The 288,358-nt window shown below is 44.6% G+C and overlaps 1 pseudogene; it reads left to right on the top strand.

Annotated features, from left to right (window-relative positions):
• Nucleotides 1-24,737: 24,737 nt before the first annotated feature.
• Nucleotides 24,738-24,855, top strand: LOC126285698 (5S ribosomal RNA; annotated as a pseudogene).
• The last annotated feature ends 263,503 nt before the right edge of the window (nt 24,856-288,358 follow it).

The raw sequence follows: 288,358 nt of genomic DNA, 5'->3' as shown, positions 1-288,358 counted from the left end.
TGGCGTATCACCCGGGTTGATGGTATGGGGTGCCATTGGTTACACGTCTCGGTCACCTCTTGTTCACATTGACGGCACTCTGAACAGTGGACGTTGCATTTCAGATGTGTTACGACCTGTGGCTCTACCCTTCATTAGATCCCTGCGAAACCCTACATTTCAGCAGGATAATGCATGACCGCATGTTGCAGGTCCTGTACGGGCCTTTCTGCGTATAGAAAATGTTCGTCTGCTGCCCTGGCTAGCACATTCTCCAGATCTCTGACCAATGGAAAACGTCTGGTCAATGGTGGCCGAGCAACTGGCTCGTCACAATACGCCAGTCACTACTCTTGATGAACTGTGGCATCGTGTTGAAGCTACATGGGCAGCTGCACCTGTACACGCCATACAAGCTACGTTTGACTCAATGCCCAGGCGTATCAAGGCCGTTATTACGGCCAGAGGTGGTTGTTCTGGGTACTGATTTCTCAGGATCTATGCACCCAAATTGCGTGAAAATGTAATAACATGTCAATTCCAGTATAATATATTTGTCCAATGAATACCAATGTATCATCTGCATTTCTTCTTGGTATAGCGATTTTAATGGCCAGTAGTGTATTTTCTTTTCTCTGTTGGATGGTACAAAATAACAATGATAGAGAGAATGTTTGGATGAGAGACATAAATGCACCATGAGTGGCACAGTATAACTTGGACTGCAGTACATGTACGTTGCTTGGAAACACATCACAATGCAGTAGCATAATCGTCATCCTTCTCCCAGTTCCTCTAACTGTATCTACTGTCTTTTCTACTACTTCATGATGCAGGAGAAACGTCCGTTTGGATTTGGCCTTAGACATTGTACATGGGAGGCATAGCTACAGCAGTATGTTCCCATTTTCCACCTAGTGGTCAAAACATGGTCCTGTCACATTAACTCAGCTCACACTATTTCTACATGGATTACAGAAGGTGGTATTTAATAGCACTCTCCAGACTTCTCAGTTCCGACTTATATTGAGTTGATGACATGGACAAAGCTGTAGCGATGTGGGGGAGAGACTGGGGAACAGTTGCAAGATGCAGAGGGACTGTCTAAAGACGTGTTGGAGTTTTAATGTAGAAGATAGGTTCGAGAAAGTTCACTAGTTTCGAGATATGAGAGTGATTCTCTAGTGACTGTAATCATTGAAAGACAGCTCCACAGGATCCAACACAGGTATTTGGTTGTTTGGCACAACGTGATTCCAAATTGCATATAGCATTTTTACTGAAAAGTGTAACACTATAGATCTGAAAGTCCAGTGTGTTGGTCATAGGATTTGGTACATTTCTTACTACCTAAATCTAACATTGCATTTTTAAATGATTCGTTCTATAGCACATCATCTACTGCATGTCATCATTCTCAGTCAGCCATCATCCCCCCTCACCTATAACCCAGTGGATATATTGGAGAACGTATGGCATGGCATTGAGGTAGAATGTATAGCAAATACTGGAGAAATATCTGGCAGCGGCGTGTGAGAGTTGCAAATACTGGCTCAATACCAAGTTCTTGGCCGAATCACTTTCTAAATTTGGTTACATGATTAGAAGCATACTCCGCTGGTGACTTGCACCTGCCTCTTCAGTCTGCTAACACACCTCACAATCACCATCTATGTTTGTTGCGTTATTTGTCTGGAATGCCACTTCATTTGGAGGCATTCACATCTCGATTTATAAATCTGGTATAGTTTTATCATGGGTACCGTTAGCGCTACGTGTGTGCCCTGATAGAACCAAGACCGACTGTGACAGTAACATAGCTGTTGCGATCCTGTTTTTTACTAGCTGGCATCTTAAAAGACGATCACGTCTCTATTTCTAAGACACACTGGTACCACTCGCAAGAAAAACAAATGAGGCATGTCCAACCATCACAGATTTTCGCTCAGTATTGTTTGGTGCGATCAACATTCAGTTAATGCCGAAGCATTACATTTAGTAGCGGATGTGAGACAGATTTGCTGTGATCAGCAGGCTTAAAAAGTATGTGTGCTGTGGTCACTGTTCTGACATGTGCAAAGAAAACAGCGTCGTCCTGTCTTAAGGAAGGTATGAATTTGACATGGAAAGTTGTGATAGCTGTAAGGACAATGTAAGATTCTTTTTTTTACGTGGAAAATTATGTCCAGTTTTAAGAATGCTACATATTTCCATATTTTCAGAACCACAACAGTCATAAGTGGTTATTTCCAATACTTCGCTCATTGTCAAATGTCATCAGATTGAGGATGCAATCGCAATATTTTAATTGTAAGTACAGTGATAAAATATCTATGGCTGCTTTCCCAGGACGATTCTGCTTGGCATGCGGGGACCATACATCGGCAATGGCCTGTGGCCACAATGATTGATATTTCCTGCTTACGGCGGGAGCTGTCTGGACTAGAGAGGCCTGCTGGGGTAGAGGATTGTAGCTGAGAGCCCTCTAGGCATGTGAATAGCGAACTAATACTCAGTATGTGTTAGGCAGCCTTCGTGGTGGCAATTTTTTTCCATGGAAATCTGAGAAGATTCAATATGGGTGCGTGTTTGCACCAGACAATTATTCCTTCCCACGTAAATGTCCAGTTGACTGCTTCTACATATTTCATGTCTTTATTTGGTTGAGAGAACATCGATTGTGGTGTGTGTTGTGTGCCTCTAGATGGTGAAAGACAGGTGGAAGAGACGATTGCTGGTTCTGTAGACATGAGAAGCGCCTTAGAAGTAGATTCTATCATTGACATAGGGATTCGTTAAAAAATATAAGTGGGACTGCCTGTGTCCTCTATTTTGTTTTGTTTTGAGTTTTTAAAGAAAGATCTTCGCAGACGAGACAAATCTGTAGTTATTTAGTGGTTTGCAGCATGTCCCACCTCTCTGCACTTCCCTAAAGTTTCAAGTTTCTAGAGATATAATTTCCACTCTTTATCTTCGGAATTGTACTGCGCAAGCGATCGGTGGCATATTGCTATGTGCTTGATATCGAGTACTACCGTGTAAATGGTATGATATTCAGGCAAGTCGTGTGAAGATACATACGTTCTTATAATCCCAGAGTCTGGAGATGGGTGTAGGAATCATGGTAGCAGGCAAGCAAGCAAGCAGGTTGGGCCAGAAACAGTGATTCCTTGGTGCCGAGGGGAACTAGACCAGCCTTTGTACACCACTTCGGAGAGTGACCACGGTTCCCTGAGGGCACTCTGTTCGCGCTTCAGAGCAGCTATTGCGGGGCAGTTGACTTGTGACTGTTGGCCGCGGTGGGTGACCGACCGACCTTGCGGGAAATATCTAGTAGTGCGAAGACTGTATACGGTGGATGTGCTTAAGTTTTTTTGGGGGGTGGGGGGGTGGGGGTGGGTGGGTATGTATGTCTTCGCGGTATATGTGTGAGTGTCTGGTGATCTATAACTACACTATGTGATCAAACGTATCCGGACACCCCAAAAACATACGTTTTTCGTATTAGATGCATTGTGCTGCTACCTACTGTCAGGTACTCCATATCAGCGACCTTAGTGCTCATTAGATATCGTGAAGGAGCAGAATGTGGCGCTCCACGGAACTCATGGACTTCCAAAGTGATCAGGTGATTAGGTGTCACTTGTCATATTTCTGTACACGAGAGTTCCACACTCCTAAACATCAATAGGTTTCCGATGTGATAGTGAAGTTGAAACGTGGAGGGACGAATATAAGCATATAGGCTGACCTCATCTGTTGACTGACAGAGGCCGCCGGCTGTTGCAGAGGATCGTAATGTGTAATAGGTAGACATCTATCCAGACCATCACACAGGAATTTCAAACTGCATTAACTGCACTGAGCAGTGAAACAAACCAGAAAAGCTTGCACTGTACGTACTTGAGCATTGCCCTGCAAAATGGTGGCCAGGTCCTGCAGAAAGTGTCATCACTTCTGTCTCTGATCTGGCGTTAGGTTGTGTTCCAAAAATGAACAGCATAGAGACAGAAGTGATGACACTTTCTGCAGAACCTGTCCGTCATTTTGCAGGACAATGCTCAAACACGTACAGTGCAAGCTGTTACTGACTCGTTTGACTGATGCGGCTGCTAAGTGCTGTACCACCTACTGCACTCCCCTGACTTAAGCCCTCGTGAGTTGAACTCGATTTCTAAACTGAAGGAAACACTTCATAGCATTCGCTTTAGAACTCCTACAAATTCGTCAGGCAGTAGACCGCGCCGCTCGAACTGCCAACACAACTGGCACTGCAAAGAGTGTCCTACGACTACCACATCGCTGGCAACGGGTTATACACAATGCTGATCACTACTCTGAAGGTTAGTAAAACTTTGAAACACGTATCCATTTTGAACGATCTGTAAATAAATAGTTGCAACTATTAAAGTTCCAATCCTCGTATAAAAGATTTAATTAACAATTTCATGAAGCATTTTCCGGAATGTAGATCAAATGATTGTTCTGAAACGAGATCCCTAATAACAGAAATACTCTGAATCTAATTCTCGTTTTCTCGTTCAAGCTCAACATGGCAAAATGCACTTACTAAATAAATGATCCAGTGGCAGAGGAGATTATCACAGATAGCGTCTCCTCCTGAGAGTGAACAGCGGCTTTTTTTTTTTACACAGGTTTCCATCCTGTCCTTTTACCTGAGTACTTAAACCTCTTGGTCAGTGGTCACAGACTGTGTTCAGGTCGACAGTCGCTTATCATATTGAACCACAGCTGACGCTACATCTTTGTCCAACACGTACACATGAGAAATGAAAGCTTTCTCTCTATTCACACATGCCAAATATACACGCGATTTATATTTAAATAAATTTGAATACTAAATATAACACGAAAAATCTCATTGTACACTGTTATGATTCATGGCCATGCAAGTTCCAACGAGAAAGAATGGATAAGACACAGAGGCCCATAGAATGGAGACATAAGAATGTAGTGCGAACCGTATTGGGTGGTAAGTAGACAGGCTAATCTGTTTGTAATGGTGGCTATATTTCGCAGCAGTTGTATATAAATGGTAGACATTGGCAAGGAAATAACTTTCTGCTCTTTGTATATGAATTTTTACTTATACACTCAAATGCATTTCTCCTTTTCAGCAAATCATCCTTTGGGAGTGAAGGGGGGGGGGGCAATGAAATGTCTAATTTAGGTTGTTCAAACGATGCACCATAAAATGTAGGCACTGCCGGGCACTAGTCACAGGCAGGCATAGCTAGTATACGCTACCCACCATGGGGTATACGTGTTCTGTGCATGGACTACCTGCTTGGACAACCATACCACATCAGTTTTCTGATGCAGAATTGTCGCACAGGCTCCAGCACAGCTGCCTGGCTACTGCATTTTCAGCAGTGTAACTGTCGCTGCCCATATGTCCCTATGGTGCCTGATTGCCAGCAGGTGGGCGTACGATCTGGAATAGCCTAGGTTAATTCATTACTTGAAGCTTTCGCCCATGTGTAAAACCTGTTGAAGGCCGCTTAGAGTCCCTGTAATTTCGTAACATGACATACAGTTGTAAAGAAATTAACAGATCGTGTGATATGCAAGCTGTTTTACTGGGGATAGCTGACTGCAGCGCTGTCAATATTGAAACTAAAAAAAGAAAAAAGGAAACTGAACTCTTCCCGAATAGGCCATGAAGGCCCAAAGGCACAGACCGACCACCGTGTCATCCTCAGACCACAGGCGTCACTAGATGCAGATATGGAGGGGCATGTGGTCAGCACATCGCTCTCCCGGCCGTATGTCAGTTTCCGAGACCAGAGCCGCTACTTCTCAATCAAACAACTCCTCAGTTGCCTCACAAGGGCTGAGTGCACCACATTTGCCAGCAGCGCTTGGCAGACTGAAGGTCACCCATCCAAGTTCTAGCCGAGCCTAACAGCGCTTAACTTCAGTGATCTGACGGGAACCGGTGTTACCATTGCGGCAAGGTCGTTGGCTGTCAGTATTGGAACAACTATTTTTAACTGGAGGGGGGGGGGGGCGGGGGGAGGTGCTGCGCATATCTGATATCTTCGGAAGAGATTTTTGATAGAGACATCAAAGTTCCGCCATCTTGGGCAGCCATTTTGTATCATAAATTGTACTAACTGGGTAATGAATATTCTCGATAAGTATAATAAATTATAGAAATAAGGGAAAGAGTCTTCGAAAACAACTGGCAAATATAAATTATGCTAATGAAGAGAAAGAGGTAGTTCTGCCATATTGCTTGGTCATGTTTTTTATGGTAATTGGATAATAATGTAGTGATATGGGAAAGTGCAATCATAAATATCATGTATAAGGATAATAAAATGTAGCGCAAGGAAAGGGGTAGTCATAATTCGGTAAAAATTATAGCGATAAGAGTCCTGACGTCTGGCAACCATGTAGGCTGTGCCAGCTCCCCCAGCCAACAGGATGACGCCTTTTGAATTTCCAACTATTTATGTATCACCCAACTAGCCCAAAAGGGGGGAGGGGAAAGGGTGATGTGAGAGGGGAGGGGTGCTGTTCATAAAAATTGCATCATGAAGGACGTATGCTTGCTCCTGCAGTAAAGTTGCCCTTACTTGTAATGCAAGTTGTCTATTTGCATTACAGTCTGCGCCAGTATGTACACAGGCACTGTACTCATAAAACAATCTGTGGTGAAACCCAGTTCACACAGAAATCATTCGTTAGTCAGAAGGCTGGTTCGTAAACAGATCCCACATCACAACAGTGTCAACAGAACTTTATGAAACTGAGGGAGACGGAGTATGACAACAATGAGATGGACGAGGGTGGTCTGTGGCTGATTGTGTAGCGTTATACAGGGTGGTCCATTGATTGGCGTGCTAGATGACGGTGCCATAGGTCAAACGGATATCAACTGCGTTTTTTTAAAATAGGAACCCACATTTTTATTACATATTCGTGTAGTACATAAAGAAATATGAATGTTTTAGTTGGACCTCTTTTTTCACTTTGTGATAGATGGCGCTGTAATAGTCACAAACGTATAAGTACGTGGTTTCACGTAACATTCCGCCAGTGTGGACGGTATTTGCTTCGTGATACATTACCCGTGTTAAAATGAACCGTTTACCAATTGCGGAAAAGGTCAATATTGTGTTGATGTGATGAAAATGCCCAACGGGCGTGTGCTATGTATGCTGCTCGGTATCCTTGGGCGATATCATCCAAGTGTGCGGACCGTACGCCGGATAGTTACGTTATTTAAGGAAACAGGAAGTGTTCAGCCACATGTGAAACGTCAACCACGACCTGCAACAAATGATGATGCCCAAGTAGGGGTTTTAGCTGCTGTCGCGGCTAATCCGCACATCAGTAGCAGACGTGCGAGAATCGGGAATCTCAAAAACGTCGGTGTTCAGAATGCTACATCAACATCGATTGCACCAGGAATTGCATGGCGACGACTTTGAACGTCGTGTACAGTTCTGCCACTGGGCACAAGAGAAATTACTGGACGATGACAGATTTTTTGCACGCCTTCTATTTACCGACGTATCATCATTCATCAACAGCGGTAACGTAAACTGGCATAATATGCGCTATTGGGCAACGGAAAATCCACGATGGATGCGACAAGTGGAACATCAGCGACCTTGGTGGGAGGAAGGATGCGGCATTATGGGAGGAAAGATAATTGGCCCCCACTTTATCGATGGCAATCTAAATGGTCCAATGTATACTGATTTCCTACGTAATGTTCTACCGATGTTACTACAAGATGTCTCACTGCATGACAGAATGGCGATATGCTTCCAACACGATGGATACCCGGCACATAGCTCGCGTGCGGTTGAAGCGGTATTGAATAGCATATTTCATAACAGGTGGATTGGTCGTCGAAGCACGTTCACCGGACCTGACGTCCCCGGATTTCTTTCCGTGGGAAAAGTTGAAGGATATTTGCCATCGTGATTCACCGACAACGGCTGACAACATGCGCCAGTGCATTGTCAGGTCATCTGCGAACATTACGGAAGGCGAACTACTCGCTGTTGAGAGGAATGTCGTTACACGTATTGCCAAATGCATTGAGGATGACGGACACCATTTTGAGCATTTATTGTATTAATGTGGTATGTACAGGTAATCACGCTGTAACAGCATGCGTTCTCAGAAATGATAATTTCACAAAGGTACATGTATAACATTGGAACAACCGAAATAAAATGGTCAAACGTGCCTACGTTCTGTATTTTAATTTAAAAAACCTACCTGTTACCAATTGTTCGTCTAAAGTTGTGAAACCCCTGCGGGTTCGGGGGTACGAATAGGCCCGCGGTATTCCTGCCTGTTGTAAGAGGCGACTAAAAGGAGTCTTCAAAGTTTCGGCCTTATGTGATGGTCCCCACTTGGGTTTGACCTGTCATTTTCAAAATTTCCGTTGTTAGTGCGTGCCATTTGGGGAAGGACGCCTTATGTGGTGTTTTTCTATTGGTCCATCGTGCACCTCCATCTTGCATACTATCTATTGTCGTGTGGAGGGATTTACACCCCATGTCTTCTGGGTTGCCTCCTCATCTTGTGCGCAATCCCCTTCTTAGCGCCCACAGCAACTGTGGACCCTTTCAACACCTAAAATCCAGCACGGTAGCCAGTCCGTTGTGGTGGGGTCGTCATGTACCCTCTTGGTGGTAGCCCCCTGACCACGCAGGGATCGCACTACAGATGCCAGAGCTGTTACCTCCCCATGCATGCCAAGGAGTATGTGCCCATCTTGTCTGGGGCACGGGGACTCCGGGCAATGGGATATCGGCCAGGTACCCGTTGCTTTGGCTGGGTGGCGCCCTTGGGGAGAGCCCTCGTTCGGAGTAGGTGGCATCTGGGCGGATGTGGCGCAATGAAGCGCAATAAATCTCACCAAGCTGGTGGTCGCACTGCCACCAGCGTCTCTAAGCGAGGCAAAATTGAATTCGATGCTGCACAATATGATCCTCAGTCGTTCCCCTCGTTGGCTGCGCCATGGGAGGGACGCAGATCTAGTGCCAAGCAGGAGCCTTATGTACCACAATACCTTGTCTGCAGCAGGACTTATGGTGACTCCTTTCTTTCGACAAAGCCTATGTTTTTTGTGGAACACCTGGAGGATAAGTTTGGGGAAGTGGCGGGTTTGTCTAAAATGAGGAATGGGTCCATCCTCCTCAAGACGTCCTCCCCAGCCCAGTCACGGGCGTTGCTCTTGTGTGATAAGCTGGGAGACGTCCCTGTTACCGTCACCCCCCACAGTAGCTTAAATATGGTCCAGGGGATTATTTACCATCGCGACCTCTTGTTACAGTCCGATGACGAGCTGAGAGCTGACTTGGAACGACGTGGTGTGCATTTTGTCCGTCGTGTGCACAGAGGACCCAAGACCAACAGGGTGGCCACCGGTGCCTTTATCTTGGCCTTCGAGGGTGCTGTATTGCCTGAGAAGGTCAAGGTAATGGTTTACCGTTGTGACGTCAAGCCATACGTCCCTCCCCCGATGCGGTGCTTCCAGTGCTGGAAGTTTGGGCATATGTCCTCCCGTTGCCAATCCAGCGCCAAATGTCGAGATTGCGGACGCCCCTCTCATCCCGATTCTCCATGTGCACCTCCGCCTGTCTGTGTCAACTGTGGGGAACACCACTCTCCATGCTCGCCGGACTGCCCCGTTCTTCATAAGGAGCGGAAGATTATGGAATTTAAGACCCTGGACCGGCTTACTTATCGCGAGGCAAAACTGAAATTTGAAAGGTTGCATCCTGTCCCTCTTCAAACTTCTTATGCTGCAGCTACGTTATCGTCGCCCTCGCGGGCGGCAGTTGTCGCCTCCTCTGTGCCACCTTCAGTTGGCCCTCGGGGCCGTCCATCTCTGTCTGCCTCCCTCGTGTCTGGGGGCAAGCCTTCCTCTGTTGCCCCTTAGCAGTTGGGGGCAAACCCCCTTCTGTCACTCCCCCCACACATGCTTCAGGAGTGACATCTGCTCCAAAACCAGGGGGCTCGATCCCTCCCCCTCCCCCTCCCCCTCCCCCTTCTCTGCCGGCGTCGTCTCCGCCGGCGTCGTCTCTGCCGGCTCCTCTCTCGCGGAAGGGGTCCCTCGGGGCCCTCCCTTCTTCCGTTTCTTCTGCTACCCCGCCGGATGTCAGCCAGTGGCTGAAGGTTCATCCACCTGCTGGTCGTAGGGCTTCTGCGTCGTCGTCAGCCTCCGACGCTCCTTCAGAGAAACTCTCCTAGCCCTCTAAGCCAAAGGACAGACGCGAGAAGAAGGACCGGAACGTGTCCAAGAAGAAGGACGCTCCGGCAGTTTCAGTACCGCCTGCTGTCAATAGCTCTGGCTCTGGGGATGCGGTGGAGACCCTCGCCTCTGCAGCGGATCTCGCCCTCACGGAACCCTCGGGGACCTCTCCTATGGACACAGCTGACTCTCGCTCAGTGGCGGCCGTTGACTCTGCGGCGCCGTCTGCCTCTTAGTCGCCTTCACGCCCTCCCAGTCCCTTCCTGCTTCCATTCTCCAGTGGAATTGCGGCGGTTATTTCCGCCACCTGCCTGAGCTCCGGATGCTTCTGAGTGTTTCCCCTGTTCTGTGCATTGCTCTTCAGGAAACTTGGTTTCCAGCAATGCGGACCACTGCCCTTCGCGGTTATCGGGGATACTATAAGAACCGCGCTGACTGTCAACGAGCTTCAGATGGAGTTTGCCTCTTTGTTCACCACTCTGTCTGTAGCTCACCAGTACCCCTTCTGACGCCTTTAGAGGCAGTCGCTGTCAGGACTGAGCTCTCGCCGGCTATTACTGTTTGCTCTGTTTACGTTCCTCCGTATGGGCAACTCCCCCGACATGTCTTGGCTGCGCTGCTGGCTCAACTCCCGCCGCCATTGCTGCTTCTGGGCGATTTCAATGCCCACAACCCTCTATGGGGTGGGACTGTCTCCGATGACCGCGGTCGCGCTGTGGAGCATGTGTTGGCTCAGCTCGACCTTAGCCTCTTGAACACCGGTGCTCCCACGCATTTCAGTGTGGCCCATGGCTCGTTCTCGGCCATCGATCTCTCTCTTTGCAGCCCCGGACTTGTCCCATCCCTTCACTGGAGAGTGCATCCTGATCTGTGTGGTAGTGACCATTTTCCCATCTATTTGTCACTGCCCCAGTGTCATTCTTCTGGGCGCCTGCCCCGCTGGGCTCTCAACAGGGCTGACTGGCCGGCTTTTACTTCCGCTGCCACCATTGCTTCTCTCCCACAGGGTGACATTGACGAGGTGGTCCGTGTCTTGACCTCGTCAATTATTTCTGCGGCCGAGACTGCCATTCCTCGCTCTTCTGGACTCCCTCGGAGGAAGTCTGTCCCCTGGTGGTCGCCGGAGATTGCTGAGGCTATTCGCGACCGTAGGCGGGCTCTCCAGCGTCATAAGCGGCACCCGTCTCTGGAGACCCTCATTGCCTTTAAGAAGCTCCGTGCCTTGGCCCGTCGTCTTATTGCACGGCGTAAGCAGGAATTCTGGGAGAGGTACATTTCATCCTTGGGCTCCCGTGTCTCCCCGTCGCTCGTGTGGTCCCGCATCCGGCGGATTTATGGATACCAGACCACTATGGGTGTCCCTGGAATCTCCCTGGACGGCGCTGTCTGCACGGACGCTGCCACCATTGCTGACCACCTTGCCACGCACTTTGCTACGAGCTCTGCGACTGCAACTTACCCTCCTGCCTTCCGCTCTCTAAAGGAGCGCGCCGAGCGGACGCCGTTATCGTTCCACACACGTCATTCTGAAAAATACAATGCTCCTTTCAGCGAGAGGGAATTCCTCGCTGCCCTCGCCAATTGCCCTGATACAGCGCCAGGACCGGACTGCATCCACGCGCAGATGCTGAAGCATCTCTCCAGGGACTGCCAGAGACACATCCTTACCATCTTTAACCGCATTTGGAGCGAGGGCGTGTTCCCGTCGCAATGGCGAGAGGGTGTTATCGTTCCCATCTTGAAGCCCGGTGCGGACCCTCTGGCGGTGGACGGCTATCGTCCCATTACACTAACCAACGTTTTGTGCAAATTGCTCGAACGTATGGTGGGGCGGCGTTTGTGTTGGGTCCTTGAGTCGCGCGGTCTCCTCGCTCCATCCCAGGGTGGCTTCCGTCAGGGCCGGTCTGCTGCGGACAATTTGGTGCGGCTGGAATCTGCTATCTGTACGGCCTTTTCCCGCCGTCAGCATCTCGTTGCTGTATTTTTTGATCTGCGGAAGGCATATGACACAACATGGAGGCATCACATCCTTGCTACGTTGCGCGAGTGGGGTCTTCGTGGTCAGCTCCCAGCTTTTCTTCAAAACTTTTCATTGCGCCGCTCTTTCCGGGTGCAAGTCGGTGCCGCCTCTAGTTCATCTTATATACAGGAAAATGGGGTCCCGCAGGGCTCGGTGTTGAGCGTTTCCTTATTTCTAGTGGCCATTAATGGTCTGGCTGCAGCCGTGGGGTCGTCGGTGTCTCCTTCTTTGTATGCCAACGACTTCTGCATCTCATTTAGCTCAACGACTACGGGAGTCGCCGAACGCAGGCTGCAAGCAGCTGTTCGCAAGGCGGCCTCATGGGCTCTGACTCATGGATTTCAGTTCTCTGCGGCCAAGACTCGAGTTATGCACTTCTGCAGGCGTCAACGGTCCACCCTCATCCAGAACTTTACCTCTACGGTCAACTACTTGAAGTGGCGGACACTAGCCGCTTCTTAGGACTCGTCTTTGATGCCCGGCTCACGTGGTTTTCCTCATATTACTCAGCTGAAGCAAAAGTGCTGGCAGCACCTCAACGCCCTCCGCTGCCTGAGCCATGCGTCTTGGGGTGCAGATCGCAGCACGCTGTTGCGATTGTACAGAGCCCTGGTGCAGTCCAGGCTTGATTATGGGAGCCTGGCCTATGGGTCTGCATCGCCCTCAGTGTTGACGTTGTTGGACCCCATACACCACTGTGGGGTTCGGCTTGCAACTGGCGCTTTCCGTACGAGCCCTGTGGATAGTCTGCTGGTGGAGGCCGGGGTTCCCCCGCTGCGGATTCGCCGCCACCGACTGCTCGCCGACTATGCTGTCCACGTGCATTGCTCACCGGGCCATCCCAATCATCGCCTGCTTTTCCCTGCCACGGTCCTCCCTCTGCCCGACCGGCGACCTAGGTCTGGGCTTTCCATTGCTGTCCGCGTCCAGTCCCTGCTGTCTGAAATGGGGTCGTTCCCTCTTCTGCCGCCCTTCTGGGTCTGTGCACCCACGCCTCCCTGGTGTATGACCCGTCCGTCCGTCCGCCTGGACTTGGCACGGGAACCCAAGGACTCGGTTCCGCATGTGGCCCTTCGTCACCGTTTTCTTGCGCTCGTCGCCTCATTTTCAGGCTGTGAGCCTGTCTACACTGATGGTTCCCTAGTGGATGGTCGTCCTGCCAACGCTTTTGCTCACGCTGCCCATGTTGAACAGCGCTCCTTGCCGGCTGGCTGCAGTATTTTTACTGCAGAGCTGGTGGCCATATTGCGCGCTCTTGAGCATATGCGTTCCTGCTCAGGTACGTCCATCGTCATCTGCAGTGACTCCCTGAGCAGCCTCCAGGCTATCGACCGCTGCTATACCTCTTCTCCTCTGGTATCCTTTATTCAGGAGTCTGTTTTTGCCATTACACGCTCTGGTCGTTCGGTGGTCATTGTTTGGACGCCAGGTCACGTTGGCATCCCGGGGAATGAACGTGTCGACAGGCTGGCCAAAGGGGCGGTCGACGCCCCCACTTTGGCGATCGGCCTCCCGGCTCGTGATTTGCAGCTGGCGTTGCGCCGTAAGGTGCTTCAGATGTGGCGGGACGAGTGGCGTAGCCTGACTTCTCCGAATAAACTGCGGGCTGTTAAGGAGACGACCGATGTGTGGCAGTCCTCCCTGCGGGCTTCTCGCAGGGACTCTGTCATCCTATGTCGGCTCCGCATCGGCCATACCTACCTGACGCACGGACATCTTTTGCGTCAGGAGGATCCCCCCCTGTGTCAGTGTGGGTCCCGGTTGACGGTCGCCCACATTTTGTTGGAGTGTCCCCGCCTGCGCACCCTCCGGCAGACTTTTAATCTCCCGGGCACGTTGCCTTTGGTTTTATGCGACGATGCCTCCATGGCTGACGACGTTTTAAATTTTATCCGTGGTAGTCCTTTTTATGGTTCCATTTAGGGGGGACCTGTCCCTTTCCCTTTCTGTGTATCTTGTCCTCGAGTGTCCCATTGGTCGCAGATTTTAATGTGTGTATTCGGGTGGTTGACTCTTTCCCAATTTTTGTTCTCATGGTCAGTCAACCAGTCTCCGACCCTCTTATTTTCTTCCGTTTCTTTCTGTCGAGTGTTCGTCTGTACTCTTCTTGTCTCTAGCGTTCGCTGCCACATTGGTGTTCTCTCAGTGACTGGGGGGAGGGGCGTCTCCTCCCCCCTTGGGGTTTTACCTGTTCCGTAAATTTTGTTTCGCCGGTTTTTTGGAATGGGGGACTGATGACCTTAGCTGTTTAGTCCCCCTTAAACTTCCCAACAACAACATAAAATAGTGAGCCATATGTTTGTGACTATTACAGCGCCATATATCACAAAGCGAAAAAGGTGTTCCAACTAAAACATTCATGTTTCTTTAAGTACTACACGAATATGTAATAAAAAATGTGGGTTCCTATTCTAAAAAAACGCAATTGATATCCGTTTGTCCTATGACAGTGCAATCTAGTGGGCCAACCATAGCGCCATCTGGTTTCCCCCTTCAAGCTAGACGACTTTCGTTCTTTGTAGTTTTTTCGTTTGATGTTTATTTCGTGAGATCAATGGACCACGCTGTATATGCCGTATCCAGATAGTTCTACGTAATGCAGAACTGACCACTAGATGTCTTGGAAGGTGGACCAGCCAGCAAAAAGGAGGTGGGGAGTATTGTATTGCTAGTAGAGAAGTAGTAACAGCAGAAAGGGTGAAACAGTCAATAGGAGAAGTTGAGCACTGCTGAAGATAGTCGTAGAAAATATATGAAATCAGCAGGAGGAATCAATCATGCGTTGCAAAGTGCTATCTGCAGTCCACCTGGCACACTGGCTGGGCAAAGGGAGTTAAGAAGAAAGGAATACAATGGTCGAGGAGCTGTACATAAGCAACACATTTCTGTCGTCTGTTCTTTGTGACACTTTATGCAGAGTAAAGAGCGACGCCACTGGATAGTGGATGACTGAAAGGGAGTGATTTGGAGTCATGAATCATGCTGTACACTGCCGCGCGGCAGTCCGATGAAAGGGCTAGGTTTTGTGACTGCCTGGAAAGTGTTATTTACCATCGTGTGTGGTGAAGTATGGAGGAGGTGATGAGGTATGGTTGTGTCTTTCGTGGTTAGTGTGTACTCCCTCATTTCACTTAAGGAAAAGCAAAATGCTGAAGCATATGAACAATTTTTACAATATTGTATGCTGTGTACAGTAGGGAAACAGTTCGGAGACGTTGTTTGTGTCTATCATCATGGCAATACAGCCTGTCATAAAGCAGATCTGTGAACCAATCTTTTGTGAACAGTGTTGTAACTGCGACCAGGATGGTCACGGGGTAGCAATGACGGAAAGCGGGGCGGGACCCGCGGAGAGGCCCGCGAACAACACAACGGGAGAGGACGGACACGACCAATGAAGGACAGAACGAATACAACAAGATCGAACAACAGGGCCATAAGGAAACGAACACATCCACTCGTACACAGAACAAGGAAGTAAACTGTCTAGCGAAGCGAGGTGTAAACCGACGTACGCGAGATTAGACTGACTGGTTGACTGCACTGCAAATCTCTGGTGACATCAACCAGGAGTGAAACAGGCTAAGCAGCGCTGTTCCTGTGTGGACCTCAATAACGATTTCTGGCTTCACGGGTGGGATTGGCCTATGTGAGCGGCCGCGAGGGAACGGACGCTTCGTCGAAATCATCATCGGGGCTGCGGAAGAAACTACTCACGCTGCAGATACTGACTGGCTGAGCTTCCTTTTTTTCTTTATTGTTATTTTAAACCTATACATACCTGTAGGTAGGCCAGCAGCGGCGGAACTAAGCCGCTCTTCGGCCACAGACATGAACATAGTACAAGAAGTAATAGACACACAGAGACATGGAGGTTAAAAAACAGTAGACAAAACAGAGTAAAATAACAGAAGCCGTTCACTGTGGAGCAGTCAAGTTAAAAGTGATTCACACAGCACATAACGGAGAGATACAAAGTAGCACACGTGAACGATGGAGCATCGAACAAGAGACACGGATGCACTAGCGGGACGACAAAACACATAAGCACTGCGGTGACAATCTCCGGCGGTTGGTGATGTACTTGTCACACGAGTAAGGCCGGGGACCTGCCAGAGGGAAGGGGCGAGGGTAGGAGGGAATGGGGGAGGGGTTGATGCCAATGGGGAGAGGATGGGAGAGGGAGAGGTGGTGTGCGGAAGCCCAGGGAGAGGGGGAGGGGAGGGAAGGAGGGAGGGAGAGAAGGGAGAGAGGGTGCCCACAGAATAAGGAGAGGAGAGGGAAGGCAAGGCTCAAAGTTGGTAGGAGGGGTAGATGGAGGGGAGGAGGGCATCATCCGGGAGGGGGAGTTGGCGGAAGCCACCTTGGGAGAGGGTGTGGAGAGTGTGAAGATGGAGAGCAGGTGGGATACAGGAGTACAGGCGCGGCAGCGGGTTGGGGTGGGAGAGGATGGGAGAGACAAGCGGGTGGGGAGGATCAAGCTTGCGGGAGGTGTAGAGGATCCATATCCGTTCGAGGAAAAGGAGGAGGTGTGGGAAGGGGATGAGGTTATAGAGGATCCGCTTGGGGGAAGGGAGGCGGATGCGATAGGCGAGGCGGAGTGCATGGCGTTCAAGGATTTGAAGGGATTGGTAAAAGGTAGGAGGGGCGGAGATCCAGGCGGGATGGGCATAACAAAGGATAGACGGATGAGGGATTTATAGGTGTGGAGGACGTTGGACGGGTCCAGACCCCATGTGCGGCCAGAGAGGAGCTTGAGGAGGCGGAGTTGGGAGCGTGCCTTGGCTTGGATTGTCCGGAGATGAGGCGTCCAGGAGAGGCGACGATCAAGGGTGACGCCAAGGTACTTGAGGGTGGGGGTGAGGTTAATAGGACGGCCATAAATGGTAAGATAGAAATCAAGGAGACGGAAGGAAGGGGTGGTTTTGCCTACGATGATTGCCTGGGTCTTGGAAGGATTGACCTTGAGCAACCACTGGTTACACCAAGAGGTGAACCGGTCAAGATGGGATTGGAGAAGGTGCTGGGAGCGTTGCAGGGTGGGGGCGAGGGCTAGGAAGGCGGTGTCATCGGCGTACTGGAGAAGGTGTAGGGGGGGTGCAGGCGGAGGCATGTCCGCCGTATAAAGAAGGTAAAGAAGAGGGGAAAGGATGGAGCCTTGGGGCACACCGGCGGAGGGGTAGAAGGTGTAGGAATCCGTGTTGTGGATGGTGACATATGAAGGACGGTGGGAAATGAAGGAGGCGACCAGATGGACGTAGTTTATGGGAAGGGCAAAGGTTTGGAGCTTGAAGAGGAGACCAGAATGCCATACACGGTCATATGCGCGTTCAAGGTCGAGGGAGAGGAAGATGGCAGAGCGACAGGAGTTGAGTTGTTCTGAGAGGAGGTGAGTGAGGTGAAGGAGAAGGTCATCGGCAGAGAAGGATGGCCGAAAGCCACATTGGGTGGAGGGAAGGAAGCAGTGCTGGTGGAGGTGCTGGTGGATGCGGCGGGTAAGAATGGATTCCAGGACCTTGCTGAAGACCGAGGTAAGGCTTATAGGACAGTAGGAGGAGACAGCGGAAGGTGGTTTATCAGGTTTGAGGAACATTAGGATCCGGGAGGTTTTCCACAGGTCGGGGTAGAAGCCGGTGGACAAGACCACATTGTACAGTCTGGCCAGGGTGGAGAGGAAGGAGGCGGGAGCTTCACGGAGGTGACGGTAAGTAACACGGTCGTGACCAGGAGCGGTGTTGCGTTTGGTGCGGAGTATAGCTAGGATGTCTTGAGTAGTGATAGGGGTATTGAGTTCGGTGTGTGTAATGTTGTCCAAGTATTGGAAGCCAGGAGCGAGTGGAGGGACAGAGGTGTCAGTTCGATCGCGGACATCGGGGGAGAGGGAATAATCGAACTGGGGATCGTCAGGGACGGTAAAGATATCCGTGAGGTAGGAGGCAAAATGGTTGGCCTTACTAAGGTTGTCAGGAAAGGGACAGTCATTATGGAGGAGAGGATAGTAAGGGGGGGGCGGGGGTTTAGATCCGGTAAGGCCGCGGAAGGCAGACCAGTACTTGGACGAGTTAAGAGGTAGGGTAGCATTAAGACGGGTGCATGTCTGTCGCCAGTCGCGGCGTTTCTTAGCCGCGAGCAAGTTCCGGATGTGTCTCTGCAGTTGCCGGTGGCGTCGTAGTGTGTCCTGGTCATGCGTGTGAAGGAAGGCACGGTAAAGACGACGGGATTCTCGAAGGAGGAGAACGGCCTGTGGGGGTAAAGTGGGACAGTGTGGGTGGATAGCGACGGTAGGGATGTGGGCCTCCACGGCCTCAGACAAGGTCTGCTGGAGAAAGGACGCGGCATGGGTGATGTCATCAGGTTGGTGGTAGGTGAGGGGGTGGCTATCGACTCGGGCAGTAAGGGTATCCCGGTAGGCATTCCAGTCGGCATGGGAGTAATCATGGACATACTTGGGGGGTGGGTCAAGGCGAGGGTCGGGACGGGGGCGACGACCGTCAGATATGGTAAGGAGGACAGGGAGATGGTCACTGCCAATAGGATCAAGGACGTCTACCGCTATGCGGCCAAGGAGGTTGGGGGAGGCCAGGACAACATCGGGAGTGGTATTGGATTCAGGGCGGGTGTGTTGGGGAAGAGGAAGGACATCTCCTTGGAGGGTGGCGAGGAACCGATGCCACCGCCGTAGCTGGGCAGCGGAGCGACTATGGATGTTAAGGTCGGCGGCAATCACGTAGGAGGAGAAGGTACAGTCGATGTGGGAAAGGAAGTCGAAAGGAATAGGGGCAGTGGAGCGGACATAAATGGTGGCACAGGTAATGGTGAGGCCGGGGAAGAAGAGGCTGAGGATCAGATGTTCTGTGGGGTCAGGAAGGAGGGGTTGGAGCCGAACAGGGATCTGGCGGTGGTGGCCAATGGCGACTCCACCACGCGCTATTGGGAGGGGATTGTCGGAGCGATGAAGGAGGTAGGGGGAGGTGTGGACGGTGATGTGGGACTGGAGAAAGGTTTCGTTCAGGAGGAAGGCATCCACGCGGGGGGTCGTGAGTGTATGCAGAAGGAGGTTCTTGTTGACAGGAAGGGAGCGGATGTTATTGAACAAGATATGGTGCTGTCGCACCATGATGGGAATTTAGACGAGGGTGTCAAGACGGGAGAAGGTGAAGTGGGCCTGGTTATGGGAGTAGGTGGCATAGGTATTGAGATGGAACACGGAGCGTGCGGCGAGGGATATCTGCTGGAGGGTGTGGGGGTGCTGAAAAGGATGGACGTTTTGCAGGACAATGGTGACAAAGCGGATGATGTCCTCGGCAGTGGGGGGGGGGGGGGGACGAAGGGAGTTACCAGGGGGGGGGGGGGGGTAGGGTCATCCAGAGGGCAGACAGGAACGGTGAGTTCAGGAGTGGAAGGGGCTGGTCGAGCCTTGCATTTCTGGGAGTATGTGGGGTGAGGGAGGTTACAGGTGTTGCTGGATGGAGGGGACTGATGGTTGGGGCACTGCCAGAGGAAGTGCGCTTGCTTGCAGTGCGGGCAGACAGGGGCCTCGCGGCACTATGATGTTAGGTGTGCATTATAGCGCAGGCACCTCTGGCATCGGATGGACTGGGGAGGGGAGCGGGAAGGGTCGACCTTGTAGCGGCGGTTGAAGAGGAGGGCACCCTCCTTAAGGAGAAGGTCGATCGAAGGAGCGTGCTCAGAAAAATCCCGCATAAGGCGGGTGGGGCCGGCAGGGTTGTGGATCCGGCGAACGGCACGAACATCGAGGTAGGGATGCGCCTTAAGCTCTGCCAACACCTCCTCCTCCGTGATCGTCGGACTAAGCCGAGTGATCACGGCGGTGAGGGTTGGCGGGCGACGCGGGGGTTGGGGTTGACGGGAGGAGGAAGGGGAAGGAGCAGGGGCGAGAGAGGCATTGAGGCCGAAGCGGGTAATGGGGATGCGGGATAGGATGTCGGTGTGGAGGGTGGGGCTAGAGGAGGTGATAAGGACGGAGTCCCTACGGGGGGTGAGAAGGGAGATAGGGGCGCCAGGAAAGCGTTGGCGGAGGAGCAAGGTGAGGTTGCGGGCCTCCAGGAGAGAGGGATCCGGATGGGAATGGAGGTATCTGTAGGAGGGGGTGGTAGAGGAAGCGGTAGAAGGGGCGGGCGGGGAGACATCCATGGCATCTTTGGGGGGAGGAGGGGGAAGGGGCTGTGATTTCTTGGGAGTGGAGTAGGCAGGGGTGCCACTTGGACGTTTTACAGGAAGGGAAGAGGGGGAGGGGTACAGGAGCAACCGGGAGATAGTGGGGGGAGGCAGGTCCCGGCAGTGGTGCTGGGGCCGGTGCTGCAGGTGCAGGCGCAGGTGCTGGTGCTGGTGCTGGTGAAGGTGCAGCACGGGTGGTGGCTCTCCGAGCCACAACCCTGGCGGGGGCTGAATGAGCGGATGAAGTGGCGTGGGGGAGTGGAGGAAAGGGGTCAGGTGAGGTGGCTGGGGGAGAAGGAGCGACAAAGGGAGCTGGGGAGGGAAGGGTGAGGAGGGGTGGGATGTAGGGGGCGGGGGGTGTTTGAGCACACCAAGTAATGATGGTGGTAGCTGCTGAGGGGGAGGTGTAAGTTATGGCTGTGATAGAGGCGGTGGTGGTAGGGGTGGTCATGGTGAAATGAAACAACTGAACGGGATGAGGGAAAAAGAAACACTAAGGATGACAGACAACGAAGACGAAGATGAAGACGAACACTACACTACACTACACTGCACAAGTCAAGGAAGGCGAAGACGGCGGCGGCGGCTGCTGCTGCGACGGCGTGGAGCGGGGTCCGGGGCGCCGCCCTGATGCTGCGGCGGCGGAGGAGGACGGGCGCGGCGGCGGGCTGGCGGAGGCGGCGGCGACGACGACGAACGGGGCAGGCTGCGTCAGCCGGCGACGAGAACGGCGAGCAGGAAGGGCTGCACCGGCGACAGGAGACGCGCTGCGGGGGCGGCGGCTGCTGCTGCTGCTGACACTGGTGCCTGCGCTGCCGGAACTGCTGGAACTGCGACGGGATCCGCTACTGGAACTGCTGCTGCTGCTGCTGCTAAACCTATCGCTTCGACGATTGCGGAAATCAATCCTCGAAGGGCGCAACTCTCTCGAGTTCCGCCGAAGAATGTCTGGCTGAGCGAGAGACAGGCGTTTAAGTACGCTATCGGGGGCGCCGCTATTGGCCGCTGGGACCACGTGTTCCACTGTGGCGCCTTCACACTAAGAGAAGGAATACCAAGTTAGAAGAGCTCCCCATGTCGATATCTTCCATATCACTCCATGTTTGCGGACTGCACAACTGCCTCGGCGGTATTATGCGGTCACATTAAGGCCATTTTAGGTGGGGTTCTTTTGAACAATGGTACTGTAAGGTACCGCCATAGGTTGTTCCTACCCTCGTCAGGCACAGGATGCAATTACGCGATGGCCGTAACGAAATGCTTTGTGCATTCCGCTTTGTTTCCGGTCTTGCATTGTTCGTTGTTTTCTTCTCTTATTTTGAAATGAGTGGAGAGATTAATCCTGCTGCATCAGGGGTTCGAGTACGCCTCTGACATCATAAGGGATCAGCGATTCCTGTGACCATGTGTCAGTTCCTTGCGCAGAAATACGAGGGTGAGTTACATAAAAACCTTAATTAAAAAAAAAAAATTTTTGTTTATTATGCAGAAGTGGTACAAACCTCTATCACTTTTCAGCATAATCTCCCCCACGCTCAATGCAAGTCCTCCAACGCTTATAAGTGCATAAATTCCTTTAGAAAAAAAATTCTTTTGGTAGTCCGCGCAATCACTCATGCACCACGTGGCGTACCTCATCAGAACGGAACTTCTTCCCTCCCATTGCCTCTTTTAGTGGTCCAAACGTATGGGAATCACTTGGGGCAAGGTCTGGTGAGTATGGTGGATGAGAAAGACACTCAAAATGCAGGTCTGTGATTGTTGCAACTGTTGTACGGGCAGTATGGGGCCTTGCATTGTCATGTTGCAGAAGGACACCTGCCGACAGCAATCCACGTCGCTTTCATTTGATTGCAGGCCGCAGATGATTGTTTGGGAGATCTGCGTGTGATGAACTGGTGACAGTGGTCCTAATAGGCATATAATGCTCCAAAATTACGCCTTTTTTGTCCCAAAAGAGGGTCAGCATTACCTTCCCTGCTGATGGTTCTGTTCGATACTTCTTTGGTTTTGGTGATGACGAATGGCGCCATTCCTTGCTCGCTCTCTTCGTTTCCGGTTGGTGGAAGTGAATCCAGGTTTCCTCCCCAGTAACGGTTCTTGCAAGAAAGTCATCATCTTCTCGTTCAAAGCCGGCCGCGGTGATCTCGCGGTTCTAGGCGCACAGTCCGGAACCGTACGACTGCCACGGTCGCAGGTTCGAATCCTGCCTCGGGCATGGATGTGTGTGATGTCCTTAGCTTAGTTAGGTTTAAGTAGTTCTAAGTTCCAGGGGACTGATGACCACAGCAGTTTAGTCCCATAGTGCTCAGAGCCATTTGAACCATTTTTTTTCTTGTTCAAAGGGCCGAAGAAGTTCGTCACAAGCATCAACACGTCGTTCTCTCATTTCAGGAGTCAGCTGCCCTGGCACCCATCTTGCAGACACTTTGTGAAACTGGGGCACATTATGCACAGTGTGGTGTGCTGACCCATGACTAATTTGTAAAAATGCTGCAATGTCATTCGGGGTCACTCGGTTGTTTTCCTTCTCTATGGCTTCAATTGCCGCAATGTTCAGAGGAGTCACAACTCGTTGTGCCTGGACGAGGAGCATCTTCCACTGAAGTCACACCATTTCCGAACTTCCTACTCCATTCCTAGATTTGCTGCCGTGACAAATACGCATCACTGTACTGAACCTTCATTCGTCGATGAATTTCACAGCTTCACTACGCAAAACCGAATAATAGAACGCTGTTCTTTCCTGGTGCAAGTCGCAAGTGGGGAGGCCATCTTTATACTGATATTGCGACGGTATGTTAGCATCTGCACTATGCTGCCACCTACAGCCCATTCTGCACGCTGTTTGTAGCACGCTTACCAACTTACAGGACAACAGCGTGAAATTTCGATTTGTTATTATAAATTTAAGGTACTCGGCCTCGCGGTTCTAGGTGCGCAGTCCGGAACCGTGCGACTGCTACGGTCGCAGGATGTGTGTGATGTCCTTAGGTTAGTTAGGTTTAAGTAGTTCTAAGTTCTAGGGGACTGATGACCACAGCAGTTGAGTCCCATAGTGCTCAGCGCCATTTTTAAGGTTTTCATTTGACTCACCCTCGTATACAACAGGGGTCGGAGCTTGCTCCTCCACTGCTCTTCAACCATCGGGCGGTGTAAGTTCTCGTTTTTTTAGGTGCTCGTACGATTGCCACGTCATAGTGGCCGTGTAGCGTCCGGAGTTTTTACCATTTGGTCGTAATGGAGTGTTACAAAAATCTTGGCTGCCGCCATGTCAGTGACGAATGAGGTTAAGAAAATGTGGGATGACTCAACACGTTTCCCTATCAGATTGCGGGGACTCACTTACCTGCCTGCCCATCCTCTGTCGCCAAACCGCGTAGGCACCAGTCTTCTTCACCTACTTACGGGAATTTTCGCCAAGTCGGTGATATGATGAATTAAAAAAGGACATGCGAAAGCGACAGCAAGTGCAACGCCTTCAGTGAAGGTTAAGTTGAAAGTATATTGTAAACCAAAAGGAACATGAATTGAGGTAGCCATGTCACACAATTACACTTGCCCACTCACAATTACAAACGGCTTGGCCAACTGCCTTCGCAGTGTTACGCACGACAAACATTTCAAGAAGTTCAGTACAATGAAATCGAAAACCAGTGCCTAGAGAGAGAAAGCTAACTGCAAGACTACGGCCTCGAATACGAGAAAGGCAAGCCAGAGGAATCGAGACACGGTAGCAGAAATAGGGGTGGCACGTTGAAACTAGATGCATTACTGCTGACGGAGTCGCGTTGCTGAATGCGAGCGAAGCATTCGGTGTGACGGCGTATGACGGCACGATATCAGCCGCCTTAGTTGCTGCAAGCTCTCGATCGACTATCATATTACTCGACTGCTATCTGCTCTGTAGCCAAGGTGACGCTGACTATACCGTGTTTCGAGATGTCGGTAACTTTCACGTTGTAGCTGCTCATGAAGCACGTCTGATGTCTTCGAGTGACTGCGTAGATGTGAAAGCTGGAGATTGGTTCTCCGTTCTTTTGCTGCCTCGGATGCTCTCTGCAGTATCTTCCGCAGGAGGTGGTGGTGCTCATAGCTAACGTAACTGGGATATGAGACGGTGAAAGTCTCTGAGATCTCGGACCGGTGGTGCTACTCAGCTATTTGAAGTTTAGGTTACAGTTCGTGTCCGTAAACGCTCTAGTGAAGTTTGAGAGTGACGGCTCCAGTTACAAGAAGACTGCTCATATTGAGCGATTTTAATATAAACTGAATGGTGAAATGGTAACATGTTTAGTCCCTTACACCTAATACGGCAACGGCCTTGCTGCAGTGGCTACACCGGTTCCCGTGAGATCACCGAAGTTAAGCGCTGTCGGGCGTGGTCGGCACTTGGATGGGTGACCATCCAGGCCACCATGTGCTGTTGCCATTTTTTCGAGGTGCACTAAGCCTCGTGATGCCAATTGAGGAGCTACTCCACCGAATAGTAGCTTCTTCCGTCAAGAATACCATCATAACGGCCGGGAGAGCAGTGTGGTTACCGCACCGCTCTCCTATCTGCATCCTCAATTGAGGATGACCCGGCGGTCGGATGGTCCCGGTAGGCCACTCGTGGCCTGAAGACGGAGTGCTTTTACACCTAATAATCCACCATGCAGGCATGACTTTGGTAGTGTTTGTTGGCTGGAGTAAGTTAGTTTTTATACTCAAATTACTTGAAATAATTAGTGAGATTTTTAATTACGCAAATAATATGTTCGTGCTTGGTATCAACAAATTTGTCATCTCGTCAGCATCGTGAATCTGTAATCTGATTTTCTAGTGTAATTGTGTATCACTCTCTCTGTTTTCTACTACTAGCAACGGTTGTCACCATGGCTTCGCCATATGTTGTGTCTGTCCACGAAAAGTCTATGGGTTACGTCCACCCTATATCCTTTCTGTTGCTGTGGTCTGACACCGAAAGTAGCTTCATATTTAAGCCTTCTTTTTACGGTTGGGATATAAGAGCAAGTGGTTCGTTTGCTGGGCCTTGTCTACTGGAACCTTTTGTTTCGGTTAGTGCTTGCAGAAGCTTTAGGGAGAGACTGAAATGGTTCATGACCTTTTGAAAAAAAAATAGTTCCAGTGAAACAAAAGAAGACAGTTATGTAGTCTACCCGCAGTCTACACTCCACGTCTATAATAACTTCTTGTTTCGATTAGTGCTTGCAGAAGATTTAGGGACAGATTTCTATGTTTCGTTACCTGTTGAAAAAAATTAGTTTCAGTGAAACAAAAGAGGGCAAATATGTAATCTACGCACAGTATATGGTTCAGTAGTTAATAGGGTCAAACTTAGCCCTGTAGCACTCTTTGACACTCTTCGGCAGGCAGTCGATAAACTTCCGAGAATTATCATTGGTAATATTCTGCCAAATCTGCGATGACATAATCTTGAGCTCCGTCGATTCCTTTAATTTTTGTGTGGCTAGATGTTGAACCCCCCATGAACCATGGACCTTGCCGCTGGTGGGGAGGCTTGCGTGCCTCAGCGATACAGATAGCCGTACCGTAGGTGCAACCACAACGGAGGGGTATCTGTTGAGAGGCCAGACAAACGTTTGGTTCCTGAAGAGGGGCAGCAGCCTTTTCAGTAGTTGCAGGGGCAACAGTCTGGATGATTGACTGATCTGGCCTTGTAACAATAACCAAAACAGCCTTGCTGTGCTGGTACTGCGAACGGCTGAAAGCAAAGGGAAACTACAGCCGTAATTTTTCCCGACGCCATGCAGTTTTACTGTATGATTAAATGATGATGGCATCCTCTTGGGTAAAATATTCTGGAGGTAAAATAGTCCCCCATTCGGATCTCCGGGCGGGGACTACTCAAGAGGATGTCGTTATCAGGAGAAAGAAAACTGGCGTTCTACCGGTCGGAGCGTGGAATGTCAGATCCCTTAATCGGGCAGGTGGGTTAGAAAATTTAGAAAGGGAAATGGATAGGTTAAAGTTAGATATAGTGGGAATTAGTGAAGTTCGGTGGCAGGAGGAACAAGACTTCTGGTCAGGTGACTACAGGGTTATAAACACAAAATCAAATAGGGGTAATGCAGGAGTAGGTTTAATAATGAATAGGAAAATAGGAGTACGGGTAAGCTACTACAAACAACATAGTGAACGCATTATTGTGGCCAAGATAGTTACGAAGCCCACACCTACTACAGTAGTACAAGTTTATATGCCAACTAGCTCTGCAGATGACGAAGAAATTGAAGAAATGTATGATTAAATAAAAGAATTATTCAGATAGTGAAGGGTGACGAAAATTTAATAGTCATGGGTGACTGAAATTCGGTAGTAGGAAAAGGGAGAGAAGGAAACGTAGTAGGTGAATATGGACTGGGGCAAAGAAATGAAAGAGGGAGCCGCCTGGTAGAATTTTGCACAGAGCACGACTTAATCATAGGTAACACTTGGTTCAAGAATCATAAAAGAAGGCTGTATACATGGAAGAAGCCTGGAGATACTGACAGGTTTCAGATAGATTATATAATGGTACGACAGAGATATAGGAACCAGGTTTTAAATTGTAAGACATTTCCAGGGGCAGATGTGGACTCTGACCACAATCTGTTGGTTATGACCTGTAGATTAAAACTGAAGAAACTGAAAAAAGGTGGGAATTTAAGGAGATGGGACCTGGATAAACTAAAAGAACCAGAGGTTGTACGGAGTTTCAAGGAGAGCATAAGGGAGCAATTGACAGGAATGGGGGAAAGAAATACAATAGAAGAAGAATGGGTAGCTTTGAGGGATGAAGTAGTGAAGGCAGCAGAGGATCAAGTAGGTAAAAAGACGAGGGCTAGTAGAAATCCTTGGGTAACCGAAGAAATATTGAATTTAATTGATGAAAGGAGAAAATATAAAAATGCAGTAAATGAAGCAGGCAAAAAGGAATACAAACGTCTCAAAAATGACATCGACAGAAAGTGCAAAACGGCTAAGCAGGGATGGTTAGACGACAAATGTAAGGATGTAGAGGCTTATCTCACGAGGGGTAAGATAGATACTGCCTACAGGAAAATTAAAGAGACCTTTGGAGAAAAGAGGACCACTTGTATGAATATTAAGAGCTCAGATGGAAACCCAGTTCTAACCAAAGAAGGGAAAGCAGAAAGGTGGAAGGAGTATATAGAGGGTCTATACAAGGGCGATGTACTTGAGGACAATATTATGGAAATGGAAGAGGATGTAGATGAAGATGAAATGGGAGGTACGATACTGCGTGAAGAGTTTGACAGAGCACTGAAAGACCTGAGTCGAAACAAGGCCCCCGGAGTAGACAACATTCCATTGGAACTACTGACGGCCTTGGGAAAGTCAGTCCTGACAAAGCTCTACCATCTGGTGAACAAGATGTATGACACAGGCGAAATACCCTCAGACTTCAAGAAGAATATAATAATTCCAATCCCAAAGACAGCAGGTGTTGACAGATGTGAAAATTACCGAACTATCAGTTTAATAAGTCGCATCTGCAAAATACTAACGCAAGTTCTTTACAGACGAATGGAAAACTAGTAGAAGCCGACCTCGGGGAAGATCAGTTTGGATTCCGTAGAAATGTTGGAACACGTGAGGCAATACTGACCCTACGACTTATCTTAGAAGCTAGATTAAGGAAGGGCAAACCTACGTTTCTAGCATTTGTAGACTTAGAGAAAGCTTTTGACAATGTTGACTGGAATACTCTCTTTCAAATTCTGAAGGTGGCAGGGGTAAAATACAGGGAGCGAAAGGCTATTTACAATTTTTACAGAAACCAGGTGGCAGTTATAAGAGTCGAAGGACATGAAAGGGAAGCAGTGGTGGGGAAGGGAGTGAGACAGGGGTGTAGTCTATCCCCGATGTTATTCAATCTGTATATTGAGCAAGCAGTGAAGGAAACGAAAGAAAATTTCGGAGTAGGTATTAAAGTCCATGGAGAAGAAATAAAAACTTTGAGGTTCGCCGATGACATCGTAATTCTGTCAGAGACAGCAAAGGACTTGGAAGAGCAGTTGAACGGAATGGATAGTGTCTTGAGAGGAGGATATAAGATTACCATCAACAAAAGCAAAATGAGGATAATGGAATGTAGTGGAATAAAGTCAGGTGATGCTGAGGGAATTAGATTAGGAAGTGAGACACTTAAAGTAGTAAAGGAGTTTTGCTATTTGGGGAGCAAAATAACTGATGATGGTCGATGTAGAGAGGATATAAAATGTAGACTGGCAATTTCAAGGAAAGCGTTTCTGAAGAAGAGAAATTTGTTAACATCGAGTATAGATTTAATGGTCAGGAAGTCGATTCTGAAAGTATTTGTATGGAGTGTAGCCATGTATGGAAGTGAAACATGGACAATAACTAGTTTGGACAAGAAGAGAATAGAAGCTTTCGAAATGTGGTGCTACAGAAGAATGCTGAAGATTAGATGGGTAGATCACATAACTAATGAGGAAGTATTGAATCGGATTTGGGAGAAGAGACGTTTGTGGCACAACTTGACCAGAAGAAGGGATCGGTTGGTAGGACAAGTTCTGAGGCTTCAACGGATCAACAATTTAGTATTGGAGGGCAGCGTGGAGGGTAAAAATCGTAGAGGGAGACCAAGAGATGACTACACTAAGCAGATTCAGAAGGACGTAGGTTGCAGTAGGTACTGGGAGATGAAGAAGCCTGCACAGGATAGAGTAGCATGGAGAGCTGCATCAAACCAGTTTCAGGACTGAAGACCACAACAACAACAAGATGTTGAACCGTCATGTTTGAAATGTTTCGATAGGATTTAGACCAGGGCTTCTTTCTGGCCGTTGAAGAGACTCGACCCCCTGCTTAGAAAACCAGTTCTTGGTGAAATTAGAGGTGCAGTTTGGGCGTTATCTTCACGGTGGATAAAGTTTTCATCAAACAATTCTTTAACCGACGATTGTTTGGTAGTATTTTACACTGTTCATGGACTGTGAACGAAGGAAAGTTGTGGCAGACCCTTAGCAGTATTAGAATTATACATAATAACGGCCTCACCAACAGCCTGAAGTCCCAGAGCAAACAAATAGGCAGAAATTTTTCAATCTGAACACATGCCTCTAAGTAGCTTTTAAGTAGCCAAGTCGAGATTTACACCAGATTTTGCTCTGTTTTTAGTCAAATCACTAAACAAAAAATGGTTTAAATGGCTCTGAGGACTATGCGAATTAACTTCTGAGGTCATCAATCGCCTAGAACTTAGAACTAATTAAACCTAACTAACCTAAGGACATTACACACATCCATGCCCGAGGCAGGATTCGAACATGCCACCAGAGCGGTCGCTCGGCTCCAGACTGTAGCGCCTAGAACCGCTCAACCACTCCGGCCGGCAATCACTAAAGAAGGGTTTGCAGAGTGAATATAAACAATCCATACCTGCTCCCCGAAATCTTGCAGAAACAGCATATGCAGAATTTTGAGATTTTAGTCCTCTACTTTCAAAACAGACAATACGTTATAGCAACTTGCTTTTCGCTGTTTACGACTTAATAAGAAAACCTTCCGAGCCAGACGAAGCGAGATTTAGCACCGTGTACCTGTTCGTGGAGCTTTAATGGGGGTGTCGGATGCTTTAAAATGTCTGTGTCCTCAGCACTTGTTGTAGACACATTAAGTTTAAATCCAATAGAGTGGTATGTGTTGGCGTACTTGGGCAGACCACTGATTTGCTCCTTGTTATTTCAGGCTCTGATTATTGCCTCATTTCAGAATAATTTATTTGAACAAAATTGTAATAAGTGTAGCGACGTTATACTCTGTAAAGTCCATTTGTATACAGACTTAGGCTGTTCAATATAAAATGTCTAAACAAAATACCTCTAGCCGTCTTAATTTCCTGTTGTTATTCTATTGCGCAACCACTTTGAGAAGTGATGATCTACAGATACCACTCACTGAATGCTGTCCCACATTTTGACTGGACCTGAGCTGAGATTCTTCTTACACGTGGTGTCAGAGGGCCTGAAGATGGCGAAATGTAGCACTGCAACCGATTCCTCATTGAAATAACAACTGAAAATATAGGCCTGCGGCTGTGGTCGAGCGGTTCTAGGAGCTTCTGTCCCGAACAGCGCTGCTACTAAGGTCGCAGGTTCGAATCCTGCCTCGTGCATGGATGTGTGCGATGTCCTTAGGTTAGTTAGTTTTAAGTAATTCTAAGTCTAGGGGACTGATGACCTCAGATGTTAAGTCCCATAGCGCTTAGAGCCATTTGAACCATTTGAAAATTTAGACAGCTCAAGGTTTTTTGTTTCGAAATTTATGATTTACTGTCTGACCCAACACCTATTTTCCGCGAGGTATCGCTTGCAGCGGATACATCACAAATAAGTCACGGAAAAAACAAAGGCGCAATCATAATAGATCTAAGAGTTGCCAATCGAGTGTTATCGCCGAACAAATCGGCCCCATTTTGACAGATAAGTAACTGGGAACCAAAATTTGTTTGAGAGGCGACCAAATGGATAGGATTTTTTTTTCCCAGCTTGCATGATCATTTTTATGGTTGGTAACATGTAATAAAACCTCAGTAAAAATTTCATACCTGTAGGACAAGCACCTTTCCAGTGACGAAACATTTCGGTGGCAAAACAGTTTCTTTTATCTCTGTATACAAAAGGGAAGACTGTGTCATCTTCGAAAGTATTAGGCCTAGAGCAATGAAATTTTAACTGATAACAGGTCATTGAGGTGTCTAATCACATCATGTAAAACTTTGAAATGCTGTTTCTTTAGGATCACCCAGTAAACTCTCGATTATTTTAAGCATCGAACTCTCGTGTATAAAACGGTCTCGAACGTCTGATTATTTTACAAATGAATCAATCTGTTTAATATTTGACTTTAATCATATAAGCCAGAACAACTTTAGAAATTGTTTGAAATTGTGTATACAGTTCGTTGGGTGTCGCTAAATCCTGTCATTATTAGAGACTGCATGAGCGTAATCTGGGAAATGTACACTTCGTTTTAAACAAAACTAGTTTTTTACGCATCTCAATCTTTATGACGTCTTATCTTCTGAACTATATATTCAGTGGTTTGTGAGGATACAGTCTGCAAAATCTATTGCGAAAAGAATTAGTAACAAATCGTCACGCTTAATGTTGAACTTTTACAGTTGCATGAACAGCGAATATGTAGCGACGAACTTCTTTCTTTAGATTTTTTTTGAGGGGTTTGGGGAAGGGGAAGAGAGGGAGTTGTTAGGAAGAAGAAGTTTCGTAAGGATTTGAAATTAAGTGTAAAATTTGTTGGAAGTCATTATGTGCTCTCATCCTCAAATACTGGATGCGTATAGAGTCGGCAATTTGCACCCCATGAGTTACGATACACAGTTTCTAGCTGTAATACTTGGCTTACTATGTTATAGCTCGACATAAGATTATACCTCTTAACCAGTTGATTAAGACAACATTCTAAATTTTTGAATTCTCTCAGTAATTAGGTGAAATACTGAAAATAAAAATCTTGGTGCCTCTGGAAGCCGTCAGATAAACAACCTGCAATAGGAACCTTACACTATGAACCGGGTTAGCTGTTTGATAATAAAGATGGGGATTCAACGAAATTTTGACCTGTCTCTAAACTTTCGCCCATGTGGATTTTCGCTACTATGATGCACCCCGAATCATAAACAAATATGTCAGACAGTAGGTCTTAGAGGATACTGTGTTCCGTATGAATAAGAAACAGAACATTCTCCGGAGATGCTTTTCAGAGCAGAAGGGCACTCTGACAAACTTCTCAGTTTCGTATGAATAAAAAGTTCGAGGCATATTCTCTGACCAAGGAGTTCTTTCTCATACTCCCCTGCTTGAGAAGTTCTGGATTAGTGTCGTCTGCCACCTCTGGCACAGAGTTCAGGCGTAATCTCACACTTCATATCAAACAGGCAAACTAATCAGTGTACAAACATGTAACTTGCATTAATGTGTTCTGGAAGAGTTGCACTGCCCTTCGATTTTAGTTTTACGAGCGGCAACAAATTATTAAGACAATTACCGACAGTTTACGGAAATGCATTATCTGACAATGTTACTGAATTTCGACGTGTGGGAAACTTTTTGTTGCCAAAGTTAGGTGAACACTTTATGCGGACATAATCTTGAATACATCAGATTTACATCTGTTCCAAACCGGAACTCCGTGAATGTTTTCTAACACGAGATAATTTAGATTAAGTATGGCGCATAATGGACCGTTCCCGCGCGAAGTACTCAAGCGGTTGCCAGTGCGATTTCATTACGAGAAACAGATCGCTAGATTTGTAATAAACTTGTTATTACTATTTCTGCTCCATCTGCTTATTACTAACACAACAAATTATAAGAATTATGCTGCGAGAGAATATCATGAAGAATAGCTGAAAATTACAGTGATGCAGTATGGTATACAACTATGTCTTCTCCCGAACCAGTCTGTAAGCCTGAGTCTGTTAAATAGCGCAAAAATGTTTTCATTTTCGTTTAGTTTGAAAGGTCACCGTACTTTCTACTTTCATGATTTTAGAGAAAGAAGTCGCAAGCCAAATAATGATTTTTTTTTGTTAAACCGTGATAAATGTCTACTGTTCCTCTCTTCAGTATTTCTTCAGGCTACGCATATCTTTTTTTTTTGCGTTCTGAGCAACATAAGTTGTGCCACTTATACAAAAAAAATCCTCAGTAAAACTTAACAACACAACTTACTCAGCTCGAAATATGCCACAAAGCTCACATCAGAAAACCGTGAATTTCTCAGCTTATATTTATCTAGTTTTATGCATACGAAATCGGAGAACTTCTTCACGTTGAGCAACTTCCCCCATCTTTTTACAGGGTTATTCAAAGTGATGTAGACGCTTCTAAGTGATTGCACTGAGGTAAGGTATTAAATGATTATACTGGGTTTATGTATAAGTTCTTAGAGTTTCTCCATAAGTTTAACAAATACAACAGATACACATGACAGAGACGTTAGTCATCAATAATATGATCTCCTTTTCTATTCACAATAGTCCACTAACGCTGGGGTAACACACTGCAATTGCAACAGGACAGTAACCATTTCAGGATGGTGCTCCCGTGCATCTCCACAGTGATGCGTGTGAGTGATTAGACATTAAACAACTACGACGATGAATCGATCGTCCATCAGATGGCAACCTCCAGTTGCTGGTATGGCCTCCACCTTCTCTAGACCTGATAACGTATGATTTTTACCTGTGCGATTATATCAAAAAACTGTCTTCACACCTCTACTTCCCAACAACGTCACTGACCTACGGTGACGACAGGGCAGCTATGACTGACGCTCATTATGACACTTTACTGCAGGGTCGACCACAGCATGCCAAGCTTCACGCGTGCAGAGATTGTGGGCTTCGGGCGGCCAAAGCACCGCTTGTCTCGACTTTGCTCTGTCCTTCTCCGAAATATCCGGAACAGCGTGACATTTCATTGAATATTGCGCTGTGATATCTTCGGCCGGTACAACACTATCCAATTCGCCGGAATCGTGGTGTCGTCAGCGCTGTTTACAATTCGTTATTTGTTCGTAGTATAGACGAAACGTTTACAGGTCAATCGGCTGTCTGCACAAAAACGGGCAGTCGAGCGATATGTCTATATCTACATATATTCTCCGCTAGCCACCAAGCGGTGTGTGGCGGAGGGCACAATTCGCACCAAAGTCATATCCCCCCCCCCCCCCCCCCTCCCGGTCTCTGTTCCACTCGCGGATCGCGCGAGGGAAAAACGACTGTCTGAATGCCTCAGTACGAGCTCTTTGAATGATGACCATTGCTCGATTTGAAAGTTGGTGGTAACAACATATGCTCTACATCCTCGGTGAAGATTGGATTTCGGGATTTAGTAAGCAGCCCTTTCTGTTTAGCGCGCCGTCTATCTACAAGAGTGTCACACTTCAAACAATGAGATTTGTAACGCTCTCGCGATGGCCAAATGTAACAGTCACGAATCTTGCTGCTCTTCTTTGGACCTTCTCAATCTCTTGAATCAGATCCAACTGGTAAGGGTCCCACACAGACGAACAATACTCCAATACGGGACGAACTAACGTTTTGTAAGCTATTTCCTTTGTTCAAGGACTGCATCGCTTCAGGATTCTACCAATAAACCGCAATCTAGAGTTCGCCTTAACCGTTACCTGTGTAATCTGATCATTCCATTTGAGATCATTTCGAAGTCACACCCAGATACTTGACGGACGTTACCGCTTCTAAAGACTGGGCATTTATTTTGTACTCGTACATTACTGGGGATTTTCGCCTTGTTGAAAGCAGTAGGTTACACTTCTTAATATTGAGAGATAACTGCCAGTCATTACACCACGCACTTATTTTCTGCAAATCCACATTGATTTGTTCACAACTTTCGTGTGCTACTACTTTCCTGTAGGCTACAGCATCATCTGCAAACAGTCTAAGGCCGCTGTTAATACCATCAACCAGATGGTTTATGTAAATCGTTAAAAGCAGAGGACCTATTACGCTGCCCTGGGGCACACCTGAAGTTACGCTTGTTTCTGTTGAAGGACGACATACCACTTCCCGACTGTTAGAATACTTTCTACCCAACCGTATATGTCATCGGATAGTCCGCAAGCGCGCACTTTTTGTAGCAAGCGGCAGTCGTTATAAGCATTTAAAAGTGAATGGGAATGACAGAAGAAAAGGATGAAAATACTGAATATGTGTTATAGTCGCATAAGCGAAGACTACTGCAGATTTGCTATGAAACGACGTTACAATACAATGCAGAAAGATTTAAAGATTTAGTTGGTAATGAGAGAGCAAAAAATTACGACCGGTGGACGGGATTCATTGTTCTCAACATCAAAAAGCACTTGTGCTCAATGTGCAGGCATGGGGCACGTGTACAAACTGGTGGCACCATTTCTTAAGTCGCACGCATTATTCCACTATCATTTGCAACAGTTTTCGATGGAATTCAACGAAGAGTGCGACGATTTTACAGGGTGACAATTATTGAACTACATGGAAAAAAAGTAAATTAGTTACAAGCTACGGCGTGCACACACTTTATTCAGCATGTAAACGTCACAACACATATTCGGGTTTACGTTATGACATATTCGATATGCCTGCCATCATTGGCGATTGTGTGGAGCATACGAATAGCGAAATTCTGCACGACCCGCTGAAGTGTCGGAGCATCGATGCTGTCGATGATCTCCCGAATGGTTGTCTTCAGCTAAGCAATGGTTTTAGGCTGTGCACCTTGTCTTTAACAACGCCGCACAAAAAGGAACCGCACTGTTCAGATCCGGAGGACATGGCGGCCAACCGAGGTACGTATCGGTGGCCTCTGCGTACCCCAGGGCCAGAATGCGGTCCCTAAAGTGCTACTCCAGGACATCAAACATTCTCCTGCTTCGATGGAGTTGAGCTCCGTCTTGCCTGAACCATATCTTGTGTAAATCAGGGTCTCTTTTGTATAATGGGGATGATCTTCCAAAACATTCACGTACCGTTCGGTTGTCACCGTTCCGTCAAGGAATACCGCACTGATTGTTCCATGATAGACATTGCACGCCACACAGTCACCTTTTGAGGGTGAAGAGGCTTCTCGATCGTGAAATGTGGATTTTTCAGTCCCCCCAAGTGCGCCAATTTTGCGTATTGACGAACCCATCCAAATGAAAGTGGGTTTCGTCGCGAAACATGCACGCGTATACTGCTCCCCATCAAAAATGGTTCAAAATGGCTCTGAGCACTATGGGACTTAACATCTGTGGTCATCAGTCCCCTAGAACTTAGAACTACTTAACCCTAACTAACCTAAGGACGTCACACACATCCATGTCCGAGGCAGGATTCGAACCTGCGACCGTAGCAGTCGCGCGGTTCCGGACTGAGCGCCTAGAACCGCTCGGCCACCGCGGCCGGCGGTCCCCATCAAGCCCCGCGGCCAACCGTGTAGTTTAAACGTCCTACGCAAACCGTTAAGAAGTTATGACGATTTTATTTCATACAGTTCACTAATATTCATCCTGTACATATTACCGCAAACTACATTGGTTTGCCAAGGAGCATGCGCGGAACGATTTTTCGATTCAAAACTCATTATTGTTGAATTTATGAAAAAGAAAAGAGTGGAGGAACGAAAATCAGCACCTCTGGAGTGTATTGCACACCTCTCCTTTTGATGGACTTGACTTTTCACGCCCCACAGTTAAGAGATGGCAAGATGAGAAACAACTCCTTTCTGATTTGATGGCGATGCGTTTAAAAAGAAGGAACACATTCGGAAAAGCACAGTTCAGGTCCCTAAGCTCACTGGCGTTAAAGAAAACGTAAGATTTGAAGAACTCATCGTGACCTTGAAATAATTAGGGTATAGTTTTCTAAACGTTTCGAGGAGACTGCCAATATTACATCCGTTTTCGAGCTGTTTTCGTGGCCATTTGGCGTTTCTGTTGAAAGAACAATTGTGCATGTGCAAATGTAATTGATGATCTGCAAAGTAATCCACCTTTTATTTAACTGTCCAGGAAATCTTCTTTCCTTTCTTCAGGCAGAGTTTTCATGTGTACGCAGTGTTGTATTATTTCGAGCAGCAATATGTGTGAACGATATTTTTCGATTATGAAACTCAATAAGTCACGAATACATCGCAACCTCAGTCCGAAAATCTGGGAAATTGTCTGCATCTGTCGACATGCCGAAAGGTTGGACCAGATGTACACTACTGGCCATTAAAATTGCTACACCACGAAGATGACATGCTAGAGACGCGAAATTTAACAGACAGGAAGAAGATGCTGTAATATGCAAATTATTAGCTTTTCAGAGCATTCACACAAGGCGCCGGTGGCGAGACCTACGACGTGCTGACATGAAGAAAGTTTCCAACCTATTTCTGATACACAAACGAAAGTTGAACGGCGTTGCCTGGTGAAACGTTGTGATGACTCGTGTAAGAAAGAGAAATGCGTACCGTCACCTTTCCGACTTTGATAAAGGTCGGATTGTAGCCTATCGCGATTGAGGTTTATCGTAACGCGACATTGCTGATCGCGTTGGTCGAGATCGAATGACTGTTAGCACAATATGGAATCGGTGGATTCAGGAGGGTAATACGGAACGCCGTTCTGGATCCCAACGGCCTCGTATCACTAGCAGTCAAGATGAGAGGCATCTTATCCGCATGGCTGAAACGGATCGTGCAGCCAAGTCTCGATCCCTGACTCGACAGATGGGGACGTTTGCAAGACAACAACCATCTGCACGAACAATTCGACGACGTTTGCAGCAGCATGGGCTATCAGCTCGGAGACCATGGCTGCGGTTACCCTTGACGCTGCTTGACAGACAGGAGTGCCTGCGATGGTGTATTCAACAACGAACCTGGGTGCACGAATGGCAAAACGTCATTTTTTCGGATGAATCCAAGTTTTGTTTACAGCATCAGGATGGTCGCATCCGTGTTTGGCGACATCGCGGTGAACGCACATTGGATGCGTGTATTCGTCATCGCCATACTGGCGTATCACCCGGCTTGATCGTATGGGGTGCCATTGGTTACACGTCTCGGTCACCTCTTGTTCAAATTGACGGCACTCTGAACAGTGGACGTTGCATTTCAGATATGTTACGACCTGTGGCTCTACCCTTCATTCGATCCCTGCGAAACCCTACTTTTCAGCAGGATAATGCACGACCGCATGTTGCAGGTACTGTACGGGCCTTTCTGGATATAGAAAATGTTTGTCTGCTGCCCTGGTCAGCACATTCTCCAGATCTCTGACCAATGGAAAATGTCTGGTCAATGGTGCCGAGCAGCTGGCTCGTCACAATACGCCAGTCACTACTGTTGATGAACTGTGGTATCGTGTTGAAGCTGCGTGGGCAGCCGTACCTGTACATGCCATCCAAGCTCTGTTTGACTCAATGCCGAGGCGTATCAAGGCCGTTATTACGGCCAGAGGTGGTTATTCTGGGTACTGATTTCTCAGGATCTATGCACCCAAATTGCGTGAAAATGTAATCACATGTCAGTTCTAGTATAATATATTTGTCCAATGAATACCCGTTTATCATCTACATTTCTTCTTGGTGTAGCAATTTCAATGGCCAGTAGTGTAGAATAAAACACATTCTCCGTTTTATTCGTACGACCCACTGGAGTGAGAGCGGAGCGCGGAAGGCTGGCCCGCGCCCGGGCTGTGCTTCCCACCTCTGGGCGCGCAGGCGACGTCTCGACACGGCCGTACACGGGCCGCGACACGTCAACCGGCGCAGCGTCAATATTGTCCCTGGGGAGAGGGAGGACAGCGCCGGTCGGCTGTGTACTCAGCAGAGTCAACACGGAGCGCGCCGCGCCGCGCCCTGGCACCCGGCCCGCGACGCTCTCTTCACGCCCGCGAGGCTGCAGCCTCCAGCACCCGCGTTTCAAAATCGTACCTCACCGCTCCAACACGCCGCTTCACTGCGACACTTATGAGCGCAACAAATCGCCGTACCGCAATGAATATGAGTAGATCGTTAAAAGCAAGTGCTTCGTCCGATGTCCTTGAAGGTAATATCTAGGAACTAGTACAAAATGACTCTCATAATTATTCCGACACCCACTAATAACTAGCCATTACGACACACTGGCCCTTATGGTTAAAAGAAAGTAGTGTACAAACTAGTTGTTAATATCCCTGTTCGACAGAGTCAACATCACTGTAAAATGTTTACGTTTAGGAAACAGGGGAGAACCAGTGACCCTGGAAACTCCGAACGCCGTTAACGTGGGCCGACAATGTTATTCAGACACACTCAGTTGTACTACACAGGTCATGGTCTGAGCGAGGCCGCGCGTAGTGGCGGCGCGGTTTGAGGCGCCATGCACGGACTGCGCGGCCCCTGCCGCCGGACGTTCCAGTCCTCCCTCGGGCATGGGTGTTTGTGTTGTTCTTAGCATAAGATCGTTTAAGTTAGTTTAAGTAGTGTGTACCCGGCCTCTGTGACCGAGCGGTTCTAGGCCGTTTAATCTGGAACCGCGCGACCACTACGGTCTCAGGTTTGAATCCTGCCTTAGGTTAAATGGTTCAAATGGCTCTGAGCACTGTGGGATTTAACTTCTGAGGTCACCAGTCCCATAGAACTTAGAACTACTTATAACTAACTAATCTAAGGACATCACACACATCCATTTCCGAAGAAGGAATCGAACCTGCGACAGTAGCGGTCGCGCGGTTCCAGACTGGAGCGCCTAGAACCGCTCGCACACTCCGGCCGGCTGTCCTTAGGTTAGATAGGTTTAAGTAGTTCTAAGTTCTAGGGGACTGATGACCTCAGATGTTAAGTCCCATAGTGCTCAGAGCCATTTCAACCATTTTTGTAGTAGTGTGTAAGTCTAGGGACCGATGACCCCAGCAGTATGGCCCCTTAGGAATTCACACACATTTTTCTGAGCGAGGTATTTTGCTTGAGTACGGATGAAGTAACGATATGCTGCAGAGGAAGAGAGAGCACATTCGGAGACTGCTAGCTAGTAATTTTTCATTGCGCTACAGGCAAAAATTGTCGTGAAATTGCTGAAATGTTACAAATGAAGAAAAGCACAGTTTCCGATCAGAAGATTCCGGAGGGAGGGATCGGATGATAGGACTGACAATCTATCGGATACGGGGCATCAAAGAAGATTTTCTGTGCGAGAGGAGTCAACAAAAAAACGAAAAAGGAGCCCAAGTTAAGTGCTCGAAAACTCGCTACTGACATTGCAAAGACATTGGAAAGGAAGTGCATCCCGAAACAATGGGTAGGGTGCTCAGAGGAGGTAACTTTCACGGCCATATTGTAGAACGGAAGCCCTTCTTAAGTAAAATAAGTCTAAAAAGAGAATGCTGTTTGCCAAACTTGGCATGCCATCGTCGTGAGCATCTGCGGAAAGAGATAGAGGGACGGTTAAATTAACACTAGGAGCTAAACGATTGGACGTCCACGGGGTTCGGAAGCTTGTCTGCCCTGTGAAGTAGGATGGATGATGACTGTGGCATCTCAGCACGTCGCTAGTATTTCGGAGCACACCTTTCATCGGATATTGCTCAACACGGAACTCCGCAGTAGATCAACCCTACGCCGACCGTTGTGTAAGAGTGGTTCTAGGCGCATCAGTCCGGAACCGCGCTGTTGATACGGTCGCAGGTTCGAATCCTGCCTCGGGCACGGATGTGTGTGATGTCCTTAGGTCAGTTAGGTTTAAGTAGTACTAAGTCTAGGGGACTGATGACCTCAGATGGTAAGTCCCATAATGCTCAGAGCCATTTGAACCAACCCTACGTTTTCACATGTTGACCCAACGACATCGTCAGTTACGATTTCAGTGGGCAGGGGACACTCGTTAAATTCATACTTGTCGGCTCTTCGTGTGAATCACGTTTTCGCTACGCTGGGTCGATGGTCGTCCCCACAAATGCCGTCATCGAGCTGAACGGCGGCTCGAAACATGCAGAGCGCAACGGACGCAGGCTGGTGGGAGCAGTATTATACTATGGGAGACATTCTCCTGCGCCAAGACATGCTGACAACTGCGAACTAGCTGATACCTTCATACTTGATGTCTTCCCCGATGGCGAAACCTGCTAACAAACTGTCGGATCCCTGATACCCAGAATCGGTGATATACTTTGTCCCACTGACGGACAGAGGGTGGTCATAATGTTTTAGCTTATTAGTGTACATTGATAGACAAAGAGCGTTGATTTTATCCACTTTTTGAGTCAGCGTCACTTTCCAGCTGACGATTAGTGCATACAGCGAAGAGTGGCTTGCCCATCGTTAGCAAACGAAACTTCTTCCTCAAACAAAATTTTGTATAAATATGTCGCAACCGTTGATAACATTCAGAGAACTGGAACCAATTTTGGAAGTTATTACTATGAAGCTTCAGATGAAGTAAATGTGAAGAGGATGCGACGAAACACTCGTATGGTTGATCCATCTCGTACTTCCGAGATACCTCTTAATGACCTTTGTGATGTCTGGTACTGCTGTTAGTATCATTTCTTTCATCGGTTGTTGTTCTTTTTCCTTGGCGTATTTTATTCTTCACGTTTCCAGTATTAAAACTTTTTTCGTAATGTTTCCCGAGACGGATTGTGAGTGATTGGTACGCTTTGAATACAACCGCATCGCTGCTCTTAGAGTTTGGAGACATTTGCCATAATCGATATTCACTTTTTTGACTTTCGTATGCACTGTAAATTTCTCAAGGGCCTTACGAGCAAGTTGTCTGATTGCTAAAACGGCAGAACACAGACTGATGGGCTTCAAGTGCACAGTTAAACACAAGTACCGTTCCTGTGTTACGTGTCTGCTCACTGGTCACAGCTGGCAAATCCTAACGTCTTGGCTGTGGTCTGCAACGCTGCCATCTTTATAGTATTTGTTCAAGTCCTATACATGTTACGTCGCTGAAGCTCACTTAGGAGCTCCTTTCAAATGGCTCAAAATAAGTATATCGTTCTATTAGAAAAAAAACCATTGTCAGTGTTATAGTATGTTCACTGTAAACGATAAGGAATTCCCCATATTGTCCACGATAACTTGGCGAAAAACTCAACTCGATGTATTTCTTCAGCCTGGATATATTTGGTGTGATTTCGTTCTGTACGTACAGTATGCGGGGTTATTTCCTATTTTCGAATAATACACTCCTGGAAATGGAAAAAAGAACACATTGACACCGGTGTGTCAGACCCACCATACTTGCTCCGGACACTGCGAGAGGGCTGTACAAGCAATGATCACACGCACGGCACAGCCCACACACCAGGAACCGCGGTGTTGGCCGTCGAATGGCGCTAGCTGCGCAGCATTTGTGCACCGCCGCCGTCAGTGTCAGCCAGTTTGCCGTGGCATACGGAGCTCCATCGCAGTCTTTAACACTGGCGGAAGGTGCACGTGCCCGTCGACATGGGACCGGACCGCAGCGACGCACGGATGCACGCCAAGACCGTAGGATCCTACGCAGTGCCGTAGGGGACCGCACCGCCACTTCCCAGCAAATTAGGGACACTGTTGCTCCTGGGGTATCGGCGAGGACCATTCGCAACCGTCTCCATGAAGCTGGGCTACGGTCCCGCACACCGTTAGGCCGTCTTCCACTCACGCCCCAACATCGTACAGCCCGCCTCCAGTGGTGTCGCGACAGGCGTGAATGGAGGGACGAATGGACACGTGTCGTCTTCAGCGATGAGAGTCGCTTCTGCCTTGGTGCCAATGATGGTCGTATGTGCGTTTGGCGCCGTGCAGGTGAGCGCCAAAATCAGGACTGCATACGACCGAGGCACACAGGGCCAACACCCGGCATCATGGTGTGGGGAGCGATGTCCTACACTGGACGTACACCTCTGGTGATCGTCGAGGGGACACTGAATAGTGCACGGTACATCCAAACCGTCATCGAACCCATCGTTCTACCATTCCTAGACCGGCAAGGGAACTTGCTGTTCCAACAGGACAACGCACGTCCGCATGTATCCCGTATCCACCCAACGTGCTCTAGAAGGTGTAAGTCAACTACCCTGGCCAGCAAGATCTCCGGATCTGTCCCCCATTGAGCATGTTTGGGACTGGATGAAGCGTCGTCTCACGCGGTCTGCACGTCCAACACGAACGCTGGTCCAACTGAGGCGCCAGGTGGAATTGGCATGGCAAGCCGTTCCGCAGGACTACATCCAGCATCTCTACGATCTGCTCCATGGGAGAATAGCAGCTTGCATTGCTGCGAAAGGTGGATATAGACTGTACTAGTGCCGACATTGTGCATGCTCTGTTGCCTGTGTCTATGTGCCTGTGGTTCTGTCAATGTGATCATGTGATGTATCTGACCCCAGGAATGTGTCAATAAAGTTTCCCCTTCCTGGGACAATGAATTCACGGTGTTCTTATTTCAATTTCCAGGAGTGTATAAACACATAATGTTTAAGTGTTAATACAGACAAGCGTGCTTAAGTCATAAATGGACGTTTCGGTATGTTTTCTTTCGAATTGTCACCTACTAATAGTACTGCGTTACGCCTAGTTCAGTCCCTGAAGCAAAAATTGATAAGTTAAACATCTGAACTGAACCGTTGTACAACGGAAACGGGATATGTCCGGAACCTGGGCCCCTGTTCAGGATACTTTGTACTCACTCCCTTCTACAGATCCTAGAAGTTTCTAACGGGCATTTACGAGCGCCTTGTGTAAAGAATCAATAAATGCGCATATTATAACGTTAACAGAAACCCGTTTGCTTAACATTTTTTCAGGATAATTTGGTCGTCGATCGCAATTTATTGAAAATACCGAGCTTTTGATCTGTATCTTAAAAGAGTAAAAATTTTGGAAATGTTTTACTAAATTTGCACTCTTCCCAGTTTCACAAAATTTTTGACAGTCATCTTAAGCTCTTTTCAGGCATGTTAAGACCCTTTTCAGCCTATTCTTTGTCACTACAGTATCACTTTGTGAATATTTGTATGTTGTTGTTGTGGTCTTAAGTCCTGAGACTGATATTCTATCCTGTGCAAGCTTCTTCATCTCCCAGTAACTACTGCAGCCTCCATCCTTCTGAATCTGCTTGGTGTATTCATCTCTTGGTCTCCCTCTACGATTTTTACCCTCCACGCTGCCCTCCAGCACTAAATTGGTGATCCCTTGATGCCTCAGAACAAGTCCTACCAACCGATACCTTCTTCTAGTCAAGTTGGGCCACAAACTACCCTTCTCCCCAATTCTATTCAATACCTCCTCATTAGTTATGTGATCTACCCATCTGATCTTCACCATTCTTCTGTAGCACCACATTTCGAAAGCTTCTATTCTCTTCTTGTCTAAACTATTTATCGTCCATGTTTCACTTCCATACATGGCTACACTCCAAACAAATACTTTCAGAAACGACTTCCTGATACATAAATCTATATTCGATGTTCACAAATTTCTCTTCTTCAGAAACGCTTTCCTTGCCATTGCCAGTCTACATTTTATATCCTCTCTACTTCGACCATCATCAGTTATTTTACTTCCTAAATAGCAAAACTCCTTTACTACTTTAAGCGTCTCATTTCCTAATCTAATTTCCTCAGTGTCACCCGATTTAATTTGACTACATTCCATTATCCTCGTTTTGCTTTTGTTGATGTTCATCTTATATCCTCCTTTCAAGACACTGTCCATTCCGTTCAACTGCTCTTCCAAGTCCTTTGCTGTTTCTGAAAGAATTACAATGTCATCGGCGAACCTCAAAGTTTTTATTTCTTCTCCTGTAGCCATCCCTGCTTAGCCATTTTGCACTTCCTGTCGATCTCGTTTGTTTGTATTCCTTTTTGCCTGCTTCATTTACTGTATTTTTGTATTTTCTCCTTTCATTAATTTAATTCAATATTTCTTCTGTTACCCAAGGATTTCTACTAGCCCTCGTCTTTTTACCTACTTGATTCTCTGCTGCTTTCTCTATTTCATCCCTCAAAGCTACCCATTCTTCTTCTTCTGTATTTCTTTCTCCCATTCCTGTCAATTGTTTCCTAATAGTCTCCCTGATATTCTGTACAACCTCTGGTTCTTTCAGTTTATCCAAGTCCCATTTCCTTAAATTCCCACCTTTTTGCAGTGTCTTCAGTTTTAGTATACAGTTCATAACCAATAGATTGTGGTCAGGAAATGTCTTACAATTTAAAAACTGGTTCCTAAATCTCTGTCTTACCATTATATAATCTATCTGAAATCTGTCAGTATCTCCAGGCTTCTTCCATGTATACAACCTTCTTTCGTGATTCTTGAACCAAGTGTTAGCTATGATTAAGTTATGCTCTGTGCACAATTCTACAAGGCGGCTTCCTCTTTCATTTCTTACCCCCAATCCATATTCACCTACTACGTTTCCTTCCTCTTACTTTTCCTACTGTCGAATTCCAGTCACCCATGACCATTAAATTTTCGTCTCCTTTCACTACCTGAATAATTTCTTTTATCTCTTCATACATTTCATCAATTTCTTCATCATATGCAGAGCTAGTTGGCATATAAACTTATACTACTGCAGTAGGCGTGGGCTTCGTGTCTATCTTGGTCACAATAATGGGTTCACTATGCTGTTTGTAGTGGCCTTCCCGCACTCCTATTTTCCTATTCATTATTAAAGCTGCTCCTGCATTACCCCTTTTTGATTTTGTTATTTATAACCCTGTATTCACCTGACCAGAAGTCTTGTTCCTCCTGCCACCGAAATTCACTAATTCCCACTATATCTAACTTTAACCTATCAATTTCCCTTTTTAAATTTTCTAACCTACCTGCCCGATTAAGGGATCTGACATTTCTCCTGGTAACGACAGCCTCTTGAGTAGTCCCCGCCCAGAGATCCGAATGGGGGACTATTTTACCTCCGGAATATTTTACCCAAGAGGACGCCATTATCGTTTAACCATACAGTAAAGCTGCATGCTCTCGGGAAAAATTACGGCTGTAGTTTCCCCTTGCTTTCAGCCTTTCGCAGTACCAGCTCCGCAAGGCCGTGGTGTTAATGTTATAAGGCCAGATCAGTCAATCATCGAGACTGTTGCCCCTGCAACTACTGGAAAGGCTGCTGCCCCTCTTCAGGAACCACACGTTTGTCTGGCCTCTCAACAGGTACCCCTCCGTTGTGGTTGCACCTACGGTACAGCTATCTGTATCGTTGAGGCACGCAAGCCTCCCCAACACCGGCAAGGTCTATGGTTCAAATGGGGGGGGGGGGGGGGGGCGGCAATTTGTATAGGAGGGTCATATAGTTTTATTGGTGAAAAAATACCGACTAAAATATAGTTTGGTGATGTCAGAGCTCTTGCGATGACACTAGAACCTTGTAATGTGTTCACGTCAATTGGAAATAGATTTAGGCCTCAGACCGGATATTACTTGCATATTTAACGTGCGTAAGTATGTAGCTTTGGATCTCTGAATCTCGGTAACGGTAATAATATCGAATAAAGTTCCCTGGAACATCACCTCATGAACATACGGTAGAAATGTCGACGATATGCCATGAATAGAAATTATAAAAATGGCCATCCCCATAATCGGTATTTCTGGTACCCAAAGTAGCATTTGCAACCTATGTCCTCAATTATTTGCTGAATGTATCCCAGAATCTGTCTTCCTCTACAGGTTGTACCCTCTACAGCTCTCTTTAGTACTACCGAAGTTAATCCCTGATATCTTAACAGATGTCCTACATGCTGTTCCTTCTTCTTGTCAGTGTTTTCTATATATTCTTTTGGTCTCCGATTCTGTGGACAACTTCCTCATTTCTTACTGTATCAGTGTACCTAATTTTCAAAATTCTGCTGTAGCACAGTATCTCAAATGTCTCTGGTATCTTGATTACGGATAGACATTTTCGAAAGAGGGAAAATGACGCTTCTTGTCGGATGTCTGAAAAATATACAGTTGAAATTTGAGCCATTTACTGTGGTTAGTTATTTAGATAGTTCCAGCGTATGGTGCAAAAGCGGCTAAAAACCTGCTTTTGCAGTTATCTGCTTCAGTACGGTAAATCTGAACCTCTGTATCTCGCTAATAGATAATGATATGGAAAAGAGTTTCGCAGTTCCCCGAGGACATGATCTAAAGAACATAAAGTAAATATTTCGATGATCTGTCATGAATAGAAATTATAGGAACGACCACATTCAAAATTGATGCTTTTCGTACTCACAAATCCTATCTCGCCGTTTTCTCAGGAGCCACCCACGAACATATAGGATCCTAAGGTCCACTCCAGACCACACCTTATGCAAAATAGCAAACCGCCTTGCTCCATTTACGATGGCTGGCCTAAATGTGTGATGTTTCAAGTTTGACCTCATAGTTTAGGTTAGCTACAATACTGCAGCGACTCGGCCTATTCCGGGACGCTACACGTCAGGATGAGCTAGATATATCATGAGGGTGAGGTAGATTCTCCTCGGAACCTGCAATTAAGCAGTGGTAGTATTGTCAGATGTTTATTCGAGCAGCCTTTTACAGCAACCCCGCCCTACCTCCGGGCTGCATTTGTGTGTATAAACGCCGTCGATTCTGTAATGTGCTGACGCCAGTGACGGCCTTTGTCCCGGGTCGCGGGCAGTAGGTGCCGCGGCGCCATGTTGGTCGCCAACAGGTGAAATTGAGCGTGGCTCGTCCAGGCCCTCCAGAGTCACGCCTGCTGGACACCACCATGCGTACTCATCCCATGTGCGCGTGGATGCGTTTGCCGATGCTAGATGTCCTGATGCAGACCATCAGTTCAAATGGCTCTGAGCACTATGGGACTCAACTGCTGTGGTCATCTGTCCCCTAGAACTTATAACTACTTAAACCTAACTAACCTAAGGACATCACACACATCCATGCCCGAGGCAGGATTCGAACCTGCGACCGTAGCAGTCGCACGGTTCCGGACTGCGCGCCTAGAACCACGAGACCACCGCGGCCGGCAGACCATCAGTGCCCCGGTCACCACACAGGGGTAGATCATGACAGTGGCCAATGACGTCTGTGAGGCTAGAAGGCCACGGGGGCGCACCTTCACCAGCAGGATTGTAGACAGCTTGCAGTTCGTCGCTAACAGTCCCTCAGATTGTGGAGGCTCTCCAGATACCAGCTGCCTTCATCAGAGAAATTTCCCCAAGTCAGATGTATGGCGTACTTCGTGCCAGAACTCAATGATTTAATCAACAGACTGGTAGCCATCCAATCTTCAACACCCAGTGACAGCTGCATCTCTCTGAAACTCAAAAGCCTGTCATCCTCTCTGGTTTAAGTCACAGAATGGTGGCACGGCTGAATGGCGTGAGACCTTAAACTGTATATCTGATGTAGTCCTACTGGGTGGAGGGGTGGAGGCCGGGGGTGTGGCAGCGGTGGTAGAGGGCGAGTGGGTTAGCCACATTACTTGTCGTGTCAGCTTTTCCTAGCTCACACTGCACTGGGTATAGGTTGCTAGTTAAATCTGCACTCTGTAAGTTTCTCTTGTAGCACACAATTATAAAGTGTTATTTCACTCTTGGTCACATTGTGTCGCGGCATGACATATATAGCAAACATCGTCCGGCCGGAATGTTTTGATGTAATGTCAACGAAACTGCACTACGGCTTACTTGATCAGGACATTGCCCGAGCTGGCCTCCCCGCCTGTGCTGGAATTAAACTATAAAACTTATATTTCATTTGCTGAACTTCTTCAGGGCGCAGCACGCCTCCCCTCTTTCGAAAGATTCATCGCGAAACTTCCAAGACTAGTTTCACATTAAATTTACTCTTATTTATCAGAATTCTGTACGATGCTGATGCCAACACCCTGCTTTAACCATTATCTGTCCCACACGGATTTCTTCTTTATCCGCTACTACATGAGATTACTCTTACCCACCACGGTAGCCGAGTGCACTAAAGCGCTGCTTCTTGGACTCGGGTATGCTCGCCGGAACCGGGTCGAATCCACCTGTCGGATTGACGACAAGGGCCGGTGTGTCGGCCAGCCTGGATGTGGTTTCTAGTCGGTTTCCGCATCCCCTTAGGTGAATACCGGGCTGTTCCCCACGTTCCGCCTCAGTTACACAAATTGCAGACATTGAAACACGTTCGCAGTATCTCGCGATTTACACTCGACAGGCCGGCCAGAGTGGCCAAGCGGTTCTAGGCGCTACAGTCCAGAACCGTGCGACCGCTACGGTCGCAGGTTCGAATCCTGCCTCGGGCATGGATGTGTGTGACGTCCTTAGGTTAGTTAGCTTTAAGTAGTTCTAAGTGCTAGGGGACTGATGACCTCAGCAGTTATGTCCCGCAGTGCTCAGAGCCATTTGAACCACACTAGACAGTTGGGGTACATTGATTCCGTCCCGAGGAGGGGGGTGGGGGAGGGGAGGGAGGAGGTTGGGGTGGCGGCTGGAATGGCATCTTGCCACTCAAGAGTAAGTGATAGATACATAGACATGAGATTACTTTTAAAGTGCAATTTCCAGAACCTCATTACAATACAATCCATAATATAATACTTACATTACTTACAGACAGTGCTGTTGCTCCCATCAACTGTTCCCTCAGCCCATGTCGGCTAACCAGTCGACTGGCAACTGACGGTCAATGGATCTGTAGACTGTACACGTCTGTGTTTATTACAGAAATACATACAGAAATATGTACGAGAAACATGCCACAGCTGGTAGCTAAACATTTATCGATATTATTTTAAGATTTTCTTGAAAACTGAACAAGGGCAGGGGGGGGGGGGGGGGGCGGGGTGTCAAAAGTGGCCTGGACGAATGGACACGATTGGACCTGAATTTGTGGTGGCATTAACGGAAGAGGAAAAGACCTACAGTTACTTTCAACAGAATGGAGCAACAGCCCATATAGCTGACTGAACCTTGTAGCACATTTACACAATCTTCACACCAGATAGCTGTTAGCAGAGGTCAGTCTGGCCGCACTCCTAGCTTGCCACCCAGATCACCTGATCTGTCAGTGTGCGATTGCTTTGTGAGGAAACCCTCAAGCCTAAGATGCACCAGAACAACCCTCATAGTCTTCAAGAACTGCAGGAGTGCATTTCGGATGAGATTGCACCAATTCCATCAGCCAAGTTATGATCCACTTGAGCAACTTGCTGATCAGGGCCCAAAAGCGTCAAGAGATGAATGGTGGTCACTTTCAACATATGCTATAGTCAGGTTAGTACTTTATTTCCTTTCTTCTCCTGTGTTTCTTTGTACCCTGGAACTGTTCTCTGGGGCGTTTTTATTTGCCCCACCCAATACATACTGTAACTCCTGCTCCATTAAAATTTTCCCCTCCAATTGTTCAATTAATTTGTTTAACAAGTGCATGGATTCAAGGTTGAGGGTGGCATAAAAGTAAGTTAATATTCTTAGCGTCCCTTCTGCTCAGTAAAACGTATTCCACATCAGTGCCATGTCAGTCATACCAGTGAGTGTAGCTGGGAAGCTGAAATCTTTTCCGACAATTTCATAAGCTGTTATCATTAATGTGTAACGTCCCCTTAGAAAAATTGTGCAAGACTGTGCTTAAACTGACACACAATATTTTTTAGCGCAACGCTATATGACTTTCAGTAATCCCTACAAGAGAATGGCCCTGAGTAACATTAACCTATACGTTTCACAAATCACTTACGTCACAAAAATCTTCGTTACTCGAACTACTGCAATACAGCGAGCGCCACTACTGCCAGCTAACTAAAAGATTCAAACTACGGAAGTCACTAACTACTGATAGGCATAGTTAGCAAATGAAAGATTTTGATAGAGAACAAACAATGTATTTACCTTAATAGTCATAATATATATAGCAGTTCATGACATCCAGTCTTACAAATTTCAAAACTCCGCGATCTCTCTCCCCACGTCCACCACTGCTGGCGGCTCACCTCCAACTGCGCAACGCTACGCGCTGTTAACATCCAGCTGCCCAACACTACAATGGCGAGTATTACAACAATGCCAACCAGTCACTGACTGCACACAGCACAGCCATTGATTTTTCATACAGAGCGCTATGTGGCGTTACCAATAAAAAAAACCTAAACAGCCTACTTACAAATGATAACACCGCTTGGACCGCAAATATAGTTTCCTCAACATGTTAGATTTCCCTGTTTCATAGGGATTTGTCAATATAGCTTCTGTTGAGATTACCGAATACAGCCAATGCTTCCCTACTTTTTGGAAATAGGAGCAAAATTTCCTTTCGCAACTTGTCTCATTCGTTTTCTTCCAAAAACATACCCGACTCACATGTCTGCATGTAATTCTGTTCCAGTCTATTCCCACAATATCGCCACAAACTCGCCACTTTGAGAAAATAACTATCCATCATTCCCTCTCGCCTTCCGAAACGAGTTACTAACGACAAGCAGAAAAAGCAGAAAGCAAGAAACAACACCAAAGAAACCTGACAATAACCATATAACAATAATAGAAAAATAAATTTAGCAACGACCTGTAAACACTAAATTCAACTGAATACAACACAATACAAAATATATCCATAAACTGAAACATTAAGAATAAATCTAACACTACCAAAATATTGCAAACAATCTAGCAACGTAAGTAATTACATGATCACAGACCACAGTGCATGTCATGTGCCTTGCGCTACCTAACCACTAGATGTTTGTGCTTTCTGCATGGTACACCTTTGCATACGAGATTGGTTGCAGATAATTGTGGTACCATATCCAATAAACCTTTAAATAGTTTTACCTGACTGTAAACGACAGTAATTTGATATCAAACTGTACCTTGACATTAACCAGTGAGGTTATCTCCACGACCTGATGCAGTCTGTGACATTTGCTTAGGAACTTCTTCGTATTTGCCTTTGGTGTATAGGGACCAGAGAACAATACCCACTGCCCTACACGATACTGTGCTAATTTGCCCATACGCCTGTTCGTCTGTTCCTGGTGTTCCAGAGCCTCTGGGTTTGCCTTTTGTACATAAGTTCATACTTTCCACATTCTTCTTGCAATCTTCTTCACTGAGTCACAGTCCGGACCAAATTAAGGACTTAAAACGTCGAAGGGGCGGCATATTTTCCCCATTTACCACCTCAAATTTAGACATGTCTGTTCCCATAAGAGTCTTCGAGTTACAGCCACAAATTACATACAGAAGATATGTATCCTAGCAGTTACGTAAAGAATTCACATGCAAGCTTAGCTTTTAGAAATTGCCTTAGGATGCGCTCTGTCCTGCATTTGATTTAAGGGTATAATGGGATCATAACTTCTGAATACGTAACACATGGCATAAATGTTTCATATTTTCTGAAACCAAGATCATATCCTGATCCGAGGCATAAGGTACCACGCACTCCAAACGTCGATATCTAATTTTTAATTAATGCCTGTGCCACAGTACTGGCCTGTTGGTCTGGAATTGCTAACAGTACTAGAATTGTCGATGATCGTAAGCACGAATCTACTCCCTGCAGGTGATTTGGTGAATTGCATGCAAACGTCAAGCCCAAGCATTGAAATGGCATTGACATCTCTGGTAACCTCTGTAAAGGAATTTTATGATGTGAAACATCGATTCTTTGTGCACTTGGTGAGCAATCTCTGGCACACTGCTTCATATCGTGCTTTCTATTCCTCCACCAAAACCGCTCCGCCACATACCTATTTGTTGCTCGTTAGTCACCGTGTTCTTCAAACCACCCACACTCGAGGACGGGCGCTGCAACTCTTTCTCGCCCGCTATCACTCCCACCCACTGGCTACACCCATCGCACCATCCGGTGCCGCCAATGGTCCGCAAGAATCGCTTTGCTCCCCGCGATGTTGTTCTTTTCAGGGTTTATGGCAATCGTCGGCGCTGGAAGAGAGACGTGCTACAGGAACGCATTGGCTCTTCTACGTCTTTGATTGCAGCTCCCGATGGTTTGCAGCGCCGCCACCAGAACCAAATTCGTGTGTGTCATTTGCCCCGTATTCTGCTGCTTTCCTTCCCCCAGATTCACGGGCTCACAGGACCACGCGGCCTTAGCAGCCGCCCGCTGGTGCCACCAGGGCACCCCAGGACGAGTGGATGGACGATGCGCCCTCGCCCCCACCATGTCCACTAGCCAACCTAATGGACCTGGACCCGCAATCGCCGTCCTGTCGACGTTGCCTTTGCCGTCTCCATCGCTGTCATCGCCCGAGGACACGCCCTCAGGGCTGGGCGTGTGCCCTGGCAGCAGTTCTCCAGAGGACGTTCCTGTTGCCCTGTAAATCATATGTTGTGGTACAGTTGGGACTACTCTGTCCCCCACAGCTACGACTCCCAGGTTATCTCTACGTCCAGCATCCTGCCTCCGTTCGCAGCCTCACTACATGACAACGATGCGGCATTTTGGGGTGGGAGAGCGGAGCGTGCTGGCATAAGTTGTTGCCAGCACATCAGATGGCAAAGACGCTGCGAGAAGATCGGTAGTAGGTGCAATCAACACACCTATCAGGAGAGAGGCCAAAAACAGACTCACAGGCAATATGCCGCCAACGCCCTCTCGACCGCCAGTACTTAGATCGGAGAGCCCAATCAGTCATCCAGTGCGTCAGCAAGTCGAGTCATCAGTCTCAGGTCATTGGATGTCACAGTCGCAGTTAGTTGAGCCTCTAGCTCAGCCAGTACCCACCGACCAGAATAGTGTACACAGTGGGACTTATACTTCACCAGCAGTGAGGCTAACGTGGATTATTACAAAAGAGCATGTACCACAACAACGTGCTAAAAGATAATCAATTTTGTGTTCTGATAAATAAAGAACCCTGTGCAATTGTGTTATAGAAAGAGGATACCGGCCACCAACAACATCCTTTCCTTGCTTCCCAAGGTACGAGCCTACAGTAACAACGAGACGAAACAAGAAAACAAAGTATCAAAACAAGTGCTCAGTTGCTAGTGCTGAGAAGTGTGGAAAACAAAAATTGAATGGCAGTAATAAGAAGAATAACGGCGCTACAAACGGAACTAAAACACAACATGTAGAAAATCGGCCATGGAACCTGCCACTGAAGATGCCGTGCAGAAAATAAAAGCGAAAAGCGTATGGCAAAAAATTGTGTTTTATTCAATTGTAGTTAGACAGTCAACAAGTAAAAATTAGCAGCATACCGTAATTTATACCAATCACTTCATCATTTCATTTTTCCCTGATTAACATATTCTAGATCACAATGTATTTATTTTAGAGGACTAGTGGAGCCATTATAGGCCATTTCCACATCTGGTTATCAAAAAGCTCATCACATCAACAGTGGTGCATTGCCCGTATCTCAGTGGGTGATACTTTTGACGTATTTATCATTGGGGTTCGCAGACTTGACAAGACTTGTCCAGCTTGTAGTGAAGCTTCCAGTACCTTTCCTCCAAGACTCGAGCAGCATAAGGTTATTAAGTGGACTGGCGAAGGAAATTGCAAGATGTATCAAAGAAAATAATTGCCACTAGTGTGAAGCTACATCTAAGCAATCGACATACCCGTGCGGACGTAAGTATGACCTGTACTGGGTGACTTTGCCAATAAACGGATCACTCCCCACAAAATCACGTGAATTTAATTTATTGTGTCACGGAGTTGATGACTTAATGAACTGAAATAATTGAACGGGGTAGCGCTATTGCATGTGAAACATGGGTGCTGTAACTGACAATGAGGATAAAAATAAGGAGTTCAAAAAATGGTCCAAATGGCTCTAAGCACTATGGGACTTATCATCTAAGGTAATCAGTCCCCTAGACTTAGAACGACTTAAACCTAATTAACCTAAGGACATCACACACATCCATGCCCGAGGCAGGGTTCGAACCTGCGACCATAGCAGCAGCGAGGTTCCGGACTGAAGCACCTAGAACCGCTCGGCCAGAGCGGGCGGCTAAGGAGTTAATCGAACTACTGAATGAAGCAAATGGTGACTATAAAGCGCTGGTTATTATAATTCCCTGTAGACTTCAAATTAAACACAAAGCTCGTAAATGACATGGGACAGTTATATTCATGAAAATCAACACAGGTTACAACTGAATTAAAGTATCAAATAATTGGCATACGAAGGGTAATGGATCTGGAGTGAATACGTTAGAATCATGACAAGCAGCTGTACAATGATTGCCGATTATTAATCAAGAAGGAAAGAAAGAGCAACAGAGAGTATCATGCATGCATCTTCTATCTTAACTGCGCACGTATTGAACCTTTGACATACCGCAGACTTAAAAGTGAAAGTCCCAACATTAATGTGAAGTCTTCGCGTGCGACCTTAAAGTCAGTTTGCGAACTACGCTGTTACTTGCCATACTTAAGAGTTATCAGTAGCAACTAGAGACCACTCTAAGTTACTTTTACTGCGTAGAACGCAGCTCTCTCTCACAGCCTGGGATCGAAGACACCGTGCGTCCTAGGATCAAGGTATTCCCTGCTGAATGCTCCCAGAGAGAACTGGATTTTTACCCTCCCTTTGTGGGCGTATGGCTCTAACATGATTTTGATCTTCAATGACAGTGGTTCCTCCGAGCGTCGGCCAATCATATAGGTTGTCATAAGACAGCAGCCTCCCTTCCACACTCCGTTTTAATATAGTGAACCAGTAGTGGATATTTTGAGTGCTGGAGCTTAAAACTAGGCAGCATGACCACAGACTTTCTCCAAGAACATTATGTTAATTTTTGTTAAAAACTACTATCCAACCATCTTGCATAACATCTTCTGCTTTCTTCAATTGCTTTAACGAGCTCTAGGCTAGTTCGTTCCCATGCCACAGGCTTTTTTAGTTCTCAATCAGATCTAGTGATCCATCATGATGACCATGGCATTGACGAAAACTAACTTCTAACCTTTCTATTTACAGAGGTCTCATTGCTGGTGTCCAACTATCCGTTCAGGTTGTATTCCTTCACGGTCAGGAATTATTGCCTCCTTGTCAAAAATAGCCGTCATTGTTCAGTTTTCCCTAAATATAAGTATTAATTAACCTGTTTAGACATTTCACAGTCTTGAAGTCATTTATTCATTAACAGTTTCAAGATGTAATTTTTCTTCGAAATCTTTGCATATGGCACTAACACACCAACAGTACCATCTCTTGGCTTGTGTGAATGTTCTATTAACGCTTGGTCGAACGTCTCAAAGTGACTGTGGGGAAAATTGTCTTACGTTTGTGTTTACGCCTCCTTTTAAGCAGTATAAGTCTTTTGTTAAACGTTTTATGAAATGAAAATGAATAATGCTATTCGAAAAACTTGTACCAAATCAAGCAAGGTTTTTTGATAGACACTCTTATCTTTTGTAGTACTTGAAGTATGGCACAATTACTATAGAGAGAGGCAAATGGATACCGAAATGTGGGTGAGGATGAACGATCCAGTGAAATTTAATTGTGACGGAATAAGTACATCATGATGACACTTTCCATCAACACTCGGAACTGTTTTACAAAATGTTCTGCAGATTACTTAGTTGTAGAATTCAAGAAGTTCTAAATTGTGTGAGGGTCGGCTGAATATCAAACAACTTAAAAATGTAAATGAATTTTTTTTAATTTTAATTTTAATAATCAATAGCCTCAATTACAGAGGAATATCACTGCTGGATATAACGTACAAGATTCTTTCTAAAGTCCTTTTGAACAGGGCAGAGCCGCAATTGGATCCTCAAATCGTGGAATACCAGGGAGGTTTTAGAAAGGGCAGATCATGTTCGGAACAAATACTAAACCTCAAAAACATTATGGCATACCAAAAATCAAGGGCAAAGACATACGTAATCTCCTTCATTGATTTCAAAAAAGCATATGATTCGATTGATAAAGAATCTCTGTTGTCAGTCCTGGAAGAAATGGGTTTGGATAAGAAAACAACTAATATTATAAAAGCGACCCTTACAAATACATTTTCGAAAGTTAAATTTATGGGCGAACTATCGGAACCCTTTGAAATAAAAACGGGAGTGCGACAGGGCGATGGGCTCTCGCCGTTGCTGTTCAATTGTGCGCTTGAGAAAGTAGTCAGAGAATGGAACACAAATATTAAGAGTGGTATAAGACTGGGTTGCAAAAAGAAGAACCTTAAAGTAAATTGCATTGCTTTTGCAGGTTATATGGCCCTGTTTGCTGAAACAATGGAAGAAGCACGGGTGCAAATCCTTGAACTAAAGAAACAAGCAGCTAAAATTGGTCTTCACATCTTCTCTGAAAAAACTAAGATATTGACAAACATCAAACACTCATGTAAATTCCTCAACGTTCAAGAACAGAAGATTGAAATAGTAAAAGAATTCAAATATCTCGGAGAATGGATTAGTTGGAATGCTGAGGAAAGCAAAGCAATGGAATCCAGAAAAAATAAACTTGAATTGGCCTTCCAACTAACAAAAAATACATACAACAAAAAATCCCTTTCATGGGGGTCCAAAATTACACATTACAAGATAGTGCTTAAGCCAGAAGCACTGTATACAGCAGAAACACTTAACATGAATTTCAAAGGCCAAATGGAGAAACTTGAGGTAAAGGAAAGAAAAATTTTAAGAAAAATCATTGGGCCAAAATTTCAAGACAATAAGATTATATACATAAAAACTGAAACTCTCTACAAGAAAATTGAAAAACTTTCAGATTCTATGCGAAAAAGGAGAATAAATTTTTATGGTCATCTTCTCAGAATAAATTCCAACAGATTAACTAAACAAATCTTTGACTTCTTCCGTAACCGAAAAACGAAGCCCAACTGGTTTAAAGAAACTGAGAAAGACCTAGTAGAATTAAAGATCGAACTGCTAAATTAATTGCTAAAGATGAAAACATAAGGTTCCAAGACAAATCCACACAAAAGTCCAAACCCTTCATCTCGGAAGAAGAGAGGCTGCCGCATCGCGGTCGCGAAGTGGGGCCGAGGCAGTGCCAGATAAGTTTTCACAGTCTGGCGATAATTTATGGATTTGTAGTTTTAGCTTGACGATGCCCATTCTGAAGATGGTTGGGTTACCCCGACTGAAACCTAGGTAAATTCTAGGTAGACGGTGCAACTGAGGCTGTTGATTATTAAAATTAAAATCAATATTTCTACAGTTGCTGACAGGACCGCGAAATGTTGAAAATATTTTAAATTAATTTTTTCAGCAAGTCCAAAGAGGATCGTAGTGGCAACGTAATTCTGCCATGCCGTATTCGAGTAATAGTTAATTCTGAGTATAATCTACTGGTGATGGGGTAAGCATAATAGCAATTGCTATTTGCCCGAACTAATCTCGACTGAGCACGTTGTAAGGGGAGGCGAAAGATATGACAACGTGAAATAAACGTCAGAGGCACTAGCAAATTTATCGACCGTACAATGGATCTCATATCTTCGGCCAGTCAGCATAGAATACGAATATCCATTGGAGACTATTCAGGTGTGCAGAACAGAATTTTTGTCGCCAACATACATGGTTCAAAGTTTGTCCGTAAGAATATTGTAGATTTTGAATGTGATTACATCGCTAGTACAGAAGTGTTGCGTTCAAACGTAGCATCCCTTTGTGACTGACGTCTTTCATTTGTCTTTCAAAAATGTCCCCAGATTTAGAAATATGTTTTGGAACTCAAAAACATAACAGTGAATTGATAGGTTTTCTATGGGACAGCTTTCATTGACTAATCCTTCAAAGCCTGACATGGGAACACTGCTTATCTTAACCTTGACATTTATTTTTTTTTAGAAAGAAAAAAATATTAGAAGAGAATTAAAATTTGTATATTATGAATACAATTCGCAGGCGACCACAACCACTCTGTGAGGGACATCCAATATCATTGGAATATACTGAATTATCGGTGTAAGTAGCCTTCGAAACATTCTAAGAAAAGATGAAAAAAAAGAACGCCGCTCCCGAAGGAGTTATCGGAATGGGGCGCTGTCGGTAGATGCGATGTACATGTACAGGCAAACAAATAATTACAATTTTGAAAGAAAAAAATGGATGATTTAACTGAGAAAGTCAATAATGCTTTGGTCTCTCTCTGGGCCTTATGCAAGTAGTTATTAGGCTTAGCGCTGCTTGACAGGGCTATTGGACGTCCTTCTGAGCAATATCATGCCACATTCTATCAACTGGCATGTTAGATCGTCAAAATCCCGAGCCAATTGGAGAACCCTGCCTAGAATTGGCGAGCACGAAAACAAGCAGTAGAAACGTTCGCAGTGTGTGGACGGGAATTACCACGCTCAGCTGTAAGCCCCCGATAGCTCGCCGTGATGGGCTGCAAAACGGGGCGCCGCATATCGTCGATGTACCGCTGTACTGTAAGGGTGCCATCGATGAACACCAACGGGGTCCTGCTATGAAAAGTCACGGTAACCCAGACCACCGTTCCTGGATGTCGGCCTGTATGGTAGGCGGTAGTCAAGTTGGTATCCCAACGCTGTCTGGAGCATCACCAGACTCGTCTTCACTGGTCATCGGTGCTCATTTCGAAGCGGGACTCATCACTGAACATAACTGCTCTCCAGTCACTGAGATTCCAGGGCGAAGAAGTGTCTGGAGACGCCCTGGACAGCGGTGGGATGCTCACTATGCGGCCCGACAACCAGGACCACTGGTGTTAAGGTTCCATCTCTTTTCTTACTAAAATCTCTTCGGTTATCATCCACGGCAACCCCACAGCGAAGCGGTGCGTTGACGATATTCTGCTCTCCGTTTTGTTACCTTTCGTGGCAAGTTATCTTGAGCTTACATTTCGCCATCATAATTCGCGCCCACACACTGACAGACTATCTACTAATTATCTACGTGCTTGCCAAACCCTACCTTGTCCAGCAAGATTGTCGGGTCTCTCTTCAATTCAGAATGTTTGGAGCATTGTGGCATGGCCATCCAATCAGCTCGGGATTTTGACGACCTAACACGCCAGTTGGGTAGAAATTGGCACTTTATATCCCTCAGGTAGACGTTCAACAACTCTATCAACCAGTAACAAGCCGAATAAGTGCTTACATAAGGGCCAGAGATGAACCATTACATTATTAACTTGTTCAATTTGTAATGTTTTTTCTCTTGAATAAATCATCCAGTTTTTCTGAAATTGTAACCATTGGTTTGTCTATACATCTATCGATTTCCATCCCTTTTAGATAAGTCTCCGTGGTACGTCGCTTCTTTTATGTGTTGGGGTGTAACCCAAATTTGCTGTCTCTGTAGCTGAATAGCTAGTGCTACTGCCGCAAGGGTACTAGTTGTGCTAGAACCTGATTTCCTGTGGCCAACAGAGAAGGGAAGCACTCCATATAACCGCGAAAAATCAATTGAAGGAAGTGATAATGTCAAGCGATGGAAACGTCCTACTGAATGACAATTAGTATGGGTGGCCCAATCTAGCTTGACATGAGTACCGCACCATGCACATCGAAATATTAAGGAAAGGAGGGATCATCTAATCTATAACAGAAGCAAGTAGTCACTATAACAGTAAGGTTTATCACCGAAAAACGTTCCACATGAAGCTAAACAATTGAATACTTAATGCTTGTATGAATGAATTATAACGATGAACTCTAACCCTGTCACAGGTGGATGGTCATGATAATAGCAAAGTTACTCAAATGGTACATGAATACAACCGGTACCTGAAAGTATGGTTAGTAAATTACAGGAAGAACACGGAAAAATAGATTCGAACATCAGTGAGATCACCAAAGTGCGAGTTGAAAGCAAACTAACTGGCTTTGTATTGAAATATAAAAATGGCTTCTTAGGGTAGTGAACTAATATTGCGTCTCTACGGAATCGATTATTATAATGCTGTCCCATTTTATCAAACTCGCGGCGTAAAAGTGGAAGAAAGTGGCAGTAGAGGCTGAAGTCTCTGAATTCATCTCTCTCTCTCTCTCTCTCTCTCTCTCTCTCTCTCTCTCTCTCCCTCTCTCTCTGAATATTCAAGTGGAGACATCATCTGTCACCTAGCCACAAGTCGTTATTCTTCAAAATCCCAACATGATGTCATCACTCTTAAAGCACGTAGTCAGAAAAGTCCTCTCTCTGGATGCTGTAGCTTGGCTGTTTTTTACCGTAGCAGGAACCTCGTCGACCAACGGTAGCAGAAATCGCGAGTTCTATCTACTACAAGTAATGATGTGAAACAACCTCCTACTCTTTCAGAGTAACGCTACGTTTAACACATAGAGCCACAGGGTGGGCAGGCAGGCAGTAAGCCTCTCCCACTCCACAGTAAAATCTCGAAACAGATCTATGAGACAGCCGACACATAGGCATGGACGAAAAAGTCCATCCTCTATGGAAGAACCAATTAGAAAAGTGGATTCTGAAATTTAGACCGAATGTTATTTTATACTATTGCCTCCCGAAGAAACGGCTTTTGGGGGGCGACACATGGCTAGAGATTTCTATCTTCCTAAAAGGCTTCTACGAACAATGCTGCTGTCTCTTCGACAGAAAATAACCATCCTATGTCTCGCCCAGAGAGCGTGATATGAGGGCCGTGAATGCTGTTGTGACTACCTGAGGCTGTGATTTCGCTTTGGGATCAGAAAATTTTTACGGTAGCCAACTGCTTTAGAAACTCTTATCTCGTACTAGCCAGCTTATAGGCTTTTAGGTTGTGCAGTCCCTTCACTCTACATCGAAGAGAGAGGCAATAAGAGGGACAACTGCTGGCGGTACTTAACCTTAATTGCAATTATTATACAGTGGCAGTCATCGACTATTTGATCCAAGGCAATGAGCATAAAAAATCCAGAAACGGATTCCGCGACATTTTCAAAGTAAACTGGCCACTTAACAGTGCCTTCGGTGCGGAAGGATGGGTTTGATTTCTGGTACCACCTCAGATTTTTCTGCGATAGGGAGACTGGAAAAGTCTGACTCAGTCTTGTGAAGCAGGCGAGAAGCTGTTTGAATAATGAAATGGCAGCACCAACAGGATTTGTCTGCTGGGAATAACGACTGGTGGCATTGGTGCAATGCTGATCACATGTGTCTTGGGCATACATCGATCCTCGTAGTGTCTTGTAGGCTACAAGTGTGGAGCTGAAAATCATACCAGGAAGTACGTCACAAAACAGGGATATGCATCCCACGAGTGAAGAGGGGCAAGAAAACATGTAATGCCATCGGCAGGAACTGCCTCATTTACAAAATGCTGGAGTAACACCTGATAACCAGAATCAATTATGGCTGAAGCCATAAATGCAGATAAGATGCCAGAGAGGAAGTCCCCGAATAAAAGAAGGAGGTATGCAAAAAGAGGAAGTAAATTTTTAAAAAATCCCTCCAAAGCCGAGGACGGCCCCATTGAACACCATGAGCGGCAACAAGGGTGGTGGTGCAGAAAGGCGAAATGCGCAGGGAAGGCCAACATGAGGTACACGATAATACAATATCTAGCACTAACGTGCTTAAATCTATGCATGACACTTCTATTGTCAGGGTGCCACATCTGGACCCTTTTAGGGTATACCCCAATTTGGACTTTGCGATGCAACTTGCCAGATTGGAGCAGCCAGCTGTCCTGATCATTGGTTTGCGGCATTGGTTCACGTAGGACACAAACATGGAAGAAAGCTCATCTTCTCGGTAATGGAGGACGTCGACATAGTACAACCTAAGTCAACGAATCTCTCTACCGACTGCAGAGCACCGCGAGAACTAATCAAAAGGTTTTAGAAAACGAATTTGACCTAGATATATATATATGGCCAATGGACGCATTGAGTTCGATTGGCGAGAAATATTGTTGTTGTTGTTGTGGTCTTCAGTCCTGAGACTGGTTTGATGCAGCTCTCCATGCTACTCAATCCTGTGCAAGCTTCTTCATCTCCCAGTACCTACTGCAACCTACATCCTTCTGAATCTGCTTAGTGTATTCATCTCTTGGTCTCCCTCTACGATTTTTACCCTCCGCGATGCCCTCCAGTACTAAATTGGTGATCCCTTAATGCCTCAGAACATGTCCTACCAACCGATCCCTTCTTCTGGTCAAGTTGTGCCACAAACTTCTCTTCTCCCCAATCCTATTCAATACTTCCTCATTAGTTATGTGATCTACCCATCTAATCTTCAGCATTCTTCTGTAGCAACACATTTCGAAAGCTTCTATTCTATTCTTGTCCAAACTAGTTATCGTCCATGTTTCACTTTCATACATGGCTACATTCCATACAAATACTTTCAGAAATGACTTCCTGACACTTAAATCTATGCTCGATGTTAACAAATTTCTCTTCTTCAGAAACGCTTTCCTTGCCATTGCCAGTCTACATTTTATATCCTCTCTACTTCGACCATCATGAGTTATTTTACTCCCCAAATAGCAAAACTTCTTTACTACTTTAAGTGTCTCATTTCCTAATCTAATTCCCTCAGCATCACCCGACTTTATTCGACTACATTCCAATATCCTCGTTTGCTTTTGTTGATGTTCATCTTATATCCTCCTTTCAAGACACTATCCATTCCGTTCAACTGCTCTTCCAAGTCCTTTGCGTCTCTGATAGAATTACGATGTCATCGGCGAACCTCAACATATTTATTTCTTCTCCATGGATTTTAATACCTACTCCGAATTTATCTTTTGTTTCCTTCACTGCTTGCTCAATATACAGATTGAATAACATCGGGGAGAGACTACAACCCTGTCTCATTCCCTTCCCAACCACTGCTTCCCTTTCATGCCCCTTGACTCTTATAACTGCCATCTGGTTTCTGTAGAAATTGTTAATAGCCTTTCGCTCCCTGTATTTTACCCCTGCTACCTTCAGAATTTAAAAGAGAGTATTCCAACCAACATTGTCAAAAGCTTTCTCTAAGTCTACAAATGCTAGAAACGTAGATTTGCCCTTCCTTAATCTAGCTTCTAAGATAAGTCGCAGGGACAGTATTGCCTCACGTGTTCCAACATTTCTACGGAATCCAAACTGATCATCCCCGAGGTCGGCTTCTACCAGTTTTTCCATTCGTCTATAAAGAATTCGCGTTAGTATTTTGCAGCTGTGGCTTATTAAACTGATTGTTCGGTAATTTTCACATCTGTCAACACCTGCTTCCTTTGGGATTCGAATTATTATATTCTTCTTGAAGTCTGAGGGTATATCGCCTGATTCATACATCTTGCTCACCAGATGGTAGAGTTTTGTCAGGACTGGCTCTCCAAAGGCCGTCAGTAGTTCCAATGGAATGTTGTCTACTCCGGGGGACTTGTTTAGACTCAGGTCTTTCAGTGCTCTGTCAAACTCTTCACGCAGTATCGTATCTCCAATTTCTTCTTCATATACGTCCTCTTCCATTTCCTTAATATTGTCCTCAAGTACATCGCCCTTGTATAGACCTTCTATATACTCCTTCCACCTTTCTGCTTTCCCTTCTTTGCTTAGAACTGGGTTTCCATCTGAGCTCTTGATGTTCTTACAAGTGGTTCTCTTGTCTCCAAAGGTCTCTTTAATTTTCCTGTAGGTAGTATTTACACTCCTGGAAATGGAAAAAAGAACACATTGACACCGGTGTGTCAGACCCACCATACTTGCTCCGGACACTGCGAGACGGCTGTACAAGCAATGATGACACGCACGGCACAGCGGACACACCAGGAACAGCGGTGTTGGCCGTCGAATGGCGCTAGCTGCGCAGCATTTGTGCACCGCCGCCGTCAGTGTCAGCGTTTGCCGTGGCATACGGAGCTCCATCGCAGTCTTTAACACTGGTAGCATGCCGCGACAGCGTGGACGTGAACCGTATGTGCAGTTGACGGACTTTGAGCGAGGGCGTATAGTGGGCATGCGGGAGGCCGGGTGGACGTACCGCCGAATTGCTCAACACGTGGGGCGTGAGGTCTCCACAGTACATCGATGTTGTCGCCAGTGGTCGGCGGAAGGTGCACGTGCCCGTCGACCTGGGACCGGACCGCAGCGACGCACGGATGCACGCCAAGACCGTAGGATCCTACGCAGTGCCGTAGGAGACCGCACCGCCACTTCCCAGCAAATTAGGGACACTGTTGCTCCTGGGGTATCGGCGAGGACCATTCGCAACCGTCTCCATGAAGCTGGGCTACGGTCCCGCACACCGTTAGGCCGTCTTCCGCTCACGCCCCAACATCGTGAAGCCCGCCTCCAGTGGTGTCGCGACAGGCGTGAATGGAGGGACGAATTGAAACGTGTCGTCTTCAGCGATGAGAGTCGCCTCTGCCTTGGTGCCAATGATGGTTGTATGTGCGTTTGGCGCCGTGCAGGTGAGCGCCAAAATCAGGACTGCATACGACCGAGGCACACAGGGCCAACACCCGGCATCATGGTGTGGGGAGCGATCTCCTACACTGGACGTACACCTCTGGTGATCGTCGAGGGGACACTGAATAGTGCACGGTACATCCAAACCGTCATCGAACCCATCGTTCTACCATTCCTAGACCGGCAAGGGAACTTGCTGTTCCAACAGGACAATGCACGTCCGCATGTATCCCGTGCCACCCAACGTGCTCTAGAAGGTGTAAGTCAACTACCCTGGCCAGCAAGATCACCGGATCTGTCCCCCATTGAGCATGTTTGTGACTGGATGAAGCGTCGTCTCCCGCGGTCTGCACGTCCAGCACGAACGCTGGTCCAACTGAGGCGCCAGGTGGAAATGGCATGGGAAGCCGTGTGATCATGTGATGTATCTGACCCCAGGAATGTGTCAATAAAATTTCCCCTTCCTGGGACAATGAATTCACGGTGTTCTTATTTCAATTTCCAGGAGTGTATCTTATCCCTAGTGAGATAAGCCTCTACATCCTTACATTTGTCCTCTAGCCATCCCTGCTTAGCCATTTTGCACTTCCTGTCGATCTCATTTTTGAGACTTCTGTATTCCTTTTTGCCTGCTTCATTTACTGCATTTTTATATTTTCTCCTTTCATCAATTAAATTCAATATTTCTTCATTTACCCAAGGATTTCTACTAGCCTTCGTCTTTTTACCTACTTGATCCTCTGCTGCCTTCATCCCTCAAAGCTACCCATTCTTCTTCTACCGTATTTCTTTCCCCCATTCCTGTCAATTGCTCTCTTATGCTCTCCCTGAAACTCTGTACAACCTCTAGTTCTTTTATTTTATCCATGTCCCATCTCCTTAAATTCCCACCTTTTTGCAGTTTCTTTAGTTTTAGTCTACAGGTCATAACCAATAGATTGAGGTCAGATTCCACATCTGCCCCTGGAAATGTCTTACAATTTAAAACCTGGTTTCTAAATCTCTGCCTTACCATTATATAATCTATCTGAAACCTGTCAGTATCTCCAGGCTTCTTCCATGTATACAGCCCTCTTTTATGGTTCTTGAACCAAGTGTTAGCTATGATTAAGTTGTGCTCTGTGCAAAATTCTACCAGGCGGCTTCCTCTTTGATTTCTTTGCCCCAGTCCTTATTCACCTACTACGTTTCCTTCTCTCCTTTTTCCTACTACCGAATTCCAGTCACCCATGACTATTAAATTTTCGTCACTCTTCACTATCTGAGTAACTTCTTTTACTTGATGAGACATTTCTTTAATTTCTTCGTCATCTGCAGAGCTAGTTGGCATATAAACTTGTACTACTGTTGTAGGCGTGGGCTTCGTGTCTATCTTGACTAAAATAATGCATTCGCAATGCTGTTCGTAGTAGCTTACCCGTTCTCCTACTTTTTTATTCATTATTAAACCTACGTCTGCATTATCTCGATCTGATTTTGTATTTATAACCCAGTATTCACCTGACCAGAAGTCTTGTTCTTCCTGCCACCTAACTTCACTAATTCCCTCTGTATCTCCCTTTTACCTACCCATTTCCCTTTTTAAATTTTCTAACCTACCTGCCCAATTAAGTGATCTGACATTCCACGCTCCTATCCGTAGAACGCCAGTTTTCTTTCTCCTGATAACGACATCCTCTTGAGTAGTCCCCGCCCGGAGATCCGAATGGGGGACTATTTTACCTCCGAAATATTTCACCCAAGAGGGCGCCATCATCATACAGTAAAGCTACATGCCCTCGGCAAAAATTACGGCTGTAGTTTCCCCTTGCTTTCAGCCGTTCGCAGTACCAGCTCCGCAAGGCCGTGTTGTTAATGTTACAAGGCCATATCAGTGAATCAACCATACTTTTGCCCCTGCAACTACTGAAAAGGTTGCTGCCCCTCTTCAGGAGCTACACGTTTGTCTGGCCTCTCAACAGATACCCTCCGTTGTGGTTGCACCTACGGTACGGCTAGCTGTATCGCTGCGTCACGCATGCCTAACCCCCCTCCCCCCTCCACTAACGGCAAGGTCCATGGTTCATGTGGGAGGAGGTGTGAGAGGTAAAACCTGAAATTTGGTATTCTCGTCATACTCTTGACACTGAGTATCTCAGAATACTGAATTCTCTAACGATTTCCGAAATGGAATGTTCCATACGTGTAGTTCCAACTACCATCCCACTTTCAAAGTGTGTTAATTCCCGTCGTTCGGCCATAATCACGACGGAAACCTTTTCACGTGAATCACCTGAGTACAAATGATAACTCCGTTAAACGCATTACCCTTTTACACCCTGCGTACGCGATAGTAGCACCATCTATGTATGTGCAAATCGCTATCCCATGACTTTTGTCACCTCACTGTATACTTTCCTTACCGCGTCACGTGACGGCCAAAGCCACCAGGTAGCATTCATTCTCGTGTGGGTAGCAGTCATAACGTAATGATGCACCAGTGTATGAGGTGTGGCCATAAAACAATGGGTCTGATGCAGCCATAGTGTAAGTATGCTTGCACTAAGGGTGAGCGACGAATACTTGGGAGGTATGAAGGCTTCTCTGTCGAAAGTAGCATCTCTGCTATCTGTAGATAAATCATTGTGGCCATGGCCTTCTTTTGTGTAAGTACGTTTATTCTGTTTTGTTGTAAAATGATAACAGATCAAAGAAGTGTCATGAAGTTTCTCATGAATCTTGGAAAAAAGTGCTTCTGAAACCTATATTCTACTAAAAGAAATGTAAGGCGAAGACTGTTTATCATGTACGTGAGTTTCTGAGTGGTTCAAGCTTTTCAAAGATCGCCAAGAAGACGTTGAAGATGACTCACTTCCGGGACACGATTCATCAACAAAAATTGATGATAATATTGAAAAAAAATAGGTAAGCTGAACGCGTAAGGCAAATTTTAAATAACTTGTTTAATGTGCGATATTGGTGACGAATATTGTCATGGTCGGAAAAAGCTTGTGACAACGTTTACACTGACATTTTGAATACCACTGAAAATCCTAATTTCTTGGAAAGAGGACAATGTGTAACAGATCTTGGTCTTCAAATGGTTCAGATGGCTCTGAGCACTATGGGACTGAACATCTGAGGTCATCAGTCCCCTCGACTTTGAACTGCTTAAATATAGCTAACCTAAGGACGTCACACACAACCATGCCCGAGGCGGGATTCGAACCTGCGACAGTAGCGGTCGCTCGGTTCCAGACTGAAGCACCTAGAACCGCTTGGCCATATCGGCCGGCCTTGGTTTTTCACTTACAATGTAGAAATTAAGCGCAAACCCGTGCCCTGGAAAAACTTCACCGATAGCGAGAAAAGCTCGGATGAGCTTATCGAGATTCAACACCACGATAATTTTTTTTCGATATTCATGAAAGAGTCTATGTTCACTGGGTTACTGTATTTCAAACAATTAACCATTGTTACTGCCTTGAGGTTGTTACTCAACTCATGAGAAAATTCGAAAAAAGAACGAATCGAACAGTTGCAGAATAAGCCATGGTTTCTGCATCAAAACAACGTACCGTTTCATATCGCGTTGTTGGTAACAGGTTTCAAGTGGGGTTTTATTAGAACAAAAAAAAAAAAGTATTGCTAGACGCGTGAAAGATCTTTTGAGCGCGTCGTTTGGTGATGATCGTGTGCTCAACCGCCTGCCAGGTCCCCAGACCTCAGCCCGTGCGATTATTGGCTTTGGGGTTACCTGAAGTCGCAAGTGTATCGTGATCGACCGACATCTCTAGGGATGGTGAAAGACAACATCCGATGCCAAAGCCTCACCATAACTGCGGACATGCTTTACAGTGCAGTTCACAACATTATTCTCGACTACGGCTATTGTTTAGGACTGATGGTGGACATATTGAGTATTTCCTGTAAAGAACATCATCTTCTTTATTTCTTACTTTGTTATGCTAATTATTGCTATTCTGATCAGATGAAGCGCCATCTGTCGGACATTTTTTGAACGTTTGTATTTTTTTGGTTCTAATAAAACCCCATGCTATTCCAAGCATGTTTGTCAATTTGTACCTATCTACATTATTCCGTGATTTATTCAGTTTTCAAATTTATACTGACTTTTTGATCACCCAGTATATTGAGGGTGTGCATAACTAAATTTGTATGTTTTCCGAGTAAAGTGTATTAGAGCAATAATCCCGTTGTTTTATAGCCACACGTGGTATGCTTGTTACCAAAATTCTCGCCTCCGATTGCTCATTTTACTGGTCTATGGCAGGTCATTTGCGATTCGCGGAAGTAAGCCGCGGCCCTGGCGCGCAGGCGCGGTGAGTGTACGTCTGTGGGTGGTCGCCCCGGGCGTTGCCGACGGCGCATGCGCGTGAGAGGGCGCGGACCGGCGCCCGGCGCACCGTCATTGTCTCTAAGTAACTGCTAATGGTAATAAATCGCTTACACAAGCCGCCGTGACGTCACAATGGCAGCCGTCCCGGATCCCGCGCCGGCCATCTGGGAGGCCGCAGACTCTTCCGCCCGGCTGCGCGAGCTGCGAGCGCCGCACGCCGTCCCCAGCTGGGCGTTCCTCCTCAGCGTCCCCTCTGTGCGTCTGCATACACTCTCCGCAAAAAAGTAATAAGTGCATGGCAGAAGATAATTAGAACTGTACCACATACTGTACTGAGCTGAATACAGGGTGTTACAATAAGGTACGGCCAAACTTTCAGGAAACATTCCACACACACAAATAAAGAAAACATGTTATGTGGATATGTGTCCGGAAACGCTTAATTTCCATGTTAGAGCTCATTTTAGGTTCGTCAGTATGTACTTTACTTCCTCGATTCACCGCCAGTTGGCCCAATTGAAAGAAGGTAATGTTGACTTCAGTGCTTGTGTTGACATGCGACTCATTGCTCTACAGTACTAGCATCAAGCACATCAGTACGTAGCATCAACAGGTTAGTGTTCATCACGAACGTGGTTTTGCAGTCAGTGCAATGTTTACAAATGCGGAGTTGGCAGATGCCCATTTGATGTATGGATTAGCACGGGGCAATAGCCATGGCGCGGTACGTTTGTATCGAGACAGATTTCCAGAACGAAGGTGTCCCGACAGGAAGACGTTCGAAGCAATTGATCGGCGTCTTGGGGAGCACGGAACATTCCAGCCTATGACTCGTGACTGGGAAAGACCTAGAACGACGAGGACACTTGCAATGGACGAGGCAATTCTTCGTGCAGCTGACGATAACCCTAATGTCAGCGTCAGAGAAGTTGCTGCTGTACAAGGTAACGTTGACCACGTGCTACGGGAGAACCAGTTGTTCCCGTACCATGTACAGCGTGTGCAGACACTATCAGCAGCTGATTGGCCTCCAGGGGTACACTTCTGCGAATGGTTCATCCAACAATGTGTCAATCCTCATTTCAGTGCAAATGTTGTCTTTACGGATGAGGCTTCATTCCAACGTGATCAAATTGTAAATTTTCACTATCAACATGTGTGGGCTGGCGAGAATCCGCACGCAATTCTGCAATCACGTCATCAACACAGATTTTCTGTGAACGTTTGGGCAGGCATTGTTGGTGATGTCTTGATTGGGCCCCATGTTCTTCCACCTACGCTCAATGGAGCACGTTATCAAGATTTCATATGGGGTACTCTACCTGTGCTGCTAGAACATGTGCCTTTACAAGTACGACACAACATGTGGTTCATGCACGATGGAGCTCCTGCACATTTCAGTCCAAGTGTTCGTACGCTTGTCAACAACAGATTCGGTGACCAATTCCATGGCCTCCACGCTCTCCTAACCCTCTTGACTTTCATTTATGGGGGCATTTGAAAACTCTTGTCTACGCAACTCCGGTACCAAATGTAGAGACTCTTCGTGTTCGTATTGTGGACGGCTGTGATGCAATACGCCATTCTCCAGGGCTGAATCAGCGCATCAGGGATTTCATGCGACGGAGAGTGGATGCATGTATCCTCGCTAACGGTGGACATTTTGATCATTTCCTGTAACAAAGTGTTTGAAGTCACGCTGGTACGTTCTGTTGCTGTGTGTTTACATTCCATGATTAATGTGATTTGTAGAGAAGTAATAAAATGAGCTCTAACATGGAAAGTAAGCGTTTCCGGACACATGTCCACATAACATATTTTCTTTCTTTGTGTGTGAGGAATGTTTCCTGAAAGTTTGGCTGTACCTTTTTGTAACACCCTGTATAAGTCGAAGTTTTACTCCGAAAGTCGGCCACGAAACATTTGTGGTGCATCTTATCTGCGTGGCCCTATAAATACCAATATACGAGAGTCACTCCAAAAGAAATGGACACTATTTTTTTAAAAATCCATCTTTTATTCTACGTCTGAAAGTTTTACATTGTGTAGATACATCCCTTAGGGACAATATTTTCATTTCTCCACATAATTTCCATCCCTCTCAAGTACGCCATCTTGGAACCAGCGCCTGTATACCCGCACGGTAAAATTCTGTACCAACCTGTTGGAGCCACTGTTTAGTAGCGTGCACAAGGCAGTCATCATCTTCAAACCTTGTTCCACGAAGAGAGCCTTTCAGTTTCCCAAAGAGACGATAGTCACATGGAGCCAGGTCAGGACTGTAAGGCGGGTGTTTCAGTGTTGTCCGTCCGAGTTTTGCGATAGCTTCCATGGTTTTTTGACTGACATGTGGCCTTGCATTGTCGTGCAACACCAAAACATCATGCTTTTGCCGATGTGAACACGACTCAGACGAGCTTGAAGTTTCTTCAGTGTCGTCACATATGCATCAGAATTTACGGTCGTTCCACTTGGCATGATGTCCACAAGAAAGAGTCCTTCGGAATCGAAAAACACCGTAGCCATATCTTTTCCAGCAGAAGGTGTGGTTTTGAATTTTTTTCTTGGGTGAATTCGCATGATGCCACTCCATTCATTGCCTCTTCGTCTCTCGTGAAAAATGATGGAGCCGTGTTTCATCACCTGTCACAATTCTTCCAAGAAACACATCTCCACCATTCTCATACTCTTCCAAAAGTTCGCTGCATACCGTTTTTCTTGTTTCTTTGTGAGCCACTGTCAACATCCTGGCAACCCACCTGGCACAAACCTTTTTTAACGTAAACACTTTCAGTACTCTGCAAACACTTTCTTCCCGTTTCCCAATGTAACGTGACAATTCGTTCACTGTGATACATCTGTCACCAATTCGTTAACTCTCAGCTGACATCACAGCAGGTGAGAAGAGTGCTCCACCATCTTCGAAGGTTGCCATGGGTCTGATGATGGTCAAGTGATATGAGCGAAACCGGTTACCTGTGTTCTTGAAGCATACGTGGTGTGATCAAGAATGAATTTTTGAAAGAAAAATTTTTAATCATATAATAACATTTTTTGTGTTTTGTGAAGACTGCATATTGTATTTGTATTGTATTTTATGTTAAACGACGGAGAGGCTCCGTCCCCGCCGCAGCCGCAGTGGTCCACAACCCCATGACGACTACCGCAGTTCACTTCACCCCTCCTCCGCCCCACACCGAACCACTCTTTTAGGGTTATTGTGCGGTTCGGTCCCCGGTGGTCTCACCAGGGAACGTCTCACACCAGATGAGTGTAAGCCCAATGTTTGCGTGGTAGAGTAATGGTGGTGTACGCGTACTTGGAGAACTTGTTTGCCCAGCAATCGCCGACATAGTGTAACTGATGCGGAATAAGGGGAACCAGCCCGCATTCGCCGAGGCAGATGGAAAACCGCCTAAAAACCATCCACAGACTGGCCGCCTCACCGGACCTCGACACAAATCCGCCGGGCGGATTCGTGCCGGGGACCAGGCGTTCCTTCCCAGTCCGGAAAGCCGTGCGTTAGAGCGCACGGCTAACCGAAAGGGCCAGACTGCATATAATTTTACACTACTGTACATTTAAATCAAGTTCCCAGTCGTTGCACTACTTTGAAATCTTATACAGATCTGATACATTATTTGTGCAGCTCTTCTCCGGTAATACTTAATTACAGATAACTGCATCATCGGCAAAAGCTGAGGTTATCGCTAGTATCGTCTGACAGGTCATTAATGTACGAGACCAACAGTAAGGGTCCGCTAGCGCACTCCAGAAACGTCGGGTGTGGTGCCGAGTTTGCTTATTTCGAACTTCAAGTAGCAATCTAATTTTTGTTGTTTTAATTTAAATACAAGGTAAGTAAATTTGCAATCCGTTTTCGCTAACGAAAGGTTCAGTTTTTTTAAACCCAAGTCAAACTTAAGTATATTTTAATACTTTAGTTTGACTTGTCTTTCATTGGAAATGTAGGGTTGTGTTTTCGAAATTTGTTGGGGTGCTAGAAATATCAATCGTCAGTGTTTCTTAAGAAGAAGACAAAAAATTTCACGGAATTGAAGAGCAGCCAAGCAATCTTCTCGATAGATAACGCTGTGATTAAAGTATTTGGAAAAAGTAAGCAGTCGTTTAGATTGTTTGCATGTAAAATTTGTTATTTAGAACATAAGGGTTATGTTGATCTTTCGTTATAAAACAGCAAGGCCCATTAAACTCGTTTGTTTTAAAAGATGAGGGATCACTTTTAATCAAGGTGGTGTTATTCGAAAGCTTTTCGTTACCTCTGGGCATACTGCTTGTAGACTAAAAGAGATCATTTTTAAACATAATATCTGTAACTTAATGCATTAACAAACAAACAAAGTTCATCAGTTTAATGTGACAGTAAAGTAATTAGAGATATAACCATTTTTATTCGCTGAAAAGAATAAAATAACACGTTGTACAACATTTTTAGTTTCCGTATTATAAATCTTTTTGGAACCAGATAAATTTTGTTTCGTATTCACCTACACCGACAACACGTCCCTGTTCACCCCAAGGTCCAAGAAATAGAAAAAGTAATCAAACTGCTGCCATATGTTCTTCATTTTCATCAAATTCTTGGTCTCCTGCTGAAGAAACACTGACGATTAGTGTTTCTATTCACAACTACACATTCCGGAAAACACAACCCCACACAGTAATTTCTGAGAGGTGAATGGAAACACCAAGCCTGTTTTTTAATTAGAAAGCTAGGTCCAAAATCATAAGTTTAAAGTTAAGCACGAGACCTTGGAACTCATATAATTTTGATTTTCATATTACTTTTTTAAATTATCACTATCAGAGGGGGACTGAGGATTAATATTCTGTTAACTGAATATTTAGCCGTAAGAAAAGAAATGTAGAAGATCTAGACAATGAAATGACAAAAAATCAAAGGATGTTTTTACTTTCGGATACTTGAGAAGCACAGGTGGTATGAAATAACAAAATAGGCCGAGGAAATAGATCAATGAAACAATTTAGTTTTGTTCTCTTGAATCGCCTTATAACAAAATGAACGAAGCAAATCATCAATAAATCCATTGTTGAGATTATTGTTACAGGAATCAGCGGTAATGAAAGCTAAACAAGAGCTACGGAGATTACTGCCATTACAGATCGATCTTTGCAGAGGAATTTGCTGAATTTCAAGGACGGACCACATGGCGAATAATACAGTGAGTTTATGGGAGCTAGCAAGACGGTAAACGTTGCCATATAATAAAAGCAGCTATTGTAGCTCTGAAATCTAGAAAGGACGAATGACGACACACGGGCAAAACGAAATTGGAAATGGGTTCCTCAAGAAAGAAAGAAGAGAGAATGCTCAAGTAGAACTTAGAAGGAAGTTGTCTATGTGGCAATAGCGGTCAGAACCCTCCAGGAAAGAGAATGGCTGACTAGAAGGAGGTACAAAATGGAAAACGAGAAGCGGCGATAGCCATAAATAATACTAGCCATATGATAATGACAGTCTTTATTTACATAAAAAATTGTTCCTAAAGCAACTAATATACTCAAGCTACACCGTTAGCACGGGAAGAATTTGTAGCTAGTGTTTCGCAGTGTTGGATCGTGTGTCAACTTTGTTCTATGAGACCATCTATCTACCATTTTATTTAAATCAAAGAGCAGATTAGATAATGTTACAGATGAAGCAAATATTGTTGTTAAGATGAGAAAAGTACCACCAATCAAGAAACTTTAAATTATGTTGTTTTTGTAATTTTTAAATATTATATCACAAATACACATAGTTAAATGGTCTGTCGACGTTGAGCTGTAACACTGCAGGTGTATGTAGACGACACCGTTGACATCTATGAATATTTTCTTGGTTGTGCTATAAGTGATGATTTCATACCACAACACAACACTCTATCAGTCATAGTTCGGCACTGACTTTTAAACGCCACTCCAGTTTTGTGAATTCCCAGAATTTTTCGAACATGTGTTCCTTCTTGGGATTGTGTTTTACTTGTACTTTGGGATGCGATCTGCTGTTTGGCCCTGTTTCACGGCAAACGGCACACACATTTTCGAGTTGCTGCCATTTTCGTAATTCTTTTTCATTTACGGGAATCAGTATGATGGGTCTATGTGTCGAATGTATGGTAAGTCCGGAAAGTAATGAGTTCAAAGAAGGCATGAAGCTCCTGTTCGGAACAGGATCACAAATACGGGATGTTGCTCACGGAGTCTTGAAGACGAGCATGTTGGACTAACACCAAGTTACATGGTACACACAGTAATGTGTAATTAATATTTTTACCGATGTATAATCAGCTTTTTATGCTTACGATTTTTGAAAATGAATTGTGATATTTTCTATTTTCTTGAGTTATTTGTACGTACAATTTGACACTGTAAATTGGAGTGTTGCTACACAATGTACAGGAACCGATACGCAGTAGTGGTAGATTTATTTTTCTAAATCATGTCTTCTCACTGGTTTGACGCGACCCGCTACAAATTCCTCCCTTGTGCCAGCTTCTTCATTTCATAGTAGTAATTGCGTCCTACGTCCTCAGTTATTTGCTATATGTATTGATCATTCCTGCAGTTTTGTTTTTACCCTCCATCTATCGCTCTAGTAGCATGGATGTTTGTTTTTCCCTAATGCACACATGTGCTATCATTCTGTTGCTTCTTCTTGTCAGTATTTTCCATATATTCCTGTCTTCACCGTTCCTGCGAAGAACTTCCTCATTCCTTATCTGATCAGTCCATCTGATTCTGAACGGCCCTCTATAGTACCACATCTCAAAAGCTTTGATTTTCTTTTCGAACTTTCCCTCAGTCCATAATTCACTACCATACAATGCTGCGTTCAAAATTCTGAGAAAATTATTCCTCAAATTAAAGGCTTTTGATACTAATACTCCTCTTTTGAACAGGAATGCCCTCTTTGTGTGAGATAATCTGCTTTTTTACGTCTTTCTTGCTTCGTTCGTCGTGCGTTGGTTTGCTGACAAAGTAGCAATTTGCCTTCCTTTCACCTAATTTGCAGTCACTAATTTTTACTCTAAGTTTACCGCTAATCTCACTTCTGCTACACCTCGTTAATTTTTCTTTCTTCTGTTTAGTGTCAATTCACATTCCATTTAACAGGTCCCGTAATTCTTCTTCACTTTCACTGAGGATCGCTGTGTCATAAGCGAATCGTACCATTGATATCCCTTAACCCTGAATTTTGATCCCTCCCGTAAACGTCTCTTTTATTTCCTCGTTCCTTCTTCCATGTATACATTGCAAAGCAGGGGTGAAAGATTGCATCCCCGTCTTACATCGTTTTTATCCGAGCATTTCTTTCTTGGCCTTCCAGTCTTATCATTCTCTCTTTGTACTTATTGTATGCTGCCCCTCTTGCCCTGTAGCTTACTCCTATTGTGCTTTTTTTCAGAATTTCGAAAATCCTCTGCACTCGTTTTCATGGTCGAACGATTTTTCTGGATCGACAAAGTGTATGAATGTGTTCTTCAATTTTCGTAAGTCTTGCTTCCATTATAAATCGGAACGTCAGCACGGCCTCGTTTGTGCTCTTACTTTCCCTTAAGCCAAACTTGACATCTAATAGATACTCAAATTCTTGTCAGCAACTAGGACACATGAGCTATTAAGTTTGCTGTGAAATAGGTCTGGAAAATAGCTGCCCTTCCTACCTTTGGATTCATCTTCTTTCTGGGTATAATGGTGTGTTTCCAATTTTATGGATCTTACACACCAACTTGAATAGCCGTTTGGTTGGCACTCCCCCATCTCCTCTCCCCCTCCTCCCTACATCCCACACCCTCCAATAATATTAGAAATTCCTTAGAAATGTCATCTGTCCCTTGTACCTTATTTGATCATAAGTCTTATATAGCTCTGTAAACCTCCTGTCTCTGATATTAGCTCCTTGCAAACCTGCTTGCAACGTTTTTAATCCTGGCACTTGTCCTTTCAATCTTATCATTCCCTCTTGGTTCTTGCACGTTTTATATACTACCCATCTACACCCAATTATTTTTATGCCACATCAGCAGAGAAATCTTTACCCTCGTAGGGGCGTTCAGTTTATGCCACCTATCTTCTCTCTCCCATTAGGTTGAGAATGGAGTTCGCAACACGCTTTTAATTTGACGCCCTTCTACTGAAGGTTATTTTGACTTTTCTGTATACTGAATCAGTTCTTCCGACGACCATTTAGAAAGGGAAAAGACAGGTGGGGAGTCCTGTGTAGTACGGAGACAGAGCAGTATGAAACGAAAAAGTGGAGGGCGTGCAGGAAGCGCGTTTACCAGCCGAATAAATTAGAGACGTGGAGGTTCCGTCAAGCCGCAACCACCTCTTGGCTGAGTGAGTCACCACAGGCGGTGCAAGTCGAGCAGAAGGTCATTAAAGAGTGGTTGCGTGTCGTGGAAGAGGGAAAAGGCTACATGTCATTTTGCAGATACTGAGAAGAACCATGTGTGAGCTGTGTAAGTAGTGGAACTATGCACGTGATAAGGCCGCCAACAACGATGAATCATTTCATCTCTACGTTGCCTCCATCCAGAGTTGGTTTCGTATTGTAATACATGAGTCAGACTTTAAATGTATGTTTTTTTAGGGTTCCGTAAGTCAGTCGGTAAAAACGGAACTCTTATATGATGACTTTGTTCTCCACCTGTCTGACTGTCCGTGTCTGTCCGACTTAAAGAATAGTTCTCCGCAGGAATGAGTATGCGTATCAAACTGAAATTTATGTCATATACTAAGGGCTATAGTGTCTTGGTGGAGTAAAAAAACTGAAGCTTCTAAATACGTAAATGACCTGGTGGATGACATCGGAAGTTCACTGAGAATTTTTGCAGATGATGCTGTGGTGTATCGAGAGGATGCAACAATGGAAAATTGTACTGAAATGCAGGAGGATCTGCAGCGAATTGACGCATGATGCACGGAATGGCAATTGAATCTCAATGTAGACAAGTGTAATGTGATGCGAATACATAGAAAGATAGGTCCCTCATCATTTAGCTACAAAATAGCAGGTCAGCAACTGGAAGCAGTTTTCCACAAATTATCTGGGAGTACGCATTAGGAGTGATTTAAAATGGAATGATCATATAAAGTTGATCGTCGGTAAAGCAGATGCCAGACTGAGATTCATTGGAAGAATCCTAAGGAAATGCAATCCGACAACAAAGGAAGTAGGTTACAATACGCTTGTTCGCCCACTGCTTGAATACTGCTCAGCAGTGTGGGATCCGCACCATATAGGGTTGATAGAAGAGATAGAGAAGATCCAACGGAGAGCAGCGCGCTTCGTTACAGGATCATTTAGTAATCGCGAAAGCGTTACGGAGATGATAGATAAACTCCAGTGGAAGACTCTGCAGGAGAGAAGCTCAGTAGCCCGGTACGCGCTTTTGTTAAAGTTTCGAGAACATACCTTCACCGAAGAGTCAAGCAGTATATTGCTTCCTCCTACGTATATCTCGCGAAGAGACCATGAGGATAAAATCAGAGAGATTAGAGCCCACACAGAAGCATACCGACAATCCTTCTTTCCACGTACAATACGAGACTGGAATAGAAGGGAGAACCGATAAAGGTACTCAGGGTACCCTCCGCCACACACCGTCAGGTGGCTTGCGGAGTATGGATGTAGATGTAGATTGCAACCCAAATGTAGGGCCGTTTATGTCACGTATTTCAATACAAACTGATTCATCAAATCCTATAGTTTACTTCACGTTGACCTACATGAAATTTGAGATGAAACAAGGTTTCACAGAACAATTAAGGGAAGAAATCCGAACATTATTAATTGGAATTATATCACACTAAAAAATTGTCATTCGTTATCCTGCTGTCTGTATGTTCATATCTGTCTGCTAAGACTCCTTTTCTCAGGAATAATTAGACGTATCAAGATGAAATTCATGTCGTGTACTAGAGTCTACGGTCCCTTGTTGGAGTAAACATTTTAAGCTTGTACGTCAATACAATCAAAAGCAGCCATTTATGTCACATATTTTGATATCTTGCCTGTATCGATACCCATAAGAGGCAAAAAAACGTCGAAATTCTCTATTCCTGGGATGGATGAACTACAATGCCGGAAAAAATTAGTACAACCTCTCAGTGCTTTCCAGTCGTCTGAGGTACCACGTATCGACCCATACACATGAAACACACATAGTAGTACGTGGCCGGCCGGTGTGGAGAGCGGTTCTAGGCGCTTCATTCTACAACCGCGCGACCGCTACGGTCTCAGGTTCGAATCCTGCTTCGTGCATGGATGTGTGTGATGTCCTTAGGTTGGTTAGGTTTAAGTAGTTCTACGTTCTAGGGGACTGATGACCTCAGATGTTAAATACCATAGTGCTCAGAGCCATTTGAACAATTACGGGCGGGCGGCAATTTTGGCGCTCACTCTGTCATCCAGTCGACCGCTCAGACGGCGAATACTGACCCAGGATGCGTAATGTTCAGCTTGCCGACATGGTTCTGTAAGAGTTGTTAGCTCACGAGTCGCACGTGTCACTTCTAGTCCCATCATATCCCACACGTGCCCGATTGGAGGCACGTCTGGAGATCGTGCTCGCCAGGGAAGTTGCTGCACGTTTTACAGAGCACGTTGACTTTCACGGGCAGTGTGTGGGCGAGCATTATCCAATGGGAACAACACATCGCCTTCGTGTTGCAAGAACGGCAAAAGAACGGGTCTGACAACATTCTGCAAGAATCTAGTGTTGGTCAGCGTCCTCTCCAGAAACACCAAAGGTGAACGAGAGTTGTAGCTTATCGCACCCCAGACCCTAGACCCCAGACCGTAACGTTTGGGGGTAGGGCCAGTGTGTCTTGGACGAACGAACTCTACGAGACAACACTCAACAGGTCTAAGTCGTAAGAGCAAACAACTATCGCTTGTCTGCAGACAGACTCTGCTTTCGTAATTGTAGTTCCTTCTCTAGACTGTCGCACAGATGACAAAATGGTAGATATCGAAATAGATGGCAGAGAGATAGAAAAACAACTAAAATCGCTCAAATGAGGAAAGGCCGCTCGGCCTGATGGAATACCAGTTCGATTTTACGCAGAGTACGTGAAGGAACTTGCCCCCCTCCCCCTTCTTGCAGCGGTGCACCGTAGGTCTCTAGAAGAGCGTAATGTTCCAAAAGATTGGAAAAGGGCACAGGTCATCCCCGTTACAAGAAGGGACGTCGAACAGATGTGCAGAACTGTAACGTCGATCAGTTGTAGAATTTTGGAACACGTGTCATGTGGGAATACAATGACTTTTCTGGAGACTAGAAATCTACTCTGTAGGAATCAGCATGGGTTTCAAAAAAGACGATCGTGTGAAACCCAGCTCGCGCTATTCGTCCACGAGACTCAGAGGGCCATAGAGACGGGTTCCCAGGTAGATGCCGTGCTTCTTGTCTTCCGGAAGGCGTTTGATACAATTCCCCACAGTCGTTTAATGAACAAAGTAAGAGCATATGGACTATCAGACCGATTGTGTAGTTGGATTGATGAGTTCCTGTATAAAAGAACGCAGCATGTCATTCTCAATGGAGAGAAGTCTTCCGAAGTAAGAGTGATTTCAGGTGTGCCGCAGGGGAGTGTCATAGGACCGTTGCTATTCACAATATGCATAAATGACCTTACGGATGACATCGGAAGTTCACTGAGGCTTTTTGCAGATGATGCTGTGACAATGAGGTTGTAACAATGGAAAATTTTTCTGAAATGCAGAAGGATCTGCAACGAATCCATGCATGGTGCAGGGAATGAAAACTGAGTTTTAATGTAGACAAGTGTAATGTGCTGCGAATACACAGAAAGGAAGATCCTTTATCATTTAGCTACAATATAGCACGTCAGCAACTGGAAGCAGTTAATTCCATAAATTATCTGGGAGTACGCATTAGGAGTGATTTAACATGGAATGATCATATAAAGTTGATCGTCGGTCAATCAGATGCCAGACAGATTCATTGGAAGAATCCTAAGGAAACGCAGTCCGAAAACAAAGGAAGTAGGTTACACTACACTTGTTCGCCCACTGCTTGAATACTACTCACCGATGTGGGATCCGTACCAGTCAGGGTTGATAGAAGACATAGAGAAGATCCGACGGAGAGCATCGCGCTTCGTTACAGAATCATTTAGTAATAGCGAGAACGTTACGGAGATTATCGATAAACTCCAGTGGAAGACTCTGCAGGAGAGAAGCTCAGTAGCTCGGCACGTGCTTTTGTTGAAGTTTCAAGAACATACCTTCACCGAGGAGTCAAGCGGTATATTGCTCCCTCCTACGTATATCTCGCGAAGAGACCATGAGGATAAAATCAGAGAGATTAGACCCACACAGAGGCATACCGACAATCTTTCTTGCCACGAACAACACGAGACTAGAATAGATGGGAGAACCGATAGAGGTACTCAAGGTACCCTACACCACACACCGACAGGTGACTTTCGGAGTATGGATGTAGATGTAGATGTAGACCACGGCGTGCCATTCCATCTTCTAAATGACCCACTGACGGCACCACTCGGGCTGTGTACGTCGATGCTGCGGCTAGAGGTGTGCGTGCCTATAGTTCCATTGCTAATAACCGACTTGCAACAGTTAGTGTTGACAGTTCCGGGCTTACGATGTGTTGCGATTGCCGTACGATCTGCCGCTGCTGCCCTGGCAGGCATCTGTGCTGCGTGGACGTCCAGAAACTCGTCTACGGGTGTGAGAATATTCATGTGACCAGCTGGATCCAGCAACGTCGCAAAAGTGACACAGCACATCCAAATTTTGTGCAGTCCTCTGAAAGGACCGTCCCGCCGCACGGAAGGCCACAATTTGACCCATTTCAAACTCACATAGTAGGCTGTAGAATGCACGAGTGCGTTCCGTTACACGGTTGCCTGCTTGCTTCACACGCATACACCACACTGAGCGTTGTGGCCGTGAGCATTCTATTTCTACATGAATACTCTGCAATTCACATTTAAGTACTTGGCAGAGGGGTCATCGAACCACAATCATACTATCTCCCTACCATTCCACTCCCGAACAGCGCGCGGGAAAAACGAACACCTAAACCTTTCTGTTCGAGCTCTGATTTCTCTTATTTTATTTTGATGATCATTCCTACCTAAGTAGGTTGCGCTCAACAAAATATTTTCGCATTCGTAAGAGAAAGTTGGTGACTGAAATTTCGTAAAAAGATCTCGCCGCGACGAAAAACGTCTTTGCTTTAATGACTTGCATCCCAATTCGCGTATCATATCTCCCCTATTACGTGATAATACAAAACGAGCTGCCATTTTTTTCACCCTTCCGATGTCCTCCGTCAATCCCACCTGGTAAGGATTACACACCGCGCAGCAATATTCTAACAGACGACGAACGAGTGTAGTGTAAGCTGTCTCTTTAGTGGACTTGTTGCATTTTCTAAGTGCCCTGCCAATGAAACGCAACCTTTGGCTCGCCTTCCCCATAATATTATCTATCTGGTCTTTCCAATTGAATTTGTTCGTAATTTTTACACCCAGGTACTTAGATGAATTGACAGCCTTGAAAATTGTACTATTTATCGAGTAATCGAATTCCAACAGATTTCTTTTGGAACTCATGTGGATCACCTCACACTTTTCGTTATTTAGGGTCAACTGCTACCTGCCACACCATACAGAAATCTTTTCTAAATCGCTTTGTAAGTGAAACTAGTCTTCGGATGATCTTACTAGACGGTAAATTACAGTATCATCTGCGAACAACCTAAGAGAACTGCTCAGGTCATTTATATAGATCAGGAACAGCAGAGGTCCCAGGACGCTTTCCTGGGAAACATCTGATATCACTTCAGTTTTACTCGATGATTTGCCGTCTATTATTATGGACTGCGACCTTCCTGACAGGAAATCACGAATCCAGTCGCACAAGTGAGACGATACCCCATAGGCCCGCAGCTTGATTAGAAGCCGCTTCTGAGGAACGGTGTCAAAAGCTTTCCTGAAATCTAGAAATACGGAATCAACTTGAGATCCCCTGTCGATAGCGGCCATTACTTCATGCGAATAAAGAGCTAGCTGCGCTGCACAAGAGCGATGTTTTCTGAAGCCATGCTGATTGCGTATCAATAGATTGTTCCCTTCGAGGTGATTCATAATGTTTGAATACAGTATATGCTCCAAAACCCTACTGCAAACCGACGTCAATGATATAGGTTTGTAGCCGATGGATTACTTCCACTACCCTTCTTAAACACTGGTGCGACCTGCGCATTTTTCCAATCTGTAGGTACAGATCTATCGGTGAGCGAGCGGTTGTGTATGATTGCTAAGTAGGGAGCTATTGTATCAGCGTAGTCTGAAAGGAACCTAATCGGTATACAATCTGGACCTGAAGAATTGCCCGTATCAAACGATTTGAATTGCTTCGCAACCCCTAAGGCATCTACTTGTAAGAAAGTCATGCGAGCAGCTGTTCGTGTTTCAAATTCTGGAATATTCCATTCGTCTTCTCTGGTGAAGGGATTTTGGAAAACTGCGTTCAATAACTCCGCTTTAGCGGCACAGTCGTCGGTAACAGTACCATCGGCACTGCGCAGCGAAGGAATTGACTGCGTCTTGCCGGTTGTGTACTTTACATACGACCAGAATTTCTTCGGATTTTCTACCAAATTTCGAGACAATGTTTCGTTGTGGAAACTATTAAAGGCACCTCGCTTTGAAGTCCGTGCCAAATATCGCGCGTCTGTAAATTTTAGCCACTCTTCGGAATTTCGCGTTCTTCTGAACTCGCATGCTTTTTTCGTTGCCTCTGCAACAGCGTTCGGACCTGTTTTGTATACCACGGGGGATCAGTTCCATCACTTGCCAATTTATGAGGTATGAATATCTCAATTGCTGTTGCTACTATATCTTTGAATTTGAGCCACATCTCGTCTACATTTGCATTGTCAGTTCGGAAGGAACGGAGATTGTCTCTTAGGGAGGCTTCTAGTGACGCTTTATCCTTTTTTTTTTTTTAATAAAATTATTTTGCGTTTGTTTCTGGTGGATTTGGGAGAAGCGATATTGAGCCTAGCTACAACGACCTTGTGATCACTAATCCCTGTATCAGTCATGATGCTCTCTATTAGCTCTGGATTGTTTGTGGCTAAGAGGTCAAGTGTGTTTTCGCAACCATTTACAATTCGCGTGGGTTCGTGGACTAACTGCTCGAAATAATTTTCGGAGAAAGCATTTAGGACAATCTCGGAAGGTTTTTTCTGTCTACCACCGGTTCTGAACAAGTATTTTTGCCAACATATCGAGGGAAGGTTGAAGTCCCTACCAAATATAATCGTATGAGTGGGGTATTTATTTGTTACGAGAACTCAAATTTTCTCTGAACTGTTCAGCAACTATATCATCGGAGTCTGGGGGTCGGTAGAAGGAGCCAATTATTAACTTAGTTCGGCTGTTTAGTATAACCTCACCCATACCAATTAGCACGGAGTATCTACTTCGACTTCACTACTAGATAAACCACTACTGACAGACACAAACACTCCAACACCAATTCTACCTAATATATCTTTCCTGAACACCGTCTGAGACTTCGTAAAAATTTCTGCAGAACTTATTTCAGGCTTTAGCCAGCTTTCTGTACCTGTAACGATTTCAGCTTCTTTGTTTTCTATTAGCGCTTGAAGCTCAGGGGCTTTCCCAGTACAACTTCAACAATTTACAACTACAATTCCGACTGTTCCTTGATCCAAGCACGTCCTGTATTTGCCATGCACCATTTGAGATTGCAGCCCACCTCGTACTTTCCCAAGGCCTTCTAACCTAAAAATCCGTCCAGTCCGCGCCACACAGTCTCCGCTATCCGTGTAGCCGCCAGCTGAGTGTAGTGAACTCCTGACCTATTCAGCGGAACCCGAAACCCCAACACCCTATGGCGCAAGTCAAGGAAAATTGCAGCCAACACGGTCGCAAAACTGTCTGAGCCCCTGATTCAAACCCCTCACCTGGCTCTTCACCAAAGGTCCGCAGTCAGTTCTGTCAACGATGCTGCAGATGGTGAGCTCTGCCTTCATCTCTTAAGCAAGTCCGGCAGCCTTCACCAAATCAGATAGCCTGTGGAATCCAGAGAGAATTTCCTCAGATCCAAAGCGACACACGTCATTAGTGCCAACATATGCCTCAACCTGCAGCTCGCTGCACTCTGTGCTCTTCATGTCATCTGGAAGGACCCTTTCCACATCAGGAATGACTCCACCCGGAATGCACACGGAGTGCACACTGGATTTCTTCCCCTCCTTAGCCTCCATATCCCTAAGGTGCCCATTACGCGCCTAACATTGGAGCTCCCAACTACCAATGAGCCCACCCTCTGACGGGACGAGGCTGACATCCCCGTGATACCCAAGTCCGGCTCCCCACAGTTGTGCCCATTGGCAACAGCTTTAAGTTGCGCAACTGAAGTCAGCGCCCCCTGCAGCTGTGAGTGAAGGGATGCCAACTCAACCATCATCCGAACACAGCAATCACAGTCACTGTCCATTCTAATCGATGTTGAACAACAGCCACTGAAACACGAGTCCATGCCTAGATAACGCAAGGGAAACACGCAAAGAATGTACGAACTAACCTGTACAAATGCCTAATGACTGCGCTACAATATGCCTGAATTTACGATTACAGTAACTAAAACTCGAAATTACACCTCATATACGAACAAATAAGTGAGCTAGGAGTATACGACTTGCTACTGGCAGCTGCTTATGCACACTGGCTGTGACCAATCGACAGTGGCCGACCAAAACAAAAACAGAAGACAAACGACTACACGAATTTACACTATTCAGGTACTAAAACGCGATGCTACAACCCTCAAATACTATAATACGCCCTGCTAAAGGATAGACAGAGGCACACGGCACTACCTATCTGTTCGAGAACGACGTTGAAACCATTGTCAGTACATCTACTACCCCCAAGGCGGTATATGCTGTCACGGGCTAAAAATGGACGTCGTCTTTCCACGTCTACAACTTTTTTCCGGCATTATATCTACGTTACATACATAATTAAATTTATACATATCCTGTGGAGTGCGAGCCCTACTCGCACGTATTCAGATTCTTTTTATTCACTCTACTAACATAGATAGATTCCTTTTCCGGATTCTTGGTTGAAATTCAGTATGAAATTATCGAATGTTATGTACGGGTTCTGTTTATTTCAATTATTTCAGAGTTGAACAAGAATAATTAAAACAATTATTTCATAGTTCATCTTTAGTTTCATACAATATCCTTATTGTGAGATGATGACTCATTAAGATTATTTTCATTGCTAAAACAAAGACAAAAACTTAATCAACGTACCATGATATTTTGTAATTGGAAAATTTCCTTGTGTGTTTAACAAAAAGTGAAAAATAAGTGGTTTATTTAAGATCTGCATTTACACAGTAATCATATCGTTCATAATAGCGCATGTCTGTCTTCAACTGGCGACTGTAATTTTACTTGCCACAATTTGTTGCTGTCCTTCGATAGGACGTTAAAAACTCGAAGTCATATATAATTCAACTATTTTGTGTTTTGTAGCCCTTTTCAAAATTCCGTCCCTGAGTTTCGACTGCTTTCAAAAATCCAAGGTTATACAGTCATGGTTAAAATTCGTATTTTCTATGATAAATCTTTAAGAACAAGCACAACGTTCGTGAGAAGTGCCATTGTCTCTGAAAATTAATTGGGACTATATAAATGAACGTCTGTTGTTGGCGCTATCCGCTGTCTAATTAATCCGGGACAGAGCTACAACAGAATCATGCGGGACTGCGCCTAATATAAGCCGTATTAAGCGGGATTAGGTACGCCGAACCCATGACAGAGGCGTGCCCACTCCGCATATGGGGGACCGTACGTAAATTTCATTCACTCTCTCGCACCTGGAATGGATAATGTAGGACTAATGTTTCTCTCACAAAATTTGCGCAGAAGTAAAATCTCCGTTTGTCCCAGCGAGGAGTTTACTCAAGGAACGGAAAATCATCTAGAGTTTCGCCGGGGTTAGAGGTTCTTATTAGTGGGATTGACCCACTCTATGATGATGATGATAATGTATGGCTTGTGGGGCTCTCAACTGTGCGATCATCAGCGCCCATACAAAGTTCGTCCAATTTTTTTGCACAAACCATTCTAGCCACTGTCTCCAATGATGATGATGATGATGAAATGATGGGTGCAACACAAACACCCAGTCTCTGGGCAGAGAAAATGTGCAACTCGGGACAACGCTAGCCACAAGACCAAGAACTGCGAACGACCCTATCTATGATTAGTGGGTAAATTTTCTTCATTGAAAAGGCGAGGAATGAGCATCACTATAAAGTTTATCATTAATATACTGGAACATGAAAAAAATGTTCTAACAGTGAGTCTCTCTTTACACACGACTGCACGAAATGCCGTACCGAATTCGGTAAGACTGCGGACTTAGCGGCAGGAATTGAGTCCGAGGAAATGGAACCTGAGGGACCTTGTCCTCTGTGCATGCATTACCGATATGAAAGTAGCTCAGTTGATCTGCAAGAACGTGCCACACACCATCCATGGTTGAAATGGCTCTGAGCACTATGGGACTTAACTTCTGAGGTCATCAGTCCCCTAGAACTTAGAACTACTTAAACCTAACTAACCTAAGGACATCACACACATCCATGCCCGAGGCAGGATTCGTACCTGCGACCGCAGTGGTTGCGCGGTTCCAGACTGTAGCTCTTAGAACCGCTCGGCCACCCCGGCCGGCACACCATCTATGGAAAGCATAATTAAGAAGAAGGGGAAGATAAGGAGAAAAGAAATAGCAACGCCTTCTGATTCAAGTGAAGCACAAACGTTAAGAACATCAACACACGCCTTTTCGTTACGGTAAATGGAATTAATTACGAACAAGTAGCGAGGAAAGAGGTTAAGCGTCTGGTGGACACCCAAGCTGCACGTGTGGTAACCGGTTTACACAACGGTAATAAATGGCTATAAAGATTCAGTCGGAAAGATTTGGAAGAGATATAAAATAAACGTAACCTGTATATTGAAAGCGGGGAAAGAACTACACTCCTGGAAATTGAAATAAGAACACCGTGAATTCATTGTCCCAGGAAGGGGAAACTTTATTGACACATTCCTGGGGTCAGATACATCACATGATCACACTGACAGAACCACAGGCACATAGACACAGGCAACAGAGCATGCACAATGTCGGCACTAGTACAGTGTATATGCACCTTTCGCAGCAATGCAGGCTGCTATTCTCCCATGGAGACGATCGTAGAGATACTGGATGTAGTCCTGTGGAACGGCTTGCCATGCCATTTCCACCTGCCGCCTCAGTTGGACCAGCGTTCGTGCTGGACGTGCAGACCGCGTGAGACGACGCTTCATCCAGTCCCAAATATGCTCAATGGGGGACAAATCCGGAGATCTTGCTGGCCAGGGTAGTTGACTTACACCTTCTAGAGCACGTTCGGTGGCACGGGATACATGCGGACGTGCATTGTCCTGTTGGAACAGCAAGTTCCCTTGCCGGTCTAGGAATGGTAGAACGATGGGTTCGATGACGGTTTGGATGTACCGTGCACTAATCAGTGTCCCCTCGACGATCACCAGAGGTGTACGGCCAGTGTAGGAGATCGCTCCCCACACCATGATGCCGGGTGTTGGCCCTGTGTGCCTCGGTCGTATGCAGTCCTGATTGTGGCGCTCACCTGCACGGCGCCAAACACGCATACGACTATCATTGGCACCAAGGCAGAAGCGACTCTCATCGCTGAAGACGACACGTCTCCATTTGTCCCTCCATTCACGCCTGTCGCGACACCACTGGAGGCGGGCTGCACGATGTTGGGGCGTGAGCGGAAGACGGCCTAACGGTGTGCGGGACCGTAGCCCAGCTTCATGGAGACGGTTGCGAATGGTCCTCGCCGATACCCCAGGAGCAACAGTGTCCCTAATTTGCTGGGAAGTGGTGGTGCGGTCTCCTACGGCACTGCGTAGGGTCCTACGGTCTTGGCGTGCATCCGTGCGTCGCTGCGGTCCGGTCCCAGGTCGACGGGCACGTGCACCTTCCGCCGACCACTGGCGACAACATCGATGTACTGTGGAGACCTCACGCTCCACGTGTTGAGCAATTCGGCTGTACGTCCACCCGGCCTCCCGCATGCCCGCTATACGCCATCGCTCAAAGTCCGTCAACTGCACATACGGTTCACGTCCACGCTGTCGCGGCATGCTACCAGTGTTAAAAACTGCGATGGAGCTCCGTATGCCACGGCAAACTGGCTGACACTGACGGCGGCGGTGCACAAATGCTGCGCAGCTAGCGCCATTCGACGGCCAACACCGCGGTTCCTGGTGTGTCCGCTGTGCCGTGCGTGTGATCATTGCTTGTACAGCTCTCTTGCAGTGTCCGGAGCAAGTATGGTGGGTCTGACACACCGGTGTCAATGTGTTATTTTTTCCATTTCCAGGAGTGTATATATGAGCACTGAGATTAACACTGATAACTGCCACCAGCACTGGGGGTGCAGCATGACCCAGCGAACAAGCCCTCGACTTATAAACTGCATTATTGGAGTCCTTATGAAAATGTCACTTGCAAAATTAACATCACACGGTTCATAATAAAAAGGGGTAGGTTATGGTGCTGATTTCCTTAAAATAGACTGATCTGTAATTCAAACAGAATTGCGAATGGCGTGAATTAGTGGTGCTCTCAGCACACGAAACCCACCCATCGACGACTGGAACAAGCGTGTCCTAAAATGTCCATTTCTCTGTGTCCCTAAAGTGTGAGGCCGTTCTTCCTTCCGCGCTACGCGGAGAGGCCGCTGACAACCAATCAGTGATGGCGCACGGGACCTGGGGGCCAGTAACCGAAATTTGCCTGAACCGCTGGACCAAAATGGCATGTGATTCGCTAGTTCTGTTTGAGCAAGCAACCTAACGGCAATAAAGAGTAGGCAAAAGGAACGAAAAGCTAGTGGGATATGCTACATAGAAGAACAGTAACGAGATCCTGTCTGGCTAAAGGAAGAAGGTTGAAGCTAACCTCCCGTTACCACTGCAGAGAACTGGGTGGAAGAAGGCCATCCATGATGGAACTCCACTGGATGTCGGCTATCAGATCAACGACATATAGAGTTAACCCAAAACATTTCCTAGTGTGAGCAGGTACTACCGAGCTGTCAAAGTGTAGAAAATAAGGTTAACGTTACAATATCATACAAACCAATAATGAAAAATATGTATTAGAACGTAACAAGGGATTGCAACATCAAATGGTTCTTAGCACTATGGGACTTAACATTTGTGGTCATCAGTCCTCTAGACTTAGAACTACTTAAACCTAGCTAACCAAAGGACATCACACACAACCATGCAAGAGGCAGGATTCGAACCTGCGACCGTAGCAGCAGCGCGGTTCCGGACTGGTGTGCCTAGAACCGCTCGGCCACAATCGCTTGCGATTACAACATCCTTCTCGCATATCCACAAAGACCTGAAGCTTGCAGTGAGTTCTTCACGATTTTTAACTGCAAAATATATGTTAGCAGCTACAGATACATGATACAAGCACCAGTGTGCTAACAAATAATGACCGATGGCTCCACGGCACTGCACACGAAAGAGCAGCAGCTGTAGTCTGCAGTTACAGATGCAGAGCGTTAGAAAATACGTTCAAGCAGTACAGTCAACACTGTCCACCTGCTCCATATGTGGAGTACACGGACATAAAAAGGAACTGCAAAAACAAGTAAGAGGAAGTGGGCTGCATACCTTGCACCAGGCGAAACAAGAAATGCACTAAGGAAGGTGACGAATGCGTTACGTATAGAGTATTAATGGATACGTCGAAGACCACCAAGATTAGACGTAAATCTGCATCAAAGCGGTCACGAAATTGGCGACGTGCCATCAGCTGACGTCGACAAATCGGCCTCTTACCGCCTCCTGTGGATAACAAGTCGGACGCATAAAAAGCATCGTGTCGGAGTGATGTAACTGCTGCTAGGTACCGGGCCTCTCGGATTCCTTCCACGGCTAATCTGACACCGTAGGCGAACGCCGGAGAAACCAGCGGCTGCAGAACTGCATCTACTTCCTCACTATTTACATGCACATCTATACTCTGCAAACTAGTGTGAAGTGTGTGGCATAGGGTATGCCCCATTGTGCAAGTTATTAGTGTTTCTTCCAGTCTCATTCAAGCATAGAGCGCATGATGAATGTTTAAACGTCGATATGTATGATATAATTAATCTAATATTGTCCTCACGATCCATGTGTGAGCGATGCGTAGGGGGTTGTAGTATATTCCCAGTTAGACTGATCATTTAAAGCTGGTTCTTGAAATTTTGCAAGTATACTTTCTCGGAATAGTTTACGTTTATCTTCTCTGCCAGTTCTGTTTCTTCAGTATATCTGCGACACTCTCCTACGGATCAAACAGATATGTGATCATTCGTGCTGGCCTGCTTTGTATACGTTCAATATTATACACTTTTGAGTGACATTCTGCCCGCATCTCGTGGTGGTGCGGTAGCGTTTCCGCTTCCCACGCCCGGCTTCCCGGGTTCGATTCCCGGCGGGGTCAGGGATTTTCTCTGCCTCGTGATGGCTGGGTGTTGTGTGATGTCCTTAGGTTAGTTAGGTTTAAGTAGTTCTAAGTTCTAGGGGACTGATGACCTAAGATGTTAAGTCCCATAGTGCTCAGAGCCATTTGAACCATTTGAAGTGATAATCTAGAATGGTTCCCACGCGAGTGATGTGTAAGCAATTTCCTTTGTAGACTGACTGCACTTTCCCAGCATTATACCAAGAAAACGAAGTCTACCAGTGAGCTTATGCGATCATTCATGTCATATCACTACAAAGTGTTACACCCCGGTATTTTTATGAGCTGGTCGATTCCAATTGTGACTCACTGAAATGTAGTCATAGGATACATACGCAGGATTCAGTCACGCGCAGGTGCAATGGTACGAATACTGAGACAACGAGCGTCAACTGGTGACCGAACAATGGCGCAAGAAAATTGCAAACTACGTACCAGCGGTGCTTGAAAATCGGATCGTGAGGCCGTCAGCGGTACAGCAAAGCGATTTCCAATTAGAATTTGTGGACAAAAAACAGAACCTTTGGGTGAACACACGAGTATTCAGGAAACACAACAAATATCAAATTGCATTCCGCTAAGGAGATATGGCGCACATATTACTAATATAAACTTGTCATAACAAACAGTAGAAATGGCACAAACGGACAACACCCGTGTGTTTGAGAGAAATACAATAATAGACCGAAACAGGAGAGACTCAGAAGTGGCATTCGACCATTAAAAATATTTACTCATTTGGAAGTTTCTGCGTTATAAAGAGGACAGGAACATACTGCATCCCTGAAACTTTACTGTACAATTTGCCAAGGCATTACCGCCGTATTGGCCAGAACAAAGGAAGCTAGTTTTGTGTGCGCTCATATCGAAGTTACGGTGCCAGAGGCGATGAGAAAGAGTAAGCGATCTTTTGGGACGTGTGAAGAGTTTAAAAATATGTTTCATAGTCGTTACTGATCATGAACGATGAAAGAGGGTATCAGACACAAACTGATGACGTTTCGAGACATGGAGTCACCTCGTTTCAAAAGTGCGGTAAAATACTTTGACCAGATGACAAACAAAAAAAGCCAGCTTCTGGGAATACCGTGGAGTCATAGCGAAATTATACAACTATGCTTCACGAAACTGCCGGTTCCATACAAGAAAATGCTGAGTGGAAAGTGCGACGATGACATACATTTGTTCTGGGGAATTTTACAAGAGGTCGATTTCCTCAAGAACGAAGAGCAAGCCAAAAATAAACAAAGACAACCCCAGGCTGGTTCCGCTCAGCCAGGCAGCAATAATAACAATCATAATCACAGCGAAGGAAACTTCAGAGCAAATAATTTGAATGGAGACGGATGGAAGCCACAATACAACTCTCAGCAAATACCGCAACCACAATAATCGAAGTAGGAACGGTGACCATAGAAACATAGAAACACAGTTACTCTGAAATGAGAATGTACAAGGGAATGCTCAGCAAGGAGACTAATTGTAGCACTTCGTTCACCGAACCTGGAACGAGCAGGGGAAGAAATTGACTATGTTCCACATCGGGAAAGACTGTACATAAAATCGGAAACAGTAACGTGGAATTACTTGATTGTGACGATTTAGTGGAATCGGAAGAATCGGACACAAGACAAATATGACCTGTATCAAATGGTTTAAATGGCTATGGGACTTAACGTCTGAGGTCATCAGTCCCCTAGACTTAGAACTACTTAAACATTACTAACCTAAGGGCATCACACACATCCATGCCCGAGGCAGGATTCGAACCTGCGACCGTAGCAGCAGGGTGCTTTTGGACTGAAGCGCCTAGAACCGCTCAGCAACAGCGGCCGGCCTGACCTGTATCCAATAGTACATGTCCTAATAGGCGAAGCAAAGGAAAAAGCTATCTTAGACAGTGGAAGCCAACTATCAGCCATTTCTGAACAATTATTCAAGTGTGAGGTGTGTAAATGCAGTAATGTTAAAGGTGCAAAAAACAAAGATATGAAGAAAGATCTAAGGAGAAGCATTGAGAAAAATGGACAAACCAAGCTGGAATTTATGTATCAAGGACGCAAAGTTTCGAGGTGACCAACGTAGCTACCAATATCACTCTTGAAATGGATTTCCTAAGTGAAGGAAAACCCATAATGGACATGGGACGTGATGTAGTGACATTAGGTGAAAACGGTGAAATTGTATCAGGTTTGATGAGGAAGCTGTGAAGAGCCAGATACCTTCTAGCTGCCTAAAGCTACAGTGAAAAACATAGGTGATGATTCAGTAGAACAACATCCATGGTACAATGGAGAGGAACAATTAAGTGCGGGATGTGGTGGCAATGGCCAAAAAAAAAAAAAAAAAAAAACTCACTAGGTTACTGATATGAAATTAGCGGAGTTAACAGAAATTGACAGTGCAGATAAAACAGAACTAGGAGGGATACTGAGACTGCTGAAGTGTTCTTGTCGAAATCTGGATCAATAAAAGGATTCCAATGCGGGTTCAAAACCAAACCAAACTAGCCATTCTGTATTCCACTCTATGCCACCCCTCTTACTTATAGAAAAAAGTAGTACTTCTTGAGGTGCATAAGATGAAGGACGGAGGGGGTGATTGAGCAAGTGTCCTCCATTTATAACAGTCTGTTACAAGTCAGAAAAAAACCATAGTGTCCAGTTAGTCCTCGACTCCAGGAAAAATCAACACCATTATTGTAGAAGAGATGAGCTGTCTTAAGAAATTAGAAGAACTATTATAGAAATTCTACATAGTATCTATATTATGTCAATAGATCGTTGGTTGAGTTTCTGGCAAATTCAACTGGCGCCTAATTGTCGGAAGTACACTGCTTTTATGACATTCGGTATGTGTTTCCAATTCAAACTGTTAGCTTACAAGTATCACAAACAGAACCTGAACATTAGCGAGTGGTCACATTTCCATTCTCATGATAATCAAGCTCGCAACTTACACTGGCAGCAAAATGTTTGATGAATTAACTGGAGCAAAGTATGAACATATATCTGGTTGGATGTTGTGTAACAGCATCTCATGTTGAAGAGAAAGATCGATAATAAACCTTCGATGTGACTAAGTCATCAAAAAGGGGCATCAAGATGCATTGTGCAGCTGAATGTTTTGTGTTTGCAACAGAGGAAAATGTTTGACTGATTTAATGGCTGACAAATAAAATGTTTACCGTTCCTTGGTCAAGTGAGTGGGACTTGCTTATTTTTCTGATAGAAGACCAATTTAGATAGGTGAAGGAGGGCTCTTCACACCCATGTGACAGCGAAATTTTGTGTTGTTTGTAGAGGGGCTTGATGCACTGCACGCCAATGGAGGTAATTCAAGAGACGCAGGGTGATCATCAGAAGAGGCTGCAGAATGTTTATGGAAGTTGCAATCTGAAAAGGTGTACTGTGAGTAGAAATTCAAGTTGTTAACGGCTGGTCCCGGCGGAGGTTCGAGTCCTCCCTCAGGCATGGTTGTGTTTGTTTGTCCTTAGGATAATTTAGTTTCAGTAGTGTGTAAGCTTAGGGACTGATGACCTTAGCAGTTAAGTCCCATAAGATTTCACACACATTTTTTCAACTAACTGTAGTGTTGTGGGTAGTAGAACGCATACATTGCAGAACTAGTTACGCGCACTATCTGTACATTGTCATGCTTACTAACCAAATACTAAAAACACTAAACCACACTAACACAAACCTGTGTGAAAATGATGTTAAAAAAAAATTCAGAGATTTCTAAGAACTGTGAGCGAAAGATTTTAAGAAGATTGACGTCACTTGCCTTGCAAATGAAATTGATAAACCTGAAAAATATTTAATGTGAAAGTTTACATTTTTTTATTGTAAAACATTTTACTTTCAATCCCAAAACAAAATTAATTTATCAATTGTAAATGTCATTTATGTAAATATGAAGAAGAAGAAGTTGTAACATTAGTTATGAGCTGTAGATTAACACTCAATGTACAGTTGTTGGTGCAGATGACTTTTGTGGGCACTAAGCGCCAAGAGTGCACAGCAGAGCAGCGAACGGTACGCCACACGGCAGGCACGGGGAGAGGCGAGAGAGGAGGTCGGTGACTTGTCATCTTTGTGAGGAAGCTAGACTCAAACGGAAATGAACATGGAGGTGACCTAGAAGCAGGCTTCGAGAGGTTCTGTGGGACCGGCTAACAGCGGTGGTGACGTGGCGGGTGCTATGGGTCGAGGCTGAGGCAGTAGGCATCTAACGGACGTTGTCAAACCAGCATGACGAGATGCCTCACAATGTGGACAACCGACTCTGGGGACTATAGGAGGAGATACGCACCATAACGGCTGCCACAAGAAGAGCTAATCATCAAGTAACGTGGTACCTCAGATGTGGAAGTCTTATTCCTCCTCCTGGCACATTACCGTGGGGAGCAAACCACTTTTCGTCATTTGATTGAGAGTATGTTTGTGCATGAATGGCTGAGGCAGACTTGCAGTTTGAGATGCAACAGTGCACTCAAGGATAGGGTGAAGACTACCTTTGCCAAACAGACAGCCAGCCGTTGTGGCCGAGCGGTTCTAACTGAGTGTTAGTAATTCACCATAATCAGTACCGCCTTCCAGTCCAGGTCATATACTCTTTAACCAAGTCGTATTTTCTTAAATGTTTTCATTTGCGCGTGGTCGGGGGTGATAGAAATATTTTGTAGTGACGACTTGTGCACTTGTGAGACTTCCGTGGCTTCTGCAGTGAAGACGTAGTATGCGTTTAGAAGTGAATATCTCGCGAGCTATGTTCTTGTTCGTAACTAATTACGTGAAGTATGAATCTATTGTTTCCCTGTTGTTCAACTTAAATTTTATTGAATGCTGGACCATCGACACCAATAAGTGTTTTGCAGTAATAAACGGCATTCTTAAAGGTACTTCTGCTATCGTACACGTCATTCAAAGTCGTTAAAAGTAATACCTGCAGGTTTTATTTAATTGCAATATTTCATTTATAAATTTGTATGTCAATTTAAATTTCGCAATTGCCGAGTGACAGGAATCTTCGACCATTCGGTTCATGTGTATATTCATGTTGCATACTGTAGACTCAGCAGAAATGCGGCAACTACGTATCCCAGCTCTAGAAAACGAAACCAGCCAAAACTTTTAATATTTCAACTTTAAGTCGGAGGGTACGTAGTTGAGGGCCACCACTCATCACATTTACTATTGAAAGCCCGCAATTGGAGATTTCTCGTCCGGGAATGGTGTCCTGGAAAATGGCAATTCTTTTGATGGAGAATAGAGATTTCTGTAGAGTGGACCTCTTACAACACACAGTTTTAAATCGGTTTTTTTCGTAAGTAGTTTTCTGGAAATAGTGAAATTACGCACTAATTATCACAATTAATACATGCTATCGATAGAGGTCCTAATCTATCACGTTAAAGGCAATTTACGTGGGCGCTGAGAGTCTAAACAAGTTGACTGCAGGGAACGACACCCTAGCCCTGGAGACCTAATACCATCAGGGCCAGACAAGAACAAGAGAACGCTGAGCATGAGAAGACAGGATAGATAAAAACAGAGGAGGCTGGCATAAGTAAGTGGAAGCAACTCAACTCGGTGCTCCGAGGTCGTCAGTCCCTCTTAATCCTGTTGCCAGTGCAAATTGGCAACAGTGTATGTATGTTGCAGTTACTGGAGGAAGTCTTGTGTTCTGTTCGAGATGTTATGCTACGTTTACGCCCACAGTCTAGCGGTAAAACTTGTGTTCTCTAATGCAACGTCTTGCGGTCGACACTCCTCGTTGGGTAAAATTTTACATCGCATTTCGTCTCAATGCTGAAGTCCTGACTGTAATGATAGCGCAGTTACATTGTACTCTACTTCCTTACACACTGGTAATGATAGTTTTTTCCAATTACACGGATGCGAAACATTTCTTGGCAGATGATCTGTGTCTGAATGCCACATGCGACAGAGAACCCCGGGGCCGGTTTGCTGGCAACCGGGAGCAACAGCCGCAACTGCACTGCACCTCCTCGACACTTGTCGAAGGCGTCAGCTGCTGTTGATCGCTCTAGATGATACAAAATGCTTTGCTTTCGTTGAGTAATGCTCCACAAAAGAATTCTGCAAGTGACGCAGACGACCTGTTATAATATGATGAGTATTATACTACACTAATACGCAAGTCATGAGTATGGCTCAAAATTAATTTAGCAGTTTTTGATCCAATCAGAATACGTCAGTAGATTACTTAATATTATTATTAATGCTTTATATCTCGTTTTTCTCCGTTTTAGAAGCGATTCTTCATACAGTTTTTTCGTCGAATCACAGAGAGTACCGGTAACTGTGGTGTAACAAGTTTTACTGTCTTTGCTTGAAGGTCTCTCGGGCATGCAGCCGGGTTGACTAGTCGTTGTTGAACGAATTTTCGACGGCGTAACGTGCCATCATCATCAGGTTACTCCTGTTGACTGACGTCCTAGGCCGGCGGGTGGTGTGGTATATATACCTGCCTGTCGCCTCTCCCCTCCACTGACTCCGCGTATGGACCGAGGGATGTGCAGGCCAGGGTGGTGGGGGTAGCTTGCGCTGACGAGATGACTGATGGGCGTCAGTACGCATGCCGCCTTCGGCGGGTGTGGTACCGCGTTTCTGCTGCTCCTGCAGGGCACAACACATCCCGCTTTTGGGACTGTGTATACAAGGAAGCAATTGAAACCCGGCTGCACGAGAACCTTATTAACAAGGACAACGGATTTCAACTCAGCCAAGCGCGGAATCCAGCAATAAAAGTTCTGCAGGGGCAGTGGAAACGGGGCACCACACCTGCCGAAGGCGGCATGCGTACTGACGCCCATCAGTCATCTCGTCAGCGCAAGCCACCCCCACCACCGCGGCCTGCACAACTCTCGGTCCATACGCGGAGTCAGTGGAGGGGAGAGGCGACAGGTATATACACTCCTGGAAATGGAAAAAGAACACATTGACACCGGTGTGTCAGACCCACCATACTTGCTCCGGACACTGCGAGAGGGCTGTACAAGCAATGATCACACGCACGGCACAGCAGACACACCAGGAACCGCGGTGTTGGCTGTCGAATGGCGCTAGCTGCGCAGCATTTGTGCACCGCCGCCGTCAGTGTCAGCCAGTTTGCCGTGGCATACGGAGCTCCATCGCAGTCTTTAACACTGCTAGCATGCCGCGACAGCGTGGACGTGAACCGTATGTGCAGTTGACGGACTTTGAGCGAGGGCGTATAGTGGGCATGCGGAGGGCCGGGTGGACGTACCGCCGAATTGCTCAACACGTGGAGCGTGAGGTCTCCACAGTACATCGATGTTGTCGCCAGTGGTCGGCGGAAGGTGCACGTGCCCGTCGACCTGGGACCGGACCGCAGCGACGCACGGATGCACGCCAAGACCGTAGGATCCTACGCAGTGCCGTAGGGGACCGCACCGCCACTTCCCAGCAAATTAGGGACACTGTTGCTCCTGGGGTATCGGCGAGGACCATTCGCAACCGTCTCCATGAAGCTGGACTACGGTCCCGCACACCGTTAGGCCGTCTTCCGCTCACGCCCCAACATCGTGCAGCCCGCCTCCAGTGGTGTCGCGACAGGCGTGAATGGAGGGACGAATGGAGACGTGTCGTCTTCAGCGATGAGAGTCGCTTCTGCCTTGGTGCCAATGATGGTCGTATGCGTGTTTGGCGCCGTGCAGGTGAGCGCCACAATCAGGACTGCATACGACCGAGGCACACAGGGCCAACACCCGGCATCATGGTGTGGGGAGCGATCTCCTACACTGGCCGTACACCTCTGGTGATCGTCGAGGGGACACTGAATAGTGCACGGTACATCCAAACCGTCATCGAACCCATCGTTCTACCATTCCTAGACCGGCAAGGGAACTTGCTGTTCCGACAGGACACAGCACGTCCGCATGTATCCCGTGCCACCCAACGTGCTCTAGAAGGTGTAAGTCAACTACCCTGGCCAGCAAGATCTCCGGATCTGTCCCCCATTGAGCATGTTTGGGTCTGGATGAAGCGTCGTCTCCCGCGGTCTGCACGTCCAGGACGAACGCTGGTCCAACTGAGGCGCCAGGTGGAAATGGCATGGCAAGCCGTTCCACAGGACTACATCCAGCATCTCTACAATCGTCTCCATGGGAGAATAGCAGCCTGCATTGCTGCGAAAGGTGGATATACACTGTACTAGTGCCGACTTTGTGCATGCTCTGTTGCCTGTGTCTATGTGCCTGTGGTTCTGTCAGTGTGATCATGTGATGTATCTGACCCCAGGAATGTGTCAATAAAGTTTCCCCTTCCTGGGACAATGAATTCACGGTGTTCTTATTTCAATTTCCAGGAGTGTATACCACACCACCCGCCGTCCTAGGACATATCACAACCACAGGTGGAAACACAAGCGGCCAAAGACACTGGTAGCTAGGGCACAGCCACCTGTGGTAAACTAACATACGCAAACAGCGACAAACGTTGGTAAGCCCCTGCACATCAGCAACACTGACTGGCAACTACCAGCTGCTACTAGAGCCGACCAACAGACCACAGTAGGGACACCGACAAGCTCGCCCACAGGCGCACAAACAAGCTGCCAAGATTCCCTCACACTGTGTCCCCGATATATGACCTATCGGACACAAGATCGATAACAAACCTAACTGTTGCAGGTTGCTGACGCTGAACGAGGACTCCGTACCAGCACCCAGCGCTGGCCGCCGAGCAGCACAACGCACAACGCCAAGGTATCGACAAGCATGATACCCACTACTAACAAAGCCTATCCTTGCAGAACCTATCGCAGGCAGCACGACAACCGCTACTGCTCTTACCACCCGACCTAACTATCGCAGAGGTTTTTTCCCCTTGGCTCTTGCCCTGGCACTTTTTTTCCTGTGCCCTTAATACCGCTACCCTTCGTCAGATTTCGACCAATCGATCTCCAGATGAGCGCGTATTAATGGTTAATCCTAACCAGACGTACGCAAACATCGCAGTACCCACATCCTGCGACACCTCACTTTAGTGAATACTAACCCTTATGCAGAGATGGCAGTAGACCTTTCGTGTTGGCCATCATGCCGGTGTGGGCGTGGAGGGGTTCCACCTCTTTTCGGCCTAGGACGTCAGTCAACAGGAGTGACCTGATGATGATCGCACGTTACGCCGTCGAAAATTCGTTCAACAACGACCAGTCAACCCGGCTGCATGCCCGAGAAACCTTTAAGCATCTCGTTCGCCGGGAAAATCTACGAACACACATTTACTGTCCTTGTTTCAAACGCTACAGTAAATCAATCTATAAACTGTGTGTATATGTCTCTACAGCAACGCAAGCGCACTGCTCATTTTGAGGTGCACATACGGATTCATGGAAGACTTGACACTGATTAAATGTGGTGCCGGTCGGTGTGGACGAGCCGTTGTAGGCGCTTCAGTCTGGAACAGCGAGACCGCTACGGTCGCAGGTTCGTATCCTGCCTCGGGCTTGTATGTGTGTTATTTTCTTAGGTTAGTTAGGTTTAAGTAGGTCTAAGCTCTAGAGGCTGATGAACTCAGATGTTAAGTCCCATAGCGCGCAGAGCCATTTTTAAAAGTGGTGTTTAACGTAATGAATTAAATTTAAAGCAACAAATAAAAAAAAAATATTTTTGACGTTGAACGGAGTGGAAGGAAGTTGCTAACGTCGATGTTAACAGACTTCTACAGCGGTCGCCTAATTGTTACTACACAGGTTGTTCATATTCACGTTGAAACTGTTCAAAAATGGTTCAGATGACTTCAAATGATTTCTGGAGTGAATTGAGTCTGCTGACGCTGATGGTATTAATTTGAGCACAGGGATGGCAAAGCTGGTAGTGTTAGTTTTATCATATACAGCAAACGACATGTTCCCCAAAATACCACAGAATAAAATGAATTTTTGATGGTTCACAACGAAAACTTGTTTCAGTGGAATAAAAAGTAATTGAAGACCAATCTTGCTGCACACATCACGAAACAGTAAGGTATCAAACGCTTTGCACATCGCAGTCGACTATGTTTATGTGCAGTCTTGTGTCACATACAAATAGAATACCACGACTACCACGAGGATGGAGAAGTATGTTGGTGGGAAGCGAAGAAAGAAGGAACACAGTTAACTAATCATTCGATGCCATGCAGTAATCATTTCATTTGAGAATTCATAAGAGAAATAAACAAAGTTATGTTGATTAGCATAAAAACTAAACTGAAAGTGAGAGCAATTATACGCCACATTTTTTTTTCACCTTGAAACCCATACGTACTTGTATGTTCCTTACTAACTAGCTTGTTCATTGAAGTCGTAATGTTCTCCTCTTTTCTGGTCCCTAAATGATGAGAAGAAACCCAGTTAATGTTACTGATGGTCCTTCGAATCTTCCAGCGAGTTTCTATAAGTGTTATTGAATGATATTCGTACAACAGACCAATATGCCTGCTCCCACAAGGTATTGTATTGAGGTTTCCAGAAGACTAAAGAATTGTAATCGCAATCGAATCTTACAAGCAAAGCATGCTGTTGGTCACGCGGAATTTGCGTACTAATTAACAAAGCTATGTATATAAAAACACAGTGAAACTGTAATTTATCTACTGACATTACTCATTCGAACAGCAGCAGTATAAAATTATGAAAGATAGTCTTCCATTTTCGTTTGTAACACTATAACCATCAGCTGAGATATGGTAACCCAAGATCGTGGTCACAAATTTACATTTATTTCCAGCAGTGACAGAATCCACACCACATATTTGATTGTTGAATCGTATACTGTGACACGAATTTATCTTTCGTCGCGGTGTTAAATCAATAGAAATTGTGGCACAGTTGTGTCTGCATCACCAGTCTCCCGTTGTTTTCTTTTCTTACTGGGATTTTCCTATTTCCCCAGAAAAAGAATGCCAAGGTAGAGGTTTGCATTATTCATGACGAAACAACGAGCAACTCATTCTGGCAGTTTCACGGATCAAATGCATCGATAGCAAACAGGGATAAGGAAACATCCGGCCGCTGTGGCCGAGCGGCTGTAAGCGCTTCAGTCCGGAAGGGGTCTGCTGCTACGATCGCAGGTTCGAATCCTGCCTCGGGCATGGGTGTGTGTGATGTCCTTAGGTTAGTTAGGTTTAAGTAGTTCTAAGTTCTAGGTCCTCCCCCCCCCCCCCCCCCCCCCCATGAACCATGGACCTTGCCGTTGGTGGGGAGGCTTGCGTGCCTCAGCGATACAGATGGCCGTACCGTAGGTGCAACCACAACGGAGGGGTATCTGTTGAGAGGCCAGACAAACGTGTGGTTCCTGAAGAGGGGCAGCAGCCTTTTCAGTAGTTGCAGGGGCAACAGTCTGGATGATTGACTGATCTGGCCTTGTAACATTAACCAAAACGGCCTTGCTGTGCTGGTACTGCGAACGGCTGAAAGCAAGGGGAAACTACAGCCGTAATCTTTCCGGAGGGCATGCAGATTTACTGTATGATTAAATGATGATGTCGTCCTCTTGGGTAAAATATTCCGGAGGTAAAATAGTCCCCCATTCGGATCTCCGGGCGGGGACTACCCAAGAGGACGTCGTTATCAGGAGAAAGAAAACTGGCGTTCTAGGGATCGGAGCGTGGAATGTCAGATCCCTTAATCGGGCAGATAGGTTAGAAAATTTAAAAAGGCAAATGGATAGGTTAAAGTTAGATATAGTGGGAATTAGTGAAGTTCGGTGGCAGGAGGAACAAGACTCTTGGTCAGGTGAATACAGGGTCATAAATACAAAATCAAATAGGGGTAATGCAGGAGTAGATTTAATAATGGATAAAAAATAGGAGTGCGGGTAAGCTACTACAAACAGCATAGTGAACGCATTATTGTGGCCAAGATAGACACAAAGCCCACGCCTGCTACAGTAGTACAAGTTTATATGCCAAATAGCTCTCCAGATGATGAAGAAATTGAGGAAATCTATGATGAGATAAAAGAAATTATTCAGGTAGTGAAGGGAGACAAAAATTTAATAGTCATGGGTGACTGGAATTCGTCAGTAGGAAAAGGGAGAGAAGGAAACATAGTAGGTCAATATGGATTGGGGGGAAGAAATGAAAGAGGAAGCCGTCTGGTAGAATTTTGCACAGAGCATAACTTAATCATAGCTAATACTTGGTTCAAGAATCATAAAAGAAGGTTGTATACATGGAAGATTCCTGGAGATACTAAAAGGTATCAGATAGATTATATAATGGTAAGACAGAGATTTAGGAGTCAGGTTTTAAATTGTAAGACATTTCCAGGGGCAGATGTGGACTCTGACCACAATCTATTGGTTATGAACTGTAGATTAAAACTGAAGAAACTACAAAAAGGTGCTAATTTAAGGAGATGGGACCTGGATAAACTGAAAGAACCAGAGGTTGTAGAGAGTTTCAGGGAGAGCATAAAGGAACAATTGACAGGAATGGAGGAAAGAAATATAGTAGAAGAAGAATGGGTAGCTCTGAGGGATGAAGTAGTGAAGGCAGCAGATGATAAAGTAGGTAAAAAGACGAGGGCTAATAGAAATCCGTGGGTAACAGAAGAAATATTGAATTTAATTGATGAAAGTTGTGCCACAAACTCATCTTCTCCCCAATTCTATTCAATACCTCCTCATTAGTTATGTGATCTACCCATCTAATATTCAGCATTCTTCTGTAGCACCACATTTCGAAAGCTTATATTCTCTTCTTGTCCAAACTAGTTATTGTCCATGTTTCACTTCCATACATGGCTACACTCCATACAAATACTTTCAGAAACGACTTCCTGACACTTAAATCTATACACGATGTTAACAAATTTCTCTTCTTCAGAAACGCTTTCCTTGCCATTGCCAGTCTACGTTCTATATCCTCTCTACCTCGACCATCATCAGTTATTTTGCTCCCCAAAACAGCAAAACTCCTTTACTACTTTAAGTGTCTCATTTCCTAATCTAATTCCCTCAGCATCACCCGATTTAATTTGACTATATTCCATTATCCTCGTTTTGCTTTTGTTGATGTTCATCTTATATCCTCCTTTTAAGACACTGTCCATTCCGTTCAGCTGCTCTTCCAAGTCCTTTGCTGTCTCTGACAGAATTACAGTGTCATCGGCGAACCTCAAAGTTTTTATTTCTTCTCCATGAATTTTAATACCTACTCCAAATTTTTCTTTTCTTTCCTTTACTGCTTGCTCAATATACAGATTGAATAACATAGGGGAGAGGCTACAACCCTGTCTCACTCCCTTCCCAACCACTGCTTCCCTTCCATGTCCCTCGACTCTTATAACTGCCATCTGGTTTCTGTACAAATTGTAAATAGCCTTACGCTCCCTGTATTTTACCCCTGCCACCTTTAGAATTTGAAAGAGAGTATTCCAGTCAACATTGTCAAAAGCTTTCTCTAAGTCTACAAATGCTAGAAACGTAGGTTTGCCTTTCCTTAATCTTTCTTCTACGACAAGTCGTAAGGTTAGTATTGACTCACGTGTTCCAACATTTCTGCGGAATCCAAACTGATCTTCCCCGAGGTCGGCTTGTACCAGTTTTTCCATTCGTCTGTAAATAATTCGTGTTAGTATTTTGCAGCTGTGACTTATTAAACTGATAGTTCAGTAATTTTCACATCTGTCAACACCAGCTTTCTTTGGGATTGGAATTATTATTTTCTTCTTGAAGTCTGAGGGTATTTCGCCTGTCTCATAGATCTTGCTCACCAGATGGTAGAGTTTTGTCATGACTGGCTCTCCCAAGGCCGTCAGTAGTTCTAATGGAATGTTGTCTACTCCCGGGGCCTTGTTTAGACTCAGGTCTTTCAGTGCTCTGTCAAACTCTTCCCGCAGTATTGTATCTCCCATTTCATCTTCATCTGCATCCTTTTCCATTTCCAGTACATCGCCCTTGTATAAACCTTCTATATACTCCTTCCACCTTTCTGGCTTCCCTTCTTTGCTTAGAACTGGGTTTCCATCTGAGCTCTTGATATTCATACAAGTGGCTCTCTTTTCTCCAAAGGTCTCTTTAATTTTCCTGTAGGCAGTATCTATCTTACCCCTAGTGAGATAAGCCTCTACATCCTTACATTTGTCCTCTAGCCATCACTGCTTAGCCATTTTGCACTTCCTGTCGATCTCATTTTTGAGACGTTTGTATTCCTTTTTGCCTACTTCATTTACTGCTCTACCATCTGAGCTCCCGAAGCACGATTCACGCCCGGTACTCACAGCTTTTTGCAGAACTAGCACTCCTGAAAGGTTCGCAGAAGAGCTTCTGTAAAGTTTGGAAGGTAGGAGACGAGGCACTGGCAGAAGTAAAGCTGTGTGTACCGGCCGTGAGTCGTGCTTCGGTGGCTCAGATGGTAGAGCACTTGCCCGTGAAAGGCAAAGGTCCCGAGTTCGAGTCTCGCTAGGGCACACAGTTTTAATCTGCCAGGAAGTTTCATATCAGCGCACACTCTGCTGCAGAGTGAAAATCTCATTCTGGAAACATCCCCCAGGCTGTGGCTAAGCCATGTCTCCGCAATATCCTTTCTTTCAGGAGTGCTAGTTCTGCAAGGTTCGCAGAAGAGCTTCTGTAAAGTTTGGAAGGTAGGAGACGAGGCACTGGCAGAAGTAAAGCTGTGAGTACCGGCCGTGAGTCGTGCTTCGGTGGCTCAGATGGTAGAGCACTTGCCCGCGGAAGGCAAAGTTCCCGAGTTCGAGTCTCGGTCGGGCACACAGTTTTAATCTGCCAGGAAGTTTCATATCAGCGCACACTCTACTGCAGAGTGAAAATCTCATTTTGGAAACTTCCCCCAGGCTGTGGCTAAGCCATGTCTCCGCAATATCCTTTCTTTCAGGAGTGCTAGTTCTGCAAGGTTCGCAGAAGAGCTTCTGTAAAGTTTGGAAGGTAGGAGACGAGGCACTGGCAGAAGTAAAGCTGTGTGTACCGGCCGTGAGTGGTGCTTCGGTAGCTCAGATGGTAGAGCACTTGCCCGCGAAAGGCAAAGGTCCCGAGTTCGAGTCTCGGTAGGGCACACAGTTTTAATCTGCCAGGAAGTTTCATATCAGCGCACACTCCGCTGCAGAGTGAAAATCTCATTCTGGATACTTTGTTACTGTTACCATTTTCCTTTTTTATCGTTCACTTGCAAGAGCTTCCCTTTCCGTACATGAAATGAATTCGCACTTGCTAACACGAACAATCATCGGCTTGTGTAAGGGAATGACGACAACCAAACTTTGTGTAAGACCAAGAGTCGAAACCACATTTCCCGATTTCCACGAGCGGTCGCCATAGGCGCTCCGGCTATCCGTGCACGGCACACGGCCACACCCCGATTTCCATAATTTTATCCTCGTTCCTGCCTCACAACCTGTACGTGTAAACACATTATGTAATACCAGTACAGGGGAGCACGTTTTTAGTTGAAAGTTGCTGCCTGATATCGGCGGATAAATACGATACTGCAGTGCCTGTGCATCGTTCTTCCTAACAACACAGGCACTGCGATATTATATTACCTACCTCTATTTCGTAACTTTGCATTCGACCAGTGAAGCTGAAAGATTGGAATGGTGGGTGTTTCGCCACACGGAATACAAAAGTCTAACTCCGCATCGCGTTTTCAGGGCAATACGAAAATTCTAGTAAGAAAAGAAGACAGCAGGTAGAACAATCCAACGATCCCTCTTGGTTTAACGCCGTGAGGATGGATAAATTCATGTCGCAGCATATGACTGAAAAATCGAATGTGTGATATTTACTCTTCCATAGCGACCACGATCATGGTTTACCATTGGCTCAGCTGCTTGTTATAGTGTTACAACTGATAATGGAAGACTATTTTGCATAATTTTATACCGCTGATAACGAGTAACGCCAATGAATCAATTAAGGTTTGACTGTGTTTTTATATACACAGTTATGTAAACCGATATGGAAATTCCGGGTAACCAACTGCACGTTTACTGGTAAGATTCTATTTCGAATACACTTTTTAAATCTTCTGGCGACCTCAGTCCAATACTTCGTATGAGCATGTTTTTCGAATATCGAATATCGAGAAACTCGCTGGAAAGATTCGAAGGAATCATCAATGACATGGAATGGGATTTTTTTTCTTCATTTGGCGACCAAAAAGAGGAGAACATGACGAATGCAATAAACACGCTAGTTAGTATGCAATATACGAATGTGTGTAGGTATCAAGATGAAGAAACTAAAAAGCCGCAGAATTACTCATTTCTCTCATTTTCAGTTTAGTTCTATGTTAACGAACATGTTTTTCAGTTTCTTGTCTAATGAAATCTCGAATGAAATGATTACTGCATGGAATCGAATAAGTAGTTAAATTCTAATTGTTTGTGGCACAAGACTGCACATAGACATAATCCAAAGTGCTTGATATCTTACTGTTTCGTGACGTGCGGGGCAAGACTGATTTCCAATAACCTTTTATTCCACTGAAATAAATTTTCGCTGTAAATCAACAAAAAAGCGTTTTATTCTTTTGTATTTTGACGAAACTGTAATCGTGATGGGTAAGTACATACCTCAGTATTTCACATGACATACGCTGTACGAGTAGAAATAATATCACTTGCCTTGCTATCCTTCCCCCGAAATAATTTAATACCAGGATTAACGTCCTCTTTCCAGGGTGGAAAGCTTCTAAAATGAGAAATTCTAGATTAAATATAATTGAAAGCCGTAAATAATATTGCCTAGAATCAGGTAAGGAGGCTGCGTAGAAACCAAAAACGCTCTTGGCTTCCCTCTGAGCTCTCGTATCACCTGAGCGCGACAAGCATTTGGGTACATTGCTGCCCCTTGCACAGCTAAGACCTAGCAACTTCGCTGCAAATATTTGGTAATGCTATGATAGTGCATTTGTGCATTTGCTTCTACATATGCTCCTGAATTGTCAGCTAAATTCACTTGGCATTCTCTTCCCACTTCGATGGCTTATGCTACACTATCTCCACGCAAGATGAGACACTGGGACAGAAAATTTTATCTTTGCACTCTATGAATACTACAAAATGGTTCAAATGGCTCTGAGCACTATGGGACTTAACTTCTGAGGTCATCAGTCCCCTAGAACTTAGAACTACTAAAACCTAACTAACCTAAGGACATCACACACATCCATGCCCGAGGCAGGATTCGAACGTGCGACCGTAACGGTCGCGCCGTTCCAGACTGTAGCGCCTAGAACCGAGCGGCCACGCCGGCCGGCTGAATACTACACTTCACATAAGTAGCAACTGTTCTTATCTTTAGCGTTGCTTTATGAGGTCCAGCCACAGCGTCTCGTTATTTCTGTTGCCCTGCGTATTCTAGTGATGCAAAGGCGGTGTGAGGTGTCAGTTATAATCGCCAGTCCGCCGCCGGCAGTGGAACGGAGTGGTCACGTGCTGGCGCTCCGCTAGCGAGGCACGTGTCATGTGTTGTGTTTTCTCTGGCTGTTGCTAAGTGCCGTCTTCCTTATAAATAAAAGCGACTTCACACTTCAGCTTTAGTTCAGACTTCACCCGTCCAAAGGCGCTTGACATTAAAGGATTTCTTCGCTACGACGTTAAAATTACCACCACAAGATGTAACTGTAATCCACATGTTCATAGTTAGTAATACCGTGTACATCAGAATGATTAACGTAGACTACGTTTCTGCCAACATAAGGCCCGTTACCGCCGATCACGCCAGTCTCGGCGTACAGACGATACGAATATTCCAACTACCTGCGGACGCTCATTTCGGGGCAACGACCTGGAACATAACTCCGAACGACGGGTACAGTTCCGGACCTATCCAGTCTTAAATGGCTTCGAGCAGGTTCCTATCGATCTGCAGGTTCACGTTCCCCCTACCTTCGTATCGGACGCTGCCGTGTCATGATATACGACGGTCAGCCTCGCACCTATTCTGGTTACGAGAAGGGGGGCCACTTGCGGTCTGAGTGCATGCAAAGACGTGCCGCGCAGCTCCCGTCGTCAGAAACGTCCGTGCTTCTCATGCCGACCACCGTATCAGTAACTTACGCGGTACCCATCGCCTACGGCTTCGCCCAGTCCGTCGCATCATCTCTCCGATTGTTTCAGAGGAACAGATTGCTTGTGGGTTCGGGGATACCCTTCAAATGGCTTTGGGAGTAGGCTGTGACCTCATTGCGATAGCCATAGTCTGTTGGCTTTGTAAAACACTGAATTGAGTACCTTCGATCACGTTCGACACTCATTCCTCTTCACGGTCGCTACATGTATGGCATTCCCGCCATTCTTTGTGAATGCCATTCGCCAATTATTGCTTCCTGCTGTTTCCGTTGTCCAGGTAAATGGGATTTCTACTTCTTGCGTCACGCCTCAGCTATTGGAATCTCACCCTAGACCGAGCGAGGTGGCGCAGTGGTTAGACACTGGACTCGCATTCGGGAGGACGACGGTTCAATCCCGCGTCCGGCCATCCTGATTTAGGTTTTCCGTGATTTCCCTAAATCACTCCAGGCAAATGCTGGGATGGTTCCTCTAAAAGGGCACGGCCGACTTCCTTCCCCATCCTTCCCTAATCCGATGAGACCGATGACAACGCTGTCTGGTCTCCTTCCCCAAAACAAGCAAGCAAGCAATCTCACCCTAACTATGAAGCCTAAGCAGAATATCATGGTCTCTAAAACCAGAAATGTCTGACGTGACAGGTATTTGTCGAATGACGACAATGTGCTTCTCAGTGTGGAATATTTCCTGAACAGAGCTCTACGATCAAGGACTGCGCCAAGTCCATAGTTAGGAGAAATGCGTCGCATTGAAGGTTGGCTTCGTAGAGGAGGACTAATACCGTCAAATATCAAGTTAGCAGCTTTATTTTTTTTCTATGTGATAATTAAAACATTATGACCATATGTTGTACGAATCGTGTCAGAGACATTGACTCGCAGCATGGAGTTCATTCAGTACCCCTGGGACAAAGTGACGATTGGCACTTGAGAGACAGGCGACTGTCAGCGGCTGGGAGCAAAAGCGAGTCTGTCCGTGTGACGCAGTGACAGAGGGGCGACGAGGCGGCGAAATGTGTTTGCGCAGCGCCTGCTAACTGCCACCGCTTTGTTTCCTTTCGCCGCGGAGACAAATATTTGAGGCAGGCAGCGCGCCGCGCCGGTGATTGCTATTCACGGCGAGCCCGTGAATAACTTACCCCGCGGAGGAGAGCCGTGCAAACAGACAGCGCAGTGCTGCCACCTGCAAGTGGTGTGGCGCGCTAGAGACCGCCGCAGCTCACGTCTACCGTCCACATCTGTTCGGCTTGTGGACTCCCTTTCACACAGCTCTCGATATGTTAATCCATATCCTGGTACCTTCTTCATGTTACAGTCCTCTTGCCTCAGCACTCTGGGTTCCCAACAATTGTGCTCTCTACATATTCACATCTCGTTCGCGCAACTTATTTTTCATTTTTAAACACCTCTCTTGATAGTTCTTTCTTAATTATGTCTGTCTATACTTTCATTGCCATTAAAATAAGTTTCTTTTTTCCATTAAATCATCTCTGCTATTTCTGCATCCCAACACACTGGTTTCTTCTCCTTTTCATATTCTACAAGGCCTTCCTTTGCAGGTTCATCTAATGGCTTCTTTATATACTCATATTCCTTTTCTGCTTTTCTCTCTGCACTCTCCAATTTTTTTTTTAACAGACGCTGTCCATATACACCACTGGCCATTAAAATTGCAACACCAAGAAGAAATGCAGATGATAAACGGGTATTCATTGGACAACTATATTATACTAGAACTGACATGTGATTACATTTTCACGCAATTTGGGTGCATATATCCTGAGAAATCAGTACCCACAACAACCGTAATAACGGCCTTGATACGCCTGGGCATTGAGTCAAACAGAGATTGGATGGCGTGTACAGGTACAGTTGCCCATGCAGCTTCAACACGATACCACAGTTCATCAAGAGTAGTGACTGGCGTATTGTGACGAGCCAGCTGCTCGGCCGCCATTGACCAGACTGTTTTCAATCGGTAAGAGATCTGGAGAATGTGCTGGCCAGGGCAGTAGTCGAACATTTCTGTAGCCAGAAAGGCCCGTACAGGACCTGCTACATACGGTCGTGCATTATCCTTCTGATATGTATGGTTTCTCAGGGATCGAATGAATGGTAGAGCTACGGGTCGTAACACATTTGAAATGTAACGTCTACTGTTCAAAGTGCCGTCAATGCGAACAAGAGGTGAGCGAGAATTGTAACCAATGGCACCCAATACCATCACGCAGGGTGATACGCCAGTATGGCGATGACGAATATACGCTTCCAATGTGCGTTCACCGCGATGTCACCAAACAAGGATGCGACCATCATGATGCTGTAAACAGAACCAAGATTCATTCGAAAAAATGACGTTTTGCCATTTGTGCACCCAGGTTCGTCGTTGAGTACACCATCGCAGGCGCTCCTGTCTGATAGTCCATGCTGCTGCAAACGTCGTCGAACTGTTCGTGCGGATGGTTGTTTTCCAAACGTCCCCATCTGTTGACTCAGGGATCGAGACGTGGCTGCACGATCCGTTACAGCCATCTCGAGTGCTAGTTATACGAGGTCGCTGGGAACCAGCACGGCGTTCCGTATTACCCTCCTGAACCCACCGATTCCATATTATGCTAACAGTCATTGGATCTCGACCATCGCGAGCAGCAGTGTCGCGATACGATAAACCGCAACCGCGATAGGCTACAATCCGACTTGTATGAAAGTTGGAAATGTGATGGTACGCATTTCTCCGTCTTACACGAGGCATCACAACAACGTTTCACCTAGCAACGCCGGTCAGCTGCTGTTTGTGTATGAGAAATCGGTTGGAAACTTTCCTTATGTCAGCACGTTGTAGGTGTCGTCACCAGCGCCAACCTTGTGTGAATCCTCTGAAAAGCTAATCATTTGCATATCACAGCACTTCATCCTGTCAGTTAAATTTCGCGTCTGTAACATGTCATCTTCGTGGTGTAGCAATTTTAATGGCCAGTAGTGTATGTAGTACTGCGCTGTCCAGCACATTAATGAGACCACCTATCATAAGTCTGAATAACCATCTTTTGCAGTATGGACCGAGATATGCATGAAGAGAGTCAATGCGGTTCTGGAACGTGGAACCATGAAGATCCACAGCACGAACAACCTGATTGAGGTAATATCGCAGATTGTCCATTGGATTTAAAGCCGGGGAGTTTGGTGGACAGGGAGTATGGTAAATGCATCCTGGTGCTCTTCAAACCACGCGTCTACAGTACGGTCTGTAGCACACGTTTCATTGTCCTGCTGGCAGATGGCATCATTCTGCGGAAAAACAAACTGCTGGTAGTGATGGACATGGTCCTTAAGGACCGATGCAATGTTGTGTTGATCGATTGCACGTTCCTGATTGACGATATGACCCATATATCTCTAGACCATAACTCCCCGTCCTCAAGACTGGACCCTTTTGCCAATTATTGCAGGGTGTTTGCTTTTGGTCCAATGGAGGATAAAACGGGATTCATCTGAAAAGACCAGCTATCACCACACAGAAGACTCCAGTTGCAGTATTGGTGTGTGATGCCAGCCTTCGTTGCCGATGAGCAGCAGTCAGCATGGATGCATGAACCTGACATTTGCTGTAGAGACCCATACGCAGCAACATTCACTGGACAGTCCTTGAAGAGACACATTTGGTAGCTTCTTGGTTCATCTGGGCCGTCAGTTACTCAACAGTTGCACATCCGTTCATCTGTAATCATCCCTGTAGCCATAGTCGTCATTCACCCTGTCATCTATAGTCTATGTTACAGTGGCCTCGGCATCACTCATGAATAGCACCATTTTGATATGCCAAGTCTACCTTAACCAAGGCAGTATGCGAAAAGCTTACAAACGTGGCTCTTTCTGAAATGCTTCTGCCCTTGGATCGATTACCAATGATTATGCCCTTTTGGAGGTCAGATAAATCGCTTCATTTTCGCATACAACGACTGTACTGTTTGCTGCGTTGCCCCGACACACTTTATGCTTGCCTCCAGTTCCAATGCAACCACCTGCCATATTTGAGTGGTTATTGCACGCTGACGTTTAACATAGACGGTGGGCATATTAATATGATTGGACTATGTATCTTTCCTTAGACTGTCCATGTTGTACCTTGATTGCAGTTCCCTTGCCATTTTTGAAGAAGGGGACTATGTCATCAGCGAACCTCAAATTTGTTAGTCTCTCGCCGTTGAGGCATATTCCGTCATTCTTACTCCAGTTTACTTTCCCGAATATGTCCTCCAGTACGCACGTAAATAGTTTTGGGGAGATGGGATCCCCTTTCCACGAAAAAAGTTGGCCTGTCTTTTAGGTTTTAACTCTAGCGAAACTATTGTTTTGAATGTTTCTTAGTAAATGTATGTATTTTGTTTCTACTCTTTGATTTCTTAGTGCTTGAAGTATGTTTGGGTGTTCGATAGTATCGAATGCTTTTCTGTAATCAACAAAATCAAGGTATATTTTGAGGTGGCAATCCTTCGATTTATCTGATATCTGATAAGTGGTTTGAATATGGTCCACTATGCTAAATCCTTTGCGGACTCCTGCTTGTTCTAAGGGTTGGTTCTCGTCTAGCGTTTTTGTTAATCGCCTTGTTAGTATTTTCTTGAACAGTTTATATAGGTTAGACACCAGGTTCATGGGTCTAAAATTGCTCATGTCATCTTCCGTACCTTTTTTGTGCAAAAGTCCAATCGTACTTGTTTTCCATTGGTCGGGAATGTCTTAGGTTTGCATGATTTTTTTGAACACTTCTGTGATGACTGGTGTTAGGAGACTTCTTTTAAGAGCTCGTTGTATATGTTGCCTTCTCCAGGTGACTTTCAATTTTTCAGTTCATTTATGGTTGTTGTAACCTGTCTGAGTACTTTAGCGGGTGTGGTTTCAATGGTGCTTTGGTCTGGATCGACAGTTATATGGTCTGTGGCTAAGTTTGGTAGAGAACTTGTACATATTGCTTTGTAGAATTCCGTTGCAGATTGTATTATACCCTCTCTAGTGTTTAGATGTTCTCCCGCTTGATTCTTCGTTCCTTGTATCCACTGTTTTCCACCTTGGGCGCTAATCCTCGCTTTTCTAATTGATTTGTTTGTTTCTAGTATTTGTCTCGTTGTTGCTGATCGGTGTTCGCGGATGTCTTTCCGTATTTCCCTTTTCGTTATTTTGTTTAGTTTTGCGTATTCTTCTTTATTCCTGTCTGAAATATCTCTAGTTTTTATCATTATCGATCTGTGGTCGATTAGCTGTATGGTAGTCTGATTAATTTGCTTCGACTTTTCTCCATTTGCTCGTCTTTGCTTCTATCCTTATGAGCTTGGTATATGCATTTTTCTAGTGGGTTATACATTTCTTGAGTTCTTTGTTTTGTATTGATATTTGATTGTTGCAGTTGCTTCTGTAGTTCTTATTTAAAAAAAATTCTGTTCAGTTTTCCATTTCTGGTTTGCTTGCTTTTACTACGCTTCTTCGTTTCTTTGGAATTTTTATTTTTGACCTCACCATTCTATGGTCTGTTTTAAATTTTAATTGTGAGATTACTTGGATGTTCTTTACTATGTTTTGTTTGTCCGTTAGAACGTACTCTATTTCGTTTTACGTCTTGCCATCTGGCGAGCGCCAAGTCCATCTTTGATTTTGATTTTTTCTGAAGAAGGTGTTGGTTATTTTCAGTTTGTGTTCTTGAGCAAATTGTACCATTATTTCTCCTCTCCTGCTCCTTATTCTAAAGCCTTGTGGTCCGACTGGTTCTTCGTCATCGTTACAGCGCGGGTCGACTTTACTGTTGAAATCTCCAATTATTAGGCTCATTGGTGATTGATATCTCTCTAAAGTGTAATCTAGTTTCTCAAGGAAATCTAATTCTTTGTCGGTACTCGTTTCTGTTGGAGAATATATTTGTATGATTGTTGTTTGATGACTTTGTGTGGTAAGTTTCAAAGCTGCTATTCTTTCTAATACTCCCAAAAATTCTTGTATGGATGGTTTCAAGTCGCTTTTGATGATGAAGCCTATCCCTCTTTGTCCTGGGGTAGATCCCTTATAATAAAGCAGATCGCCTTTTGATTTCTCTATGATGGCTTCCCCCTTTTTTCCTTTCTTCGCAGTCCGAGTATATCGAATTTCATTTCTTTTAGTGCATTTTCGAGCTCTTCTCCCTCTACGGTTCTCAGCGTTTGTACGTTCAATGTTCCTACAATGAATTCGTTATTATTGCTCCTTGTTAGTCTGGTGCTCTTGACCATCGTTTCTTCTATGTTGTCTGTAGTGATTATATTAGATTCTTGTCTGGTGGGGTGTGTGTTTATACAGTCTCCTGTGCACCTTTCTTGTTTTCTTCAATGTTTATTGTAATTTCACACCCTCTCTTGTTGCTCTTCTTGTGGATCGAAAGTAGCGAAATCTGCGTATTAATGTGTCCTTAGGCCAGAAATATGTATTTTGTGTGATTTCTGGGTCCCCAAAGGGAATTTCCACCTTGAAGGCTTTTTTGGTTCCTTATGTGTGTAGTTCCTCGCATTCAGAGGTCTCATTATTCCTTTTCTTAACAGATATTTCATCACTATTTCGTTACTTCACTTTATTATTATTATCCACTTATAGAACCAATGGGACCACGAGAGGTACAATCAGTCAATGTCGCTTTTAATGGTTGGCAGTCCTCTCTGTCCAAAGTCTCCTTCTTTCATCAGACCACGGTGTTCCAGTCCATTTCCTAATTTTCCTCTGACCAACTTTCCAATCAAATATTTTTTGTCTGGATGTTTTTCTTTCTATAACGTCTGTCTTATACCGGCTACTGTAAGATACTCCTTAGTCTCACAGATCCATTTAACTGGCTCAGTTTTGGCCTTATTTTTTTTTCGTAGATTTCTGCTTCTTGCTTTATCAGCCTGGTGTGTATCATCCTTTCAATGTGCCTATAAAATTGAAGTATTCGTTTCTCATGTCACCATATATGTCTGTGTATTTTTCTATTTCCTAATTACTTTTCAGCTTATAAGTTTCTCCATCAGTAATAATTTCCTAAATCTTTCTGTCTTATGAATTACTTCATTACCCCTCTTTCTATTTAAAATTAAAGTTTCTGCTCCCAAAAGACATTCAGGTTTAATTACAGCGCTATAATGGCAACGAACTTCCTTTGCAGATTTTTTCAGACCACTTTCTTGTATGATTTCCTGCAAGTATTTAAATTGAAAAACCGTTTTTATGTTTCCATATTTAGAAACAAAAGCTTTGTTGCTCGTTTCTTGCACGTCATACATTTCTTTTTTCGAATGATATTTGTAGTCCTACTTTCGCCGCAACTTCTTTAAGAATTTCAATTTGTTTTCGAGCTATGGTAATATCCATAGTTAAAATTGCCAGATCATCTGCAAAGGCGAGGCAATCTCCTCTAATGTTACTTCTACCTAACTTGACAGATTCAGCTACATTTTGACTCAACTTTTGGTCTGGCTGTTCTGTAACTACCTTTTCCAAAACACAGTTAAACAGTAATGGGGAGAGTCCATCTCTCAGTCTAACACCAGTCCATATCAAATGGTTCAGAAATTTCTCCCATGAATTTAACTTTAGAGTTAGTGTCGGTTGACTTCTTCATAATCAGTGTTACGGTTTTGCTATCAAGCCCTTATTCCTTTGAAATTGGGAAAAGAGATTAACGATCAACTGAGTCGTACGCCTTTTTAAAATCACCAAATGTACATACAATATTGTTACGAGAAATCCATCGGTGCCTAATGATTAGCAGGCCGGTGTGGCCGAGCGGTTCTAGGCGCAGGTTCGAATACTGCGCAGGTTCGAATCCTGCCTCGGGCATGGATATGTGTGATGTCGTTAGGTTAGTTAGGTTTAAGAGGTTCTAAGTTTTAGGGGACTGATGTCCTCAGCAGTTAAGTCCCATAGTGCTCAGAGACATTTTTTAACCTAATGATTACTTTCAAATTAAGAATTTGTTCCGGTCAGGACTTTGGTCTAATGCCTACTTGGTATTCACTAATTTAGGTTCTAACTGTTTGAGGGCTCGATCAAGTAAACATTGCTAGAGAATCTTGTTGTATGATGTGTGTGAAATCTTATGGGACTTAACTGCTAAGGTTATCAGTCCCTAAGATTACACACTACTTAACCTAAATTATCCTAAGGACAAACACACACACCCATGCCCGAGGGAGGACTCGAACCTCCGTCGGGACCAGCCGCGCAGTCCATGACTGCAGTGCCTAAGACCGCTCGGGTAATCCCGCGCGGGAGAGAATCTTGTATGTGACTTGGGAAGAGAGAGTCCTCTGTAATTGTTAACATCAGTTCTATTCCCCTTTTTATGAAATGGCTGAATTAGGGGAGTTTTCTCAGTTTGCCAGATATGTCCTATTACTTGAGTGATCTCTTTCAGAGCGTTAGGGCCAGCTGATTTTAGTAGTTCTGCAATTATACCGTGTTCTCTGGATAATTTATTGTTCTCAAGTCTCTTAATTTGTTCAGTTATTTCGATTTCGTCAGGTTCTTTAGAGGTGGGGTTGGTTTTAGTAGTTCGCTGCGGTTTTAATTCATTCGCTGGTTATGGACTATTTATTAAGTATTCAAAATAATTAGCAAGTTCCTTACAATTTTCCTGGTTGTTAAGAGACAAAACGCTATTTCCATTTCTGAAGCAAAAACTCTGAGGTTGGTAACCGATTAGTAATGTTTTGAATAGTTTACAAAAATTTCTTGTATTGTTCTCTTGAAAGTCTTTTCGATTTCTAAAATGTCGAATTAATTTAGATGGTTCTTTTGTTATAGTTAGAAAGGTGTTATACGTATTTTTGGTTTTATTACTATCCCAATTTTTGAATGCCTTATGCCTAGACGTAACTGCCGTTTCACAATCCGCGTTCCACCAAGGGTGTTTTTGTTTCTTACGAAGAGGCATTAAATTTTGTGCTGTTTTGATGAACTTGTCTTTTAGGCGTTGCCAGTTGTTGAATTGTTTCTTGTCAAGTTCGCTTGTTAGAGTTGGGTTTATTTTAGCAGTGTCAAATTTTGTGATAACGTTTCTCATTATTAAGATTTTTTGAGGTTGGAGTTTTACTTTTATTCGCGTTAAATACATCTATATCTACATCCATACTCAGCAAGCCACCTGACGGTGTGTGGCGGAGGGTACCTTGAGTACCTCCGTCAGTTCTCGCTTCTATTCCAGTCTTGTATTGTTCGTGGAAAGAAGGTTTGTCGGTATGCCTCTGTGTGGGCTCTAATCTCTCTGATTTTATCCTCATGGTCTCTTCGCGAGATATACGTAGGAGGCAGCACTATACTGCTTGACTCCTCGGTGAAGGTATGTTCTCGAAACTTCAACAAAACCCCGTACCGAGCTACTGAGCGTCTCTCCTGCAGAGTCTTCCACTGGAGTTTATCTATCGTAACGCTTTCGCGATTACTAAATGATTCTGTAACGAAGCGCGCTGCTCTCCGTTGGTTCTCTCTATCTGTTCTATCAACCCTATCTGGTACAGACCCCACACTGTTGAGCAGTATTAAAGCAGTGGTCGAACACGCGTACTGTAACCTACTTCCTTTGTTTTCGGATTGCATTTCCTTAGAATTCTGACAATGAATCTCAGTCTGGCATCTGCTTTACCGACGATCAACTTTATATGAGCATTCCATTATAAATCACTCCTAATGCGTACTCCTAGATAATTTATGGAATTGTTTCCAGTTGATGACCTGCTATATTGTAGCTAAATGATAAGGGATCTTTCTTTCTATGTGTTCGCAGCACATTAGGCTTGTCTACATTCAGATTCAATTGCCATTTCCTGCACCATGCGTCAATTCGCTGCACATCCTCCTGCATTTCAGTACAATTTTCCATTGTTACAACCCCTCGATATACCACAGCATCATCCGCAAAAGGCCTCCGTGATCTTCCGATGTCATCCAAAAGGTCATTTATGTATATTGTGAATAGCAACGGTCCTACGATACTCCCGTGCGGCACACCTGAAATCACTCTTACTTCGGAAGACTTCTCTCCACTGAGAATGACATTCTGCGTTCTGTTATCTAGGAACTCTTCAATCCAATTACACAATCGGTCTGATAGTCCATATGCTCTTACTGTATCGAACGCCTTGCGGAAGTCAAGAAACACGGAAGTCAAGAACCCGTGACTCTGGTCCTCTGAGTCTCGTGGACGAATAGCGCGAGCTGGGTTTCACACGATCGTCTTTTTCGAAACCCATGCTGGTCGGTATCAATATTAGCCCCTTTCCTAACAAGAATTTAAAATTTCTTTGTAGTTAGGGTAAGAAGTTGCTGCCTAATCGATCTGAAATTTCCCAATAAATACACTCCTGGAAATTGAAATAAGAACACCGTGAATTCATTGTCCCAGGAAGGGGAAACTTTATTGACACATTCCTGGGGTCAGATACATCACATGATCACACTGACAGAACCACAGGCACACAGACACAGGCAACAGAGCATGCACAATGTCGGCACTAGTACAGTGTATATCCACCTTTCGCAGCAATACAGGCTGCTATTCTCCCATGGAGACGATCGTAGAGATGCTGGATGTAGTCCTGTGGAACGGCTTGCCATGCCATTTCCACCTGGTGCCTCAGTTGGACCAGCGTTCGTGCTGGACGTGCAGACCGCGTGAGACGACGCTTCATCCAGTCCCAAACATGCTCAATGGGGGACAGATCCGGAGATCTTGCTGGCCAGGGTAGTTGACTTACACCTTCTAGAGCACGTTGGGTGGCACGGGATACATGCGGACGTGCATTGTCCTGTTGGAACAGCAAGTTCCCTTGCCGGTCTAGGAGTGGTAGAACGATGGGTTCGATGACGGTTTGGATGTACCGTGCACTATTCAGTGTCCCCTCGACGATCACCAGAGGTGTACGGCCAGTGTAGGAGATCGCTCCCCACACCATGATGCCGGGTGTTGGCCGTGTGTGCCTCGGTCGTATGCAGTCCTGATTGTGGCACTCACCTGCACGGCGCCAAACACGCATACGACCATCATTGGCACCAAGGCAGAGGCGACTCTCATCGCTGAAGACGACACGTCTCCATTCGTCCCTCCATTCACGCCTGTCGCGACACCACTGGAGGCGGGCTGCACGATGTTGGGGCGTGAGCGGAAGACGGCCTAACGGTGTGCGGGACCGTAGCCCAGCTTCATGGAGACGATTGCGAATGGTCCTCTCCCATACCCCAGGAGCAACAGTGTCCCTAATTTGCTGGGATGTGGCGGTGCGGTCCCCTACGGCACTGCGTAGGATCCTACTGTCTTGGCGTGCATCCGTGCGTCGCTGCGGTCCGGTCCCAGGTCGACGGGCACGTGCACCTTCCGCTGACCACTGGCGACAACATCGATGTACTGTGGAGACCTCACGCCCCACGTGTTGAGCAATTCGGCGGTTCGTCCACCGGGCCTCCCGCATGCCCACTATACATCTTCGTTCAAAGTCCGTCAACTGTACATACGGATCACGTCCACGCTGTCGCGGAATGCTACCAGAGTTAAATACTGCAATGGAGCTCCGTATGCCACGGCAAACTGGCTGACACTGACGGCGGCGGTGCACAAATGCTGCGCAGCTAGCGCCATTCGACGGCCAACACCGCAGTTCCTGGTGTGTCCGCTGTGCCGTGCGTGTGATCATTGCTTGTACAGCCCTCTCGCAGTGTCCGGAGCAAGTATTGTTGGTCTGACACACCGGTGTCAATGTGTTCTTTTTTCCATTTCCAGGAGTGTATATTGGGTGGCTGGTAAGTTCTTTGTTTAGAATGATTCTTTTTAAAATGTGCTGACATGATTTTAAGGTTTAAATTTTTGCACATGTCAATAAGTCTTTGGCAATTTTGGTTCGTTCATTTATGCGCAGGAAATCCAATTACCGTTTTCTTATATTTTTTCTCTTTACCTAATTGGGCATTAAAATCACTCATTAAAATTATAACATGGTTTGAGGCAATTTGCGAGATGGTTTCTAACGTTTCCCAAGCTTCAGGAATTTCTCCAGGTTTTATACGGTTATCCTTGTTGGCTGGCATCTGGCCATTAATTGTAGAGTACGTTTTATTCACGCATTTAAGAGAAATTGTCAATGGTCTATTATTAATGAGTTTTACCTCCGTTAATGAATATAAGATACACTATGGGATCAAAAGTATCCGAACACCTGGCTGAAAATGACTTACAAGTTCGTGGCGCCCTCCGTCGGTAATCATATTGAATTACAGCTTTCCATATTGGTGTTGGTCCTCCCTTAGCCTTGATGACAGCTTCAGCTCTCGCAGGCATACGTTCAGTCAGGTGCTGCAAGATTTCTTGGGGAATGGCAGCCCATACTTCACGGGTCTGCACTGAGGAGAGGTATCGATGTCGGTCAGTGAAGCCTGGCACGGCGTCAGCATTCCAGAACATCCCAAAGGTGTTCTATAGGATTCAGGTCGGGAGTCTGTGTAGGCCAGTCCATTACAGGGATCTTATTGTCATGTAATCACTCCGCCACAGGCCGTGCATTGTGAACGAGTGGTCGATCATGTTGAGAGATGTAATCGCCATTCCCGAATTGCTCTTCAACAGTGGGAAAGAAGAAGATGATTAGAACTTCAGTGTAGTCCTGTGCTGTGGTATTGCCACACAAAACAACAAGGGGTGCAAGCCTCCTCCATGAAAAACACGGCCACACCATAACACCACTGCCTCCGAATGTTACCGTTGGCACTACACACGCTGGCAGATGTCGTTCACCAGACGTTCGTTACATTGTGTACCGTGATTCGTCACACCACAGAATGTATTGTTCAGTCGTCCAATGTTTATGCTCCTTACATCAAGCGAGGCGTCGTTTGGCATTTACCGCCGCGATGTGTGGCTTGTGAGCAGCAGATATAAATGTGCAATATTTGTGATAACTTCACATGTGGCAAATACTTTTTGGTGTGTGTGTGTGTGTGTGTGTGTGTGTGTGTGTGTGTGTGTGTGTGTGTGTGATGTTTTGCATAATATGGTGATGTACAAATTACAGAAGTGCTGCAAATATTTGTAATATTTGAAATCCTGCAACTTTGCAACAAAATCGCGTTGAATTTTCGATGGCACCACCACACCAAGAATATTTCGCAACAGTGGAAGAATAAATCGATAAATGACGATTATGTAAAGTGTACCTTGCAAATCATGTGAACAGCCGTCTGATGATGAACTTGGCAGTACGAAACCGCTTACGGCGCCATTTACTTAAATAAATAGCAGTATTAATAGTGGCTGGTTGCTGTCTTCTTCTTTGTAAGAGTCAACCAACATTCATTGTACACGGGCATGGTCTCACTACGTCAGTTTTAGACAAAATACGTTTATTCTTTACTGCTAAGACGCTACAATAATCGAGTCAGCTTAAGGAAATCCGTGACACCAGTATTTTTGACAATTTTCATCTGCGAAGCGGAAACGCCTATAGGCGAGAAATATAGCCGTCAATAAACCGACGAAGAGGCTTTGTCATAGAGACGTTTACAAAATCACGATGTAGAGGTGTTTTCACGAATAGACGAAAATGAAATTTTTTCGATACTTTACGTCAAACACAGCTCATTTGTTTGTTTCCGCTTCTAATAGAAAACAAACAAACTGAATACCTGGGTAGTGCTGTGCTTGTCAGATAGTTAATATTGACTACTTTGCGTTTTCAATTGTTAGCTACCCTGCTCGTAAGAATTCCAGTCTCAGAAACGGCAAAATTCATCAGGTGCAAAGCAGAGGTGCAAAGGCTGGGTGTTCATCTCAGTTTCCATCAGGTTTGGAGGTACCGGCAACAGCTTGACGATAAGGGCAAATTCCAACACTAAACGAGAACCAGGCATTTAAGGAACACTAGCTCTCAATGAGTTCATAAGAACATCATAGCGGCTTTCTGTGGAAAGAAGAAGAAGAAGAGGAGGAATATCCACCTGTGACATCGGAGAAGAAGTAATTCCAAAAGCATTCAGTAAGTGCTGTTGACTTTCAAAGCAGTAAAAATTACATGGCCAATACACCAATTGTTCAGGATTAATACAGTGATTGACAACGGACATTGAACAGGGACATTGTTGTAGAGGCAATGATGGACGACGTGAAATACGGTACATAGGCAATAGAGGTTGAGCAGTATATTTACAACGAAAAGTGGTACAGATTTCAGTACATGGAAAAGCAAATTGACACACCTAAATAACTTTCATGTCTGACACAGGTCAGACTCCCTGCATAACAAACGATTTCGGATTCTCAGTAAGGAATGTCCCCCCTCGGGCACTAATGCAGGGGTTGCACATGTTATGCATGCTGGCTACCAAACTGTTGAGGGTATTGTTCCATTCTTCTTTCAAGGCTGTTTTCAGTTCTTACACTATTCGGGGAAGGGGTTTTCGTCGAGAAACACGTATGCCAGGGCCTGCTTTACAGGGTTTAAGTCCAGGGAGTACGCTACTCATTCCATCCGTCAATATCCTCACTTTTCACTGTGTCGAACACCTCAGCGGTCCCGAGTGAGTGGGCATTATCCATAAACAGAAATTCTAGACCTACCGCACCACTAAAAAGCCAGACATAATCCAGAATAATCTCCCTGCAACACCGCTGTGCAGTAACGATACCTCGTTGAAACATATGCAGCAGTTTCGGACATTGTGCATTTACCAGCCCACACCATAATGCCTAGACCATGACGATGACATTCATGAACATTCTGTGGTGTGAGACGTGTTCCTCTCTCTCTCCCTACACTAACTGACGGCCAGATCACTTGTCACTTTGAAGCGGGATTCATCAGAGAACCACAGTCTGGACCAGTGTTGCTGGCCGCAACCAATTTGCTCCGTACACTAACAAAGTCTTTCTCGACGATGGCACAATTTAAGTGGGATGCATTTAACAGGCTTCCGATCATACAAACCAGCCTGCTTTATTCGCCGCGAAATGCTTCTGACAGCGACAATCATACCTTTAGCGGCTGCAAGGTCTTCAGTGATCTGCCAAGGAATGAAATGTCTGTGTTTTCGACACTATGGCTACGCATCGAATCTCTTGCGATGTGGTGGTCCATCTACGACCACCACTACGCTTTTGCATAGCATTTCCATCTTCAGCGGCCTTTTTAAATCGCGAGATGACATTTTTGGACACATCCACTACTGCGAGCAGTAGTGACACTTTGACCAGGGGGTCCAACTGCTCTTCTACGATGTTAAGCACTCAAACGATGTCTCACAGATGTATTGTCGTACAGCACTGCATGTCGCACTGATTGGTACCACAACAACCTTCATCAAAGACAGTACTGCAAGAATTGTCGAACTGATAGAGTGCGCTCGTGCACAGGTTTCGCTGCAGTTAACATGTCCCGTCCTCTTCATTTTCTTTTACTATCATTGGACAGGTGTCCCGTAGCAATTGTCGTTTGTTCTGTAGCAATTGGCAGTTGTTCCTTAGCAAATATCAGGAGTTCCTTAGCAGTTGTCATGCGGTGTAGTACTCTGCGAATAATGTTTGAGTTGTTAGAATTTTACACAAGTTCGTATCATTGTAATAAACGAACTACCATGTAAAAGGCTTTTTACGTGTTAAGTAACGACATAGCACAATATGTAACACTAATCCTAAACCGAGACTCCAGTACCCCTTGTCATATCCGCTTATGTCAATGGATTTCGCCTTATGCGATTCGTATGGTAGCTAGAATGATTCCGTAGTCGTCTCTCCTCTGCTTTATACTTTCCGTACTGCGTCACGCGCCCGCAAAGCTACGGGCAGAATTCAGTCAGTGTTTTGGCTCATCAGTATATCCTGTCCTGGCTGTTGGCTCCACAGACGCACCTGACTTGGATACTAGAGGGCACAGACCATCGATATAGCATCATACATGCCACTGTGCACTCCTCCCCCCCCCCCCCCCCCCTCCACCGTTCCCACGTCCGACCTACTGAACTTTCTCGAGACGAAGACAGTTACGGGGCGCATTCAAGTTACAACCCCTAGAATTTTTTCTCTCGCAAACTAAGTACTTGCAAACTGTGAAACGTGTGCTAATTACATAATGTGATCAAAAGTATCCGGACACCTGGCTGAAAATGACTTACGAGTTCGTGGCGGCCTCCATCGGCAATGCTGGAATTCAACATGATGTTGGCCCAACCTTAGCCTTGATGACAGCTTCCACTCTTGCAAGCATACGTTCAATCAGGTGCTGGGAGGTTTTTTGTGTAATGGAAGCCCATTCTTCACGGAGTGTTGCACTGAGGAGAGGTATCGATGTCGGTCGGTGAGGCCTGGCACGAAGTTGGCGTTCCAAAACATCCCGAAGGTGTTCTGCAGCATTCAGGTCAGGACTCCGTGCAGGCCAGTCCATTACAGGGATGTTATTGTTGTGTAACTACTCCGCCACAGGTCGTGCATTATGAACAGGTGCTCGATCGTGCTGAAAGATGCAATCACCATCCCCGAATTTCTCTTCAACCGTGGGAAGCAAGAAGGTGCATAAAACATCACTGTAGGCCTGTACTGTGATAGTGCCACTCAAAACAACAAGGGATGCAAGCCGTTTCCATGAAAAACACGACCACACCATAACACCACTGCCTCCGAATTCTACTGTTGGCACTACATACGCTGGCAGATGAAGTTCACTGGGCATTTGCCATACCCACACCCTGCTATCGGATCGCCACATTGTGTACAGTGATTCGTCACTCCACACGATGTTTTTCCACTGATGAATCGTCTAATGTTTAAACATCTTACATCAAGTAAGGCGTCGTTTGGCATTTGCGTCGTGATGTGTGGCTTATGAGCAGCCGCTCGACCATGAAATCCTCTCGCCTAACTGTCATAGTAGTTGCAGTGCATCCTGACGCAGTTTTGAATTCCTGTGTGATGGTCTGTGTAGATGTCTGCCTATTACACATTACGACCCTCTTCAACTGTCGGCGGTCTCTGTCAGTCAACAGACGAGGTTAGCCTGTACGCTTTTGTGCTGTACGTGTCCCTTCACGTTTCCACTTCACTATCACATCGAAATCAGTGGGCCTAGGGATGTATAGGTGTGTGGACATCTTGCCAACAGACGTATGACACAAGTGGCACCTAATCACCTAACCACATTCGAGGTCCGTAAGGATGTCTAATGGCTACTGAGGTCGCTGATATGGAGTTCATGACAGTAGGTGGCAGCACAATGCACTTAATATGAAAAAAGTATGTTTTTGAGAGTGTTCGGATACTTTTGATCACATAGTGTACTTGCCGTCACGATTCCATAGCCTTTGCGAACGCTTCTTTAGAAGACGGGTTTAATCACCGGAAATTCACATCCCTGTGTGCTCCATTATCACAATCGATGAAAAGGAAGTTCCATTCATGCCTTCATCATTCATTGACATTGCCCGACAGCATGCCACGCGGCCAAGCTTGTGGTCGTCCTTCAGCATTCATGGCACCAACCTGGAAACACTTTACGTCATTTTAAGTATAAAAAATAGTCCGCATTCTCGCTGCTACTGCTAGGATTCTGTGTGTTATTCAGTGCTGACATAACAGTCACGCATTCACAACAAGCGCACACGTATTTTAAAACAGGCCGAATGTTTCTATTTGTTTCCCGTCTTAAGGGAAAAAATCAGAGATTTCATAACTTGAAAGCACCTCGTATATCACGAAGATTGCACGTGCCCCCACCCTGCCTCAAGAAGCCCCGAGTCCACTAATTCACCTCTTTCATAATCCCTCTATTATGACGCACATTTCAGTTGTTTCTGGTACAACAACATAGTTTTCATCGTTATTTCTGCTTTGTTTGTATTTTTTGTAACTAAAATGACTACATTTTACTTTAATACTGCTTATTGTGTATGAGGCCATAATTTTATTGCTGTTTCCTCTCGATCTCTTCTTCTTAAGAAATGCTATGGTGTATCTTCCTATATACCTTACGAAGGAAAACAAGCCGTATTTTTTGTTTTCCATGAGGGAGGTTATCATGGTCAATCCTGACATAGATTCTTCTGTAAAACAGGATATATGAGGTATGCTTTTGAAGCTGTATATCTAGTGTGCAGTAACAATGAGCAGATAAATTATTTTGAAATGTTCTTTGTATGCTACTCTTAAATTTTGCATCAGGAAATCAGATGTGTTCTAGAATATTAATTTTTTTTCAATTTCATGTACACTGAATAAAATTGTTGATGTCAAAAAGAGTCTGTGGCTGAAATGCATGAGTAGCGGTATGAGTTAAATATGTAAACCCAATGTGTTCCTGCATATACTTCCTTTTATACAGCGTAGCTTTTGTTTTATGTTGTTTTAACTTAGTAATTAACAGAAAAGTAATTATACGAGTAGCTATGACATTCCCCGTAGTTATAGACCCATATATATATATATATATATATATATATATATATATATATATATATATATATATATATATATGAATTCAACAAGCGGAGCAAGAATGGTATGTACTGTTATCTTTTAAAAGCAACATTCTTACACTTAAATGTGAGGAACGAACTTAAGTATTCGTGAAGTAAAGCGATGCGTTTTTCGCTTCAAGCAACACTATCGGATCTTGCAACAAAGCGTGTTCTCTCTATTAACTATCCTTAGCAAAGTGCGATCACTATCTGCGATGGAGCATGAGCAGAAATAGGCCTACTCAGGGGGAGAGACATTGCTACCTCACCATTCAAAAATTCAAATAGCTTCGCGACGTGAATTTTACTTATACTTCTTCTTCTTGCGTAGATAATCCAGTTGTGAATAATGTCTTCTGTAAATACAATCAGAATTTATAGTGCTTACATCTGGTGTAAGTAGCAGACATTTTGCCGTAAAGATCGTGAGGCTTGTACGCGCTTGTTATGTTGGACGTATGCTGCATCTAGAATGGGCCTCAACCGAAGGGTTTTGTATCCATGTCGGGAAATAAAAATTCATTTTAATGCCTCGTATCAATCGGCATTTATTGTAACAAATTTTGCAGAGAGCACCCTTACAACTTATACCACAGAATGTACCTGAAAAATTGTGTCTCTGAACTACACATAGTTCTCGAGATATGATGTCATGAACATTGAGATGAGTGGAAAACTAGATTTTGCTTAAAACGGAGCGCAAATTACCGTCAGTACAATCATCCAGTGTTTGATAATGACAGCACTTAGCGATTGTCAACAGACTTTAAAAATAATTTCGAAGCTTATCTGAACGTTTTTCGCTCATACATGCTTAATGTAGAATATTTAACACACTGAAACTCATTGTTCAGAAGTTTTAATCTGTTTAATACATGGAAGTTCAATTCTATAAAGAATCGGAGGTTTACTGGTTTGTAACTAACTTGTACCTGTTGCATCGGTGAAGGCAGAACGCATTTCAAAATGGTTCAAGCACTATGGGACTCAACATCTGAGGTTATCAGTCCCCTAGACTTTGAACTACTTTAACCTAACTAACTTAAGGACATCACACACATCCCTGCCCGAGGCAGGATTCGAACCTGCGACCGTAGCAGCAGTGCGGCTCCGGACAGAAGCTCTTAGAACCGCTCGGCCACAGCGGCAGGCGCAGAACGCATTTCCTTGCTGTATTATTGTGATGTCGATGCACATTGGGCTAGGAAACGAAGGAAGATTAGGGTTTAGTGTCCCGTCGACTCCGTGGTCATGAAGCACGGGGCACAAGTTCCGATTACGAAACGATGGGGAAAGAAATCGGTCATACCGTTTCCCAAGGAATCACCGCTCAATTGGCCTGGAGTGATTTATCGAAAATAGCGGGAAGCCTAAATATGGATGGTCTGGCGGGGATTTGAAACGTCGTCATCCCAAATGCGAGTCCAGGTGCTAGACGCACATTGGTCAATAAATGAGCGAGCAGTCGAGCAAGCTACACCAGAGATTACCTTACTAGCACACGCAGTGTGCAAGTTACTACATGGACTGGTAGCTGCAACTGGAACGAATGTAAAATTCTATATTTGATGCGTGAGTTTAAACCCATTCCAACTTCCTATATTCGTTGATATAAAACAGTGGTTCCCGACCTTTCTGAGACCATTACCCCTAAGTGCAATCAGATGTTAGGTAGTTCCTCCCTCCCCCTACCATACACCATCATTATCATTAGCTCTAACTAGACTTGAGGATGAAAAAAAATTTTCTTAGAGCATTTTTATTTTTAATGAGGCAAGATAAATGACAGTTTTACTGAACCACGAAGTAACGAGTTAATGAGGCAATGACACTACTTACATATAACAAGATCTTTTTATGACATGATTAAACTGTTCTCAGTGCATCGCGTGTGCTACCTACACCCATCCTCTGGAAAGGAAGATACTTGTTACAAAAGATGCTTCTTCTGCACCGACTTCCTCCCCGGTGAAACGTCTTACAGCCACACCCTGCGTCCTATATTTAAAATCAACCAAGTTAAATTATATGCACTATACATTCTGAAAGCTCTTGATTCTGGTATTCCTTACTTTCAGAACTGTCAGTAATTAGAAGATTTGAAGCTGTCAATGCTTTATGTCTGACCACTGCCACTAATAATAGAAGGTGTAGCCCGACGACATTTTGTCTCACGTTAATGCTGGTATCTGAAAAAAATTATTAGTAACCTACGTATTGTGGTATCAGGCTTTATCTAGTCGGCCGTACTTTCGAATACGTGCGCCGCCAGTTACGCCCCCGCGTTCCCTACAGCCACCATCGTGGCAAGAGGGAGCTGCCACGAACGACCACACCGCTGCCAATGAGATGCAAGCACCCCCTCTCCGTAGCTCCAGTGGCGAGTGTACTTAAGATCGGACATTCATAGACTGACCCCATTTTTTGTCTTTGCCAGTTGAATAACATTTACAGACTTCACTAGTGGCTAGGGCTAAACATATTATTGAAAAGTGAAAAATTTATAAATTTTCTGTAACTGCATATATTTTACATTCAATTCTACATAGATGAGCTGAAACACTATGACCACCTACTTAAATGCTTGGAACGAAATACATCACTGATTCTGCGTATCAGGGGTCCAACAGTTTGTTAGTAGGCTTGTAGAGATATATGGCATTACATACAGAAAAACAAGTCGTTGAGGAATGAAATAAATAGGAAATGCCGGGAGGCTAAGACGAAATGGCTGCATGAAAAAGAATTCATTGTCCTCAGCATATAGGAAAGTCAAAACAACCTTCGGTCAAATTAAAAGCAAGGGTGGTAATACTAAGAGTGCAACGGGAATTCTACTGTTAAATGTATAGGAGAGAGCGGATAGGTGGAAAGAGTACATTGAAGGGCTGTATGAGAGGGAAGATTTGTCTGATGTAATAGAAGAAGAAATATTAATCGATACAGAAGACATAGGGAATTCAGTATGAGAATCCGAATTTAGAAGAGATTTGGAGGACTTAAGATCATTATGGGAAGATCATTATGGGAAGTGACAACAAAATGACTTCACTTTGGCGTTTAGAATGTATGAGTCTGGCGACATACCATCTGACTTTCGGAAAAATATCATCCACACAGTTCCGAAGACTGCAAGAGCTGACAAGCTCGAGAATTATCGCACAATCAGCTTAACATGCATTCAAGTTACTGACAAGAATAATATACAGAAGAATTGAAAGGAAAGTTGAGGAGACGTTAGATGACTATCAGTTTGGATTTAGGAAAGGTAAAGGCACCAGAGAGGAAATACTGACGTTGCGGTTGATAATGGAAGCAAGACTAAACAAAAATCAAGACTCGTTCATAGCATTTGTCGACCTAATAAAGTGTTCAACAGTGTCAAATGGTGAAAGATGTTCGAAATTCTGAGACAAATAGGGGTAAACTGTACGGAGAGACAGGTAATATACAATATGTGTAAGAGCCAAGAAGGAATCGTAAGATTGGACGATCAAGAACGAAGTGCTCGTATTAAAAAGGGTGTAAAACAAGGATGTAGTCTTTCGCCACTATTACTCAATCTGTACATCGAAGAAGCAATGACAGAAATAAAAAAAGGATTCAGCAGTGGGATCAAAATTCAAGGTGAAAGGGTATCAATGCTACGATTCGCTGATGACATTGCTATCCTGAATAAAAAGTGAAAAAGAATTACAAGATCTGTTGAGTGGAATGAACAGTCTAATGAATATTGATAATGGATTGAGAGTAAATAGTAGCAAGACGAAAGTAATGAGAAGTACGAGTAACAGAAATGAGAACAGCGAGAAACTGAGAATCAGGATCGATCGTTAGGAAGTAGATGAAGTTAAGGAGTCCTACTACTTAGGCAGAAAAGTAACCAATGACGCTCGGAACAAGAGGGACATCAAAAGCAGACTAGTACTAGCAAAAAGGGCATACAAGTATTAAACATAGGCCTAAATTTGAGAAAGAAATTTCTGAGGATGTACGTTAGGAGCACAGCGTCGTGTGGTAGTGAAACAGCGACTATGGGTAAACCGGAGCAGAAGAGAATCGAAGCATTTGAGATGTGGTGCTACAGATGAGTGTTGTAAATTAGGAGGACTGAAAAGGTAATGAATGAAGAGGTTGTCCGCAGAATCGGAGAGGAAAGGAATGTGTGGAAAACACTGACAAGGAGAAGGGACAGGATTGTAGGACATACGTTTAGACATCAGGAAATAACTTCCACGGTAATAGAGGGAGCTGCGGAAGGCAAAAACGGTAGAGGAAGACAGAGATTGGAATACATCGAGAAATAATTGAGGACGTAGGGTGAAGAGGTTGTCACAGCAGAGGAATTCGTGGCGGGCCGCTTGGAACCAATCAGAAGACTGATGACTCGCAAAAAAAGAAGTGAACACACAGGATACGTAATTCGCGTAAATTACGAGCCGCTGATTTGCGTACGCGGTGGTGGCGCTCGATGGCGGCCCAGATGGTTCAAATGGCTCTCAGCACTATGGGACTCAAACATCTGAGGTCATAAGTCCCCTACAACTTAGAACTACTTCAACCTAACTAAGGACATCACACAGATCCATGCCCGAGGCAGGATTCGAACGTGCGACCGTAGCGGTCGCGTTGTTCCAGACTGAAGCGCCTAGAACTGCTCGGCCACTCCGGTCATCGGCCCAGATGGGTTCCATAGCCTTTACATGAGGTGACTTTAGTCACCGAGACCTCAATATGAGTTCACTATAACGCTCCTCAAACCACTGTTACATGGATCAGACTCCGAGACGCGGACAATTATACTGCTCAAAGATGACATCACCTTCGGGGAAGATGCCAGGAATGAACAAATGCAGGTGCTTCGCAGCTGTCAGCGTGACTTTGAATACTACCAGAGGACCCACACAAGTGACAGAGAATGTCTCCCATAGCATAATACTGCTCCCCCCCCCAGCTAGCCTCTGTGATGTGCTGCAAGTTTCGAGTCGCCTTTCATCTCGACGACGTCGTTTGTGGAGACGACCGTCGACCTAGTGCAGCAAAAATGTGATTCGCCAGAAATGCCGACACGTTTCCCCTGATCTACGGTCAAATCCCGATGGTCCCGTGCCTAGTGCAATTCTAATTGACTATCTCGTTCGGTCAACGTGTGAATATGTAGGGGTTGTCTGCTGCGGGGCACCATGTTCAAGTATACGATGAACGGTATGCTCCGAAACGTTTTGTGCGTGCACCAGTATTGTGTTCTTTCGGCAGAGATGCCACAGATCTGCCCTACTTTAAAGAGCAGACAAGCCGCGAACCCCACGTTCCATGGAATTGTGGACGTCCAACCATTTAGAGCCTAGTGCTCCTTTCACTGGCCATTTACTTCTTTTTGTAGATGCTCGCAATAGTAGCACGTGAACATTCGACCAACTTCGCCGTTTTAAAGATACTTGATCACAGGCTTTGCTTAATAGTAACTTGCCCTTTGTCAAAGTCGCTTATCTGATTGGATTTCGCCACTTGCAGCCCATATCTTCGCTAGGGTGATCTTCTGTCCGCGTATACTCCGCTTACATGCTTTTGTTACTGCGTCACGTGTCAGCAACGGCACCAAGTGGCATTCAGAGTCGCGGTGGGCAATGGTCATAATGTTTAGGCTTATCATTGTACTGACGCTGCAAATGCAGCAACAATGTTATGTATTATTTTTACTCTCTGACATTAGATGTATAATAAGGTAATATCTGAATTCGCTTCTGATGAAAGGCATCTGTTCCTCGCTTCTGTATCCACTAAAGAATCACACAGCGTGGCGTGCAAAGGAAGACGTAACAGTCTTGTGAAGTGACGGGCGTAGTAATGACTTTTAAAAAAAATTAATTTAGTGTCATATCTGAAATACAGTTGAGCTTTTGCTTTTACCTCTCAGAAAACTTCATTTTACCCCTGAGAGGGAACCACTTATTGTAACATGTACAGTCTTCTGAAATCGGATACATCTTTTTGAAACGTTCTGTACCCACTAGGTAACTAAGTTTTACTTCTGCTTCTATATCTACATATATATACTCTGCTAGCCACCACGCGGAGTGTGACGGAGGGTACAATTCGCGCCAAAGTCATATTCCCCCCTCTGTTCCACTCGCGGATCGCGCGAGGGAAAAGCAACTGTCTGAAAGCCTCAGTACGAGTTCTTATTGCCCTTGAATGGTGATCATTGGGAGATTTGAAAGTTGGTGGTAATAATATATGCTCTACATCCTCGGTGAAGATCGAATTTCGGAATTTAGTGAGCAGCCCTTTCTGTTTTGCGTGCCGTCTATCTACATGAATGGCCCTCTTCAATCTTTCTATGAGATTTGCAACGATCTCACGATGGCTAAATGTACGTCACGAATCTTGCCGCTCTTCTTTGGACCTTCTTCATCTCTTGAATTAGACCCATCTGGTAAAGGTCCCACAGATGAACAATACTCCAAGACTGGACGAACTAACGTATTGTAAGCTATTTCCTTTGTTGAAGGACTGCATCGCTTCAGGATTCTACCAATAAACCTCAATCTAGAGTTCGCCTTAGACGGTACTTGTGTAAGCTGATCATTCCATTTGAGATCATTTCGAATAGTCACATCCAGATACTTGACGGACGTCACCACTTCCAAAGACTGGGCATTTATTTTGTACTCTTACAGTAATGGGGATTTTCACCTTGTTATATGCAGTAGGTTACACTTACTAATATTGAGAGGTAACTGCCAGACATTACACTACGCATTTATTTTCTGCTTGCTAGCCTAAAGATAAGCTTGTAATTTTCAGGGAAACCTCAGGGCTTTGTTAAGACTCTACGACGTATAAGAGTCCACGGGCAGACTGGCTTCCAAGGCGAGCAGCGTTCTTGGAACAACGGGCCTGCTTGCCTAGCGGCTGGAGACAGAGCGCTGGACGCACCGTGGAAATGCGACGGCGACCCGCGCAGCGTGACGGAGCGGTCCCGCCGGCGAGAGGGAGAGGGACAGAGAGAGAGAGAGATACAGGGCCCACCCAGGGAACACCGACCACCGACCACCGCTAGCCGGTCACCGCCCGACGACGAGTAGGAACGCCGCACCGGACCTCTGGGTGTTGCGAGAAGAAGATGCTAGCAGCGCCTCAGACTCTGAACAAGTGGTGCGAAATCCTCGTCGCAGAAGATGTCAACTGTGACAGGAAAAATTCGTCTTCAGAGACTCCGCGTCCAACACTACGCAACTTACACACAATTAGTTTTCAGAAAAGGAAGAGTTTCGTTCCAACAGAATGCTAATTAGTGTAGAACTGGAAGTTACTGTTGTTGTGGTATTCAGTCTTGAGACTGGGTTGATGGAGCTCTCCATTCTACTCTATCCTGTGCAAGCTTCATCATCTCCCAGAACCTACTGCAACCTACATCCTTCTAAATCTGCTTAGTCTATTCATATCTTGGTCTCCCTCTACGATTTTTACTCTCTACGCTGCCCTTCAATACTGAACTGGTGATCCCTTGATGCCTCAGAACATGTCCTCCCAACCGATCCCTTCTTCTAGTCAAGTTGTGCCACAAACTTCTCTTCCTCCCAATCCTATTCAATACCTCCTCATTAGTTATGTGATCTACCCACCTCATCTTCAGCATTCTTCTGTAGCGCCACATATCGAAAGCTTCTATTCTCTTCTTGTCCAAACTATTTATCGTCCATCTTTCACTTCCATACATGGCTATACTCCATACAAATACTTTCAGAAACGACTTCCTGACACTTAAATCTATAATCGATGTTTACAAATTTCTCTTCTTCAGAAACGCTTTCCTTGCCATTGCCAGTCTACATTTTATACCCTCTCTACTTCGACCATCATCAGTTGGAAGTTACTATGCAGTGAAATACATTGCGTTAAAGACAATCGAAAGTAGAAAAGTACATAACTGTTTTAAACGAATTTGAATAGTTAAGGAGAAGGTTATTAATTATAAACTGAAATTTAAGAAAACTGACATTATTTTATGAAACAATACGGTCACCAACTCATGTCTGAGGGCAAGTTATAGAACTAATTATGTTGTGTGAACTCAAATGATTATAATTTCAGAAAAAAATGGATGATATATTCAAGAGACAGAGCTTCACAAATTGAGCAAGTCAATAAACGGTTGATCCCCCTCAGGCCTTTATGTAAGCAATTATTCGGTTCGGCGTTGATTGATGGAGTTGTTGGATGTCCTCCTGAGGGATATCGTGCCAAATTTTGTCCAGTTGACGCAACAGATCATCAAAATTCCGAACTGGTTGGACGATCCTTCGCATAATGCTCCTATGGGGAGAGTTTCGGTGACCTTCCTGGACATGGCAGAGTTTAAGAGCACGAAGCCAAAGAATGGCTCAAATGGCTCTGAGGACTATGGGACTTAACATCTGAGGTCATCAGTCCCCTATAACTTAGAAATAATTAAACCTAACCTACCTAAGGACATTACACACATCCATGCCCGAGGCAGGATTCGAACCTGAAACTGCAGTGGTCGTGTGGTTCCAGACTGAGGCGCCTAGAATCACTCGGCCACACCGGCCGGGCAGCACGAAGACAAGAAGTAGAAACTCTCGCCTTGTGCACACGGACATCATCTTGCTGAAATGTAACCTATGAAGGCCAACAAAACGGAGCTTAAATATCGTACCACTGTGCTGTGTGACGTGGATGTTAACCAAACGGGCTCTGTTACGAAATGAAATGTCTCCCCAGACTGTTGCTGTTGGTTGTCCACCTGTATGGTGGGCGATAGTCAGGTTGGTACCCCACTGCTGTCCGGGGCGTCTCCAGACATTTCTTCGCTGGTCATCAGGGCTCAGTTCGAAATGGGGCTCATCACTGAAGACAGTTCGATCCTGATCAATGACATTCTAGGTCGCTAGATCGAATGTGCCCGACACCACTACAAACGTTCCAGTTGGTGTGCAAAGGTCAATGGACAGCTTCCTTTCTGTGAGCCGCCTGTTAGTGGTCCTTCTGGTCAGCAGGTGCATGTCGGACCAATGATAATGATGAATCTGGGTCCTCTCTGATGACTGTTCGGTCCTCACGTTCTGTCGTCTCTATAGGTGGTCTGCTTCGTTCATGACGCTGTGTTCTGCCATGGTTTACCTATTCCTGACAACATCGTCGAATAGTGGTAGCGCTCCTATTCAGATGTTGAGCGACTCGTCTATTACTCCCATCGGCTTCTTTGAGCCCAGCTACACGTTCGCTCTCAAGTGTTGACATCAGCATATATTGTTCACGAGTCTGGCTGCGAGGAATAATTTATGTCCAATTAAGTACATGGAATTAAATTAGCAAAGACTTTATGTCCTGGCATCGGCATTTCCACTGTTTAGTATCCATGCCACATGCGTGGTGAAACAGCGCTGTAGCGTCACGCATTCCTCCATCGGCCGCCAAAGTTAACTATTTTTCATTTTCCGTCGATACCTGTAATTTGTGACCAATTTGTGTAACTTCGTGTGTCGCTTTTATGAATTTACTTAACAGTTACTGAAAGTCATAGCAGTAACTGTCAGTGTACACGTAAGACCTCGGTTGAAAATGCGAAACGTTGATTAATATAACAGTGAACACATTGTAATAACTCAAAATTTACTAATATACTAATAGCGTCACGTAATGAGGCAATGATAGCGAAACGTTGCTTCATTACAGTGCTCACTGTTTACATGTTCTTCTAATAATTTCTTTTCTACAAACTAAACCTATTAGCAGAAACGCAATAAATGAACGTTGAATTCAGTGACAATCAGTAGCAACGAAAACAGGCAACGTCGAAAGTATGAAATCCAAAAATCACACAATATTCAAATAAATATAAAAAGTTATGTAACACTGTAGGAAAAATTACATACTACTGTCTTATCAGAGAAACTCATTTAAATCACTAAGAAATTGATTTCTCAAGTAGTTAAATTGGCAGCAGTTAATCAACACTGCCAGTTAAATTCAAAAATTTCAATTTTAACAGATTTAAAGAAATTTAAAATTTCCTGGCTGGCTCTTGTCGTTTAAGTGACACAAGGTTTGAAATCAACACAATATTTATAATGTTGAGTTAGTGATTCTAGTACGTTGGAAAGTCTTTCGCATTTCTATAGTCTGAAACGGTGTTGTCTTACTTTGAAGTGATGTTGCTGCAGGCGTGGCGTAGTGATTTGATGACGAAAATCGCTAAGCAATAGGCTCTTCCTTTCATTAGGAGCAGAATTATATATACACTCCTGCAAATTGAAATAAGAACACCGTGAATTCATTGTCCCAGGAAGGGAAACTTTATTGACATATTCCTGGGGTCAGATACATCACATGATCACACTGACAGAACCGCAGGCACATAGACACAGGTAACAGAGCATGCACAATGTCGGCACTAGTACAGTGTATATCCACCTTTCGCAGCAATGCAGGCTGCTATTCTCCCATGGAGACGATCGTAGAGATGTTGGATGTAGTCCTGTGGAACGGCTTGCCATGCCATTTCCACCTGGCGCCTCAGTTGGACCAGCGTTCGTGCTGGACGTGCAGACCGCGTGAGACGACGCTTCATCCAGTCCCAAACATGCTCAATGGGGGACAGATCCGGAGATCTTGCTGGCCAGGGTAGTTGACTTACACCTTCTAGAGCACGTTGGGTGGCACGGGATACATGCGGATGTGCATTGTCCTGTTAGAACAGCAAGTTCCCTTGCCGGTCTAGGAATGGTAGAACGATGGGTTCGATGACGGTTTGGATGTACCGTGCACTATTCAGTGTCCCCTCGACGATCACCAGAGGTGTACGGCCAGTGTAGGAGATCGCTCCCCACACCATGATGCCGGGTGTTGGCCCTGTGTGCCTCGGTCGTATGCACTCCTGATTGTGGCGCTCACCTGCACGGCGCCAAACACGCATACGACCATCATTGGCACCAAGGCAGAAGCGACTCTCATCGCTGAAGACGACACGTGATCATTGCTTGTACAGCCCTCTCGCAGTGTCCGGAGCAAGTATGGTGGGTCTGACACACCGGTGTCAATGTGTTCTTTTTTCTATTTCCAGGAGTGTATTTGTCCATATCTTCTTCCATAAATATCCTTGAAATCTTTTAAATGATAATTGCACTGTGGTTCATACGACTGCTCGACCTTGTCCAACCTTTTATCACCGCGAAGTTCACACGCTGAGTTTTGCACGCTTTCTCCGTTACTCGAGTCCGGTACAGCTCACTGTGAGCTTGCAAGCCCTGGGTGCGCGCTATCGCGTACCAACGATGTTAGCGCCATAACGACTTTGTCTCTGGTTTAAGACTATTATTATACGTAGCAAAAACGCTTACTTTGATAGCGTCTCTACCACATTGCTTTACAACACTATTTTTATACGCGAAAATAAAGAATAAAAAAGTTGAAAAATACGAGGTATGTGTTGTAGTGAAACAACTAATGTACATAAGAGCGTAGATCACTCACTTTCTTATTGTTTCTTTTTAAGTAAAGTAATGGAGGAACGCACTACAGACCTAAATCTGTTACCTCTATTCTTAGCAGATACCTAGGTTGTGCTCTGAGTTCGAAAAATATTATTTTCTTGAAGGTAAATAAGATTTTATTCGTGGATCAGCTCGGGTTCAGGCAAAACCAATTGTGACACATACAGATAACTACAAATGGTATCTTGCAAGTAGTAGATGCATGTGAACAAATTTTTTCCTATGTTTACGGAAGGCGAACGACACTGCACCGTACTATCGACTGATAATATAGGCACAATCATAAATAGTGTTTTCACAGATATGTGACAGCCTCAAATATTTTTTTTACTAATAAAATTGTACTTTTCTTACTTGGATAGTAGTGAAATTGAACTTGTACCTTTTCTCTTAAACAGCTCAGTTCAACAACTGAATAATAGAAATGTAACTATTGTAGTGTACTTTCTCGTAAGCCCATTGAATGTAGAAAGTCACCCAAAAACTAACAAATACAGATACACAGTTTTCCACACAGAATAAAGCAATGCATAAATCCAACAAAATAACATTCCAGGCGTAATTTTCGACGTAAATAAAGTTTCTATTTCCTGCTGTCTATGGCTGCAGATGACAAAACTGTAAAAGTATAACAGTTATGCAAACCTCAGAAAGCTTCATAAATCACACTATGTGATAATCGACTACTACACACATCAAAAAAAGTTTTGCATCACACCGGTGCCCAAAACTCCTGAAGATAGTCGTTGACTGGATATTTTATCTCAGACACAGTCCCTTCGATTGTTCAGAGATGTCACTAAATCCGTTCAAATCCGTAAACAACCATGCTTGGTTCATTCCACCAGGAAGGAGTAGACGGCTCGTGTTGTCTGTAGCTCAGCCATACCTAGACGGTGAGTATCGCCATTTGACCTCGTCCGCATTGTGACTTTGTGCCAGAGAGGGCTCTCAACCAGGGAAGTGTCCAGGCGTCTCGGTGTGAACCAAAGCGATGTTGTTCGGACATGGAGGAGATACAGAGACAAAGGAATTGTCGATGACATGCCTCGCTCAGGCCGCCCAAGGGCTACAACTGCAGTGGATGGTTCAAATGGCTCTGAGCACTATGGGACTTAACATCTGTGTCATCAGTCCCCTAGAACTTAGAACTACTTAAATCTAACTAACGTAAGGACATCACACACATCCATGCCCGAGGCAGGATTCGCACCTGCGACCGTAGATGTCACGCGGTTACACACTGAAGCGCCTAGAACTGCACGGCCACACCGGCTGGCACTGCAGTGGATGACCACTACCTACGGGTTATGGCTCAGAGGAACCGTGACAGCAACGCTACCGTGTTGAATAATGTTTTTCGTGCAGCCACAGGGCGTCGCGTTACGACTCAAACTATGCGCAAGAGGCTGCATGATGCGCAACTTTACTCCCGACCTCCATGACAAGGTAAATGCAGCGCGATACAGATGGGCCCAACAACATTCGGAATGGATCGCTCAGCATTGACATCGCGTTCTCTTCACCGATGAGTGTCGCATATGCTTTCAACCAGACAATCGTCGGAAACGTGTTTGGAGGTAACCCGATGAGGCTAAACGCCTTAGATACACTGTTGAGCGAGTGCAGCAAGGTGGAGGGTCGGTGCTGTTTTGGGGTGGCATTATGTGGGGCCGACATACGCCGCAGGTGGTCATGGAAGACGCCGTAACGGCTGTACGATACGTGAATGTCATCCACAGACCGATAGTGCAACCACATCGGCAACATCGGCAGCATATCTATCATATTGCCGAGGCATTCGTCGTCATGGACGACAATTCATCCCCCCCCCCCCTCCTCCATCGTGCACATCTTGTGAATGACTTCCTTCAGGATAGCGACATCGCTAGACTAGAATGGCCAGCATGTTCTTCAGAACTGAACCCTATCGAACATGCCTGGGATAGATTGAAAAGGTCTGTTTATGGACGACGTGACCCACCGACTAGTCTGAGGGATCTACGCCGAATCGCCGTTGAGGATGGGGACAATCTGGACCAACACTGCCTTGATGAACTTGTGGATTGTATGCCACGGCGAAAACAGGCATGCATCAATGCAACAGGACGTGCTACTGGGGAGTAGAGGTACCGGTATGTACAGAAATCTGGACAACCACCTCTGAAGGTTTCGCTGTATGGTGGTACAATATGCAATGTATGGTTTTATGAGCAATAAAAAGACCGAAATGATGTTTATGTTGATCCCTGTTCGAATTTTCTGTACAGGATCCCGAACTCTCGGAACCGAGGTGGTGCAAAACTTTTTTTGATGTGTTTATATAAAGACAGTTGTTTAACGCTGTTACCAGAAACCTCGAAAACTAATTGACCGATTTACTTCAGATTCTTACATTATGCTCCAGTAGAACAGACATGGGCTGCTGATTTTTTTAAATGTGTGTTGTTGTGGTCTTCAGTCCGAAGACTGGTTTGATGCAGCTGTCCGTGCTACTCCATGTTACTCAAGCCTCTTTATCTCCTAGTAACTACTGCTACATCCTTCTGAATCTGCTTACTGTACTCATCTCTTTGTCTCCCTCTACGACTTTTGCACACCACGCTTACCTTCAGTGCTAAATTGGTAATCCCTTGATGTCTCAGAATGTGCCCCACCAACCGATCCCTTCTTCTAGTTGTGTGACAAATTTGTTTTCTCCCCAATTCTCTTCAGTACCTCCTCATCTTCAGCATTCTGTTTTAGCACCACATTTCAAAAACTTCTATTCTCTTCTTGTCTAGACTGTTTATCGTCCATGTTTACTTTCATACATGGCTACACTCCAGACAAACACCTTCAGAAAAGACTTCCTGACACTCCAACCTATAACTGATGTTAACAAATTTCTCATCTGCATAAACGCTTTTCTTGCCGTTGCCAGTCTACATTTTATATCCTCTCTACTTCGGCCACCATCGGTTATTTTGCTCTCCAAATAGCAAAACTCATCTGCTACTTCAAGTGTTACATTTACTAGCCTAATTCCCTGAGCATCACCTGATTTAATTCTACTTCATTCCATTATCCTCGTTTTGCTTTTGTTGATGTCCACCTTATATCTTTCTTTCGATACATTGTTCATTTTGTTCAGCTGCTCTTCCATGTCGTTTGCTGTCTCCGACAGAATAACAATGTCGTCGGCAACCTCAAAGTTTTTATTTCTTCTCTCCAGACTTTAATTCGTATTCCAAGTTTTCCTTTTGTTTCTTTTACTGCTTGTTCAGTATACAGACTGAATAACGTAAGGGAGAGCCTACAACCACTGTCTCCCTTTCATGCCCATCGACTGTTATAACGGCTACCTGGTTTCTGTACAAACTGTAAATAGTTTGCAGCTCCCTGCATTTTACCCCTGCTACTTTTAGAATCTGAAAGAGCGTATTCCAGTCAGCATTGTCAAAAGCTTTCTCTAAGTCTACAAATGCTGTAAATATGGGTTTTCGTTTCGTTACCTTATCTTCTTTCAGAGGTCGTAGGGTCATAATTACCTCGTAGGTTCCTACTTTTCTCTGGAATCTAATATAATCTTCCCCGAAGTCGGCTTCAACAGTTTTTTCATTCTCCTGTAATGAATCCGTGTTAGTATTTTGCAACCGTGACTTATTAGACTGGTAGCCCGGTAGTTTTTACAGATATCAGCACCTGCTTTCCTTGGAATTGGAATTATCAAATTCTTCTTGAAGTCTGGGGGTATTTCGCCTGTCTCATGCTTCTTCCTCACCAGATGGAATAGTTTTGTCAAGCCTGGCTCCTCCAAGACTCTCAGTAGGTCTTGCGGGATGTTGTATAGTCCCAGGCCCTTGCTTCGACTTAGATCTTTATGTGCTCTGTCAAATTCTTCTCCTAGTTTCATATCTCCAATCTCATCTTCGTCTACGACTTCCTGCATTTCCATACATGTCCCTTGTATGGACCCTCTGTGTACTCCTTCCACCTTTCAGTTGTCCCTTCTTTGCACGGTACTGATTTTCCATCTGAGCTCTTGATATTCAAACAAGTGGTTTTCTTTCCTCCAAAGGTCTCTCTAATTTTTACGTAGGCGGCATGTATGCTTCCCCTAGTGCCGTATGCGTCTAAATAGTTACATTTGTCCTCCAGCCATTCCTGCTTAGCTATTTTACGCTTCCTGTGGATCTCATTTTTGAGACGCTTGTATTCCCCTTTGCCTTTTTCATTTACTGCATTTTTCATCAATTAAATTCAATATCTTTTGTGTTACCCAAGGATTTCTACTAGCCCCCGCTTTTTTGCCTACTTGGTCCTCTGCTGCCTTCAGTAGTTCATCTCTCAAAGCAACCCAATCTTCTACTGTATTCCTTTCTGCAGCTGCTGTCGATCGTTGCCTAATGCTCTCCCTGACTCTCCACTATCTCTGGTTCTTTCAGTTTATCAAGGTCTCTACTCCTTAAATTCCTACATTTTGCAGTTTTTCAGTTTTAATTTATAGTTCATAATCAATAAACTAGGGTTAGAGTCAACATCTGCCCCTGAAAATGTCTTACAGTTTAAAACGTGGTTCCGAAATCTCTGTCTTACCATTACATAATCAATTTGAAACTTTCCAGTGTCTCCAGGTATTTTCCACATATACAATGTTCTTTTATGATTCTTAAACCAGGTGTTAGCTGTGTTTAAATTATACTCTGTGCAAAATTCTACCAGGCGGCTTCCTCTTTCATTCATTCCAATTTCACCAACTATTTTTCCTTCTCTTCCTTTCCCTACTATCGAATTCCGTCCACCATTACCGTTAAATTTTCGTGTCCCTTATCTATTTAAATAACTTCTTTGATCTCATCATACTTTTCTTCAATCTCTTCATCATCTGCAGTGCTAGATGGCACATAAACTTGTACAACTGTGGTGTGTGTGGGTTTCGTGTCTGTCTTGGCTACAAAAATGCGTTCACTATGTTGTTTGTAGTAGTTTATCTGCGTTCCTGTTTTTTTATTCATTATTAAGCCTACTTTTGTACTAGTGTTATTTGATTTTGTATTTATAACCCTGTATTCACCTGACCAGAAGTCTTGTTCCTCCTGACAGCGAACTTCTCTAACTCCCACTACATCTATCTTTAACCTATCCATTTCCCTTTTTAAATTTTCTAACCTACCTGCCCGATTAACGGACATGACATTCCACGCTCCGATCCGTAGAACGCCAGTTTTGTTTCTCTTGATAACGACGTCTTCTTGAGTAGTCCCCGCCCGGAGATCCGAATAGGGGACTGTTTTACCTCCGGAATATTTTACCCAAGAGGATGCCATCACGATTTAACCATACATGCCCTCGGGAAAAATTGCGCCTGTAGTTTTCCAATCCTCTCAGCCGTTCGCAGTATCAGCACAGTAAGGTCATTTTGTCTGATGTTACAAGGGCAGATCAGTCAACCATCCAGACCGTTGCTATTGCAAAGATCGAAAAGGCTGCTGCGCTTCTTCAAGAACCACACGTTTGTCTTGTCTCCCAGCAAATACCCCGTCCATTTGTGGTTGCAGTTAAGGTATGGCTATCAGTATCTCTCAGGCACGCAAGCGTCCCGACCAAAGGCAAGGTCCATGGTTCATGGGGAGGAGGGGGGGGGGGATTCAAATGTGTATGGTATATAAATAAATATTTACTATATAAACGGGAAAAGTTCTTAGCAAAAGTCTCGACAAGTTCTAGGCCTATGTGCTTCAAATTTTTACAGGATACTCTAACAATCCTTCGGACGGACATACGCTACGAATATATATTTAAGATCTATACTACCATACAAAGACAAACCGATGTTTAAAGTTGTTAGCAACAATCTCGAAAAATTCTTGGACTATTTATTCCAAATTTTTATACGATAATTTAATGAAAGTTCGGACGGACATAGATTACATGTTTTATATGTACATACACTGATGAAAGAAATGGCAACATCAAAAGGGGATGTGCTACATAAATGAAAGTTTGAAGGAGTGTTTCTACAAATCTGTTCAAATTTCGCGCTAGTCGAAACTGAGTAGCGCGAGTATCGCCTCTATGAGGTTGCAAATCAGATTTGCTTTAAATACATTCTGTAATGCTCCTGAGCGTTGGCTGCCTTTGAGATTGGACACGGTGAGTTGGTGTGTGAAGAAGGCCCTTTAGGTGACGAAGACGCCGTTATCATGGTATCAACACGTTACTGAGTTTCGACGAAGTCGTGCAATAGGGCTACGAAAAACTGGATGTTCCTTCTGCGGCACTGCAGAAGGACTTCGTAGGAATGAGGTCACTGTGCATCAGTGCTGGCAGGGGTGGTCACGGGAACGTACGGTCGCAAGAAGACCTGGCTTCGTACGGCCACGTGGCACTACCGAGCCGCGCGGGATAAGCCGAGCGGTCTCAGGCGCTGTAGTCGTGCACTGTGAGGCTGGTCCCGGCGGAGGTTCGAGTCCTCCCTCGGGCATGGGTGTGTGTGTTTGTCCTTAGGATAATTTAGGTTAAGTAGTGTGTAAGCTTAGGGACTAATGACCTTAGCAGTTAAGTCCCATAAGATTTCACACACATTTGAACATTTTTTGAAAATATTTTGTACTACCGAGAAAGAAGACCAACGCGTTAGGTGTATGGATCTGACGAATCGTACTGCGTCTGCACCAGCAACTTGAGGAGCAGTTGGGACCACAGCGACAAAACAAATTGTTACAAATCGTTTACTTCAAGGGCAACTCTGAACCAGCGCCCTGTAGCGTGCTTTCCACCGAATCAAAACCACTGCTAATTGAGACTTCAGTGATGTCTAGCGACAGCTCATTAGAACGGTAGGGTGGTCTGTTATGTTTTGTGATGAATGCTGGTTCTGTCTCGGTTCCAGTTATGACCGTGTTTTGGTTAGAAGTAGGTTCAAATGGTTCAAATGGCTCTGAGCACTATGGGACTTAACATCTGAGGTCATCAGTCCCCTAGAACTTAGAAGTACTTAAACCTAACTAACCTAAGGACATCACACACATCCACGCCCGAGGCAGGATTCGAACCTGCGACCTTAGCGGTCGCACGGTTCCGGACTGCAGCGCCTAGAACCGCACAGCCACTCCGGCCGGCCTTAGAAGGAGGACAGTTGAGGCTGTGCAAGGGACCTGTCTGCCTGCTAGACACACTGGACCTACGTCTGGAGTCCGTGGTACGATTTCGCATGACAGCAGGAGCACTCTCGTGGCCATCCCACTCGTCCTGACAGCAAATTTACACGTTAATCTGGTGATTCGACCTGTTATGCTGACGTTCGTGAACAGCCTTCCAGGGGTTGTTTTCCAACGAGATAATACTCGCCCACATACCGCTGTAGTAACCCAACATGCTCTACACAGTGTCATCTTGCTGTGGCCTGCCCGATCACCAGATCTGTCTCCAATCGAGAGCATATGGGACATCGGCGGTAGAATACGACAGGTACTGCACTCCACCCACAAGCTTACCTCTGGTGCATGTATGACACAATGCGTGCACGTCTGCATGCTTACATTCAACATTTTGGCGTTTACGCTTGTTATTAATGTCCAGTATTTCACATTTGCAATCACTTATCTGGCGTTTACATTAACTTCAGAACTTGCCATTTTAATCATTTAAATATGTTAGCTAGATAAATGTTTTCCCAAAATTTCATTACTCTGCGTTACATTTTTTTTGGTGTTGCAATTTTGTTTCGTCAGTGTTGTGTACATACTTCTGCGTAGTCAGCACGTACACAACTTTCCCACTAGAGCGCGCCCCGCTAAGCACAACAGCGCCGGCGCAGCGCTCGTCCATGTCCGCGCTACGAGATGGCGCTGCCATAGATACGGATCAAATTCTACTTCCGCCGATCCTCGTATTAATATGTAATGCAGCCAATGGGATTAATGCTAACGTAGAACCTTTTCTCCTCGCGGTTCACACTCGTGCAGTGATACATGAATGTGCGAGGTATTATAACGAGTGTACAGACCTCTGATTGGTCAGTCTGCATTTGTCTGCATCAGTCTGTACCAGTCTGCATTAGTCTGTATTAGTCTGTACGAGTTCTACATTTGTCTGTACCAGTCTGTAGTTAAGTTTCAGTCTGCGCCTAATAAGATTACCGTATTCCTGTACATAGCCATGAGAATAAATGTATAGACACTTTTGTGAAGTATCAGAGATATATGTGAGAATAAGATTAACGTACCAATACCAAAGGAACTTAAGATTGGCAATTGTAAATAGCATCCAGAACGAAGTTAAGTAATTTTTATGCTTGTTATTATTTTAATAAATGTGTGTGAAAATTAATCAAGTTCTGTTTAAAGTTGGTCACCGTCAATCTGCTACTCTAAGCATGCAAGTGGCATTTCTATCGTCTGACGTAACGGCAGAAGATAAACACGCCACGATAAGACCACGAGACATATTGCTGACACTCGCTTACTTCGCTAGAGCGACAAGTCAAATAATATGATGGTGTGTGTACTGAAGGTCTTACAGCACGCACACCACAGTCAGTTATGTATGTAGTCTGAAATAAGTCACAAAAACGCAAAAATAAAAATTATGAAAAATATGAGGTACTGGGTTGTAGTGATATAACTAATGTAAAACAAATGTAAGTAAAAGAATTTTACACACCAAAATCTCTTACATCCATCCTTAGCAGCTACCTAGGCTGTGTTCTAAGCTCGAACGTTATAACGTTCCTGAACGTAAATAAGATGTTTTTAATACCTTCCACAACTAACCTCTGTCTCCAAATCTGGCGGAAAATCCAAAGAGATACTGGTCGTCTGTAACGTACACCATTGGAAAGACGCGCGGTCTTAGGCGCCTTGTGACGGTCCGCGCGGCTTCCCCGTCGGAGGTTTGAGTCCTCCCTCGGGCATGAGTGTCTGTGCTGTCTTTAGCGTAAGCTTAGGTACGCATCACCCCAGCAGTTTGGTCCCATAAGACCTTACCACAAATTTCCAAACACATTAAACACCTTCACTGTGCGATAACAATGGTGATGTTACTGATAACAGTGCCATTAAAGCAGTTACTAATTATGGTTTTCCGAAATTCCTCCTCCAAAGAAGACGAAGTAAACATTCTAGAATTCGAACCAACTGGCAACATGAGTAGCTTAGGCGGAGATATGCTCAGTATAGCAAAGCAGCTTAAATCATTTAGTGAAGGCAAGGCATTCGGTCCTGACTGTATATCAGAGTGTGCTGATACAGTAGCTTCATAGTTAGCAAACATACAACCGATCGCTAGTTGGAAGATTCTTACCTAAAGCCCGGAAATTTGCGCAAGAAAGGAAGTAGGAGCAAACCGCTAACGTCGATTTGCAGTAGAATTCTGGAACATATACTGTGTTCGAACGTTATGAGTTATCTCGAAGAACACGATTTATTGAAAAACAGCCAACACGGTTGCAGGAAATATAGTTCTTGTGAAACGCAACTAGCAGTTTATTCTCACCAAGTAATGGGTGCTATTGACAGAGGATCTGAAGCTGATTCCATATTTTTAGATTTACATAGCTCACGAGCGACTTGTAAGCTAATTGCATACCTATGAATTATCGTCTTCATTGTGCGACTGCATTCGTTATTTCTTGTCCGAAAGGTCACAGTTCGTAGTAATTAACGGAAAGACCCAGTAATACAGAAGTAATATCTGACTTTCCCCTAGGCAATGTATGCTGTTCCTGATCTACATAAACGATTTAGGAGACAATCTGAGTAGCACTCCTATACTATTTGCAGACTATGCTCTCATTTACTGCCTTATAACGTCATCAGCTCATCAAACAAATTGCAAAACCGTTCAGACAAGATGTCTGCTTGGTGCGAAAAGTGACAATTGACTCTAAATAATGAAAAACATGAGTACAAAAAGGACTCCGCTAAGTTTCTGTTAGAAGATAAATCACACAAATCTAAAGGCTAAATTCAGCTAAAATGTTAGGGATTACAGTTACGAATAACTTAAATTGTAACGCTCACAAAGATAATGTTAGGGGTAAAGATGACCAAAAACTAAAATTTATTGACAAAACATCAAGAATATGCAACAGGCCTATTAAAGGGATTGCTAACAGTTACACTGGTACGACCTCTCAGGAGTTCTTCTGTGCCGTGTGCTATCGGTATCAGATAGTATCGATGCAGAACGTCAAAAAAGTTCAAATAAGGCAGCTCTTTTTGTACTAGAATGAAATAGGGGAGAGAGCCCTACAGATATAATACGTGAATTACCTGCTTTTGGGTGGCATTTACTAAAATAAAGACTTTTTCGTTGCGATGGGATCTTCTCACGAAATTTCAGTCACCAATTTTCTCCTCAAATTGCGAAAATATTTTGCTGGGGCCCACCTACACAGGGAGGAATGACAATCATCATAATGTAAGAGAAATCAAAGCTCTCTCTCAAAGTTGTAAGTGCTTGTTTTTCCGACGCGCTGTTCGAGAATAGAATGGTAGAAAAATTACTTGAAGGTGAGTCGATGAACCCACTGTCAGACACTTAATTGTTAATTGCGAGGTATTCGTATAGATGTAGATGTAGATCAGCACAAGTTCAGGTAAAGCCAATGGTATAACGTACAGCTTACAACACATGGTATCTTGCAAATTGCAGACCAGGTGAAGAGCTTGCTTCCTAGGTTTACGGAAGGCATACCGCACTGCAGAGCAATGTCAACTGATAATATGGATATAATCATAAATAATTATTATATTATAATATCTTCACAAAAATGTGGTGTCCTTAAATATTTTTTTGCTAGTGAAATTTGTAATTCTCTTACTTGGTATAGTAGAGAAATTGCAGTTGTACGCTTATTCTCAAACACATAAGTTACTCATCTGAATATTAATAATGTGACTATTATGGCGGACTTTCTCATAAGGCCATTCAATGTAAATAAATACAGGGTGAGTCAGGAGGAATGGTACATGCTTTGAGACACGATAGTATTAGTGATTCTGAACAAAAAACTTAACGTGTCTCAGTACACAATTAAACTAAATTAAATTTGCAACAAAAAAGGGCCTATCTATTTTTTTATGTAAGACTCACAGTTTACTCTAAGAGATCGCGAGAGTATTGGAAATCTCTCTCGACGCGCGTGCGCTGTAGCTTAGATACTTTTTGTTGGCCATTTGAGTTGGTTTCCCGACTTGATAGACCACAAGAGTCCTGTAGCAAAAGGTTCGTCTCAACTTCCTCTCTACTACTGTGGCACGTTGAAAACAATGACAATGAGTAATACAGAAAATAAATAGAAATGCACATTAAAAGTGTTCTGTCTCCGAAACCATTCGGAATAGGGCATATGTCCACGCCAAGTTTTTTATTCAGAATCACTAATGCTATCACCCACCAGCTAACGCATCTTTCCTCCTGACTCACGCTGTATAAAGCAAATACATTGTTAGCAGAAATCTATGCAAGTTCTTCACTGATGGACTTCAAATTTTTGCACAATATTCAAATAACCAGTTAGGTGGACATATGCTATATATTTTAATACATGTAGTATATAAATATGCACGTTGTTAACAAATATAACGAAATGCTCTTGACGATTTACTTTAAATTTTTACATGGTTCTCTATTAAACATGTAGACGAACATATCCATGCATTTATTTAAACAAGAGTGTACCGTATTCGTTTTCTGTTAAAAGCGAGTGCGAGAAAGAAAATGCTATGCTGTGAGAATGTATGGTTTCGTTTTCTTTTTCTGAGTCCGTTTTAACTACGATAGCAGACAAACTGTTCTTATCCCGTATTTATTCCTCGTTGTTATATACAATTTTAAACAAAAATTATATAGACAACTATATGCTGTTTTGTTCAGCACAGTCGACTTTAATAGAAAACATCAAAGTTGTACACATGCCTCAGCGCCTTATCATTAGCATCCTACTACTACTACTACCGAATATCTATCGTGCCAAACTTCGTCATTCTACCAGTTTTCAGATTAAAACTACGCGAAATACTGCCATTGAAGTTAGTATTCTCACAGAGCCTGCACCAAGACAGATCCCTCATGCCCGTATACCAATAATGCTAACCGATTTACACATTTATTTTAAGCGCTCAGTAATCAACCAAGTTTTCTTTCGCTGTATCAATCAACAAACAAAGCTCAATGCCGTAAGGGGGGGGGGGGGGATGAGGAGATGGACACGGCGACGCTGTGGGTATGAAATGGACATAGAGACATCTTTGCAAAATACGTTCTTGCAAAGACATTGTACTCAGTTTCATACTTCACTAGTAACTGATAAACACATCTGTATGGAAAAATTTGTCAATATGTAGCGCTCGGCTGAACATTGCGAATTGTGGATAAAATTACCACCGAACAAATGTAACATACAGCGTTCGCCTAAAGAAGTTCTGAGACTGATTTTATTTCTGGCGTATAAGTGACTTCGGAGCATTAACTACTATGGCAGCCTAAACTAATTTAGTGTAAGTAGCAGATGTGCGTTCGACCAGAGAGCTGTGAGTTGAACAACACCCAAAAGGACTTTTCTGATGGTCTCACATGGTTGCGTGAACATTCTATGTGTTGTACTCAGTACGTAGAACTATTTTTCCAATATGTAGAACACCTGAAGCGTTAAAACCACCATCCTAACTTTTCTCTATTATTGATCCAATCTAGGAACTTTTTGAACTGACTGGGGTACAGAGTGCAAAATTTGATGGGAAGACTCATACCGATTTAATCTCTGCTCTAGGTGCATAATGTGCCTCGATATATTCTCTGCTGCGATAAAGTGCTATTCCTCTTATAAGAAAGTTTATATAACAGGACTAATATTTTAATTTTCTTTTCGTCCATTCCTTTCTAACATAATCTTATATGGCACCTTGCTATAGGGCGCTATAACAGCTCATGTGGTAAAATAAATTATCATCCAGATAGTTTTTTTCATAAGTCCACCATGATCATTCATTTCTAAGAAGAATTCTGACTTTAATAATCAAAGCTTAGTAACACCATCAGCTTAATGCGACGAATAAACGAAACATAATGTTAGTGGTATGAACGAAAGAAGATCTCTCTACTATGTCAACGGTTTTAATGGCTCGATTTCAACCGCTTCTACCATTTCTGAATCAACGTTCGTGATTATAACGCTATTTTTAGGGAATATTCTACAGTTCCAAGAATATACGTAAAATTTACACTACAGGCCATTAAAACTGCTACACCAAGATGAAATGCAGATGATGAACGGGTATCCATTGGACAAATATATTATACTAGAAATGACATGTGATTACATTTTCAGGCAGTTTGGGTTCATAGATCCTGAGAAATCAGTACCCAGAACAACCACCTCAGGCAGTAATAACGGCCTTGATACGCCTGAGCATTGAGTCAAACAGAGCTTGGATGGCGTGTACAGGTACAGCTGCCCACACAGCTTCAACACGGTAGCACAGTTCATCAAGAGTAGTAATTGGCGTATTGTTACGAGCAGGTTGCTCGGTCACCATTGACCAAACGTTTTCAATTGGTGGGAGATCTGTAGAATGTGCTGCCAGGGCAGCAGTCGAACATTTTCTGTATCCAGAAAGGCCTGTACAGGACCTGCAACATGCGGTCGTGCATTATCCTGCTGAAATGTAGGGTTTCGCAGGGATCGAATGAAGGGTAGAGCCACGAGTTGTAACACATCTGAAATGTAACGTCCACTGTTCAAAGTGCCGTCAATACGAACAAGAGGTGACCGAGACGTGTAACGAATGGCACCTCATTCCATCAGGCCAGGTGATACGCCAGTATGGTGGAGACGAATACACGGTTCCAATGTCCGTTCACTGCGATGTCGCCAAACACGGATGCGACCATGATGATGCTGTAAACAGAACCTGGATTCATCCGAAAAAATGACGTTTTGCCATTCGTGCACCCAGGAGCGTCACTGAGTACGCCACCGCAGGCGCTCCTGTCTTTGAAGCAGCGTCAAGGGTAACCGCAGCCATGGTCTCCGAGCCGACAGTCCATGCTGCTGCAAACGTCGTCGAACTGTTCGTGCAGATGGTTGTTGTCTTGCAAAAGTCGCCATCTGTTGATTCAGGGATCGAGACGTGGCTGCACGATCCGTTACAGCCATGCGGATAAGACGCCTGTCATCTCGACTGCTAGTGACACGAGGCCGTTGTGTTCCAGCACGGCGTTCCACATTACCACCGAATCCATACTCTGCTAACAGTCATTGGATCTCGACCAACGCGAGCAGCAATGTTGCGATACGACAAACCGCAATCGCGATAGGCTACAATACGACCTTTATCAAAGTCGGAAACGTGGTGGTACTCGTACGCATTTCTCCTCCTTACACGAGGCATCACAACAACGTTTCACCAGGCAACGCCAGTCAACTGCTGTTTGTGTACGTGAAATCGGTTGGAAACTTTCCTCATGTCAGCACGTTGTAGGTGTCACCACCGGCGCCAACTTTGTGTGAATGCTCTGAAAAGCTAATCATTTGCATATCACAGCATCTTCTTCCTGTCGGTTAAATTACGCGTCTGTAGCACGTCATCTCTCCATGTCCCAGAAATGACAATTTTCGCTAAGAATGTACTTGGGGAATGTGTTCAAGTTTGGAGGTAGTGGAGCTCTCTCGCTCTTCGACGCAAATCAGTCCGGAGGCGGAGTTCAACCTTCAGGGAGACGGGCAGCGCGTCAGGCCTACTGGAGAGTAACGACCGCTGTGATGGCGACTTCTTTAGGGTCAACAGAGCGTGGTAATTGCTTGGTGAGCGTAGCAAATACTTTGCTTCTCCTGGCGTCGCCGTCCTACCTGATTTCCGCAATTTCCTGCGGGACAGAGCAGCGGCACTGCGCTTCGATGTACAGTAGCCAGCGTCTCTTGGAGCTGTAAATCTTATGCCACTTCTTTGGTGACCATTCACACACTGCACTTGAACCTCTGACTTATTGGAGGCATTACGAAATACTTTTTTTCAATGTATTAAATATACAGCCAACCGACTGCGTAAGTTTAATATAAAAACCTTGACCAGGTTTCGATACTATTACGGGTGTCGTTTTAAGAAGGAAATCACGTATAATGTTTAAAAATGTTATTTTTGTATGATTATTTCACCCCATCAGGCCGCATATGGGCGGGCAGTGGGCTGCCAGCGATACCATACTCCGCTGCTCACAAAAAGATAACAAAGACGGTAGACAAATAAAAATGTGAGGGCTGTTCACAGTTTAATTGAAAAAGATTAGTAACGGACAGCTAAAAGAACGAAGAATATTTACAATTTTAAAACACAGTTGCAACGAGGTGTAAATCTTCTATGAAGAAATACTGGAGCACAGCGCTTTCACTTCACATCTGAAGGACCTGGACAGAATTAAAGAATGTTTTGGGAGGTGAGAATATGTTCCATAGATGTTGGTGGGGGGGGGGGGGGGGGGAGTGAGGGGGTAAGAAGGTAGATGATGAAGCAGATAGTGAGAATACAGACACTGGAAAGAGAGTGAGGAGAAGTAATAATGTGTGGGTAGGATAGTTGTAGAAGAGAAAACGTTTAGTCCAAGATATTTTACTGTTTTACTTAGCTGGATGGAACAGTTAAACATGTTTTAAAGTAAACGTCAACATTACTTGACCACTCTGAAAAGGAGGACACAGAATAAGACTGGTACTTACATAAATTATATAACGTTAATATTGTAAACGTATCCTGTGAGCTAAGGCTCTCAAGTCACAACGTAGAAAATATGAAATAGAATCCTCCACAAAAACGGTAAAAATTCTTATAACAGGTACAGTTTCTTAAAAGACTTGACATTAGACTGGATGTATGGTAACTAGTCACGATGCCAGGTGAACATGGTGTAGAGCGCGTCAGGCACTGGGGACTAGTACCTTATTACAGGAATTTTAGCAGCTGTTTGTAATTCCCAAGCATTTCTCTGACATAGATAATAGAATGTAGTCGAATTAAGTCGGACGATGTTGAGGGAATTAGATTAGGAAATGAGACACTTAAAGTAGTAAAGGAGTTTTGATATTTGGGGAGCAAAATAACTGATGATGTACGGTCGCAGGTTCGAATCCTGCCTCGGGCATGGATGTGTGTGATGTCCTTAGGTTAGTTAGGTTTAAGTAGTTCTAAGTTCTAGGGGACTTATGAAAACAGCAGCTGAGTCCCATAGTGCTCAGAGCCATTTGAACCATTTTTTTAAACTGATGATGGTCGAAGCATAGACGATATAAAATGTAGGCTGGCGATGGCAAGGAAAGCATTTCTGAAGAAGAGAAATTTGTTAACATCGAGTATAGGTTTAAGTGTCAGGAAATAGTTTCTGAATGTATTTTTACGGAGCGTTGCCATGTATGGAAGTGAAACATGGACGATAAAAAGTTTGGACAAGAAGAGAATAGAAGCGTTCGAAATGCGGTGCTACAGAAGATTAGATGGGTAGATCATATAACTAATGAGGAGGTATTGAATAGGATTGGGGAGAAGAGAAGTTTGTGGCACAACTTGACTAGAAGAAGGGATCGGTTGGTAGGATATGTTCTGAGGCATCAACGGATCACCAATTTAGTATTGGAGGGCAGCGTGGAGGGTAGAAATCGTAGAGGGAGACCAAGAGATGAATACACTAAACAGATTCAGAAGGATGTAGGTTGCAGTAGGTACTGGGAGATGAAGAAGCTTGCACAGGATAGGGTAGCATGGAGAGCTGCATCAAACCAGTTTCAGGACTGAAGACCACAACAACAACATTCTCTGACATACGCGAATTTTTTGTTGCTAACTGATCAGTATTTCCCTGCATGATTTCAGGCGATTGCCAGTCCTACGAATAACGAAGACGTGACTGATTACTTCCCGTACTTCCAGAGAGAGTGCGCTGTCTCATGGCTTCCATGCTGACAGAGTGTTAAATTCTAACATTCCTTCCGAACGTTTGGCATTCGTTGACTTCGACACAGATTTAGAAATTTAGGCCTAAATGGTACGCTTGCCTTTCTGAAAAATTTCTTCCACAATACTTCAGCACAATTTCACGTTGACTGAATGTATATGGAATAAATTGCATGTAGCAAACATAGAATCTGACTGGTACAAAAAGAAGAAGCACCCATAAGATGGGGAGGAAACGAAATTGAACTTCACGGGTTGAGATGGCATGTGATGTAATTTCAGTGATAACTAAATCCAGTCATATCTACAAAGAGCTTGGCAACATGAGCCTTGCCGGCCGTGGTGGCTGAGCGGTTCTAGGCGCTACAGTCTGGAACCGCGCGACCGCTACGGTCGCAGGTTCGAATCCTGCCTCGGGCATGGATGTGTGTGATGTCCTTAGGTTAGTTATGTTTAAGTAGTTGTAAGTTCTAGGGGACTGATGACCTCACATGTTAAGTCCCATAGTGCCCAGAACCATTTGAATCATTTTTTTTAAAGATGAGCCTTGTTACCACTATGATGTTAGATGCCTTCTGGCCTGAATGCATTGATCCGGTAGGGAAGGGGGACATGAAGCCGTTGTCTCCCTTCATGAGGCATATTGGCTTACAGCTGTTCTAAATGATCTCCGATACCCTGAAAACTAGCAATAGGAATGAGTTGACATCCGATATGTACACTAAATCTTTATTTTTTAAGGTATCAACCAGTTTCCACAGGAATCCAATAATCTCTTCTCAAAATGAATTTTCAACCCTTTTCAAATCTGTGTCTTTCGTACGATTAAGGCGCTTGTTTTCCTGTGGCATAAGTCGTACTTACGATAAGAAGTCAGTATGCAATGTAAGCTTGTTTTATGGCACTGGAGGATTTGAACGCGGCCACGCAGATGCCGCTTCGTCGCACTGCTTTCTAGCTTTCTAAAGAACGATCTGTCATATACTGTAGGGGATGGGTCACGTGAGCAGAAAATGATAGTACGGTTATACTACAACCGCAAACCAGATGAACTGCCTCTAAAGCTATGGTGTGAGTGCTGTTTCCGTGCAGTAAAATCAAAATTTGTTTCTCGTCCCTTTTTTCTACTTTTGTACATTTTATGAAATGTTCTAGGCATTAGAGAAACAGTTCTGGTTTTATTCATCCATTTGCCGAGCATCCAAATGATGTGTTTGGTGGAGCTCCTCTTTTTAAGACGTAATTCACTCCGCTGCACTCAAATTTTAACACCGGAGTTATGAATTCGGCTGTTGAATTCATTGCGCACACTAATGTGATCGCATCCACTTGATGTTTGCCTTTCCGAACCACTACTTTACGTGGTTTGTGAATTGTATATAATGAGGTTTCATCCTCCATATATACTTGGTCAGCAGTAAACTCATATTCGTCTAGTACTTCCTCGTTTTTATCAAAAAATTCATTAAGACCGACCCCCTGCCTTCGTGCCATCAGTATTGCTTTGGTAACTCGCAAGCATGAAGTGGGACCATGTTCCATAAACCTGTAATACTATTTTCCCCGGCTATCCTTTTCTCTTTATTGAAGGAAGGCGGTAGATGATATTTCTCATCAGGTTGGTGGGCAAATTTCCATAATTCAGTAATGGTCACTCCGAAGATACTGGACTGTAAACGAATCGTATGCTGTGCTAATTCAAATTCCATCTCTGCTGTCATATAATTAAGTCTTCAGATTTTTGATGTTTTATTTAAACCCTTCAAAGGAAAACGCAATGTACTCCTTGGTATCTTATACCTTCTACGTGCTTCATTAAATCTAGTTTCATCGTTCTTATGTTTCAGAAAAGTTTCGTACATGTACTCCTGCTTCCACTTGTTGTAAGCTCTCATCGTCATGTTGATCAGCTGAGACAAGCAATTTTTAATTGGTATGTAATTGCCGTCAACGTTTATGTCGTACGGGCTCGATTAATGAATTCTTCACAGCTACGACTTAGGCATTGAGATCTCCACCGTTTCAAAACAGAACTACGGGGGTAATCTCAAAGTTTCCTACCGTTTTATTATGCTCAAATGAATGGTAGAGAACCACAAAAACAGACATGACACAAAAAATTACTTTGTCAATATATCTTTCTCCAAAATTACTTGCTTATTGCGGGAAAATGTAATTAAGCCATTGAAACAAACTTATTTGTTAATTATTTTTCTGTCACGACAGCCAGCAAACTGTTCACTGGAAGTTACTTACCCGTACTACTGTTTAGTCCAATTTTAAGCCTCTTGACGTCGCTTTCTGTAGACGTGGGTATAGATATTACTGGAGTACGACTAAAGCAACTTTACTCTGCTTGTCTTCTCCAAAATAAACAGCTGAAAAAGAAGTATTGCAGCACCAACGTAACTTATAATGTCTGTGGTGTTAGATTCAAGAGGTGAGGCTAAAGAAAGAATCAGCTTTATGAAAAACTAAAAGCATTACTTTAGAGTAAAACAATAACCAAAATGCAGTACTTTCGAGAGTGCATATACAGGGTGATTCAAAAATGCATGTAAATATTTTAAGGGTGTATTTGTGAGGTAAATATAAGACAAAAATGTTCTATACAATTTTTGCTATACTTGGCTTATTACAGAGTTATGAACAAAACATGATAATACATTCAATACAACGTAAAGTATTTATTTCCCAGAGTTCACAGTTTAATTACAGTGCATTTGGACTAAAAACGCAAACTGGTAAATAAACGTGACGTAACAAACTGAAACAATTCCTCGCGAATACTGTATTACTTTAGTTCCTGTTGATTGAACTAAATCAATGCAAAATAACTAAGGAAAATACGTGAAGAATTTACATACTGTACTGTACTGTATTTGCACAAATCTTAATGCAATGCATGTTCAAAATGCTGTCCCTGAACTTGCAGACAGACCCGTGCTCGTCGCCGCAATGATCTCTGCACATTACACAGTCCGTTCAACTCTCCACCAATAATTTCACAACCACCTTCAATTCTTTGTTGTAGCACTTCTCTGTTCGGTACTCCAGAAGAATACACCAATGTCTTTAGTCGGCCCCATAAAAAAAGTCTATAGGGTTCAGGTCAGGTGATCTGGCTGGCCAAGCAATTGGTCCTCCGCGACCTATCCATCGATGTGGATACGCATCATTGAGGTACGCCCTTACGTTGCGGCTGTAATGTGCAGGAGCACCATCGTGCATAAACCACAAGGTGGCTCGTGTTGCAAGAGGGACATCCTGTAACAATCCAGGCAATTCCCCCTCCAAAAATTCGCGGTAAGCGTGCCCAGTCAGCCTTGGAGGTAGAACATGAGGTCCGAGTAAGTCATTCCCCACAATACCACACCAAATGTTTATGGAGAATTGATGTTGATATCCACGCACAATTCTCGCGCCAGGATTCTCGACAGCCCACTGGTGCATATTATGCGAATTGATTACACCCGCACGAGTAAACATGGCCTCATCTGTGAATAATATCCGCCGAATGAACATTGGATCATTCAAATGACGCTCTTGTAACCACTGGCAGAATTGCTGACGGCGAGGATAGTCTGCAGGTGTCAATTCGTGCACTTTGTGCAGGTGAAATGGATGCAACTGTTGTCTCCGAAGCAGCCGCCATACAGTAGATTGTGGAAGTCGTACAGCTGCACTAATTTGTCTCGTACTGATGGCTGGATCTTGGTCTACCAGGTCCAAAACATGTTCCTCGACGTTCACTGCATGCTCAAGTGGTCGACCTGAATGTGGCCCAGGACGAATGCCATACTCCCGCATACGTCTGTCCACAGATACAAACGTCTGATGACTTGGTAACCGTCGTCTTGGAAACAGCTCACTGTACCTTCGTCTTGCTGCAAGTGCGTTTCCATCTGCTGCACCATACACAAGGTGCATATCAGCATACTCACTGTTTGAGTACATCATGTGCACGAAACCTGTAGCCTTCCGACGATGAATGAACGACAGGAAGTGCGTTTCCGTTACCAACAACATCAGCGCCATCTTCTGTACAGTAGGAGTAAACAGCAATTGCAAACACAAACAAACACTATTCATGCAGTTTCGAATCAACTGTTGGGAGATACGTATGTGCATTACGTACCAGAATATGGCGTCCTGCTGCTTGCACTGACGTCGTTTTGATACGGACATGACTTTCGTATTTTAACGATAACTCTGGAATTAAACGTTTATGGAAAAACATTTATAGAACATTTTTGTCTTATATTTACCTCACAAATACACCCTTAAAATATTTACATGCATTTCTGAATCACCCTGTATATGCATATCTATGAAATGTAACTCTCACAACTGGTAGCATTCAACACAATGTTGCTCCACCGCGTGTATTGTAACATGCTTGGATGCAGTCCGTACGGTGGTTAAGAGATTGCTGGTCAACCCTGTCGCATTCTTCGACGGCTGTTCTCCTGAGGACATCCATTGTATAATGAGGGATTTGATCAGTACCCACAGCAGGTTTCAACTTGTCCCAGTCATGCTCAGTTGGGTTAACACCAGCAGACACCACTAGCCATTCCTTTTCGCCCGCTTGTATGCCGTGTTTCATTCCTGGAGGAAGATGTTCACGAAGTCTATGAGGTGTACTCCTGTATTATAGTCATGAAAGACTAACCCATCGGCGAAATGTTAACCGTATTGCTTGATAATAGCACACTGCACAGCCCTCAAAATCATCCTTAAGAGCGATAACAGACGTCCTGCAAGGATACGTGATATAGACCCAACATCATGATTACTCGTGAGAAAAATATGCAGTGAGTCATTGGCCCAGGTCACACTGCAAGCGCGTCATAGGTCTCCACGCACCACTGTTTGATTTAGTTGTTTGCAATGAACTCCTACGTGTACGTCTACATTTACATCTGCAATTACGTCTACATACGTACTCCGCAATTTAACGTACGGTGCGTGGCTGAGGGTGCCATTTACGACAGCTATTCGTTTCCTTTCCTGTTACACACACAAATAGAGCGAGGGAAAACGACTGTCTGCACGCCTCCATTCGAGCCCTAATTTCTCGTGCCTTATCTTAGTGGTCCCTACACGAAATGTATGTTGGCAGCAGTTGGATCCTCCTGCGGTCAGTTTCTAATGGTTCAAATGGCTCTGGGCACTATGGGACTTAACATCTGAGGCCATCAGTTCCCTAGAACTTAGAACTACTTAAAACTAACTAACCTAAAGGCATCACACACATCCATGCCCGAAGCAGGATTCGAACCTGAGACCGTAGCAGTCGCGCGGTACCGGGCTCAAGTGCCTAGAACCGCTCGGCCGGCTCAGGTCAGTTTCAAATACGTGGATGCTGTCAGAATGGCGCTCGTGACGTTGTTGGTCTTCGACTGCTGTCCTCCCGAGGTTATCCAATTTGTGTCGACGGAATTGTTCAACCCATTACAGGTTCCAACGTGTTCCAACCATGCTTAGTCTTGCTAAAGTCGGCAGACTCCACAAGTTCCATTTCGCACCCTTGCACGCTGTGTATCATTCCTGGAGTACCATGTTCACGAAGTGTGTGACGTATGCTCCTGAATTTTCTCAACAGAGAAGCTAGCTTGAACAGTCCCCTGCTGACATGCAGTGTCCATAGATTCATGAGCTTGTCTCCATACCAGGACACGTCCATCCGCTCGATATAATGTGAAACGAGACTCGTCCGACCAGGCAACAGTCCAATGGCGGTGTTGACGGCCCCAGGCGAGGGACAAAGCTTTGTGTCGTGCAGTCATTGAGGGTACCCGAGCGGGCCTTCGGCTCCGAAAGCCCATATCGATGATTCCAGAATGAGATTTTCACTCTGCAGCGGAGTGTGCGCTGATATGAAACTTCCTGGCAGATTAAAACTGTGTGCCCGACCGAGACTCGAACTCGGGACCTTTGCCTTTCGCGGGCAAGTGCTCTACCAACTGAGCTACCGAAGCACGACTCACGTCCGGTACTCACAGCTTTACTTCTGCCAGTATCCGTCTCCTACCTTCCAAACTTTACAGAAGCTCTTCTGCGAAACTTGCAGAACTAGCACTCCTGAAAGAAAGGATACTGCGGAGACATGGCTTAGCCACAGCCTGGGGGATGTTTCCAGAATGAGATTTTCACTCTGCAGCGGAGTGTGCGCTGATATGAAACTTCCTGGCAGATTAAAACTGTGTGCCCGACCGAGACTCGAACTCGGGACCTTTGCCTTTCGCGGGCAAGTGCTCTACCAACTGAGCTACCGAAGCACGACTCACGTCCGGTACTCACAGCTTTACTTCTGCCAGTATCCGTCTCCTACCTTCCAAACTTTACAGAAGCTCTTCTGCGAAACTTGCAGAACTAGCACTCCTGAAAGAAAGGATACTGCGGAGACATGGCTTAGCCACAGCCTGGGGGATGTTTCCAGAATGAGATTTTCACTCTGCAGCGGAGTGTGCGCTGATATGAAACTTCCTGGCAGATTAAAACTGTGTGCCCGACCGAGACTCGAACTCGGGACCTTTGCCTTTCGCGGGCAAGTGCTCTACCAACTGAGCTACCGAAGCACGACTCACGTCCGGTACTCACAGCTTTACTTCTGCCAGTATCCGTCTCCTACCTTCCAAACTTTACAGAAGCTCTTCTGCGAAACTTGCAGAACTAGCACTCCTGAAAGAAAGGATACTGCGGAGACATGGCTTAGCCACAGCCTGGGGGATGTTTCCAGAATGAGATTTTCACTCTGCAGCGGAGTGTGCGCTGATATGAAACTTCCTGGCAGATTAAAACTGTGTGCCCGACCGAGACTCGAACTCGGGACCTTTGCCTTTCGCGGGCAAGTGCTCTACCAACTGAGCTACCGAAGCACGACTCACGTCCGGTACTCACAGCTTTACTTCTGCCAGTATCCGTCTCCTACCTTCCAAACTTTACAGAAGCTCTTCTGCGAAACTTGCAGAACTAGCACTCCTGAAAGAAAGGATACTGCGGAGACATGGCTTAGCCACAGCCTGGGGGATGTTTCCAGAATGAGATTTTCACTCTGCAGCGGAGTGTGCGCTGATATGAAACTTCCTGGCAGATTAAAACTGTGTGCCCGACCGAGACTCGAACTCGGGACCTTTGCCTTTCGCGGGCAAGTGCTCTACCAACTGAGCTACCGAAGCACGACTCACGTCCGGTACTCACAGCTTTACTTCTGCCAGTATCCGTCTCCTACCTTCCAAACTTTACAGAAGCTCTTCTGCGAAACTTGCAGAACTAGCACTCCTGAAAGAAAGGATACTGCGGAGACATGGCTTAGCCACAGCCTGGGGGATGTTTCCAGAATGAGATTTTCACTCTGCAGCGGAGTGTGCGCTGATATGAAACTTCCTGGCAGATTAAAACTGTGTGCCCGACCGAGACTCGAACTCGGGACCTTTGCCTTTCGCGGGCAAGTGCTCTACCAACTGAGCTACCGAAGCACGACTCACGTCCGGTACTCACAGCTTTACTTCTGCCAGTATCCGTCTCCTACCTTCCAAACTTTACAGAAGCTCTTCTGCGAAACTTGCAGAACTAGCACTCCTGAAAGAAAGGATACTGCGGAGACATGGCTTAGCCACAGCCTGGGGGATGTTTCCAGAATGAGATTTTCACTCTGCAGCGGAGTGTGCGCTGATATGAAACTTCCTGGCAGATTAAAACTGTGTGCCCGACCGAGACTCGAACTCGGGACCTTTGCCTTTCGCGGGCAAGTGCTCTACCAACTGAGCTACCGAAGCACGACTCACGTCCGGTACTCACAGCTTTACTTCTGCCAGTATCCGTCTCCTACCTTGTTTGGAAGGTAGGAGACGGATACTGGCAGAAGTAAAGCTGTGAGTACCGGACGTGAGTCGTGCTTCGGTAGCTCAGTTGGTAGAGCACTTGCCCGCGAAAGGCAAAGGTCCCGAGTTCGAGTCTCGGTCGGGCACACAGTTTTAATCTGCCAGGAAGTTTCATATCAGCGCACACTCCGCTGCAGAGTGAAAATCTCATTCTGGAAACATCCCCCAGGCTGTGGCTAAGCCATGTCTCCGCAGTATCCTTTCTTTCAGGAGTGCTAGTTCTGCAAGTTTCGCAGAAGAGCTTCTGTAAAGTTTGGAAGGTAGGAGACGGATACTGGCAGAAGTAAAGCTGTGAGTACCGGACGTGAGTCGTGCTTCGGTAGCTCAGTTGGTAGAGCACTTGCCCGCGAAAGGCAAAGGTCCCGAGTTCGAGTCTCGGTCGGGCACACAGTTTTAATCTGCCAGGAAGTTTCATATCAGCGCACACTCCGCTGCAGAGTGAAAATCTCATTCTGGAAACATCCCCCAGGCTGTGGCTAAGCCATGTCTCCGCAGTATCCTTTCTTTCAGGAGTGCTAGTTCTGCAAGTTTCGCAGAAGAGCTTCTGTAAAGTTTGGAAGGTAGGAGACGGATACTGGCAGAAGTAAAGCTGTGAGTACCGGACGTGAGTCGTGCTTCGGTAGCTCAGTTGGTAGAGCACTTGCCCGCGAAAGGCAAAGGTCCCGAGTTCGAGTCTCGGTCGGGCACACAGTTTTAATCTGCCAGGAAGTTTCATATCAGCGCACACTCCGCTGCAGAGTGAAAATCTCATTCTGGAAACATCCCCCAGGCTGTGGCTAAGCCATGTCTCCGCAGTATCCTTTCTTTCAGGAGTGCTAGTTCTGCAAGTTTCGCAGAAGAGCTTCTGTAAAGTTTGGAAGGTAGGAGACGGATACTGGCAGAAGTAAAGCTGTGAGTACCGGACGTGAGTCGTGCTTCGGTAGCTCAGCTGGTAGAGCACTTGCCCGCGAAAGGCAAAGGTCCCGAGTTCGAGTCTCGGTCGGGCACACAGTTTTAATCTGCCAGGAAGTTTCATATCAGCGCACACTCCGCTGCAGAGTGAAAATCTCATTCTGGAAACATCCCCCAGGCTGTGGCTAAGCCATGTCTCCGCAGTATCCTTTCTTTCAGGAGTGCTAGTTCTGCAAGTTTCGCAGAAGAGCTTCTGTAAAGTTTGGAAGGTAGGAGACGGATACTGGCAGAAGTAAAGCTGTGAGTACCGGACGTGAGTCGTGCTTCGGTAGCTCAGTTGGTAGAGCACTTGCCCGCGAAAGGCAAAGGTCCCGAGTTCGAGTCTCGGTCGGGCACACAGTTTTAATCTGCCAGGAAGTTTCATATCAGCGCACACTCCGCTGCAGAGTGAAAATCTCATTCTGGAAACATCCCCCAGGCTGTGGCTAAGCCATGTCTCCGCAGTATCCTTTCTTTCAGGAGTGCTAGTTCTGCAAGTTTCGCAGAAGAGCTTCTGTAAAGTTTGGAAGGTAGGAGACGGATACTGGCAGAAGTAAAGCTGTGAGTACCGGACGTGAGTCGTGCTTCGGTAGCTCAGTTGGTAGAGCACTTGCCCGCGAAAGGCAAAGGTCCCGAGTTCGAGTCTCGGTCGGGCACACAGTTTTAATCTGCCAGGAAGTTTCATATCGATGATGTTTCGTTGAATGGTTCGCACGCTGACACTTGTTGATGGCCCAGTATTCAAATCTGCAGCAATTTTTGGAAGGGTTGCACTTCTGTCACGTTGAACCATTCTCTTCAGTTGTCGTTGGTCCCATTCTTGCAGGATCCTTTTCCAGCCTCAGTAATGTCGGAGATTTGATGTTTTACCGGATTCCTGATATTCCCGGTACACTTGTGTAATGGTCGTACGGGAAAATCCCCATTTCATCGCTACCTCAGTGATGCTGTGTCCCATCCCTCGTGCGCCGACTATAACAGCACGTTCAAGCTCACCTAAATCTTGATAACCTGCCATTGTAGCAGCAGTAACCCGTCTAAGAACTGCATCAGACACTTGTTGTCTTATATAAGCGTCGCCGACCGCAGCGCCGTATTCTGACTGTTTACATATCTCTGTATTTGAATACACATGCCTACATCAGTTTCTTTGGTACTTTATTGTATAAACAATGACTTTGTACATTGTAATCTTATAGTTACATGTGCTTTACTTTAAAGTACACACAGTGTTCTCGATCAACAAGCACTTTTACTCATTCATCATTTAGTCCAATCTATTGTACTTATTTCAGACAATTAATATGTTACTAGTTATATTTAGGATTTTGTACACAGTTTTTAGCTTGTCATTTCATTATAACAGATATATGCAACTACGCTCACGTTCTTTTTCTCCTATAGATATTTTTGATCCTTCATTTTCGCTACTGATTACGAATTGTTTCTTTACTTGCTCCAGCTATTGCTTCTGGCCCCTAGGTTCATCTCAAGCGTTGATTGCGCAGCTGTTTTTCCTCCGAGCACTCTATATCTCTTTACTCAAGTTCAGCGATGTGTTCCAAAACTCACCATACAACTGATATGAATGTCACTAGTTAGAATTATTTCGCGAATGGAGTGTCGCTAATTACAATTATTTCACGAATGACATTTGCGTCGTGCAGACATTCCAGCATTAATTGCTTAATTATAAAGTAAGTATTGAAACTGCACCCACGCTTCCTTCTGTCTATAATTACCTTTTGGTCCTTCATGTTAGCTACTGATTAAGAATTCTAGCTCAACTTACTCCAATTACAACTTCCAGCCCCAAGATATCCTTCGCACTTTGTTTTCGCCGACAGATTCACTGCTACCACGCTACTAACAGCACTGTACATGTTTCGGAGTTAACTTCCTTAAATTCCCATCTGTAGCACCACACGTCTTTTATATTAATCTGTTGTATTTATTTATGTTATGGATTTCATATATTACCTAACATGCTGGTTATGGGTGCTTACATTTTCGTTTATGTTCCTTGGTAACTATAGGTTTTTTAATTATTTTATCGCATTAACCTCAAGATATGAATGCGATTGGTTGATTAGTTCCAGTTCTGGCGTGATGTCAACACTTGTTGCTTGGTTTCCTCGTATCATATTCTGCACATGCACTACGATGCACACGTAATCACTTAGGATTTCTTTTTACTTTAATGTTTTATTATTGAATTACATGTTGTTCTTATTTTTCTAGGACTACAGTGACATGCTAATACGCGTGTTTACTTTTGACACTCGGTAATAATACGACAATTCAAAGTATGTACCATCCTTTATAATGAAATTTTTTTAACTTTTCATTCTTTACTTTTAATATTCTGCTCTAACTTTTACTGATCTGTGGTATATTTTTCTGTACGGTCCTCTGAAACCGGTAAAGAAACATAATTTCATTTGTGCAACTGGTTGCTGATTTTATCACCAAATACACTTACAGTTGATGAATATGGATAAAGTGTCAAGTTTTGATAAATCAAAGTCACACTAGTTAAGTACACTATCGAAAGGGTATCAACTACTGCTATAGCCTCTCTTACGAGTTTTAAAAGGATTTTATCAACGAGACTGTGACGTGAAGTGACAGCTGACATTCTTAGAAAATTTTATTTAATTTGTTCATATACGAGACGGTACATCGTTTGTTTGCTTTGTGATTTCCTGCTACAACGAGAACATTTGCTGATCTGTCTGGGACCACCCATCTATAGCCACGGATGACAGAAAAACAAAACACAGTGATACATATTTAGAGACAGACACTCTCCCGACACATCTGTGAATCCTTACATCAAAACTTAACAATACACAGCGGACTTTATGCAGAGATAATTAGTAAAGAATGTTGTGATCGAATAATAATAATAGTAATAGTAATAATAAATGTAAGAATATTATGTTCTACAGTAAAACACAGACCTGCTACTCCTGTGGATTTCGTTATTATTAACTATTAATGTTGTGGTATGGGGAGGAGGCAAAGAAACCTCTCCCACACCATGGTACAATTATGAAGCTGACAGATAGGAAGGTGTGCATCTAGGCAAGTGTGAGAAAGTACGTGCCCTATAGAAAATAACATTATGAACCAATGAGGAAAACCGATCCGGAAGTTGAAATAAAAAGTTCTTCCGTATCGTGGCTGCTGAGGCCAATGATGTTTCTCAAGCTACAGCGTCCCTGAAAGGCTTTAAGTAAGGTTCTGTCTCATAACAGGCAGCTTGGGAAGTTTTAAGCTGCGCAGGGAAATTAAAATCCCTCACCGTAATAAAAGACCATGGCATAGAAGAGGGAATTAGCCACTTACAGGTCATACTAAATACTGTATGGAGTTAATGATGTAGTGTAAGTGTGCGACATTCCATTGACCGAAGAGAAGGAGCATATAACATCATGAAATATGTTGCATAACAGTTCTGAGGAAAAGCTGCCACGTAACTTGAGCTACTTCTGGTCATAGTCGCTTTGTAATATAACCTTCTTTTGATTTTGGACATCAGCTTCACACTGTAATTCACGTCAAAATATATTAATGAAAACTGGCCTTGACGTATACAAATAAATCCACTGGAATAGCAGTCTTGTGAGAGACATTTCATTTCACAGTTTTCATCCAATTATCACTTTCACATTCGGATAGATAATAGATTCAATAAATTTGTAATAGCTTGAACATTATTAATTTCGCGTAAGATATTTCACTCTAACTACACTGATACATAGCAATTCAGATAAATCCGAATGTGACTTACCAGTCAAAACAGTTGTAAAATGTTATTGTGATTTTTTTTGTACCTGTGTTATGTGCGTGTGTATAGAGTTAAATCACTGGTCATAGGCAAGAGCAGAAGTGATACTTAGCCACTTAAAGATTTAGCGAAGTCAGTTTGAATACCACAGATCTATTTTGATGACACAGTAGTAAGCTTGGTCGTAGCGTTTCGTTTGTTGGGTATCGTTAATTGCAGTTTGTAGTCCATCCTTCATACATACATCAGTGAAAGAGCAGTATTCATGCATACTTCAGTGGCATTCAATCGTATGAGAGCAGTATTCCCGTGTTAGTCAGACAGTCAATCTGTCATAATAAATTAATAACAATTTTAACCCACTCTCAACTTCTGCTTTTAAAAAATTATTTCAGATCCAGTTATTGGCAATCACTGCCGGTTTATGGCACATACGTCAACTTCTGGTGTTAGACTAGTATTTCAGTACTGAATTAATTTCTGTCAACTATCACTGCCTTGGATGTTTAGCATTGTAGTCACCATTGTGCGACAGCATAGGTTAGCAACAGATGTTGACAAACGGTTTATACTGCAAGATAAATTTAATACCCTTGCTTGGGGTCCCCGTAATGTCAGAGTGACTTTTAAAAGTACTTCAAATCATAGCAACCCTCATTTCTTGTCAATCAGAATGTGTATTACCACTATTTAGTACGCCATTTCACCGAAGTGTCAAGTAGGTTGCGCCGTGTGACAGCATAAGATAGCGTTATCAGCAAAAATGATGAACATTTAGTACTGCAAGATGAAATTAATGCCCCCAGCGTGAGGGTCAACATAATGTTTGACAGATTTAGATACAAGTTTTAGCCGAAAGAAAGCCGATTTTTTTTACATATAATATAGGCCATTCAAACATGAGCATAACATTTTTTACTTTGGTGCAATGATCAAACTACTCTCATCAAGAAGTGCACTTCAGTAAGTTAAATCAGCAGCTGTGCCATGCTTTTTGATTATATAAAACATTCTTTTTGCATATTTTGATGCATGATACAGGCAGTTTTATTTCGGTGCAAGGATCGTATTTTTGAGCTGTCAATCTTTCCTCTAAGTGAGGAAGATTGTTCTGTCATTGATTTTGGCTTTGTTGTATTTCGTATTGGAAGCATTACGAAGTTATTCCTGCATATTATAAAAATAAGTATTTCAAGCGATACAGTGCATTTAACAGCTCGAAAAGACGTATAACTTTTAGTACAGTTTGTTATACTAAAGTGTTTGAAAATGTGACATGAATGTATAGAACTCCAGTGCAACATATCTGCAGTTATGTTCAAGATTTGTTGCGCTAAAGTGCTGCAGTTATGTTCAAGATCAAAGGTTATTTAAAAAATCTATATTATACAGTCAGTGCCGGCGGCGGTGGCCGAGCGGTTCTAGGCGCTTCAGTCTGGAACCGTGCGACCGCTACGGTCGCAGGTTCGAATCCTACCTCAGGAATGGATGTGTGTTGTTACGTTAGTTATGTTTCAGTAGGTTAAGTTTTAGGGGACTGATGACCTCAGATGTTAACTCTGATAGTGCTTAGAGCCATTTATACAGTCAGTAATGTCAATTATATTGCTTTAGTGTAGCACATGATGCATACTTCTCCCCTAAAAAGTGCTTGGTGAAGTGAAGTATTGCTGAAAAAAATTGTAAAAATGTCATGTGATGAAATTACAGCATCTGTACCGCTGCCATGAGCCGGCCTAAACTGGACACTTGCGCCGCCGACCGGGGTGGCCGCGCGGTTCTAGGCGCTACAGTCTGACCGCTACGGTCGCAGGTTCGAATCCTGCCTCGGGCATGGATGTATGTGATGTCCTTAGGTTAGTTATGTTTAAGTAGTTCTAAGTTTCAGGGTACTGATGACCTCAGAAGTTAAGTCCCATAGTGCTCACAGCCATTTTTGAACACTAGCGCTCCCCGAGCCGGTGGCCCACTCAGTGACTGGGGCAGTCAGTGTCACAGAGTAGTGTGAGACGGAAGGAAGTGGCTTCATCCAAAGAAGATGTCAGATGGTTGTCGGATGGACTTGGGTACGCAACCCGAGTGGAACTGTTGTGAGGTCTGCTGAATAATTCTGCGCCCTGTCGTTTGGAAGGGAAAACTACCAGGCTGTGTTCGACGGTGACATTCCTGATGGTATACGCTTGTGGAACTGCTAAAAGGACTGAGTCTGCTCAACTGAATGATGTATTTGAACACTGTTTTGAAACCATATGCGAAATATCTTGAACCGACTTTATGGCAAGAGAGTGCACGTACCCTTCGTTTGCTGCTTATACAAACTAGAACCACGCTTTGCTTATTGATACTCTATGCATGGATACTTGACTAATGAAGCTTGAGTTAATACGTACTGTGCTGTATTACTGCAATGTTATCAGCATAGTGATTGGATCTGCGCAACTGTTGTACTCTGTAGGCACTGGAACACTTTCTGCACCGTTAGTGAACCTAGCATGACTCTGTCACTTGTATCAAGTTACATTGAGCTCGTTTAACATTTCAGTTTGCACCTCTGAGTGAGAGTATCTGCCACTGCCTCCCCCCCCCCCCCCCCCCCCCCCACACACACACAAGTGGTGTGTGTATTAGCACAGTCTAATCTATGAGTGTTATTCGGAAAGTAAGGAACGATCGGTAGCGAAATCGAAACCATAGTGAAAATGCGATGAAGTTTTGCACAGGTGTGTTGGGCCGTGTCTCTAGTATGCCCGTCGATCGCGTTACGTCGTTCTTTTTAGTTCTGAGCACACATGGAACACATAAAGATACCTAGAATAATAGTGTCTCCGGCCAAGTACGGGGGCCTGGTAAGAAATTACTCCTGAAGCTATGCAGCCAACATTACATACACTGTCTTGCATCTTTTTCTGCAAGACAATTCTCAGCAGCATTCTGCAGGGGCAATGAAGTTGCTCCTCCATCGATTTCAATTGGAAATGTTTGATTACCCACAATACAGCCTATAATTGTCTCCCTCTGAGTTTCATCTCTGCTCACACGAAACGCTGACTATGAAGACAACATTTTGGCACAGACAACGAGCTGTAGGCCAGCATAGAGAATTGGTGGAAAGCTCTGGCTGCTCGCTTCTATAACAAGGGTATTGGAAAGTTGGTACAACGCTACGACAAACGTCTAAGTCAGATCGGTGACTATGGACTAGCTGGAAGTTGTAGCTAACTGTTGAAAATAAAACAGTTTTGATTTTCACTGTGGTTTCCATTTCGCGACCTATAGTTTCTTATTTTCCGAATAGCCCTCGTAAATTTAATATAGTCGGTGCATAGCAGGGGGATGTTATGAGCACTACTATGTCTGAGAGGGCATACTACATTAATCAGAAATATTATCAAGTTTTTAAAATATGTAAGATTAAGGTTGCACAGCCCTGTGGCCAGTGTAGGTTATGGTGACAGTAGTTATTAAGATTTTGGGGAATAATTTGAAGTGATTTGAAATTGTGGCTATTTCGCAACAAGTGTATGTTAGGCGAGTGCTGGTACTATAGTCCATAGGTGTGGGTTGTCACTGATTCTGTGACAAGACATAAATACGATTTTCTTTGCAGATGAGCACCTATGTTGTAATTAACTTGTGTACTATATGGCTGTAGTGAGTCTGTGTCCTGAAACATGTTGTATACTGACCTAAGGACCAAACAGAACAGATTGTACTGTTATGTAAATGTGTCATCTGTTGTTTGCTGGAAAGAATATAACATATTTTGTGTGGCCAATCGGTTTTTAATGTTTACAGATTTAACTTGTTTTTAAAATTTCTGGCTTATTCTTCTGAAATGTTGAATTAAAATTTACATATAATAAATTATTCCAACTGTCAGACTGTCACTATGCACTTATTGTAACGAAGTCTGCTCCACACCATCCATTGGTACAGTACCACTCATAACACAGCCTGAAGTACATGTGACATTGAAATGACAGTACCTCAATGTATTTTGAAAAATATTACATACAATTTAGACATTAGGCAAATTATACCAGCACTGTCAATGTATTCAAGTATTTTTAATAATTAATCGAATACTTTTGAACATGGACCTATTTTTAAGTCGTTACATACTTTTGAACATGGAGACAAATTTGTATCATTGGATTCTTTTGAACATGGCACCAAAATTTAAATTGTTCGAATACTTGAAAACATAGTGCGAAATTCATATTGCTTCGATACCTTTCAACATGTCGTCGTCTCTGACTGAAATGTCAGAAAGTTTACAAAGCGCATCCGGGCTAGTTCGACCGTCTTGAATTTGTTTAGTTTCTAGCTATCACTGTCTTGAATTTCTGATTATTCCACAACGCCATCTTGAATGTTTTATATTTTGCAGCACGGTAAGGTTGCATTTTTGTGTTTTCCGTCAACGCCATGTTGCTTTTTTTAGTTTACCACCACCGCCATCTTGGGTTTTTCGGTGACTTTTACGCTTGAAGTGTACGCCAAAGTCAGCGAGCTATTCTACAAAGGATCATACCTTCGATACAACTAACTTTTGTGGAAGGGAAATAACACACTTGAGGCATGAGTCGGGCTTTTACGGCTAGATGAGCCATTGTAACCAAGCTTCATCTGTGAGTTGTTGGTTGGCTTAGCTCAGGGACCGAGCTGGCGTGTTAATAATAAAATTTCATTCTGCTGAAGTGGGATGCGCCTACACTGCTATCTAATGCTTTGGATTGTCTAGGAGTTTGATTGCAACCGCTGCTTTCAGTTCACTTAATAGACGAACTGCACTCAATTTCCAGTAAGTACACGAATAAATGATGGTGGAGTGAAAGTCACTATAAATGATTGTAGCCGAGACCAACTGTTTGTGTGTTAAAGACTGAAAGTTTATTTAAAGAAATTACATAAAAATTATTCACTTGTGCCTATTGTGAACTGGTTTTAATAGCAATGTATTGCCTCAAATGTACTTCGAAGAAAATACTTGAGTTCGTAGAGCGTCTTGCGAGCCACCATACAGTGTAGCAGTGGGATAACACTGCAGAATTTGTAACTTCTGAGCACTGATGCTTTAAGTAAATTACTACGTAGCAAACGAAGAATAAATACAAGTGACAACAGTTCGTTGCACCATGAAATACAAACGAGTTCCCACTGAGGCTATCACAGGCATTTATAAGTCCTGACTGAGCCACCAGCTGCAAATAAATACGAGCCCTGATTGTTTGTCAAACCACAAATAATGTCACGACTGTGGGTAAGTCGTGAAAAAGCTTCCAAAATTGCAGATATCAATTATCAGAAATGAACTCCAGAATTCCGAAAGTCCACAAAAGCACAGAGATATTGTAATGTGGACGCTACTTGAATGATAGAGTTCTTTACGGGCTCGTCTCAATCGGGATTTGTATTTCTTTTTGGCAGGTGCACCAGTCTCGACTTATAATTATTTGTGTTGGCCACAAAGAGGACTTGTGTTCATCTCGCGGTGAAAATTTTATGTGCTGAAGGCGTGGCACGTAAATTGTTCCAACTGAAATGCGCCGCCGATTCGCAGAACAGCATAGCACAATGTGGTTGGAAAGGAATTTGAAGCGCTATTGGAATCGATTACTCGTAACTATCTGTTAAGAAACTCAGAAATTGTTCACGTACAGATCTGCAAATTTGGGGGAATGCAGCAGTTTGCCGTTAAAAACCGTTAATATTTCGACAGGAGCCAATCCTACTATTTTCAAGGCAAAATTGCAGCAAGTAAGCGTTGTGCAAGGAAATTTAAAACCTCGGTTTGGAGAGAAACTCGAAAACACAACACAGACACATACACACACACACACACACACACACACACACACACACACACACACACACACACACACAGACAGACACCCACACACACTACAAACACTAGCGCCATCACTAACCAAAGATGACCGGCGTCAGGGGTTATCGATAGTGAAATTAATAATCAACGGGTGAAGTAACATTGCATTAACTCATGGGAGTGAGAATTTGAACGAGTTTTTAGAACGTTAGAATTGAATCCATGATTGCACAGTGTTATTACACAATTATTTATAGCGCCTAAAATTTATTAGTGACTAACGAAGTGGAATATGATTGCAAGGGGAAATTAACTCTCTTTTCTGCTAGTGCAATCAGATTCTTTGTAACTTCAGAACAATTTGAAAAATGGCATCATTCGTTACTAAAACATCATTTTCCTGAAAATAACGTAGCAAATTTTGTAAAACCTTGGAGTGGGGTTCCCCAGAATAACTGCAACTTTCACAAAATGATTGTGTGAAGCATATTTTCTGTGTATGATAATCTCCTAACAGATGCTGCATTATATTTCCTGGTGATTCGTTGTCATCTAGCGGAATCTGGTGTAATGTCGGTGCACGCATCTTCCCAACACAGTCGTAACTCGGCGCCTTCATCAGGCATTTCCTGAGACAAGAAACACCTAATTAAGACGCCGAGATACTACGTCGAAATATCGTCTTGGGAAGTCGCGGTCCACTGGCAGCACAGCTTATTCTACGAGATGAAAGGTGCTGCACTGCTAATACACACATCAACAAAAGTTTTGCATCACCCCGGTTCCCATAACTGGTGAAGACAGATGACTGTGGATACTGTATCACAGGCACAGTCCCTTTGACCGTTCATACATGTCACTAAACCCACCCAGTTGTAAACAATCATGAATGAGCTGCACCTATTAGACGGAGGGGGTCCGACAGCAGATCAGTTCCAGTCATTCCACCAGGAAGCAGGTACACGGCTATTGTTGTCTGTAGTTCAACCATGCCTAGCCGGTGAGTGGCGAGGTTCGATCGCGTACTCATTGTTACTTTGTGCCAGGAAGTGCTTTCAACAAGGGAACTATCCAGGTGTCTCGGAGTGAACCAAAACGATGTTGTTCGGACATGGAGGACATGACATGCCTCGCTCAGGCATGGGCTACTACTACTGCAGTGGATGACCGCTACCTACGGATTATGGCTCGGAGGAATCCTGACAGTAACGCCACCGTGTTGAATAATGCTTTTCGTGCAGCCAAAGGACGTTGTGTTACGATTCAAACTGTGCGCAATACGCTACATGATGCGCAACTTCACTCCCGACGTCCATGGCGAGGTCCATCTGTGAAAGCACGACGCCATGCAGCGCGGTACAGATGGGCCCAACAACATGCCGAATGGACCGCTCAGGACTGGCATCACGTTCTCTCCACCGATGAGTGTCGCATATGTCATCAACCAGTCAATCGTCAGAGACATGTGTGGAGGCAACCCGGGCAGGCTGAACGCCTTAGACCCTCTGTCGAGCGAGTGCAGCAAGGTGGAGGTTCCCTGCTGTTTTAGGGTATCATTATGTGGGACTGACGTACGCCGCTGAAGGTCATGGAAGCACCATAACGGCTGAACGATGCCATCCACAGACCAATAGTGTAGCATATTTGTCAGGCCATTCGTCTTCATGGACGACAATTCTCGCCCCCATCGAGCACATTTTGTGAATGACTTCATTCAGGATAACGACATCTCTCGACTAGAGAGGCCAGTTTGTACTCCAGATATGACCCTGTCGAAAATGCCTGGGATAGATTGAAAAGCTCCCCCATGAACCATGGACCTTGCCGTTGGTGGGGAGGCTTGCGTGCCTCAGCGATACAGATGGCCGTACCGTAGGTGCAACCACAACGGAGGGGTATCTGTTGAGAGGCCAGACAAACATGTGGTTCCTGAAGAGGGGCAGCAGCCTTTTCAGTAGTTGCAGGGGCTACAGTCTGGATGATTGACTGATCTGGCCTTGCAACATTAACCAAAACGGCGTTGCTGTGCTGGTACTGCGAACGGCTGAAAGCAAGGGGAAACTACAACCGTAATTTTTCCCGAGGACATGCAGCTTTACTGTATGATTAAAGGATGATGACGTCCTCTTGGGTAAAATATTCCGGAGGTAAAATAGTCCCCCATTCGGATCTCCGGGAGGGGACTACTCAGGAGGACGTCGTTATCAGGAGAAAGAAAACTGGCGTTCTACGGATCGGAGCGTGGAATGTCAGATCACTTAATCGAGCAGGTAGGTTAGAAAATTTAAAAAGGGAAATGGATAGGTTAAAGTTAGATATAGTGGGAAATAGTGAAGTTCGGTGGCAGAGGAACAAGACTTTTGGTCAGGTGAATACAGGGTTATAAATACAAAATCAAATAGGGGTAATGCAGGAGTAGGTTTAATAATGAATAGGAAAATAGGAATGCGGGTAAGCTACTACAAACAGCATAGTGAACGCATTATTGTGGCCAAGATAGACACAAAGCCCATGCCTACTACAGTAGTACAAGTTTATATGCCAACTAGCTCTGCAGATGACAAAGAAATTGATGAAATGTATGATGAGATAAAATAAATTATTCAGGTAGTGAAGGCAGACGAAAATTTAATGGTCATGGGTGACTGGAATTCGTCAGTAGGAAAAGGGAGAGAAGGAAATATAGTAGGTGAGTATGGATTGGGGCTAAGAAATGAAAGAGGAAACCGTCTGCTAGAATTTTGCACAGAGCATAACTTAATCATAGCTAACACTTGGTTCAAGAATCATAAAAGAAGGTTGTATACATGGAAGAATCCTGGAGATACTAAAAGGTATCAGATAGATTATATAATGGTAAGACAGAGATTGAGGAATCAGGTTTTAAGTTGTAGGACATTTCCAAGGGTAGATGTGGACTCTGACCACAATCTATTGGTTATGACTTGTCGGTTAAAACTAAAGAAACTGCAAAAAGGTGGGAATTTAAGGACATGGGATCTGGATAAGCTGAAAGAACCGGAGGTTGTACAGAGTTTCAAGGAGAGCATAAGTGAACAATTGACAGCAATGGGGGAAAGAAACACAGTAAAAGAAGAATAGGTAGCTCTGAGGGATGAAGTAGTGAAGGCAGCAGAGGATAAAGTATGTAAAAAGACGAGGGCTGCTAGAAATCCTTGGGTAACAGAAGAAAAATTGAACTTAATTGATGAAAGGAGAAAATATAAAAATGCAGTAAATGAAGCAGGCAAAAAGGAATACAAACGTCTAAAAATGAGATCGACAGGAAGTGCAAAATGGCTAAGCAGGGATGGCTAGAGGACAAATTTAAGGATGTCGAAGCTTATCTCACTAGCGGTAAGATAGATACTGCCTACAGGAAAATTAAAGAGACCCTTGGAGAGAAGAGAACCACGTGTATGAATATCAAGAGCTCAGATGACAACCCAGTTCTAAGCAAAGAAGGGAAGGCAGAAAGGTGGAAGGAGTATATAGAAGGTTTATACAAGGGCGATGTACTTGAGGACAATATTATGGAAATGGAAGAGGATGTAGATGAAGACGAAATGGAAGGTAAGACACTGCGTGAAGAGTTTGACAGAGCACTGAAAGACCTGAGTCGAAACAAGGCCCCCGGAGTAGACAACATTCCATTAGAACCACTGATGGCCTTGGGAGAGCCAGTCATGACAAAACTCTACCAGCTGGTGAGCAAGATGTATGAGACAGGTGAAATACCCTCAGACTTCAAGAAGAATATAATAATTCCAATCCCAAAGAAAGCAGGTGCTGACACATGTGAAAATTACCGAACTATCAGTTTAATAAGTCACAGCTGCAAAATACTAACGCGAATTCTTTACAGACGAATGGAAAAACTGGTAGATGCGGACCTCGGGGAGGATCAGTTTGGATTCCGTAGGAATGTTGGAACACGTGAGGCGATACTGACCTTACGACTTATCTTAGAAGAAAGATTAAGAAAAGGCAAACCTACTTTTCTAGCATTTGTAGACTTAGAGAAAGCTTTTGACAATGTTGACTGGAATACTCTCTTTCCAATTCTAAAGTTGGCAGGGGTAAAATACAGGGAGTGAAAAGCTATTTACAATTTGTACAGAAACCAGATGGCAGTTATTAGAGTCGAGGGGCATGAAAGGGAAGCAGTGGTTGGGAAAGGAGTGAGACAGGGTTGTAGCCTCTCCCCGATGTTATTCAATCTGTATATTGAGCAAGCGATAAGGGAAACAAAAGAAAAATTTGGAGTAGGTATTAAAATTCATGGAGAAGAAGTAAAAACTTTGAGGTTCGCCGATGACATTGTAATTCTGTCAGAGACGGCAAAGGACTTGGAAGAGCAGTTGAACGGAATGGACAGTGTCTTGAAAAGAGGATATAAGATGAACATGAACAAAAGCAAAACGAGGATAATGGAATGTAGTCAAATTAAATCGGGTGATGCTGAGGGAATTAGATTAGGAAATGAGACACTTAAAGTAGTAAAGGAGTTTTGCTATTTAGGAAGTAAAATAACTGATGATGGTCGAATTAGAGAGGATATAAAACGTAGACTGGCAATGGCAAGGAAAGCGTTTCTGAAGAAGAGAAATTTGTTAACATCGAATATAGATTTATGTATCAGGAAGTCGTTTCTGAAAGTATTTGTTTGGAGTGTAGCCATGTATGGAAGTGAAACACGGACGATAACTAGTTTGGACAAGAAGAGAATAGAAGCTTTCGAAATGTGGCGCTACAGAAGAATGCTGAAGATTAGATGGGTAGATCACGTAACTAATGAGGAGGTATTGAATAGGATTGGGGAGAAGAGAAGTTTGTGGCACAACTTGACTAGAAGAAGGGATCGGTTCGTAGGACATGTTCTGAGGCATCAAGGGATCACAAATTTAGCATTGGAGGGCAACGTGGAGGGTAAAAATCGTAGAGGGAGACCAAGAGATGAATACACTAAGCAGATTTAGAAGGATGTAGGTTGCAGTAGGTACTGGGAGATGAAGCAGCTTGCACAGGATAGAGTAGCACTGCATCAAACCAGTCTCAGGACTGAAGACAACAACAACAACACAACAGATTGAAAAGGGCTGTTTATGGACGACGTGGCCCACCAACCACTCTGAGGGACCTACGCCGAATCGCCATTGCGGAGTGGGACAATATAGACCAGCAATGCCTTGATGAATTTGTTGCAGATAGTATGCTACGACGAATACAAGCATGGATCAGTTCAAAGGTACGTGCTACTAGGTATTAGACGTACCGGTGTGTACAGCAATCCGGACCACCACCTCTGAAGGTCTCAGTGTATGGTGGTCCAACATGCAATGTGTGGTTTCATGAGCAATAAAAAGGGCGGAAATTATGTTTATGTTGATGTCTATTCCAATTTTCTGTACAGGTTTCGGAACTCTACGAACCGAAGTGATGCAGAAAATTTTTTATGTTTGTAGTAATAATTGATAGGATTCAACCGTTTTATGTCCTACACGAAACTGAACAACACGTTTTGAGAGAAAATGCTGTCATTACCCGGGTATGACAGGTCATGAAGTGAAACATTAATGTGAGGGTACAGTTTTTAGTGGTTTAACCTCATGAGATGAGTTTCACAACCTGATGATGAGAGCCTTCTCCCAGAAATCCCGTTTTTGAGATGTGTTTAGGAGATGAAGCAGTTGAATGTTCTCAATTATTACTGTTAAAATATAACAGTTGATACGTCAGATCCTTAAAATAGATAATATTAAATTGGTGCATTGCTATTGAATGTAGCTGTCTTCTTTGATAAATTGAACAGACGTATTATTTAATTTAAATAAACGTGTAATATCTCCACAATATTATGCTGTCACCAAAAGCAGATATGTAAGAAGATGTATCTTGCCAATCTCTTGCATGTGACACCTTGATCGTTACTGTATCGGCCTCAGTTAAATATGTATTAATTTTCCAAGATTTCACACTCACCATACTCTTCACCCCACTGCAATTCAGTAGATTTACGTGGTATCGGCTGATATGTGGTATCGCAATGTTCAGTATGTTGCGCTTTATAAAAGGATTTGTCTATATGTGTGTCATGTGGTGTCGCCATACAGTTAGTGACTATAAGTAACACACGTGCTGAAATGACGAGTACAGTGGAAGTTCCTGGCATACCAGAACATGATGTTTCCCTGTGGGATGCCTTGGCTCTGCACTAAGACCCACCAACGGCCGAGCTACGACCCCATTACTGCTGAAAGTTCCACCCCAGCTCTCAAGTCAGCTGACCACTTTCAACTCACCGCTGCTCACGAGAGCTCGTCGCCTCACGCGGGTACTGTGCCTGATGTAGTTCCTCACAGATCGAATACTTTATTTTGGCTTCTATACTGCGATGGACTGAGCCAGTTCCTAAAAAGCAAACGCATTAACGTTTGGCAACCTTTCAGTGCCACCACTGTTTTTTTGGGCTCGATGATGAAAATAGCGAGAAGCCTTATAGCAGCTGGGAGCGAGAACACCGTCATATCACTGACAACCGGCATATTTACGCTCTAGGAACCGATCCAGATGAACCTCCAAGATACTGAAGACACACCAAAAGACAGTGTTACTGCGGGACTGGCTGGCCTATTTCCATACCTTAGAGCGATGAACTCGTTATACCCTGCAAGGTAAGAAGTCGTTCATCACACAACAAATGAGCACATAACCAATATAAATACCTCTCAGTTCTAGCATACGGTGTTCCACTCTGGCAGCAGTAACGACAAGGAGAGAGCTACACTAGACAAGAATGCAGTATGAGTTTGCAAACAGCTTTTTTACGAGTTTGGGTTTTCTGCCTCCTTCGCACTTCCCCACTGGTGAGCCACCTTTTGGCTGACTCTGGCCACAATGGACTTCGGCCCTGCAGACAGCTGTTTAATATTGAGGCTGCGCGGCTGCTCGCCCTCCTACAATGGAGTGGCGTCCTGGTGCAGCGCGCCTTCACTAGCAAGGTTCAAATGGCTCTAAGCACTGTGGGACATCTTCTGAGGTCGCCAGTCACCTAGAACTACTTAAACCTAACTAACCTAAGGATACCACACACATCCATGCCCGAGGCTGGATTCGGACCTGCGATCGTAGCGGTCGCGCGGTTCCAGACTGTAGCGCCTAGAACCGCTCGGCCACTCCGGCCGGCCACTAGCAAGGGCGAGTTTCACATCTGCCAACACCCACTCAAAGGAAGGCCTCGGCGCTTGTTCGTGACGTCACGTCAGCTAGGCACGGCGAACGCCAGGTCTGTTGCAGGCAGACTCATAATGGTGGTGTCTCCGTCTCTGACACAGGAAAATGTGAAACTACTGTCGGTAGATGACCAACACACATTGTTCTGTGAGATTTCTGCAATCAATTAATTGTGCAATTCATTACACTTCTTATCAAATACTATACTCCTGAACTTCAATTTCCACCTGTTTTAACGATTGACATACAAAAAGAACTTCATGGTCCAGCAGCAACAGAATTCGTGCTTCTCTACCTTACTTGTAAATCTGAGGAAGTTACGTTTGTACTGGGTTGCTTTTACAAAAAATTGTGAACATATTGGTGCTCTTCTTTAGGTATCTTGGTTGACTATGGGTTGAGGAGCACTGAATGTCAATGAAATATCTTGCGATTGTACGTTGGGGGAGGAGGTCAGGGACAGAAGAAGAGGCAAAAGAGAGATACTTGTTTTATCAAATAAATTTTTTTTATCTTATAAAGTTTCTCCTTTCAGTTGCAAGAGGGAATATTTATCTTTTCTAATGTGCATGTTTAAAAAAGTTTAAGCTCAGCAGTGTTTTCGATGTATGAAGCTATTTTGCTTCCTGTATAGAATTCCTTTCGTTGAAAACAAGTGCAATCTCATGACTGGCAACAGTTGGACATTTACTCATGTAAACTAGTCTACATTTCCAGTGACGATGTCAAACGAAAATAAATAAATAAAAGAAACGAGTTCATTGTAAGGGAGTTGGGATAAGTTTCGATAATAAAATGGATCAAGTAAATACAGTTACTTGAATGTAAAATTTCCGAAGTTTGCAATGGGGCAAAGCATCTTCTCATATTGATCTACGTTTGTTTCGACAGGATTCGGTAATACAGAACTATGATCTTCATTTCTAGCTTTACGACAGTAAGAAAATCTTTCATCTAAATAAAACTGCAGGATCCAAAACAACAGCAAACGTTTAGTCCAAAAATAAGAGATTTATAGTGATAAGCACGCCCAGGCGTTTCTGCCTGCAACAGACCTGGCGTTCGCCGTGCCTAGCTGACGTGACGTCACCAACAAGCGCCGAGGCCTTCCTTTGAGTCGGTGTTGGCCCCACACTGCTGGCTTGACTTGCTGCAACCAGCTACGCCACGTATAGCCGGTGACGGTGCCACTGTGCAGTCTCTGGGTGTCAGCATTACTCCAGCTGCTGACGTCCCAGCTGCTGGCCTCAGTTGTCCTCACCACGTTCCGAAGGAGGACATGGATACTGCGAAGCAGCGCTACGAGTGTTCTAGTTTTTAGTCCGAATAAAATGTCTGGGTACTGATTCTATTTTCATCGGTCACCGACAGCCAACATCCTGTAAACAACCCACTGCCAACATCCTTCCAAAAACTCACCTTCACAACCCAACACTGCTCCTGTAGAGACTGCCCACCTCGGCCCACTGCAACCATAAAGGGTCGACACCAGAATATCTGGAAGTAATGCCAGAGACTGCAAAAATAAATATCACAATTTCATGTCAGGCCAAGTAATTTTTATTGAATGCTGCATACATTTCAAAGTGACTAAGATACATGACGCTACTTTTCAAAATAATTACCAAGTCTCCGTACACAACGCTCAGAACGTACCAGTCGTCCATTTCCTTGACGATAAAAATCCGCTCCTTATTAATGGAGTCATTCGAGAACCGCTTTGTGAATGTCTTTATCGTAGAAAAGTCTCTTTCTTCGCAGATGCTCTTTCAGCTTACCGGAAACATGAAAACCACATGTTGCAAGATCTGGAATTTCCGATCAGCATCAGTCACATCTGTGCGGTCTTGTTCAAATTTCTGGCACCATTACGGCTGGACGCGATGTTGCATGTAATCCATATACCGACAACAATTCACGGTGAATCTGTGTGCACTTTAGACGTTTTTCCCGCAGGAATTGTCCTTCGCGTTTTGAGCACGTTTCCAGTTGCCGCGCCTTTCCAATGGCACACCGTGCTGTGGCTGTTATCCGTATCGCTGCAGAACTGTGTCTTCAGGAAACCCGAAAAATGAGCTCTTTAATGACAATTCGCTGCTGTTGCTGCGCAATGGTCGTACCGTGGGACGAAATGTGTAATTTGTTTTCTGAAGTCCCCGTGTATTAACTGGTATCAATTACGTGGTGAGGTTCATCAAAGACGTAAACGGCAGTTGCATTGTTTTAATTTGGGTTTGTTCCGTCGAACTGAGGAGTCGATTTGTATCACTTTAGCATACAACAAACTGAACTATAAGTCAAGATTAATTAGCCTGAGTCTACAATGATGTAACGCAATCAGTATTGCTGCCCTGACTGTAGGCACCAGTTATAGAATGTGACGATCCTGACCCTCGTCATACAGGGTGTTTCAAAAATGACCGGTATATTTGAAACGGCAATACAAACTAAACGAGCAGCGATAGAAATACACCGTTTGTTGCAATATGCTTGGGACAACAGTACATTATCAGGCAAACAAACTTTCGAAATTACAGTAGTTACAATTGTCAACAACAGATGGCGCTGCGGTCTGGGAAACTCTATAGTACGATATTTTCCACATATCCACCATGCGTAGCAATAATATGGCGTAGTCTCTGAATGAAATTACCCGAAACCTTTGACAACGTGTCTGGCGGAATGGCTTCACATGCAGATGAGATGTACTGCTTCAGCTGTTCAATTATTTCTGGATTCTGGCGGTACACCTGGTCTTTCAAGTTCCCCCACAGGAAGAAGTCACAGGGGTTCATGTCTGGCGAATAGGGAGGCCAATCCACGCCGCCTCCTGTATGTTTCGGATAGCCCAAAGCAATCACACGATCATCGAAATATTCATTCAGGAAATTAAAGACGTCGGCCGTGCGATGTGGCCGGGCACCATCTTGCATAAACCACGAGGTGTTCGCAGTGTCGTCTAAGGCAGTTTGTACCACCACAAATTCACGAAGAATATCTAGATAGCGTGATGCAGTAATCGTTTCGGATCTGAAAAATTGGCCAATGATTCCCTTGGAAGAAATGGCGGCCCAGACTAGTACTTTTTGAGGATGCAGGGACGATGGGACTGCAACATGGGGCTTTTCGGTTCCCCATATGCGCCAGTTCGGTTTATTGACGAAGCCGTCCAGGTAAAAATAAGCTTCGTCAGTAAACCAAATGCTGCCCACATGCATATCGCCCTCATCAATCCTGTGCACTATATCGTTAGCGAATGTCTCTCGTGCAGCAATGGTAGCAGCGCTGAGGGGTTGCCGCATATGAATTTTGTATGGATAGAGGTGTAAACTCTGGCGCATGAGACAATACGTGGACGTTGGCGTCATTTGGACCGCAGCTGCAACACGGCGAACGGAAACCCGAGGCTGCTGTCGGATCACCTGCTGCACTAGCTGCGCGTTGCCCTCTGCGGTTGCCGTACGTGGTCGCCCTACCTTTCCAGCACGTTCATCCGTCACGTTCCCAGTCCGTTGAAATTTTTCAAACAGATCCTTCATTGTATCGCTTTTCGGTCCTTTGGTTACATTAAACCTCCGTTGAAAACTTCGTCTTGTTGCAACAACACTGTGTTCTAGGCGGTGGAATTCCAACACCAGAAAAATCCTCTGTTCTAAGGAATAAACCATGTTGTCCACAGCAGACTTGCACGTTGTGAACAGCACACGCTTACAGCAGAAAGACGACGTACAGAATGGCGCACCCTCAGACTGCGTTGTCTTCTATATCTTTCACATCACTTGCAGCGCCATCTGTTGTTGAAAATTGTAACTACTGTAATTTCGAAAGTTTGTCCGCCTGAAAATGTACTGTTGTCCCAAGCATATTGCAACAAACGGTGTATTTCTACCGCTGCTCGTTTAGTTTTTATTGCCTTTTCAAATATACCGGTCATTTTTGAAACACCCTGTACGAACAGATGTTATACCATCGATGACTATTTCCAGATCTCTGCTTCCTTGGCCAGTCCTTCATTTAGTGAGCTGTCATGGTTCGGTATGAACGTTCCCTCCCTTCACGCAATTTAGAGTGGAAAGACAGACCATAGGTTCCCATTACGTTGTTACGTCTCTTGTTTCACCGGTGCACGTAATTTTTTTTCCCCTCTGAATACTTTTTAACCATTTCCATGCATCCTACGGTGTTTGAAAATTGTGCAGTAAATAAACGATTTGTATGCTCATAACGGTTTTCCTTGAAGAGACCTATCACGCTCATTCCGACTAATCCTCGCTACACCATCTCTTCTGCTCCTCATTCCACACTCCAGTCAATTGACATTACATGATTTCCCACCAATTTGCTAAATTAGGGTGTGTCAGGTTTCAAATAAAAAAATCCCGCATACAATGCTCTGGCTGTCGTAGCATTTCTTTCCGGATAACTGAATGCTTATTTCACACCTGGCTATGATTTGCATAGATGAAAATAGCCAAGTTCCGTTGTAGGTCACGGTAAACTGTAGGTCAAACGCCCTCCTGTAGCATGTTGGGTTTAAAGATCAAGGTGTAACTTCCTACCTCTCAACTGCTCATTAATTTAACATAATTTGGCTCAATAATATTATTTACCAATATACATAATTTCAATCATTACGCAATTTAAGGCACATTATACGATAAGTGCAACTCCGGTGGTGCTAACTTCATAAATAATTCGAACTTTAAATACAATAAGCTACTGATATTGGCTTCTGTAGTCGGAACAGTAGACGCCAAATCGATTGTGTTGATTTCCTTTCGATTGGATTTTCATTGTTGCAAATTTTATGTTAAGACTACCTTTTTCTTTCCAAAGTAAAGTCTGCAATTCCACTTAGTCATACTACAAAACTTCAGGACGTAAGTAAATTTCGCGCGATGTGTCACTGCCAGGTACCATAGCTCGATGAAACTTCAACCGTACATAGAAAGAACTGCGACAGTATGCTACAGAAAATAAACGGAGATACGCGATGAGACGAACAGAAATGAGACTTTATTCAAATATAATAATTACACTGAAGTCGCCGTGATTTATCGAGGTCCCTTGGACATTACAAAAGGCGTGACATGGTTCTTAATAGGGTGTGTGATCACTACGGACGGCACTGCTTGCTCTGCAACTTGCTTCCGTGCCGGCTACAAGTTTGGTAAGGAGTCAGGGCCGAACGCCCCGCCGGCCGAGGTGGCCGAGCGGTTCTAGGTGCTACAGTCTGGAACCGCGCAACCGCTACGGTCGCAGGTTCGAATCCTGCCTCAGGCATGGGTGTGTTTGACGTCCTTAGGTTAGTTAGGTTTAAGTAGTTCTAAGTTCTAGGGGACTGATGACCTTAGAAGTTAAGTCCCATAGTCCTCAGAGCCATTTCAAACCATTTGAACCGAACGCCCCCCTGAAAAGACGTGCCTGTGGAAGGGGTACTGTGTCACAATAATACTGACTGGTGAGTGTACCATTTTCAAAGATTTGGAGGTCAGTACACACATGCAACGTTATGCCTTTCCACAGCGTAACACTGGACCACTAGAAAGATCATGTTTGATGATGTTCCTGCGTGCACTGCTTGGTCCCATCTCTCGCTGTATGAGGGTACGTCCGGAATCACTACTTCCAAAAAATGGTTCAAATGGCTCTGAGCACTATGGGACTCAACATCTTAGGTCATAAGTCCCGTAGAACTTAGAACTACTTAAACCTAACTAACCTAATGACATCACACACACCCATGCCCGAGGCAGGATTCGAACATGCGACCGTAGTAGCCCCGTGGTTCCGGACTGCAGCGCCAGAACCGCACGGCCACCGCGGCCGGCGGAATTACTACTCGGATTGAACTACCCGGCCGGTGTGGCCGTGCGGTTCTAGGCGCTACAGTCTGGGACCGCGTGACCGCTCCGGTCGCAGGTTCGAATCGTGCCTCGGGCATGGATGTGTGTGATGTCATTAGGTTAGTTAGGTTTAAGTAGTTCTAAGTTCCAGGGGACTGATGACCTATGACCTAAGATGTTAAGTCCCATAGTGCTCAGAGCCATTTGAACCATTTTTTTTCGGACTGAACGTTCTATCTGAGAAGAGCATGCGACCCCACTCGTCGTTGGTCCAAGTCCCTGTGCTCGTGGCACCGTTGCAAGCGGAGCCGCAGATGTGCGGGTGTCAACGGAACACAAAGGTACTGGTCGTCGGAGAAAGAGACAACCTTCACGCAGCCGCCGGGCCACTGTGGATCGTAAGATTCCTTGCCTTGCAGTCCTATTAAATGTGGTTGCTGTTTGACTAGGGTTCCTTCTTGCCAGCCACTCAATGCAGCTGTCATCTTTTGCTGCAGTTGCCGTGCTCAGCCACCTCCTATCCTTCCGCAGCAGTACCTGTCGTTCAGGATGCTCCCCACGCACGTTAAACAGCGCTATGAACAATACCACACTCCTGGGCTACAGGTGTCACATTTTGTCCTTTTTCAGTTTCCCGTTGTATGTTTCTCGAGTGGAGGCATCCAAATCTTGTCTCCGGGCCACTTTGCAATGAAGAACACCATCGCGATCCACCGCAACTGCTCCGTAGTTCACACAAACAGTATTTTCCCTTTCTTCAGCCGCCTCGTGCTGCGGGGCCAGTCCCATTTGGCGTAGTGGTGTCGCTTTGCGACGTCCAGCTTCCTCTGCTGCACCGGGAGACCTCTAGCTACGTGTTCCCCCTCCCCCCTTTCATTCCTTTCCACCCAGTTTTTGATATGTTATGATTATCTGTCTGTTTTGTAGAGTAATGGGCTCTGTTCTTGTCTTGACTGTCGACTCCGGTTAGAACGGAGGAGTTATTGGGAAACTTTTACCAATAGAGAGAGCTCGATGTCTTTTTCCGTTACAGGTGACTTGTGCTTTCTATGCACAATTGCTGTCTAGCTGTCTTTGCTACAGTGGTTACCATTGATTTCTGCGGGAAGGGTTTTGTTTCATACAGAAAATTGCAATTTTTGTAGTATTTTGTCCGTCATACGGAAAAATAAAGCATCAAAAAATGGTTCAAATGGCTCTGAGCACTATGGGACTTAACTACTATGGGACCTAACTTCTGAGGTCATCAGTCCTGTAGAACTTAGAACTACTTAAACCTAACTAACCTAAGGACATCACACACACCCATACCCGAGGCAGGATTCGAACCTGCGACCGTAGCGGTCGCACGGTTCCAGACTATACCGCCTAGAACCGCTCGGCCACCCCGGCCGGCAGTAAAACTTCAATAGCATCTGAGCAATAGGGAGCAACATCTCTGCCAAAGAGGTTGTGCTGCCTGAGACTATCCGTAGAAACTTTGCTTGTGAGTGGAGCACAGTCTTTGAGAGAGAGAGAGAGGACTTGAGTTGCATCTTGTGATGGAGTAAGATGAGGTTAGGTCGTGCTGTGTTCCAGCAATTATTTTCTTATATTTATGGAGTGATATTTTGTAAATACGTACTATAGTAGCGCATTCGCTGACGCATCCATGCATAGTAATTAATTTGCTTTGGATAAAAGGGCATTACGGCATTCTCCATAAGGAAGCTGATGATCAGCTCGCTAAGAGGAGCATTACGGAAGAACATTTCCTCCGTATACCAATCCCTTCCACGGATTTCAACTCGACGGTCAAGAAAGCTACTTATCACAACTAGAATTGTGAATGCCATGTATCCAAGCGTTACAAGGGCGGCCACCTGGCGGCCATACAACCGAATCGAACGTCTTTTCACGGCCATGTTACCCCCTGCCGCCTCCCCCCCCCCCCCCCCCCAAATTATAACCGCTGAAAATCATCGCTTCTGGCCAATGTGATCAGGACTAAACGGAGGTGACAGAACGGAATCACGTCATACTAGCGTGTGCTAAGTACTCGGACACACAGGCGGTCTCGTACAAGAAATTGGTATAGAGGAGGTTTAAGAGACACTGGTACTCAGTTTTGAACTTATTCTCCCAGGGAACCAGCCCTATTCGTAAAGTGGGACATCTGTTTGTGTTTTTATTTTGCACTAAGAACTTACAAGAACTAATCTTTGTACAGGACGTCATTGTATAGTTTTTAGTTCTAAGTTGCTCTAGATGTTATTCTCTTATAGAACCTTCTCGGTTCGAAACCTGGGTCGTAATTTTACGTTTTTAGTTTATGGTAGGAAAATACCTTTGTACTTCACACACTCATCATTGTTCTACATGGAAAATTGCACTAGTGTTGACTTGCCACTGTTGTATCTACTGCCGGCTGTATGGTGTTCGCCTTTTAGTGTGTTTATTTTACATTAAGGCCTTTCTATGTCAAACTCTTTGTATTGTTCGAGTATTGAAATTGCAATTACATTCACATGACACTTTTGTGACTACCATATTCCGACATAACTGTTGTAAGAAGTGTGACCAAAATATAACTTAAATGTTTATTTGACACTACAATATTGAAGCGATAGTCACAGTACATAAAACTTTTTTTTTACATTACCGATTTCAACGAACTACGTCGTCATTTTCAAGTGCAAAATGTAAGGTGGAGAATATATGACGGGAATTATGACCATACATCTTACAAAAATTACGTGAAATAATGAGATATGGCAACCAAGTCATTACAAGCTGTACCCATGCTTGCCACAACGTTCATTCCGTATCCTAATGTAAAGCAGATAGAAACTGCAACAGAGTAAAAATTGCCAAGCATTCTTACAATGTGTATTGGTGTGGCACAACAATAGTATGGCTTATATAAATTCACAAGTCTAAAATTTATAACTTATTTTCTTTATTGTATTTCAATTCCCATCGGGGCGGGCTGGCAGCATCATATGCGCTGCTCTTCAGCCGAAAGACGTAGAACAAACAATAGAAGACATTTATAAATAACAAAGGAGAAAACATGGTGTACATAAATATAAAAAAGAAGGAATATCATGTAAGACAATAGACAAAAAAGGGGTGACTAAAATGGAGATAAAAACCGTAAAAAAGTAGCGCACACAAAAAACCACACACTGGGACCGTTAAAAGAACACAAGGCGCACTATGACCGGAGCATAAAAGTATCGACGGATGGCGTGGCACGTAACAAACACTGAAAGTAACACTAAGGACAAGCACAGGACACAATTGAAATCACGCCTATCGACGCACAGGAAAACAGCACCAAACACAACACTGACGTGGCACACTGATCGTCATCATCATGAAAACGGAGGATCCGCCAGGCGGAAGGAGATGAGGTGGGAGAAGAGAAGGGGGAGATGGGAAAAGTTAAACACATATATGTATATTTAATCATTGTCATGACACAAACTCCTATGAGATAAACACATGTAATAACCTCAGCGTAATTGTATCCAGCACAGCAAGCTTCCGTGAGGAATCTAGCACATAACTCTACTATGTTCTAGAGAAAAGAATCTCAAAACACGATGTACTTTCATGCAGGACTGACACACTACTAACTTGCTAACATAACACTGCTCCATTTCCCTGGTAATCCATTCTGTCACTAGAGGGCTTGAAAGTAGTTTCATAACACAAGAAACGAATCAGGACCTACATAATGGACAATAACAGGCCCTAGATGGCGCCACTGTCACATCTTAACGAATCTACTCTCTAGTTAAAATATGAACACAAACTGAACACTGATATACGCAGTAAATGATTGGTATGCATTGTTTACAACTTCAAAATCAGATAGCACAGCGTAGTCGATAAGATATGATAACAAAGAAATGAAGTTTCGTCTCATCTCCGACGGAACTCCGAAAGGATACCGCCGTTCGATTGTGCCATTCCAGCACTAATCGAAGTGCTAGGGTTTCAGGTGCCAGCCAGCCAGCCAGCCAGCCGAGCAGCAGCAGCAGCAGCAGCAGCAGCAGCAGCAGCAGCAACGGTCCAGTGGACTCTGATCTTCGTCCGTCTTCGTCTGTCCCCAGTTTTTTTGTTCCTCTCCTTTTCATCCTGTGTTTTTATTGTTTATCCCTCTCGTCATATCAACCCCCACCACCACTGCCACTACTACCACCACTGCCATTGTGTACACGTCACCCTCCGCCGCCACCACCACCATTACATGGTGTGCCCAGTCACACACCCCTCTTTCCACCCCTCCTCTTCTCAATCTCCCTTCGCCCTCGCTCTTTGTCGCCCCCTCCCCAGCTTCTTCCTCCCGTTCCTCTCCCTCTGATCCTTTTCCCCCACTCCCCCAGCCTGTTACTGCAGCTCCATACCCAACTCTCCCCATCGCCTTCGCCATCACCGCCACCACCGTCGCCGTCGCCCTCACCGTCACCATCTCCGGCGCCGACTGTTGCGTCCACGGCGGAACCTGCCCCTTCCCGCCACCTCCCTATAGCTCCCATCCCTCATATCACCACCCACCCTTCTGCCGCCGTTAAACGCCCTAGTGACACCACCACCTCCTCCGCTCCCAAAAAGGCCCTGCCTTGTCCTTCTTCCCCCACCCCCCAGGATGCCATGGATGTCTCCCCACCTGGCCCTGTTCCCTCCACCTCCTCCTCCTCCTCCTCCTCCTCCTCCCCCTTCTTTATACAGATACCTCCTCTCACATCCCGATCCTTCCCTTCTCTCCCTCCTCCTCCGCCAACACTTCCCTGGTGCCCCCATCTCACTCCTCACTCCCAGATGGAGTTCTGTTCTCATCTCCTTCCCCAGCCCCACCCTCCATACTGACATCCTCTCCCCCAATGCCTCCCTCATCCCCACTCCTTCTCCATCTCCTACCCACCAACCCCAACCCCCGCAATACCTGCTGACCCTCACTGCCATGATCACTCGGCTCAGTCCGACTATCATGGAGGAGGAGGTGCTGGCGGAGCTCAAGGCGCATCCCACACTGGAGGTGCGGGCGGTCTGCCGCATTTTCAACTCGGCCAGCCCCACCCTCCTTATGCAGGTTTTCTTCGAGGACGCCCCCTCCACTGACTGTCACCTGAAGGAGGGTGCCCTCCTCTTCAACCAGCGCTATAAGGTCGACCCCTCCCATTCCCCTTCTCAATCCCTGCGCTGCCAGAGGTGTCTGGGCTATAACACACACCCAACAGCAGACTGCCACGAGGCCCCCGCCTGCCGTCATTGTAGGCAAGCGCACTTCCTCTGGCAGTGCAATAACCTTCAATCCCCTCCCTCCTGTAATACCTGCAATCTCCCCCATCCCACCTACACCCAAAAGTGTAAAGCCCGACCCCCTCCAACCACTCCTGAGCTCACCGTCCCTGTCTGTCCTCTGGACCCCCCGCCCCTCCTGGCAATTCCCTTCGTCTCCCCCCACCACTGAGGACATCATCAGGTTCCTCACCATTGTCCTACAAAACGTCCACCCTTTCCAGCGCCCTCACACCCTCCACCAGGTCTCCCTCACTGCCAATTCCATTTTCCACTTAAAAATGTATGCCACCTACTCCAACAACCAGGCCCATTTCATCTTCTCCCGTCTTGACAACCTTGTCTAAATCCCTGTCATGGCGCGACAGCACCATATCCTTTTCAACAACATCCGCTCCCTTCCCACCAACAAGAACCTCTTCCTGCACACCCTTGACACCCACCTTCCTCCTAAATGAAACCTTCCTCCAACCCCACCACACCGTCCACACATCGCCCTACCTACTTCACCGCTCTGATAATCCCCTCGCGATTGCACATGGCGGAGATGCCATTGGTCACCTCCGCCAGATCCCAGTTCGGCTCCAACCTCTCCTTCCCGACCCCACCGAACACCTGATCCTTTGTCTCTTCTTCCCCGGCCTTACCGTCACCTGCGCCACCATGTATGTCCGCCCTAACGCCCCTATTCCCTTCGACTTCCTGCCCACACGGACCATACCTTCTCCTCCTACGGATCGCCGCCAACCTCAACATCCATAGTCGTTTCGCTGCCCAGTTATGGCAGTGGCATCGGTTCCTCTCCTCCCTTCTAGGCGACTTCATCCCCATACCCCATACACCCTTCCTGAATCCAACTCCACTCCCAATGTTATCCTTTCCTCCCCTAACCTCCTTGGCCGCATTACGGTGGTAGTCCTGGAGCCTATTGGTAGCGACCATCTCCCTTTCAGACGGTCGTCGCCCCCACCCCAACCTTCGTAATGACCCTCCCCCAAAGTACGTTCATGACTATTTCCGTGCCAACTGGAACGCCTACCGGGATACCCTCTCCACCCAGGTCGATAGCCACCCCTGCACCTATCACCACCCTGACATTGTAACCCATGCCGCCTCCTTTCTCCAGCAGACCTTGTCTGAGGCCTTGGAGGCCCACATCCCTACTGTCGCCATCCACCCCCACCGTCCTACATTACCCCCACAGGCCGTCCTCCTCCTTTGTGAATCCCGCTGTCTCTACTGTGCCTTCCTCCACACGCATGACCCGGACACACTCCGACGGCACCGGCAACTCCAGCAACACATTCGAAATTTGCTCGCAGCTAAGAAACGCCGGGACTGGCGACAGACATGCACCCATTTAACTGCTACCCTACCTATAAACTCGTCCAAGTTCTGGTCAGCCTTCTGTCACCTTACCGGAACTAAACCCTCCCCCTACTATCCTCTTCTCCATGATGATCACTCCTTCCATGACACCCTTAGTAAGGCCAATCACTTTGCCTCTTACCTCTCAGATGTCTTTTCCATCCCCGATGATCCCCAGTTCGATTACTCCCTCTTCCCCTCGCATCTGGTTTCCAGTACTTGGACAACATTGCACACGCGGAACTCAATGCCCCTATCACTATCCACGATCTCATTGCTACACTTCGCACAAAACGCAACACCGCTCCTGGTCATGATCGTGTCACCTACCATCACCTTCCTCAAGCTCCTGTCTCTTTCCTCTCCACCCTGTCCAGGCTCTACAATGTAGTCCTGTCCATCGGTTACTACCGCGACCTGTGGAAAACCTCCCATATCCTGATGTTCCTTAAACCTGGTAAACCGCCGTCCGCCGTCTCCTCCCACTGTCCCATCAGCCTTACCTCGGTCTTCAGCAAAGCCCTGGAATCTATCCTCACCCACCGCATCCACCAGCATCTCCACCAGCACCGCCTCCTTCCCATTACCCAGGGTGGCTTTCAGCCGTCCTTCTCTTCTGACGACCTTCTCATTCACCTCACTCATCTCCTTTCCGAACAGTGTAATTTCCGTCGCTCGGCAGTCTTTCTCTCCCTTGACCTCGAACGTGCTTATGACCGCGAATGGCATTCCGGTCTCCTCTTCAAGCTCCAAACCTTCGCCCTTCCCATTAACTATGTCCATCTGATCGGCTCCTTTCTCTCCCACCGTCCTTCCTACGCCACCATCCATAACACGGATTCCTACACCTTTTTTCCCTCTGCCGGTGTGCCCAAGGTTCCGTCCTCTCTCCCCTTCTGTACCTTTTATATACAGCGGACATGCCGCCACCGTCACCCCCCCCCCCCCCCATCCACCTTCAACAGTTTGCCGATGACACCTCCTTCCTTGCCCTTGCCCCCACCCTGCAGCGCTCCCAACACCTTCTCCAATCCCATCTTGACCGGTTCACCACTTGGTGAAACCAGAGGTTGCTCAAGGTCAATCCCTCCAAACCACAGGTGATCATTGTAGGCAAAACCATCCCTTCCTTCCGCCTCCATGATTTATATCTCACCATCTATGGCCGTCCTATCACCCTCACGCCCACCCTTAAGTACCTTGGCGTCACCCTCGACCATCGACTCTCCTGGAACCCCCATCTCCGGACAACCAAGCCAAGGCATGATCCTGACTCCGTCTCCTCAAGCTCCTTTCTGGCCGTACATGGGTTCTGGACCCCTCCACCATACTCCACACCTATAAATCCCTCATCTGCCCTATCCTTTGCTACACCCATCCGGCCTGGATCTCTGCCCCCTACCTTTTATAAATCCCTTCAAATCCTTGAATGCCATGCTCTTCACCTCGCCTATCACATCCGTCTCCCCTCCCCCATGTGGATCCTGTACGATCTCATTCCGTTCCCCCACCTCCTCCTTTTCCTCGAAAGGATACAGATCCTGTACACCTCCCACAAACTCGATCATTCTCACCCGCATGTCTCGCCTATCCTCTCCCTCCCTCGCCCTCTGCTGCGCCTGTATTCCCACGTCCCACGCGGTCTCTCCACCCTCCTTGCCCTCTCCCAAGGTGGCTTCCGCCAGCTCCCTATTCCTGATGACGCTCTCCTCCCCTCCATCTACCAACTTTGATCCTCTCTCCCTCTTCCTGTGTTTGCTCCTTTGGGCACCCTCCCTCTCTTCTCTCCCTATTCCCTCATTCCTCCATTTTTCCCCACTCCTTCCCTGGGCTTCCCCTCCCCTGTCCATCTCCCCCCCCCATCTCCTCAGTGATTGGCATCCTTGTTCTTCCCTCTCCCCCACCTCACCTACTCTTGGCAGGCCCCCGGACTCGCACACGCTAAGTGGACATTCGCACGCCAGAGATCATTGCCATCAGTGTCTCGTGTGTGCCGTCGTGTTTAGGTGTTCACCGTCACACTCCATCGTTCACCAGTGCCATCGACATCTTCAGTGTTTGTGCTTCGTGTCAACAGTTTGTAGTGTGGATTGTCATCGAGTGTGAACGGCTTCATGTTTTTTATGTTCATGTGTCTACTGTTTTTTCCCCGCCATTTTGTTCCAATTCATGTGTCTTCTCTGTTTTATCATTGTACTGTCTTTGGCTGAAGAGCGGCGTATTGTGCTGCTGACAGCCTACCTGTTCTACGGGTATTAAAATCACAAAAAAAGTTTCGTCTCAATTTTGGATAAATTGAAGAGGATATATAATCTGAATTAAATGGTGGTTAGTTTACCACTGTGTATATCCTTAACATTATGCAGTGTACATTATGTACACTTTGTTACTGGGCTAATATATATAAAAAAAAATGAAGTTGCTTACCTTGCATATTTAGGATCCAGTTATTTTTATGTCACTATGGCACAATTAGATACTACATCTACAGCTACATCGACATGACTACTCTGCAGTTCACATTTAAGTGCTTGGCAGAGGGTTCATCGAGCCACAACCATACTATCTCTCTACCATTCCACCCCCGAACAGCGCGCGGGAAAAAGAGCACCTAAACCTTTCTGTTCGAGCTCTGATTTCTCTTATTTTATTTTGATGATCATTCCTACTGGGGCTCAACAAAATATTTTCGCATTCGGAAGAGAAAGTTGGCGACTGAAATTTCGTAAATAGATCTCGCGAAGACGAAAAACGTCTTTGCTTTAATGACTTCCATCCCAACTCGCATATCATATCTGTCACACTCTCTTCCCTATTACGTGATAATACAAAACGAGCTGCCCTTTTTTGCACCCTTTCGATGTCCTACGTCAATCCCACCTGGTAAGGATCCCACACCGCGCAGAAATATTCTAACAGAGGACGAACGGGTGCAGTGTAAGCTGTCTCTTTAGTGGACTTGTTGCATCTTCTAAGTGAGGCCAATGAAACACAACCTTTGGCTCGCCTTCCCAACAATATTACTAAATGTATTTTACAATTGTGTAATAGCGTGGATTTTGAGTTGCTTTCAATACTTTTGTTTTTTGTGGTGTTTATCCCGTTACATAAGATTAAGGATCTTGGAGATTGTATAGCCTACTATGTTAGACGCTGCCACTGACTGGTACATATTAATAGCAATGTGATAAATTACTTTTACATGTATCTGTGTTGTGTTACTTAATATTTTGTACACACTCTGTATCTATTATCTAGATTGTCTTTATCATTACTTGAGATGTAATGTACTATGTACAATGTAGTGCCTAGGACTTAGTTTCAGTTTTGCTGTAACTAGGCGCTTCAGTCCGGAATCGGGCTACTGCTATGGTCGCAGGTTCAAATCCTGCCTCGGGTATGTATGTGTGTGATATCCTTAGGTTAGTTAGGTTTAAGTAGTTATAAGTCTAGGTGACTGATGACCTCAGATGTTAAGTCCCAATAGTGATCAGAGCCATTTGAACCATTCTGCTGTAACTATGATGTTGCTGTTAACCACTGTTACTGCCCTCTCATGCACTGGTGGCTCATATACAAAAGAAAAAGTACATTCTTCCCTCCCCCTTCAAATAGACAACACATCCAGCCCTTAATACTTGTCTTGCATCTAGTTTTGATGCGTTACACCGTTATTATACCTAGTAAATAGGACTTTACACCGGTACCTCTAATAAGCAGTATCACGTCCTCTTGCATCGATGCATTCCTATATTCGTCGTGACATACTATCCACAGGTTCATCAAGGCACTGTTGGTCCAGATAGTCCCACTCCTCAACGGCGATTCGGCGTAGATTCCTCACAGTGGTTGGTGGGTCCCGTCGACCATAAACAGCCCTTTCCAATGTATCCCAGGCATGCTGGATAGGGTTCATGTCTAGAGAACATGCTGGCCGCTCTAGTCGAGCGATGTCGTCATCCTGAAGGAAGTCATTCACAGGATGTGCACAACGTTGGCGCGATTCGTCGTCCATGAAGACGAATGCCTCGCCAATTTGCTGCCCCTATGGTTGCACTATCGATCGTAGGATGACATTTACGTATCGTACAGCCGTTACAGAGCTTTCCATGACAACCAGTAGTGTACGTCGACCCCACATAATGCCACCCGAAAACAGCAGAGAACCTCTACCTTGCTGCACTCGCTGGACAGTGAGTCAAAGGTGTTCAGCCTGACCAGGTTGCCTCCAAACACGTATCCGACGATTGTCTGGTTGATGGCATATGCGACACTCATCGCTGAAGAGAACGTGATGCCAATCCTGAGCAGTTCATGCGGTATGTTGTTGGGGCCATCTGTACCACGCTGGATGGTGTCGTGGTTTCAAAGATGAACATCGCCATGGACGTCGGGAGTGAATCTGCGAGTCATGCAGCGCATTTCGCACAGTCGTAACATGACGTCCTGTGGTTACCCGAAAAGCATTATTCAACATGGTGGCGTTGCTGTAAGGGTTCCTCCGAGCCAAAATACGTAGGTAGCCGTCATCCACTGCAGTAGTAGCCCTTGGGCGGCCTGAGAATGTCACTGACAGTTCCTGTCTCTCTGTATCTCCCCCATGTCCGAACAACATCACTTTGGTTCACTCCGAGACGCCTGGACACTTCCCTTGTTGAGAGCCCTCCCTGGCACAAAGTAACTATGCGGTTGCGATCGAGCAGCGGTACTTACCGTCTAGGCATGGTTAAACTACAGATAACACGAGCTGTGTACCTCTTTCCTGGTGGAATGACAGGAACTGATCGGCTGTCGGACCCACTCCGTCTCTTAGGCGCTGCTCATAAATCTTTGGGCAGGTTTAGTGTCATCTCTGAACAGTCAAAGGGATTGTGTCTGTGATACAATATCCACAGTCAAAGTCTATCTTCATGAGTCCTGGGAATCGAGGTTTTGGAAATCTTTTTTTGATGTGTGTACTTAGACAAACATCCTTGTTAGTACTTCACAATTGATGTTTGTTGTCTACGCCGGTGAAGTTTATAACCGTTCTGGCAGATGGCACAGCCGTAGTACAGTGTCAAAGTGACGTCTATATACACTCCTGGAAATTGAAATAAGAACACCGTGAATTCATTGTCCCAGGAAGGGGAAACTTTATTGACACATTCCTGGGGTCAGATACATCACATGATCACACTGACAGAACCACAGGCACATAGACACAGGCAACAGAGCATGCACAATGTCGGCACTAGTACAGTGTATATCCACCTTTCGCAGCAATGCAGGCTGCTATTCTCCCATGGAGACGATCGTAGAGATGCTGGATGTAGTCCTGTGAAACGGCTTGCCATGCCATTTCCACCTGGCACCTCAGTTGGACCAGCGTTCGTGCTGGACGTGCAGACCGCGTGAGACGACACTTCATCCAGTCCCAAACATGCTCAATGGGGGACAGATCCGGAGATCTTGCTGGCCAGGGTAGTTGACTTACACCTTCTAGAGCACGTTGGGTGGCACGGGATACATGCGGACGTGCATTGTCCTGTTGGGACAGCAAGTTCCCTTGCCGGTCTAGGAATGGTAGAACGATGGGTTCGATGACGGTTTGGATGTACCGTGCACTATTCAGTGTCCCCTCGACGATCACCAGAGGTGTACGGCCAGTGCAGGAGATCGCTCCCCACACCATGATGCCGGGTGTTGGCCCTGTGTGCCTCGGTCGTATGCAGTCCTGATTGTGGCGCTCACCTGCACGGCGCCAAACACGCATACGACCATCATTGGCACCAAGGCAGAAGCGACTCTCATCGCTGAAGACGACACGTCTCCATTCGTCCCTCCGTTCACGCCTGTCGCGACACCACTGGAGGCGGGCTGCACGATGTTGGGGCGTGAGCGGAAGACGGCCTAGCGGTGTGCGGGACCGTAGCCCAGCTTCATAGAGACGGTTGCGAATGGTCCTCGCCTATACCCCAGGAGCAACAGTGTCCCTAATTTGTTGGGAATTGGCGGTGCGGTCCTCTACGGCACTGCGTAGGATCCTACGGTCTTGGCGTGCATCCGTGCGTCGCTGCGGTCCGGTCCCAGGTCGACGGGCATGTGCACCTTCCGCCGACCACTGCCGACAACATCGATGTACTGTGGAGACCTCACGCCCCACGTGTTGAGCAATTCGGCGGTACGTCCACCCGGCCTCCCGCATGCCCACTATACGCCCTCGCTCAAAGTCCGTCAACTGCACATACGGTTCACGTCCACGCTGTCGCGGCATGCTACCAGTGTTAAAGACTGCGATGGAGCTCCGTATGCCACGGCAAACTGGCTGACACTGACGGCGGCGGTGCACAAATGCTGCGCAGCTAGCGCCATTCGACGGCCAACACCGCGGTTCCTGGTGTGTCCGCTGTGCCGTGCATGTGATCATTGCTTGTACAGCCCTCTCGCAGTGTCCGGAGCAAGTATGGTTGGTCTGACACACCGGTGTCAATGTGTTCTTTTTTCCATTTCCAGGAGTGTATGACTCACGTTGCAAGCGGTGTGCTGCTATTGAATTCTTGTGTGCAGAAAAATAAACCTTCGTGAACATCAATAAACGTTTGTGTGCAGTGTATTGTGATACTGCAGTTGATAAGAGTATTGTTGGGCGATGGGTAAAGAAAGTTACACTTTCAGGGAATGCAGAAATAGAGCTCCATGTTCAGCGACGCTCTGGACGTCCTGTCGCAGCCACTGCTCCAGTCATATTGAATCGTGCGGATGCCATTATTCGTGAGGACTGGTGCATCACAACTCGACACTTAGCTCTGCTGTTGTCGGTCAGTATTGGAAGTGCGTCTGCAATGATTGAGAGTCTTGGATATTCAAAGAGGTGCTCACGATGGGTTCCACGAATGCTCACAACGGACCACAAGATCCAAAGAAATTTAGACGTAAAAGTTTTCTGTATAAACTAGTGCTGCTGGAGAAAAACCAACCAATCGGCCACGGTTGCAGCGGCCTTCTTCTGGGTCTTCTCCAGCAGCAGTAGTTTTATACATTATGACGCGGTCCCATACCCATAAAACTTTTATGTCGACTGACTCTGGGTGCGGAAGCCTACGCAATTATAAAGAAAATATCATCTGAATTGTTGGAGTGTTTTGAGACCGACGGAGATTAACTATGGGAAACAACTTCGAAGATGACGAGAGTGTCAGTCATGCAGTGAAAACATGGCTACGCCTACCGTACAAGAGCTTTTACCAGAAGGGAATACATGCTCTTCCACAACGTTGACGTACCTCCATAGAACGTGATGAAGACTACGCAGAAAAATAGGCCATGGGCAAGACTTGTTGATATATATTGCCACCAAATTCTGGCTTTTAACGATAAATATGTTATGAGAGAAAAATGTGGGGCATTATTTATTGAACGACCATCGTAGTAGGGTGTCACTCCTATGTACTGTGTGTTTTGAGGTTCTTTTTTCAGAACTTCTACGTACTGTGTGTTTTGAGATTCTTTTTTCAGAACATAGTAAAATTATGTGCTGCATTCCATATGGAAGCTTGCTGTGCTTGATACAGTTATGGTGTGGTATGAGATAAACATGGGAAAATGATTAAATACACATATATGTGTTCAGTTTTCAGACGATCCTATGGGTTAGAATCCCACACCTTCCAAATCGGAAGATTATGCCACATGGGTTACTCTCAGGGCGAAATCGTAGTTTTGAAAGACCCAACAGTTGTTGCTGTCTGTCGCCTGGTCCTCTGTGGTCATCCCCTCCCATTCCCCTCCTCAATCCTACTGCTGCCAATGCTGTATCCTCTACAACGACCACATCATCCAAAACTGCAAAATACTTCCTACCTGCCCCCACTGTAAAGAATCCCACTTCTTCAAACAGTGTCCTAACCTCACCTGTCCTCCTTTCTGCAACAAACCCCACCGTACTTACTTCTCCAAATGCAAAGCCAAAACCAACACTGAGCTCACTGTCCCCATTCGCTTCATCGACCAGCCCATCCACCCCAACTCTTCCTCTGTCCTCCTCCTACAGCTCAAGACATCATCTTTTTTCTCACCATCATCCTCCAGACTATCCACCAGTTCCAACGCCAGATCTCCCTTGCTGCCTGCCCCATCTTCCATTTGAATATCTACGCCAAATACTCCCCCAACCAGGCTGACTTCACCTTCATCTATCTAGACACCCTCGTTTGAACCTCTCTCTCCTCAACGCTCCACTCCCCCCCCCCCCCCCCACCCTCTCCAATCTCCTGGCATTTCAACTCTGTCAACAAATACCTCTTGATACATACCCTGTCTGAGCACCAGTTCGTCTCCTTCATCCTAAACAAAACCTTCATCCAACCTCAGCATGTTCTCCACACCTCTCCCCATCTGCTTCACTGCACTGACAACACCCTTCCCCTCTCGTGAGGCTGGGTCACTATCGGCAACTACAAGCATTTCTCTATCTTTTCACAACACTTGACTGAGCACCTTCTTCTCAGTGTCTTTTTTTCCTCCCTCGTTATCATTCTCCACCTATGTGATTATTGCTGACCTCAAAATCCACAGCTAAGACCCAGTCATCGTTCAGCGGTGGTATCAGTGCCTTACCACCTTCTATGGTGACCTATTGTCCCACATCACACTTATCCCGAAAGTAACTTCACTTCCGGTGTTACCCTCACTCCCTCCACCCTCCTTGCTCGTATCGACACTGGTGGTGGCCACCTCCCTGTCCTTCTCACCATCTCCTCAGCCCATCAGCTCCCTTCTGCCCTCCACCCTGCTGCTCCTTTGAAGTCTGTCCATGACTACTGCTGTGCTGACTGGAATGCCTACCGGGAAATCATTGGCTCACGGCTCAAAAGTCACCTGCTTACCTTTCACCATCCCACTGGCATCATCAACGCCTCTTCCTTCCTTTAGAAGACCATTACTGTATTTGTGGAAGCCCACATTCCTACCAAACTCATCCACCATCTCCATCCTACTCTTCCTCCACAGGCCAGCCTTCTTCTCCATGAATACTGCAGGCTCTACATCTCCTTCCTCTGCACCTGTGACTGGGATACACTCCTCTTCCACCGACAATTACAATAAAACATCTGAAGCCTCCTCACAGCAAAAGAAGTCGGGACTGGCGCCATACGTTTACATGCCTCAACTCTGTCCTCCCTGTCAATTTCTCCAAGTACTGGTCTGCCGTCCACTGCCTTACTGGTAGCCATCCTGCCTCATATTATCCTCTTCTCTATGACAACTGTCCCTTCCCTGACAACCTCAGTAAGGCTAACCATTTTACTTCCAAGCTTCATTCCCGACTATCCCCATTTTGATTACTCCCCATTCCCTACAGTCATCGAGTAAAACTGAAGTGATATCAGGTGTTCCCCAAGGAAGCGTCCTGGGACCTCTACTGTTCCTGATCTATATAAATGACCTGGGTGACAATCTGAGCAGTTCTCTTAGACTGTTCGCAGATGATGCCGTAATTTACCGTCTAGTAAGGTCATCCGAAGACCAGTATCAGTTGCAAAGCGATTTAGAAAAGATTGCTGTATGGTGTGTCAGGTGGCAGTTGACGCTAAATAACGAAAAGTGTGAGATGATCCACATGAGTTCCAAAAGAAATCCGTTGGAATTCGATTACTCGATAAATAGTACAATTCTCAAGACTGTCAATTCAACTAAGTACCTGGGTGTTAAAATTACGAACAACGTCAGTTGGAAGGACCACATAGATAATATTGTCGGGAAGGCGAGCCAAAGGTTGCGTTTCATTGGCAGGACACTTAGAAGATGCAACAAGTCCACTAAAGAGACAGCTTACACTACCCTCGTTCGTCCTCTGTTAGAATACTGCTGCGCGGTGTGGGATCCTTACCAGGTGGGATTGACGGAGGACATCGAAAGGGTGCAAAAAAGGGCAGCTCGTTTTGTATTACCACGTTATAGGGGAGAGAGTGTGGCAGATATGATACACGAGTTGGGATGGAAGTCATTACAGCATAGACGTTTTTCGTCGCGGCGAGACCTTTTTACGAAATTTCAGTCACCAACTTTCTCTTCCGAATGGGAAAATATTTTGTTGAGCCCATCCTACATAGGTAGGAATGATCATCAAAATAAAATAAGAGAAATCAGAGCTCGAACAGAAAGGTTTAGGTGTTCGTTTTTCCCGCTCGCTCTTCGGGAGTGGAATAGTAGAGAGATAGTATGATTGTGGTTCGATGAACCCTCTGCCAAGCACTTAAATGTGAATTACAGAGTAGTCATGTAGAAATGCACCAATGCCTCTGTCCTGCCACTCACCCCCCAGTTTCCAGTTCTTGGTTCAGTTACCCCCTCAGACATAAACACTCCCGTTGCTGCACACAACATCAAACTCTTCCTCTGCTACAAATGCAACACCTACTGCCACCTCAAGCAATCACCTTCCTCACTGCCCTTGCTACCTTGTATAACGTCTTCCTCTCCGCTGGCTTTTACCCTGACCTATAGAAGACTTCCCATGTCCTGGCATTCCCTAAACCCAACAAACCCCCCTCTGAAACCTCTTCCTATAGTTCCATCTACCTCACCTGCATGTTCAGTAAGGTCTTAAAGTCCATCCTCTCTCACCCCATTCATCGACACCTTAACCAGCACCACCTCTTTCCTCTTACCCACTGTGGCTTCTGGACCTCCTTCTCAGCCGAGAATCAAATCCTTAAGCTTACCAATCTTATTTTTCTGCAACTAAACTCACATTGCTCCACTATCTTTGTTTCCCTCGACCCTCAGAACACCTACAACTATGTCTGGCGTCCTAGGCTCCTCATTTAACGCCAGACCTATGCTCTGCCCCATTAATTTCGTCCATCTAGTTGCTTCATTTATCTCCTATCGTCCCTCCTACGTCACTATCCACAGTACAGACTCCCGTACTTTCTATCCCACCAGTGCTGTGCCCCAAGGCTCCATTCTTTCCCCTCTATCGCCTGTACACAGCAGATATTCCCAATGCCCCCCCCCCCCTCCCTCCTGTTCACCTGCTCCAATTTGGTGATGACACCGCCTTCCTGCCCCTTTCTTCTACCCTTCAACAGTCCCAACATATCCTTCAAACCCGACTCGACCAGTTCTCCACCTGGTGCAGCCAGTGGCTCCTTCACGTCAACAAGACCCAGGAAATCATCATAAGCAGTCCCACCTACACCTTCCGGCTCCACGACTTTTACCTTATAATTTATGGTAGTCCTATCGACCTCTCTAAAACCCTGAAATACAATGGCCTCACTCTCGACCATTACCTCATCTGGACTCCCCATCTCCTTATGATACAACACCCCACAAATGACACTGCCTCCTGAAACTACTGTCTGGCTGGATTTGGGACTGCATCTTTCCACCATTCTTCACACCTACAAATACTTGATCTGCCCCATCCTTCGTTGTACCAGCATCGCCTGAATTTCTGTCCCTCCCAGATTCTATAAAGCCCACCAAATCTTTGAATGTCATGCACTCTACCTCACCTTTTGCATCCACCCCCCCCCCCCCCTGAAACCTCTATATCACCTTATCCTCTTCCCAGATCTTTTCCTTTTCCTTGAATGAATCCTTACCCTGTACATCATCTGCAGACTCGATCCCCCCTCCCCACTCCCTGGTGTCTCCTATCCTCTCTACCCAAGCCCACTGCTACACCTTTAACCTCAACCTCCATTCCCAGCACAACTTATAGTGGCTACTCCTCCCAGATGATGAGCTTCACCCTGATTTCAACCGCTCCTACCGAATATAACCCTACCTTCCCCTGTCCTACTCCTTAGGACGCTCTCTCTCCTCCTTTCAATTCCCTTGAATGGTTTCACTCCTCCCTCCCTTTTCTGTGCACCCCTTCTGTGTCTCCGCATCCCTACTGAGTTGCCTTCCATCTCCCTCCCCACCAGTCTCCTCCCCCTCGGTGCGCCCCCGATCACCTTTTTCTTCTCGTCCTACACCCTCCAAGCCCTCTTCAAAAAAATGGCTCAAATGGCTCTGAGCACTATGGGACTTAACTTATGAGGTCATCAGTCCCCTAGAACTTAGAACTACTTAAACCTAGCTAACCTAAAGACATCACACACATCCATGCACGAGGCAGGATTCGATCCTGCGACCGTAGCGGTCACGCGGTTCCAGACAGTAACGCCTAGAACCGCTCGAACATCCCGGCCGGCCATTGAAACAGGTTATGTAAATAATTATGTTTTCTTTAGAGAAAAAGTTTTATGTAACTACTGTAGTGTGAAATAAACGTTTATAACTACTGTTGGCTGTACGGTCCTTGCTGCCCAAAACAATTAATAAATAAAAATACGCAGCCTGTAGCAACTTACAGTATTGTGTCGACGGCGACTGATGTTTGTTCACGAGGTCATCATCTATGATGCACACGGACGCTAAGTGTTGCCTACTCCAGCACACCAACCGACTTGAGGTTGAGTGATCCAGCCGGGAGCTACTTAAAAATTCGGCTCCGGCAGGAAAACAGCAGACGTTCTGTCAAGGTAGGCACCATTTTCTGTCGTTATCCGAAATGGCCATTCCTACAAAAGGCTGCGTCTGTCTTGTCAGAGGTTCCAGATGCATGCATTTGTCTGGCTGGTCCTAAACGCCGTGTAAACCCCGTGGACGTATCCTTGCGCTCTTGGCTTCCTTCTTCAAACCAAGGAGCTTCTCTAACGGTCCGAGCGGTCTTGGTGACCACTAATAATCACAGTTTGAAGAGCACTGTTTTAAAATTAACAACGCCCAAAATTACTGCCCGTCTCTCCCGTTTCTCCGGGACAGACAGATAATCTAGATGCGAGCATTTTTTTAGTTTACACTACTAGCCTTTAAAATTGTTACACCACGAAGATGACGTGCTACAGAAGCTAAATTTAACCGACAGGAAGAAGATGCTGTGATATCCAAATGATTAGCTTTTCAGAGCATTCACACAAGGATGGTGCCGGTGGCGACACCTACAACGTGCTGACATGAGGAAAATTTCCAACCGATTTCTCATACACAAACAGCAGTTGACCGGCTTTACCTGGTGAAACGTTGTTGTGATGCATCATGTAAAGACTTCGATAAAGGTCGTATTGTAGCCTATCGCGATTGCGGTTTGTCGTATCGCGACATTGCTGCTCGCATTAGTCGAGATCCAATGACTGTTATCAGAATATGAAATCGGTGGGTTCAGGAGGGTAATATGGAACTCCGTGCTGGATCCCAACGGCCTTGTATCACTAGTAGTCGAGATGACAGGGATCTTATCCGCATGGCTGAAACGGATGGTGCAGCCGCGTCTCGATCTCTGAGTCAACAGATGAGGACCTTTTCCAAACAACAACCATCTGCACGAACAATTCGACGGCGTTTGCAGCAGCATGGACTATCAGTTCGGAGACCATGGCTGCGGTTACCCTTGACTCTGGATCACAGACAAGAGCGCCTGCGATGGTGTACTCAACTGGCTGCACGAATGGCAAATAGTAAGTTTTTCGGATGAATCCAGGTTCTGTTTACAGCATCATGATGGTCGCATCCGTGTTTGGCGACATCGTGGTGAACGCACATTGGAAGCGTGTATTCGTGAACGTCATACTGGCTTATCACCCGGCGTGATGGTATGAGGTGCCATTGGTTACACGCCTCGGTCAGCTCTTGTTCGCATTGATGGCACTTTGAACAGTGGAAGTTAGATTTAAGATGTGTTACGACCTGCTGCTCTACCCTTCATTCGATTCCTGCGAAAACCTACATTTCAGCAGGATAATGCATGACCCCATGTTGCAGGTCCTGTACGGGCCTTTCTCGATACAGAAAATGTTCGACTGCTGCCCTGGGCAGCACATTCTCCAGATCTCTCACCAATTGAAAACGTTTGGTCAATGGTGGCCGAGCAACTGGCTCGTCTCAATACGCCAGTCACTACTGAACTGTGGTATCGTGTTGAAGCTGCATGGGCAGCTGTACCTGTACACGCCATCCAAGCTCTGTTTGACTCAATGCCCACGCGTATCAAGGCCGTTATTACGGCCTGTGGTGGCTGTTCTGGGTACTGATTTCTCAGGATCTATGCACCCAAATTGCGTGAAAATGTAATCACTTGTCAGTTCTAGTATAATATATTTGTGCAATCAATACCCGTTTATCATCTGCATTTCTTGTTGCTGTAGCAGTTTTAATGGCGAGTAGTGTAAATGCAGTACCACAAGCAATTCGCTTCGTGGTACGCCATTGACCTCGGATGGAACGCGTCTGCCTAAGGGTCAGTATAGAATGAATGTTAAACGTGTAGGGAAGTCTAATAAGTGAAGTGAGGCAATAAGAAAGGTGAGGACGGCAGTGCGTGTCCGCGAAACTAAATACGCGGCAGGATTCCAGGCAGCGGCGGAGAATGGGCGCCAGCCTAATGTTCCGTAGCGAATTAATGAAAGGCGCGACCGTAAACAGCGACAGCGGACAGCGGCGGGGTGGGTGTAGGGGGAGGGGCGGCAATGCGACGCACTGCAATGCGAGGCGAGGCGGAGGCAGCAGGCGCCGAGTGCTGGCGCTCGCGCTGCGCCAGCCAGCCAGCCAGCTCGGCGATTTGCATTTAAAACGGCGGCCGGCCGGCCGCGCCCTGGGCGGCGAGCGTCTCCCGCTGCAGGCGGCGCGGAGGCGGCGCGGCGCTGACGCACTCCAGTCTCGCGTCTGCGACGATCGAGGTTCATTTACACTGTTCGGCTCGCAGGGTCGGCTGCTCCGACTGTACTGAAAGAACTCAGCTAAATTTCGATTGCGCGATAAGTCACACCAATCTGAAAGCTGCAAATGCAGCTAAATACATCTACATCTGCATTTATACTCCGCAAGCCACCCAACGATGTGTGGCGGAGGGCACTTTACGTGCCACTGTCAGTACCTCCCTTTCCTGTTAAAGTCGCGTATGGTTCGCGGGAAGAACGACTGCCTGAACGAGTTTGCGGGAGTGGCCGTGCGGTTCTAGGCGCTACAGTCTGGAACCGCGCAACCGCTACAGTTTCAGGTTCGAATCCTGCCTCGGGCATGGATGTGTGTGATGTCCTTAGGTTAGTTCTAGGGGACTGATGACCCCAGAAGTTGAGTCCCATAGTGCTCGTGCTCAGAGCCATTTGAACCATTTTTGAACTGCCAGAACGCCTCCGTGCTCGCTCGAATCTATCTAATTTTACATTCGTGATCCCCTCTGGAGTATAAGTAGGGAGAAGCAATATATTCGATACCTCATCCAGAAACGCACTCTCTCGAAACCTGGACAGCAAGCTACACCGAGATGCACATCGCCTCTCTTGCAGAGTCTGCCATTTGAAATCGCTAAACATTTCGGTAACGCTATCACGCTTACGAAATAACCCTGTGACGAAACGCACCGCTCTTCTTTGAATCTTCTCTACCTCCTCTGTCAACCTGACCTGGTACAGATCCCACACTGATGAACAATACTGAAGTATAGATCGAACGAGTGTTTTGTAAGCCACCTCCATTGTTGATGGACTACATTTTCTAAGCACTCTCCCAATGAATCTCAACCTGGCACCCGCCTTACCAACAATTAAGTTTATATGATCATTCCACTTCAAATCGTTCCGCACGCATACACCCAGATATTTTACAGAAGTAACTGGGAATTTAAGGAGATGGGACCTGGATAAAATGACTAAACCAGATGTTGTACAGAGTTCCAGGGAGAGCATAAGGGAACAATTGACAGGAATAGGGGTAAGAAGAACAGTAGAAGAAGAATGGGTAGCTCTGAGGGATGAAATAGTGAAGGCAGCAGAGGATCAAGTGGGTAAAACGACGAGGGCTAGTAGGAATCCTTGGGTAACAGAAGAGATACTGACTTTAATTGATGAAAGGAGAAAATACAAAAATGGAGTAAGTGAAGCAGGCAAAAAGGAATAGAAACGTCTCATAAATGAGATTGACAGGAAGTGCAAAATGGATAAGCAGGGATGGCTAGAGGACAAATGTAAGAGGGGTAAGATAGATACTGCCTACAGGAAAAGTAAAGAGATCTTTGGAGAAAAGAGAACCACTTGCATGAATATCAAGAGCTCAGAGGGCAACCCAGTTCTAACCAAAGATGGGAAAGCAGATAGTTGGAAGGAGTATGTGGAGGGTCTATATAGGGGCGATATTCTTAAGGACAATATTATGGAAATGGAAGAGGATGATGAAGATGAAGTGGGAGATATGACACTGCGTGATGAGTTTGACAGAGCACTGAAAGACCTAAGTCGAAACAAGGCCCCGGGAGTAGACAACATTCCATTAGAACTACTGACGTCCTTGGGAGAGCCAGCCCTCACAAAACTCTACCATCTGGTGAGCAAGATGTATGAGACGGGCGAAATACCCTCAGACTTCAAGAAGAATATATTAATTCCAATCCCAAAGAAAGCAGGTGTTGACAGGTGTGAAAATTATCTATCAGTTTAATGAGTCACAGCTGCAAAATACTAACACGAATTCTTTACATACGAATGGAAAAACTGGTAGAAGCCAACCTTGGACAATACTGACCTTACGACGTATCTTAGAAGAAAGGTTCAGGAAAGGCAAACCTACGTTTCTAGCATTTGTAGACTTAGCGAAAGGCTATTTACAATTTGTACAGAAACCAGATGGCAGTTATAAGAGTCGAGGGGCATGAAAGGGAAGCAGTGGTTCCGAAGAGAGTGAGACAGGGTTGTAGCCTCTCCCCAATGTTATTCAATGTGTATATTGAGCAAGCAGTAAAGGAAACAAAAGAAACATTCGGAGTAGGTATTAAAATCCATGGAGAAGAAATTCAAAATTTGAGTTTCGCCGATGACATTGTAATTCTGTCAGAGACAGCAAAGGACTTGGAAGAGCAGTTGAACGGAATGGACAGTGTCTTCAAACGAGGTTATAAGATGAACATCAGCAAAAGCAAAACGAGAATAATGGAATGTAGTCGAATTAAGTCGGGTGATGCTGAGGGAATTAGATTAGGAAATGAGACACTTAAGGTAATAAATGAATTTTGCTGTTTGGGGAGCAAAATAACTGATGGTGGTCGAAGTACAGACGATATAAAATGGAAACTGGCAATGGCAAGCAAAGCGTTTCTGAAGAAGAGAAATTTGTTAACATCGAGTATATAAAGTGTCAGGGAGGCGTTTCTGAAAGTATTTGAATGGAGTGTAGGCATGAATGAAAGTGAAACATGGACGATAACTAGTTTGGACAAGAAGAGAATAGAAGCTTTCGAAAAGTGGTGCCACAGAAGAACGCTGGAGATTAGATGGGTAGATCACATAACTAATGCTGAAGTATTGAACAGAATTGGGGAGAAGAGGAGTCTGTGGCACAACTTGACAAAAAGAAGGGACCAGTTAGTAGTAGATATGGGGGATCCGCTCCTGAACTGATTCATAGAGTTGAATCTTTCAAAGGAGTGAAGAATCAGTGATTCAGAAAAAAAGAACGGTAACTCCAAACGTTTCCCACAGCAGAGAGAGAGAGAGAGAGATAGATAGAGAGAGAGAGAGAGAGAGAGAGAGAGCATACCAGCGGGGCCTCTGGTGGTCAGAGCACACTGCATGCCACACAACACAGCCAGCGCCGGCCTCTGCCCTGCTTCTACCTTGGCTGCTTGCATTGTGCAGTGCCCCATTGGATTTTGTGTTTCACATATGCCTTGCCGTCTCTGTGCTTCCTCTGCTGCGTGCAGGGTCTGGCGCACCTTAACTTAGCATCGCACTCTGTCAGCGATCGTTTCAGTCGCACGTCCTGCCCTCTGGGCAGTTGATGCGAGCAACAAGACAGAGACCCTCCTAGTGGAGAATATAAGAACTGTTTGCAACAACCTGCTTGCAAGAGAAGGGACGATTTGTCTCGGAGCGGGTGACTGGTGGCCGTTCACCGCTCCCCCCACCCTCGGAACTCGTCCGCTCAACGCTCATCCCAGCGTTCTCGACTCTAGCCAGAGCGTTGAGCAAAGCAACTCAGGTGCCACTCTGGTCTCTGCGGTCTTAGCTCACGCAGTAATACAGCTTGCGGCTCGACCTGCTTGACTCAGCGCCTCTGCATCGGAGTTCGTCTCTACTGGATATTGTTCTTCGTAGTAATACCGCTATGAATATTACATTATTGTGTTATGTATGCATCATTTGTTTTTATTTTATTTTTATTTGTTTAAACTGATCAGATTAGGTTCCTGACGACTCCTATTACTATAGGATTTTTATTATGGACACTCGAATTTACCCTTTAATTACGAGCGAACCGATAAACATATCGCAAAATGTGATACAGCAATATTATCCTTGTTTATTCTGCGTAAGGCTATATGCAGCACTTTAGTCTTACAGTCAAATTTATATATATTTTTTTCTTATTCTGGTACTGATTTTACGATTTTAGGCGTCTTCAGAAGGAAACATTCAAATGGTTCAAATGGCTCTGAGCACTATGGTCATCAGTCCCCTAGAACTTAGAACTACCAAAACCTTACTAACCTAAGGACATCACATAACACCCAGTCATCACGAGGCAGAGAAAATCCCTGACCCCACCGGGAATCGAAACCGGAACCCTGGGCGTGGGAAGCGAGAACGCTACTGCATGACCACGAGCTGCGGACAAGGAACCGTTCACTTTAAAAATATATGGCTTGCGATGTATTTGTACGAGGTTATTGAAATTTTAATACATTATAGCCTAATATATTGTTAATGTAAATCTAAAGCTATAACACCCAAAAAACCACGATAGTGAAAAATAAATCAATAATCAAAAACCTTGTCATATCGTGGAAATTTTAATAAACAATACAAAATTCTTACTCATTATCTGTGTTACTTCAAAATAGGATCAAATAAGATCAAAATACAGGTATACTACTGGAATAAACCAAGTTTAAAAGGCAATGTTTCTTCCATTTATTTTCTATTGTGAATGAGTGGTGAGTCATGAAAAAGAGCTAATTCATTTCAGGTAGTGAACAGTTCTGATCCGATCTCTGAAAAGAACAGTTTTGCCCATCTCTAGTTAGTAGGTCATGTTCTGAGGCATCACGCGATCACAAATTTAGCTTTGGAAGGCAGCATGGAGGATAAAAATCGTAGAGGGTGACCAAGAGATGAATACACTAAGCAGATTCAGAAGGAAGTTTGTTGCAGTAAGTACTGGGAGATGAAGAAGCTTGCACAGGATAGGGTAGCATGAAGAGCTGCATCAAACCAGTCTCAGGACTGAAGACCACAACAATAACAACAACTGCTACCAATGTTTGTTCCTCTGTCATATAATCATACAAGAAAGGATCCTTCTTTCTATGTATTCGCAATACATTACATTTGTCTATGTTTAGGTTCAGTTGCCACTCCCTGCACCAAGTGCCTACCCGCTGCAGATCTTCCTGCATTTTGCTGCAATTTTCTAATGCTGCAACTTCTCTGTATGCTACAGCATCATCTGCGAAAAGCCACATGGAACTTGCGGATTAGGGATTAAATTTACAAATAACCTAAATTCGAACGATCACATAGATAATATTGTGATTAGAGCAAAGCAAAGACTCCGTTCATTGGCAGAACACTTAGAAGGTGCAATAGGGTTACTAAAGAGACTGCTTACACCACGATTGTCAGCCATATTCTGGATTATTGCTGTGCGGTGTGGGGTCCGCATCAGGTGGGACTGACGGATGACATCGAAAAAGTACAAAGAAGGTCAGATCGTTTTGTATTATCGCGAAATAGGGGAGATAGTGTCACAGACATGATACGTGAATTGGAGTGGCAATCATTAAAACAAAGGCGTTTTTCGTTGCAACGGGATCTTCTCATGAAATTTGAATCATCACTTTTCTCCTCCGATTGCGAAAACATTCTGTTGCCACCAACCCACATAGGGAGAAACGATCATCACGATAAAATAAGAGAAATCAGGGCTCGCACAGAAAAATTTAAGTGCTCGTTTTTCCCGCGTGTCGTCCGAGAGTGGAATGGTAGAAAGACAGCTCGAAGGCGGTTAATTGAACCCTCTGCCAGGCACTTTATTGTGAATAGCAGAGTACTCACGTAGATGTAGAGAACCGCGATTAAGTCAGCGTGCAACCCCGCTAAACACAAAATTGGACTCCATCAACCTCGATTAAAGTTAAATATTCTCCAGAAGCCACCGTAGGTTGCATGGCGGAGGGTACACTATACCACTCTCCCGCTCAACTCGCAATCAGAGCGAGGGAAAACCGGCTATCTATTTGCCTCTGTACGAGTCCTAATTTCTCGTATCTTCGTGTCCCTTACTCGAAGGTGATCGTTGGCGGCAGCAGAATCGTTGTGCAGTCATTCCGGTTCTCTAAATTTTCTCAAAAGCGTTCCTCGAAAAGAAAGTCGCCATCCCTCCAGGGACTCCCATTCGAATTCCTGAAGCGTGTTGTTCGAACCAGCCGATAACAAATCAAGCAGCCCGCATCTAATATGTTTCGATGTCTTACTCTGATCGAACTTCGTTGGGATTCCAGACACTGGGGCTGTACTCGAGAATTAGTCGCACGAGTGTGCTATTTTCAGTCTCCTTTACTGATGAACCCCACTTTCCCAAGATTCTCCGAACAAACCGAAGTGGATCATTCGCCTCCCCTACCACAATCCTCACACGCTCGTTCCATTTCATATCCCTTTCCAGAGTTACGCCCAATACTTAAACGATGTAATTGTGTCAAGGAGGACGCTTCTAATGTTGTATTTGAACATTTTGGGTCTATTTTTCCTACTCATTTGCATTAACTGATAGTTTTCTTCACTTAGAACCAGCTGTCGTTCATCATAAATGGTTCAAATGGCTCTGAGCACTATGGGACTTAACTTCTGAGGTCATCAGTTCCCTAGAACTTAGAAGTACTTGAACCTAACTAATCTAAGAACGTCACACACATCCATGCCCGAGGCAGGATTGGAACGTGCGACGGCAGCAGTCGCGAGGGCCCAGACTGAAGCGCTTAGAACCGCTCGGTCATTCCGGCCGGCCGTTCATCACACCAACGAGAAATTTTGTCTAATTCATCTGGTCTCCCCCTACATTTATTCAACGAAGACATCTTCCCGTACACCACAGCATCATCAGCAGACAGCCGCAGACTGCACCCCACCCTGTCTACAAGAGCATTTATCTGTATAGAAAACAACGGCGGTCCTATTACAATTCCCTGCCACACGCCATACGATACTCTCGTGAACACTCGCCGTCAAGGACGACGTACTAAGCTGCATTACTTAAAAAGTGTTCTAGCCACCCACATATCTGTGTGCATCTTCCATACGCTCATACCTCCGTTTACAGTCAGCAGTGGGACATTGTGTCAAATGCTTTTCGGAAACCTGTAGATATGGAATCTGCCTCTTGCTCTTCAACCATAGTTCGCGGGGCATCATTTGAAAAAAGCTGAGTTTCACACGAGCGATGCTTTCTAAAACCGTGCTGATTCGTGGACTTAACCTTCTCACTTTCAAAGAAATTTTTTAGATTCGAACTCAGAACACGTTCAAGAATTCTGTAGATTACTACGTCGTTCATAATGAAATCTGTTCGACGGTCAAAGGACGGTATGCCTGTACGATTCTTCTGCATGAACGATTTCTGAAACGCGGACTTTGAAACTTCGTCTTGCTACCTTCAACTGCCGCATCAGGCTCGTCAACGAGTGATCGGATGGAAGCCTTAGATCCGCTTAGGGAATTTTATCGCGTTCTGGGCTAGATCTTTTGCTAAGATAAGGCGGCGGTAGTTATATGCTTCGCGCATAGATCTTTTCACAGACGTACGAATCTCTACTACCCTTTGCATATCGTCATTTGCGTGTTCTCTTTTGAACCGAGAGTGCAAACAGTGTCTAGTTTCTCAGCAGTTTCCAAATTTCGCTATTAAACCAAGATGGGACTTTTCCGTCTTTAATTCACTTACTAGGCACATACGTGTGCAGCAACGATTTAGAATATGCTTAACATTTGCTCATAATTCCTCTACGTCCATCATAGTGAAAATAAGTGATGTCAGTTCATTGTTTAAGTGAGATATTAACAACCACTTGTCTGCTCTTTCTGATAGAATCACTGTCCTAACCTTCTTGACTGATTTATTAACTTTCATAACCATAATCGCTATAATTATATCATGATCAAAAATCCCCATTTCTATACTGACGCCATCATTAAGGTCCGACCTGTTTGTAGCTACAAGATTTAAGCTATTTCCATTGAGTGTGGGCTGCCGAGCTAACTGCTTAAAACAGATTTCCGGAAACGTGTCCGATAGTATTTGCTGGACTGTGTGCCTGTGCCTCCTCAATGAACCCATAGACGTCGGTAGTTTAAAGTCACATCCAACTAGTATTGCATGATCTGGATATTCCTGTACACTGCAGTGTAGTTCCTCCCATGGCAAGGGAGTTAACCACGGTCAAAGATGACCGAGGTCGGAGCATCGTTTATCTTGAACTGATCACGGTTTAAATGAAGTAAACACGTATCATATGAAGATGGCGCGGCGTTTTGATGTTTCATAGGGCATAGAAAACGAAGAAATATTATATACTGACCGCGTAAATCATCACCGCAACATTGTTGTTGTACTTTTGGAACGGGGACATTCTTTCGAAGATTATGGGGACAGGAAATTAGAACAGATACTTCGTTTCTCAAAACAAACAGTGTGGTGTTTATTAGGTAAAGGCGGCCGCGGTGGCCGTGCGGTTCTGGCGCTGCAGTCCGGAACCACGGAGCTGCTACGGTCGCAGGTTCGAATCCTGCCTCGGGCATGGGTGTGTGTGATGTCCTTAGGTTAGTTAGGTTTAAGTAGTTCTAAGTTCTAGGGGACTTATGACCTAAGATGTTGAGTCCCATAGTGCTCAGAGCCATTTGAACCATTTATTAGGTAAAATCAGCGAGAGGCTGGAATTTCCTGATAACCGGGATAACCCTGTCGCCCTATGAACATACTTCTACTGGCATTAAGGGCACGTGAAACTGGTGCATTTAATATATAGGTTGATTCGGAAAGAAACCACCGAATTCAAGTGTTTATTACAGACAAACTATAAAAGATAGAAACACATTGCGCATGTCAGTGTACAGAGCAAGATTCAAAGTTTTGACACAACTGTGCAGTTTCCTGTTTGTATCAACGTACCACAAGAGAAATCATTGTGTGTGTTGCAATTTGCGTGAAGTCACGAAGTTAATTCATTGTGCAAGTGGAACGTCCGTTCTGCCTTCCATTCATCAAATAGCAGCTTCTGCACGAGCAGATTTATGCGTGGCTTAAAAATTCTTGGTTGCATATGCAAAGATAGAGCACTGGTCAGCCACGAACGATTGATGAGAATGTCAAGCGAATCGGAGATTAGCTCACACGGAGCCCTCGGAAGTCCACAGGTCAGGCAGGCGAAGAACTGCAACGTCCTCGAACAACGGTGTGGCCTGTTCTGAAACGACTCCTAGATACGAAGCCTTACAAGGTGCCGTTACTGCACCGACTGCGTCCGAGTGATCATAATAGAAGGTACGAATTTAGCATTTCAGTTCTCCAGGATATGGCAGAGGATACTTTTTTCGAACGACTCATCTTTTCACACGAATCGACGTTTCGTCTATCCGGTAAAGTAAACCGTCGTAATCTAATAATAGTGGACTCACGAAATTCTGGTATCGTCGTCGACCATGAGACACTAACATGAAAGAGACTAACGGAAACTGAATGCGATTTGTACCGTTTCTGTTCACAAAGTTTGTGGGCCTTTCTTTTTGCAGAGGGAGCTATGACAGGAATCTCACACATGGGCTTGCCACAAAGTCGGTTGTTTCCCCACCTTCACCAAGATTTTAGTAATTTCATTTTTATGCATGACGGCGCCCTCCTCACTTTGTCCTCGAGGTGAAGCATTATCTTAACAACACTGTCCCATCACGTTGGATTGGAAGAGGTAGATAACAAAATCGTGTTCATTGTTTTTGACCTTCCCGGTCACCAGGCCTCACACCTTACAATTATTTCTGTGAGGGTAAGTAATAGTCAGAGTCTTTGCCCCACCTATGGCAACTACTCTTCAAGATCGAAGAAACAGACTTGAAGCTGCCGACTCAGTTGTTGATTCGTGCTTGGAATAAAATGGACTACCGTTCCGGTGTTTCTCGAGCAACGCACGGTGCTCATATAGAGTGTATGGTATAGTGTCTATTCGAACATAAAACTTCGTACCTTCCTCTACCCAGTCACATGTGAAATGTATTTCTATCTTTCACAGTTTTTCTGTAATAAACAACTGAAATCTGTTCTTCCTATTTGAGTTGCCCTATAGTCACTGCTGACAGTGCTGATATGCATAGCACAACAGTGCGAAGAATTGTCAGTGATGTACCGGGGACCATACCATCAATGTCTCCACAACACATAAAGTTCCCTTCTTGAGCAGAACTACACTCCGTGATGGAAAGCGTCAGCGTACTGGATGGATTTACTGGATTCACTGATAGAGTGGATTGAACTCACATAAGAATTCAATCTCCTGGAAGATATAATGCGAAACTTTTCCGTGGATATTTTTCATTTGAGTGCCAAATCGTCAGTGACCAGAATTTAATAACAATACGGGACATAGTTGCTCGGTGTTCTGGACTGGAATGAAATGGTATTTCTCCCTAACATTGCACCAGACCGCTCCTTTATTGTTTTTTACATACTTAAATTTTCGCATTACAACTGACCAGCTTTAGAAGGGTATCTGTTTCAAATTTTGACAAATTTGGGGTCCTTTTCTTTCCTTCCATAGAGCAGTAACAATACCCACGTTACGACAACAAACTGAAAATCACGTGCGTAAGTAACAGGAGGTTAGAGGTAAGTACCACGGACAGGAATTTTCTTTTCATGTATAATGTGCGCTTTCCTTTGTACCATTCGGAATTAACTGCGATCAAATTCCGATTTAGCTGAACGCGTTTCGTTGGTGCAGTGCAGAGACAATCTGATTGCAATTAAGTTCTAACCTCAGGGGGTCCTCGGTTACCTTGGTTTTTTAGTCGACGTTGGTGCAGTCTGCCCACAGGATGTCACGAAAATGATCATACTAGAGGGGATCAATTCGTCCATTCCCCGGCGCTTCGGTGGTGACGGGCTTAATCAGTCTGAATTCAAGAAGTCTTGGAGATGATCAATCACGTGACGTAATCGCAAACTTAAACTAGCGGATCTGGAATAATTTTCTGCTCTGATACACTATCAAATCAATCTAAGAAAAGCGCGAAAGCTTAGTTTGACCGGCGAGACAGTGTTGCAAAGTGTCACAGATCAATGAAAACCGTCTACCATCCAACTACAGGGACTGGACATAAAAAATGAAAACACCAAAAACACAACACATTAGCATTCCTAATATAGAGTAGAAAATCTCTTGGCGTTGAAAATACATTCCAGTCATCTCGGAATGGATAAATACAGGTTCCGTATGACCTTCAGGAGAATCTTGAATTATTCTACCAGCAAAATCATGGCGAGTTTAGGTAACGATGATGGAAGTGGACACTGATCATGCGCCCTTCTCTCCAAGGTAGACCATAAACGCTCAATAATATTGCGATCAGGTGACCATGGTGGTCAAGGGAGAACCGACAACTAATTCTCGTGCTAAAAAACCAGTCGTGGGCGATGCGAACTGTGTCAGCAGTGGGCCTGCCATCTTGGAACACAGAATCACCATTGCCGGCCGGGGTGGCCGAGCGGTTCTAGGCGCTACAGTCTGGAACCGCGTGACCGCAACGGTCACAGGTCCGAATCCTGCCTCGGGCATGGCTGTGTGTGATGTACTTAGTTTAGTTAGGTTTAAGTAGTTCTAAGTTCTAGGGGACTGATGACCTCAGAAGTTAAGTCCCATAGTGCTCAGAGGCATTCAGAGGCATAGCATCACCATTCCGAACAAATACTGTGCCAGGGAATGCTTACATAGTCCATGGCAGCATTCCGACCTTGAAGAGTAACCAAGGGGCCGGGGAATACCACATATGGCTGCCAAAATCACCACCGAACCGCGGCCACGTTTCACTCTTGGGATTCAGTCTCAGCCAAGAGATGTTTCATACTGTGCTGCAGTCCCAGTCGACTAAACTACTCTCTTTCACAACTCCACAGTTCAGGTTCTATGGCTACTGATCCACGTTTTTCAGCCGTGCGCGGCTCGTGTTCATGCCATTTCTTGCTTGACAGCTTGTCTTTACGAAACTGTCGCCTCGTTTCTTATTCGATTTGCTGGCCACTAAGTTGCTGGCTTGCCTGCCCGTGAGTGGCAGTAGCAGCGCGTATCGATATGAGCACTGTCGTATTATCTTTGAAACGACTAGTATTCCTGGCTCGTGGTATGTCGGGGTTTCAGTCGGGACGTAGCGCCAGTGAGGTCCGGACAGCCAATACTCGCCGACCGCTCGCGACACGGATGCACTGTCCGACGGAAGGAGACTGGAGAGAGAACGACCGTTAGTTGGTCGTTCGGTCGGTTGTCTCATCGAGCGACGTGTATTTGGTCTTTTGACCGTTTCTCAGCCTCGTCAGTTGGTCGTCTTGCCGGACGTACAGGGTGTTTCAAAAATGACCGGTATATTTGAAACGGCAATACAAACTAAACGAGCAGCGATAGAAATACACCGTTTGTTGCAATATGCTTGGGACAACAGTACATTTTCAGGCAGACAAACTTTCGAAATTACAGTAGTTACAATTGTCAACAACAGATGGCGCTGCGGTCTGGGAAACTCTATAGTACGATATTTTCCACATATCCACCATGCGTAGCAATAATATGGCGTAGTCTCTGAACGAAATTACCCGAAACCTTTGACAACGTGTCTGGCTGAATGGCTTCACATGCAGATGAGATGTACTGCTTCAGCTGTTCAATTGTTTCTGGATTTTGGTGGTACACCTGGTCTTTCAAGTGTCCCCACAGGAAGAAGTCACAGGGGTTCATGTCTGGCGAATAGGGAGGCCAATCCACGCCGCCCCCTGTATGTTTCGGATAGCCCAAAGCAATCACACGATCATCGAAATATTCATTCAGGAAATTAAAGACGTCGGCCGTGCGATGTGGCCAGGCACCATCTTGCATAAACCACGAGGTGTTCGCAGTGTCGTCTACGGCAGTTTGTAACGCCACAAATTCACGAAGAATGTCCAGATAGCGTGATGCAGTAATCGTTTCGGATCTGAAAAATGGGCCAACGATTCCTTTGGAAGAAATGGCGGCCCAGACCCGTACTTTTTGAGGATGCAGGGACGATGGGACTGCAACATGGGGCTTTTCGGTTCCCCATATGCGCCAGTTCTGTTTATTGACGAAGCCGTCCAGGTAAAAATAAGCTTCGTCAGTAAACCAAATGCTGCCCACATGCATATCGCCGTCATCCATCCTGTGCACTATATCGTTAGCGAATGTCTCTCGTGCAGCAATGGTAGCGGAGCTGAGGGGTTGCCGCATTTGAATTTTGTATGGATAGAGGTGTAAACTCTGGCGCATGAGACGATACGTGGACGTTGGCGTCATTTGGACCGCAGCTGCAACACGGCGAACGGAAACCCGAGGCCGCTGTCGGATCACCTGCTGCACTAGCTGCGCGTTGCCCTCTGCGGTTGCCGTACGCAGTCGCCCTACCTTTCCAGCACGTTCATCCGTCACGTTCCCAGTCCGTTGAAATTTTTCAAACAGATCCTTTATTGTATCGCTTTTCGGTCCTTTGGTTACATTAAACCTCCGTTGAAAACTTCGTCTTGTTGCAACAACACTGTGTTCTAGACGGTGGAATTCCAACACCAGAAAAATCCTCTGTCCTAAGGAATAAACCATGTTGTCCACAGCACACTTGCACGTTGTGAACAGCACACGCTTACAGCAGAAAGACGACGTACAGAATGGCGCACCCACAGACTGCGTTGTCTTCTATCTCTTTCACATCACTTGCAGCGCCATCTGTTGTTGAAAATTGTAACTACTGTAATTTCGAAAGTTTGTCCGCCTGAAAATGTACTGTTGTCCCAAGCATATTGCAACAAACGGTGTATTTCTATCGCTGCTCGTTTAAGTTTTTATTGCCGTTTCAAATATACCGGTCATTTTTGAAACACCCTGTATGTCGGTTTCTTTCCTGTGCAGAGATGTCGGGTGGCCAATGGGCAAGTGCTATTTCTCCATGGTCGGGTCCGAGCCAGTGTGCCCAGGTCGCTGTGTCTCCGAGTTCCGAACGGACGCGGAGTTGAGTCGGGATGGAGCTGCAGTGAGGTACGGACATCCAAGACTCGCCCGGCTGACTTGAGTGAGAATGACCTTGGTTGGACGTTCTGTCGGTCGTCTCATCGTACATGTGGTCGCTGACCGCTTCGGGTTCTCTGTGTATGTCGACTTGTCATTCGTCCTGGTTGTTCCACAGTGATTGCTTTTACGATTGTTCGAGTTCTCTTGGAGGTGTTTTCGTGGAACTGTGTCTAGCTTGTGTAATTTCGACTGAGCAGTTACGTTAATGCTGTCTGCGTACTGGAGTAGGCAGTCGGCCGGTTGGGACAGTGCAGCGAGGAGTCTCCGCGGCGAGGGCATTAGCGTAGTTTTCCGCAGTGTGATTTTCCTCGCCGTGTTGATGCTGTCCGTACCGCGCGTAGCTCGACAGCCTTTGGTGTTGTTCATATTTTTGAGTGGTTATTGTGCCTTGGCTGTTTTTAGACGCCAATTTTGAAGACGTAGTGCTGCTGGTATCTTCGTCCTCGGCTGGTATTTTCCATTGCCGTGTCGTTGGTAGGCGTAGCATAATTATTTAGATTGTTGGTCGGCCCTTCAGCCGTCTCTGGGTCGGATTGCCATCTGATTACTTAATCTTATTCTTGGCTGTCTATCTCACTTAACCTTTCGTTAGAGTTACCTCCTCAGGCCGACCCTTGGAACACTCGTTGTTTAGATTGTGATTTTTGTCCCAAGTACAGTGCGAGGCATTTAGCCTCCTATTAATTTAGTTTGTTTTAATTTTAAAATAAGGCCTTCAGCCATCTTAAGTTAAAATTCTTGTTTGAACTAATTTTTTTAAAAAGAAAAAAGGAGAATTTGCTCTATTGCAAATCCCGGTTATCCAGGTCTTAAGCCGCTAGTTGTTCTATGTTCTGTATGTGTCGTTCAGCCGAGCGTTTATGTGAAATATTTTTAAGATAAGGCCTTTAGCCGTCTTAAATTAAAATTTGAAAATTCACTTGTTTAAAACCTCTTTTAATTTTCTTCTCTCTTGGAAATCTTGTTATCCAGGCCTTAAGGCTCAGTTCTTCTGTGTCCAGTGGGTGGCCTTCAGCCGAGTATTTACGTAAGAGTTTTTTTTAGGTAAGGCCTTCAGCCGCGTGTATTCCTTAAGGCAATTGTAATAACTTCTGTCCGGGCTCTCAGCCGTATTGTTTTGAATCCTTTTAAGGGCATGTGGGATTAAGTATGTTTAGAAAAATAAAGTTTGTGTGTTTTGTGCAACTGTCAGTAACTGATTTTGGTCCCTTTCCACAACCATAACCTCATCCACTCTGTCCTGCGAAGCCAGATTTCAGTTTTCTAGTTACGGGCATTTACATCACTGATTAGTGCTTTTGGAGTTCCAGCTCGCCCTATAGTTTCCCTGATTATGGAACTTCCTTGGTGCTACTTTGGAACTCGCAGGGTTCGCGAGTGGGACATTGACTTCTCCAATGACTGTTGCAGCTGCAGTCCTCCTATTTTTCGTCACTATCGTGACTGTCTGTCACGATCATTCAACACACACTTTCGTTCACATTGTGACCTAACGGATGTTGTTTTTCTGCTTCTCCTGTATATAGCGTGTCTTCGATATGGTGCTTCTTGAAACACCAAACCTTTCGGCTATCTTGGTTACGGCAGCAACCACTATAGGAAAACCAATAATTTGCCCACTTTAGAATTCACTTAGCTCCCAAACAATGCACAGAACAATGTTCTGACCACGAATGACACTTGCAACATACTGAGGAATCTGCGCAGCTGCCATTCGTGGTCAAACACAACAGCGCAAGCTGCACGCTTGGGTAGCGACTGCATTTACGTTGAAGCATCTATTTCTCACGGTGTTTCCACATTTTTCTCCAGGCCTTGTACTTTCATAAATAGGCTGAGGTCCGACCACTGGACCAGAATACGTGCACTTGTAATTTCCAAGAATGATTTCCTATCGAAGTCGCGGGGCCCAAACGATACATATCGTGCCATAGTATATCGATCATGCGAGTCTCGTGGCAGGCGTTATGAGTATGTTTAAGGTGGTCACTACAGCAACGACAACAAAAAAAAAAAACAAAAATATGTTATCGTCATGTATCTCTCCCGGTGGACAAGATAGTTAGGGTGCATCAGTATCCACTTGGCCCCCCGATAGTAAATATTCGTATAAAAAAGTATTTACTTTGTTTGCAGCAGAGTTTCAAAAGAAATCTACAGAGGAATGTTAGTGCCAGGCTGTTTCTTGCGAACAGAAACAGTGGGTGTAAGTTTAAATAAGACAACATATGACATGACGTTGATAGTAGCAGGCCAAACTACTGACTTGTGATAGTTCCTCAGGGTCAATTCCCTTTTTCCCACAGCCACAGTAAACTCTGCCAATATCACGCAAGAACATCGGCAAAGTGTCGTATGTGTTAACTTTTCCCTGCAAACGGAAGTTGTGGAAGTAGAGGTACTGAAACAAGTACAGTTCGTCTCTTTGTCCTTGACGCCCTTCTCTTTTTATGGAAGACTTCACAGATTTCCACAGCCGCTCAATATTCTGCGTATGGACACTGGGGTCATCCGAAGACACAGAATGGTTCTCGAATTCGTGGTCGAACCCTTCAGCTTTCAGAGTCTTGTACGACTGAAACCCGTCTGTAATGACTTCAGTACTAGGCAGTATGAAATGTTTTATGAGACGCACTAAAGTGACGTTGTCTCGGAACAATACTCTCACAACGAAACACTTCCGGGACTCTTCTTCTATTCCACCGAATACCCAAATATGATCGATTCCACTTTTTGAAAGTCTTCCTCTCTGGTTCTTCCGTCTAGCTATATGAGATTCGTCTATTTCTACAACTTTTGGTACACAACAATTGGTACACAGTCATTTGTCACTACCACGTAAAAGACTTCTCGGCAAAACCCGAAATATTCACACACGGTATTTGTAGAGAAATGATGCTGTTGCTTGCAACGTGTAGTCTCGAAAAATGGCTCTGAGCACTATGGGACTCAACTGCTGTGGTCACTAGTCCTCTAGAACTTAGAACTACTTAAACCTAACTAACCTGAGGACATCACACACATCCATGCCCGAGACAGGATTCGAACCTGCGACCGTAGCAGTCGCACGGTTCCGGACTGCGCGCCTAGAACCACGAGGCCACCGCTGCCGGCTGTAGTCTCGAATCCAGCGCGATAGAAGAATTACGCTCGTCTGAATGGATAACTTGGAATAGTCGAACCACGTATTTTTCCTAATACTCGTTCGATTTCCGCACTGTCCGCTACGAAATTGCACCGGTATTTCAGGACCGATAGTCATCTCGCGAAGTTTTACAGACTTTGCAGCATCACAGTCACCACACTCCCTCTTTTCCTCGTCCGGCAGTCTACGCTGAATATGCATGGAATTAGAGTTTTCCATGTCAGATAATTCGCAGAAGAAACGTCAGGAACACCAGACATCACACTTGCTATCGACAGAAACCGTCTGGGTTTCCCAATCAAGTCACACATAATTCGCGCCGGAATGTAATGTAGAGGAACTATAGGAACGACTCAATACGGATAAAAATGACGATCACAAATAATTTATGATAACGCCCGCCACGAGACTGGCATTAGCGATTTACTATCGCACGTTCGATAGGTATCGTTTGAACCCCGCGCCTTCGATAATCATTCTCAGAAATTACCCAGTTCTGGCTCCTAACTGTTTGAGCCAGCTATTTTCTCAGTAACATCACTGGAATACATAACAAAATCATTAGAAAAAGAGTGACACAAAAGAGCAACACTCAGAGTTTTTTAAAATGGAAACGACTGTCAGTTATTAGCTTCTATTTATACTTCGCCCAGTCCGTCGCATTCTCTAAAACATCATCGTCCAGATAGCGACTTGGCTACACAAAGTAATATAAGAGCTCTGCCCATTAAGCGCCTGTACACTCGCTCAAACGGTAGCACTCGACTAGCAAAAAGGAGAAGTTCTACCTGAAACCGCGCTTGCGCACCGGGATACACATGAGAACACTGCACTTCCTCTGCCGCAGGGGATGCCCATTTAGCAAGTTAACAGTCAAGCCTTTCAGCTAATTAGACTCAGTAGGCGTGTTCAGGCAATTACACTGGCCATTCCCTGTTCCTGCTAATCTTTCCGTTTCAAAATAGTGTCCGCTGCGGTACTGCGAAATTCACCCGCCCTTGAGCTCCGACATAATCACTGTAGGAGGGTTAGGAGAATACCAGCCGCACATCTTCATGTCGGAAAAGGCCCACTTTCCCCTGCAACCGATAACTGGGAGTGGAGGCCACAACAGCATACGGGACTAGCACATAGACACGGTCAAGGTATGACGTGTTACACTGTGTCACGTGTGCGCAGGAAGTATGTTGAAATATACGCGAATTTTGTCAGTCTAAGGTCGATTACGACCACTCGATCTCTTCCTAGTCGATTTATGCAGCTGGAAGCTTATTTCTACAGCATTATCTACAACAGTGGATACATGTTCTTATAGGAGCACAAAAAAGGGTGAAAGTGTTCCAGTTTAAAATTAGAAGGCCGTGACTGATTAGTGCAGTCACAGCTGCATCATTCTATTTTCCTCAGCACCTTTTAAGACTTTTTCAAAAATATTGGCATACATACATATTCGCGTTTTCTGTGCTGTGAAAGAATGAGACAGTTCAGTGGCAAAGAGATGGGAAATAAATAAATACTGGAAGATAATAGGAAGTAGTTGCGGTATAGAAAGAGCGATGGAGACAATGACAGTGTGAAAGAAAAAAATAGGAACACGCTGACAGTGACAGTGACAGAACAGTGGAAGAAAAGAGTGACGGAAGCAATGCCAATGGGAGACGAATAAAGTGCCGGAGAAAGTGGAAGAGGGTGAGAGCCAGAGCTAATGAGAGGGAGTCTGTGTGACAGTGACAGTGAGTGAGAGAGATAGTGACAGTGAGAAGAGCAGCTGTGGGAAGGAATGAATGAGGTAGTAGCAGTTGGAGAGAGCAAGAGGGAGACAGCGACAGGGAGAGGAGACAGTATTAGTAGGACTGTACGAAGGAGACTGTGTCTGTGAGTCGGCCACAGCTAGAGAGACACAAAGAGATAATGACAATGAGCTGGGCTGAATTGGAGAGTGGGTGGATATGAGGGAGTTATAGCGATGGACTTTTGGATGTGAGGGAGTTAACAGTTAGTGGAGCTTGCTAGAGTGAGAAGAGAGTTGCATATTAGAAAGAGTATGAATATGTTCTCTTGCCGGAATTTTCGTGGACTTTTGTAAAGGTACTGAGGAAGAAAGACTGAGGCAGCTCGTACCCCACTTTTCAGTCACCAGCATATTCGCCTTTTTAGCGCTGCGATGGGTGCATTTTCCGCTTGTTCCCTTCTTTTCCCTCCACTTCAGGCTTGTCACTGATATGCAAAGAATGTTATGGATCAATAATATTTTGGGCACAAAAATATTGCATGTGCTTCAGTATACAATGTGCCATGTTCCCAGAGCCGCTCTGAAGACTACGGAGACACTTTACTGCATATTTCTCGGTGCTACGTCACTTTTTAAAATTTCGCTTCACACGGATTTTACGTGTGGATTTTACTTGTACAAGTAAGGTAAATTTCAACCTCTGTATCTCAGAAACGGATAAAGATACCATGAAAATTTTTAAGACTCTCCGGGAACGGTATGTTAGGAATATATCGTAAAAATATCAGTCATTTGCTGTGCGTAGCCTTTTGGAATCGACAGCTTGGTTTTTCGTACGAAAATATCGTTAAAAAAACTATTTTTTGGGCTGTCTAAGGAACAGTCCTTGAGTTATCGCTGTCTTTACAAACTCCTTAAGGTCCAACGTAGGCAACATCAAATGCAGAAAGAACAAACCGATTAGCTCCATTTGAAGCAGAAGGAAGAGCCTAACATTCATACTTTCACTCTGTACTGTAGGATAGTCACACTAAGAAGATCCATCTGTTGGATATACAGAACGGTTGCTAGCTCGACGCCTATCCCGAACACTTGACCCTATCTTTCTGTAACGAACAGAATCCGAAGTATGAGCCTCGGAAGAATACCGTCTTCATGCGCGGCGTTTTGGAATATATTAGGTAGCGCATGCTGTCGCGTGTGTACTGATTCTTCCTAATAAATTTTAGTTCTGAGATAAAATAGCAAACACTTTGGGCCACAAAATAAAATTGCTTAAATTATCCCCCCTTTCTCACATTGGTCTGTTACTCATAATTACTTTATCGGTCTGTGCTCCATTTTATACTCATCGGAAGAACCGGCAATCTGTAGTTGTTCCGTCGACCCCAGACAAATTAAACAAATCAGTTGGTTCAATGACACTAAGTATGGTCTTGGGTGGGCCTTAGGTGGCTTTTTAAACCACCATTTGTTCACGGTCTGTTACTGAGAAAACCCCGAAAAACCATAATTTTTGGGTACAAAAGTACCAACTGCGACGATGGCCACGTCTTAGTTTCTGTTCACGCCATATTGTAGAAATTTTTACTACATGTTCTTAACATGACATTGTTTCGAAAGTGTTTTGATCTCATTACCCCGTGCTGAGATCCAGAGGTTGAAAGTTACTGCACTTCTGCAGAAAACCACGAAAACCAGCCGCGCTGCGTAGCGGCGTGGTCTAGGGCGCCTTGTCCGCACGGCTCCCTCCCTCGGGCATGGGTGAGTGTGTGTTGTCCTTAGTGTAAGTTAATTTAAGTTAGACTCAATAGTGTGTAAGCTTAGGTACCGATGACCTCAGCAGTTTGGTCCCATAAGATCTTACCACAAATTTCCATTTTTCCAAAAAAATGGTTCAAATGGCTCCGAGCACTATGGGACTTAACTTCTGAGGTCATCAGTCCCCTAGAACTTAGAACTACTTAAACCTAACTAACCTAAGGACAACACACACATTCATGCCCGAGGTAGGATTGGAACCTGAGACCGCAGCGGTCGCGCGGTTCCAGACTGTAGCGCCTAGAACCGCTCGGCCACTCCGGCCGGCCCATTTTTCAACAAAAACCGCTTGATAGCCAGTTTTTTTTTTTTTTTTTTTTTTTTTTTTTTTTTTTTTTTTGCGGAGGACCACAATTATCTAGATAACTAAGTACAGCAAATGGCGCAGTCATCTAGAAACGTCATTTTTCCGTTTTTGGAAATCGGCATCCGTTAACAATATTCACCATGAAAACCATGATCTTTGGTACCAAAAGCACCAGTTGTGTGAATGACCACTTCCATCATTTCTAATAATGAGAAGTCGTACAAACTTTTGATATATGTTCTTCTCATGACATTCGCTGGTAATCATGAAACTGTTTTCGATATGATTGTCTGTTACCGAGATCCAGAGTTTCAAATTTCCGGTATTTAAGCTCGTAAAATACGTAGATAATATCTGGTCTGAGGTGGAAGTGTAACTTTAACTGATCTACTGAACACATATCAAGGTTTCCAGTATCATCACAAGGTTCTGAGATCACCAAAGTATATTTTTGGTTAGCCTTTTTTCTCCAATGACACTTTAAACGCTCTGCCTCTGTGTAACGGGCATTTCACGGCTACACAGATAAGCCACAAGTGCTACTACAATGACAAAAAAGGTTACAAATGGTCTTAACATGACTTAAAATGACTTCAGTTGACTGTCAAAAAGTATGCAAAGCTAAAAAGACATTAAATTCAGTAAAATATTTATACTAAAATTATTGCTCCGCTATGATATAAATCAACAGCCGGGCGTTTTGGATGAATGGCGATCGATAGGAAAAGTATACAGAGAAAGTATAAAGCAAATGATTTTGTGTTAAGCTGATATAATGCGTACTTACTTATTGCTTACATTTGTCAAAGTGGATAAATGTGTTGAAGTACATAAAAAAAATCTGTCAAGGTTTTTTCAGGTTGTTTCCCATTTTTCCGTCAGTATTTTAAAGAGGAACACATGCACGTGATTGGAGACCAGACATAGACTTGGTGGGGGCAGGGAGAGGAGAAGGAACTCTGGAACCTCCTACATTGACAACCTACGACACGTAAGTATAGGGGAGGGCGCATTTTGCACCGAAAAGTAAGGAAAACAATAGGTTGAACCCTTAGAACGAGACAGACATATATACACAGTGGCAGTGACAGGGATATGCTGACTATGATGGCTTAAATATAGAGATACTGGGTAAACGGATATAGAATGACCTGTGTTAAAACAGCGCAAATATCTTTGCAAAACAAAATTTTTGGTAACGAAGGCGGGATGAGAATCGAGTCAGGTTGTTTCCCATTTTTCAGTCAGTATTTTAAAGAGGAACACATGCACGTTTGTGTGTTCCCACAGGAGCATTTTTCCGCTGTCAGTATTCTTAAGGTGCTTCAAGTTTTCGTAGTTTAAAAAAAAGTCAGAACCAGCTGTTATTTGCAGTGACATGATAGATTTTGTAGAGGACAGTTTCAGTGAACTAAGCGTGCAAAGCTTAGTATGAGAGAACTGCTCTTCCCGTTTTTGACTGATTTTTGGAACAGAGTTTTGAAACATCTGAGGTATTTCTGTGGAAGTACGAAGTCAAAATACCTCGTTTCTGATAGCTAGTTTTACTTAGAAAACGATGTTTTAGTTACTATTAACTAATTAAAACAGCGAGGAGGCACATCGACAACTTTCGTAGTACTTTTCCTAGAGAATATCTAGTTTCATTTTCACAATCATCTGATCAAACAGAATAGTTTGATATACATCATAATCAAATTCTGCTTGATTTTTGTTTTGGAATTTATCTAGTGATTTTTGTTTTTGTTTTCCTTATCAGCCCGATTCGATCAATGGTCCACGAAAACAGAAGGAATGGAAATGGAGTCGGTAATTCATGAGGGACTCTGAAGGCAATTTAGATGCACAAAATTTTCCATATAACGACAATTCTGGCCAGGTTTTACGGTGAGGCTTTAAGGTGAGCACCAAAACTGTTCAGAAAGAGTCACTTCCAAATAAATTCTCTTACGGAAGATACAAGTTCTCCATCGCTTGACAGCAAGTAAATCCAGTAAGGCGGTGCCCAGTCTTGTTGAAAAACGTTGACCTGATTCAGCCTCGGCAACAACCTGTTTTGTAACATAGCAAGATACTGCTGACAGTTAACCGTGTTTCCAGCAAAGGAGAATGGTCCATAAGTAGATGAGTGGGGTATCGCACAAAACACCTTCGGTTTGGGTGAACCTCGCACGTGTGCATTGATGCTTGTGGGTTCTGGAAACCCCAAATTTGAACGCTGTCTTTGTTTACTTTCCCACTAAGGCGGAAATTCGCTTCATGTGTTGTGTGAAAGTGTTACCACTGACAAAAGCAATCTAAAGCATGGTAGAAAATGCCACATATTTGCTTTACCTTCCCACTGGCAAGACGAGTTGACTTTGTAGGACTACGCTGGAAAGCGGTTTGGATTCGTGCGAAATTTTCTTTCCTTTGCATACACATCCCTAAAAACTGTCGATACCATCTGTGAATATGCCATCCATTCGGAGGTTCAGTTTCGCACCTCAACCTGGAACTTCTTAGCAATGTAATCACGGAATTACGCTACACAAAGTCGAGAACACAAAATGATTTCTGCTGCGGTGTAGCCATTTTGCGTGACGGTAACCAAATAATCAGACATGTCACATTTTGGATTCGCGGGGAGCAATGTGGCCAGTGAGACGCAAGATCGCCTCCTACGTCACAAGAAGACGCCATATTGTAATATTTCGTTTGTCTGTCATCAAACCTCATCACTTATGCCTCGTTCGTTGAAGCCTGTATTTGGTGATTTTATGTATTGTAACTTACGTGCTGTGAACACAGCACTAGAACATTGAAGAGATGTCCTTAAAATATATAATTTTCATTGTTTCTGTAGAAAATGACCAGTGATCTAGGGGAAGCGTCTTTGACTAGTAATCAAAAACGTCCTTGCTCCCTGGTTCGAACCCCGGCATTACTTAAATGTTGGCTGTCAGAACTGGCGGCCGATGACTTCCGGCATAAGAAATCACGCTCATTCTGCCAACTGCCTTGTCAAAGAGGACGGAGAAGCTGACAGAGCTCCAGGGTACTCTCTTACCCTCTTACCCTCACAGTGGGAAACTGCCCCTAAAGGCGGAGGAATGGGCAATGTTCTACAGTATGAGATTGCAGAAGGTAACGGAAACCACTGCATTAAAGACACATAATGTGTATCCAAAGGAAATGTGCCTGTCATTCAAAAAGAGTTATGATGATCTCTACATTGGCAAAAGATTCCGAAATAGCCTCATTCGCATTTCTGAAGGGGACTGCCAAGGGGGAGGTGACCATGAGAAAAAGGATTGAATAACCAGAGAAAGGATAACGTTCTACGAGTCGGGGCGTGAAATGACAGACGTCTGAACTTGGTAAAGAAGCTAAAATATCTGATAAGGTAAATGCAAAGGCACAATCTGTATACAGTGGGGCTCAATGAAGTGAAATAGAAAGAAGGAAAGGATTTATGATCAGACGAGTAAAGGGTAACAATAAAAACAGCAGAAAAGGGTACAACGGGATGAGTATTCGTTATGAATGGAGGTGAGTTACTGTAAACAGTTCAGTGTTAGGGTTGTTCTTATCAGAATCGACAGCAAACGGACAACGATAATTAAGGTATACATGCCGACGTCGCAAGCTGAAGATGAAGAAATGGAGAAAGTGTATGAGGATATTGAATGGATAATTCAGTACGTAAAGCGAGATAACAATCTAACCGTCGTGTGGGACTGAACTGCTATCGTAGGGGAAGAAACAGAAGAAAGGATTACGGGAGAATGTGGACTTGTTGCTAAGAATAACAGGGAAGAAGGATTAATTGAGTTATGGAATAAATTTCAGGTAGTAACAGCGAATACTGTGTTCAAGAATCACAAGAGAAGGAAGAAAGGGCCAGAATGTACGGAAAGATTCCAGTTAGTTTACATCACAGATCAGACAGCGATTCCGAAATCAGATACTGATTTGTAAGGTGTACCCATGAGCAGAGATAGACTCAGATCACAATCTAGTGGTGATGAAGAGTAGCTGAATTTCAAGAAACTAGTCAGGCAGAATCAGTGTGCGAAGAGGTGGGATTTGGAAGCACTAAGGAATCAAGAGGCTCCCTTGAAGTTCTCTGAAGCTATAGATACTGCGCTAAAGAATAGTTCAATAGGCAGTTCGGTTGAAGAGGAATGGACATCTCTAAAACGAGCAATCACAAATGTTGGAAAGAAATGAAATGGTCGAAAGGCACTGCTGCGCGGGAGGCAGCTTCCCCATTCGGGGAAGTCTTACTTCAGTCGATGCCACAATGGGCGACTTGCGTGCAGGTGATGAGGATGAAATGGTGATGAGAACAACACAACACCCAGTCCACGAGCGGAGAAAACTCCCAACCCGCCCGGGAATCAAACCCGGGCCCGCTGCATGGGAGGCAAGCACGTTACCATCCAGCTAAGCAAGCGGACAGTTGGAAATAACAACATAGATATAAAGACGGTAACTGCGAAGAAATCATGGGTAACAGAAGAAATACTTCAGTTGATTGATGAAAGAAGGAAGTACAAAAATATTCAGTGAAATATAGGAATACAGAAATACAAGTCGCCGAGGAATGAAACAGACAGGAAGTGCAGGGAAGCTAAGACGAAATGACTGAATGGAAAATGTGAAGAAATCATAAAAGAAATGTCAAGACACCCTTCGATGAAATAAAAAAAAATATGATAACATTAAGAGCGCAAAGGGAAATCCAATGTTAAATGCAGAGGAGACAGCGGATAGGTGGAAAGAGTATACCGAAGGCCTCTATGAGGGGTAAGATTTGTCTGATGTGATAGAAGAAGAAATAGGAAACAATATAGAAGAGATAGGAGATCCAGTATTAGAATAGGACTTGAAAAGAACTTGGAAGTCTTAAGATCAAATAACGCATGTGAGATTGATAACATTCCATAAGAATTCGTAAAATCACTGAGATAAGTGTCACCAAACGATTATTCAGGTTGGTGTGTAGAATGTATGAGGCTGGCGACGTACCATCTAACTTTTAGAAAAATGTCATCTACACAGTTGCGAAGAATGAAAGAGAAGACAACTGCACAATCAGCTTAATAGCTCAAGCATTCAAGTTGCTGATAAGAATAATATACATAAGAATCGAAAATAAAGTTGAAGATACATTAAATGACGATTATTTTGGCTTTAGGAAAGGTAAGGGGACGAGAGAGGCAGTTCTGCCGTTGCGGTTGACAATGGAAGCGAGACTAATTAGCAGTCAAGACACGTTCATAGGATATGCTGACTTGGAAAAAAACGTTCAACAATGTAAAATGGTGCAAGATGTTCGAAATTCTGAGAAAAGTAGGTGTCAGCTACAGGGCCACACGGATAATACACAATATACAAGAGCAAGAGGGAATAATAAGAGTGGACGATCAAGAACGAAGTGCTCGGATTAAAAAGGGTATAAGACAGGGACGTAGTCTTTCGCCCAACTGTTTATTCTGTACATCTAAAAACCAATAATGAAAATAAAAGAAAGGTTCAGGAGTGGAATCAAAACACAAGGTGAAGGGATGTCAATGATACAATTCGCTGATGACATTGCTATCCTGAGTGAAAGTGAAGAAGAATTACATGATCTGCTGAATGAAATGAACAGTCTAATGAGTACATAATATGGATTGAGAGAAAATCGAAGAAAGACGAATGTAATGAGGAGTAGCAGTAATGAAAACTGAGAGAAAAGATCTGGATTAATGGTCACGAAGTAGATGAAGTTAAGGAATTCTGTTACCTAGATAGCAAAATAACCAATGACAGTTGGAGCAGAGAACACATAAGAAGCAGACTACTACTGGCAAACAGGGCTTTCCTGGCGAAGAGAAGAAATTGCTACGAATGTACGTTTGGAGCACAGCATTATATGGTAGCAAAACATGGACTGTGGGAAAACCAAAACAGAAAGAGTATCGAAGCATTCGAAATGCGATGCTGCAGGTGAATGTTGCAAATTAGGTGGACTGATAAGGTAAGGAATGAGGAGGTTCTGTGTGAATCGGAGAGAAAAGAAATGTAGGGAAAACATTGATAAGAAGAAGGGAAAGGATGATAGGACACCTCCTATTAAGGCATCAGGGAAGAGCTTTCATGGTGATAGAGAAGCTGTAGAGGGTAAAATCTGTAGAGAAAGACAGAGATTGGAATACATCCAGCAAGTAATTGAGGACGTAGGTTGCAAGCGCTATTTTGAAATGAAGAGTGGTACGGGAGAGAAATTCGTGGTGAGCCACACTGAATGATAAAAAGAATAATAAATACGCTATACTAAATTATAAAAGGAATAATAAAGATTATTAGCTAAAAAACACTGGATTAGAAAACGAACGCTGCAGAGAGTCAGTAGTACACGTCTCCAACGGTTATCTAGCGACTCTCACCGGTGATCTCCTCCATAAACAAAATAGGATAATAGCTTAACGTTAAAAAAGAGATGAACAGAAACACATACAACACCCTTGAAATGTCCACTGAAAGAAACGAAATTTATTGTTTGCCATTAGACCTCGTCACTTCTGCCTCGTTCGTTAAACAATACTTCCAACTAGCTTATGGACCCACGCCCTGCTATACTGCCTCTTCCTACACTCACCTTGAAAACCGGCAAACGACTAAGCCGATTCCCACGCCCGCGAACGGGAACACATTTTAGACCTCTACCGAAGCTCTCCGCACGAGTAGAACATCCTTTCTGATGACTGAGAATCGCTGACTTCCGGGCTTCCGCATTGCACTCCACTGCCACAACTCCAACCCAGGGGGCAAAACTTGCTTCCCTGCATTATGTGAGGACTGTTTTCCCGGGCTTCGAAAATACACAAGTTTGAATCAGACCTATGAGATCGCTGACACGTAGAATCTGCGTGCTCTATGAAAAATAACAGTAAAAACCACCCATCCGCAAGTTGTTACAAGCATGTTTTTCCAATTCACTGGTGGATTTTAATACGTACGTACCACATATCTGTGTTGACGTAGCCTGATGTTTTGATGAACTATACTAATATGTCTTCCTGAGGAAGTATCGCAGCAGTTTCGCTTCTGGTGATTTATTCCAGTCACGAGATGTGTGTGTTGATTTCCGAGATGGCGGTGATAAACAAGCATCATTTTCTATAGGAAACAAACTGGGCTATACTTCGATAATCTAATGCCACTGAATTAGAAAATAATGCTTAAATTCGAGTATTAGCTGGGGGGTTTTTCCTCTCTTTTATATACAAGCCCACAGCCACTGTAAATTTCGTAATAGCTTCTTATTTCATTTCGAAATATACACTTCATTTTATTGATTATCAATTTGTTAGGGAATTGTCAAGCTAGACCACAATAAATATTGTTATGTGCACAGAATATATATGCCTATAACTGACACGTATATGATATGTCGTTTATGTTGGCATTTATGTAGGAAAATCATCGCATCAGTGACATTTTCCATTTAAGTATGGACGACACAAATAAGGAAGTTGTGCCTTTACCTGCTACGATTTTCCGAAACTCTTACTAGATATGTCGTCACACACAGCTTTCTCCCCTCAACGTTGTGTGGAATATAGCATGTTGATAACACTGAAAGGTAGCTGTCTTATTTGCCATTAACATTTTCAAGAAGATATGACCATAAATGTATAGGAAGTTGTAATTTGATAAATGTACTCAATCTCTGCAGTATCGATATGAATATACGTATTCTTTTAAGTCTGTCCTCGAGACCACAGATGTTTTGAGACACAAAACTTCAAGAAAATGACGTGAATGCAAGAATAACAAAAGCTATTTTTAAGGTAATCCAGTCCTTTTACATTTATAACTGTGTAGTTTCTTATTGTTAGAAAATTGTGTGTGGTTAAAGTTTGCTGTACAAATATTTTAGTGAAGCACATGTACTTATCTGATAGTTGAATAACTGTCAAGGTAGACAATTATACACAAAAAAGTTATTAAGAAATGTTGCGCTTATCTGTGTAGGAGTAAGAGCTTTGTCTACGAGTAAGAACTTGACGAAAAGGTGTATTGTTGTTATGGCTTAATGATGTATAGTTATCTCCGACTCTTTATACTCATTTATTAGTCGTTTAGTTCCTTATTTTTTATTCTTTACTTTCATGACGTTATCAGGAGAAAGAAAACTGGCGTTCTACGTATAGGAGCGTGAAATTTCAGGTCTCTTAATCGAACAGGTAGGTTTGAAAGTTTAAAAAGGGAAATGAATAGGTTAAAGTTAGATATAGTGGTAATTAGTGAAGTTCGGTGGCAGGTGAATACAGGGTTATAAATACAAAATCAAATAGGGATCATGTAGGAGTAGGTTTAACAATGAATAAAAATATAGGAGTGCGGGTAAGCTACTAGGACGAGAATAGTGAACGCATTATTGCAGCCGAGATGGACACCAAGCCCACGCCTACCGCAGTAGTACAAGTTTATATGCCAACTACCTCCGCAGATGACGATTAATGAGATGTATGACGAGATTTTCAGATAGTGAAGGGAGACGAAAATTTAATAGTCCTGGGTCACTGGAATTCGATAGTAGGAAGGGAAGAAAAAGTAGTAGGTGAATATGGAAACGGGGATATGGAATGAGAGAGAAAGCCGCCTGGTAGAGTTTTGCACAGAGCATAACTTAATCATAGATAACCCTTGGTTCAAGAATTACGAAAGAAGGTTGTTTTAAACGGAAGATGTCTGGAGGTACTGGACAAAACTCTACCATCTGGTGAGCGAGATGTGTGTGACAGGTGAAATACCCACAGACTTCAGGAAGACTATAATAATTACAATACCAAAGAAAGCAGGTGTTGACAGACGTGAAAATTACCAAACTATCAGTTTATTAAGTCACACCTCCAAATACTAACACCAATTCTTTACAGACGAATGGAAAAGCTGGTAGAAGCCGACATCGGGGAAGATCAGTTTGGATTCCGTAGGAATGTTGGAACACATGTGGCAATACTGACCTTACGACTTATCTTAGAAGAAAGATTAAGGAAAGTCAAACCTACGTTACTAGATTTTGTTGACTTAGAGAAAGCTTTTAACAATATTGTCTGCCATACTTACTTTCAATTTCTGATGGTGGCAGGGAGCGAAAGGCAATTTACGATTTATACAGAAATCAGATGGCAGTTATAAGAGTCGAGGGGCATGAAACGGAAGCAGTGGTTGAGAAGCGAGTGAGACAGAGTTGTAGCCTATCCACGATGTTATACTATCTATATTGACCAAGCAGTAAAGGAAACAAAAGAAAAAATCGGAGTAGGCATTGAAATCCGTGGAGAAGAAATAAAAACTTTGATGTCCGCCGATAACATTGTAATTCTGTTATTGACAGCAAAGGACCTGGAAGAGCAGTTAAACGGAATGGACAGTGTCTTGAAACGAGGACATAAGATGAAGATCAACAAAAGCGAAAAGACGATAATGGAATGCAGTCGAATTAAATCGGGTTTAAATCGAGTGATGCTGAAGGAATTAGATTAGGACATGAGACTTAGTAGTAAATGAGTTTTGCTATTTGGGGAACAAAGTAAGTGATAATGGTCGAATGGGAGAAGATATAAAATGTAAACTGGCAATGGTAAGGAAAGCGTTTCTGATGAAGAGAAATTTGTTAACATCGAGTATAGACTTAAGTGTCAGGAAGTCGTTTCTGCTGGCCGCGGTGGCCGAGCGGTTCTAGGCGCTTCAGTCCGGAACCGAGCGACTGCTACGGTCGCAGGTTCGAATCCTGCCTCGGGCATGGATGTGTGTCATGTCCTTAAGGTTAGTTAGGTTTAAGTAGTTCCAAGTTCTAGGGGACTGATGACCTCAGATGTTAAGTCCCATAATGCTCAGAGCCATTTTAATCTTTTGAAGTCGTTTCTGAAAGCATTTATATATAGTGTAGCCATGTATGGAAGAGAAGCATGGACCGATAAATACTTTAGACAAGAAGAAAAATGTTGTGTTACAGAAGAATGCTGAATATTGTATGGGTAGATCACAAAACTGATGAGGAGGTACTGAACAGAATTGGGGAGAAGTGAAATTTGTGGCACAACTTGACTAGAAGAATGGATCGGTTGGTAGGACATGTTCTGAGGCATCAAGAGATCACCAATGTTGGAGGTCAGTGTGAAGGGTAAAAATTGTAGAGGGAGACGAAGACATGAAAACACTTAGCAGATTCAGAAGGATGTAGGTTGCAGTAGGTACTGGAAGATGAAGAAGCTTGCACAGGATAGAGTAGCATGGAGAGGAGCATCAAACGAGTCTCTGGACTGAAGACCAAAACAACAGAACTTTTGTAACTGTGTTTGCATACTCGCTAGGACATTGCGAGTTGTGTACTCAGATGCATTTTATGAAAACTGGAACGATGCACATAGCAAGTACAGCAAAGAAAATTTGACTTTTTGACAGTTACATCATTATTTCTAATAGTGATATGTTGCACAGCAAACGAGCGTCCCTTGGGCACAGGTATACCAATAAATATAATTACCATCAAAGTTAATGTCCATTGTAAGACACAATGACTGTCACAGAGTATTTTTGAATATTATATCATATCAGTTCAGAGGCTTAATACCAGTAAAATATTTCAGTTAAGTGCTATCTTCTGAATTTTCGAGCAAGTGTTTTGTCCAGAAAGCCAGGTTTGTTAATTTTTACGTTCATTTGCTTTGTAATTAGACTAAAGATAAAGATTAGCTACAATCACCGCCAGCATTTTAATCTGAGCCATATGTCTTGCATTCAGATGGCATATACAAATTTCATTGAAAACGGATTGCTCACCCGCAGGCTTGATGTACCAGGTAGTCTGGATTTCGCATCGTGTAGCGTGAGCTCCTCGAAGTCCGTTCAAAATTACATTTTAACGCATTTCAGTTGCCCTACACTTAGATTTACATATTTCGATATCAAAATAAGTTTTATACATTTTTCACGTACGAACCAGACACTTTCAAACACGAGTTTAAGTTATTTCACCTGTCAACCTTTTCTGTCAGGATGCGTAATTACATGGTAGTCTGCTGATTTTTGCAGTCAAATAAGTTTTGTTTTGCAACCATATGCAAATTAAAATTTTAATTACAGGCTTTGACTTAGTAATTAATTTCAAGATTTGTGACGTAACAGTTGAAATTCTTATACACTGCTTGCAACTACAGCAACATAATTTGATTTACACATCTCTTAACAGTGAACAACATAACAAAATTAGTGGAGAAAGGGTAAGGTTTGTCTGAGCACAAACAGAGTTTTGTGTATTTTCTGATTTGTGTGAAGTACTTTATTCTCAGTTACGAACTTTTGAAATACTACAGATTGTAGTGCAAGTGAAACTCCTTTATTTTTATGCATCTGTAGTTTTATATTGTGCGCAGAACCAGCGATTTTGCTATTGATCTTTGGTATTGCTAATGGTATACTCACAATTAAAGGCATTCTTGTTTACTGCATCTTGAAGTGTTATATGGCTGGACAGACAGTGATTTTTTAAAGGTTTATGATATTATGTGTCCTTTATTGAAATGTAGGTATTTCATTGCACGCAAGCACTAACATTAAAGTCATGAAGCCTACAAAAACCTTTTTTTGCACGTGGCACCACACAACATTATTGAAGGAAATATTCACATTATGGGCCATCCCATGCAAACATTGCTCAGTAGCTTTCGATTCGTCACACCTTTCTATATATCTCTAATGAACAGTCAGACGGACAAAATCTGTGTATTTATTAAATATGTATAACATATCAATTTACCTTGATCGAAAAAAAATTGTAGCATCAAAAAATAATTAATGTGGAGGAATGAAATTACGGGGACACAATTGTCTAGGTAACATATTTCAGTTATTAACATTACGAGATCACGATGTAATGTAAGCGCGAGATGCACCATTCAGAATATGAAATGCTGGTAGACTAATAGCCGGTGTAACCGCTAGAATGTTGAACGTAAGCACGCAAACGTCATGTATTGTATTGTAGAGGTGCTAGGTGTCAGTTTCTGAGATGGAATCTCACGCATGTTTCAGTTGGTCCGTCAATACCGGGACGGTTAATGGTATTCGTGGATATGGTATTTTCATCCTATGATGTCCCATATGCTGACGATTGGAGACAGAGCTGGTGATGTACCAGGGCAAAGCAACTTGTAGACACTGTCGAGCATAGCGGGCTACAACAGCGGTTTTCGGGAGAGCGTTATCCTGTAGGAAAAATTCTCTGGAATGTCATTCATGAATGGCAGCGCAACAGGTCGAATCACTAGACTGAGGTACAAATTTTGAAGTCAGGGTGTGTAAGATAAGCACGAGAATGCTTCTACTGTCATACGAAATTCCAGATGTGGGTCCAGTATATCTAGCATACAGACACTTTGCCTGCAACCCCTCAATTGGCCTCCTTCTAGCTAACACTAGACCATCACTGGCGCCGAAGCAGTTAAAGAGATTCTTGACTAACGTCAACTCACCACGAAAAACCTCAAAGATAACTAACACCCACGACCGTTACAGCGTGTATTTCAAGAAAACATGATTTACATCCTCATAGTGTGCCAGTAGCTCCATCTTACGCTACTGGCGCAAAATATGAAGAGTTATCTTTCACATGTAGAAAGACGCCTGTGAACTTTCGTTTATGTCGCACGGCGCGGTCACTTTACAAATGCTGTTAATGCGCAAAGCGGAACCATGTTAAAAGCGGCAGCCGAGAGTTACAACGAAAATGGGAAACGCTGTGTCGACAGCCGATTTTGAGAGACCAATGACTGAGCTGCGGCATAAGACGGGTTTTGTAGCCCCGAATTTAAACTCTTGTCCTAACCTAACCACATCCTCGTGATGTAGAATGTACCCGAGAAAACGACGGTTAACAATCTGCGACAGAGCTAAAATTACGATCGCTTTGTTCACAGCGTTTATAGCTAACCTCCAAATGGTTAAAATGGTTCTTAGCATCAGTCTCCTACACGTAGAACTACTTAAACCTAATTAACCTAAGGACATCACACACATCCATGCCCGAGGCAGGATTCGAAACTGCGACCGTTGCAGCAGCGCCGTTCCAGACTGAAGCGCCTAGAATCACTCGGCCACCGCGTCCGGCATAGCTAACCTCTACAAACAAACTCAAGTGAGCAAAGTTTCGTAAGATGTTTGTTTGCATAGCCATCTTCTGCAGCAAAGATTTCAGTTTTAGCGGTCATTGGTTACCTGAAAGAATCCTCACATCGGCTACGCGGGATGCCACGTTACCAGTCGATGATCAGTCCTGGTTGCAGATTATAGGCGGGAAAAGGAGATTATAAAGCAGACAATAATGATAGGAAGAAAAATAAGAGCAAATAGCAAAGTAAAAAAAATGGCTCTGAGCACTATGGGCACTAATCGAGGGTGCAGAATCACCTTAATGCTTATCAAGCTTCTCTTTAGTCTGCTGAGGCGCTTAGCCTTTCATAAAGTAACGTTTAATCACCATACGAAATTACACTACGGGCCATTAAAATTGCTACACCACAAAGAAATGCGTATGATAAACAGGTATTCATTGGACAAATATATTATACTAGAACTGACATGTGATTACATTTTCACTCGATTTTGGTGCATAGATCCTGAGAAATCAGTATCCAGAAGGACCACCTCTGGCCGTAATAACGGCCTTGATACGCCTGGGCATTGAGTCAAACAGAGCTTCGATGGCGTGAACAGGTACAGCTGCCCATGCACCTTCAACACGATACCACAGTTCACCAAGAGTAGAGACTGCCGTATTGTGACGAGCCAGTTGCACGGCCACCATTGACCAGACGTTTTCAGTTCGTGAGAGATCTGCAGAATGTGCCGGTCATGGCAGCAATCGAATATTTTCTGTATCCAGAAAGGCCCGTACAGGACCTGCAACATGCGGTCGTGCATTATCCTGGTGAAATGTAGGGTTTCGCAGGGATCGAATGAAGAGTAGAGCCACGGATCGTAACACATCTGAAATGTAACGTCCACTGTTCAAAGTGCTGTCAATGCTAACAAGAGGTGACCGAGACGTGTAACCAAGGGCAGCCCACGCCATGATGCCGGGTGATACGCTGGTATGGCGATGACGAATACACGCTTCCAATGCGCGTTCACCGCTGTGTCGGCAAACACGGATGCGACCATCAAGAACCTGTAAACATAACCTGGATTCATTCGAAAAAATGACGTTTTGCCATTCGTGCACCAGGTTCGTCGTTGAGTACACCATCGCAGGCGCTCCTGTCTGTGATGCAGCGTCAAGGCTAACCGGAGCCATGGTCTCCGAGCTGATAGTCCATGCTGCTGCAAACGCCATCGAACTATTCGTGCAGATGGTTGTTGTCTTGCAAACTTCCCCGTCTGTTGACTCAGGGATCGAGACATGACTGCACTTTCCGTTACAGCCATGCGGATAAGATGCCTGTCATCTCGACTGCTATTGAGACGAGGCCGTTGGGATCGAATACGGCGTTCCGTATTACCCTCTTAAACCCACCGATTCCATATTCTGCTAACGGTCATTGGATCTCGACCACCGCGAGGAGCAATGTCGCGATACGATAAACCGCAATCACGATAGGGTACAATACGACGTTTATCAAAGTGATGGTACGCATTTCTCCTCCTTACACGATGCATCACAACAACGTTTCACCAGGCAATGCTGGTCAACTGCTGTTTGTGTATGAGAAATCGGTTGGAAACTTTCCTTACGTCAGCACGTTGTAGGTGTCGCCACCGGCGTCAACCCTTGCGTGAATGCTTTGACATGCAAATCATTTGCATATCATAGAATCTGCTTCCTGTCGGTTAAATTTCGCGTCTGTAGCACGTCATCTTCGTGGTGTAGCAATTTTCATGGCAATTTTTTTGACAATCACTCGACTTCCATGATTCACACGAATGCCAAACACGAAGAAACAGCCCAGTATGGCTGAAACTAGGTGTGCGTCCTTTCCAAAGATGCTAGTAAGTAAAAAGGACCTCGCTATCCGCCGGTGCTGCCATCTCTCGGATTTTGCACGGACTTTTCAAACGCCTCTCGTACACAGCCGCTGACAGTGTGTACGTGTACGAATTTATATTGACATGTGCCCAGGTCTCCAGGGTGCTTCAGTTTCGTCGTTAGGCAGTGCAGACGTCGTAGTACCTGTGGACGTGTAACCGTGACCTCTTCACCTAACTCTCCGACTGTGCTGAGGCAACGTCTGCTGGTTGCAGCGGCGCCAGAGGACGGACGTCGGACAGCGGGAAAGAGCCGCGTGCCAGGGGCAGGCCTCTCCAGCGCCCACGGGCGGCCTGCGGAATGCGCGCGGGCAGCGCGGCCCGCGGCCGGCGTTCCAGCGGGGCGCGGCTGGAGACTCCAGACTGAGGCGGCCGCTGGCGCCAGCGCTTTGCATGCGGGACGACGCGCCAGCCGCGCTCTCCCGGAACCTTGGCAGGCGCTGCCGAGACCTTCCGCGACCTGACGGGGCCACGCTGCGCACACCACATATATGTACAGGCACTCCGAGAAGCACAGTGCGTGGAGGTGGGCACTTCTTACTAACATCGGCTGCCGTCCTACTCCAGTCACGTTTCGAGCAGGAGAGAAATTATCTGTATGCCTCCGTTCGCGTCCTAGTCTAAATGTATGGCGCTCACAGCACAGTGGTTGCACAGTTCTTCTCGAATACTGTAACGTCTCCTGGCAAAACACGTATTATATGTGGTAAAAAAGAAAAATTAATAGAACTGCATAAATGTAATTGTATTTCTGCATGGATAATGATTGTGTGATCTTTATGTAATAAAGAGAAACCATTATGTGGCATATGTAATGAAGAGAAACCATTATGTGGCATCAGAATGAGTTTTTCACTCTGCAGCGGAGTGTGCGCTGATATGAAACTTCCTGGCAGATTAAAACAGTGTGCCGGACCGAGACTCACATCCCATCCTCACAGCTTTGCTTGGGTAGCTCAGACGGTAGAGCACTTGCCCGCGAAAGGCAAAGGTCCCGATTTCAAGTCTCAGTCTGGCACACAGTTTTAATCTGCCAGGAAGTTTCATATCAGCGCACACTCCGCTGCAGAGTGAAAATCTCATTCCGGAAACGTCCTCCAGGCTGTGGCTAAGCCATGTCTCCACAATATCCTTTCTTTCAGTAGTTCTGCAAGGTTCGCAGGAGAGCTTCTGTAAAGTTTGGAAGGTAGGAGACGAGGTACTGGCGGAAGTAAAACTGAGGACGGGGCGTGGGTTGTGCTTCGGCAGCTCAGTCGGTAGAGCACTTGCCAGCGAAAGGCAAAGTTCCCGAGTTCGAGTCACGGTCCGGCACACAGTTTTAATCTGCCAGGAAGTTTCATTATGTGGTATGTTTTATACTTGTATAGAATTATGCATCGATTTTTTTAGAGATATCTGTGTCGGCGAGTACTGAATCCGCCACAGACGAGACTTATTAAATATCAAACAAAGATTTAAATATTTCAAACCGAGTATAAATAGTAGTGACCGAGCATTAATTTCTCTGTCGTCTTTTTGGGGTTACGTGAGTAAGAAGAGCTTGTGACGCTATGTGGTATGCTTGTGTAGCATTATTTTGTCAAGATTGAGAGAAAGACGACATTATGCATTGATTTGTAAAGACGTGTAAGAATTTAATCTGTCTAAATGGTTTGAATAGTGTTACTTATTGAAAACTTGCATTATGATTTGTAATAAATTTGCCTGGTATTTTATCCCATCCTTTTAAGACATTTTCATCTATTTAAATATTATTCTTGGTGCAGAGCTGCGCTACGAACGAACGAGCCGCAGCCGCGGAGGATTCAAACTGCACTAAAAGAAATCAACCAAAAAAATGGCTCTGAGGACTATGGGACTTAACTTCTGAGATCATCAGTCCCCTATAACTTAGAACTACTCTAACCTAACTAACCTAAGGACATCACACACATCCATGCCCGAGGCAGGATTCGAACCTGCGACAGTAGCGGTGGCACTGTTCCAGACTGTAGCGCCTAGAACCGCTCGGTCATCCCGGCCGGCTGTAATCAATCATACCACAAAGAAGCGGACAGGTAATAGTGAACTAAAATTATTTCTTTCAGCTTTCGGGACTGCAGGGCAGAGCAGCAGATTTTATGATGTGTTTTACAGGTGGACACGGGCTGCGGAAGATATATTATTAACAGTGCAAAAAGGTAATTTACCTTCATGACATAAAAGAAATCTTGCTGTGCGTACTTCTGGTCTGGCAAACATTACAGTCAAAACATTTTTTTTCTCTGATAATAGTCTCATGTTCTCGTGTTAGTCGTGGTACTTATTGCTGTTTTACTCTTAACAAAAATCCGCTGCAAAATTTTGATGTTGAACAAACAATGCGTACTGTAACATCAATATTGATAACGAAATAATTGTCAGTAACCTTTCCAATAACTAAAGTAAGGAAGATATGTTAAACTTTATAGCGTGTTACAGTAACGAAACAATCTTCCTTTTATAGAAAGCCAGATCCAGAATAATAAGAACATAATATTTTTTTGTTGAAAATTAATGATCCAAAGAAAGTCACAGCACAGCATCCCTAAAAAAATATTTCAGGGCTCTTTTCGTAGCAATATATGTTATCTCATCCATTTATCAATATATCAGGTGTTACGTGAGCAATAACAAGCAGACGGCGAAAATACATATTCTCAGACTTAACCAAGTATGGTATAGCGAGAATCATATCGCTTTGTGCATGCACAAAAAGAGCGCTCCGTTTAATGTAGGGAACAGTTGTATGATTCTGGCCTATCTGGAAATTTGTCTTGTCAGCTGACGACCCTAGTGATTTTAAAATGCTAACGCAGTTAACTTAAGGGTAAATATCAAGAATGTAATTACTTATCTGTGTCCACTATTCAAAAGACAACAGCATACAGGATTAAGAATCGTTCTACTCTAAACTCAACGAATAAAAAGGACACTCAGATATCTCGTCCTCTGGGGTGGGTTCAGGAGTATTATTAGATGAAATTCCCAAACTTTCCCAAACAGTGAAGAAGGGTTAATCATATCGCCGATCACTGTAAAGCTGTAAAATCTACAGCAAATGAATAAAAACGCTTTGAAACATCAACTATTGAATTAACAGGGCTTGATATCACCAAGAAATTAATCATTTTATGTGTGTGTAGATCACCCAGTTTTAGTGTGGTCTCTTCTTTTCAATAAACTGACAGAAGTTCTAGATAAAGTCTCAAGTACAAAAGTCAGCATAATTCTGTATGTGGACATTAACATCAACATGAATATCATAAATGAATCCCGCAACACCCTCATAGATATTCTTCAAAGTTTTGGCATGTCCCTATTCGTCAATAGTGGAACAAGGGTTACTACAATGAATGCATCAGTAATTGACCATGTGGCCAAAAATATGGACAGGGAAAAATGTCATGTAGCTGTGAAAGATCTCTGACTATCAGATCAACTCTGTCAAATAACAACAGTAAAATCAGGCATTGAATCATTCCCTAAACTACAAGCCTACAAACGACATCTATCAGAAATAAAAATGATTTTTCGAAGGAACTAGGAAAACAAAGCTGGGATGAAGTGTATTAGGAAAACAATATGAATATCAAATTCTCTAAATTCTACACATAACTTAAACCGAACATTGTAAAGGCATTTCCCAAAGTATGCATGTCTGTATCAACATCTCACAGAAACAGATGGATAACAGCAGGTATTAAGAAGTCCTCCCAAACACTTAAATACCTCAGTTCCATGAAAAAGACTTACAATGCTCCAGAATTCTAAAATTTCTATCATAGATACAAAGAGATCTATAGGAAGGTGCTGATTGCTGCAAAAAAGTCATTTAATGACAAAATAACATATAATGCAGAGAATAAAAGCAAAGCAGTCTGTGATGTTATAAAAAAGGAAACAAGGAGAGGCAAGCAAACCCAGAATAACATACTGCTAAAGGGAAGGGATAAGTTAATAAATAATCCATAAGACAGCAAAATATGTAAATGAGTCTTTTTCAAATATTGCACAGACGATACAACAAAAATCCCCAAAACAAATAACGTAACGTCTGTAAATAATGTTGTACTAAATACAATGATGTTACTTCCAACCACAGAGAATGAAGTCACTAAAACTGTTCATAAACTAAAAAATAAAAAGTCTGTAGGCTTTGATGAATTACCAATGTGTGTACTGAAACAATGCATAGGGATTATATAAGGCCCCTTAACAAATGTGATAAACGAATCCTTCACATCTTTGCTTAAGAAAGGTAATGCAGAAGACATAGAAAATCACCGACCTATTTCCCTGCTGTCACCATTCTCAAAAATAATAGAAGCAATTATGAACGGCAGATTAATGAATTACCTGAATAATACAATCTTTTAAGCAAATTAGTTTGGTATCTGAAGTGGCAAAAATACGGAGTCAGCCATAGTGTAATTTATAAAGGCTGTACTTGATGCTCTTGTCAAAGATGAGTGTGTCACAGGCATACTTTTGGCTCTTTCTAAGAACTTTGATACAGTCGGCCACAAGATTCTATTAAAAAATTAGAAGTAATAGGAATAAGAGTGGTAGCTAATGACTGGTTTCGATCATACCTAGCAGACAGGGTACAAAGATTGGAGATAACACATACTTCAAATGGATCTAAACATTTAGTAAAACACTTATCAGAACCAAAATACACTAATATAGGTAGCATACAAGGGCCAATAATATTCCTGATATTCACCAATGACTTACCCAGTAGTGTTACTCATGGTGAAAAATTCTCTACAGAGCAGTATTATAGTCACTGGGAAAACAAGAGAACTCCTTGCAGAGAATGCAAGGAAGTATATGATTGGTCAATAATCAATAAAGTGACATTGAATACAAAGAAAACTAATGTCATCAATTTCAGTTTGAAGAGGGAAAATTGCAATGTTAAATGTAGATGGCACCTCTCTAGACTGTGTGACAAATGCAAAATTTCTGAGAATGAATACTGATTGTCAGATGAAGTGGTGTGAACACACTAAGATATTTGCAAACATAATGTCGTCAGCATGTTGTGCCCTTAGCATCCTATCATCATTATGTAACATGCAGTGTCTTTTAGTTACATACCATTCATATGTACAATTGTTTCGTAGCTATGGTATTCTTTTTGGGGGAACAAATGCACAAAACATGAACACAGTTTTCAAACTCCGGGAAACAGCCATAAGAATCATAACCAAAAATGGCAGTCGAGCTCAACGTAAAGATCTGTTCGAAACACTGGAGGTGTGAACTGCTATGTGTGAATACATTTACCAGTCAGTTGTACACATAAAAAATAACAGTGGTAATTACTGCACAAACGGTTCTGTGCACGACCATGGAACAAGGGTTAGACTCAACTTACATTTGCCAAGAAAAAATAAACATAAAACTCAAAACAGCATTTTCTACCAAGGAATAAAACTGTAAAATAAATTACCAAAAGTCATTAAAGAAATTGCAAAAATACACTTATTTAAAAAGGCAGCTAAAAAGTACCTGTTATGGAATGCTTTTATATATTGAAGATTACTTACATAAAAGAATGTTATACAAATAAATAATAATAAGGACGATAAAATATCTCACATTTCACGTAACCCCTTCACACTATATTTTTTCCTGTTTTATTCCTTTTCTAGAACCACTTACCCCAAAGTTACGCATCGCACAAGACTAACACCTCTTCCTCTTTCTGAGCTCAACATCTCACTCATTACAGAAGGATGCTGACTCAGTTTCTCATAATGGCAAATGGAAAGATGTGGCACAGAAAATAGCCCAGAAATTACCAGTGTGTGTGTGTGTGTGTGTGTGTGTGTGTGTGTGTGTGTAGTGGGTGAAGTGTTGTGAAACAATGAGTGTATAGTGTGTGCAGTAACTGACAGTGAGATACGAGTGAACAGTGTCGCATTACATTATTTAATAACTATCTTTTAAAAAAGTGTTGTATACCAGGTGTAACTCTAATGATTGTCTATAACTAGAAGTCTGCAAAATTATGCGTATAGAAATTAGCTTATTTTTAAATTGGTCTAAACTTGTAAATACTGTGATATGTCCTATTTCCCTGTAAAAAAGAGATCTACCGAAGAATAAAGCTTCTACTACTACCAAACCTAGTTGTTCTACAACTAATCCTGACTATACGAATACTAAATTTAATCAGCCGTCCGCACCTCTAGTTTGTTATCTCACTGTGAAGTTGTTTCCCTTGCAAACCAGATGCACGTACTTTGGGACATTCGTATTTATCGGAACAAATTAATTTGTTCGGCTGATGTGTAACGAGCAGTGCATTCGCTCGCATAGCACTTCAAAGTTGAGTTCGTAAGTGTGGTGGCCAGACATCACCCACAGCTATCGAACCGCAGCACAATATAAAGCAAAAATATCTCACGTTTTATTTTATGGCTTAGTAGCGGAGACGCCTTGTATCCAGAGCAGTTTCCCCGAACTTCAATAATATTGTAGCTCAATCACCTGTCTGCGTACTTCTCAATCTTTGCCCCAATTTCTGCATGTAGAAGCAGACGCTTAACCCGTGAATAGCGACCTCAGAGTTGAACAAATCCGATTCGCTGAGCGAGACAAGGTGGGTTTAGCTCGACCTTGGTCTAATTTCATGAACAGTAAATCAAATGAGTGTGAAGCCTTATGGGACTTAACTGCTAAGGTCATCAGTCCCTAAGCTTACACACCACTTAACCTAAATTATCCTAAGGACAAACACACACACCCATGCCCGAGGGAGGACTCGAACCTCCGCCAGGACCTCCATGAACAATAAATTAAACAGTTTCCTCCCTGAACAGCTTAGCATTTCCTTCTGCTGTCGTCATTCACTGTCCTAGGGTTGTCATGCTGTAATATAACGAAATGCAGCTTTTGGTAAGAGGCGTGCAGTTACAATTAATAACTGAAAAATCGTGATACACACACCGGGAAAAGTTTTGCAACACCACGGGTCCCAGAACTCCTGAAGATAGCCGTTGACTATGGATAATGTAACACAGACACAGTCGTTTTGACAATTCAGAAATGTCACTAAACCCGCTAAAAGATGTCAACAACCAAGCATGAGCAGCGCCAATTAGACGGGGGGAGTCCGACAGCCGACCAGTTCCATTCCACCAGGAAAGAGATACACAGCTCCTGTTTGTAATTCAGCCGTGCCTAGACGGTCAATACCGCGGTTCGATCGCATCCGTACTGATATTTTGTGCCAGGAAGGGCTCTCAACAAGGGAAGTGTCCAGGCGTCTCGGAATAAACCAAAGCGATGTTGTTCGGACATGGAGGAGATACAGAGAGACAGGAACTGTCGATGACATGACTCACTCATGCTGCTCAAGGCTTTACTGCAGTGGATGACCGCTGCCGACGGATTATGGCTCGGAGGAACACTCATAGCAGTGTCACAATGTTGAATAATGCTTTTCGCGCAGCCACAGGACGTCATGTTACGGCAAACGGTGCGCAATAGGCTGCCTGATGCGCAACTTCACTCCCGACGTCCATGGCCAGGTCCATCTTTGCAACCACGATGAGAGTCGCATGTGCCTTCAACCAGACAATTGTCGGAGACGTGTTTGGAGGCCACCCGGTCAGGCTGAAGGCCTTAGACACACTGCCCAACGAGTGCAGAAAGGTGGAGGTTCCCTGCTGTTTGGGGGTGGCATTATGTGGGGCCGACGTACGCCGCTGGTCGTCATGGAAGGCTGTACGATACGTGAATGTCATCCTTCGCCCGACAGCGCAACAATATCGGCAGCATATTGGCGAGGCATTCGTCAACATGGGCGACAGTACGCGCCCCCATACCTTGTGAGTGATTTTCTTCAGGATAACGACATCGCTCGACTACATTGACCAGCATGTTCTCCAGACATGAAAGCTATCGAACATTCCTGGGATAGATCGAAAAGGGCTGCTTATGGATGACGTAACTCACGAACCACTCTGAGGGGCCTACGCCGAATCTCCGTCGAGGAATGGGACAGTGTGGACCAACAGAGCTTTGATGAACTTGTGGATAGTATGCTACAACGAATACAGGCATGCATCGATGCAAGAGGAGGTGCTACTAGGTTTTAGAGTATCGGTGTGTACTGCAATCTGGACCACCACCTCTGAAGATCTCGCTGTATGGCGGCACAACATGCTATGTGTGGTTTTTATGAGCAATAAAAAAAGCGGAAATGATGTTTATATTGATCTCTATTCCAATTTTCTGTGCAGGTTCCGGAACTCTCGGAACCGAGGTGATGCAAACTTTTCTTGAGGTGTGTACTATAGCGATATGTTTATATTAAATAAAAACCGGCAACTGCACAATAATGCCCTTGTGATATTTATGATCAAAAGCATCTCGAAAATAGAATACACGGAGATTTCGGTTGGGTCGTTTCTGAACGTCGACTGTCTCACTTGGTGCGCTACAATGTCTGCTATCTAACATCGTACTGTCTCGTACCTCCTCATGTACACTGCTTGACAAAATAAGTGAAGCACTAAAAAACGGGAGTAGGAAATGAAGCGAATCATTACGAGTTGAGACGGTGCGTGTTGTTATTCCGGTCTTTAAATACTGAGTCAAATTTATTCGGGGATGGACAGTAATAGCTCAATTCTCAGTAAGAACTTGGTCTTGATACATGCACTGACTGTGCCGGGAAATGTGGCATAAACACATTGTATCCTCTCCCGAGGTAAGCTGACCCTCAATTGTTATAACTGGTGCGTGGTGTCCCGGCTTCTAGGGGCTGGGACGGAGTGGACATCCACGCTGGTCCAATAGGGTACAGGCGAGCGCAGATCTGGGAAACGAGAATAGTTCTGTTAACAAATGGCGCCACGATACTGTTGGCTGACCGGGATAGGGGACCGATAAGCGAGGTCACGGGTCCAATCGGATTAGGGAAGGATGGGGAAGACAGTCGGCCGTGCCCTTTTAAAGGCACCCTCCGTATATTTGCCTGAAGAGACTTAGGGAAATCGCGGATGGCCGGACGCGGGTTTGAAACGTTGTCCTCCAGAATGCGAGTCCCGTGTGGTAAGCACTGCGCCACCTCGCACGGTCACGATACTGTTGCGTGAGAGGTAACACACAAGAATAGAGAATGTGTGTGACATACACGTGTGCCATCAGAGTTTCCTCAGTCACTAACAGTCGTGACCTGAAATCATATCTGATGATTCCCGTCACCGTAATACCAGGAGTTACGCTGCTGTACCTCTCCAGAACAATGGAAGAATGGGATCTCTCTACGTGTCACCGCTATACTCGCCAACGGCGGTGACCGAGGTAGAGCAGAGCAGCGATTGATCCATGAATACAATGTGGGGCTATTCATCAGCAGGCCAAGCTTCCCGGTCATAGCACCTCTCCAAAGACAGTTAATGGAATCTAGGTATGGAACGGAAATTCGCTAATCGAGCAGCTATTGATCTCCTACCGAAAGTACGGCATGATACAATATGTTGGAGGGAGTGCCTTACCTGTTCCTTGGTAGCAGATGTGAAGGTTTTACGGTGTACTTCGTGCATGATATCGCGATCCTCATTTCCGGTGCCCATACGTGGTGGACCTGAACCTTGGCGACGAGTATTGCATGCCCTCACGTTCCCGTGCCTACAGGAAAATTAAAGAGACCTTTGGAGAAAAGAGAACCACTTGTATGAATATCAAGAGCTCAGATGGAAACCCAGTTCTAAGCAAAGAAGGGAAAGCAGAAAGGTGGAAGGAGTATATAGAGGGTCTATACACGGGCGATGTACTTGAGGACAATATTACGGAAATGGAAGAGAATGTAGATGAAGATGAAATTGGAGATACGATACTGCGTGAAGAGTTCGACAGAGCACTGAAAGACCTGAGTCGAAACAAAGCCCCGGGAGTAGACAACATTCCGTTGCAACTACTGACGGCCTTGGGAGACCCAATCTTGACAAAACTCTACCATCTGGTGAGCGAGATGTATGAGACAGGCGAAATACCCTCAGACTTGAAAAAGAATATAATAATTCCAATCCCAAAGAAAGCAGGTGTAGACAGATGTGAAAATTACCGAACTATCAGTTTAGTAAGACATGGCTGCAAAATACTAACGCGAATTCTTTATAGACGAATGGAAAAATTAGTAGAAGCCGACTTCGGGGAAGATCAGTGTGGATTCCGCAGAAATATCGGAACACGTGAGGCAATACTGACCCTACGACTTATCTTAGAAGCTAGATTAAGGAAAGGTAAACCTACGTTTCTAGCATTTGTAGACTTAAAGAAGGCTTTTGACAATGTTGACTGGAATACTCTCTTTCAAATTTTGAAGGTGGCAGGGGTAAAATACAGGGAGCGAAAAGCTATTTACAATTTGTACAGAAACCAGATGGCAGTTATAAGAGTCGAGGGACATGAAACGGAAGCAGTGGTTGGAAAGGGAGTGATAGAGGGTTGTAGCCTCTCCCCGATGTTATTCAATCTGTATAATGAGCAAGCAGTGAAGGAAACGAAAGAAAAATTCGGAGTAGGAATTAAAATCCGTGGAGAAGAAATAAAAACTTGGAGGTTCCACGATGACATTGTAATTCTGTCAGAGACAGCAAAGGACTTGGAAGAGCAGTTGAACGGAATGGATAGTGTCTTGAAAGGAGTATATAAGATGAACATCAACAAAAGCAAAACGAGGATAATGGAATGTAGTCGAATTAAGTCAGGTGATGCTAAGGGAATTAGATTAGGAAATGAGACACTTAAAGTAGTGAAGGAGTTTTGCTATTTGGGAAGCAAAATAACTGATGATGGTCGAAGTAGAGACGATATAAAATGTAGACTGGCAATGGCAAGGAAAGCATTTCTGAAGAAGAGAAATTTGTTAACACAGAGTATAGATTTAAGTGTCAGGAAGTAGTTTCTGAAAGTATTTATATGGAGTGTAGCCATGTATGGAAGTGAAACATGGACGATAAATAGTTTGGACAAGAAGAGAATAGAAGCTTTCGAAAAGTGGTGCTACAGAAGAATGCTGAAGATTAGATGGGTAGATCACATAACTAATGAGGAAGTGCTGAATAGGATTGAGGAGAAGAGAAGTTTGTGGCACAACTTGACGAGAAGAAGGGATCGGTTGGTAGGACATGTCCTGAGGCATCAAGGGATCACAAATTTTAGCATTGGAGGGCAGTGTGGAGGGTAAAAATCGTAGAGGGAGACCAAGAGATGAATACACTAAGCAGATTCAGAAGGATGTAGGTTGCAGTAGGTACTGGGAGTTGAAGAAGCTTGCACAGGATAGAGTAGCATGGAGAGCTGCATCAAACCAGTCTCAGGACTGACGACCGCAACAACAACTTACTTTCCTGTGCAGTCTAACAGCGGGCCACTGTCACATCCGAATGCTCGGCAAATCTAGATACTGCAAGATTAGGTCAGCTGACCAAAAAGAGACTAAAAATGAGTGCCCTTTAAAACTCTGTCAGATGCTGATAATACTGTCTCACATAAGTATGTGACATCTCCTTGTCCTTCACAGTGATCACGCAACATCTGACAGTGTTCACGTCCCTGATATACACTACGAGCCATTAAATGAAATCGCAATTGCTAATGAGGACAACCATCAGGTGTAGAATGGAATGACGAACGCCTGTTCCTTAGGGCACGCATGCATATCCAAAGGAACTTTGCAACGTAATCAGAATAACACTTACAACGCAATATTGTAACACTATCAGCCCTGGTAACAACGTTAATCACGAACAAACCTAACACACACTGGTGGCTGTCTTATCTCTCACAGAGATTCTTCTGGGCACTTCACTTTTTTTGTCAGACAGTATATTCTGGGGTGACTCAATCCTCGTGATTTTTGCAGAAAATGTAGTGTTTTCTGCGCGGCAATGTTGTCACAATTGTGGCAAATGGCGAATGGCTTTCCCTGATATTATGCACTCCGAAAATGAAATACTGTAGTTAACATTCGTATTAAGAGTTATGACGTTTGGCGCCCATTCTGTGGGCCATCTCCGATCTATACATCCACGTGCAAGACACCTTTTCAACTAACAGGACACTCCCCCACATCACCGATTTGGTATGAGCCAGAGTATGGCACTGCAATTACACCGATCAAGCTCTGTGCGGCCGTGGGTAAAGTCTCTCACTTCAACAAAACTACCATACCAGAAAAACTCGATAATGCTTTGAAAATCTAATTGCAGTAAATACAAAACAAGGTACATCAGAATCTCTAGCTTTATGTTCATGTGATATACCTCGTAGTCCTTCCATATTTAGCCAGCAGGTGTGGCCGAGCGGTTCTAGGCGCTTCAGTCTGTAACCGCGCCCAGGTTCGAATCCTGCCTCGGGCATGGATGTGGTGATGTCCTTACGTTAGTTAGGTTTAAGTAGTTCTAAGTTCTAGGGGACTGATGACCTCAGAAGTTACGTCCCATAGTGCTCAGAGCCATTTGAATCAACCTTCCATATTTAACTAGCTAGTGTTACAAGCTTCTGATGAGGTTTTTTTCGTGTTTCCTAAATAAATTTCGGGTTTTCAACTTTGCGTTCTGCGAAACACACTGCATTTTTTTTTTATTTTAGTTACCCATATATGTTTCGACACTTGTGTGTCATCTTCTGTGGTAGTTTACTTACTTCCGTAAAAATATTATTTCACCACTGCCTTTGCATAATTCTTTTACAGAAATAAATAAAAATACCTAGACTAGGGTGTTGTCTGCCGATATAAATTACCTTGCTAGAAGGTGTTTCTCAGGAAAGCTTAAGGTGCTCGGCGCTAAAGATGTTACTCATCTTAAGGCCAAGGTCTCTTACGTGTCAAAGTTTCCCTTCAAGGAGTATTGGAGGTATGTTTTAATAGCTACATTTAGATTACTATCTGCACTCCACAGGTATTAAGTTGCGCTTGTCCTTTTCACCGAGTCTCTTTACGATGAAAAGGTACTGTAACTGCAATTTATTACGGGGGACGAGACGCCTCGTTGCCTTTTTTCGCCGCAGCTCCTCCGTTTGCGAGTGCTGGACGTTCACGTTCCCATCAGCTCCAGTGCCAGCGCCGCTCCCACTAGGTGGAGCTTGCACAAGTCGAGAGTAACGGCAAATGTGTGGGCGAGCCTAGGCGAGTAGCTATTCTGGTCTACAGGAAGCTGAAGGTAGACGGGTTCCCACCTCTCAATAGAGCAGCTCCGCAGACAGCTAGACAAAGGGAACAGCGGGCGGGAGGCGTGTTGCGACACACGCAGCGGCCGGCTGGCGCCGCGGGCGCGTCGTGCAGCACTGCAAACTGTCTGTCGCCTTGCAGCTGCAGCCTGCTGCAACAAGGGGCCATTCATTCCGTCAGACCACACGAAGTTAGCTTAGGGCGATGAAAAAGGCGTGGACTACCACAGGGGTCAGATGTGGGCCTTCTTTCTTTCCATCCTTACCACAGAGGTCAGTTTTAGGGCCTCTTTTCCACCAGTGATATCAGATGTTCCCCAGGGAAGCGTCCTGGGACCTCTGCTGTTCCTGATCTATATAAATGATCTGGGTGACAATCTGAGCAGTTCTCTTAGGTTGTTCGCAGATGATGCTGTAATTTACCGTCCAGTAAGGTCATCTGAAGACCAGTATCAGTTGCAAAGCGGTTTAGAAAAGAGTGCTGTATGGTGTGGCAGGTGGCAGTTGACGCTAAATAACGAAAAGTGTGAGGTGATCCACATGAGTTCCAAAAGAAATCCGTTGTAATTCGATTACTCGATAAATAGTACAATTGTCAAGGCTGTCAATTCAACTAAGTACCTGGGTGTTAAAATTACGAACAACTTCAGTTGGAAAGACCACACAGATAATACTGTGGAGAAGGCGAGCCAAAGGTTGTGTTTCATTGGCAGGCCATTTAGAAGATGCAACAAGTCCACTAAAGAGAAAGCTTACACTACACTCGTTCGTCCTCTGTTAGAATATTACTGCGCGGTGTGGGATCCTTACCAGGTGGGATTGACGGAGGACATCGAAGAGGTGCAAAAAAGGGCAGCTCGTTTTGTATTATCACGTAATAGGGGAGATAGTGTGGCAGATATGATACGGGATTTGGGATGAAAGTCATTAAAACAAAGACGTTTTTCGTCGCGGAGAGATCTATTTACGAAATTTCAGTCACCAGCTTTCTCTTCCGAATGCGAAAATATTTTGTTGAGCCAAACCTACATAGGTAGGAATGATCATCAAAATAAAGTAAGAGAAATCAGAGCTCGAACAGAAAGGTTTAGGTGTTCGTTTTTCCCGCGCGCTGTTCGGGAGTGGAATGGTAGAGAGATAGTATGATTGTCGTTCGATGAACCCTCTGCCAAGCACTTAAATGTGAATTGCAGAGTAATCATGTAGATGTAGATGTAGATGTAGATCCTTACATCTCTGAATTACAGAGACTGGGTTAATAAATCTTCTACTTTCTATATCATAATTTTTTTGACTTGTTTGATATGACCTGCCACAATTTCCGCCTATGCCAATCTCTTGATGCCAGAATAGCACCAAATAGCGCAAAAACGAAATGGCACGTGGGGCGTGTACGCTGGCTTTTTTCTGTGGTGGTGTATATTTCTGACGTATCAAAGTAAACAAGGAAGAGCAAAAGAAAAAGGAAAGGGGAAGGCAGGAGAAGGAGGTGGAAGAAAACAAAGTATAGAAAGTATAAGAAAAAAGGAAATGATTAAAGGCACTAAAGTATGGAGAGTGCGAGCATTGACAGCTGAAGACTTCCGGCATTGTGGACTCTCGCTCGTTCTGCCAACGACCTTGTCAAAGATGGCTGAGAGTCGTACAGAGATTCAGAGCCCCCAGTTGCGCTTGAGGTGAGAAACTGCCCCTAGAAAGGGGAAGAATCAACTATGATCAACGGCTTGAAGATGCAGAAAAAAATGGCTCTAAGCACTATGGGACTTAGCATCTGCGGTCATCAGTCCCCTAGACTTAAAAATACTTAAACCTAACTAAGGACATCACACACTTCCATGGCTGAGGCAGTATTCGAACCTGCCACCGTAGCGGCAGCGCGGTTCCAGACTGAAGCGCTTAGAACCGCTCGGCCACATCGGCCGGCGAAGATGCAGAACGGAAAGCACTCTATTATAGATGTATGATTTGTATCCACAGGACATTTGGCATATAACTGAGAATGTTTCGTGGAGATCTCCATACTGACGAAAATTACCGAACTGCTCCTCCACTGAGATTTTCTGCAGGACACTGAAGGTGATCACAGGAAAAAAACCTGAATAACCAATGAAATGGTAACTTCTATAATTGGAGTGTGGAATCTTAGAAATGTGAATCAGGGAAGCTAAGAAAACTTAATAGGGAAACGCAAAGGCTTCATCTAGATGTAGTGAGGATCAGTAATGCGAGGCGAAAAGCAGATAAGGATTTATGGTCAGATGAATATAGAGTTATATCAACAGCAGCAGAAAATTGTTTAATGGGAGTAGGCGTCGTTACGAATAGGGACGTAAGCCGCGGATTGAGTTACTTTGAAAAATTCAGTTATAAAGTTATTTTATCCATGCCTTATCTTGTCAAGTCGGCGGTCGTTAATGTTTGTTGGTGAACAACGCCACCAACGGCAAATATCTTTTTAAGTTCTTTTATTTCAGAACCATAACGTGTTTAGAATATTCATGCATAATGAATAGGCGCTTCAGGAGAATCGTCAGGAAGACTCAACATAGAAATACACTCCTGGAAATAGAAAAAAGAACACATTGACACCGGTGTGTCAGACCCACCATAATTGCTCCGGACACTGCGAGAGGGCTGTACAAGCAATGATCACACGCACGGCACAGCGGACACACCAGGAAACGCGGTGTTGGCCGTTGAATGGCGCTAGCTGCACAGCATTTGTGCATCGCCGCCGTCAGTGTCAGCCAGTTTGCCGTGGCATACGGAGCTCCATCGCAGTCTTTAACACTGGTAGAATGCCGCGACAGCGTGGACGTGAACCGTATGTGCAGTTGACGGACTTTGAGCGAGGGCATATAGTGGGCATGCGGGAGGCCGGGTCGACGTACCGCCGAATTGCTCAACACGTGGGGTGTGAGGTCTCCACAGTACATCGATGTTGTCGCCAGTGGTCGGCGGAAGGTGCACGTGCCCGTCGACCTGGGACCGGACCGCAGCAACGCACGGATGCACGCCAAGACTGTAGGATCCTACGCAGTGCCGTAGGGGACCGCACCGCCACTTCCCAGCAAATTAGGGACACTGTTGCTCCTGGGGTATCGGCGAGGACCATTCGCAACCGTCTCCATGAAGCTGGGCTACGGTCCCGCACACCGTTAGGCCGTCTTCCGCTCACGCCCCAACATCGTGCATCCCGCCTCCAGTGGTGTCACGACAGGCGTGAATGGAGGGACGAATGGAAACGTGTCATCTTCAGCGATGAGAGTTGCTTCTGCCTTGGTGCCAATGATGGTCGTATGCGTGTTTGGCGCCGTGCAGGTGAGCGCCACAATCAGGACTGCATACAACCGAGGCACACAGGGCCAACACCCAGCATCATGGTGTGGGGAGCAATCTCCTACGCTGGCCGTACACCTCTGGTGATCGTCGAGGGGACACTGAATAGTGCACGGTACATCCAAACCGTCATCGAACCCATCGTTCTACCATTCCTAGACCGGCAAGGGAACTTGCTGTTCCAACAGGACAATGCACATCCACATGTATCCCGTGCCATCCAACGTGCTCTAGAAGGTGTAAGTCAACTACCCTGGCCAGCAAGATCTTCGGATCTGTCCCCCATTGAGCATGTTTGGGACTGGATGAAGCGTCGTCTCACGCGGTCTGCACGTCCGGCACGAACGCTGGTCCAACTGAGGCGCCAGGTGGAAATGGCATGGCAAGCCGTTCCACAGGACTACATCCAGCATCTCTACGATCGTCTCCATGGGAGAATAGCAGCCTGCATTGCTGCGAAAGGTGGATATACACTGTACTAGTGCCGACATTGTACATGCTCTGTTGCCTGTGTCTATGTGCCTGTGGTTCTGTCAGTGTGATCATGTGATGTATCTGACAACAAGAATGTGTCAATAAAGTTTCCCCTTCCTGGGACAATGAATTCACGGTGTTCTTATTTCAATTTCCAGGAGTGTAAAAGGCATACTCGATGCTGACGAATGAGGAGGTGCGTTTGTGGATCTCTGAGGCTATATATACTGCGGTGATTACTATCACAGTATGCAGACTAGTTGAAGTGGAATGGACAGTTCCAACGAGAGCAACCACAGAAATTGGACAGGCAAATACAGGCACAAGGAAGATAACTGGGAAGGTAGCTTGGGTTGTAGAAGAAATACTTCAACCGATCGACGAAAGACGGAAGTAGAAAATTAATGAGAGAAAGACAGGACTACAGCAATGTAAATCGCTTCTCTCCCTCCGTCTGAACGGGCCTCAGAAGACAGAGTGGTACCGATCGACCGTGGTGGCATCCTCAGCCGATATGCGTCATTGGATGTGGATATGAAGGAGCGTGTGGTCAGCACAGCGATCTCCCGATCATTCTCAGTTTCGTGACCGGAGCTGCTTCTTCTCAGTCAACTAACACCTCACAAGGGCTGAATGCACCCCGTTCGCCATCAGCTCAAGGTAGACGAAAATGGTTCAAATGGATCTAAGCACTATGGGGCTTAACATCTGAGGTCATCAGTCCCCTAGGCTTAGTACTACTTAATTCTAACTAACCTAAGGACATCACACACATCCATGCCCGAGGCAGGATTCGAACCTGCCAACGTAGAAGCCGCGTGGTTCCGGACTAAAGCGCCTAGAACCGCTTGACCGGCCGCGATAGACGCTGGGGGTCACCCCTCAAAGAGTTGGCCAAGCCCGACAGTGATTATCTTCGGCAACGAATGAAATAAATAGGAAGTGCAGGAAAGCCAAGTCGAAATGCAGAAAATGCGAGGAAATGGAAAAGGAAATGGTTGTCGGAAGGACAGTTTCAGAATACAGAAATGTCAAAACAACAGTCGAGGAAATTAAAAGAAAAGGCGTCAACTTTAAGAGTACATTAGGAATTCTGCTGTGTACGAGGTACAGCGGATAAGTGGAAAGAGTACACTGAAAGAATCTATGAGGGGGAAGAACTTTCTGTTTACGTGATACGAGTAGAATAATAAATGGGATTCGATTTGAGAGACATAATGGATACAGTATTACAGTCAGTTTAACTCAGTTTTTGAAGACAAGGCACAAGGCATTGACAACATTATTTCAGAATTTCTGAACCAATGGGGGCTATGACAATCAAATGACTATTTAGGTTGGGTTATGGAGTGTATGAGACTGAAGAAATACCAACAGATTTTTGGAAGAAAATCATCCACACAATTCCTAACGCGGAAAGAGGAAATAAGTGTGAGAACTACCGCCCAAGTACCTTAACATCTCATGTATCGAAGTTACTGACAAGAATAACATACAGAAAAATAGAACAGTAAATTGAGGATCTTAGATGTCGATGAATTTCGCTCTAGGAAATGTGAAGGCACCAGAGAGGCAGTTCGGACGTTAGGTTTGGTAATAGAAGTAAGACTTCAGGGAATCCAAGATAAATTCGTAGCATCTGTCGACCGAGAAAAAGCGTTCGACTATGTAAGATTGAAAATGATGTAAGACATGGATATAGTATTTCACCCCTATTGTTTAATCCATATAGGGGGAAAATTAATAAGACCTACATACTGCAGGTACGAATTGCTGACTGGAAATGGAAGAAAAAAGGTCCTATGAACACGTTCCGGAGATGCAACGTTGCTAAAGTAGATGGCGCTGATATATGAAAGTTCCTCTGACCAAATGCCCTGTGTTCCTTACGTATTTCATGCTGTGTGATTGACGCAGAATACTGTAAGCAGCCGAATGGTCCGGCATTCATAGTATACATGTCAGGAACAAGCCGAGATGGTATTTGTGTACGGCCAAGTATATGGAAAATGTCGAGAGGCAGCGCAGCTATACCAAAGCAAGTACACTCACAGACACCGCCCACATCACACAACATTTCAAGCCTTTTTGGGCGTTTGTGTAATCATGGGTCCTTTCAGATAGGCGAATGTACTGGGAGGTGGCGGACTGCGCGTACACCAGATTGGAAGAGCGAGATTCTACAGGATATTGAGACGTACCCTAGCGTAAGTTCCAGGCAATTGACCCGCCAACATGGTGTGATCAAAGTACGGTTATGTGCATCTTGCATTACAACCCTACTACTCCTGTCACCTGTAACTAGTGTAAGGATTATCTTCAATGGATTTCCCTCCACGGGAAGAACACTCCTGGAAATTGAAATAAGAACACCGTGAATTCATTGTCCCAGGAAGGGGAAACTTTATTGACACATTCCTGGGGTCAGATACATCACATGAATACACTGACAGAACCACAGGCACATAGACACAGGCAAGAGAGCATGCACAATGTCGGCACTAGTACAGTGTATATCCACCTTTCACAGCAATTCAGGCTGCTATTCTCCCATGGAGACGATCGTAGAGATGCTGGATGTAGTCCTGTGGAACGGCTTGCCATGCCATTTCCACCTGGCGCCTCAGTTGGACCAGCGTTCGTGCTGGACGTGCAGACCGCGTGAGATGACGCTTCATCCAGTCTCAAACATGCTCAATGGGGGACAGATCCGGAGATCTTGCTGGCCAGGGTAGTTGATATACACCTTCTAGAGCACGTTGGGTGGCACGGGATACATGCGGACGTGCATTGTCCTGTTGGAACAGCAAGTTCCCTTGCCGGTCTAGGAATGGTAGAACGATGGGTTCGAATACGGTTTGGATGTACCGTGCACTATTCAGTGTCCCCTCGACGATCACCAGAGGCGTACGGCCAGTGTAGGAGATCGCTCCCCACACCATGATGCCGGGTGTTGGCCCTGTGTGCCTAGGTCGTATGCAGTCCTGATTGTGGCGCTCACCTGCAGGGCGCCAAACACGCATACGACCATCATTGGCACCAAGGCAGAAGCGACTCTCATCGCTGAAGACGACACGTCTCCCTCCATTCGTCCCTCCATTCACGCCTGTCGCGACACCACTGGAGGCGGGCTGCACGATGTTGGGGCGTGAGAGGAAGACGGCCTAACGGTGTGCGGGACCGTAGCCCAGCTTCAAGGAGACGGTTGCGAATGGTCCTCGCCGATACCCCAGGAGCAACAGTGTCCCTAATTTGCTGGGAAGTGGCGGTGCGGTCTCCTACGGCACTGCGTAGGATCCTACGGTCTTGGCGTGCATCCGCGCGTCGCTGCGGTCCGGTCCCAGGTAGACGGGCACGTGCACCTTCCGCCGACCACTGGCGACAACATCGATGTACTGTGGAGACCTCACGCCCCACGTGTTGAGCAATTCGGCGGTACGTCCACCCGGCCTCCCGCATGCTCACTATACGCCCTCGCTCAAAGTCCGTCAACTACACATACGGTTCACGTCCACGCTGTCGCGGCATGCTACCAGTGTTAAAGACTGCGATGGAGCTCCGTATGCCACGGCAAACTGGCTGACACTGACGGCGGCGGTGCACAAATGCTGCGCAGCTAGCGCCATTCGACGGCCAACACCGCGGTTCCTGGTGTGTCCGCTGTGCCGTGCGTGTGATCATTGCTTGTACAGCCCTCTCGCAGTGTCCGGAGCAAGTATGGTGGGTGTGACACACCGGTGTCAATGTGTTCTTTTTTCCATTTCCAGGAGTGTATTTTGTAGATGGTTCTTGCACACAGACCATCATAATAATGGGATTTCTGTCATCAGTCCTATTGGTGTCTTCATTGAAAACATGGAAGAAATTCAGGGCGTATTGAATGGGATGAACAGTCTACTGAACGTAGAATATGGGCTATAGTACATCGAAGAAAGACGAAAGTAACGAGGAGTAGCAGAAATGAGATTAGTGGTCACCTTATCATCAATATAGGGGACCACAAAGTAGACGAAGTTAAAGCCTTCTGCTACTTGGGGGAAAAATAATGTGTGATGGACCAAGGAAGGAAATCATAAAAAGCAGAGAAGCACAGACAAACGGGGCAAATATATTCCTTAATTTCAGGAAGAAAGTTCTGAAAATATGTGAATGGAGGACATCATTTTCTGAAAGTTAATCATGTGGGTAGACTGAAAAGAAGAGACTTGAAGCGCTGGAGATGTTGTGCTCTAGAAGAATGTTGAAAATTAGTTGGCCTGATAAGGAGGCAGTGTGCGAAATCGGCAAAGAATGAAATACAGCGGAGACTCGATTAACCGAACTAACTGTTGTCGTAAGTTATTCAGATAATAGAAAATCTGGATAATTAAATGTGTGAAGAAAGCGATTTTCGCATTATTAAATCTAGAAAGATAATCTACACCACCCGCATATGGTTATGTTTTAAGTATGTTGTCATTTCGTTTATTCAAAACAACGAAAACGAATTAAACTTATTACAGTCAACAAAATTCAATCTTTATTAAGAGTTTAGAGACACACTTTCTCATGTACTGCATATTTTGCAAAATTACTAAAATAGTGCAACTTAAATCATGAAATACACATGGAAAGTCACATATTCATTTTGCTAATTTTGCCTAGAATACTTGGTAATTGTCATTTGAGGTAAACAATTATTACTGTCCATTGCTGCTACGCCACAGATTAATTTTCACTGCAGTAGAGTCACGGTCTCACGTCCTGTATTTCGAACCATATAAAAGCTGTTCCCATTGTTCTAGATGCTTCCGCATAGTTAATAATAACTGGGTCATTATATGCATCTAGGTTTTCTTCTTTTTCATCTTTATTCATTTCCTGCTGTACTATGTGTTCAATAATTTCATCATCTGACATGATATGGAAACCTTGACTATTACTGCATGTTTAAATTTTCGTGCTTGCGCTTTGTTATTCTGTTGCAGGTTTTGTTCAAAGTTTTCCTTTCAATCAAATGCCATACATCTACAACCATATGACAACACTCCTTTAAATTCATTTACTTGAAAAAGGACAAAATGACTGCTACGTTACCTTCATTAACAGATAACAGTGTACGTAAAATTTATTTTCTGTGAAGACATTTCGATATTTAAGTAACACTTCGATCTATTGTTTGTAGCAAGGATGTCACATTAGGAGGCAAGAAGTTTGCTGTAAACATTCTATCTTCTCTCTCTAACAGTTCAGCCACAGAATCGGTTGGCGCATTATCCAGTAAAAGTAGGGCTTCTCATTGTTTACCAATTTCGTTTTGAATTTTTTTTATTTCAAGAAAAATTGTCTTCGTACCAATCAGGGAATATTTTGTACTGATGCATGACTTTTTTTCGTTTTTATAAATTAAGGGAACCGTAATGGGGTAAAGCATCTGAGGTTTTTGGACTTTCCGCTGAGGAGCAAAGACATTTTATGGGTTCCGGTAGCTTTTGCGCAATGTGATATTGTTACTCGCTCTTTAATAATTTTATATCCTGGAGCTGAACTCTCTACCCGAGAAGCTAAAGATTTTGACGATAATGATTTCCAGTTTAATCGGTTTTGTCAGCGTTGTTAGCAAAATCCATGTCATAGTAATTTTCGACGAATTATTTATTAAAACCATTTTTATATGCATTTATTGCACCTACATCAGATGATATTTTACACCTAGTATTTCCGAGTCACTAACTCCGCGACGAGATTGAAATCTATACAGCCATGTTGTCAAGACGACTCATCGCCACCCACTTTTTTTTTTAACTGCAATGCCTTTTTCGCAAAGCAAAGACCAGACATCGACCGTCCAGCTGCGGTTTCATCAAATCCTTTTTTATTTTTACTTCCGTCATCACAACCAAATTACAGTTGAACTTCACAATTAAAGCAGAATTCTTCTTAATATCGCTTAGGTGTACATTTTGGCTAACTTAGGACCAATTTCTCCTTTTTTGAATGAAATGTTAACTTTCACTTTTAAGCGATAAAAGCCGTCCTTGCTCTTTGACATTTATAAACATCAAAGCGACACGGACCAGCGGCGTAGCGACTGGTAACTGTCTAACTCAAACAGTTATAAGGTATTACTTTATTCATTTATTTACTTTATTTATTTTTATTTATTATTTTTGTTACATTTATTATCTTTATTTATTTTATTTACTTATTATTTATTAATTTACATTATTATAAGGTATTACTTTATTTCACTATTTTTCCAGAAGATTTGACTGTTCTTTTTAGACATTGTCTCACATCAAGTCAGTTCCAGTGGGATAATGAATTTTATGAACAACTTGATGGAGTAGCAATGGGTAATCCATTAGGCACTGCGACTGCCAATCTTTACATGGAGAGTTTTGAACAATCAGCCCTCGACAAAGCTAATAACAAACCATCTCGTTGGTATCGATATGTAGATGACACATTTGTGGTTTGGTCCCATGGCAGAAAGGCCTTGGACGATTTTTTTGATTATTTAAATAAAATTCACCCAAAAATACAGTTTACCAAAGAAATAGAAAAGGATATCCACAACAAAAAAGGGGTGTCATAAAAAGTCTTGTCGATCGAGCGCAACGGATATGTGCACCTGAACATTTGGATGCTGAAGTGAAACATCTGAAGCAGGCTTTTGAAAAAAACGGCTACTCAGAAAAAGAGATAAATAGAATTTTGCGTCCAAGGAACAGAAGACCAAAAGATATGAATGAACCACAACGACAGAAAAATACAGTAGTTCTCCCTTTTATTAAAAAAGTAACAGATCGGATCGGTAAGATTTTACGAAAACATGACATAACTCCGGTCTTTAAACCAACAAAGAAAATAAGTCATGTACTACGATCTGTGAAGGATAAACGCCCTCCTCTGTCGACATGTAGTGTGTATAAAATTCCATGTACCTGTGGGAAAGTTTATATTGGTACTACCAAAAGAAGCGTAAATACGCGACTGAAAGAGCATAAAAGTCTTTGTCGACTTGGAAAAATAGAAAAATCAGCTGTAGCGGAACATGCTCTTCAACCAGGAAACCACCAAGTGAAGTTTTCGGATACCGAAGTTTTATCTACAACGTTAAATTACTATCCACGCCTATACAGAGAAGCTATTGAAATTTATAATCATCACGATAATTATAATAGGAAAGAGGAGGCTATGAAACTCAGCGATATATGGACAGTGGCTCTACAAAATTGCTAACAATTTTTATCTTGACAAGGTGGTAATCGATAGTCAACCTTATCTTTGCTATGGATTATCACTGCTCATCACGTGTCACCTGAACCACGCCCCCCTTTCTCACAATATATAAGTCGCTCTCAGACACCCGACCAGTCAGTCGGCATGACTCAGCGGAGCAGCGCCTCTGAGGAAGTCCAGCGCAGTCCTGGACGAAACGTAAGGAGCAGAAAAAGTTCTTGGACCACTACCTCACATCCCGGAAAGTATACCAACAGCCTTCTCCCTGTCTGTTGGACAGTGACAGGGCACAGGGCTGTGCTTCTGCATCCACCACTGCGGGGTCGACTAAGGTGTTGGTAAACGACGATACTATCACCAGCACGGTGAAACCGCAGCTCGGTCTACGGTCACTTTCGGGCAAACAACATTACGACCGACTTAAAATATCTTCATGCACAAACCACAACCAGAATTCAACCACTGTCAACAGCTTGTTTATTAAGCAACTAATTGTGCAGCACAATTATTTACCGGATTACTGGTGCCTTACTGCCAACTGCTGACCCATTCGCGATGTTCAAAGTGAAACGAAAAGAAGTCTGAATGACTTGCTACGTTTCAGTTATAAAGGAAATCAACCACATTTGTATGTGCATACTAGAGGCATTTTGATGTCCAAATCAATTACATATCAAATTAAATCCAATCAAAGTTAGGGACACTGCAGAAACGCATTTTTATTTTCAACTGATATACAACAACAGTGATTGCGTAGGTGATTACTTCCTTTTCTTTCATGTAGACACTTGTATATATTCCGTTGCATCATAGGCTAAGGCTATAGCTACATTCCGTGCCAGCCACAGAGGAGCAGGGGCAGTTCAACAGAAGAACCATTCCAACCCCTGCTGGTTTGCATCGGCCTATGGGACATGACTCAGGGAGGGGCAGAACGGATGCTGCAGATACATCGACTTCCCGTAGAGACTTTGTCAGCCAGGACCACTCTACAATTTTTTCTGCCAAGGACGGCTGTGAAACGTTTTATTGGTGCAATGAGAATTGGGTAAGTAACGTGGCCAGATTTTTTACCCTTTTCTGCGGGACATACTGATCTTGTAAGTTTGCCAAAACACACTGGCAGTCCCTAGGAATGACGGTCACACGCTTCGGCCACCTGTTAGGCAGTTAGCCAACATTTATCACTTTCCTTTCTATTTTTTTCTTTTGTTGTGTTCCCACACTAGGAAACTGCACACAAAAGGCGCCAAATATAAGAGGTCTATACTGACTGGCGTATAGCGACGTAAAATTATTAGAAACAAGTTCCTGTAAAGAGAGGTTTCAGTACACTTGAGTGGGAGAGCCGCATTTTTCCTATAGTGGCGGGAGTAAAGTAGCGTTTACTTGATTTTTTCAAATGGCTCTGAGCACTATACGACTTAACGTCTGAGGTCATCAGTCGCCTAGAGCTTAGAACTAATTAAACCTAACTAACGTGAGGACATCACACACATCCATGCTCGAGGCAGGATTCAAACCTGCGGCCGTAGCGGTCGCTCGGCTCCAGACTGTTGCGCCTAGAACCGCACGGCCACTCCGGCCGGCCTTGATTTTTTCATTGATGGAACAAAAATGTATTTTTTTAATTGGCGATTGCTGCTTCGGACGTAGGAAACGTCTGCAGACATGACGCACTGTACACTTTTAATTTCACTTTGTATTCTGTTCAGAGTAGACCAGATTCAAGCTCTGCTTGCAGGGGGACACTTCGACCTCAGTCTGCGGCAGAGTCACTTGGCTTCTTACACTCAGTAGAGACACCCCAGTTTGCGAACACAGATGGGAAACGTTGTTGTCACGACACGCAGGCGAAGTCTTCGCTAGCACATCCCCGAGTCAGATCTCATCCTAAGCAGCGGCGGCAGCACGGTCACGCTTACCAAGCCGTCAGTGCCTTCTGCAGCCAGCGCGTTCACACGATGGTGGCGTTTACGGCCGAGTAGGTCGTAATGAATTTAATAATCGTCAGTAATTTCCCGCTTAGGTTCCACCTGCCACTCAGGCTGACAATAGTTGCAAAACAAATTCATTTATGTTCCAAGCATGAATGCAAATCACTGTTGTCAAGTCACGTGTCGAATTAGTTAAAAATTAGTATGATAGAGAGGTGACCTTACCAACATGAGCTTCCCTTCCTAAACTTTTCCAACCATAAGTCGCTTCAATTTTATCTTGTTTGTGTTTCTAATCATATTTCAACGAAATCATCTTGTCTAATAAACTTTGGAATTTATTGTACTGCTGAATTTCTTTTCATTGCTAGTCACCACACATTAAGGAAACTGATTACCTCCACCTATTGATCCTTTACTGGGCCCAGAATTAGCTTCTATTATATATGTTAAGTGCAGTTTAATTTTCACGGTTCGTTGGGTTCAAATGGCTCTGAGCACTATGCGACTTAACATCTGTGGTTATCAGTCGCCTAGAACTTAGAACTAATTAAACCTAACTAACCTAAGGACATCACACACATCCATACCCGAGGCAGGATTCGAACCTGCGACCGTAGCAGTCGCGCGGTTCCGGACTGAAGCGCCTAGTACCGCGAGACCACCGCGGCCGGCGGTTCGTTGGGGAAGAGATCTAAACACATAACTAACTTGCAAAATTTCTCACCCTCTTTAATGGCTAGGAGTGTTTTCTATGATCTTTTGTGAGGTAAGGTAGCGATGTTTAATCGGCAACATAGATTTAATGATGATCAGTTAAAATTGCTTTTCATTGCAGAATTTTTGAGATACATTAGAACTACAATAATATAATTTTTACTGTCGCTAATGTATCTGTCTCAGAACTTTTATCTTGTTTTATGGATTCTGTTTCTCATCCTGTGTACGTTACAACTATGTTGTAAGTTTTCGGATTGGATTATAGTAAAATGGCTACTTTTTGATGATGTTATTGGCTGTGTTAATATTTGTAAAGGAAAATGATATATTTGAAGAATTATGGTCAGGGAAACAGTCGGTAGGCTACAGTATCCGTGTCTGCGATGGTAGCACTGTGGAGTCCTCGAAACTTTGACAGTCAGTAGTGGAAATCCGCGGAGTGCCGCGGGCGAGGTTCGTTGAGTGTAGTGTGTAATGCATGAACGCACTTATGTGAGTTGCAGATTTATTAAGAGGAAGAAAGATGACTCAGAATAATGTTTGTATAGCATTCGGACATAAAAAAGTTTTGAAATGAAGGACAAGGTATTATTTGATGAGGTAAAAAGTTTATTTTTATTTTTGTAGACTCGTATTGTTGGTCCACTTCATCTTCGTCACAGTCGAGTTTTTGATAATTGTTGTATTGACTGATCTTCCGATTAATTTAATGTACCATGGAAGTTATTAGAGTGATGGTTGAGTCATGTGTTTCACTGGCATTCTGTGTCAAGATTATGTCCCTAGTTGGTTTTAGCAGTATTTTTTTAGGTGCAGCTGAGTCTTGTTGTTTCGCTGTTTCTGTACTTAATTTTGCAGGTGAAATAAAAAAAACGTGATTGTTTCGTTTCCTTTACGCAATGCACGTTTGGTCAGTTTCTTTATTTTACCAGGGCCATATGTTACTGCAGAAATCATCATGTGCTTCACGATACATTCTTATACAAGTCGACATTCCAGTTTGATTTTTTTTATACAGTTACGTTTTCTTTTCTTTTTTTCAAACAGTTCGCACTGACCAAGTCTACTGAGCGTGAAATTATTGGTTTTCTTATTTATTTGCTTATGAGTGAGATCGATTTTCATGCATATAGGATTCTTTTCAGTTTCATGTAAGTGATCTGACTTTGAGCTCAGTAGCACATTTAGGTGTCAGTTCACATTCCCAGGTTTGTATTTACGGTAACACAGACTAGTAAAGGCTGCTCGTATATTAGTCATTGGCTTTATTTGCAATTTGAATAATTTTTGGACGGAATGAAAACGAGAAGTCAAACGAGGTTAGTAAGGGATTAGGCTTTAGTTAATCTAGTAACAAACATGAAGCAAAATCAAGATAGGGGAGAGGTAGGTACTGGGAATGAGCATCAGACACGCCATAGTACATTCAAAAATGAAAAACAAGGGGAGAAGAAAGCATGGAGTTAGCAGGTGCTGTGGGTTATCATAGCGGGGGAGAAGTAGCGGCCGCATCACAACACATTGGTGCTAAGTAAAAATCAGGAACTATTAGGTGGAGGAGAATGATACGTCAGACATGCCATCACAGACACGTATTCGATTTAGTTCACAGGCATCAACTCCAAGTAGAAGAGATGAGCAGGGAGACAGGGATTTTACTGAGTTTGAAGTTTTGAGATAAATTGATGAGAGGATCAGTAAAGCTTGGAAATAAATGTCAAGAAGTTGACACAAAAAAATGAGGACGGTTTAGTAAAGAAAATAGAGAAAGGATGAAAAAGGTAAGAGAGGAAGCTAATGCACAAGCAGAGAAGACCATAAGGGAAGCAAAAGAAACTAGGAAAGTGGCAAAAGAGGCAAGAAAAGAGGCTATGGAGGTGAGAAAGGAGGCAGAAAGAACGAGGAAATGAAGGCAAGATTAGAAGAAATCAGGAAAGAAGTGCAAGAGAAAGCCAAAGCAGTCAGAAAAGAATTCATGGAATGTGCATTACAACAATCACAGAAACGAAAGAGGTTAGGAAAGTAGCGTAGGAAGCAAAAGCCGTAGCTACAGAGGCTAGGAAAAAAGCGGAAGCGGCTACAAGGATGGCTATGGAGACAAAACAGGCGCAGGAAGAAAATATAGTTCAATTAGAACAACTTCCAGTCATACAGCAAGACCTTGATAAGATTACAGACAATCAGGAAGAGCAGGAGGGACGGATAGACGAGGCAGAAGAGCACATAGACAGAAATGAAGAATGTATCGACAGCAAACTAGACGAAGCTGCAGAAAAGCTAGTCGTATAATTAGGAAATGATTGACGGAGTATTGCGCAACAGAGCTACGGGATCATGCAGCTCAAACACAGCTTCGGCTGCAACATCAGAAGAAGTTCAGTCTATCCTACAATTCGAAGAAACCAATACGTTGTTGCATTCAGAGAACAAGTAAATCAAGTGCGAGGATTAGGTGCAGACGCGAGACAAAACACAACTGTGTGTCACGAAGGAGGACCCACGTGGAACAAATGAATGAATTTAGCTCAAGTGCAAGCTGCAGTAACGAGTCCGCAGCGAATGTCAGATTGCAGGAAGAGAATGGAGTGCCATCAGTTGCAACTAGAAAGTGCACCAGAGAGGATGAGGCTTTTGATTTCATATACTTCGTTTCCATAGATAAATCTCAGGTGTACAAAGACAATGGGAATTCGCTTCACGCCAAGATATGGATTTGATTTGTCGTTACCACCACAGTGTCCAGTACAGTATAAATTGGACTTCTTGTGTGCTCATTTAGAAGGGGACACATTGTTGAGGACGAGGACTAACGCACTAACCCGCACGTCTTACAAGGAGTTTAGAGGGGCTTTTCTGACGATCTGTTGGTCAAAGGAAATAAAGGAACAAATTAAGGAGGACTCAGCAAATTGAAAAGATTTGGAAGTGTCGGGACAAAGGCGTTCTGTGAAGTTTTTTGATACGTTACTAAGGAAGAACCAGCTCCTAGATGTGCACTTTAGTGCTAGGGAAATCATCAGAGACTGCTACATGAAGCTACCAATTAGATACCAATAAATTCTGTTGAGGGATTCCGGTGACGACGTTGAACCGTTCAAGAACACATTTTTCCTACAGTGGTGGGAGTACAACGGCGTGTGCTTAATTTTTTCATTGGTGAAACAAAAAATTACTTTTGTAATTGGCGATTGCTGTTTCAGACGCGGAAAACATAGCGATTTCCGGCTCTGTTGCATAGGTTCAGCCTAAGTCCGCAGCAGTCACTTCGCATTTTAGATTCGGTAGAGAAACTTCGGGATTTGGGTGCTGGTTGGACACTTTGGACTCATGATGCTGAAGGCGGAAACTGCACTAACGGACTCCTGGGTCAGATTCCGTCGCAGCCGCGCCTAGCGAGCTATTGGAGCCTCTCGCAGCCAGCACATTCGTGATTCAATGATGTTGAGATTTACAGGCAGCACTGGCGATATAGGTCGCAATGAATTTCATGACTGTCGATAATTTCGCACTGGGGCTGGTACACTTGCACGACAACTTCACTTCTATTCCAAGCATGAATGCAGATCACTGTTGTTGAGTCTCGGATTTGAGTCAGTTAAAACGTAATAGGTTAGGGAACTGAACCTCCCATCATGTGCTTCCCTTCCTGATTTTTCTTAACTATGTCATGTCATGGTTTGAAAACAATAGACTGGCTGGGTGACGTTAAGACAGGTGAACACAAAATAAGCAGTCTTGCATATGCGGATGACTTAGTTGTGATGGCAGATTCGATTGAAAGTTTGCAAAGAATATTACAGAGATAGATCAGAAATGTAAGGACTATGGTATGAAGATTAGCATCTCCAAAACGAAAGTAATGTCAGTGGGAAAGAAATATAAACGGAGTGAGTGCCAAATAGGAGGAACAAAGTTAGAACAGGTGGACGGTTTCAAGTACTTAGGATGCATATTCTCACAGGATGGCAACATAGTGAAAGAACTGGAAGCAAGGTGTAGCAAAGCTAATGCAGTGAGTGCTCAGCTACGATATACTCTCTTCTGCAAGAAGGAAGTCAGTACCAAGACTAGGTTATCTGTGCACCGTTCAATCTTTCGACCAACTTTGTTGTATGGGAGCGAAAGCTGGGTGGATTCAGGCTACCTTATCAACAAGGTTGAGGTTACGGATATGAAAGTAGCTAGGATGATTGCAGGTACTAGTAGATGGGAACAATGGCAGGGGGGCGTCCACAATGAGGAAATCAAAGAAAAACTGGGGATGAACTCTATAGATGTAGCAGTCAGGGCGAAAAGGCTTAGATGGTGGGGTCATGTTTCACGTATGGGAGAAGCAAAGTTACCCAAGAGACTCATGAGTTCAGCAGTAGAGGGTAGGAGGAGTCGGGGTAGACCAAGGAGAAGGTACCTGGATTCGGTTAAGAATGATTTTGAAGTAATAGGCTTAACATCAGAAGAGGCACCAATGTTAGCACGGAATAGGGGATCATGGAGGAATTTTATAAGGGGACTATGCTCCAGACTGAACGCTTAAAAGCATTATCAGTCTTAAATGATGATGATGATGATGATGATGAGTCATGTCAATTGTTTCTTCAATCTGGAGAAACTTTTACTCAATTACTTGGCAATGTTTTAACGAAATCATCTTGTGCTAATAAACTGAGGAATTTATCGTATTCTTAAAATTCAATTTATTTGCTAGTCATCCCGGTGCATAATTAAGGAAATTGTGTCATTATTACCCCCCCCCCCCTTCATCTGATCCACAGCTGAGGCAAAAATTAGGGTTCAATAACTCTATCTTCTCGTCTCCTACCTTCCAAACTTCACAGAAGCTCTTCTGCGAACCTTGCAGAACTAGCACTCCTGGAAGAAAGGATATTGCGGAGACATGGCTTAGCCACAGCCTGGGAGTTGGTTCTAGAATGAAATTTTCACTCTACAGCGGAGTGTGCGCTGATATGAAACTTCCTGGCAGATCAAAACTGTGTGCCGGACAGAGACTCGAACTCGAGACCTTTGCAAACAAAATCGGGTACAGAACCAAATTTGTTGCAATATTCATATTTTCTGCACACAATGTTTTCGTACATATACACTGACTGAGAAAAACCGCAGCTCCAAAAAGTAATTAATGTAGAGTAATGAAATTGCAGAAATACGTTTGTCTAGTGACATAGTTAAGTAATTAATATTGCAAGACAAGAAGTTAATGTAAGTTGGAGATAAGCCATAGCAAATATGAAACGCTGGTTCATTAATAACTGGTGTGAACAGCAGAATGTTGAATGCAAGTACGCAGATGTGCAAATATTGTGTTATACAGGTGCTAGAAATCAGTTTGTGGGATGGAATTCCATGCCCGTTGCAGTTGGTGGGTCAATACAGGGACGGTTAACGCTGTTTGTGGATGACGCTGGAGTTGTCGTCCAATGATGTCTCATATGCACTCGATTGGAGGAAGTTCTAGTGATGGAGCATGCCAAGCAAGATGTCGACACTCTGTAGAAAATGCTTGGTTACAGCCGTGGTATGTGGACGATCGCTATCCTGCTGGATACACCCCCTGAACGCTGTTCATGAATGGCAGAACAACACTTCGAATCACAAGACTGACGTTCAAATTTGCAGCCAGAGTGCATGGTATGGCCACGAGAGTACTGATGGTGTCATACGATACCGCACCCCTGCCCTATCTCCAGGGGGATGCCTAGCGTTTCTAGCACACGGACAGGTAAGTTGCAGGCCGTTAACTGGCCTGGCTCTAACCAACATATGGCGCTCACTGGCACCGAGGCAGAGCTTGCTTTCATCAGAAAGCACAACAGAATTACAACCTGTCCTCTAGTGAGCTCTCGCTTGATACCACTGAACTCGCAAATGGAGGTGATTTGGGGTCAGTGGAATACGCGATACAGGACTTTTGATTCGGTGCTGTCCATGAAGTAACCTATTTCTAACGGTTCGTTGTGTCACTGTGGTGGCAACTACTTGTCGGATTGCTGCAGCAGATGCAGTACGATTCGCCAGAACCTTACGCCGAACACAACGGTCTTCCTTCTGAAATGGTTCAAATGGCTCTGAGCACTATGGGACTTAACATCTGAGGTCATCAGTCCCCTAGAACTTAGAACTATTTAAACCTAACTAACCTAAGGACATCACATATATCCATGCCCGAGGCAGGATTCGAACCTGTGACCGTAGCGGTCGCGCGGTTCCGGTCTTCCTTCTCGGTAGTGCCACGAGGCCGCCCGGAGTCCAGTTTTCTGGCGACGGTACATTCTCGTGACCACCGGTACCAGCAATCATGTACAGTGGCTACATTCCTGCAAAGTCTTCCTGCAGTATCGCAGAAGGAACATGCAGCTTCTCCTAATCGTATTACACGGCCTGGTTCAAACTCAGTGAGGTGTTGATAATGGCGTCTTAGTCGCCTTAAAGGCGTTCTTGACTAACACCAGTTCACCACGTCCAATGTCAAAGATAACCAATGCTCACGAGCGGTGCAGCGTATATTTAGAAGCAAACCTCATTTGCACCCTCAAAGTGTCTCTACTAGCACCAGCCTTATGCGACTGAAGCGAAATTTGAATAGACATCATTTTCCAGATGCAGATACACGCCTACGAACCTTCTTGGTATTGAGGTTGTAAAGGAACTGAAAATATTCTGATTTAATCGCAGAGGTGCTGAAAAATTGTTCCAGTGACACACCAGAGAAATATCTGGTAAACTTTTTATCTTTGAGAGACATAGGAACAATTTCGCCCTTCGTTTTTTATTTCTTGTATGAACGACTACTTTTTGTTCTGATGGGCTGGTGGGATGTCGTGCTGTCTAATTATTAGTGTGTGTGTGTGTGGTAAATGAATGAGTTAAAAGACGCAAGATGTGTTTTATATTATTTTCATCGCACAACAAGCCTTATTCCCATGCCTATGGAGTATTTATGTTAAGCAGAGAAGGCGAGTTTTAGATGGAACCGAAGATCTTCAAATCGGCGCTGCTCAACAATAGAGGTACGTGATTGTGCTCTCTACTTTCCTTTCGTGGCCGCTAAAATTACTTCCGATTCGTTTTGCCGAGACATTCAGAACCTGCAATCTTCTTTTTCTTATCAAAATACTAGTCCGATGCAAAAGAAATACTCTTAGATTTAAATAATTGCCATTCTTTTACCCAGGCCACGGGGAATGATAGAACGTACGTGCCTCTACTCTGAATGTACGTTCCCAATCTCCGAGTGTGTTACGACGAAATTATTTCACAATGAAAATTTCTCATCAGACCGCAACCACTCGCACGCGAATGTACGTACCCTCTGAATGTATCTAATCAGTCACGCGCGTTGTTCAAAAGCTTTACATTTAATATTCAGTGGATTACATTTCCGAAATTAATTTTTGTTTATGCTGCAAATCGTACTTCACGCGAAGTATTTATTACGTAAGTTTCAGGCTCAATTTAATAATAAAAAAAAAAAGATTCCGAATAATAGAAATAAAGAATAACAATCAAACAAATCAAACCTAAATAAACAGAAAGAGGGAACGTTACAAGGTTTTTTTTCGTCCTTGTATTTTGGCGCCCTAGCCCACTGCAGGGGAGCGAGGTGGCGCAGTGGTAAGGCACTGGACTCGCATTCGGGAGGACGACGGTTCAATCCCGCGCACGGCCATCCTGATTTAGGTTTTCCGTGATTTCCCTAAATCACTGCAGGCAAATGCCGGGATGGTTCCTCTGAAAGGGCACGGCCGACTTCCCATCCTTCCGTACACCGATGAGACCGATGACCACGGTGTCTGGTCTCCTTCCTCAAACAAACAACCAACGAACCCACTGCAGGTCCACAAGTGTTTTACAGCCGGCCCATTTTAAGGAAAGATCCTAACACATTCACTTCTGGTGAATCCACGTAATTTTCAGCACTCTTCTGTAGCACCACACACCAAACGGTTCGATTCTCTTCTTTCGGGTTTCGTACAGTACATGATTCAGTACCAGGCAACGCTGCGCTCCAAATGTACATTCTGAGAAAATTCTCCCTCAAGCTCTATGTTTGATACTAGTAGAAATCTCTTGGCCTAAAATGCCCTGTTTGCCTGTGCTAGTCTGCTTTTCATGTCCGTGCAAGAGAGTGCGAGTGAGCTCCGTGCTGCTTGCTGGTCGTCAGCCCGGACCTCTAGCTAAGAATTCGACCTCGATCGCGAAGCGCAGGCGATTTCTATTCAGCGGAAGGCATGGCAGTAACTCTGCGACACCGCGACAGGAGCTCGACGGGCTGTAGGGACGGCACACAGCAGGCCGCACTGAGACACACGGCGCACCGCCATCGGGATTCCAGGGGAGCAGCGGAGGTCCGCCGTGGGAAGCGCTCAGTAGCTCTGGCAATCGCTGATCTTTATGGCCGTCACCGAACAGGATGCGGATTCACTCAGTGGGTGACGGGCGACGTCATTTACCTAGAAACTACACTACTGGCCATTAAAACTGCTATACCAAGAAGAAATGCAGATGATAAGCGGGTTTTCACTGGACAAATGTATTATACCAGAACGGACATGTGATTACATTTTCACGCAGTTTCGGTGCATAGATCCTGACAGATCAGTACCCAGAACAACCACCTAGGGCCGTAATAACAGCCTTGATACGCCTGGGCATTGGGTCAAACAGAGCTTGGATGGCGTGTACAGGTACAGCTGCTCACGCATCTTCAACACCATACCACTGTTAATCAAGAGTAGTGACTGGCATATTGTGACGAGCCAGTTGCTCGGCCACCATTCACCAGACGTTTTCAATTTTTGAGAGATCTGGAGAACATTTTCTGTATCCACACAGGACCTGCAACACGCGCTCGTGCATTATCCTGCTGAAACGTAGGGTTTCGCAGAGATCGAATGAAGAGTAGAGCCACGGGTCGTAACACATCTGAAATGTAACGTCCACTGTTCAAAGTGCCATCAATGCAAACAAGAGGTGACCGAGACCTGTAACCAATGGCACCCCATACCATCAGGCCGGGTGATACGCCAGTATGGCGATTACGAATACACGCTTCCAATGTGCGTTCACCGAATGTCGCCAAACACGGATGCAACCATCAAGAAGCTGTAAACATAACCTGGATTCATCCGAAAAAATGACGTTTTGCCATTCGTGCACCAGGTTCGTCGTTGAGTACACCATTGCAGGCGCTCCTGTCTGTGATGCAGCGTCAAAGCTAACCGGAGCCATGGTCTCCGAGCTGACAGTCCATGCTGCTGCAAACGTCATCGAGCTATTCGTGCAGATGGTTGTTGTCTTGCAAACTTCCCATCTGTTGACTCAGGGATCGAGACGTGACTGCACTTTGCGTTACAGCCATGCGGATAAGATGCCTGTCATCTCGACTGCTAGTGATACGAGGCCGCTGGGATCCAGCACGGAGTTCTGTATTACCGTCCTGAACCCACAGAATCCATATTCTGGTAACAGTCATTGGATCTCGACCAACGCGAGCAGCAATGTCGCGATACAATAAACCGCAATCGCGATAGGCTACAATCCGACCTTCATCAAAGTCGGAAACGTGATGGTACGCATTTCTCCACCTTACACAAGGTATCACAACAACGTTTCATCGGGTAACGCCGGTCAACTGCTGTTTGTGTATGAGAAACGGGTTGGTAACTTTCTTCATGTCAGCACTGAATGCTCTGAAAGGCTAATCATTTGCATATCACAGCATCTTCTTCCTATCGGTTAAATTTCGCGTCTGTAGCACGTCATCTTCGTGGTGTAGCAATTTTAATGGCCAGTAGTGTATATACTGAGGAGCCAAAGAAACTGGTACACTTGCGTAATATCGTGAAGGGCACCCGCAGATACGCAAAAGTGCCACAACACGACGTGGCATAGACTCGACTAATGTCTGCTCGAGGGAATTGACACCATGAATCCTGCAGGGTTGTCCATTAATCTGTAAGAGTACGAGGGGGTGGAGATCTCTTCTGAAGAGTAATTTGCAAGGCACCCCAGATATGCTTAATAGTGTTCATTATTAGGGAGTTTGGTAGCCTGCAGAAGTTTTTTAAACTCAGAAGACCTTTTCTGGAGCCACTCAGTAGCAATTCTTGACGTGTGCGGTGTCGCATTGTCTTGCTGGATTTCATGGCTGCAAATGATCATACAAGAAGCTTACGTACGTCTCACCTGTCAGAGTCGTATCTAGACATGTCAGGGGTCTCATATCACTCCAACTGCACACGCCCCACCCCATTACAGAGTCTCCACAAGCTTCAACAGTCCCTGCTGACATGATGTTATGTCCACACCCGTAAACGTCCTTACGCTTGACAAAATTTGAAACAAGACTTGTCCCGCCAGGAAACGTGTTTCCAGTCATCAACAGTCCAATGTCGGTGTTGGCGGCCCCAGGCGAGGCGAAAAAGCTTTGTGTCGTGCAGTCATCAAGGGTACACGACTGGGCCTTCGGCTCCGAAAGCCAATGTCGATGATGTTTCGTTGAATGGTTCGCACGCTAACAATTGTTGATAGCCCAGCACTGAAATCTGCAGCAGTTTGCGGAAGGGTTGCACTTTTGTCACGTGGAACGAGTCTCTTCATTCGTCGCTGGTCCCGTTCTTGCAGGGTCGTTTTCCTGCAGCAGCGATGTCAGAGATTTGATGTTTTACCGGATTCCTGGTATTCGCGGTACACTCGTGACATGATCGTAGGGGAAAGTCCCCATATCATCGCTACCACAGAGATACTGTGTCCCATCGTTCGTGCACAGACATTAACATGACGTTCAAAATCACTTAAATCTTGATAACCTGCCCTGTAGCAGCAGTAATCGATCTGACAACTGCGCCAGACACTTGCTGTCTTAAATAGGCTTTGGCGACCGCAGCGCCGTATTCTGCCTGTTTACGTATCTCTGTATTTCAATACGCATGCCTATACCAGTTTCTTTGGCGCTTCAGTGTAAACATATAATTTTTTCCGGGAAATGACGAACATGCAACAAATGTACCAGTCGCCACCTGTCGGTAATAGTTTTATAATTAATATAAATGACGTGCATTCTGCCAACCAATTTTATCTGACGCAGCATGTGAAAGTTGCTGTGTGTGGACAGATTACTCCTGTAACCGAAATTGCAGGTACGTTCTGGTACATTTGATGTTGATCGAATAGGATAAAAAAAAAGGTTTGCATTTGTGAAATAGTAAATCTGTATCATTATCGTTTCAGATGTGAAGATGGTTTTAGAGGATCCGAAACCGGTCATGTGAATAAAGATTTTAGCAATGAAGACGGATTATAAGTAACATTGCATGATTCATGAAAAGACGGAAGTTTTATCCGGAAATCTCATCAACAGAGATGCGGGATTTCAACTGGGCGCAGCCTACTGCCTGCAACCCTGCTTACATGCTACTAAATCACGATGAGAAAATTAAAGTTTTTTCGATAACAGACGCGTCATAACATTGGTCTAGTATAGTTTTTTTTGTGATATCTGGCCGCACTGTTAGTAAACACAGCAGACGTGCAGGAGGGCCGCTCTGCGATTTTCGGCAGAGGGCGTTTTAGTATGGCGCCATCTATTTGCAAATCATTGCGCTGGCGTCATTTCCGCGCCTGCACATTATTCTCGCGCTTGTCCTATACACACGGCGTCGAATCGCGGATACCGGCAGTCGTACAACAATGTCCAGTCACCTGGAGATGTCGGACAGTTGCTCCGAGGAAATATTGTGGAATTTGCACAACGCCATCCGGCGGCAAACCCGTGAAGACTATTTACAATCAGTTATTCAGTATGTCTCAAGACATCGCCTTTTATGAGAAAAATATCAAAAAGCAAGTGGATCAGTGGTTTGTATGGGATTACCTCATGGAAGTTATATCCGAAAAATCTGTTATCTTACTGCGAATAAGGGGTGATTATGACTTTCAATAAATGTTAGCAGTAATAAGTATAATTTCTAAAACGAAACCTAATCTCCCGATGGTAAGTGATGAGTTAAAAAGACGGTATGAAAACAGACGGATTATTACAAGCATCGATATGTTCTGCCGAAAGCCTGTTATGTAGCATCAGAAGCAGTTAAAGGTAAAAGAGCGTTAGTAGTTGGTTTGGTCTTTTGGCTTCGGAGGGTTGCAATGAAAGCAATACGCTAGTTCCTCCCTACCATCAAATTAGAACCTCAGCTGATGGTCTGGTGCTCTCCACAAAGTAATACCATAGGATTACCGAGCGAGGTGGCGCAGTGGTTAGACACTGGACTCGCATTCGAGAGGACGACGGTTCAATCCCGCGTCAGGCTACCCTGATTTAGGTTTTCCGTGATTTCCCTAAATCACTCCAGGCAAATGCCGGGATGGTTTCTCTGAAAGGGCACGGCCGACTTCCTTCCCCATTCTTCCCTAATCCGATGAGACCGATGACCACGCTGTCTGGTCTCCTTCCCCAACCAACCAACCATAGGATTCTTCTTCACGTACTGCAGGGACTTCTTTGCTGACTGAAATTAATTGACTGATGGAGAGAACAGGGAGAGACTGCAGAACAGTAATAGATAGCAGGTGCATTCTCGTAAATGAGAGACAATCTCGATTCTAGTAGACGGTAACTAGCCAGCGCACAATTTCTGACTACACAGGCGATCCACAGGCTTGCTGTGGGTCAGGCCACAAGTACTAGAAAAGACATAAAATATGAACATAAACAGCGGTAACTTTTCCAGTCCCTACAGAGTGTTTTGATGCAGCTTAATAAAGACGAACTACAGGATTCGAATCACAGGTTAAGGTTAAGAGCCGTGAGTGAAAACACTTTGCGGGTATACGGACAGGAGCAGCACGGCAAAGACTACCGATCTGACATTGACAAAACAGTGAAGCTGACCAATCGTGGTGCAAACCGAATATTTGTATTTTAAATACTTTCCGCCAACGTTTTAATAAAAACAGAACGTAGCTGCGCACGGGTTGCCTCCTAGGCGGTGGAAACGAACACAGAAATCACAAGTCAGCGGTTATTATCGCGCGACTTTCGGTCACCAACTAAAACCTACCGAGTACTCCCACGAAATGACAGCGAAAGGGCGTCTCTCAGTAGTTTTGTAGACTCGGCCCCCCGCACGCTATAGGCTTGTCCTGAGAGCAAAAGCTCCGTGCTGTCAACATGAATGGGGGCGGGAGTGCCAATGGTCGCTTAGACTTTCAGCCGAGCAGCCATTCGCACAGGTTGGCAGTACTGTGGTGGCGCCAGGTGCCTGACCGTCCGAGAGACCGGTGTCCCTCCGAGCAACCGTCACCTTGGTGTGAATTTTTGAAACCAACGGCCACTGGAACTCCTGTAGGATTACGCCATTTTGAGGAATTTATGAATTAGTTGATAGGTGAACCCAAAAATTTCTCCGTCCGCTCCATTTGAAAGGCCTGTGATCAAGCAAGCCACCTGTGATTACAGATAGCTTGAGAAAATTAATTTAAATGCGTAACCAAGCGAATTAAATTCATTCTCCTCTTAACAAATAAATGTACGCCGCTGTACCTACTACGATTGAACTCATAATTGTAAAATCAAGCCAAATCTGTGATTGGAACAGCAGTTTTAATGTCTCTCTCTCTCTCTCTCTCTCTCTCTCTCTCTCTCTCTCTCTCTCTCTCTCTGTATAGGGTGTGACGGTTCCTCCCTGTCTGTCAAATGGCTCTGAGCACTGTGGGACTTAACATCTATGGTCATCCCTGTCTGTCACTGAGATTTTTCACCCGAAAGTTTCTCGAAGGCTAACATAAATTAGCAAATCATAAGATAAGTAAGATTTACTTCAATTAACTGTCGCGATATGTAAGGAACCCACACTGATGATGCACAGGCAACTCTCTGATAGCATCGTATGGCGCCATTCACATGAAGTTCTGTTACACTGATGTAACATTACCTTCATGGGTCCATCACAGATCATTGCTCTCACAAGAGGGGCTGCATCAGGCCCTTGAGTAGACTGAAAAGTGTCATGGTGCGAACGCGGAAAATGAACAAAATGTGTATTTTATATGTATATAAAATAATCGGATAAAATATCTCAACGCGCTTCTAACCTCCGACAGAGAAGCAGTTAACAAAAGAACACGTATAGTGTTCGGTCGTTATCCTCAAAACAATCCGCCTCCAACTTATCCTATTTGGCCGCTTAAAAACATTAAAAATACAATTCATATAATTTGTGTTATATGGAGGCAGGATGGTTGTTCTCATTAAATAAGAAACTCGACGAATTATAGTGAAATAGGTAATTACGAAGCCAGTAAATTAGCTTACGTGTTGATAGTATAGACTCTCTGGAACGAAGAACAATATGGTAGGTCGATGATAAATATTTTGGCCTGTGTCAGTTTTCTAATCGACATTACTTTTACATTGTCTACAGCTTCTGGCAGTATCGATGTTTTTAGTACAGTTATAAGAGTGTTTGTTGGGTTGTCGAAAAGTAACAGCTTTCATCATATAATTGTTTTTATAAATAATTCGTCCTTTAATGAATCATTACGAACTTCAGTTAAATGAGAAGAGGTCAAAGAAAAAATAAAAGGTAACACTTCAAGGGACTGGGCTGGAGAGCTGTAGAGACTTCGGCATGTGCTCTGGGCAGTCTCTGCCTTACACATTCACTGGGAACCAATCGACCAAATGTCAATCGAGCTCTTAGAATTAATCTTTTCCCGTTAAAGAACGACGCATACAACAGAATTGTGTCACAAAATGCATTCGTTTCGATTTTTGCTACGGGTAGTAAACAATATCAGCTCAGAAACTCTGCGCCTACTGTTGTTATGCTGAGATATCTGGCCAGAAATAACAAAGTTATGCGGTAGCTAGTCTTGCTCTAATGAGTAGAAAATGAACGATGTAGGAAGAAAATAAAATAACTAAGATGCTTAGTCAGCGAGATACACTGTTTATACATATCAACTACATTTCGACTCTGCTCTATTAGACGCGCTCACACTTCCACATTCAACCACTGAACTTTCACATCATTCTCCAAGACATATTGTCCCAGAAACAAAATCTAGTCCATCATCCGGTTTGGAACAATGTTTTCGGGATGGCCTAATTGATTGCAAGTCGAATGCCGAGACTGGTTATCCTCTCCCACATATTCTCACTCGAGAATCGATTTCCGTCACTCCAACCTGAGCTGTGCAATAAATACTTTGCCCTGGCAGGAAGAGTAGGTCAAAAATTGTAATTATCGTCTCGATAAAAACAGAAAGTCTCGTAATTAATTATTTGTTTGTGCCACAGTACCGAAGTACGCCACTAGGGGAGCCAAAAGTAAACAGCGCAGCTTATTGATGAAACGGGAGTATCGTGAAGTAAATCGTTTTCGGCAGCACCAGAGGCAGCATCTGTGGCACATCAATCCAGATGCTTTCTTTAGTCGGGAACAAATCGTAATAAGTCATACAGTACTGCCCACAAAGTTACTTTTAACGAAGTACAAATGCAGGTGTAGATATAAGCTTTTTTCTTAACAATAATGATCAAGTCTATCTGAAAACATAAATACATAATGAAAATTTAATTAAACACTTTTTA

Source organism: Schistocerca gregaria, chromosome 8, assembly GCF_023897955.1.
Source record: "Schistocerca gregaria isolate iqSchGreg1 chromosome 8, iqSchGreg1.2, whole genome shotgun sequence".
In the NCBI taxonomy this organism is placed as follows: domain Eukaryota; kingdom Metazoa; phylum Arthropoda; class Insecta; order Orthoptera; family Acrididae; genus Schistocerca; species Schistocerca gregaria.
Note: the sequence above shows the minus strand (reverse complement) of the source record. Positions and strands in the feature narration are given on the sequence as shown.